The 250247-nt window shown below is 42.5% G+C and overlaps 4 protein-coding genes and 1 long non-coding RNA gene across 18 annotated transcripts; 2 read left to right on the top strand and 3 right to left on the bottom strand.

Moving 5' to 3' along the window:
* Positions 1-21610: 21610 nt before the first annotated feature.
* NR1D2 (nuclear receptor subfamily 1 group D member 2) lies at positions 21611-51069 on the bottom strand. 2 transcript variants are annotated; one of them, XM_054692744.1, is made up of 8 exons: positions 51051-51069; positions 40805-41074; positions 39644-39732; positions 37677-37821; positions 35187-35809; positions 33291-33476; positions 31239-31449; positions 21611-25037 (listed from the first exon to the last, which is right to left on the bottom strand). In XM_054692744.1, the coding sequence occupies exons 2-8, from the start codon at positions 40860-40862 to the stop codon at positions 24841-24843; spliced, it is 1509 nt and encodes a 502-aa protein (XP_054548719.1). In that variant the 5' UTR covers positions 40863-41074; positions 51051-51069; the 3' UTR covers positions 21611-24840. The 2 variants fall into 2 exon arrangements, with proteins under 2 accessions (XP_054548719.1, XP_037381054.1); XM_037525157.2 differs by lacking the exon at positions 51051-51069 and adding an exon at positions 50478-50795.
* Positions 51070-51253: 184 nt separating this feature from the next.
* NKIRAS1 (NFKB inhibitor interacting Ras like 1) lies at positions 51254-113600 on the top strand. 12 transcript variants are annotated; one of them, XR_008550841.1, is made up of 9 exons: positions 51254-51686; positions 52467-52596; positions 56292-56681; positions 73906-74016; positions 87500-87741; positions 96464-96571; positions 97480-97596; positions 107493-107579; positions 111835-113600. XR_008550841.1 is itself a non-coding variant. In XM_054692616.1 (8 exons), exons 4-7 carry the CDS (start codon positions 73923-73925, stop codon positions 97552-97554), a joined length of 519 nt encoding a protein of 172 aa, XP_054548591.1. In that variant the 5' UTR covers positions 51254-51686; positions 52467-52596; positions 56292-56681; positions 73906-73922; the 3' UTR covers positions 97555-97596; positions 107493-108051. The 12 variants fall into 12 exon arrangements, 9 of the variants coding, with proteins under 9 accessions (XP_054548591.1, XP_054548540.1, XP_054548471.1 ...); XR_008550821.1 differs by lacking the exons at positions 107493-107579; positions 111835-113600 and adding an exon at positions 99940-105483 and having other exon boundaries at positions 97480-98732; XR_008550812.1 differs by lacking the exons at positions 107493-107579; positions 111835-113600 and adding an exon at positions 101651-105483 and having other exon boundaries at positions 97480-100196.
* RPL15 (ribosomal protein L15) lies at positions 64607-67178 on the bottom strand. Of its 2 annotated transcripts, none has more exons than XM_037525085.2 (4): positions 67123-67178; positions 66287-66483; positions 65767-65903; positions 64607-65183 (listed from the first exon to the last, which is right to left on the bottom strand). In XM_037525085.2, exons 2-4 carry the CDS (start codon positions 66456-66458, stop codon positions 64878-64880), a joined length of 615 nt encoding a protein of 204 aa, XP_037380982.1. In that variant the 5' UTR covers positions 66459-66483; positions 67123-67178; the 3' UTR covers positions 64607-64877. The 2 variants fall into 2 exon arrangements, with proteins under 2 accessions (XP_037380982.1, XP_037380990.1); XM_037525093.2 differs by having other exon boundaries at positions 66287-66468; positions 67123-67177.
* Positions 97962-157040, bottom strand: LOC119257280 (ubiquitin-conjugating enzyme E2 E1). Its single transcript, XM_037525103.2, has 6 exons — positions 156916-157040; positions 155622-155806; positions 152094-152144; positions 100491-100623; positions 99319-99466; positions 97962-98665 (listed from the first exon to the last, which is right to left on the bottom strand). Exons 2-6 carry the CDS (start codon positions 155771-155773, stop codon positions 98568-98570), a joined length of 582 nt encoding a protein of 193 aa, XP_037381000.1. The 5' UTR covers positions 155774-155806; positions 156916-157040; the 3' UTR covers positions 97962-98567.
* Positions 157041-166529: 9489 nt separating this feature from the next.
* LOC129145358 (uncharacterized) lies at positions 166530-233533 on the top strand. The gene is made up of 3 exons (XR_008550875.1): positions 166530-166998; positions 226306-226432; positions 233262-233533. It is a non-coding gene; the product is annotated as an uncharacterized LOC129145358 (long non-coding RNA).
* The last annotated feature ends 16714 nt before the right edge of the window (positions 233534-250247 follow it).

Below are 250247 nucleotides of genomic sequence, written 5' to 3'. Positions count from 1 at the left end.
CTGTGCCAACTACATCTAGACCCAAGTCCTCACAGCACTTGTTAATTTTAAAGACACAGCAAATAAACATTTTTTTTAAATGTATTGAAACAGAAGAGCAACTGTTTCCCTGGTGGCGCAAGGAGTTAATCACCACACTATAAAGCAATCTGCAGCCTCTTCAGAAGGAATTTGATCCCCAGTCCAGGGAACAACCCACATGGCACAGCAGACCTCTCCTAACTCGCCCACTGCTCCCCTCAGCAGTGTATTTCACTCAATCTACCTGTTCTGTTCCCCACTCAGTCTCTGGTGAATCCTCTCACCCCCTACCCTGCACTTCTGGCCTGTACCCAAGCTCTTGTATGCATAAATAAATAAATCTTTAAAAAAAAAACAAACAGAAGAGCAAGATACTTTTAACAAGTCTACCATCTATTTAGTACTGAATTTGTACCAGGCATCATTTGATGACCTTGACTTTCATTAATTCTAATCCTTAAAACAAGGTTGGTCATTAATATCCCCTATTGCAAGTAAGTAAACCAAGGCTGAAGGAGGTTAAGTAAACCTCTTAGGATCACACAGCAAGTAAACAAAAGAATCAGAATTTGAACCCCATTTTATTAATTCCAAAGTCCACACCTGTGCCTCTATGCTTTGAAGCTTGAATTAAAGCACTAAAAATATTATTGCAGGCAGGAAATGTTTGAGTGGTAAGGAACAGATGAACTTAATGCTGCCTGCGATTCCTGGGGAAATTTTCAAAGGGTGAAGAGGCACTTCTATATCTCTGGATGCTGCCTAGTTTATTAAAAGCTCATTAAACTCAATATTCCTAATGCCAAAGCTAAAAAATCCAGCACAATGGATTTTGAAGTCAACATTAAGGTACTTGGCCCAAACCAAAGTCTTACACAAAGGAACATATTCCACCAATAGAAAGGCTTTGCTTTAAGAAAACCCTTTGCAAATATTTTGCATCAATCCCCACAGGTACCTTATTCAATTGTAAAAATGTGCTTCAGACAAAGTTTAAAACAACAAGAATCAGCTTCTTAAGTATCAACTGTCCAAACAGTACTCAGTTTATATTTTCTTGATTCATAATACATCACTCAATCCACCATTTAACTTCTAGAAAATAAGGGTCAATAAAATAAACACTATAAAAACATTTAAAAAGTCTTACCAGACAAAACAAACTCACTCAAGGTTCAAACTAGAATTTTTCTATCCCTTGTAGAACTAAAGTTGAAATCAATTTCCTCTCTTCTCTTTTTTCTCCTTTTATTAATTAATTATCATCTCTCCTAAACTACTGATTAATTTTCTTCAGAATATATTTCATTAACTTTTTAGAATATTATTCTGGTCAGAATGATAAGACAGAAATACAGTAGTCTACGGCAGGCAATTCAAATCGACACCTAGTCTATCACTGATGGAAATTAGATCATGGTTTCCTCTCATATAAGCACAGCACCAAGCCCACAGCAGGCACCAAAGAATGACAGCAAGATTAACTAGTAACAAGATTCAAACTCAAGTCTGCTTGACAACAGAGTACCCAGTTTAGCACTCTGATATACTGCCTCTAACAGTTATATTTTAAAGGTAGAATCCTTTAACTGCAACAGGAATTGCATATAACCCATTCTTATCTCACTGCTCAAAATATGTCTTTCCATAATGATGACATATGACATTTTCATGTAAAACCCTCTGAAAGAATTATAGACTCCTCTACAAGGACAAGCAGCACAAAAAGTGGTGTGTTTAGAAATAGTCAACACAAAATAAGAAATAAATTGATGTTTGAAAGGGTAGAGTTGCTTGTCTCAATCTGGGCAAAGCTTCAGTTCTCAAAAATCCATGAAGATTGAAATGAGGCCTCAGAAATGAGGCCTCATACCTCATACTGATGGTATGAAATCTTAGAAAGCAAGGCTGATTAGGCAAAAATCCATGCTGCGAACTTTATATTCAGTGAGCAGTGGGCAAAAGGGAAGATTCTTGTCTTTCCTTAGCAACTTTTTTTAAAAGAAATGCATTCAGAATTTGCTTAACACCAGGAAAAAAGCCTAGTTCAGAAAGTATAACCATTTTCTCTGTTTCACTGGATAAACAACTGTTTGTTCTGTTGTCAAATGTTTTCCTGTTCTAATAATCCAGCAGTCTAATTAATGCCCCATCCCTTTTCACACTCAAAGTGTATATCTGTGCATTTCAACATTTCTACCTACAAGTATTTCAAGGCAAGTTCAGATCTTTTTCAGATCCTGCAGATGGGAGAAAGATGATTTAGCACAGCATCAGACCAAATACTACAGCCTCATAAAAAATAAGGCAGTTAAATGAATCAAACCTGAAGAAAGGAATTTCTTCTCTGCCATCATAGTGGGACTAGCTGAGAAGCCAGGTGCAGGCAATCATGACAGAAATAAGGAAAAACAAAAACAAAACAATGTGAGACCAAAAGTAAAACCAAAAAACCAAAACCACTTATTTACCTAAACTAGGTTTCAAAGTTCCCATCTCAGGAAAAAAAAAAAAAAGGTTTGCGGCATCTAAGAGACAGTACGACATTCTAGAACATGTCTTCAAGACCTATGGAAATAGACCAGATTCTAATCCAGACCTTGCCACTTAGTCCTAATTACGTGCCATCTCTCTGGAGCCTCAGTTTATCCAGCTATAAAAGGAGGGTCCCCATGGTCAGATCACAGTGAGTAAGATGAGGTCTCCTAACTTTTTAAATTTTTAACCAACCCAAAAATCTTTTCTTTTTTTAAAGATTTATTTATTTTATTTATACAAGCACTGGGTACAGTCAGAAGTGTGGGAGGGTGAGAGAATTCACCAAAGCCAGAGTGGGGAACAGAACAGGCAGACTGACGAAATACACTGCTGAGGGGAGCAGCGGGTATGGCAGGAGAGGTCTGCGCACCATGTGGGACCCTCACCGGCGGCTGTATATCAGCGCTGCAGAGGCTGCGGGCAGCTTTACAGCCCAGAGCTCAACCACTGCGCCACCAGGGGAGGCCCCCGAAAATCTTAATAATAAAGTTTAATTCCCTCTAAGTTCAACTTCACCTAGGTTCTATGAACAATGCTGAAAATTTACATAACAGGGTCTAAGAATACCCATTTGAAAAATTGAGGCATTGCACCAAAATACAGACCTCCCATTGTATGCCAAATGTTCTTTTGCAGTTGAAGATGGAAACAAAGTTCATCTCTTTGTTCCATAAGCTTTCAGAAAACTGCCATGCCTACCTGTTTCCTGTTAGACCACAATTTCCTGGAGGGCGGGGGTCTTACTTTTACCTCTGTGATCCCAACACAGCATAGGAGATGGCACATCTGTGGAGCTCAGAGATCATTGTGCAGATAGATGGATAGATGGACACTTGATGAATGGCCTTCTTGCCTCTGTCACAGGGTTGCTTGAGGATCAAATGAGATAACATATGGAAGTGCTTTGGAAATTGTAAAGTGTTTCAAAAGAGCTCAGTAAATTGTGTTGGTTTTCTCAGCCTGTTGGAGGTATAGCAGAGAGCAGAACACCACAGCTATCCCAACCATCACAATGCTGATGATGCTGGTGGAAGGGAGGAAGCAAGTCAGGGGATACAGAGAGATGAAGCTTCAGAGTAGACAGGATGAGATATAAATGATTTTGAAGCCTAGCCAGGGAATTCTGGTTTATCCCAAGGGCATGGAAATATCACTGAAAGATTCTAAAAAGAGGAAAGGTGTAAGAAATGTACACCATATCACTCTGTCCCAAAACCTGTTTTCCTTTGCATTTTTTTCCATAAAAATCCTCCACATTCACTTTTCAAGACTAGTTTAATCTTGTTAGTATGTCTGACAAAGATAACATACAAACAAGGACAAAAGAATTTCAATTATAAATATAGTCACAAACAATGAAAGTAACTATCATTAAAGTGAAATTTTTTCTCCCCTAAGTGGGAGAAAATATTTACACATCAAACAGCTGACAAAGGGTTATACCCAAGATCTACAAAGAACTCATACCACTCAACAACGAGAAAACAAATGACCCAATCAAAAAGGGGCACATGAGTGCAGACCTCTCCTGTCACCCGCTGCTCCCCTCAGCAGTGTATTTCATCAGTCTGCCTGTTCTGCTCTCCGCTCTGGCTCTGGTGAATTCTCTCACCCTCCCATGCTTCTGACTGTACCCAGTGCTTGTATAAATAAATAAATGAATCTTTAAAAAAAAAAAAGGCACATAAAAATTGTTCATCATCACTTATCATCAGGGAAGTGCAGATCAAAACCACAATGAGACATCACCTCACCCCTGAGAATGGCCCATACCAAAAAGACTAGAAACTACAGGTGTTGGTGAGGGTGTGGAGAAAAAGGAAGCCTGTTAGACTGTGTGTGGGAGTGTACTCTGGTCCAGCCCCAATGGAAAACAGCATGGAGTTTTCTCAAAAGATTAAAATGGATCAACCATATAACCCAGCAATTCCATTCCTCGGTATCTACCCAAAGAAAATAAAAACCACTCGTTAGAAGAGAAAAATGCCTCCTCATCCTCACAGATCTCTGGCTGAGCAGTACCTGACATTTAGAGGAAGCCTTGAACATAACACACAGGAGCAAGACAAACAAATAGAACAAAGAACTGGAAGAAACTGAGCTATAAAAGGTGCAATTTTGGTTTTTATTTAAGTTTAAAATGAATATATAAAGTTATGAAAGTTGTTGTCCTGACCGTGAACCAAAGTCAGGTCAGCATTTTCAAAATGCAAGAAAGAGAAAGAACTGTTGGGAATATAAAACTCTGATAGTCAACCTTAAAATTTGGTAGGGAGTTTACGAAAGTCAACCAAGAAGATCTGCCGATAAATAAAAGGAAAGGAGATAAAATAAGCAGAAAACAAAGAAATGAGTAAGAGAAATAAAGATTCAATCTGTGAGTTTCACTATCCAAAAATGTGGAACTCCCAAAATGAAAACTGGAAAAATTGGGGAGGAAGAAATTTATAAAAAGAAAACTTCTAAAACTGGAGCAGGTGAAACACTGGATAGAAAACAGCCATTTATAATGCAGTAAATGAAAAAAAGACACATCCCACAAATACATCTTTTTGGATTTCTAGAACATCAAGAATAAAGAGATTACAAAAGTTTCCACAGAGAATTAGAGGGAAACAGTCAAAGCAATAAATAAATAAATAAACAAGTAAACAGGCCTCCCTGGTCGCCGAGGGGTTAAATCTCAGCACTACCACTGCAAAGGGCTGAGTTTGTCCCTAGCCAGGGAGCTGACCCATACGGCATGGCAGACCTCTCCTGTCTCACCCTCTGCTCCCCTCAGCAGTGGATTTCAGTAGATTCACCTGTTCTGCTCCCTACTCTGTCTCTGGTGAATCCTCTCACCCCCTGCACCTCTGGCCTACACCAATGTTAAATAAATAAAATCTTTAAAAAAAAAAAAAAAGATACAGAATCCAGTAAACAAGTGATCCAGCAGAGGAGAGAGGAGAGAAAATTTCCAGGATGAAAAGAAGTTTCTGAAGGACAGTAGACCCAGAAGCATGGAGTGCTGACTTGAGCAGAAATGTGGAGACTCCTAAGGGGATTCTATGAGAAGGGTAAGTGGATTATCTATTGGGGGGTGGAATAGATCAGCAAGAGGTACACAGAGAACTAAGCAAATTCAACAGATGCAATTAACAACTCTGGAAAAGTAAGGTGAAAGGAGTTGCATTTTTAATGCAGTCTTTGGATTGATAGTAAACAATATATACATGGAAATAATATTTACTTAGGCATGATTATGTAAACACTAAATATTACTATAACCAGAATCTTGGTGAGACTATTTTTGGAAAACAAAGAAAACAAAAAGGTGGAGTCCAGGGTGAGGTAGGAGTAACTAACTCCCAGATCTACATGCTCATCTACCATAAGAAGAAGACAGTAAATTGCCAAATTAACATCTTAAACTGGTTAACCAAGAGACAAGAAAATCAAGACAGTATTTAGAAATAATGTTTAAGAATGCCAGAGGCAACAACTGTGAGAACTATATCAACTCCAGGAATAGGATCTGGGATTAGTTAAGAGGGAATTGTTAATTTAGTTTATTGTCCTATGTGTCCTATGTGTTAATTTAGTTTATTGTCCTATGTGTTTGATTTTTTTAACTTTTATAATGAAATAAATTTAACTTTTAATCGAATAAACAAAGGGTTCTTTATTAGAAAGGAAGACACCACTGACCCAGTTCAACCCAGCAGTGCTGGAGGGAGCAACAATTCAACCCAATTAAGGATTGTCCTTATTCTAGACTAGCATGAAAATCAACACCTTCCCTTTAAACAAACCCAGACTCAGATTAATTAATAGCTGAGCTGTCACCCCCTTGCATTCAAGTAGTTCCTTCAGGTTCACAGTCAATTAATTAATGACACTGTTGCACTTGAATTTCAAGTGTCTCATCTCTCACAATTATTTACTTTGCATTCTCTGGACAAAAATTTACTCTTCGGCTCTCAATATACTTTGTACAAATTTACCTCCACCCTGCAAACAGAAGGAAAAAGTCATCTATCAGCCTGTGAGAGGCCTGGAGGTAAAGACCTCCTCTATTGAAATGATACTTTGATTAACAGGAAGCACACAGGCTAGAACAGGCAAGTTGGCCTACTGTCTCTCCACTTTTAGAGAAAATATGAAGGTGTCACACACATAGACACACAGGCACATACACACACAAGAACTAATTTTCAAGACAGAATCCAAAAAGGTCATATTGAACTCAAATCCTGAACTTAGTAGATGAATCAGATGTCTCTAGTGTCCCAATTCACATTGCATCCTCTTATTTATCAGCAATAAGCAATTAAGATTATAATTTTAAAATATTCCCCAAAGGGGGGAGTGGATACACAAAAATATATTCTATTCACTATCAACAAAGATTACAAAATGCCTAAGAATATCCTTGGAAAATTATATGAATAAAACTATAAAAATGTACTCCAGAATTAAAAAAAAAAAAGTGGTCTGGATAAAGGGAGATATGCCAAGCCCTGAATATGAAGACTCATTATGATAAAAATGTTATTTCCATTTCAAATTAATCCTTAAATTCTCAGTGCAAATGTGCTCAAAGTCCCAATACAATTTATTCATGAAATTTGACAAACTGATTATAAATATTCTCTGGGTGAGAAAATGTTCAATGATAGTCAAGCAACATTGTAAAAGTGAAAACAATAGATGAGTTAGCAAAAAATCTCAAGGTATGTCACATCATTGGTGCAAAAAGAAATGAAAAACGATAAGAAATATTAAAAGAGACTTATTATAAATCAGAATATCTTCAGATAAAGATAATACTTAAAACCAGTGGGGAAGGAAGAATTATCCAGAAATGTTTGAGGCCAACTGGATACTCATTTAGAAAACATTTAACTTAGATCCCCACCTGACACAAATACCTGTTGACAATGTAGTGACAAGCACAAAAAAGAGACATTTTTAACCTCGTAGAGCTAACAGGTGAGAAAGCAGAAAGGAAATCAAAGAACCACAGAGATAAATAAAAATTACTACTGTGGCAAGGGCTACAGAAAAAGTGCTACTTTCTCCTATGAGAATTCAGAACAGTGGAAATTGGTTTAGGAAAGTCAGGAAAGGCTTCCCTGAAAAGGAACTGATTGGACTGAGAGCTCTGACATCTCAATAAAAAAGAAGTATTTACCTGGCAAAGAATTGGAAGGCAATATCCCCAGCAAAAGACAGAGCTACATGGAGGCTTACTGAAGAAGGGTGTATGGGGAAGTGGGCTAGGGCGGCTGAAACTGAGAAGAGAAAAAGAAGCAATGGATTGAGTACTGAGAACAAGAGAAAACAAAACATTGAGAATCTGTGGAAGGTTTTACCATTCATTGACATAAAGAACACAGACTTAGCTGGAAAAATCATAAATACAAGTTTGAACCTGGAGAGTTTAAAGCATTTGAGATACACAACTGAACTATCCAGTTGACAGCGTATAACTTTAGGGGAAACATTCACTTTTCACTTTTTTGATGGAACATGCAATGAGAGTAATGTTACCTGCTACAACAAACCAGCCCCTCAGATTTACTGACTTCAACTGAAGCTAATTTCTCGCTCATGGAGTCACACAGCAGGTTGTGAAATCCTCTCCATCAAGACAGGGACTCCTTTCCTCTCAAGGCCTGCTTCTCCCCTGGGGCCTCAGAGCTGATGCATTCAAGCAGAGGTGGAAAGAGCGGGTGGAGACCACTCACTTGAACCACCTTAGCCAGGAAGTAACACAGCCCACATTACATATCACATCTCACCACGTTCCGTGCTGCATCGGTGAGGACAGTGTGCTGGCTGAGCTGCTGCCTCCCAGGATGGAGTTGCCTCTTCCCAGAAGTTTCCCCACAAGCATTTCATCGCAAGAATTTTTGACACATAACTAATTGTCCATTAGACAATTTTGCCACAAGAGATAACAACTGGTTGATAGTTTGTTTTTAGGTTTTGTTTTTTGGTTTAACAGTTTGGATTCAAGTTTGATGGTATCTCATTATCTGAGTTTTAGCCGTCATAATGGACTAGAGAGCGGCAAGTAGGCATGGTGGCTTTAAAACAGTGGGTGATAACAATTATGCATATCTACTTGATAGAAATACAGCTGTAAGATGCACTGGGAAAGGCTAACCTTCTGATTTGTAAATCCTTCAGTGAGTACCGTCATTCCTCCCACCGTCAAAACTGAAAGTTTACCCAGTGATAGCAAACATAAAAGAGGTGATAAGTCACTCCCAACAGACTTAGAGAGTTTTAGTTATCAATGTTTTAGTTACATCAGATACAACAGCTTGTCTCTAATGCCATCTTGACCAAATGTATCACATAATATTAGAAATTGGAGGCAAAAGAAGAATCAAGCTCCTCTAGCTGCCCCCTCCAAAGAAATCATCATGTGGTTTCTGATTAGAAGAAGGTTCTTGGAAGTGATGACCATTTGTTGCCATTTGAAAATGGAAAACATGCTGTAGACAGAATTTTGGTACTTGACACAGAATCATGGAACTTTTCATAGCCCAGTATGAAAAGTATGTACATGCAGCCACGTACATTACAGACAATGAAAGGAAACAGCAGCTTCTATCATCTGCCAAACAACAGCACAGAAGCTTTCACAAGTCTGGACAAAGAAAGCTCCATGAAAAATATGCATCCTAGTATTTGGAAATGGATACCTCTCTTAAGGAAGAAAGAAATTTTAGTGAAAAAGAAAAAGTGTTTCATTATGTTCTTGATAATTAATGTTCCCCCTTTGTTTTTCATGATTTTTTATGTTTTCATATTTTTTAACAGCAAAACTCCTTCACAGTCAATTAGTTATGCAGCAAAAAATGTTTGCAGCATATACTTACAACAAATCTACTTGGATACCAGTGTTGCCAGGTAAAATATAGGACACCTAATTAAATTTGAATTTCACGAAAATAAATCTTTTTTAGTGTAAGCATGGCCCAAATATTATATCTGAAATTCTAATTTAACTGGTCATTCAGTAATTTGCTTGCTTACTGGCAATCTGGCAACGCTGCCCACAGACAACCTATCTACAGTGGAGGAACCCACTTTTTGATGGAGCAATAGCTCCAGGATACAAATGACTTAAATACATTTTTCCCATATTTCCTGTGCAGGCCAACCTAGGGGAGGGGAGGCGGGGTCCAGGAACTTGTTCTTCAACTTGAAATCTCCAAGAAAAAGGAGATTCAAAGCAGAGTTAGATAAAAGAGGGATACTCTTGACAGACCATTAAGTCAAATACCGCAATTCCGTGTAATTTATCCCTGGAGTCAACGAGCATTTATTGAGCACAAATTCTAAGTGTCATGCTAGGGGCTGAAGAGATGAGTTTTACATCTATGCCCTGAGAAACCCTCATTCCTAGGAGAGGAGAGGAAAGGAGCATAAAAAAGCAGATGAAGGAGGACTTATGTTAAATTGGTGGGAACCCAAATGGTTTCCAGGAACAATGGTGACTGAACCAACCCGTACAAGTGGGGCAAGTTGGAGTCCACTGAGTGAAGATATACTGTTCCACTGCAGCCAACTAGAAAACCAGGCAACATAGAAGAAGCAGTTGACACAGACAGGGCAGAACTGTCATTTTTCAGAGAAGAGAAATAAGCAAGGTGGCTCACCCCACAATGGCTCTAGTTTTCTACCTGGAGCAACTTCTAGATTTTGGCACAGGGAAGGAAGCCAGACTGGGAAACTTGCTGAGTGAAGGGGACAAAGATACACACTTAAGAGTCACTGAGGCAGTGGGAATATGTGCAGCAGATACCACACAGGAGGAAGCTGTGCAGAGAAATCACCCCAGAAATCTGCAGAGGGGTCTTCTCAAGGATTTGACTAATCAATTAACTGTACACACGGAGGTAAAATTCTATAAAGCCAAAAGCAGGACCACTGCCAAGTAGGTATGAGCTGAACAATTCCCAGAGCCCATTTAGAGTGGGGAGATGTTTTGAGCTCCCTCCAGTCAAAGGGAAGAGGACTCATTGAATGCAAAGACATTTAGAATACTCCAGCAGAGTCATGTCTTAATAACAGAGAAAAAGCTACTCTAGGCCAGACCTCACAAAACTTGAAAACAAGCCTAGAAAGGATCAAGCTGATCTGCAAGTAAGTTCGCCGCCTACCAAAACAAACTTCAACATTCTGTTTAGACAACAAAATCCAAACATTCCACAAAATATCATTTATAATGTCAACATTCAATTTAAAAATTACTAGACATGCAAAGAAAGAGGAAAATGCGACCCACATCCAAGAGAAAATTTAGTCAAAAGAAACAGACTCAGAAATAACCAATAATGGAATTACCAGATGAAGATTGGGGGCAGAGGGGGGTGGTCGGTGGACTCCAAGCCAAGAGAGTGGTAGAATTACATGGAGCTTCTGGACAACTCATCGTAGGGTGTCCAAGTCCTTTTGGTTGCACTGGTAAGAATAGGTTATTCAGACAGACACCCAGTGTCCTCAGAGGGGTTGGGCAACATGAGGCAAACACAAAGGAAGACTCCATCTGGAGAATTCTAGATGACTCACATAGGTCTAGTTGACTGAAAACAGAATACCTGCTTCCTTCCCACTAAGGAACTTCAAGATCTCTGGGACAAACAGGAAACTGAGTGTATCTGTTATGGTGATAGCTCTTATTTCTAAGATGAACTTGACTTAATAACTTGCATTTCTAAAGAAAAGAGAGTTCAGCTTTGATGAACACCTACTAGGTGCCAAACATTATAGGAGGCACATACATTATTTCATTTAATCCTTACACCAGCCCTGAGAGACGAGTGCTTATCTCCTTAGAAATGATAACCACTGAAGTCCACAAATTAAAGAGTTTGCTTGTGGTAGTTATATAATGTCAGCATGAATTGAAATCTGTGAAAATTCAATAACTCAAACTGTGACAAATGTTCTGAAGTCTTTGCAGTCAAGCACAGCTGAGATCAAATTCCAGTTCAACCACTTGCTAACTATTTGCCTTTGGAAAATTCCTTACCTCTTCCAGACTCAGCTTATAGATACGTTGAGTGGGAAGCATAAATCATGTTTTATAGGGTATAGGGAAGATAAAGTGAGATTAAAAATGTGTAGAACCTAGACTAGAACATATACTAGGTGTTCAATAAATACCTGCTTTTCTTCTCTGCTATTATCTGATCTGCCCTTGTATTACGACAGGAAAATGAATATCAAAGTCATAACTAAATTAAATATTTTTTTCAGCAAATGTTTAAATCAGTGGTTCTCAAGGTTAAGTCTCTGGAACAGGAACACCAGCCAGCATCATTTGGAATTTGTTAGAAATGTACATTATCTTATCTGACCCCACCTCAGACCTGCTGAATTAGAAACTCTGGCCTCTGCGTTTAAGAAGACCTCAGGTGATTTTAAAGCATGCTAAAGTTTCAAAACCACCGGTATTATAGTTTTCCCATGTTGTTAATTTAATTACACCCTAGTAACCACACTAGCAATTGCTTATTGTTTTGTGTTTTATGGCTAGCTTTCAGAAAATGTTAATGTAACCTGAAGATTATACCTCCCTATGAGAAATAGTAAGTCAAGTGAAATTCTGTGTTAATAACCATACAAAAAAGAGACTCTCTAAACCATTGATTTATACAAAAAGATAAATGTAGAAAAGTTCTTGAGAAAAGCCATTAATAGCCAAGTGGAGAAAATGATGACTAAATTGGGAGCATCTTCCTTAAATTCAAAATGACACTCAAAAATAAATCCAATCAATTTCACCGTGAGGGCCTCCCCGCTGGCACAGCGGTTGAGTGCTGGGTTGCGAAGCTGCCTGCAGCCTCCACAGCACCGGTTCGATCCCCCGCCCTCACTGGGTGAGGGTCCCACATGGTGCGCAGACCTCTCCTGCCGCCCACCGCTCCCCTCAGCAGTGTATTTCGTCAGTCTGCCTGCTTTGCTCCTGGCTCTGGCTCTGGTGAATTCTCTCACCCTCCCGTGCTTCTGACTGTACCCAGTGCTTGTATAAGTAAATAAATAAATCTTTTTAAAAAAAATTAATTAAGCAGTTCCTGCCTCAGTCCCTTTAAAATTTTGCTCCTAAAATTCAGCTATTCTGTTTTCCTAACCTGAAATTTTGAAAAACAATGAAGCAAGTTTGATCTGGAATCAGGTGGTTGTCATTAGGAGCTAAAATTTATATGCTGAAGACCTCAAAATATTGAAAGCTACAAAACAAGGACTGGATGTGGGCTGGGCAGCTGAGTCCAATTATGCAGGAAATTTAGCATCTAAAGTAAATGATACATCTGAATTCTTAGAATGATTCTCCATTGTATTTCAGTAGTTTTCATTTTTTCCAATTGTTACACTGCTCCTCCACATCCTTCTCCCAAAGCTGTATCCCTCCATTCTTGCTTGCAGATTATTTCAATTGTTTTCTATTTTCTTAATCTTCGCTTTTATCTCTGCTATTTTTCTTTCCTTTCTCATTTCATGATTTTTTTTTCTTACAAGGCATGTATGTAGGGATTTTCTTCCTGTCCTTGAAGCAACAGCTTGTCTTTCTCTTCAAGTGTCTTTGTCGCAATGGCTGATAAACTGTTTATTTTTCCTAACAGCTTTCCTTTTTTTTTTTTTGCCTGAAAAACAAACATTAACCAAAATAGTTTTCATTTAGCTAAATTGATACTTTATATGCAATCCCTGATGCTAGAGCGCCGCCTGCTGAGTAAATGGGAATTAGCCAATTATAGGCATTCGATTGAGCCTCTGCTCAAAATCATTGCATTGGGTGGCCATTTTCTCATCCTGGGTACAGATTTTTTAGAAATAACTGGTGTAGTTTTTATATAATCCCTCCCTAAAATATCCAATAGAAGTCGCTGTACATTACCCCTAACAAGCTACACCACAGTATAATAAAACTATTAACAAGCGGGTTACTGTTCAAATGTTATACCGGCCTTAGCAGTAGCAGTACAGCTCTTGCTTACAGCTCCAGTATTACAACAAAAGTGCTACAATTTGCATGCAACAGCAAATAATCATCTGGGCTCAGAACTGCAAACCAGAGGCTGTAGAACCAAAGGGCACTTGAATGCACAAGTTGCCTGCTGTGGGTGTGCTTACATAGGCAGAAGGGATGGAGTGTTTAAAAGGAAAAAAAAAAAAGGGCAAACCAGCATCCCACCACTGTTTGTAGTGTTCTATAAACAGGAGATTTAAGTCACAGTTCAGGAACCCAAAAGAATGTTGATGTATAGCCACTTTAAAATCTGTGATGAAGATTTATCTGCATGCTGTCTCTGAATTGATCACTTCTCAGTTCAATCTTTTTTAGGACCATTTTCACAGTCGGATTCTGAAGTCTAGCCATACAGTATCTATGACTCATGCAGAGTCAGAGAAAACCACCAGACTGACCATTTTTCATCTCAAAATTTTTATTCTCATTGACATAAGAAAGGATTTATTATCAACTTCTGCAAGATGCAGGTAATAAACCAGTCTTGGGGGTCTGAACTAGAAGTGAATAAATATGACAGAAGTTTGGGGTCATCTGGTGTCAGAAATGGTCTGGAGTTTGAAATTTTTTGTGACTAATATTATATATTTAAAAAAACAAATATATTTATATTTTTTCTTAAGGTTTTTCTTTTCCCATTCTAAACACAAGTGCCTTATCAAGGAAAATGGACTCAATGTGCTGTTGAAACCACTTAACATTCCCTTCCCCAGAGTGCACTAAACTGCACAGCACTGATTGTCTCTTTTTTAGGAGTTATTATAAGGGTCAAATGATTCGGAGCCCAACATTTTAAGGAAATTTTTCCTAGTCCCTGAAGAATCCTAGCATTTGTAAATCATACTCTTTTTTTTTTTTAAAGATTTATTTATTTATGCATACAAGAGCTGGGGCACAGGCCAGAGGTGTGGTAGGTGAGAGGATTCACCAGAGACAGAGTGGGGAGCAGAACAGGCAGATTGACTGAAATACAGTGCTGAGGGGAGCAGCGACAGAGGCAGGAGAGATCTGCTGCACCATGTGGGTTGCTCCCTGGCCGGCGGGGGATCGAACTTGTGCTGCAGTAGCTGCAGATAGCTTCATAGCTTGTGTCTTAATCCCTTGCACACCAGGAAGGCTCTGTAAATCATACTCTTGACTCCTCACTCTGAATATCAGGTTCTTAAAAGTTTTTGTCAGAATTTAATATTCAGGTGATGCATCTAAATAAAGATCTCCAGATTAATCAAAACAAGTCCTTCCCTTCTCTCCTGTGTTCTTGGTTCTAACCATTTTGGATAAAGAGAATTTAAGGGTGTCTTGTTGAAGCACAATCAGTACAATCTTACAACCCCCTTAACAACAGAATGGAGCAGGATAACATTGGTGGATTCCGTAAGGACGGAAAGCATTATATGCATCGAAGTGCTCCCAGTGGCTGTGCAAAGCCCTTTTCAAAATATGACCTCCCACTATAGAAGCATCCACAGGAGGCAGATGGGACATTGCTAATGGTACAGCTGAGAAACCCGCTAATGCAAGCTCAGGAGTATCTTCACCTCCCTTGGCTTCCATTGCCTTCTCTGAACTATCCTTAACCCAAACGGTATTAGTTAGGTAAGCATTTTCTTAATACCATCAGGTCCCAGAATAAGTGTCCCAGTTACAATAAATACATAACAAAATATTCTAAATTTGTGAGCATAAAATAATGATCATTTTACTTTGCTCACAGATTCATTGAGTCAAGAATTCGGCTGGGCTTAACTGGCTAGTTTTCACCAAACCTCACTCAAAAGGTTTTAGTCAGGTATTGACTGAAACTGGAGGTAATCAAAAGTTCAGGGCCTCCCTGGTGGCGTAGGGGGTTGAGTGCAGCGCTGTGGGGCTGTCCACAGCCTCTGCAGCACAAGTTCAATTCCCAGCTGGCCAGGGAGCTACCCACATGGCACAGCAGACCTCTCCTGATTCGCCTGCTGCTCCCCTCAGCAGTGTATTTCAGTCAACTGCCTGTTCTGTTCCCCACTCTGTCTCTGGTGAATTCTCTCGCCTCCCACACCTCTGGCCTATACCCCAGTTCTTGTGTGCATGAATAAATAAATCTTTAAAAAAAAAAAAAAATTCAACTGGGCCAGACATGCAAGATGGTTCCCTTGCAAGGCTGACAGTTGATGCTAGTTGTTGTTTGGGAGTTTAGCTGGGATGGCCAACCAGAGAGCCTACACATGGCCCCTCCACCAGAGCAGTCCCCCAGCAGTTGGACTTCTTATACAATAGGTCAAAGCTTTAAAGGCAAGTGTCTCAGCAGCCACGGTGGAAGCTGCATGACTTTTTATGACTTTTAAGGGTTGGTTTTATTTTATGGATTGTTCTGCTTTACTTGAACTTCCCAACCGTGCCTCCTAGGAATATACTTCAATGCAGGCTCAAGGTGTGCTCTGAAACTAGCTTACAAGGTGAATCAGCCTTCCCTGGGCTCTGGAGACCTGTTTTAATTAGCTTTGTGACATAATGCATTGAGTGCCTATAGGCAAAGCTCAGAGGAAAGAGAAAATCCATTTAGAGTTGCCAGAAGCTCCCCTGTTTTCTCAAACTTAGCCAGCTAGTTCAATTTCTTGGCATAACCAAGAATGGGTCCCCAGGTCTGCCAGACCTTCTGACTTCCTTTAAGTTGGCATGTCTGAAGGACCAGTCTTCTGTTTCTTTGGAACCTTCTTTTGATGTCCCACCTGGACAAAAGAAGGGAGGTCACAGACAGAAGTTTACCCTTTGTGAAATCTTGGGTTGAAGTGGGAGTTTAACTCTAAGTTGACCGTCCCCAAAACTTAATTCCTACAGTATGCTACTGACAAAGGTAAAGAAACTACTTGGGAGACAGCAATGTGGTTGTTTTCTTGAAAGAACTCCAGAGACCAAATTATACAATTTCTAACACTGGGCTATTCAGGGGCCTGGTAAACACAGAAACCACAAGGGGCTGGGAGGGCCACGAGGCAGGAGCAGCAAGTCTCCTCTAATTTGCATTCACTTTGCTCTGCTCTGTTTTATAACAATGTCAGCTCTATGGAATAAAACCAAATGTGGTTTCTGTGTCTTTAAGGCCCAGGCCACTTGGGCAATGAGTAGGTTGCCATGGCAACTTGTAATTCTACTGTCTATTAAATGGAAAAGCAACAATAGAAAATCCCTGACAAATAAAGTGGGATAAGTCTCAATGACAATTATCTGTTTATTACAGACTGGCCTGGAGTACTTCAAAATACAAATATCTAGAATCCTTTACTACCTCTGAATGAAGCAGAGCTGGGTTTTTTCTTTTCTTTTCAAAAACTCTCAGTGAGAAAATAAAACAAACAAACAAACAAGTTTCTAGGAGAATTTAGCAGCAAAGCCTCTTCTACAACCCCAGAAGAATCTCCCACTGTATACACACACACTGCAAAGAAGCAGCAAGTAGGATTAATCGATTCAGAAATCTCTATCCACCGGAGGTAATGCCTGCTAAGTATCCTACTTCAGACTTCCTGGGGGAAAGGCCTGTGACTGTGCTAAGCTTTAAGTGGGTGCTTTGCACCTTGGCTGAAAGACTGTCAGGCATTTTATGTGACACTAAAACTATAAAAACAAGGGAGATTCAGTCTCTGACTTCTATAGGTTCACAATTGGGGGGTGGGAGGGGAGACAGACACATAAATTATATAACCAGATTTCCCAAGTGTTATGGCTGAACAAGTGTCCCTCCAAAAATCCTCATGCTGAAATCCTATCCCCTAATACTCAGAATGCATCAGTATTGGAAGCCAGACTTTTTAAAGAGGTAATTAAATGAAATGAAGGTCAATAGGGTGGGCCTTAATCCAACCTGACTGTTGTTCCAAGAAGAGGAAATTTGAACACAGGCATGTACAAGGGTAAGATGGTGAGGGCACGGGGAGAAGGCCATTTACAAACCAAGGCCTAGAACAGATCCTCTCCGCAGGCCCCTAAGAAGAAACCAACCCAGACTTCTAGCCTCCAAAACCAGAAGCTCTTTCACCAGCATGTAGTAAAAGAAATTAGGAGCCAGTAGTATAATAATGTAGTCCCCAGGGAAAGAGGAGATTCCAGGTTCCCTGCCCCACCCAAAAGAAGGGGTGGAACTGGGCAGGGAGATGAAGCTAGAAAAGGTTGGGAGGACTGAGAAGGGAGGAAGAATCAGAAGAGAGAAAAGAAGCAGAGAGAAATGGAGAAAGAAGACTGGAGTCAGTTGGAGCAGAGAAACGTGAAGAAGCGGCACTGGCTTCTCTGCCTTGGACTTGCGCCAGGGACTCAGGGGACATGGATGAGGCACTCGAAAGAGACAGAGGCATGGGTGAGAGACCCATGAGGAGGCTAACAATGGCAGCCTTTATCTTGACTTCAGTTTTGATTTTGCTCTTTTCCTTCCAGACTTGCCTGGCCCCTTCTGACTCTTTCCGGTGGGTCTCCACCAGAAGATGCCTTAGACCTGTAGCCAACTTCCAGGCCCCGGTGGCCCTGCTTTGGACCTACCTTGTTTGGTTGGGCATTTACCCTCGAGGGGATGGGTAACTCTGGGTGTTTCATGGGGAAACTATTTTAGCTATATTCTTTCTTTTTCTCCAATGTACACTGATTGTTATTAGCTCTTTTCCATTGAAGGTCTTATGCACTATGAGTTGCCCCAAGTCCCGTCTGAACAGGTAGATTGAATCATGGACAAGCAAGTCCAAACAGTTTGGTCCACCACATTGACCATGAGGTACAATGAGAGACAAAAATTGTTAGATCCTGGGCCTCCCCTGGTAGCACAGCGGTTGAGCGCTGGGCTGCGAAGCTGTCCGCAGCCTCTGCAGCGCCAGTGGGACTGGCGAGGGTCACACATGATGCCACAGACCTCTCCTGCCGTGCCCACTGCTCCCCTCAGCAGTGTATTTCGTCTGTCTGTTCTGCTCCCTGCTCTGGCTCTGGTGAATTCTTTCACCCTCCCGCACTTCTGACTGTACCCAGTGCTTGTGTAATTAAATAAATAAATCTTCAAAAAAAAATTGTTAGATCCTAACTGATTTTCTCGAACTGTCCTTGAGGGAGAAGGCTAAGAGCTGGCATGGGCAGTTGGGAGTGTAACCGTCTGTGCATGTGCAGGTGTAGCTCAACCCAGGCCAAGCTGTGACAATGTTCTCCTCCCAGTCTCATGGATTTATTCTAAGTATCTCCTCCTAACTCCCTTGGAAGAGCCAGGATAATTCTCCTTCCCAGCACTAGTTACCTCCTGCATAAATCTGATGAATTCTTTCCCTAGAGGACAAAGAGCCCACTCCTTTGGGTAGGAGCCTGTGACACTACCAATGTGCCATCCCTTAGCAGAGAGTTGGGAAGAGTTCAGGAATATGCCATGCTAACAGATTTCCGCCACACACATAAAAATGAAGGGATTAAACCGCAACAGTAAAATATAAAAGTTTTGAACATTATCTTTTCAATTAGAACTCAATTGTAGGATTATATAATTTTATTTTTTTGATGTTTTATTTCCAGTATCTTTTTTTTTTTAATTTTATTTTTATATTCCCCAAACAATTGCAACCCCTTTATTTTGACCCCAATCCCTTCCCCCCATCCCCCTTCCCTCATAAAGTGTCTCTGGTTCATAGTTGTTTGTTGATTATGATTTTCACTTTCTTATATTCATTTTCCTGGTCCCTTATTTAAGTTTTCTAGATTCCTGCTATGAGTGAGACCATCCGCTATTTTTCTTTTTCTTTCTGACTTATTTTGCTGAGCATGATCCCTTCCAGCGCCATCCATGTTGCTACAAATTGCATGTGTTTATCTTTTTTAAATGCTGAGTAATATTCCATGGTGTATCTTCTTGATCCAGTCATCTATTTTTGGGCATTTGGGTTGTTTCCAAAGCTTAGCTATTGTAAACAGTGCTGCTATAAACATAGGGGTGCAGGTGCTCTTTGGAGTTGATGTTTCTGTGTCCTTTGGGTAAATACCTAGGAGTGGAATTGCTGGATCCTATGGAAGCTCTATAATTTTAAATAATTGTTGTGTTCCTAACAACTGGCTTCTTAAATTCTTAGAGGTGTAGCTCTCAGATCTCATGAGCCCTCACTGGCCAGCACCAGTGCTCCACAGCTAGAGCAGCAGCGACTGGCAATTCCTAGTCAAAACGCTGCCACCAGTGGCCATTTATTCCATGTGCACACGACTCCCACGTTTTCTGGATTGTGCCCAAGATTCTCACAGGATTTCATTTTGCATTTAGATATCTAGGACAGTCTATTCTTCAAAGATCACGTCAGATAAAACTGCTTAGAGTCAGCATTAGAAGGAGAAAGACATAACCAAGAGAATGAAAGTGTAGGTGATTTCCACTTTGGAAACTGCCCCACTTAGGTTTAACTGCACAAACTTAGGAAATTAATGGCTTGGTGGGAGGTAGCTCCTGGATGGAATAGATGAAAATGTACGGCTTACTTGGAGACTTTCAAAGATCATATTTAATCCTATGGACACCAGTAGGAAAAAAAGAAGGAAAAAATAGGAACAATATATGCACTGGGTGTTTTGTAGTTTAGCCTTTCTAAAAAGCTTGATCTCCTTCTTTAGTGAGTTGCATTAATATGTAAGAAAATGCTACTTTGGGGAAATGCTACTGATGAAAGCATATTTACATTCTGGCGACCCGCAGACTCCAAGTTTCTGTCAAGATTGCCCTTATGGCTCCTACACCATTCGAGGTTCCGAGCTACCTGTTGTTCTAAGTGGATCTGACACTCTGATGTCTGAAAATCACCCCATAGCAACCAACTTTCACTTGTGAAAAGCAATACTCTTGCCATAGTCATTCTTTAGCCTTTACACAAATAATTAAGAAAGCAGATATAGGGCATCTCCCTGGTGTCACAGGAGTTAAAAGTCTCAGAGCTATCATCAGCCACTGTGGTATAAGCTCAATTCACCGGCCAGTGAGCTAACCCACGTGACACACTAGACCTCTCCTGTATTTCAGTTAATCTGCCTGCTCTGCTCCCCACTGTCTCTGGTGAATTCTCTCACCCCTTGCACCTCTGGCCTACACCCCAGTTCTTGTATGTATAAAAATAATTTTTTTTAAAAAATTTTAAAAATCAAGCAAATATAACCAATTTTAACAGGCCCAAGTGCATGTACAAGCTAAAATCAGATCCATGAGTTGGCTTTCATTTACTCACAGGTAGTATTTCAAAATTCTAAAGGAATTTCATCTATTTCATTTCCCATCAACCACACATTTATTAGAACTCAATGTTTATGAGGTTGTGCAAAGGGGCAAAATACCACAAGAACTTGGACAGCAATTCAGACTGTGATCAACATCCTGATCAACACCCAAAATGGGTTAACAAGATTTTGTCTCCTGATAGCACTTTCCAAGCTGCCCCAAGAAATGTTCAGCACCGTAAGAAAAACAAGAGGTTGCTTGGTAAAGGGAAAAACTGCATCCCACTGAACTCTTCCTTATGGGACTTGCGATGCGATGCATATCTGCTCACTGAGAATAGAACTGGCATAACACCTCAGTAACTTTTACCCAGCATTCCCCAATGCACTTAATCAAGAGGCCCTTTTCTCCCACCTAACATCAACTAATATTCTCAGAAAAGCGGCGGACATTACTGAACTGGGAAACAAATATAGGAAATGCTATTTAAGTAACTGCCTTAGTCCCTCTAGTGCAGGCGGTAACCACTGAGAGGGAAAGAGGGTTGGTCGTGCTGAGGAACCTTATTCCATTCACAGCCAAGGCTGATTCTTGGCTAGCACCCTCTTCAGCTTTCCCTATTTCCTGGCCAGAACATTACCTTAGCAGGTACTACAAACCACTCTCCAGCTGGCATTACAGAAAATTGCAGCAATCCTTGCTAGACTCTCCAAACTCTAAAATCTTTTATAAAAAAGCCCTCCGTGTGTGTGCGTGTGTGTGTATTTCCCCATGCTGAATCAGAGATTTACATAGGTGATGGTGTTACTCTCAGGGAAAAGCAGCAAGTCAAATTTTAAGTGGTCTATAAAAACGTCAAAATGGAAAAAGTCGCCACATTTGGTTAGAAATAACATTTATTACCCCTCCCCATGTACAGATTACTTCTCAGAAACATGAAGATTTATTCATGTCCTCATCAAATACAGTTGTAGAAAATAAGTTTAATTATTTCCTGTCAACAATATATTTCTATCAATTTTTTAAACAATAGCCATTTAGTTTTTCCATGTTAGTTCAAGAACAGCTTCAAGTTTTATGTTTTGGATCAAATCAAGACAATCTTTGTTTATAGGTAACAATTTCCTGACAAGAGACCCTCCCCCCAACCCCTAAAAAAAAAGTCTATATCCTAAGTGATAAACTCTTCTTGTACATTCAGCAAACTTTATATTGGAAAAGAAAAAATAATTGAGATAGGTACTTACTCTCGTGCACAGTAATAAATCTAGCTGAGCTTCTACACCTTGCTTTGCAATGATGTTTACATAAATCATATCTTACCAAGTTACAATGGTAATTTCTTGAAATGTAGATATGAAAGCTATACAATTAATCCACTGACATTTCCTTTTAATTTTTAAATCTGTAATTAAACCATCACCCTAAGGAAAAGCTTCATCCCAGGAAGGTGTTTACCCTTTCCCTCAGCTATTTCTCTCTAAAAGCGAGAATCCTCTCTCAGACCATGTAAAGAGATACATTAAAAGCACAGGGAAAAAAAATGTAGCTTGCTGACATAATGCCCTTAAGTTTGCTGACACAATGCCCGTATTTTAATTTTAAAATGCAAAATCAGTTAAAGCATCACTTAATTCATACAGTACATTATTAATTAATCAACAGTGTCCCACTGACTCAGAAGTTTCCTAAACTGGTAGCCTTCTCTGCATATAGTAAGTTTATAACCAATGACTCAACCAGAGAATGTGCTTGTAATAGGCTGCTGGTTTAATGTTAGAAGATTCAACATTGGGCTATTTTCAAATATAGAAATGCTACCGAAGGCATATGAATATTAATTTCGTTTCCCATTACCTACAGAAAGAATTCATTCAAATAAAATTTTACAAGACAAAATGCGAATCTATATGCGAATCTATATATAGATGTATACATGTATATACTGAATCTAACTAAAGTTTTATAAGCAATACTAACATAGTTCTGGTTACACGTTCCTAAAGACTTAGTAATTGTTTTAAAGGTAACATGTTATAAAGAGGCTTATGCAAAAGGCAAAAATTAAGAACATGATCTCTGAGGTCTTCGTATTACTTCGAAAAGCTGTTTCTATTCCCATAGAAGAAAACTATGCATTTATCTTAGGGAAAAAAATTATAAAAAAATGCTATCATGTAAAGAATTCACAAAAACTATACTGTATATCCCATAAAAGTCTTACCTATTTAAGGTAAACCACGATTATGGTTTATATTGTATTACAGACATCACCATCACCTTTCCTCTTTAATAATGAGAGGGTTTAACTTTTTTTTAATTACTTAACTAGTGCCACAGAAATTCAAGTCCCAGTAGCAACAAGTTAAACAAGATTACAAAATAAGGCATTCTGCTCACGTCATTAAGATAACAGGCTGAGTAAAATAAAGCGGGCTCTTTTCATTTTTTGCAATTTTATATAATTCAAAAATTAGAAGACAATCTTTAACAAAAAATCCAATTAATTGTTATTTTCCGGGGAAACAGAAAAACATACATAAAATCCTCAACTTTGGCTATTTATCCTACTGTCATAAAAAGAGGCTGATCTATCTAATAAGCCCAATATTAGAAATATGGATATCTTTGACTATAGACTATTTGCAAGTCTGTGGGTCACACACAAAACGATTTTTCAAACTAGATTAAATCTAATTTAAGAATATCCCTGTAGTGTTATTTAGGGGGAAGAAAAGGAAAGTCAGAACACATTTGTGCATCTATTCTCTTTCCCTTTCTCTTCCTCTCTCTCTCTCTCACACACACACACACCCCAAACAATGAAACAGTTTTCTTAAACATTAATTGGTTCTCCAAAATTCTTTATCATCAAGCTGCAGCATGTGTATAAGGGGCAATAATGTAACCTTTGTCAGCACAAGGTAAGAATCTGAATAAACTTTTAAACAACTAGTACCTTGAACTAAAGATTTTACCAAAGATGAATTCCAAAATACATGTGTTGTGAAATTTGGACTCAACTGCCTGTTGCACTTTTTAATAAGTGTTGCTTAAATAAACAAAAATACAGCGTAAGTTCAATATTCTATTGTCTAAACAACTAAAGCGATGATTATGTCATCAACAGGTAAAATGCACCTAATTTGGGTCTTTTGACACCTCTTGTTTTAAGTTTATTGTATGATAAAGTTCTTCACAGTTTAAAATATTGTGAAGAAATATATTTATGTATAACTATATTCACATACATATTATGTACATATACTATGCATTTGATGTACCCATAAACTTTGAATATATGTGTGCCAGTAGGATACCCCACACATATGCAGGAACCCTGAATAACAGATTGTGTGGACAGTGAAATTTCTCAGTAATGCTTAGAAACAACAAAGACTATTATTGTGGATAATTATAATAACAAAAATTTTACCATATTTACATAGTGCCTATCTCCCAAGAGGTAAATATGCTTTATAGACATTTTTTAGCATCTCTGTGGGGGGGGGCATTGGGAACACTATCAAGTTTCATTTTCCACAACCAACTAACCTCCCCAGGATCATACACATTAACAGAGACAGAGTATAATACAGACATGGAGGTCTCCTAATTTGAAAAGTCTCCAATTACCAGATCAAATAGTCTTGTGGAATCAAATCTCCATCATATAATAGAATTTCTACCACAAAGGATTAATGTTTCAATCTTCAAATACCTGTGCATTGTATTTATACCACAGGGAGATCAAAATGTTTTTTGGCTTTGGCAGATGAAAAAGTCTGACATTCAGTGTGACTATAATTCAGTGTAACTTCTCCAGTTTAAGTGCGACACAGCTGATTGGTCTGTCAGGGAAATGTGGTCAATATCTAATCATGGCTGAAGAAATCTCAATCCAAACAGCTACTGCATGATAACAGAGATAGCCTACAATCTGTATTGTCTTAAAGGTCTTTTCTATCTCCACATATAGTATACACATATAAATAAGCATTTCAGCACAAAATGTACAGTTAGCATGAGTCAGTTCATGTTTAAATAAACAAAGGCCTTAGGGGTGAACTTTAAAGGCCAAGAGCTCCTCAGAGTGCATGTTGTTTAAAGATCGAAGATCTGGCAACTTTAGAAGAAGTTTTGTAAAAATAGAGGCCTCATTTGGATGATTTTTCATTATTAAGGTCCTTAGTGCACGGATAAGGGTTTCCTGCAAAGCTTCCACAGAATTGACGTTTTCTATTCCAGATCGATCTAATGGAGAGAGATGAAGGAAGAACCTATTAGTAACACTAAATATAAATTTTAAAATTGGCTCATTAATGCCATTAATAAATTCAAACAAGGTTTTATACATTGAAACAAAGGCAAAAAATTGATAATTTTTTAAGTTCTAATGACAAATTTTTGTGACTAGCACATTACAAAAATATATATCACATAGTACATTTGATAATCAAAATTCTTTACTGCTTAGCTAATTTTGTTCATAAAAAAACTAGGGGTTCTGGTTTTTAAAATTAGATGCCATCTGTTGATTTCAACTGCTAATTGGCAAAACGGAATGAATAATGTAGTTTAGAAATACATTTTCACCTCATCCACCATATATCCACATTCATGTAATACCATGTCTGGCAGGCAGTTTCTAAAATGGCCTCCAGTGAGCCCCTATCCTGATATATACGTCCATGGGAGCCCTCTCCCTTTGAGAGGGCTAGACATACTAAGTCACTAGTAATAAACTATTAGATCACAAAATAAAATAAAACCTGGCTTCCATCTTAGGCACTTACTCATGCAGAAAAGCAGATGTCACACTGTGAGCTACCCTATGGAAAAGCCCCCATGAAAGCTGCTGAGAGTGGTCTCCAGTCAACACTCAGGGAGGAAGTGAGGCTCTCAGTTCAACAACTTGCAACAAACTGAGTAAGCCTAGAAGCAGTTCCTTCCCTAGTGGAATCTTCATGAGACCACAGCCATGCCCACAGCTTAATGGCAACAGCCAAAAATCCGTGAGCCAGAGGCACACATCCACACCATGCCCATATTCCTAACACTCAGAAACTGAGATAATAAATGCGTCCATTTTTAAGCCACTAAGTCTTAGGGTAATTTGTTACACAGTAATATATAAATAATACATTATTGGGCCTCCCTGGTGGCGCAGCGGTTGAGCGCTGGGTTGCAAAGCTGCCCGCAGCCTCTGCAGTGCCGGTTCGATCCCCGGCTGCTCCCCAGCCACCGGAGGAGGGTCCCACAAGGCACGCAGACCTCTCCTGTCGCCCGCTGCTCCCCTCTGCAGTGTACCTCGGTCCTTCTGCCTGCTCTGCTCCCCGCTCTGTCTCTGGTGAATTCTCTCACCCTCCCGCACTTCTGACTGTACCCAGTGCTTGTATAAATAAATAAATAAATCTTTTTTTAAAAAAATACATTATTGAACTTTATTACCTAGTTATATGAATCTGCATACTCTAATTTTCCATACTATGTTTAATAAGCTCATCATACAAGATGTTAATAAATCAGTGATTTAGTATAAACCAGCAGTAAGGTATCTTAACTAAGCCTATGTCTTTTGCCCATGGACTTTTTACATTAGCAAGTTATTTCTCCCCTTTCCAACAGGAGGCAGTAGTGTGCAAGATATATTCACTATCTCCCAGTACAGGGAGTTGTAATTATTAAAAAGACTTCTCTCAAAGCAAGCAAAATTTTCTGGCAATTCACATTCCTTTTTTCATTTCTTTACAAGGAGGTTGAGGAGGTAATTAGTAGCTCAGTACTTTGCCGTTTGCAAAGTAAGCATTTAGAACAAAATCTAAAATATAATAGTGAGGGAGAGTAATTAAGTTGAAATGTAGAAAAAAAAATGATGAAAACAGGTTTACAGTAGACTAAGGTGGAGAGCTACAGGTGCCTTGGTGGAGAGCTGTGGTTACACAAGTCTGCAGAGGTAGTTTCCTGTATCTCTGAATTGTACACAGTATTATAAACTGTTACCTTAATAATTTTTAAAAACTGTAATAGAAAATTTCATAAAAAGGAAGATAGGCTTAGCTTCTATTTAATAAAATCTGGACTATTCTTTTGGGAAAAGAAACTGATGGTGGAGCAGATCATAAATTTTTCAGATAAACTGTTAGGAAAAAAGACCTCTTAACATGTGACTTTGGCTATACAATCCTAAAACTCATCTTTGCAAAAACACTTAAAGTTTCAATAATGCTTTCAAAAGCCTCCTTGGCCTCTGATACTCAAGTAATTATTTTTTTAACATCCTTACAACTCACTGATTCATTATTGAATGTAAGTGGTTACTATGACAGGTGCTAGGGATTTAGCAGTGAGCAAAACAAACCAAAATCACTTCCTTTAGGGAGTTCATGTTTCACAAAATAATTGGTTTGCACTGTATGATCAGTAATTTACAACACCAACAACTGGGAAAGAATGACAGGGATTTCCACAAAAAAATTAAAGAAAGAGGCAAACAGTAAGTGGAGAAGGCTATTTGAGATAAAACTAGTATTGTTAGTAATTGGTCCTTTCTTGAATAGTTCATGCTTGGAAGACCTATGCTTCTCTACACAACCCAGAATTTGGGAGAAATGAATATCTATACCAAAAAGCGTAAATTGTATTAAAACTTCAATTTCTAAAACCATGGTCTTCTTGATTTCAAGGTCAAGAACCTAACTACAAATCTAGCCGTACTGTAAATAACCATGCTCTAGAAATTGGAATAAAAACTGCACAGACTGAAGTAAATGGTACACTAAATGGTACTACCAAATCTTCTACACGTACTCATTTCCTACAGGATGAAAGTTAAATACTTCAATAAAACCCTATGAGGAACACTGAAACCCATATCTATTTTTTTAAGGTTGATCTATTGATGCATACAAGAGCTAGGGTACAGTTCAGAGATACCAGGGGTGAGAGGATTCACCAGAGACAGAGTGGGGAACAGAACAGGCAGATCTACTGAAATACACTGCTGAGGGGAGCAGCGGGCGAGACAGGAGGTTTGCTGTGCCATGTGGATTAGCTTCCTGGCCGGGTATTAACAAGTGCAACAAGTGCTGCAGTGGCTGCTGATAGCTTCATTGTGCTGAGACTTAACCACTTGCACCACCAGCGAGGCCCCCCAGAATATGTTTTAATCCTCAACAATGTAAAAGAACCAATATAGCAAAAGAGCATAATATGGAGGAAACAGGAAACTGTCTCCTTGTAAAATAAGATGCTCTCTAAACTGAGAGATTTTGTAAAAATTAAGGATCAAAGAATGGAAGCATATTAAAATTATAATTAAAACCAATAAAGTAACCAAAAAGTAAAACAAAAATTGAGAAGAAAAAGAGGGTGCTTTAATTTATCAGTTATCTTTATAATAAAAAGACAGAAGAATAGTATTTAGAGGTGGATGGGCAATCATCAGGACAATCAATCATCAAATCATCAAAAAGAAAGATGATTAGAAATCTACTTTGCTAAAGAATAAGAATGGGAGTAGAGACTATTTCATTTTCTAAATATCTACAGTTTTTGTATTTAATTTCCTGCTTAGATGTTGCTTTCTAAGTTATGAAGAGTTACAATTGACATGAACACTGTCCTACATTTAAGTGAAAACAACATTTGTTTTAAATGCATGGAAATGTACATAACTGTTGTTTATGTATCTTCACATATAAACAATAAAAGGGAGAATGCATTTTATTATTCTTAATCGATCTTTTCTGTTTAGTACTTCAAACTTTCTTTATATACCACCTATCAATAAGCAGGCAAAAAGATAAATGGGTGAACAGGTGAATGAATAGATGGATAGATAATAGTGGTTTGGGGTTTATACTATCATCTTTAATTTCTAATTTAAGAAACAGGAGCCTCCCTGGTGGTGCAGGAGTTAAAGTCTCAGCGCTATCAAGCTATCGCTAGCCACTATGGAATGAGTTCGATCCCAAGCCAGGGAGCTAACCCACATGGCACAGGAGACCGATCCTGTCTCACCTGATGCTCCCCTCAGCAGTGTATTTCAGTAGATCCACCTGTCTGCTCCCCACTCTGTCTCTGTTCAATCTTCTCACCCATCCCACCACATCTCTGGCCTACACCCCAGTTCTTGTATGCATAACTAAATAAATCTTTAAAAGAAAAAAAAGCATTGTTCTTACAATCAAAATGAGATTAAAACAAAATAAAAATCAAGTTCTTGGTAGAAAATATAAATGAGGGGTCTCCCTGGTTGCACAAAGGGTTAAGCACCGCACTATGAAGCAATCCGCAGCCTCTACAGCACGAGTTCGATCCCCGGCCGGACAGGGAGGAACACACATGGCACAGCAGACCTCTCCTGACTCGCCCGCTGCTCCCCTCAGCAGTATACTTCGGTCAATCTGTCTATTCTGTTCCCCACTCTGTCTCTGGTGAATCCTCTCACCCCCATATCTCTGGCCTGTACCCCAGCTCTTGTATGCATAAATAAATAAACCTTATAAAAAAAATAAATGAAGTAAATACAGTATTATTCTCCTGGCCTAGATTTCCCTTTCACCCCTTGGCCTTCACTTCTTCCCCTAAGCTATCTCTGGGGCACACTCCACCATTTCTACCTCCTCTGCCACAACCCATTTGAGCAGAGTTCATCCCACTGACTCATACACCTAACATTATTTCAACAGCCTCTACCTGATGCTTTGGCTCTCATGACTCACCTGTCTAATCCATCCAGGATAAAAATGTGGGACTACTATTAAAGCCTGGCTTTATTCATGCGTTATCATTCCACTGACATTTTGTTGCCACATATTTCAGCTAAAACTTCTCTGCTTAGGTCTCCTAGTTATCACTTATAACCTGGAGATTCTCTAACTCACAAGTATTTTGTTCTTCCCTTTGAGGTACAATTCAGGCTTTAACAACCTGCTCCTTCCCTGCCCTATCTCAAGTTCTCTCATGACATTCCATCTCTTCTTTTTCTGGGAAAAACCTAATTAATTCATCCCTCAAATTCCAGCTCCACTTCTATTTTTCCCACAGTCTTCTCAGATGATTTTGTCTTCCTTCTGGTAATTCAGTCAGAACTACACAGTTTACTACCATAAAGCCTGTTCTGTTAGCTTTGTCTCTCCAAACAGAAATGTAAATACTTTGAGAGTACGTTTACGTCTTAATGTTTGTTATGTCTTCCTGAGCATCCAGCACTTAAGACAGAGTCATGACGTAAAGAAATTAATAAGTAATTACCTTTGGTTTTACAGTAAAAGATTAATCTGCTATCAACTCCATTACTAATTATTTATCAAGAGACCATGGTAACTGAAGTGCAAGAGGCATTCAAGGTTACTATGAAAACAGGTACCCTTTATGGATACATTACTATATCGTACTACTCCCATATCACAAATACATTTTTATCTACCCAGGTAGAAATCAGAAGAAGTAGTCAAAGAATGTTTTCAAATGGCATAAACTTTTAAAATACTTCCACTGTATAGGTCCTTTAAGGTATACAAAGAAATTGTTCTCCATGAGTTATTAATAACTTAAGACAACTAGCACAATGTCTTTTTACACAATAGGAAGCAAATGGGAAACTCAAAGAAAATCATATCAAAATATTGTAAAATTCTCAAATGTTTTAAAATAAAATTAGTAATACCTAAAAATGACTGACATGTGCCACAACAAAGTCATTATGTGTCCATTTATAATTTGCTATTGGGAGTAATCACTGCCTTAATAGCTTTTCTCTGAATGGAAATACTTTGGTCAGAATAACTGCAATACAAATAAATTCAAGCTGGCAGGGAAATTGGGAAATATCAATGATTCATAAAATATTAAATCTACGGACTAAAAAATCTTGGTCACTCATTCCAACAGTGACCGAGCATTTAGTCTGTGCTAATCCCCATGGCTAGGCTTATGTGGCAATACCTCTTTCTTTCAAAGGATGAGGAAGCCAAGACTCAAAAGGATAAAATTACTTTCCCAAGTCACATTCAAAATTCAGTGGGAAAGTTGGGTGAAAGCCTACAATTTATAATTCAGTAATTTTTTTAACATACTGATATGTCTAGGTAATTTTAACATTTTCAAGTAACCCACATAGTATTTTAATTGAAACTTAGATTCATATTACAACCACCTATGTGGAGATAAACAATGTCCCAAGAAGTAAATCCGTGAAATTAAAATTTAGATTCATAAAGATTATGAAAAGCTAAAGACTCAGACAAGCAAATGTGAGGCCCATCGAAATACTGTTTTATTACTATATAGTACTTTCACTGTCATGATAAAAAAAAAATTAGATTCATACAGACGAGCACCTTCTTTAAGATGTCTATAAATGCTTGCTGGAACCTAGTTAACTGCTACCTTCTCCCTAACTGGTCGCTATACGTTAGGGGTAGCACAATTTTGAGTCAGCTTGCTTACCTGCAGATACCAGGACAACTGCTGTAAACAAACTCATCTCTTCATCACTAAGTTGGAGGGCGTTTAGCTTCTCACTAAATTCAAACATAGAGTTTAGCAGATCCCCAGCTCCCATTGAGTGTAAATCATCCACACTATACTTCTTTCCACTTAAAAAGGTGACAGTACGCTCTTTTGCATCAAATAATGATGCAAACCGTACCATTAAAACCTGGAAAAAGAAAAAGATTTAAATGTATTTGTGGAAGTTGAAATGTAATGTTAAGAAATAACTCATTATTCAAATCAGTTAAGAAAGATCCGACATATGAAAGAAAACCGTAGAAGAAGAATTAAGTTTATGTTTACCTAGAACCATCTCCTTCAATCAAATTATCTATCAATATAATAAAAAATTCCAAGAACATCAAAAAACTTCCAGTGACCAGTGGCAAAATATGTGAATCATGTGATACTCTGAAACTCTATTAATAAAGATTCTGAAATGCAAATATGAAATTAAAGCAGGCATTAATGCCAAGAAATTTGAAACAGTCTTGGCCAAAGTTAAAGAAACATGAAAGAAATTCTTTAAGTTAAAAATATATCACATGGTCTCTAAATATTGAGTAGAAAAAGCAGTAATTCAATGTAGCAACACTGACAACCTTCAAAATGCCCAAATGTAGCCAAGACAAATGCCAATAGATGAGCTCTAATTATATTATTTCAAGAAACTGTAACTCAAAAAGACAATACACAAAGAAAACTATTAGAGTAAAAGTGTTCTACACATCGTTTTAATTGAAATCCAAAGCAAAACCAGTCCACAAAGCAAAACCAGTTCCTGATATAAAGCAATGACATCTAGGTCACATATTTCTCTCATAACCAGAGGAACACTGAACAAATACCTTCCCTTTGTAACGCTTCCAAGCAAAGACATGTTTTATCTAAGACAATCCAAAAAGAGAGCTGGTCTTCTATGAAGATGGTGCTGAATCTAGAATACAGCAATCTCAAGACAGAAAGAACAAAAGCCCTGGAGTCTGGGATTTATCTTCCGGTCCCAAATGTGCTATGAATTTACTGATAATCAAAGAGAAGTCTCTTCACCTCTCTGGGCCATAGTTACCGACCTAACCTCAAAAATGGGTGAAATGCACTTGATCACTGACATCCTCTCTGGCTTCAAATATGAAGTCTGAGGTTTTCCTTTAAACTGAAAGTCCTAACCTACAGGAGCTACTTTTGAATTACACATAGCTATTTTATTTATGAAAATGGCTCCTCCTCTGTGCACTGAAATGTGTGAAAACAAGAGTGAGGAGGAAAAAATGACACAGGGAAAAAAGAGAGTAAATATTAGAGGATGTAATACTGAGCTGGCCACCACTTGACATCAAGAGAAACTGAGAACTCAACCTTGTGGAACCATCCAGGGAGAAGTGAAAATCTATCAAACCCCAGCAGCACCAGGAAAGCCCTATGTAGGTGAGAGGCACCTAACCAAACACAGGGAGAGACAGTGTCAGATTGTGCCCTACTGAAGTCAATGTAGGCACTGCCCGAAGCCTAGGCAGAACACACTTCAGCAAGAGCAGATGGAGTAGGATGCGTAACCTAGGATCCTGCAGTGAGGCTGAGGTTGAGATGGTCTGTGGTGGCATATAAGGGATATATGACACATTCCTCAAAATAGTCTACCTCAAAAAGACAAAAAACACATTCTATTCACACTCTTTATTCTGTATTAAACATAGTAAATGTCAAGCCAGGCTCTCCATAAGTGTCTAACACTCTGTAGAACCTAACAAGTCCACACTTGACAACAACACTAGAACTTGAAGTTCATATGCTGGGAACACAGAGCATTTATAGTTCAAATTCTAAGTAACTTGGTTTACCTGGTCTCTGCCCAAGATCCTGATCTTGGGTCTCTGCCCAAGATCATTTTTTTATTGGTAGTTTCATCCTCCGAACTACAAATACTTAGAAAAGAATGAAAATAAACTAATATTTGTCCTGCATCAATAGTCAGAATAAATAAATTAATTAAATAAATAAAACTACCTCAAAAGTCCCAGCCTTTAAAAGGTTGACCTGGTCATGCTGAGAGAGATCTCTGAACCCAGGAATACGCTTTGCAAATTCCACCACTTCTTTCACAGCCGGGGTGAAACTCATTGAAAATTCTTCCCAGATTTCATGTCCTGACTTATGAGGATCCACATATGGAGACTTACTCATTGGACAGACCTAGTATTAACAAAACAGGAAAAGGCTTAAATTGTGATTGGTGGTAAAGTACATCGAAAGTGGCATCTCAATCACTGGAAACCCCAAAATGAAAATAACCTACAGATACAATTAAATCTACTAATATTAATACTTTCTCCATGTGCTACTGGCCTTGTGATAGAAAGCCTCAAGGCAACCTAATTTAAATGGCAATTAACTTACTATCATTAAGAGGTAGCCTAAACAAAAATGAGATTTATAATAAGCTACTTCAAAAACCTATCCAGGTTTAAGAGCTTATTTTGTAACACTGCTGCCACCTTATGCTGGTTTTATGGTTTTCATACAAATTCATATATATTTACTTGACTCTTAACCCTGTTTGTTATGGCAGATATTATACTCACCATTTCTTAGATGTGGAAACAAGAACTCTAAGAGATTGAGTTAATTATCCAAGTATAGCTAGAAGTCACAGGGCTAGAACCCAAGCCCACATTTAATTAGTATTCCAAAACTTACTTTTTTCAAAGTATATATAATTTCTAAAAGGGAAAGATAGTGAGATGGCTCATTTTTTAAAAAAAGGTCGCCATTTACTTCATAAACAATGGTGTGACCACTGACCTCCATTTATTCTACTAGGAAACAATTACTGGAGAATCAAGTTACAACGTCTAAATGAGGACCGGGGAGAAAAAAATAGGAAAGTTTAAGAACCCTACAATGATGATGATATATGGACTGTATATTAGTAAAATCAGCTTTTAAATTTTCACTAAATCCACAGAAGGTCCAGGAAAGTGATGATTCTATAACCATGGAGCACATCACAAAATCAGAACCTAAATGCTCACATATTCTTCTCTCATTAAGACACTGACTAAACCTAAAATATAAGGTCACCTCTCACATCCATGGACTCAAATATTTTAAAGTGAGAAAAAAAAAAAACCTAACATGAGGACTGAGGTAGAGTCAACTATTTTAAATGAAAAGACAATATTTTAATTACCTGACTATAGAAAATATCAAGCACGATCAAAGGACCTTATAGTTTAAACTGGATATGATACAATACTGCTGTTTTTGATGAAACTTGGGCTGAATATAAACACTGCACTTTCATGTAGATTGTTGCATTTGATGGGGAAAAAAAAACACTTGAATAATATTAACTCATCTCACAGAATAAAGTCTGAAGATATCCTTAGAAATTAGACTATTGAAATCATAAAAATCTTAAATCATAAAGCATTCATGTTCCGTAAGCAAAGAACTTTGTGCATCACATCATTAAAGCAAATTTCTTCCATAGAAATCAAAGAGTAACTGTTTCAAGTTAATAAAAGATCAGACCTTTGAGAAAATCCCAAAGCTACTATGGCTATGAATTACCAGAATCCTTAAAATTTAAAGGGATTTCTAAATATAAAGGACCAAATCTGCATGATTCATATTCTACAAAAAAATCCTAATATTAATCATTGTATCATGCTAGGTATACATGCTTATATCTAGTTTTGTGTGAAATTAGGTCATTCAACAAATGCTGTTGACTAAATCTTTGATCTAAAATACTACACAAAATTGATCTCGTGAATCTCTTTGGTTTTCTGACCAAATGTTAATACATAGCCCCATATTAGTATATCTCCCAAATAGAAGACTATTTTCAAAGCTTTCCTTGATACAAGAAAAAAAAAAAAAAATTTGATTTCACTATACCAGATGCATTCTCCCTCCAGTGTTGCACAGGTAACTATTCTTGTTCTCATTCTGAGAAAATCCGTCTATGGAAACTCTATCACATACTCTTTGAGTATAAGCATTTGAGAAGTTCATACAATGTCCATTTGCAATACAAATGGCATGCCCATTTGGGTAATGCATTATGTTTCTCCCTTTGTACTGTCCATTGAGATGCTGCTGGCTCTCACTACAGGGAAAATGGCTGCTAAGCCCACTGCCACAATGGTCATGATTCAAATTATATTGCTCCATGTTCTTGGGAATCCTTTCCCTCTGGGACTGCATGGTCTCTGCTGAGTTTTCTCGCTGCTCTTGATTATACATAAAGGTATCCTTGTGTGCTCTGGTGACCATGCCAATCACTTCTTCCTTTGCAAAATCAGAAGACGGAGGAGAACTTTTGATGTTTTCTTGTTCCAGTTGGGGCTTGGGTCTCAGCTGTTCCTGGGCTGGTAAGGCTGTCTGTTCATGATGTTCTATTAATGTGTCATTCTGCAAATGACCACTGAACTGGCTGTTCATCATGGTCTTCATTGCACTTTGCATTTCAATGAGCATCCTCTGTTTTTCACGCTTAGGAATACGACCAAACCGAACAGCTATAGAAGAAACAGATATTTAATATCTAGTATTCTAAATAAGACCTGTTTATACAAAAGAATAACACAAAATTATAGCTATGGCCTCTATCACATAAGTAAAAAATGTCTATTCATGTTAGACCCAGATTGTTCTAATAATATTCTAAACCTTCTGGTTGTTTCTGATGTACCATAGCAAGTAGAAGTGGGAAGAGAATTTTCCATTTTTCTCCCAAAACAAAGCTAAGAAGATCTACCTCTTGGCGATTTTATAAGCAAAATCTAAAAATGAAATCTGAATTAACTAATGAAAATCACAGTTTGAAGTGAACCAGCACCTCATTAAATGGCTGAAGGCTCAGTTCTTAAGAAGGCATGTGGGATTCAGCTACCCACATCCATTAACGTTAATGGAACCTAGAAGGTAGAATCACTCCCTGAATACATGACCTTTGTCAATTTATTTTCATAACCTTATTCACAAGACACAACTATTAAATGATCTGCCCTTTCCTCATCTGGTTTCTTAAAAAGTAAAGTCTTAAAGGAAAGAAATAATACACCTATAGAAAAACAGTTATTGCAAAATAAGCTTGCAGGATTTTAATTAAATTCAACAAAATAAAGATGAAATCATTAATCCTCCATTCTTTTAGCCGCTAGTCTTAGAATGTGTCCTACCCCTAAGGGAAAGAAAAGTTTTTTTCTAGTCTAATACTTCTACAGAGATAATAAAAATTCAATATATCCACCCAGCAAGAAAGTCTTACTTATCTAATTATATACTCTAACATTATCACTGTCACAGACTAACAAGTTTATCATGTCTCACACTCAACTTCTACTCTCTCCTTTACAACCATGGCCATTTTTATTCTTGTGGGGCAATCACAATATCTATCAACTATGGATTAGTATTTCTAGTCCTAAAGAACACATTTAAGAATGTTAAAACTTCAAAATATCACTGCTGAAATCCATTATTCAAGAAACTCCTTTTGCAATACTGTATTTCTGAACCCATAAGATATCAGAGTAACCTAAGGGACTACTTAAATGATCCTTCCCTAGATAAATATGGGGTTCTGTTCTTAACAATTCTTTTTTTTTTTTTTTTTTGTGGGACCCTCGCCGGTGGCCGGGGATCAAACTCTCAACCCAGCGCTTAACCGCTGCGCCACCAAGGGAGGCCCTCTTAGCAATTCTTAATCAACCCTAATAAACTAACCCTCTAAAAACTAATACCACTCATTTATGTTACTTAGAAAACAATGAGTCTATCTAAGATGTCCATAAGCATAAGAGTCAAATCTTGCGATGATTTCACCCACAGATAATACTAGTTGTCCCACAAATTTCTACAGCTTTTATTTTCCAAGGAGACAGATCATGCCAGAATAGAGCAATCACTTCCACTCTAGACCCTAATGATTCTTTCAATTTTTCATCTCTTTTGATATATTCAGAAACTGTGTCCTGAAAGCACACTGTCATCTCATGAGTGAGAAATAAGTCACATAAAGAAAAATGGGTTCCTCTGTAATGCTAAGACATCAAGAGGAAAAAACAATATTCCTATATTTTTTTTAAAAAAATTTTTTTTTTCAGGGGGGCAAAGTATTTGAATTGTATAGGGGGAAAAATGGATCTTTCTACAAGAAGTAAAAATAAGTGAGCCAAGAGCTGTTTCTGCAGTAATGATGCTAAAATTGAACTTTAATGAATTTGGCATCCTGAAAGGCATCAAAATGTGTTTTCTAAAATCTGCATCACTCTAAGTACAAGAGGGCTTTTGGTAACTGGCTTATAGCTCTGGTTTATGCTGAAGAATAAAAATCAAGCTTCACACGCTTTAATAAGAGCACTCCTTAAACAGGGAACATACCATCTCTTGACATTCCAACAGACAGACACTTTTTGAAGCGACACTGCTGACATCTGTTCCTATTCATTCTCATTATAGAACAATTTTCATTCTTCAGGCACTTCTTATATTGTATGTTTTGCTGAATGCTTCTCCGAAAGAAACCCTAAGTACAAAAAGAAGATGCATCCATCCATTTGAAAACATCTAGATGAACTGCTTAGAGCACTCCCCCACCCCGTATCTAACTAGCCAGTGTAATACCAGCTACCTGCAAAATAATTTTGGCTTAAAACAGAGAGAAACAGAATACTGACACAGTTTAACTGGATTCTTACCAGTATTAATAAACACGTAGGCCTACTAGACAAATAAAACTCTTCTTCCTTTTGTCTTTGCCAAAGCATGCTTTACCCTGGTGCTCACCCCGACCTAGAGCCGCATTTTCTGGGTCATAATTTTAATCACAAATTCCAAATCTTTTAAGATATGAATGACTAATTCTTAAAGACTTCACAAAGAAATTATTCCATAGCTATAATTCCCTCTTGAGAACTAAGGATTACATTAGAAGAGCTTGGTCCTTTTCTGGATCACTGCCTGCTGACACCAGCAAGGCCTACATGTTCCTGGCTACCTGTCAACAACAGGTAGTGCCCACCTGTGTAAATGTGAGAAGTGTCACATCCATAGACCAACTAATGACCTAAGGAAAGAAAATTCACAGCTAAATGGCTGCAAAGACTGCCTTTACTACAAACAACTTAAGTACATGCTCTGTGATCTGCCTTCAAAGATCTCCTGCTTAATGACTCCAGGGAGAAAAGAAAACTCAAGAACACAAATAGCAAAGTTATTTTAAACTGTATTTTTCTTCAATATCATATAATTAACCATACATTTCATGAATCTATATGAATAACCATGGGATACAGTATTTTGTATTTTATTATTGTGTACTACAATTCTACATGTAACTAGGGTACTACTACAAGATCTGAGCCAGGGTATACAGGGTATAAAACAACTATGTGTATTTATGGAATACACAATTTGGTTCATTTGCTCGTGCTTTTGTTTCTCTAGCTATAAAACAAAAATAATGTCCCAAAATTACTTCACATTTTTGTAACATGACTTTTGAAACAGTGGGAAAGTGCTACATTTGTATAAAATACTAATTTTGTGACGTGACCCAACCATTAAGATCTACCAAATTCACAATTCATTCAGAGTCACCCTAGAATATTTCTTCTTAGATCATGTATAATCATTATCTTGCTCACCCACCATATCCTGCCAAACTGGATTCCTGCTTCTGGCATTCAGTCAAAGAACAGTAAGAGTACATGTCTTGGCTATGTTAATTTTTGAAACTCAGGAGAAAGGACTGTGCCAGATTAGGGAGAAAAAGATTCTCTGGATGTAAGTAGGAGGCATAGACTATCGCCTCTGGAGTATCTGACCAACACTCTAATATTCAACTAAACTTATAAATAGACTGAACTTTGCCAAGTGCTCAATTTACACTCAAGATTCTTCTACTCAACATAACTTCTGAAGATACAACACCTTTTAAGCATCTAGAAATTATTCCCACCTCCTAGTACCTGACATGTCAGAATGTCCAAGTATTGGATGAGGACTATTCAAAGTTGGGTTTAAACTAAGTTCCAATCAGGCAGTAATGCCTTGTCCATTTTGCAACCTGCTGTTTTCCCACCACCTAGAACAGTGCCTGCACATTCATGACAAATATTTGTGCATTTAGTTTCATACCATAATTATGTTTGAATAAAACAGTAAATTCTGATCAAATATTTTTAATAAGAAATTTCACTAAATTAAAAATACATTTCTCAGAACAAGTTATGTATACAGACTTTAAGAAATGCTTAAAACTCTAAAAGAAAACAGCTGACTTCTCTTCTCCCAGGTTATCTTCAATCCCAGGACCAGTAACTTAAAGAAACAAAAGGAAGCTTTACCTTACAGCCTTCACAAGCATGAACTCCATAGTGGAATCCTGATGCCACATCCCCACAGACTTTACACAGTAGAACCATGCCACTAAATTCTAAGGCACAAACAAGACATAAAAGTGAAAATCTAGAAGAAAAGCTTCAGATATTTGTTTTCTTTCCAATTGAGTAGTTTATTTTGTTCAACAAGTAAATAATTTAAAAAGGCACAATCTACTTTTATAATATAAAAGAAAAATCTATGCCAATGTTAACAATTCAAAAGAAATCATAATTTTCTTTTAAATATAGTTTAGTTTATGGGACTATTAAACTATCTCAGAGAGCTGGATTTTTTTCCTTTCCTGATGACTTTAAACATACACTGAAATTTTGTAAACCTAGAGTTACTTTACATCAGTTATTCAAATATAACTAAGAAAATAATTCTTTGGATAAAAATTAAGAAGTCAAACAGACAAGTCAAACAATAAAAGGTGCAAACAAATGATCAGTTCAATTCAGACTTCATAGGTCCCAGCCCCTATACCTTCATATTCTCTAAGGGATACCAATCCCATTACTCATTTACAGCTTAGTTTCCTAATCCCAAATGTTCCTAGCTGCAAGTTCATGAAAGTAAACCCCTTTCCACACCAAGTAAGCACAAGTTGGGGACTAAGGGCACAGACCCACTGCAATAGTGTAATACATGTAATAGAAGCAACCCTGTATAAAGAGGGCCAGCCCAAATCCATGGATTCAAACAATGACATCCAAGTTTGGCTGAAACTGCAAACGAGGAAATCCCTTCTGCGTAAGTAGACCTGCACAGTTCAAGCCCTTATTGTTCAAGGGTCAGCCACATTGCTGTAGAAACCAAATTCAATATGAGGAATCCAAAAGGAAGATGACTGAGAACATGGTAAAGGGGGTACTCTCTGGAGGAAACAAGGTCAGGCACAATACACAACCACATTATCTTGTTTTGAATCAGCTATGACAGCTTTTTAACTTGTAACTTTTAAAGTCATCACTGAGCTCTATCCTAACTACTGAATTATCATTACTCAAAAGGAATGAAAATTAAATCTAAAAATATAGTACTCCCCCACATGAAAAATGGGTAAAATAAGCACACCCTGAAATTACTAGCAACAGTATTTAGAGAAAACTAAAGCAGCTTACTTGTCACTCCACTATGACTCTTGGTCATCCCAGGTGCACTCGATTTGCTTGTTTTCATAGAACAATCTATTCGATCATTCTTCAAGATGCCTTCAATGTTAGAGACATCACCATTTTTGGGATTACCGTTGTTATCAGAATTAGAGCTATTTGGAGAAGATGGAACTGAAGAGGAGGAGGAGGACTGGAAACTGTTCTCAGAACCCTCACTGTGACAAGAGGCAGGACTAGAGGCTGAGCTGGAAGAACTGATATAAGCAATCACACCTCCTAGAAAAGAGGGGGAAAATCAGATAGTTAGGTACACAATAGTATGTATTTTCCATTTTTTGCAAATCTAAACAGTCAAGGCACTAACTTACAAATGGCAAATGATTAAATTCTGCTTACCCCAAAAGTAAAAAAGTAACATTTCTTAATATTCTCCCTGCTTGGGCCTCCCCAGTGGCACAGCGGTTGGGCGCTGGGTTGCGAAGCTGCCCGCGGCCTCTGCGGTGCCGGTTCGATCCCCGGCTGCTCCCCAGCCACCAGAGGAGGATCCCGCATGGTGCGCAGACCTCTCCTGCCGCCCGCTGCTCCCCTCAGCAGTGTACTTCGGTCCTTCTGCCTGTTCTGCTCCCTGCTCTGGCTCTGGTGAATTCTCTCACCCTCCCGCGCTTCTGACTGTACCCAGTGCATGTATAAACAAAACAAACAAACAAATGAATAAATAAATAAAACATGCCTCTATTAAAAAAAAAAAAAAAGTTAAAAAAAAAAAAATATTCTCCCTGCTTCCACAAAGTTCAAATGGCATATACTTTCCACTGATTTAAAATGAAGGTCCCAGGGCCTCCCTGGTGGCGCAGCGGTTGAGCGCTGGGTTGCGAAGCTGCCCGCGGCCTCTGCGGCGCCGGTTCGATCCCCGGCTGCTCCCCGGCCACCAGAGGAGGGTCCCACATGGCGTGCAGACCTCTCCTGCCGCCCGCTGCTCCCCTCAGCAGTGTACTTCGGTCCTTCTGCCTGCTCTGCTCCCCGCTCTGGCTCTGGTGAATTCTCTCACCCTCCCGCGCTTCTGACTGTACCCAGTGCATGTATAAACAAAACAAACAAACAAACCAGCAAACAAATAAATAAAGCATGCCTCTATAAAAAAAAAAAATAAATAAAATAAAATAAAATAAAATAAAATGAAGGTCCTCACTGGTTTCAATATCTGGGCACATGCAAATCCATGAAGTTTTTGATTTTCTAATTGTCTCCTGGAAGGACTGAAAAAGCTTCCTGCAGCAACTACATAGCTTAAACAAAATATTGTTTTGTGCAGAAATCTGGCTCTGATTCTCTCGTTGCGTCCTTAATTATACCTTAATAGGACAAAATTCTAGAAACAATGAGTTCATCAATTACCTCCCCCCAGTGCTTGGCTAAAACATAGGTTAAACAAGACCAGATGTAACATTTGGACTCTGGATAAAGTATTTTACCTCAAAAAAGGGAAACTTTTATAGCTGTTGTTCTTAAAATCTTTGCCTTTTGATAATACCCAAAAACTTAATGACTATTCACTTAATCCAAGTTGCACTTGCTCCCCCTTCCCTACCTAGTTCTTCATTGGACTTGCAGACACACTCATCTCTAAGCAGCATTTAAGGAATACTGATTTGTTCTTCTGACTAACTATTTAGAGTAAAGGTTAAAGAGGCTAAAAGGAAGAATGCACCCTGTAAGAGACTAAGGTAAGGCTGAAGCTAATTCCCTCTTCTGAGTTACTCTCAAAACACTAATCACAACTTCACCAACATAACCTCCACAATCCCAATGAAAACTGGCGTTGATCTCTTAGAGAAAACTTACTAGGTTAGGAAATAGCATCTAAAATTATTGGTACAATTTCAAACTTCTACCCTCAAAAAGATAAAATGTTGCAAGAGTGACCACCTGGCCAAACATGTTTTTCCAAATCCCAGGCCAAACAAGTGATTCTGATCTTTTCTGCCAAGGTCTACTATGGTTTCTTTTCCCCTTCCCTCTATCAATAGCAAACATTTATTGGTTTTTTCAACATGCATTACATTCAGAAGTTATCTTTCTACCATCATGTCCTGTTCTCTTATCTAAACCTACTATTTGTTTCCATCTATTTCTCACCTAAACCACAAGTAACAAGGTGTAACAATCTCTCTTAATTCTCTATACAAGCTTCACAGGTAATAAAGTTATCATAAATATTTTTTAAGGCCTACTTCTCTGCCTTTGTGAAGTCAACATCTAACTACATGGACAGATCCCAAGCAGTATAAAACTGAAACAGAAAGGACATTTCTGACAACAATCTATGTAACTCTACTGAGTAGTAATAGAATTTTGCCACTCTGCTAAAGGAAAAAGACTCCCCAATCTTTTTCAAGTAATTATTTTTTAAGTCATTAAAAAGGGGGGAAAACTCACAAAGCAAAATGCCAAGGCCAAAACAATTCCAAAGCACCGAAAGACATTTCCATTTACAGAGAAGAAAAAACAGGCAGAGGAATTTTCAGTCACTTTCAGTGTCACATCTGTCATGTCATATCATGCTGAAGTTCGGAACAGTTATATATTTATGTACTAATTACTCCAGGCCCGGAAACCTCTGAGAAGTAAAGCACAACCACAACTCTCAGAGAGTTGGATTACAACTCAGAAAAGAAGTAAAACAGGTGCCTACTATGTCAAGAAAAACTCAACAGTGTTCATCACATACATATTTAATATGCATAAATGCAACTAAGAGCACCTGAGCTTTAAAGACAAAAAACATGAGATACCCACTTTTCCATTCATTAAATTTATGTGCTTGGCATCAACACTTAGAAGTGCTGAGGTTGGAGGTGTGAAAATATATTTTCTATAGTCTGACTCACTTCCTAAATGCTCTCTGGGCATGTACTTATTAACTGCCCACAGTGAAGCCAGGACTTTATGATTAATATTTTCCCCTGCAATGTGGCCTCTATCCATAAGCAAGTCTTTCTCCAAGTGTAGTCCCTGGCTTCATCATCACTTCACTATCTATTAAAAATGCAAATTCTAAAGCCCCACTCCATAGCTACCAAATCAGAAACTTCAACAACCCTCTTGATGGTTCTGATGCACAATAAAGTTTGAAGTTGCCATAAGCCAACTATTTCATCTGTGCTCAATGGAAGAAAAAGCAACAAGGGTAATTTTAGTAATATGATTCTCATCTATCAAGGATTTTAAAATCTGAAAGGTCCTAAGGAAGAAAAGTTCCCAACTTTGAATCTGTTCTCATTATCCAGAGATAGTATGTGAAAGACATATCATCAGAACTACCAGTGCTTTGGGCCCTGCCCAAACTAGAGAAGACCCTCCCAGAAATAAGTATCCTTAACAAGTATTGCCAGAGATTCCTTACACACAAACTAACCCACAGTTTTAAAAACAGTTGTTTCCACTGGCATATAGCTCCTTGAATACTCTTAATGCATCCTGAATCCAAAGAGAAACAATTTAAACCTGAAGTCTATCTAATGTCATGTTTCTGGGTAAAACCATTGTGCCATCTTCAGTTCACATTAGAAATTCCAGGTGTTTGCAAATTGTTACCTATTTTACACTCCTCTCCACTGAGAATAGGCTACAAAGAAAAATATTATCCTCAGTCTTCAATGAATTCCCAAAAGAAGGTCTCATAGCTGTTTGTCTTTTTTTAAGTACTACCCTAGGTACTAAATTCACTTCCTGGCATCTCAAGAGGATAGACTTTGAGAAAATGATAGTTCTCCATCAAAGTAAGCCTTTCTAGGGACAGCATTGTGAGTCAGCCAATAATGTTCCCAAGGTCGTCTGACTACCTCAGTTTAAATATAAACTTTTAGAAATCAAAGCTCTCCAGATGGTTTAAGAAATGGTTAAAAGCACTGAGTGGGCAATGGAAGGTAAAATTCCTTTGCAAAAGCTCCTCCAAAATCAAATCTAAGAAAAATCACTGGGCTGTATCAATCCAGTTAAGATACAGTTCGTGTTTAGAAAGTTGAACCATCATTTACAAGAAGCATGTATATCAGGGACCATGGAATCAAAGATGACCCATTTACAAGTAGCTACATTCTCCAAGAAAGAACTCGTTACTGACTTAGTTGTCTTAGCACCTACTCTTGCTACCAGATGCCAATCTATTGAACTAATGGCTAGCAATCCAAATGGATTAAATTTTCATTTCCTAGAAGGCAAGGAGTACAGCTAGTAGCTCCTCAATCCCATGAAGAAAGTGAAAACTACAAGTCATCAGTACCTACTGAATGCCAAGAATGACCCAATTTCACATCTATTTTCATCCACACAAGAGCCCTGTGAATGGATGTCCATTATTGCATTCTACAGAGGAGAAACTCAGAGCTCAGAGCAGTCAGTAATACAGCTACTAAAGTGCAAGGGCCAGGGCTGAAAATCAAGGCTTTCTAATTCCAGTATAAAGGCTATTAGTCTCGCCAAGAAGACCTGGGCAATCAAATCACTTTCAATCTCTAAACCTGAGACATCTTCTATACAATGGGAATATATCTGCCAGTTATTACAATATTGAAGTGACACGGTGTTCATAAAAGGGATTATTAAATTACTTTTTTGGGGGGGTCGGTGGCACAGTGGGTTGAGTGCCGTGCTCTGAAGCTGTCCACATCCTCTGCAGCGCAGGTCCAATTCCTGGCCGGCCAGGGAGAAACCTAAATGGCATGGCAGACCTCTCCTGCCTCGCCCGCTGCTCCCCTCAGCAGTGTCTTCAGTCCATCCGCCTGTTCTGCTCCCCGCTCTGTCTCTGGTGAATTCGCTCATCCTCCTACACCTCTGACCTGTACCCCAGTTCTTGTATAAATAAAATCTTTTAAAAAAATTTAAAAAAATAAAGTGCTTTTTGCACATGTTTTGATGGTGAAGCAATAAAGGCAAAATCCTGAGCCAGCAAGCCTCAGCACCTCCAGAAACAGGTGGAATGTACTTCTTACATGCCTCAAGCTAAAATTAGCTGAGGCAGAATCTTCTCTATTTTTAGATGAAAGAGAGCCTGGAGCTGGGCCAAGTCCCCAGGCTAGGGCTTACCCAGTGGTCAAGTTCAGACAAAGCCAACACTCCAATTTTGTACTGCTGGGACAGCACGCACTATCCCTATATTACTGAGTTTTTCTTACCCCAATTTTAGGGTTGCCTATCATCAAAGTCTCCCATTCTCATTGCCAACCTATGCTTGAGCTCAAGTCATGACTGCACTTTTTTGCCTTGTGACTTCAGTTTTCTCATTTTAAAAGGTTATTATTAATTTCTACTCAGAGGGTGGCAGAGTACTAATTGAAGCACTAAACTTCCAATTGTGTCTTAAATGTCAGGGTTCCGGAGAATAGCATGGTCCCTTCTTGAAAAAGACTTCTAGGCCATCAAGGAAACAGCTATGTCAACAATCATTTCAGTGCAACGTGAGCAATGTTTTATGCAAATTACTGCAAACTGCTGTGGAGCACACAAGAGCAATACAGAGGTTAGAGATCAAGAGGAGTGTTTGCTTCAGCAGCACATATACTAGAGATCAAGGAGCGAGCGCAGTCAAGGTGACAATAAGTAGGGGCTTGCAGAATATGTAAATTATCATAAGAGGTTAAGAAAACAAACAAAATCAGGGCCTCCCCTGGTGGTGCAGCGGTTGAGCGCTGGGCTGTGAAGCTGCCCGCGGCCTCTGCAGTGCCGGTTCGCTCCCTGGGCGAGGGTCCCGCATGGCGCTTAGACCTCTCCTGCTGTGCCCGCTGCTCCCCTCAGCAGTGTATTTCGTCATGTCTGCCTGTTCTGTTCCCTGCTCTGGCTCTGGTGAGTTCTCTCACCCTCCCACGCTTCTGACTGTACCCAGTGCTTGTATAAATAAATAAATAATCTAAAAAATAAATAAAACGTGTAAAGTTTAAAAAAAAAAAAAAGAAAAGAAAACAAACAAAATCAGGACTGCAAAAAACTACTGATAATAAGTCTCATTTTTGTAAAACTGTTTTTTGTTTTCATGTAAGTTGTTGGGGGTGGGAGGGGAACCAAGTGTAATATCATGTGTAGGAAATGTTAGATCTGACTAACAACAAAATTAAAAAAAGAGAGGACTGATGAAATTGGGAGGCTCTGCTAACACCATTCCTTGCCCACAAGTATGACCCTATACCACCGCAAACTGAAGGGCCCATGTGCACAGGACAACCAAGTTTTACATATACCTTCAAATATTGTTTGAGCTTAAAACTATTACAGCACAGTAGTTAGCTTGGTGCTTCAAGTGGACTTTGTTGTCAAAATCTTACTCTGTCACTTGCCTGTGTAAGTCACTTAAATTTCAATCTGCTTAAGTCCTCATGGTCGAATGGTGACAACAGCACCTTCCTTCACAGAATTAATGAAAAGCGTAAAAATAGTAATACATGTAAAATGCTCAACAGTTACTGGTGATTATTTCATCACTATACTGGAAGAGTTCAATCAGAACAGTTCAAAAGAGACTGGGGCCTTCCTGGTGGACTAGGGGTTAAGGCACTATCACCACTATGGTCTGAGTTTGATCCCCAGCCATGGAGCTGACCCACATAAGGCGCAGCAGACCTCTCCTGTCTCACCTGCTGCTCCCCTTAACAGTGTTTCAGTAAATCCGCCTGTTTTGCTCCCCACTATGTCTCTAGTGAATCCTCTCACCCTCTTGTACCTCTGGCCTACGTCCCAGACTTCTATGCAAAAACAAAAAAACAAAAAAAACGAAACTAACTCCCTATTCTTTCTCCTTTCCTTCTATTTTGAATGTCATATGTTCCCAGTGCTTCCTCTGTAGGAGGAAGCATTTCCACACTACCTCCTAGATTCTGTAATCCCAGTGACTAATCATACAACTTCCAACTTCACTTTTTATTCTTCCTATTATCTTGCTTGTTTCTCTTTTCACATGAAGACTGTCTTACCCCTACCTCCCTCTGATGTCTTCTTTCAAAGTTTAGAGAAACACAGTAGAATACACATTTGTAAAGATAAAACTGGACTATGTGGAATACCTCCTTAATTTTAAAAATGAATTACAGTCATGGTATGAATTTTGTGCAGTGTGTTTTCATTTAATATGAAGAACCTGGTACACTCAATTAAAATCTGGCAAAATGTAGTTAATTTCTACCACTTCACTATTTCATATCTGAGTTAGTCACGGAAAGGATAGAGACACAACGCATCATGAATTCTAGAACAGTGAGATGAAGTGATCATGGCAGAATGTGTATTGATTAATATCAACCAAAAGGGAAGGTCTCAGGTGTGCCACACAGCACTGAACTTGGCCCCACCCTGGTCAACTTTCGCAACAATTTAAAGAAAGTTAAAAAGGAATGCTTTATCAAAGCACCCTCAGACAGAAAGCAAAAATTGTTAACATACTGGCAACAGATCAAGACAACTTCAACTTGGAAACAAAAAGAGAAAATTAAAGAAAAGTAATTGCAAATTCCTACACTTCAGGTCAAACAATTGTCTGCACAGTGGATAAAACCTAGCTTCAAAGTAGTTCAGAGGAAAAGGTGATTGCAAGGTTACTATGAGTCAGCAAAGCAATATGCCAGAAAAGCCAAGCCTGCCAGAGAACTCATTTGCAGCAGAATCCAAAACATGGAACTTGGTAACTGTCCAACCACTTCAGTAGGAACCTGTTCACATCTGGGTGCTACATCCCAATGGGGATAAGGATGATCTGAAAAAACAACAGAACAAGAACCGAGGGACGAATGACAACTGGAAATGGAAGAACTGGGGGTGGCCAACAATCATCCAAACCAAGGTTTTACAATGTGCAGCTCCAAAAGGCAAGATTAAGATGTGATAATGTTCCAGGATGGTTCAAACGAGAAAAACTCTGACCACCTGAGCCAACCCGGCTACCTTACATGAAGTTGCAAAACTGCAAAACTGGAAGAATTCACTCATGCTAAAGACTGGGTTAGAAGAGGCCGAAACTGAGAATATCTAAATTCTAATCGAGTCCATTTCATGATAGCCTTACCCAATTTTAAAAAATACCCTCAAAGACTAAGTAGACCCACAGATCATAAAAACACAGATAATGTCTTCATCTTGGTGGAAAATTCAAAACATTGATTATCGACATGTAGCCTTCGGTGAACATAAAAAGCCCAAAACTGGCTTCTACAACCTCACTGACTTCAGGACTAAGGGCCAAAAAGGCGAAGGGAGAACAGAGTATTCCTGTTCCATAACAATGCAACAGGACGTGTAACAAGACAAGGATTTATAGCTGTCAAATTCTGCTGCTCAGGGCCTCCCCAGTGGCGCAGCGGTTGAGCGCTGGGTTGCGAAGCTGCCGGCGACCTCTGCGGCGCCGGTTCGATCCCCGGCTGCTCCCCGGCCACTGGAGGAGGGTCCCACATGGCACGCAGACCTCTCCTGCCGCCCGCTGCTCCCCTCAGCAGTGTGCTTCGGTCTTTCTGCCTGCTCTGCTCCCCACTCTGGCTCTGGTGAATTCTCTCACCCTCCCGCGCTTCTGACTGTACCCAGTGCATGTATAAAACAAAAAACAAACAAACAAATAAATAAAAAACATGCCTCTATTAAAAAAAAAAAAAAAATTCTGCTGCTCAGATTCATGAAAGGCTTAAAAGAATGACTTGATATGAACAGTGACCAGTCTCAATAAGGTCTCTAAGGCACCTGGGATCACCTGAGTCATCCTGAGCACACAAGAGCTGAAGGATGAGCTTTGGGCGTCAGCCATTTACAGTAAGGCTTCAGCCTGTGGGGATTTTCCAGCCAAGGGGTAGCATCCTAGAGGAAACCTTTATTTATTTATTTATTTTTAATTTTTTGGGTAAAAAATAGGCAGCAACCTAACAAGTCGCACGGGATCTAAAGCATCTCCGATCTGTTTCGACGATCTCCCGTCGGGGAAGCCTCATGCCTCCCCCAAAGCAACCTCTTTGAGCTGAGGTCGTGCCGTCGCCCCGCACTTCATCAGAACCCGCCAAGTCTGCAAGCTCAGGCTCAGCACCGCGGGGCAACCTGCAGCCCGTGCAGGCCGCGGCCAGTGCACTGCGGCGCCCGCCTCCCGGCCGCCGGGCCGCGGGACACCGCACGCGCACGCGCGGCCTCCTCCGCAGTGTGCAACCCCGCGGGGGAGGCGGGAATCGCGGCCACGTCACCGCCAGGAGGGTTCCAAAGGGGCGGGGCCTCCGCGAGGCTGCGGCGCTCCCAGCCGGCTTGCGCGCGCGCGCCCCCGCCCCCACGTGTCCCTGCGGCCCCGGGGAATGTGGGTCACCAAGCCGAGCGGCCTCACGTGTCCCCGCCCGCCGCCGCCGCCTCAGCGCCCATTATGTAATGCCGCGTCACGCACCCGCCCAGCCAACCGCCGCCCGCGCGCCGCCGAACGTAAACACAGCGCGCACGTGGCTCGCGCGGCCCGGCCATGTGAGGGGGGGCCGGGCCGGCGCCGCCGGGCCGCGCTGCGGCGTTGCGGGGAGCGGGGAGGGCGCCCGCGGGCGGCCCAGGGGGCGGCGGGAACGGAGCCCGAGGCGGCCGCACCGCGCGCAGCAGCCCACCCGCCGGCCCGGGGGCACTCCCGACGCCGCCCCCCCGAGCGCCCCCTCCGCCGGGCCCCCACCCGCCGCCGTCCGGCTCTTACCCGCATTCACCTCCATGGTGCCCTCGGGCAGGGCGCTGACGCCGCCCGCTTCCCGCACAGGGAGCAGCGCCGCCGCCGCCTCAGCGCCGCGCCGCCCCGGGCTGGAGGCAGCGCTGGTCGCGGGGCCGCCTCATGGGCAGGGCGGGCGGGGCGCCCGGGACCCGGGCCCCGCGGCCGGAGAGCGGGCAGCCGTGGGAGAGGGCGGCGGCGGCCGGCGAGCGGCGCTCCTCGCGGGGCCCTGACAACAAAAGCGGCGGCGCGGCGGCTTCCTGCAGCCAGCGCACCGCGGCGGCGAGGGCGGCTGACGGGGAGGGCAGCGCGACCATGTGACCCGCGCACACACCCCCTCCCTCCGCGCGGCCGGCCGCAGCGCCGGCTCCGCCCTCCCGCCGCCGCGCCCTCACTTCCCGGCCCCCGCTCCGCCGCGCTCGCCCGCGCCCCGCTCCTTCCCGCCCACGCGGGGCCTAAGGCCGCGGCCCGCCCCGGCCTCCTCGGGCCCACTCTCCCGCCTGCGCGCCCCCCACACGCTCCCTCCCCGGACGGCCCACACGCGCCTGGCGACGCCGCGGTCACCTCGGAGGGTCACCGGGGACGGCCCTTCCCGGGCTGGGCCGACGGGGCTCGGACGGCCCAAGCCCTCCGCTCCCCCCACCCCCCAACGCCCCAACCCCCCGCAACGCCTCGACCCCACCCCTAACGCCCCAACCCCCCGTAACGCCTCAACCCCACCCCTAACGCCCCAACCCCCCCCAACGCCCCAAACCCCCCCCAACGCCCCAAACCCCCCCAAACGCCCCTCCCCGTCCTGCTCTGCCAGGGCGGGACTTGAACGCAGGACCCGTTTCTCGCCCGTCTCTGCCCCTGGGGGCTGTCAGCCACCCCCGTAGCTGAAACGGACCCGTGTTCTGACGACCCCCTCTTAACACCGAGACTTGACTGAGCGCTGGACGGCCCCGTCCGGCGGCCCGTGTGGTTGTGCCCTCTTGACGGCCTTTGGGCGTCCCCAGTGTAAGGTGCGAGCGTGTGTCAGAACTGAGGGAATCCACTGTACGATTTGTCCGTCTCACCTTGCGTGTCAGTTTTACATGGAAAGAAAAAAAAACAAACAAACCAAGAAACAAGTGTGTGCTAAGCTCCGGCAAGGATGTGTGCAGTTGAAATGCACGGCAGAAGTAAAATGGGCTGATGGATGGAGATGGAAGGCTGGAGGTACGGTGAGGGGATGGTTGTGTGGGGGTAGCCACTGTCAAGTTCTTTGCAGTTTGCTCTTTGACAATTTTCGGTATAGAATGTTGGGGAGATGTCATGTGTAACATTTTTGCTTATGCAGCACCCCTTCTTGGCCCCACTGTCCCACCTCCTGCCCCCTCTTTTACTCCCTCCCTTTTCTCCCTCACACACAAGTTCCTTTCCCATTTCGTCCTTGCTGTTTTAGTAAATCTGTCAGTTGCTAAAGCTAGTAAAATTGGGTCCCTCTCTCCCTCTCCCCATTTCTTTCCCTCCTCCTCCTCCCTTCTCATCCCTTTGCCTTTGATATCCCATTTAATCCATTAACAAATCTGGGCTATTCTACCTTCATAATGTCTTCCTCCTGTGCTCTGCACCATGGGCCTTGCTATCACTCTGGACCCAACCACCATCTCGTGTGGTACACTGTAACAGTTGCTCCCTAACAGAGGGGAGGCTCCTGATAGCTACTTAATCAGTCTTATTTTTTAAATATAAATGAGATCTGATTACTCTGCCCAAAACCCTCCGATAGCTTCTTGCACTTTGAGAAAAATTCAAGGCCTTACCAGACCTGCAGAACTCTGTACAAGCTACAGGTCCTGTTTCTCTATCCAAGCTTTCCTGCCACGCTCTAAACACAGTTCTAAAGCAGATTGGTCCCCTTTTCTACCCTGTCTGAGGGCTTTGCTACCCTATGTAATGTTGATGCAAGAGTTCCCTGGGTTACACTTTGTAGCTTGCTTTTTTTATTTTATGTAGGAACCACCATCTGCTTTTACACAGGTGCAATGAGGCTAATGCGAACAGTCTAGAAAGCAGAAATGAGATCATAAAAGAGGATACCACTCTAAGAAGGCACCATACTCTATGGTACAACATTCTGGAAAAGGTAAACTATGGAGGCAGTAAAAATAGCATTGGTTGCCAGGGTTTAGGGAAGAGAAAGGGGTGGATAGGCAGAATACAGAGGGGCACGTGCGTTCTATAATATGGTGGATATCTGTATGATACTACAGTGGTGGATGCCTGTCAAATGTGCACCACCAAGAGTGACCCCTGATGTAGGATGTGAACTTTGGACAATTGTAGTGTGTCAGTATAGAGTCATTGATGATAACAAACATATCTGGTGGGGAATGTTGATAGTGGGAAAGGCTGTGTTTCTGGGGCAGGAGGTATATGGGAGCTTTATAAACTTTTTTGTCAGTGTACTGTGAGCCTAGAGTGCTCTAAAAATGTCTTTTTTAAAAGATAGGATAGTGGGCCTCCCTGGTGGCGCAGCGGGTTGAGCACAGTGCTGTGAGGCTTTCCGCAACCTCTGCAGCGCGGGTTCGATTCCCGGCCAACCAGGGAGCTACCCACATGGCGCGGCAGACATCTCCTGTCTCACTCACTGCTCCGCTCAGCAGTGTCTTTGGTCCGTCTGCCTGATCTGCAACCCACTCTGTCTCTGGTGAATTCTCTCACACTCCTGTGCCTCTGACTGTACCCCAGTTCTTGTATAAATAAATAAGTCTTTAAAAAAAAAAAGCACTGTTTGATGGAGGAATTAAAATAAAAATAAAAGATAGGATACTACCCTTTAAATTTGAAAAGGAACTGAATGACCATGAAAGGCCATTGCAAAGAGATTAACATCCTCTCTTCCATGATAATACCTATGAAGTAAAATCTATGTTTACTAGCCTCATGTTTTTTAAAAAAGGTGACATTCTTCCTGTGAGGCTTTGTCAGTAATTATCAGAGATGATAAAGCTACAGCCCCTCACAAGCACCAGCCGCGCTACTGGCCACTGGAAAAAGCCCTGGACTCATTGGTGGGTACCGTAGGAGTGGCTGAGAGGCTAGAGCTGCGATGAGAACTGCCTTTTGCTGCTGTCCTTCCAAGGAACCTCGTTTATTTACCCTGTGGAGACTGTAACTCAGATAACTGCTAATGGATTTCTACTTACTTCCCCTTCCTCATTCCTGTTACCAAAACCATAACTGTTGAGTGAAGTGACTTTGTCTTCAAAAGTCATCTGTTTAAAAGTGCAAATTATTTCTTGGAAAAGCTACTTCATTAACGCTCTTTTGCTAACATTAGGACTCTGGACAACTGAATACGCAGGTAAATCTGGATGTGGATAAAGGGAGGAATGAGTATAAGTATTAATAGTGTTCTCATTCTAAATAAACTAAAGCAAAATAGGCCAACTGGGGCACTGCAGCATTTGGACCTGGATGAAAGAGAGGTATTGGGGAGAAGAAAAAGGAGACTGGAAGATGGAGTTGCATTAAAGTTGAAGTCAGTTAAAACCATTTAAGGCCCTTCATTTTAAAATGTTCTAGTGAATCATGCTAGTTCCCAATACCACAGTACAGTCTTCTAAAACTTTATTTTCTCTATGCTCTAGGTCAACAGTTCTCAAACATTTTGAGCTCAGAACCCCTTTACACTCTTAAAATTATTGAAGACCAGAAAATTCTTTTTTCAATACATTTTGTTAATATCTACCTATTAGAAATAAAAGCAGAAAACATGTTTAAAACACAAAAATACACAGCATGTATATTGTGGAGCAGTGGTATCATCAAGTCAACAAACAGCTTGGGAGGTTTCCCTCGTACAGCAGCTATTCATCCTGGTATTTATAATATCCCTTCTTTCAGGCTCCCTTTTTCTTTATTGTTCTGGACATAGTAATAGCTTCTCTCTCATCCCCCAATTCTGCATCAACATATACCTTTGTTATAATTCAGAAATTTGTCTAGAATTACTATTAACTAGAAAAAGAATTATAATTAAATAATAAACATCAGCCTAATGACCAGTTATGACTTACATAGGTATTGCTACGTAGAGCATGTCTTCTCATTTTGTCTTCATGAAGTATTCAAATAAGACACTACAGTAACCGTGCAAAGAATAAAATCATCCAAATTGAATCCGTCTATTGATACCAGCAAGACCAGTGATGTGTTCATGTGCAATACTAGAAATGATGCCCATATACAATATACACAACAATGCAACAATCTTTTTCTTTCTTTCTGTCTTCTCTTTGCTTGGCATTTTTTGAGCTTTATTCACATTATTTGCAATAGTTATATGGCTATATCACAATTTTTTTATCTTCTTATTTTTTTAACTTTTTTAAAAAAGATTTATTTATTTATTTATTTATTTATTTATTTATTTATACAAGTCAGAGGCGCGGGAGGGTGAGAGAATTCACCAGAACCAGAGCGGAGAGCAGAACAGGCAGACGGAGGAAGCACTCCGCTGACTGAGGGGAGCAGCGGGCGCCAGGAGAGGTCTGCGCACCATGTGGGACCCTCGCCAGCGGCTGGGGATCAAACCGGCTCTGCAGAGGCTGCAGGCAGCCTCGCAACCCAGCGCTCAACCGCTGCGCCACCGGGGAGGCCCCAACATTTATTTTTTTAACATTTATTTATTTATGCATACAAGAGCTGGTGTACAGGCCAGAGATGCTGGGGGTGAGAGGATTCACCAGAGACAGAGTGGCGAATAGAAAAGGCAGACTGATGACATACACTGCTGAGGGGAGCAGCGGGCAAGACAGGAGAGGTGTGCTTCGCCATGTGGGTTTCTCTCTGGCCAGCCAGGGATTGAACACGTGCTGCAGAGGTTGTGTATTGCTTCATAGTGTGGTGCTTAATCCCTTGCGCCACCAGGAAGGCCCCTCACATTTTTTTCATTAAATATATTTGTTTAGGGCCTCCCCGGTGGCGCAGCGGTTGAGCGCTGGGTTGTGAAGCTGCCCGCAGCCTCTGCAGTGCTGGTTCGATCCTCTGCTGTTCCCCGGCCACCCCACCGGAGGAGGGTCCCACATGGTGCGCAGACCTCTCCTGCCTCCGGCTGCTCCCCTCAGCAGTGTGCTTCGGTCCTTCTGCCTGTTCTGCTCCCCGCTCTGGCTCTGGTGAATTCTCTCACCCTCCTGCGCTTCTGACTGTACCCAATGCTTATATAAATAAATAAATACATAAATAATTTTTTAAAAATATATATATATATTTGTTTAAATATATAGGTATATTTTATCTTGTTGTTCATTTTTGTACACTGATTGCTCCTCTCTGGTGTAATCCCCATAAAATTCCCACCACCAAGTCATCTGTGACCCATCACCAGTCTCTTGTACTCTTCCCTCCCTTGTTTTGATCCCTCTCCCTCTCCTTCCCCTGCTGTATATCTCTGATTTACAGTTTGTCTGCTAGTTTTGCCTTTTTTCCCCCCTACCCTGTGGTTGGTTTCCCTGTATACTGCCTATAAGTGAAACCATCCGGTGTTTTTCTTCTTCCTTCTGACTTATATCACTGAGCAATGCAGTGAGATACTGTAAGAGGTTAATATGGTCCCACCAAAAGACACAAAATTGTCTTTTTTAAACAGTTCTAAAAAACTTGCAGTTTTTTAAATTTAAAATAGTTCTTTTTTTAATTAAAATTTAAGGTAGGGAGGGGTAAAGGAAAAATAGAAAAAAATTAATAATAAAAATTAAAATTTAGTCATTCAGTTACTCTAGCCATGTTTCAACCATCAAGTCACATGACTAACACTCACCATATTGGTCATTACAGGTTTAGAACCTTTCTTAGTCTTCCTATCAGAAGTAGGAGTTTCAGAGAGAGAATGATCGAAGAAGGAATTCAAGAGATTTTCCTGGAATTAAGTGGAAGCATTTCCAAAGTAGAATACTCACAGATTATCCTACACAAGTAGTGGGAAAAAAAATCTTTAATGCATGTTATGGATAAATTTCGAAGCATCAGAGATAAAGAGATCATAAAAATGGCCATAAAGACATATCAGATCATATATAATACAACAGACATCAGACTTCTCAGCAGCAGTACTCAACACCTGAGGAATGCCTTCGGAAGTCTAGGTGAAAATATTCCGTGCTAAATCTCAGAACTCGGCCAAACCATCTATCACGTATGAGGAAGGATAAAGGAATTTTTAGACAGGTAAGTTTAAAAAACTATGTTTTAAAATTTTTAATTTTATTTTATATATATTTTACATCATTCTTCCTTTTAGTACAATGTATGCTTTCTCCTCTCAGGTGTAGCCCCCGTAAAATTCCCACCACCAGTTCACCCCTGCACCATCACCGTAGTCCCTTGTGCACTTCCCCCTCCCCCACTCCCCACCCCCTACCCCTCTACCCCAAAAACTACCTTTTCTTAGAAAGTTACTATGGTGAGGTAACAGAGATTCGGAGAGGGGAAGTATGTGTGTTCCAGTACAGCCATACACTGAGCAGTAGGAGAGGAAGGGACATGTGTGACAGGGAAGTATTTATATTCTTTTCTTCTATAATAGAAAACCAGTAATACCTAGTGCAGAAGTCACTAAAATGAGGAAAGGGACAGCAAAGCTCTCAACAAGTTTGGGAGTTTGGGTTTCTAGATAAATGGATGGAAAGGGCTGGGTAGAGAACAGACTGGCTAAATTCTACTCTGGAATGCTGACTTCACACAGCTTGTCATTGTATAACAAGGAGAACAATCTGAAAAACTGAGAGATCTTTAAGATTGCCTTCAAAGATGCAAAGGGAAAGTGGGTGAATTAGATTGCTAAACTATCACCACTTTTTAATCTTGCCATCATTTCAAGATTTAGAAGTCATCTATTACAAGTATCTCTTAAGTAATCCTTGATAGAATTCTTAAAATCTATTAGAAATTAAGTGTTCTTATATGCTCTGGAATGCATGTTTTTACTTAAAGGAAGAGGAAACTCTGTGAAGAATGTTCTGTTTTCTTAGGAAGATGGGCAAGCTGTGATTAATCACCGTTGTGGTTAACACTAATTCTTGCAGAGTTGGTCCTTATAGGTCAACCGGATCCCTTTCTTTTGCTTTATAAATTGAGCTGAAATAGTTCCTGCTGACCTGAGAGTATTGGCTGCTAGCCCAGAAGTGCCTCCCCTGCAGGCTCTGTATAATGAGGCAATCCACAGGGCTGATCTCAGCATAAATAAAAGTTCAAATTGGGACTTAAATTTTTAACACATTTGCAGTATGAAAGCAAAACAGCCAGAGGAACCTCAAGAGAATGACATCATTCAAATAACTGAATAATCATTTAATCATTCAAAGAACCAAGATCACAAGAGACTTGTCATTATGACAGTGTGCTCACAATTGGCTGAGATGGATGCTTCCTTCTTACTTTATACTCATGACCAAACATACGGATACAATTACCTTGGGTGTTTGGTTTAGGCTTATTGGAATGGTTTGTTTGGGGTGAGGAAAGGTGAGACAATGTTCAGTTCTTCACTGTGGGAAAAAAGTTTCTGCACATAGATGATGGATGGAAGAAAGGAAGGAGCAAATGATAAACATGTACACATTTGCAAACCCCATTTCTTTTGGATGAATTTAAAGTTTAGTTCATACATTGCCATTCTTTGATGAGCTAATCTTAGAAACCTCTCTTAAGCAGAAGGAATATAAATGTCTCAGTTTTTAAAGGCTAAATACTGTTCTCATAAATATTTATTAGGCTGCTGGTATTCAGTGTATAAACTATTTTGAAGTACTGCCTAAGAGAAAACAAAAAATATTATGTGCAGACTAAAGACATTTTAAATTTTTTAGCATTTATGGTTATATAGTCTTCAGTGTGATATACTGCTACATTTTCCTTCTTCAAATTAATGACCTGCCCTAGGAAAAATGAAGGTAAAACTAGAGCAAAACCTCTTAAACTAGATGTTAGCAGTTGAACAATGAACAATAATTTTGTACATCATCTTTATATACATTTTTAATGTATAAGCATTATATATAATTTAAAATAAATTTACTGGCTTGCAAAAACATTTATTAATTACTATTCTTTGCTAAACAGATAAAACTACTTATACATTTATAGGAAAGTTCCCCTTAAGTAATAAAAAAAAGTCCAAAGAAATACCATCTTTGGAAGAAATTAATGAAAATTCGGTAGAAAGTAAGGCTTAGGTTTTTGTTTTTTTTTTAAGATAGATTTATTTATGTATACATGAGCTGGAGTGTAGGCCAGAGGTACAGGGCCTGGGGTAAAAGGGAGACAGAGTGGGGAGCAGAGGGCAAGACAGGAGAGGTCTGCTGTTCCATGTGGGTCACTTCCCTGGCCTGGGATCAAACTCATGCTGCAGTAGCTGAGGATTGCTTCATAATGCTGACGCTTAACCCCTTGCACCACCATGGAGGCCCCCAAAGCAGGGGTTTTGCCTAAGGAAAAAAAGTATATTAAAATTCTTCCTAATTAAGTGCTGCGGAATATCATTTTGTCAGGTAGGGTTGAGTTTTAGAGGACCACAACCTATTGCAAGATCAGGTTTTTTACCTTTCATGAACCAACTTTTGTGCCATTAAGGACAATATTACCTGTCCATTTTGAAGTTGCATGGTATAATAATGGAAGTCCAAAAATAAAAAATAGGAAAGGAAAGGCAGAGATGGAAGGAGGAGGAAGTACAGGGATTCTTTGCAGGTACATTTTCACCAAACCCATATATTATGCTGATAAATATGTAGAGTGGGATTTTACTCAAGAATGGTGCCGTTACCATTTTGGGCTGGATATTTTTTGTTTTGGAGGGCTGTCCTGTGTATTATAGAATGCTTAGTGGCTTCCTTGGCTTCTGCTCTCTAGAAATCAGTTCCAAAATCCCTACACTACAGTTTTGACAACTAAAAATGTCTCCAGCCACTGACATAGAGTAATTCACAAGAAACTGCCAAAAGTAAGGACTAGAGCTCTAAAGGTGTGGGGTGAAAGAGAATAATCTGTGGGTGAGATTAAGGAAAGAATGCAGACAACCAACCAAAGCTGTACTCATTTCCTATTACTGCTATAATAAATTACCACAAACTTAGTGGCTTAACAAAATACAAATTTATTTTCTTACAGCTCTGTCTTAACTGGTCAGAAGTCCCAAACATGTCTCCCCGGAATAAAATCAAGATGTTAGCAAAGCTGCCTCTCTTTCTGGAGGCACTAAGAGAGAACCTCTTTTCTCACCTTATCCACCTTTTGGAGGTTACCCACATTCTTTCACATGCCCTCCGCTTCCATCACTAAAATCAACAGCATCAGGCAGAGGCCCTCTCACATTGGCATCTCTTTTCTCCTCTGCTCCCCTCTCATATTTAAAGGACACTTACGATTATCCACCTCCTGCTTAGATAATCTTCCCATGTCAAGGTCAGCTGATTAGCAACCTTAAATCCATGTGCAAACTTCATTCCCCTTTGCTTTATAACTGAGAATATTCAGAGGTTTCTGGTACCAGGAAAGGACATAGCCATTATTCTACCTACCACAGATATTCATGGGGTGATCTCATGACTGATTCTTAGCATAGAAAAAACACCTCTGTTTTGGAGGAATATGAAGTAAAAGTGGAACTCAACTGCTAGTTTTTGCTCTTTCCATTGAAAGGCGACTGCAGTCTTCTTTGCCAGTTACTCCCAAGACACTAGAAGTTGTTTTGTGGCAGGTGACAATATATAGTCCTTATGTGGGATTGTTTTTTAAGGATGTACACAGACCTCCATCTATCATTTAGTATAGCAGTTTATACAAATGACTGGAATTTCATGGTGCAGCTAGTTTTTTTTAATGCCCTTTTATCAAGTCCTATTTGTAGATACTCTTACAATAGTTATTGCTTAAAGTCTGCTTTCTCAAAACACCCCGTGGAAACTCTATCATATCTGTGCTTCTGCTGCCTCTATTTAGTTGAGTTTTCAAGTCTATAAAAGCTTCACATTACAAAACAATCAAAGACTTTAAGCCATGCTTCTTTCTAACCATCTATAATCCATTGACTTTGGGGTAACATACATATAGAGGTTTTTACCTACCTCTCCCATCAAAATGAACCTCTCTGTCACAAAAACTTCAATTACCAAGGGCAGGCCTCACTGACTAAGTATTATAGCACCAGGAAAAGGTTAGGTAGAAAACTCTGCCTGTGCCTAGTTGCCAGAAGGAAAAATAGGGCCGTCTTTGGGGCAGGAAATCAACAAGCACTCGGTTTCTGAATTCACTGGTTGGTTGAGGGCTCCAAGACCAATTTGGGTCTCGTGTACCCCATACTACTTCCCGAAACCCACTCTTCTTCCCAACCTCCCTGCCTCCTACCCTTCTTCCCACATCCCTTCTCCCTCCTCACCCCTGCATTTCCCTTTGCTTTCCCTTTCCCATCCCTCCCTGCCATTAATATTTATGAGCAATGCAGTGGTCAATAACAGACAAGAAAGCTGACTGCATTAGGCTTAAAATCTTCAGAGGAGACCTTCTGCCTGCTCTGCTCCCCGCTCTGGCTCTGGTGAATTCTCTCACCCTCCCGCGCTTCTGACTGTACCCAATGCATGTATAAACAAACAAATAAATAAATAAAACATGCCTTTTAAAAAAAACAATCTTCAGGGGAGAAGGCAAATAAACAACCAATCAATCATCAATAAACAAGCTAGAGAGTATCAGATGGTGATGCTCTGGGAAAAAAATTAAGTGAGGAAGGGAGAAGCAATGCCAGAGAGGAGGATGAGAGAATTTTATTGTTTTTTTTTAAGATTTATTTATTTATGCATACAAGAACCAGGATACAGGCCAGAGGAACGGGGGTGTGAGAGGATTCACCAGAGACAGAGTGGGGAACGGAACAGGCAGACTGACTGAAATATACTGTTGAGGGGAACAGCAGGCATGACATGAGAGGTCTGCTGCGCCATGGCCATTTGGGTAGCTCCCTGGCTGGCCAGGGATGGAACTTGTGCTGCAGAGGCTGAGGGGATGAGGGAATTTTAAATAGCACATTCAGGGTGGCCCCACAGAGAAATTATATTTGAGCAAAGACCTGAAGGAGGCAGGGAGTGCATTATGATGTTTGTATCTGGGGGAACAGCCATCTTGGTAGAGAGAAGAGCCACTGCAAAAAGCTTAAAGTTAGAGCATGCATAACTGAATTTGAGAAACAGCAAGGAAACCAGTTTGGCTATCAGGCATGAGCAAGGGAAAATACAGAGTAAGTGGGAAATGAAATGGAGGAGGTAACTGATTTTCAAAGGCAGTGGTTCCTCTGCTCTCGGGGTATTTTGAAAATTGGTGAGGGAGTTTTTTGATTGTCACAATGGTGGGATGGGCTAACTACTGGCTTTTTATGGGCAGGTGCCAGGGATACCAGATATTCTGCAAATGTATAGGACAGTCCCATTCAATGAGGGGATTGTCCTGTGTTCAGATGTCTTCCTATACTTACAAAGAAGAAAGAAAAATCTATTGTGCAGTTTTAATAGCTGCTGTATTTTCTAGGAGCAAAACTACAATGTAAATGAAGGGTAGGTACTTGGTTGTTCTGTTTGCAACAGTAGAGTTTTTAGAACATTGAGAAATCAGGTCATTGATGGCATCAGTGTTTATGGTATTTGAGTCACTGATTCACTGATAACACATACACATATATCAGGCTACACTCATGGGTTCTTCACATATCCTTTACCAGAATTTGAGTATGAGTTGCAAAGTGTGTGTTCTACCTTCTTCATTATGTGCTTTGATTATGAGTTTTAAAAGCACAGGACCATTATCCCACATTTGCAAATTTTAAGGAAATTTGAGCATTTCTTACCAACTTTTTTTCCCATTTAAGAATAGGTTGAAAATTGTGTATGCAATGACGTTCAGTGCAGCATTAAGAATAGCTAGTCTATGGGCAAGCTAAATGTCCAGCCAGTCTTCCCAAGGCTTAACTGTGAGGTGATGGGTACATGGAAAGAGTTGCTGGGTGAAAACTGCCATTTTGGGCGAGTTCCTATAGGGTGGTCAAGTTTCTGTATGTCACCTCACTACTGGTGTTTCAGGCCAGCTGGATCCTTCCAAGACAAATCTCCACTGATGAATATTTTAAAAACGTAAACATAACAAAGGCCGTGGTAATTACACACTTTAAAAATCTGTAGCAACAAACACACTTTTTTTTTAACATTTATTTTATTGATTTATGCATACAAGAACTGGGGTGTAGGCTAGAGGTGCAGGGAGGGGGAGGTGAGAGGATTCACCAGAGACAGACCGGAGAGCAGAGCATGTAGGTGGTTTACTAAAATACACTGTGCTAAGGGGAGCAGTGGGCAAGATAGATATGCTGTGCCATGTGTGGGTTAGCTGCCTGGCTGGGGATCGAACTCAGGCCTTAGGCCTTTACTGTGATAGCACTGAGATTTAACCCCTATGCCAGCAAGGAGGCCCCACTTCTATATTTCTTAAGAAAATCTGAATCATAAATTTGGGTAATTTGAATTATATGCTGATCTAGAAATACTAAACAGAACTTAAAGGGTGGTAACGTCATGTCTAAGGTGACATTTAGTATTTGAGTATTTAATATTCTATCATAAAGATACTAGGGTGACTTGTTATGTCTCAGGAACACCAAAGAGGCTGAGATCATGTGAGGACAGCAAGATATGGAGGACCTAGGGTAAAAATGGAAGGGCTCTCATTTCCAGCAAGAGTCTGGTAGGATCCTTCTAGCTGTTGTTTGGAGATCAAACGCTGCCTCAAGGATAGGAGTGCATGCAGGTCTTGGAGACTGGTAATGACCCTTGACCTGAATCCTCCCTCTTCTTCCAAACTGACAGCAGCAAGTTTGAGGGAAAGCACCTAAATGACTAAAAACCCAAAGGAGACTAAGCACTACATTTTCCTCAAGTTCGGTTGACTGTTAGTTCCTGTAGGTTAGGCTACTTGGTTTGTTTCAAGCATCCTATTAGCACCAGATGACAAAAGATTAGAGACAGTGCCATTTGTTTTAGTTTAACAGACATTTATTCCTTGAGTCAAACAACCTCTACACACAATGGAAATATATGGTTTAAGATTTTGAGTGGAATTTAGGTCTCAGTAAGTTTTGAGCCTGCATGTTTTCTTGAAAATTGGGGCTTTTAAGACACCTAAAGAGAAGCTGCAATTAGATTTTGAAAGTATTCTTAAAACAGCAAAACCGGAATTGGTAGGGATTAGGGTAATTCCTCTCTGTATTTCGACACAAATTCACACTGGAAACAGCTGTCGGCCTAACCAAGTTAGTGGAATGGTACTTCTGTTGGCCAGGGATGAGAATAACTGTAGACAGTTAGGTAAGAAACAATAGATGACAGCTACATCTATTATGACTTAGTTCTTAGTAGCCTTATGAGAATAGATGTGGGTTGACCCAAGATAATTAAGACTGACTCAACAGTAATCTACTTTTAAATAAAGCCAACCACCTTTCTCCAGGTTCCTAAAAGTGTGACAAACAGATCAAGCTTTTAAAACTTTGATCAAAGTGGACACAATTTTTTATTCTCACACTTGAAAGGTATGTGATTGTCCCTGGTCTCCCAACCCATAGCATTACTAGTTTATAATCCCAAATAATGTCAATTCCCATTACTGACTACTGTGTACATAATTCAGGATCCTTCATACCCCATGAAGTAATGGGATTCAATCAGGAGCCTTGACTTGAATGGGTATCGTGGAGACACTTGTTTATGTTAACCACCATATTTCATTTATAAGAACAGGTCTTGTAACAGGTTTATTCAATTCTCCTAGAAATGGTAGCTTTTATACTGATTTTCAGAAGCAAGTTAAAAAAATGGAATATTGGACTAAAAATGTGGGCCCTAGTTAGCTTTCATTTTTTTCTGCATATAATCACAACAAAGGATTAGGATAACATTCATGTTTCAAGCAAAATCCAACTGAAATTTGTTCTCACCAACTCCTAAAAACAGCTACTTGAGAAAACCAGATCATCACATTACCCCAATGAAGTTATAGGTTTTATCACATGCACCAAGAAAGCTATAGGGCTAGTTTCTGCACTTTTTTTTTTTTACAGGATTTTACACCTATTATACCAAATAGCATTTTAAACACTGACATGTAACTCCCTAATAAGATAAAGCAAAGACAAAGAATTTATCTTATTAGAAACAAGATACATCACTTATAAGCCTTCAAACATTATTGCACTTTAACTCTCATAATTTGACAATGCATTCATGAAACAATCTGCAGACACTAGTTTTAACAAATTAAAGAACACTTTTAAGCAGACATAACTGTCCTAAATTGTTTATTAGGTAAGAATTTTACAAACATTACTTATTAGCGGTAACGGTGGAGCTGGAGAGTATTGCGCCTTCTCCAAGCTGCACGGCGAGAACCACCAATAGTGTGGTGGAACTTGTGGCCCTTTCCAAGACCACGGCTCTTGCGGCCTGCAGATGTTAGCCCCCGCATCTCCCTGTGCTTGTGGACTGGTTTAGTGATCCATTGGGTGTCAGGGTTTCTTCTGATAGCTTTATGGAATGGATCAATGAGGATAACCTCAAAAAATTTGTACGTGGAATCTTCACCAACCCAGTAAGAATTCAGGACTCTCAGAGCTCCACAGTGGCGTCCAGCTCGCTCCTACAACAGGAAAAAAGGCCCATAGTCAGCTTCCCACAGTAACAACTGGGAAGCAATACTTCTACCTTTTTTTTTTTTTTTTTTTTTTTTTACCACTAGACAAGTGACTGAGGCTGTACTTTAACATCTCAAAAACCAAGCTTCCCAGTTTGGCCTAAAAGTACAGTAAGGTTTTTACCAAAATAACATACGTAACATGTTTAGACTGATTTTAAGCCATTCCATCTTATTTCCCTTTCCCTCATCAAAGCTGAGTTTCAGAATATGACAATTACAAGTTAAGTGATGTGTGTAAGCCTAGCTTCCACAAACCTGGGAAGGTGTTTCAAGACAAAGACTACTGCCCTGCAACAGCTCAGGTTCTGCAGGCTCATACTAATCATATAAACTCCCCAGTATATATGGACTATCAGTAACAAAGACGGACAGTGTCGTGGACATCAACGCTACCAACAACAGGAAAAATCATAAATTCCACTTTATACACAACACATCTAGATTCAAGCTAACAATCAGGAAAGCTGCTCAAATTGTTCCCGGCCATCTCTAGAAGGTGACCACCTGCTACTCAAAAACCACTTACTTCAGCAACAGATTGAAGGCTTCTAGCAAACTTCAGCTGATTTACACCATGGTGGACAGGCTTGCCATAGGTTGCACCCTTTGGAACTGGACGTTTGCGGCCACCACGGCGCACACGAATCCGATATATGACATAACCTGTACCAAAAAAATTATCATTTTTTAATAACAGGAATTAATGATTTAAGTTTCAACCAGTTGTCATTAATGCTGATCCAGCATCAAATATATTTCAGATAAGTTTGCTGGTAATAAATACCAAACTGTGACCCACTTATGAAAATATTTCTGTGATTTTCCAAGTAGTCTAGACTCATGGATTTGCAATCACTGACACACTTGCAATTTAGTTAATTGCATGAACTGCAATTTGCCAGTCAACTTGTGTGCCTTACTACCTTAAGACCCTTTTTGCTAAAGCTTTTTATGAAGGAAGACACTGGTAATACCCCTTCCTATTCACCAGTTTCTAACTTTTTCCGGGGAACTTTTGTTCCAGCAACAAGGCAAAGATCACTCACCTTGCTTGGCTTTGTATCCCAGTCTTCTCGCTTTATCCGGCCGGGTGGGGCGGGGTGCCCTGTGGAGGGCCGACAGCTGGCGATACTGCCAGCAGCGCACCCTGAGAAGAAAGCGCATCACATCGGACTGCTTCTTCCTCCATAGTTCCTGGATGTATTTGTAAGCGCCCATTTTGGCTTACCTTTGCGGAAAAAAACTGAGTAGTAAAAAAATACACATTTTAAGTATAACAAGGGGGCTCCGTCCATCTTAGTCACCCTTCCCCGCCCCAAAGGAAACCACTGGGAATGAAAATGGCTCTGCACGATCTGCAGGGGACAGCTTGCCCAACCCTCTGTGCCCAACGAAAGCAGCGGTAGGTATCCCCTGCCAACCGAGGCGCAGAACAGGGAGGAACCCAGCACATTTTGGTTGGACGAATGAATGGCGCGAGACGTGGACACATGGGGCGGACGACCGTAGGCGGCGATCCCAGGGGCCCGGCCGGCAAGGAGGCCTAGCCGCCAACCCAGTCAAGTACTGCTGGCACCGAAGATTAACTATCGAGGAAAATGCAGCCACCCCATCCAAACCACTGGCCTCGCTTTAGGACGCCCAGGCTTCGCTCTCCTTCACGCTGCGGGCCCAGTTCTAATTCGTGCCGCCATAACATCTTCCTCCAGCCCGCCTCGGGGGCCGCCTTTCCACGCCCCCGCGCTGCCCCACATTCTGATCAAACTCGCACCGCACAGGAGGCGGGAGGAATTTCCAGAATGCAGGGTCCCCGAGCCCGGATGGCCAAAGAGAAGGGAGATCAACGGCGGATGGTGTAGGGAATCGCTCTAACACAGCTTACCTGATGGCTGCCGCCAGATGGAAAGGAAAGAGCCCTTTACCCACAATCCCCCTTGGGCTCCGCCCCAATTTCTGCGCGCGTCCTTCCGGTGGACCGCGGCCGCCGCCCGCGGCCTCCTGGGACTTGTAGTTCCCGCGCCGAGCCCGGTGGGCGGAGCTCTGCCGGAATTGGGCGCAGCTCCCCCTATTGCCCCGCCTCCTGCTCCGCAGGCTTCAGTCTGGGCGGCTGCGGCGTCGCGACGGGCGGGAGCGGCTGTGGCGCGGCCTCCGCGGGCAGGCGTTCCTGACGCGCCCGCCGCCAAGCGGAGGGGACGCTGGTTGGGGGCGGTGCTCCAGGGCCCGAGACTCGCCGCGGAGCTGCGCGCCGCTGTTTTCGGGGTCTGAGGCGGTTTCCAGGTCTGTGTCCCGCGGCTGTGACGCGGCCTCGCGCGCCGGGCGCCTCGCTGAGGAGTCGCCGCGGGCCCCCTGCGCGGCGCCGGGACCCCGTGCCCGAGGCGGCGGGGCGCGCGCGGGGTGGGCCTCGCCCGGACCCTCGGGGTCCTGGCGTCGGTTCTGGCTTTAACCCCCGCAGGCCCGACGCTGAGGGATTTTGCCCCGAAAAAAGGTGCGGGGGAGGGGGAGGGCGCGCGCGGGCGGCCCGGGCGCCCCTCCATCCCGGCTTTCCCCGCCGGGCTTTGACTCCAGGCCGCCGCCTCGGAGCCGGCGGTCGAGGGAAGCGGAGTGTTGTTGGCCGAGACCCTCCCGCCAGGTGCGTGGGGTGTTTGGGGGGGGCACGGACGAGAAAATGCCGGCGCTTTCTGTTGCGTTCAAATGCTAACTTTCAGTGTGGCCGAGGCTTAAGAATCAAAATGACCTAACCCGCGGACGGTTTGGGTTGCTTTTTTCTTTTTCTCGTTTTTTAATTGCTCCTTTACCTCGGGAAGAGGCATCACGTGGTTCTTCGAGGCTGTCAGGTTGTGGAGTGTCTGCTAGGGGCCGGGCCGCGTCCCAGCCGCGGGGATGGACCGGGGGGCCGCGCCCCCGCTCCAGCTTTCTTGGAAATGGGCGGAAATTCAACCTCAGGCAGGTAGGGCTTCTGCTCAGTGCTTAAGTGTTAAGGACAAACAAATATTAAGGGGAGGGAAGGGATTCGGGCTGTTTCGGTGGGATTCGTAATTGTAGATGGAATGTTCTGGGTAAGTCTCCTTAGAAGTAAATTTGAGATGTTCTAACGATGTGAGCTTTGGGGGTGTGAGGTTTGACTTCATTCCCAGGGAAGCGTGACGAGGCAGGAGCATGTCAGGATTGATGCTGGAACAGCACGGAGGCATTGTGGCTGGCATTGCTCGGAGGGGAATAGGAGTTGACATTAGGAGCGAAGGTTCTTGTCGGGACTTTGGGTTTTCAAACTGCTGAGATAGGAAACCTTTGGAGGTTTGAAGCAGGAAAGTGACTTCACGTGGTTTACATTTTAAAAGGATCGTGTGTGTTGCAGCTTTGATGCTAAAAGGAGGAAGGAGAAAAATGAAGGCAGAGAGCTTAAGAGGTTGTATTAGTATCCTGTTGCTGCTTGCATGGATTACAGCAAGTTTAGTCTCTTAAAACATCACAAATTTATTGTCCTTGTGGTTCTTTAGGTCAGAAATCTCGCTGTGTTAAAATGAGCTTGTCAGTATGGTTATACATCTTGGGGAAATCATTTGCTTGCCTTAGGGTTCCAGTTTCTAGAACCACCTACATTTGTTGACTTCTGACCTTTTCATCTTCAAAATCAGCTGTATGGGATCTTCAAATAAACCCCCGTGCCACACACACACACTTGATTTGGCTGATACACCTGTCTCCCTCTTACAGGACAATCTCCCCATTTAAAGGTTCTTAATTTAGTCATAGTCACAGAGTCCTTTTTACTGTGTAAAATACTCACAGGTTTTGGGAATTATAACATGGTCATCTTTGAGACCAGGTGAGAGAAGGTGAGAGACCCGTGGTGCTTCCACCACTTAATTAGTGATGGAGGTGTTAAATGGTCCCTCCCCCCAGGAATGTTTCAAGGGTAGAGGATTGATCACTTGTGGGTATAAGAAATGAGTCAAGGATGATTGACTTCAAAGTTGGATCAATCATTTAGAAAGAAGATTCTGGCAATGTGAACAATCACTGCTAATTTCTCAATTAGTTTTTGCAGTTTTGTTTCTTTGCATTTTCTCACTTAGCTGTTTTGCAGGATTTGAATTGGCATTTCCAACTGATTTTTAGATTCCAGAGGGCAGGGTTCATTTCTCGTTTTGCCCCCTCATTTGTCCCCAAATATCTGGCATTATAATAAGCTTTCAGTAAATATTTGCTGAATGAATTTTAAAAAAGGTAAGCTGGGGTCTGCTTTCATTGTTCGTTTGTAAAACACTTATGTATGTTTACATAAGATGTAGTCACATATGGATAAGAATTGCACGCAATGCATAATATTTACATAAATACACAGTGTAGAAGTTTTCCTCCATGCTTACATAAGACAGCATCTCTTGTTGATGTTAACAGTGTTTCATTGGTTTTATTTTTCTGGTTGCATAGAAAGGTGATGTTTTACTTATAAAGTAGAATGATTTCCTTAAAATGAACAGAAATACAGGTTTCCCTCACTATCTAAAAGTAGAGCATTTCTTTTTTTTTTTTTAAGATTTATTTTTGCATACAAGAGCTGGGGTGTAGGCCAGAGGTGTGGGGGTGGAGGGGGTGGTGAGAGGATTTACCAGAGACAGAGTGGGGAACAGAACAGGCAGATTGACTAAAGTACACTGCTGAGGGGAGCAGCAGGTGAGACAGGAGAGGTCTGCTGCACCATGTGGGTTGCTCCCTGGTTGGCCAAGGATCAAACTCATGTTGTAGTGGCTGGTTGTAGCTTGATAGCAATGTCTTTAACCCCTGCGCCACTAGGGAGGTGCACCCCTATATACCACTTTTAAAGCCACTATATTAAGACTATTTTCAAGACTATAGAGTATTTGATTTCTGAATTCCTCAGGATACTGTCGGTTTCAGCATTTTTCCAGCTATCTGTGATCCCCAACCATCAAATTTGCCTTCTTTTTACAGAGGATCTATTCTGTTAATCATTGGGTTTTTTTTTTCTTATTACTGTTTGCTTCACTCAATTATAGTCACGGTATTTTGCTTTTGAAAGCACTTGACTTTCTTTGAAGACTGGTATAATGTGTGGGAAAGGGGCTTTTTTTTTTTTTTTGATTGAACAGGAGGGAAAGAGGAAATAAGGATTGGTATTTAGAAATTCTTTTTTTTTTTTTTTTAAGATTTATTTATTTATTTATACAAGGACTGGGTACAGTCAGAAGCGCAGGAGGTTGAGAGAATTCACCGGAGCCAGAGCAAGTAGCAGAACAGGCAGAAGGACCGAAGTACACTGCTGAGGGGAGCAGCGGGCGGCAGGAGAGGTCTATGCGCCATGCGGGACCCTCCTCTGGTGGCCGGGGAGCAGCCGGGAATCGAACCAGCGCTGCAGAGGCTGCGGGCAGCTTCACAACCCAGCACTCAACCGCTGCGCCACTGGGGAGGCCCAGTATTTAGAAATTCTTCTTGGAACTAAGATATTTTCAGAGGAAGAAAAGTAACACTATAAAATAACAATAGAAACATAGGAATTTAGATTCTAACAGAAATCTTTTCTTACAGCTGAATTGTTCTGTGCTGCCATCATTTTTCTTACCCTCTGGCAGATATATTTCTTTTTCCTCCTCTTCTAACATGGTTTGCTGGCAACTTTTTTTAACTGGTATCATTAAAAACCTTTGAAAGATTCAGTGGTATAACTTACAGGAGACCACAGTATGCAGAGGGAGTATAATTTGATGATAAATGAGATGACATTAAATCATTAATTCAGAGTTAGGTGTAGAAAATCTTTTAAAATGGGCTATGGTTGCTGACATAGGAGATGCCATACTATACAAACCATACCATACCATAAAACTCTACACTTAGGAAGGGTTAAGAAATTTTCTGTTGCAGTTATGTTGAAAATGTAAAGAAAGTTCCCTAAGTGGTTCTACTTAAAACAGTGATAAATATACTTAGGATGATTTAAAAACATCCCAAATATGTTACCCAGGAAATAATGGTTGTGTCACATAAGTGGTGGTGATGATTCTGCTGCTAAAATGCAGTGCTCTGGAAGGAAATGCTGTGTTGCTGTTATACTACCGTAATCAAAGCATTGAAATTTTCCTTCTCATCAGGTTAGTATTGTGGTTCATTTGGGTCATAAAAAAATTATAGGCTTTGAGAAAATAGAGGTTTGGTAGACATTCACTTGTTATTTAGTGTTTTCGTTGTTGGTAAAGAAGAAAAGCAATAGTGATATACAATACACATACATACAAATACAGCTGCTGTTCTGCCACCATGAAAGTTATGTCTGTACTGAGTTTTTAGTTGTCACAGTCCAGTAAGTATATGACCACAGAAAGATATCCAGGTTCCCTTTTATCAGAATGTTTACTTGAATTTCTTTGCAATTATTGTTTTCTGACTTCGGGGAGTTGGGGCATTGCTTTTAGTCAGTTATTGAATATGCTTCTAGGTAAGAACATTGGAGAAATAAGGTGGTAGGAGATGACAAAAGTCACTCTGAAGTTTCAATTTTCTTTTCAGGATATTTTGTTTTTAATGAGCCTTGTTTCTTGTCTGCCTTGGCTTCTGGTACCTTGCTTTCTGGAAAATAAAAGCTTTGAAGAAAATGTTACTTGAGGGCCTACCCGGTGGCGCAGCGGTTGAGCGCTGGGTTGCGAAGCTGCCTGCAGCCTCTGCAGCGCAGGTTCAATCCCCGGCTGCTCCCCGGCCACTGGAGGAGGGTCCCTCATGGCTCGCAGACCTTCCTGCTGCCCGCTGCTCCCCTCAGCAATGTACTTCGGTCCTTCTGCCTGCTCTGCTCCCCGCTCTGGCTCTGGTGAATTCTCTCACCCTCCCGCGCTTCTGACTGTACCCAGTGCTTGTATAAATAAATAAATAAATATTAAAAAATAAAGTTCAGTGTACTTTAAAAAAAAAAGAAAATGTTACTTGATCTTGCTCTTTGGATATGTTAGGAAGTTAGGAGAACTAGTTTAAGGCCCTGAGTAATTTATCTAGCATTAAAAAGTATGCCACAAAAAGAAGTATAAGAGAGCCCAGGTGGCTAACAAAATCCATTTTCTCACTGGCCTGAGTAAAGACTAACAGCAGCTTTAATAGAATTAATGTTTGCTTAAAAAATTATGTCCATTCGTTATCCAAATTTTTATTTATATGTCTCCTTAACTTTTTTAAGATTTATTTGTTTATGCATTAAAGAACTGGGATACAGGCCAGAGGTGCAGGGGGGTGAGAGGATTCAGAGACAGAGTGGGGAACAGAATAGGCGATTGACTGAAATACGCTGTTGAGGGGAGCAGCAGGTGAGTCAGGAGAGGTCTGCTGCACCATGTGGATCAGCTCCCTGGCCAGGGATCAAACTTGTGCTTCAGTGGCTGCGGATAGCTTCATTGTGCTGGGACTTAACTCCTTATGCCACCAGGGAGGCCCCTGTCTCCTTAACTTTCTGTTCAAATGTGGATTTTTCTATATTAATGAGCATGCAGTTTTTTTTTTTTTTTTTTTTTTTTTTTTTTTAAGATCTATGCATACAAAAACTGGGGTGTAAGCCAGAGTTGGGGCAGGGGAGAGGATGCACCAGAGAGAGTGGGGAGCAGAACAGGAGGAGCTACTGAAATACACTGCTGAGAGGAGCAGTGAGGAAGATAGGAGAGATCTGCTGTGCCATGTGGGTTGCTCCCAGGCTGGCTGGGGATTGAACTTGTGCTGCAGTGGCTGGTGATAGCTTGATAGGGCTGTCTTTAACCCCTGTGCCACCAGGAGGCCAAAAGACAGTCTTTATAGAATTAGTTTCATCCAGGATTTGATTGGGATTCTTGTAGACTAGTATAGAAATATTTTTGTGTAGAATGTGTTTATTCCTTTTGGAAACAAACAAGTATGTTTTGGTTACATGTATTACAATTATTTGGAATTCATCAGTAAAGATATATAAGAAACTGGTAACTGATTGTTCTAAGGAAGCACAACTTGGAAAAAGGGTTTGGAAGGACATTCTTCTGTGTGTCCTTTTTTTAGATTTAACCAGCCCCCCCCCACCCCATGTATGATTTGCTTATTAAATTCAAAAGTAGAGGGCCTCCCTGGTGGTACAAGGGGTTAAAATGCAACCTGTGAAGCTGTCGCAGCTTCCGCCAGCATGAGTTCAATTGCAGCTGGCCAGGGAGCAACCCACATGGCGCAGCATAACTCTTCTGACTCGCTGGCTGCTCCCCTCAGCAGTGTACTTAAGTCAATCAGCCTGTTCTGCTCCCCACTCTGGTGAATCCTCTCACCACCCCCATACCTCTGACATATATCCCAGTTCTTGTATGCATACTTTTTTTAAAAAAGATTTATTTATTTATACAAGCACTGGGTACAGTCAGACGCGCGGGAGAGAGATTTCACCAGAGTGGGAAGCAGAACAGGCAGACTGATGAAGTACACTGCTGAGGGGAGCAGCGGGCATGACAGGAGAGGTCTGCGTGCCATGTGGGACCCTCATGGGGGGCCGGGGATTGAATCAGCGCTGCAGAGGCTGCAGGCAGCTTTGCAGCCCAGTGCATAAATAAATCTTAAAAAAATTTTTTTTAACTTAGGAAAAAGAGGTTGATTTCAACAGTATGTAATTTTAAAGACCTGCTATGCTCATAAGGACTTGTGATTCTTTTTACAGTGATATCCTGAGAGAAGATGGGAAAAGGCTGCAAAGTTGTGGTTTGTGGATTGTTATCTGTTGGGAAAACAGCAATTTTGGAGCAGCTTCTTTATGGGAATCATACTATTGGTAAGATGATTTTTACTTCATTTCTTTGTTGATTCTGGGAACTGCTAGGGGTGTTTTGTTGGTCATGCCAACCTAAAGATGGTACACAAAAGTGAGGTGTAATCAGAGAGACCAGAAGGGTCATAGAAGTCATAGAGAGGGGAGAAATATAGAAAAAAAATCTTTGTTATTGAAATTCAAGAGTACTTGATATTGTGCTATAACAGGTCAAAAAACGTATGTGTCCACATGTATACATGTGGTTTCCTGAGTAGGGGTCATAGGAGTCATAGAATCACTGACTTGATATTTTCAAACAGGACAGTCCAGTACTGCTGCATAGGTTTTAAAAAATGGAAGAGGCAGTTCTTTGCTGCAGTGACCTAATTTTATGAATTGGATTATCTCATATAGTCATTGACTTAAACAGTTGTTAATTACTTGCTATATGATATAGGTGGTAATGAGATAATGAGACCTTTTGAGGATACAGAAGAAAACACCATCTAAGGGGATTATGGTTTAGTAAGTAAGACAAATTACAGATCAGAATGAAAGGAGATTTATGTTAGAGAAGTAGAGTCATAGATCTTTGAAGTACTTATCTCTGGCACGTACCTTATAGCATATTTCTGCCTTTCATTAACTATTTTGATCAGCTCTGCTTCTCTTATATTTTCTCCAAATAATGCCTAACAATTTTGATTAAATCCTTATTTGGTGTTTGTTCTAATGCTTATGCCAGCAGATCTCAAAATTTTTGGTTTCGGTATTCCTCCTGCCAGAGTGCTGCATTAATGACTCTTAATTTTTTATCTGCAGAATCTAAATTATACCTATGTAAAAAAATAAATTGTTCCTAGGAAAAAAATACCCTTTATACTCTTAATGCCCCGACAGCTTTTGTTTATTGTAAGCTATCTTTTGATATCTTTAATGGATTAAAATTATTTTAAAATATATTTATTATTGGATATAATAAAATAGCATAGTAAACATACCACATGGTAAGATAACATTTTTATAGAAATGTATTTTTTTTTTAAAGATTTATTTATTATACAAGAGCTGGGGTACTTGCCAGATGTGCAGGAGGGTGAGAGGATTCACCAGAGACAGAGTGGGGAACAGAACAGGCAGACTGACGAAATACACTGCTGAGGGGAGCAGCAGGTGAGACAGGAGAGGTCTGCTGTGCCATGTGGTACCCTTGCCGGCTGGCCAGGATTGAACCTGTGCTGCAGAGGCTGCGGACAGCTTCACAGCGCTGTGCTCAACCGCCTGCGCCACCAGGGGAGGCCCTTTTTTATAAATTTTTTTTTTTTTTTTTTAAATAGAGGCATGTTATTTATTTGTTTGTTTTGTTTATACATGCACTGGGTACAGTCAGAAGCGCGGGAGGGTGAGAGAATTCACCAGAGCCAGAGTGGGGAGCAGAGCAGGCAGAAGGACTGAAGTACACTGCTGAGGGGAGCAGCGGGCGGCAGGAGAGGTCTGCGCGCCATGTGGGACTCTCCTCCAGTGGCTGGGGAGCAGCTGGGGATCGAACGGGCGCCACAGAGGCCGCAGGAGCTTCGCAACCCAGCGCTCAACCGCTGCGCCACCGGGGAGGCCCTTTTATGGAAATGTATTTTTAAAAAAATTTAGACTCTTATTTTCCTCAAAATGACAGGTCTCTTCATATAGTTTCCTGAGAGAATGTATATGATACATTCTTTGACATATCACATATTTGAAATGTCTTTATTTTACTCTCACACCTAAACTATTATTTTGATGAGTATAGAATTTTAGGTTGAAAATAATTTTATTTCAGAATTTGAAGGCGTGACTCCACTGTCATCTTTTCAGCTTTAAAGTAAAATACATATGAAACAGTGCATAAAACACATACATGGTTTATTGATTAATTATGAAACAAATCTTTGCAAACTGTCCACCTGGGTCAAAAAGTAGAACATTGAATGTACTCTAGTAGCTCACCATGTTTTTCAATTATAACTTGGCCTTTCCCTTGATTTTTAGTGAATCCTTTTTTATATCAATGGTTGTGCCACCTCTATATGTATCAGTAATATAATTTATTTTTATTACTTTATGTCAGTGGGGTCATTTGGCTCTGTTTACTCAACATTTTATTTGTGACGTTCATCCATATTGTTATAGGTAGCTGTGGTTTAATTTTCACTGTCTTATAGTATTCTGCTGTGTGACTATATCTCTGTCCTGTCTTGATGAACATTTGGGTTGTTTACAGTTTTGAGGCATTAGAAATAAAACTGCTATAAACAATGTTGTACATTTATCGAAGCTATTAGGTAGACATATATCTAGTAGTGAAATTGCTGGTTCATTCAAATGTATATCTTCTATTTTACCAGATTCTCTCATCTTCTTGCATCTAGGGTTGCTTTTGACAAGCTCACAGCTATTATGTTTCATGTTACTTTGGTTGTGGAAGCTTTTGTAGGCTTTCTTCTTTGTTGCAGTGTTCTGAAATTTCACAGTGATGTGTCCTAGAATTGGTGTGTTTTCATCCATGGTACTGTGCACCTGGTGAGACCTTCCTTATGGAAATATGTTCTTCAGTTCTGAATTATTTGTTGCTGCGTTCCCTCCTCTGTTCTTTCTGTTTCTCTTTTTGAATATTGGATTTCTGGGCTATTCCTTTAATTTTTAAATTTCTCCTGTGTTGTTTTCCTTCTCACATTATTTTTGCTCTGTTTTCGGGGCGTTTTTCTCATTACTTTCCAGCCCTTCATCGAGTTTTCACTTGATGTATCTTGCTACTGTTTATCATCTTACATCTTTGAGTACAATATTGAGTATCTTCTTTGTTTTCTTTACATGGTCTTTTTTTCCTCTAAGGGGCTTTCTTTCTGAATTTTCCTCATATACCTGGTAATTCCTGGTTGTATGCTCATAATTAAAAATGGAGGAAATTAATTGAAATCCCTAGGCTTGTAGACAAGGTTCATGACTTTGAGATTCACTCTGGCGATTTGGGTGGTAAATTTGCTGGGAAATCCTGAATGATAGCCTATTTTAGAAGAGAGAGGGAAGCTAACTGGGGGTTCCAACCTACAGTGTATTTGCACAGGCATATCGTTTAATTGTCTCCTGTTTTCACTGTATAACTCACACCCTCTATCCCACCTTGCACCCTCAGTTTTACCCTCTCTAGAAAATTGCATTTTATCTTCTGATATTGGGTAGGGGTAATTGCCCTGCAGCATGGAGTGGGAGATCTAGAGAAGTGATTGTAGAGTCATGACTTTAGTTGAGTAATAAAATCTTAAAATAAAATCTTAAAATCTTAGATTTGGGGTATAGGCCGGAGGTGCAGGGAGTGAGAGGATTCACCAGAACTGAGTGGGGAGCAGAACAGGGGCATTTACTGAAATAGGGGACCAGTGGGTGAGACAGGAGAGGTCTACCACACCATATGTGGGTTAGCTTCCTGACTAGGAATTGAACTCAGGCCATAGCAGTTAAAACCCTGAGACTTAGGCCAGTAGGGAGGCTTAAATTGGTTTTTGATGGATAATACATTCAATGGGACAGAAGTTTCAGTTATTTTTGTCTTTAAATTATTTTTGTAATCAAAACCTGGTAAGTTTGTGTCTTAATGGAATAACCTTTCACTTACCTTAATTAGGGAAATTTATCACAGGATTATATAGATACTCAAACCTATGAATACTTTTCCCTTACTAAACACTGAATCTCACCCCTTAGTGTAAAAAACTGTGCTGATGAAGGAAATTTTTGGTTTCTTATGGTCCAACCTGTTATTGTATGATTATTCCTTTTAATACTTTATGGAGATTTTATGTAATACTTAGACATTTCATGTGAGGCACATACTAGAAATCATTCTATAGTGTTGAGGGTGTTTAGGGAAACTATAGCAAGAATTCTCAAAAAACTCTAAGATGGGGTGTTTTACTGCTAAAGAACATTATCCATATGATTTTTCTTCTGGATTTGGCTCATATATCAACGCAAAAGTGCTTATAGGGACCATATCACATATTGCATACTTCTGTACTATTTAAAAAAAAATTTAAAGATTTATTTATACATACAAGAGCTGGGGTGTAGGCCAGAGATGTGGGGGGTGAGAGGATTCACCAGGACAGTGGGGAGCAGAACAGGCAGACTGACTGAAATACACTGCTGAGCGGAGCAGTGGGCAAGTCAGGAGAGGTCTGCTGCGCCATGTGGGTCAGCTCCCTGGTCAGGGATTGAACTCACGCTGCAGAGGATGAAGACAGCTTCATAGTGCTGAAACTTAACTCCTTGTGCCACCAGGGAGGCCCTACTCTTTAAAATTAAAGTTTTAATCTTTTCCCCTTAATATCCATATCAATAAATGGTTATTGAATAATTTTGTGCAATATGGACTAAAGAGACAAAACCTATATAACAGGAGCAAAGTAAAGTACATTTAAAAAAGAATAGAGCGCGTCCTGACTGGTGAACATGTGGAGATCTGCAGAGGGGAGAGCGTGGCAGCTCTGCGCCCTTCCCCTGTGCCTTGCCCTGTGCATGTCTTCCCTGGAGTTGTTCCTTTCATAATAAGCCTAAATATTTAGTCCAGGACTTTGTTAGCAAATCTGGCTCAGGTGTTTTTTTTTAATGTATTTTTTATTTTATATAATTCTTACATCATTTTTCATTTTTGCACAATGTATGCATTTTCATTTTGGTTCTATTCCCCATACTGTTCCCACCCCCCTTATTTTGACCCTAAACCCTCCACTCCTCCACCCCTCTGGCTCTGGTTTTGAAACCGGGCACCACCATCTGCTTCATTGCCCACACAAAACCACAAATCATGAGTTTGTGGGTGATCAAGTGCTTGAAAAAAACTGCAAGGAAGTTGTAACTGATAATCACTCTTCAAGTCATAGTCCCTCTCTCTCCTCTCAACAAGGAGTCACCAGCACTTGCTGTTCATGACGGCATAGTGAAACTTCCCATTTCCCAAGTCCTGAATTACTGGGAAGCCACAGAAGCAAGTACGCAGAACACTGATGCAGTTTGAAAGCTGAAAGGAGAGTGGGGCAAACGAAACTGAACAACCTCATGTTACTATAGCAATATTAGTCATCCCAACATCTGCAGTAAACACACCCAAAGGAGAAGACAGGCCAGATTCTCCTAAGTACTCAGAAAGAAATATTGTAAAAGTGTCTACTTTATATGATAATTGGAATCAATTCTAAGAGAATTTGAACCCTGTCTGTGAAAAGAATCCCAATGTGGAAGAGAGAACAACAACAAAAAACTATTTGCAGAAAAATATAGCAAGCAGAAAGATTGGTAGTAAAATAAAAATGAAGCTTCCAAGTTTGAGGATGGAAATAAAGGCAGTTTTACCTCTTTAAAAAAAAAAAAGATTTGTTTATGCATAACAAGAACTGAGGTACAAGCCAGAGGTGCAGGGGGTGAGAGGAGTCACCAGAGACAGAGTGGGAACAGAACAGGCAGATTGACTAAAATACACTCTGAGGGGAGCAGCAGGGGAGACAGGCAAGGTCTGCTGCGCCACGTGGGTCACCGGCCATGGATAGCCTCATAGTGCTGAGACTTAACCCCTTGCACCATTAGGGAGGCCCCAGTTTTACCTCTTAATCAAGAAGAACAGTCTCAAGTGCTGCCTGTTCATGCTGTTTATGACCAGGACACTTATTTTAAATAAGTCTTTGAACAGAATGTTCCAGTTAAATGCAAAACAAGAAAAGGGAGAACTTTTTTTAAATTTTTATTTTATATATTTTTTACATCATTTTTCATTTTTGTACAATGTATGTATTTTCGTCTTGGTTATAGTCCCAGTACAATTACCCCCACCGTTGTTTTGATCCTACTGCCTTCAAGGGAGAACTTTTTTTTTTTTAATTTATTTATGCATACAAGAGTGGGAGTACAGGCCAGATAAGTGGGGAGTGAGAGGATTCACCAGATACAGTGGGGAACAGAACAGGCAGATTGACTGAAGTACACTGCTGAGGAGAGCAGTGGGTGAGTCAGGAGAGGTCTGCTATGCCATGTGGATTTCTCCCTGGCCAGCCGGGGATTGAACTAGTGCTGCAGAAGCTGCGGATTGCTTCATAGTGCAGTGCTTAACCCCTTGCGCCCAGGGAGGCCCAGGGAGAATATTTTGATAAAAATGTCTCCTGTTAAAACTAAGAACAGTGGCTGTGATGAAGATTATTATATATGTAAAAAACTCATTCTTTCTGATGTTGAAGAGAGGAAGTGGTTGGTGCCTTTGGTGGGAAATTCCAGATTTCCTTGGTCCTTCCAGTATTAGCTATTGATCAACTCTGCTGACAACAAAGGAATAACAACACAGGAGCCAAGAATTGGTACATCATCTCTGTGAATGGAATTCAGGGGCAACTGAACATTCTCCCTGCTGCTGGTGTGGATGACTTGACAATGGCCAGTCAAGAAATGCAAACCAGGGCCTCCCTGGTGGCGCAGGGGGTTAAGCACCGCACTATGAAGCAATCCACAGCCTCTGTAGCATGAGTTCAATCCCTTGCCAGCCAGGGAGCTACCCACATGGCAAAGCAGACCTTACCTGTCTTGCCCGCTGATCCCCTCAGCAGTGTATTTCAGTCAGTCTGCCTGCTCTGTTCCCCACAATGTCTCTGGTGAATCCTTTCACCCCCCCACAACTCTGGCCTGTACCCCAGTTCTTGTATGCATAAATATAATTTCTCACCTTTAAAACATAGCATAGGGGCCTCCCCGGTGGCACAGCGGTTGAGCACTGGGTTGCGAAGCTGCCCACAGCCTCTGCAGTGCCGGTTTGATCCCCGGCTGCTCCCCGGCCACTGGAGGAGGGTCCCACATGGCGCGCAGACCTCTCCTGGGGCCCGCTGCTCCCCTCAGCAGTGTACTTCGGTCCTTCTGCCTGCTCTGCTCCCCGCTCTGGCTCTCGTGAATTCTCTCACCCTCCCACATTTCTGACTGTACCCAGTGCTTGTATAAATAAATAAAAATAAAATCTTAAAAAAAAAAATAAAACATAGCATATATAACTGCACAATTGTAACAGTTCTGTGTCAAAGGAAAATTTTTCATTCCATATCACCACTGTAAAGAATGAAGTTTAGAGAAAGTTAATAATTTTCCTTCTACTGCAGAGATTTTAAGATGCTTATCATTTACCATAAAAACTAATCCAGTCATTTTCAAGTAAAGCCAGAAGTTTTGCTTCTCATTTCTAGAATAACTTGTAGAATAGTGCTGGGTACATAGTTGATCTTAAACATTTGCTGAAAGTATGATAAACTGCCTCTTGGAAAGAATGGCTTTATTTCTAGTATGTCTTTCAAAATGTTACTAATCTTGGGGCCTCAGGCTATCCACAGCCTCTGCACTATAGTTCGATCCCTGGCCAGGAAGCTAACTAACCCACATGGCGCAGCAGACCTTTCCTGTCTCGCCCGCTGCTCCCCTCAGCAGTGTATTTCAGTCAATCCGCCTGTTCTGTTCCCCACTCTCTCTCTGGTGAATCTTCTCACTGCCCCCCTTTTCCCTGCACCTGTGGCCTGTACCCCAGTTCTGGCATGCATAAATAAATCTTAAAAAAAAAAAGTTCCTAATCTTCCTAGAGCCCAAATATTAACAACACCTACTTCTTGTCACTCTGTTAAACAACTATATAGTGAAACTTCTTCGATGGCATTTATTGGAAAAAATTTTTTAAAGTAGACTATATAAACTGTAATTCGTATCAAAATGCCAGTAATATTTTTTCACATAAATTGAACAAAAAATATTGAAGTTTATATGGAGCCACATTTAAGTTTGATTTCCAGTGAAAAGTTCTTTTTTTATGTTAATAACTATATTTTTAGAAATGCAGTTTAATTATTTCAGTTGACAGTTCTTTACTCCTTTTTAACTTATATAAGAAAACTATTGATTTCTTTAAACTTTGGAAAAAGAAAACTTTTTTGGTATTTTAGTTGATTTAAAAATGTGTGTTGGTGGTGACTTAATGATTATATTAAGTACATCTATTTATAAATGTAAGTATTTCTGTTTACCATGTGGAGTAACCAAGGTCATTGTTTTTTGACAATTTTGTTTGAAATTCATGTATCTTATTTAAAAGGATAGCATAATATCTGTATAATGCTGGATAAAATAGACCTTTAGAGAATACTTAAACTTTTTTAAGATTTATTTTTATTGATGTATGCATACAAGAGCTGCGTTGTAGAGCAGAGGTGCAGGAGGTAGGAGGATTCACCAGAGACAGAGTGGGGAGTAAAGCAGGCAGATTTATTGAAATACACTGCTGAGGTGAGCAGCAGGCCACAGCATGATAGTGCTGAGACTTAACCCCTACGCCACCAGAGAGGTCCAAGATAAACTTTCTTTTTTTTTTTTTTAAAAGATTTATTTATTTATTTATTTATTTAGATAAGCACTGGGTACAGTCAGAAGCGCAGGAGGGTGAGAGAATTCACCAGAGTCAGAGCGGGGAGCAGAGCAGGCAGAGGGCCAAAGTACACTGCTGAGGGGAGCAGCGGGCGGCAGGAGAGGTCTGCGCGCCATGTGGGACCCTCCTCCGGTGGCCGGGGAGCAGCCGGGGATCGAACCGGTGCTGCAGAGGCTGCGGGCAGCTTAGCAACCCAGCGCTCAACCGCTGCGCCACCAGGGAGGCCCTAAGATAAACTTTCTTAAATGTGCATGCGTGACAGGAAAAAAGTATCATTCAGGCAAGAAAGGGACTGAAATTGTGACATTAATTATGAGTTTGCTCTTTTGTTCACTCATTTCAGTAAACATTTAGTAAAGACTTTCTACAGATGTAAGACAATTTGTTCTCATAAATACAGTGATAGATTAGCCATAGTCCTGGATCTCAAGGAGTTTACACACCAGCTTTGAAGGGGATTAGGTATGAAAAATTTTAAGTATAAAATGGTACTAACTGTGCAAGGCACAGTGGGAAAAGAAAAGGAAGAGGATAAAGAAAGGATAAGGAAAGGATACACAGTGTTGACATTTCAGCAGTCTGAAAAGGATACAGGTATATACTGAGCTATTGCAGTGGTTCAATGAAGATAAAGCAGTGGGGTAGAGGAAGGAGCTTAACTAAGCAGATATTTCAGCAGTAGAGTCATTGGTTTCTGATAACTTTTACCCACACCTTCTTTATTCAGTGAGAATCTGGACTGTTCCAGGAGGATAGTGAGTAAGGGAAGAAAGAAAGCAAGCAGGAGGTATAAGTGTGGGAGGAAAGACAAGTGTGTTCGTTTGATGTACTTGCAGGATATTTACATAAAAGTGCCCAGTAGATACCTGGGAATTAAGGTCTGATGCTCAACCCCAGCCTGGACATGTAAATTTTTGAATCCTTTAAATAGACCTTGGAAATTAGTGGAAAATGCACAGAAAAAAAGCAGTAAACGTCCCCCATGTCCTGTCACTAGCTCTGATGAAGAAAATGAAGCCATTTATGGTTAAAGAGACTTTTAAAATCAGCCTTTGATTCCCTAATTTAGGTGTCAATTTCTTTGACTCTTGTAATGATCACTTTTAAAATTTTTCTAATAGTAAATCTCTGACAGTTTTTTATTTCTATACAGAAGAAATATTTTTTTTTTTAAAAACCACTGTTCAGGGCCTCCCCGGTGGCGCAGCGGTTGAGCGCTGGGTTGCGAAGCTGCGCGCGGCCTCTGCGGCGCCGGTTCGATCCCCGGCTGCTCCCCGGCCACCGGAGGAGGGTCCCACATGGCGCGCAGACCTCTCCTGCCGCCCGCTGCTCCCCTCAGCAGTGTACTTCGGTCCTTCTGCCTGCTCTGCTCCCCGCTCTGGTGAATTCCCTCGCCCTCCCGCGCTTCTGACTGTACCCAGTGCATGTATAAACAAAACAAACAAAGAAACCAGCAAACAAATAAATAAAGCATGCCTCTATAAAAAAAAAAAAAAAAAAAAAAACCACTGTTCATTAAACTACTTTTAAATTTTTACTGAGGTCATATTGGGGTACCCCACCATCAGGTATTACCACCATACTGCACCCACCACCAACTCACTCCTATCCCACCACCATAGTGCTTCCTTCCCTCTTCATTCTTACCCTTTCTCCCCATATGGTACTTCAGTTCTGTTGTCACCTACCAAGGGTTCAGTTTTCAGCTTGTCTTTATCTGACTATTAATTTAGTTACTTTGTGTTCTATATATAAGTGATACTGTCCCATATTTATTTTTATCCTTCTGACTTATTTCACTTAGCATTATCCTTTCAGTCTCCATCCATGTTGCTGCAAATGGCATGACTTTATCTTCTTGATTGCTGAGTAGTATTCCATTGTGTATATATACCATATCTTCTTTTTTTTTTTTTAAGATTTATTTATTTGTTTGTTTATAAAGATTTATTTATACAAGCACTGGGTACAGTCAGAATCTCGGAAGGGTAAGAGAATTCACCAGAGTTAGAGCAGAGAGCAGAGCAGGCAGACTGATGAAGTACACCGCTGAGGGGAGCAGTGGGTGGCAGGAGAGGTCTGCACGCCATGTGGGACCCTCCTCTGGTGGCCAGGGAGCAGCCAGGGATCGAACCGGCGCCGCAGAGGCCAACCCAGCGCTCAACCGCTGTGCCACCTGGGAGGCCCTATACCACATCTTCTTGATCCAGTCACTTGTTTTGGGGCACCTAGGTTGTTTCCATAGTTTAGCTGAAATAAACAGTGCTGCAATAAACATGGAAGTAGTGTTTCTTTTTGAATTAGCGTTTTTGAATTTTTTGGATGGATGCTTAAGAGTGAAATTACTGGGTTGAATGTCAGATCCATTTCAAATGTTTTGAGACACCTCCATACTGCTTTCCATAAGGGCTGGACCAGTTGCATTCCCCAAGCAGGGTTGGAGGGTTCTCTTTTCTTCACATCCTCACCAGCACTTGTTTCTAATCTTTTTTGATACGGGCCATTCTCACAGGTATGAGATGGTATCTATCATGGTCTTGATTTGCGTTCCTCTAATAAGTGATTGTGAACTTTTTTTAAAGATTTATTTATGCATACAAGAATTGGGGTGTAGGCCTGAGGTGCTGGGGTGGGGGAGCAGTGAGAGGATTCACCAGAGACAAAGTGGGGAGCAGAACAGGCAGATTTACTGAAATACACTGCTGAGGGGAGCATCAGGTGAGACAAGAGAGGTCTGCTGTGCCATGTGGGTCAACTCCCTGGCAAATGATCGCACTCATACTGTGGTAGCTGGCAATAGCTTGATAGTGCTGAGGCTTTACCCCCGCACCACAAGGGAGACCCTGTCATGAAACGTTTGCCTATGTTTGCCTGTGTTTCCTTATGTCTTTTATGGTTTCAGGTTTTACATTCAAATCTTTGATCCATTTTTAGTTGATTTTAGTGTATATGTAGCATGGCCTAGTTTCATTCTTTTGCATGCAGCTATCCAGTTTTCCCAACACCATATATTGAAGAGGCTTTTCTAGTTCCAGTGTATGTTTTTGACTCCTTTGTCATAGGTTAATTATCCATAAATATGGGTTTATTTCTCTGTTCTCAGTTTTGTTCCATTGGCCTATTTTTGTTCCAGTACCAGGCTGTTTTAATTATTATGGCTTTATAATATAGCTTGGAAATGTGATACCTCCATCCTCTTTCTTCTTTGGCAAGCTTGGTTTTGCTATTCAGGGCCTTTTGTGGTTCCATATGAATTTATATGCTCCACTTCTTTGAAATTGACATTTTTATTGGGATTGCATTGGATCTGTATATTTCTTTGGGAAGAATGGCCATTTTGACAATGTTGATTCTTCGAATCCACAAGCAGGGAATATTTTCCCCTTTCTTTGTGTCTTGTATTTTCTTTCAACGTTTGCATCTTCAGGTACATTGACTGGTTTTTCCACTTCATCTGTTCTACTTCCACAACTTTCTCCTGAGTAATTTCATCTCCTGTATTTCTCTTTTGAACTCCTGAGACTCCATTTTTATCTTTAGAGCTTCAATTTCTGGGTTCAGCACATTGATTTCATTTTTTTTTTTTTAAGATTTATTTATTTGTATACAAGAACTTAGGTACAGGCCAGATGCACGGGAGGGTGAAAGGATCACCGGAGACAGGGCAGGAACAGAACAGGCAGACATAAGAAATACACTGCTGAGGGGAGCGGCGGGTGAGACAGGAGAGGTCTGTTGCACCATGTGGGATTCTCGCCGGCTGGCTGGGATTGAACTGGCACTGCAGAGGCTGCAGACAGCTTCTCAGTGAGACACTCAAACACCTGCACCACCAGGGAAGCCCTCATTGATTTCATTTCTAACAACACTCATTTGTTTTTCTGAGTTTTCTTCAATTTCTTTATCATTGCCGTTCTAAGCTCTGTATCTCATAGGGAGAACATAGCTTCCATGTCTGTGAATTGACTTGTTTTCTGTCTGTATTCTTCACTTGGGGACTCATGTTCCTGTTTGTTGGGTTTTTCCTTCTGCCCATTATTAGCTTTGGAACCCAATTACTGTATGGGGCTTATCTCTGTGTATGGTTCCCACCCACCTCACTGGTTAGGGTTCTCACCTATTTGGGTGAGCAGCTGGTAGGGTCTCATGGATGGTCATGAGGCCTCTGGCCACTCAGGCTCTCTCCCTGCTGTCAGTCCAGGGTCTCACCAGTCTGTGTGGGTGCTGGTGGGGATCCTGTGGGAAATTACAAGGCCTTTGTGGGTCCAGGTGGGTGCATTGAGGGTGCAAGGCTTCTTCCAGTCTAGGCAAGTGCTGGCTGGGTCCTGCCGAAAGTTACAAGGCCTTTGCTGGTCTGGATCGGTATTGGTGGGGTTTCCTGAGGCCTCTGGCCACTCTGGCTTCCTCCCTTGACATGGATCCAGGATTTCAGTACTGGCAGGCTCTCCTAGTAAGTCTTGAGGCCTTTGAGGTCTGGTGGGGTCTCACAGAAGTTCAGGAGACCTCTGCTTGTGTGCGCGCAGGGCCTGGGAGGTTCTTGTGGAAGGTCACCAGGTCTCTGGCTACTCTGGCACTTTCCCTGATGGGGTTTCCTTGGGCGAGGGCTGGTGGAGTCTCAACCAAGTGTGATTCTTTTTTTTTTTTTAAAGATTTTTATATTTTTTTATTTATTTATGCAAGCGCTGGGTACAGTCAGAAGCTCTGGAGGGTGAGAGAATCCACCAGAGCGGGGAGCAGAGCAGGCAGAAGAACCGAAGTACACTGCTGAGGGGAGCAGTGGGCGGCAGGAGAGGTCTGCATGCCTTGTGGGACCCTCCTCCGGTGGCCAGGGAGTAGCCGGGGATTGAACCGGGGCTGCAGAGGCAGCGGGCAGCTTCGCAACCCAGCGCTTAACCACTGTGCCACTGGGGAGGCCCCCAAGTGTGATTCTTACATACAGGAAATAGGGAACATAGAAATTCAGTTTGAAAGGACAAGAAAATACTCAACAGTTGGTACTGAGTTTTCCAAAAGAGTAATTTTTTTAAATCTCAGGAATGGAAGATTGTGAAACAATGGAAGATGTGTATATGGCTTCAGTGGAAACGGATCGGGGAGTAAAGGAACAGTTACATCTTTATGACACCAGAGGCCTGAAGGAAGGCGTGGAGCTGCCAAAGCATTATTTTTCATTTGCTGATGGCTTTGTTCTTGTGTACAGTGTGAATAACCTTGAATCCTTTCAAAGAGTGGAGCTTCTGAAGAAAGAAATTGATAAGTTTAAAGACAAAAAAGAGGTTAGTAGGTGTGTTAAAAAATCAACTCTGAGTTTTAATACTAATTAAATTGCAGCATGATTTTGGGGTACTTTTTACCATTTTTAAAGCATTGTATTGTATTCATAGTATCTGTAATCTTCATAATTTTTTTTCTAGCCCAGGAAATACAGGACTGAGTTGGATCAGTACCAGCATTTGACTTTCTCTCATTGCTTGTTGCTCTGTTTAAGTTGAATTTTAATGACTCCATCACCAGTGTCTTGTGCTCTTCCCTCCGATTTTCCCCCTTCTTACCCCCTCCCACTGTATATCTTAGATTTATAATTTGATTTATAATTAGTCTCTTTTTTTTCCTGACCCCTTGTTCAGTTCCTCTATAGTCCTCCTATATGAGACCATCCGATATTTTTCTTTTTCCTTCTGACTTATTTCACTGAGCATAATCCCTTCCAGCTGCATCCATGTCACTGCAAATGGCATGAGTTTATCTTTTTTGATTGTTGAATAGTCTTGCGTTGTGTATGTACCACATTTGATCCAGTCATCTGTTTGTGGGCTTTAGGTTGTTTCCATAGCTTAGCTATTGTAAATCGTGCTGCAGTGAACATAGGGGCGCAGTTTCCTTTCAAATTAATGTTTTTGTGTCCTTTGGGTAGATTCCTAGGAGTGGAATTGCTAGGTCATATCATACAGTAGCTCCATTTTTAGTAATTTGAGGGTTCTCCAAAAGCTTTCCATAGTGGTTGGACCAGTTTGTATTCCCACCAACAGCCAACACAATAATTTTGTTCCCCTATGAATTTCTTCTCAGTTGCTGGTTTCCCTGCCTGGAGCAGATTTTTCTCCAGATACCCACATGTCTGGCTCCTTATCTAGTCACCTAGGAACCTTAATATGTACTGCTTAATATCGCTGGCTAGATGTTCTTAAACTGGATTTTTTTTTATGTTAAATCTTTTGAGATAATTACAGATTCACCTGCAATTTTAAGAAATTGAGATGCCTTATTCAGTTTTCCCTAATACGCTAAGTACAATATCACAGCCATGATACTGATATTCAGTCAAGATACAGAACATTTTCTGCATTGCAAGGATCTCTCATGTTATCTTTTTTTTTTTAAACAATAATGACTTTCTTTTCTTTTTTATTTAAAGATTTATTGGGGCCTTCCCGGTGGCGCAGCGGTTGAGCGCCGGGTTGCAAAGCTGCCCTCAGCCTCTGCAGGGCTGGTTCAATCCCCGGCTGCTCCCTGGCCACCGGGGAGGGTCCCACATGGCGCGCAGACCTCTCCTGCCGCCCGCTGCTCCCCTCATCAGTGTACTTCGTCACTCTGCCTGTTCTGCTCCCCGCTCTGGCTCTGGTGAATTCTCTCACCCTCCTGCGCTTCTGACTGTACCCAGTGCTTGTATAAATAAATAAATAAATAAATAAATAAACAAACAAATAAATAAATAAATCTTTAAAAAAAAAATGAAACTGCGGAAGTAATAGTCTTAAAAAAAAAGATTTATTGATTGATACAAGCACTGGGTACAGTCAGAAGTGCAGGAGGGTGAGAGAATTCACAGAGCGGGGAGCAGAGCAGGCAGAAGGACCGAAGTACACAGCTGAGGGGAGCAGCGGGCGGCAGGAGAGGTCTGTGTGCCATGTGGGACCCTCGCCCGGTGACCCCGTGGGCAGGGATCAAACCGGCCCTGCAGAGGTTGCGGGCAGCCTCGCAACCCAGCGCTCAACCGCTGCGCCACCGGGGAGGCCCATCATGTTATCTTTTTATAGCCATACCCACTTCCCTCCCAGCCCCAATTACTCCTTAACCCTTGACAAACTCTTAATCTGTTCTCCATTTCTATAACCTTGTCATTTCAAGACAGATAACATATATGGAAACCTACATATGTAACATTTAGGTTTCAGCTTTTTTCACTCCACATCATTCCCGGGGCGGGGCGGGGGGAAGTCTTCCAAGTCGTTGCACATACCCGTAGTTCACCCCTTTTTATTGCTCAGTCGTCTTCTATGATATGTGCCCAAATTTAATTCTTCACCTGTTGAAGGACATCTGGGCTGTTAATACTTATTTTTATTATTTTGAATATTTGTGAATAACCATAGTCACAAAGTTCAATCTTCAAGAGATTAAAAAAGGCAGGTAAGGAATGCTCCTTTCCTTCCTGCTTCCCATCTTTTCCACATCTACAGGTAAATACTGTTACTTTATGTATTATTTATTAATGAAGTATATACCATTGTTTTACACCCTTGTTTATGTTTTGACACAATAGGTTTTCTCAGGTCAGGTATGGTCACTCTAGCTTCCACCACCAAAGCACCCAGAGTTTACCATAGTCCATTGTGCTCTCCCTCCTTCCTCCCATATCAACCTTCTCTCTCTCCCCCTCCCTTCCTGGATGCCTCAGATTATGGTCAGCTTTCAGGGGTTGGTTTTAAAGTGTTTTTGCCTGGCCCTTTGATTTCTCTGTATTCCACATTATAAGTGACACTGTCTGGTATTTATCTTTCTCCTTCTGGCGTATTTCACTTAGCATAATCCCTTCCAGCAGCTTCATCCATATTGCTACAAATGGCATGAGTTTACCTTCTTTGATCTCCGAGTAGTATTCTATTGTGTGTGTATACCACATTTTCTTAATACACTTGTGTTCTTGGACATTTAGGTTGTCTCCATAGCCTCACTATTGTACACAGTGCTGTCATAAACAGAAGTGCAGGTTTCCCTTTGAAGTAGTGTTTTTATGTTCTCTAGTTAGGAATGGAATTGCCATGTTTCTTGGCAGATCCATTTTTAGTCTTTTGAGGGACCTCTACAATGCTTTCTATAGGGGCTGGACCAATCTGCATTCCAACCAACAGTGTATGAGGGTTCTTTTTTCTCCACACCCTTGCCAGCACTTATTTTTGTGTTGTTGGTTTTTTTTTTAAGATTTATTTTTTATTTATACAATAGCTGGGATACAGGCCAGAGGTGCGAGCAGTTGAGAGGATTCACCAGAGACAGAGTGGAAAACAGAACAGGCAGACAGAAAGCACTGCTGAGGGAAGCAGCAGGTGCGACAGGAGAGGTCTGCCATGCCATATGGGACTCTCCCTGGCCGGCCGGGAATCAAACCCATGCTGCAGAGGCTGCGGACAGCCTCACAGTGCTGCGCTCAACCTGCTGCGCCACTGGGGAGGCCCTGTTATTGTTTTCTTCAAAATAGGCTATTCTTAGTGGTGTAAGGTGTTATCTCACTGTAGTTTTGCTTTAAAGATTTATTTATGCATACAACAACTGGGGTATAGGCCAAGGGTGTGGGGGTGGGGTGATAGGATTCACCAGAGACAGAGTGGGGGGCAGAACAGGTGGCTCTATTGAAATACACAGCAGAGGGGAGCAGTGGGTCAGACAGGAGAGGTCTGTGCTGTGTGAGTTAGTTCCCTAGCCATGAATCGAACGCATTGCCACAGTTGCTGGCAATAGATTGATAGCACGGAGATTTTAACCCCTGCACTACCAGGGAGGCCCCTATCTTATTGTGATTTTAATTTGCATTTCCCTGATGATAAATGGTGATAATGAACATTTTTTTCATATGCCTGTTGGTCATCTGTATGTCTTCTTTGGAGACATGCCTGTTTAGCTCTTCTGCCTATTTTTTGATTGGGTTGTTTTGTTTTCATTGAGTTGTATGAGCTGTTTGTAAATCTTCAATTTCAGTCCCTTGTCAGATGTGTGCTGTGCAGATATCTCCCATTTGTAGGGTGTCTCTTTGACTTATTATCTCTCTTGTTGTACAGAAGCCTTTTCATTTGATGTAGTCCCATCTCCTTCGTTTTCCGTGCTGCTGAGGATTCGTCTGAAGCTTAAGTCATGGAGAGTTTTGTCTGTGTTCTCATCTATGTATTTTTATGGTTTCAGTGTTAAATTCAAGTTTTTATTCCATTTTAAATTGTCATGTATGGTAAGAGATCTGTTTTAATTCTTTTTGCATGTGGCAGTCCAATCTTCCTAGCACCGTTTACTAAACAGGCTTTTCTTATTCCAGTGTATATTCTTTTTTTTTGAAGATTTATTTATTTATGCATACTAGAACTGGGGTGAGGCCAGAGGTACGGGGAGGTGAGAGGATTCACCAGACAGAGTGGGGAGCAGAACAGGCAGATCTACTGAAATACACTGCTGAGGGGAGCAGCAGGCGAGACAGGAAAGGTCTGCTGCACCATCTGGGGCAGCTCCCTAGCGGATGCTGCAGTAGCTGCAGATAGCTTCATAGTGCTGATGCGTAACCCCTTGTGCCACCAGGGAGGCCCCTCCAGTGTATTTTCTTTACTCTTTTGCTGTTGATCAATTGTCCATAAATATGTGGGTTTATTTCTGGACCCTCAGTTCTTTTTTTTTTTTTTTTAATTAAATTTTTTTTTTATTTTTAAGTAGAACTGGGGTATAGGCCAGAGGTGCAGGAGTGAGAGGATTCACCAAAGACAGAGTGGGGAGCAGAACAGGCAGATTTACTGAAATACCCTCGTAAGGGGACCAGAAGGCAATACAGGAGAGGTCTGTTGCACCATATGTGGGTTAGTTCCCTGCCTGGGGATCGAATTTAGGGAAATCGATTGATTGCATTGATTCTGTAAATTGTGTTAGGTACTTTCTTAAGTATCCTCTGGATTCTCTTCCCTGCCTCTCAGAAGTTGAAAGAGTTGGTAAGTGAACACTCAAGACTTCATATTTTAATCTTGGCTTCCTTATCTGTAGAATGAGGGTAATAATAGTATCTTTTTCATATGGTTATTTAAGCAGCATACTCAGTCAGTAAATACTGAGCAAATACTAATATGCGCCTAACATTGTTCAAGATGCAGGGAATACACTAGACGAACAACCAGAGTCCCTGGTCCCATACAGTTTCTGTTTTGGGATTAAAAGGGTGAGAGACAACTAACAAAAATACACATGAAGAATGATGCTATGTAAAAAAGTGAAGCAGAGCGGGAATAGGGGGTACTGTTTTCTGTTGGGTCGTCTAGAAGGTCTTCCTGATAAGTGACTTTTAGCAGATTTGAAGGAAGTGAGGGAGGGGTCCACGCAGAAGTCTGGAGGAGGAGGATGCCAGGCGGAGGGTCTGGCCTGGGAGTTTCCTTGTCATAGTTAGGAATAGCACTGAAGGCAAAGAATGGGGTTAGGAGTTTGGTAGGAGATGAGAGCAATAGTTTACAGTGAAGCCACTGTTTATGAGCAAAGGTATGATAGGACCTTATGTTGCATTTATTATATTTTTTAATTAAATAGTAATGTTTGAACATGGTTCAGAAATAAAAATGATATATAGAAAACTAGTGAACTCTAGTTCCCACTCCTGTCCTTAAGCACCATGTGTGTTCTTGTGCTTCAAGCATGCTTTTAAATTTTTTAAGAAGATTTTATTTATGCACACACAAACAGAGGTGCGGGGGATGTAAAGATTCACCAGAGACAGAATGGGGAGCAGAACAGATGGATCTACTGAAATTCGCCTGCTGCTCCCCTCAGCAGTGTGACGGGAGAGGTCTGCTGCACCATGTGGATCAGCAACCTGGCCAGGGATCAAATTCATGCTGCAGTGGCTGGTGAGAGCTTGATAGCACTGAGACTTTAACCCTGTGCTACCAGGGAGGCCTGTAAGCATGCTTTTTTTATGTTTTACCATTTACCTTTTTTTGAGGCATCCTTCAAACTTTATAAAGGTAAATAGGAATATAATTACTCCCTTTTTTACACCATAGGTAGCATACATACTATTCTATAATTCGTTGTTTCATGTAATAGAACTGCTTCCCCCCCCCCGCCCCCCGTAACTGGTGCATATTTGTTGTATGGGTGTAGATGCATCACTCTTACTCAGTAAAAAAATTATGCATTTATTATCTTGTATATTAGAAGGTATCTGCTGTCGGTCAGCAGAAGTGGGGTCAGATATGTAGCCAGATTACCTTTAACAGTAATGGTATAAAAATGTCTTTTTCTCAAGTCTTGACAACAGTGTGTTTGGATTTTGTGGATCTTGTGGGCGAAAATGGTATTTTAATAGTTTGTTTTTTCTTAATATGAGATTGAGACACTTGTTTTGAAATGATCATTTTGGCTGCTGTATTGACACTGGGGGACAAGGTGAGAAGCAAGTTTAGCTGAAATGCTATTGCCCTGAAGCACTTTACCATTTACCAGTTGGAGAGTTGGGAAGATACCTGAAATAGTGGCCAGTTAGGTATCAGGAAAGCCAAGAAATAAAGATGTCCCAGAGGCAAATAATGGGCAGCACTTCAAAAAGTAGGGAGTAGGTTTTAGTGTGGTGGTGGGGGCATGTGGTTCTCTTCTAAGTGATTGTGCTTTCTTACTGAATACGTATGGACCTCAGTTGAGGATAAGGTGGGGGAAGGAAGATGATGGAGAAGAGGGCCAAGGCAGATGTTGCTTTGTTAGAGTGAATGGGGGAAATACTTTGCTGGAAACCACCGCTACACTTGAGCGGTTAATTGGGACAGCCAGCAGAGTGGTTTTTTCCACTCAATTTAGAAAAGTAGTATAGGTACAACTGAGTTTACTGTAACTCAGTTGTAAGGTAGGGGTTTTGCCAAGTGAATACTATGTATGGTATGTGACACGCAGCAAGGTTGTATATAGAAGAATCTAAAGTGGATAAGGAACTATATCTATGAGTGGGGTTGAAGGACAATGGTAATAGTAGTACAGCTAGAGCTCACCTAACATTGTCAATAGATTGTTGGAAATTGACACGAACTGACCATATATATATATATATACACACACACACACACACATACACATATATATACATATATGTATATGTAGGAGTTTTGGTAAAGTCATGATGCATTCTTGCTTGAAAAACATAGGAAAAAATACTCCTTGACTTTTCCAACAACCCAATAATGAAAGAGGGTTTTTGAAACATTTCTTTCAGTATCAGTCGGGATTATTTTTCATTGATGTTGTAACAAAAAATTATTTGAGGACCTGCTATAGAGCTAGGATTATAAATCTTTGTGGTGGTTAAAATTGTTGCAGCTAGGGTATTTGTGTACTAGGAAGGTGGAGCTAAGAATTGGATTCCTGGAATTGAAAATCATGGAGGGGAGCAAGTAAAATTGCCAGGGCTGGGATGTGTTCATGGGGGTGAACAGCTGAGGTGAGGAGGATGAGAGTCATCAGAGATGTCAGGGAGCCAAGACCCAGTTACTGAAAGGATCATCCACCTGGCTACCAAAATCACTAGGATTAAGATAAAAGTAGTGTGCAGGTGACTAAGAACTGGGTCTAATAAGCAGCAACAAGATGGGGGTGGGGGAGCAGGTAGTTGAGACTATTAGCACTGGTCTTCAATTGTGGGGTTTCAAAGGAAAGGGGGGGGCATGTGAAAGAGATTTTGTTGAACTCTAGGGTCAGAGTGGAGCAGTTTCTGCAACTGGGAGGAAAGGAAGATGAAGTCAGACTAGGGAATGTACATGAAGATGAAAATCTGAGTCAAGAAGGCTGAGAGGGATAGTTCCTGCTAAGAAACAGAATATGAGATTTGCCAAGAAACTGGAGCCCTGGGACCTGCTCCTTCTTCCAAGCAAGAACATATCCCTTAACTGGAGGATAGGGAGCTCGACTTAAAGGCAGCAACACAGCATTGGCTCAGAGGCCCCTAGTTCAAAGCTGCTTCTCAGAGATACCTTCGCTGACAATTCTTGCTGTTTTTCCTCAGCTTTCCCACCATCCTGCTTTATTGTTGTCTTTACAGTCACTATGGGAAAATCTGGATGTTCTCTTCCCCCTTCTCTTCCTAGTCTTTGCCTTGTGACTGTTACCTGTGATCTGGTCCTTTCTTGAAACAGTGCCTGGCGTGTAGTAAGCTTTGATGTTTACGTGAAAGACTGTCTTGTAATTGAGTTGTAAAATGTTACTGTTATTTAGATCCGGCATTTTTCTTCATTGGGAATAATGTGACTAGAAAAAAGAAATTTCTCCTCTTACGGAACTTAGGTTTTAAGGATGCAGGACTCAGAGCTTCAGGAGCTGTCTTACATATTTTAAAATACGTACTACAAATCCAGAATTGTAGGTATAACTAAAATAAACTTAAATGCAGATACATTTCATGTATCTTTTACATTTTCATGTAAACCATTCATGTATCTTTCAGTTTCCCCAAGTTTACCTTCTGCTTATATCTGAGTAACTTCACCTGTTAATTTAAAATATTTCATAGCAACCTGTGGAGAACATGCATTTATTTATTTATTTATTTATTTATTTTTTTTTTAGATGTATTTATTTATTTATCCAAGCACTGGGTACAGTCAGAGGCGCGGGAGGGTGAGAGAATTCACCAGAGCCAGAGCGGGGAGCAGAGCAGGCAGAAGGACCGAAGTACACTGCTGAGGGGAGCAGCGGGCGGCAGGAGAGGTCTGCGCGCCATGTGGGACCTCCTCCCGTGGCCGGGGAGCAGCCGGGGATCGAACCGGCGCTGCAGAGGCTGCGGGCAGCTTCGCAACCCAGCGCTCAACCGCTGCGCCACCGGGGAGGCCCAGAACATGCATTTAAAAAAATAAAATTAAGGGAGGTTATTGTGTAATTGAGGTCACATCTGAGAATCAGTTTTGACGAAGCCATCTGTTAAATGGGTAATTTTTCTTTTCTCCAATTTTGCCTAGGAAGCGATGTTGGCAAAGTATGACCATTTTATTTTTCTTTCAGGTAGCAATTGTTGTATTAGGAAACAAAATTGACCTCTCAGAGCAGAGACAAGTGGACGCTGAAGTGGCACAGCAGTGGGCAAAAAGTGAGAAAGTGCGACTGTGGGAGGTAACGGTTACAGATCGGAAGACTCTGATTGAACCATTCACTTTATTAGCCAGCAAACTTTCCCAGCCTCAGAGCAAATCGAGCTTTCCTTTACCTGGGAGGAAAAACAAAGGGAACTCTAGCTCTGAGAACTAAGAGTGAATATCGCCACAATTGTTTGCTGAATAGGGATAGCCTTTGAACGCCTGAACATATTTAAAATAGGTCATTCAGTGCACTTGTTACTAAATTATTTGTGCTAAGTTTATTGTGTCCCATGAAATGAGGTAATCCACCATTCTCATTCTCTGAAACTTGACTTGAAATTATTTTGTTATTTGTTGGTTTTCTCAAAACAGTAAAATAAATTTTGGTAGTATGCAAATGTAGCTACTGAGTAGTTTCCCCTCCCTCACCCTGGTTCAGAAGCTACGCAAAATTCTTAGCTGAAACTCGACTTTTATTTTAAAAACAATTTTTTTGCATACCATAAACAGCATTTTGGGCACTACTACATTAGCTAATTTGTGGAGATTTTGCTAAATAGGACAAATGTTTAGCATGATTTGGAGTAATGTAAATACATTCTAGTTGTTTTTTCTTTAGTGAGCTGCGGAGCACCTAGGGAACGTTAAGCTTCCATTTTCCACAAGGAATACTATATACCTTCTTCAGTCGTAAAGCAAAATAAAATGTAGCGTAAACATAATGCATTACAGGTAGTCTTCAATTTAAATAACCTGTGTTTGTACTACAGGATTTTTGGCAAGGTCTGAGTAATGGGGCTAATTTTAGCAAGTTGACAGTAGTCATTTCGACTGAGAAAGCAGTTAACTTTTATTTAAATGTAAAATACAGCATAAGCTATTCAGTAAGGAAATTCTAAAGCATCTAATAAATTATAACATCTTAAATGGAGTCCTTTTTAGGTTGGTGCATTCAAGCCACAAGCTGCTGCTGCATGTAAAAGAAGCAAAACTTATCAATCGCCTCATAATTGTTAACTCAGAAATGGTTCTGTCATTGCCTGCCTTCTCTCCCAGATAGTAAGTGTTCATTTTCTATACCCTTTTCCCCTGGTATTTTTACTATTTTTAACTTTTTTCTATTATGTGTAACTTAAAACTATATTAGAGTTGCCATATTCTTTTAAAATGTTTAGTGACTATGTGTGTGCGTTTCTCTACAGTAGTTAAAAGTAACTGAACTGATCACTTAAGAGTATATTATACATGCACCTGGCTACTCCTATATTGCCCTCAAATGTGGCTGCACTAATTTTGTCCATGAAAGAACCCGTTTCTCATGCACTTATCCCACAGCATTTGCAGGTTAGATAGACCTTAAAAATCTAAGTGTTGCATTACTTCTAGGTTCAAAGGTCAAGTTAGAAGAATCTGAAAACTACAAAGTAATAAACACAGCAGTGTTGGGTGGTTGTTTTAATATTGTTTATTAGCACAGTAACAAATGTAGACTTAAGTAGTCCACAACATATAACCAACCCACTGAGTAACTCCTATTCCACATCTGACAGTTAACAGCTTAAGGTATTTTACTACAGGTTTCCACAAGTCCTGATTCAAACCTCTATAATCTTTCCACGACAAAGCAGATTGGCATATAAAATAAAATACACAACTATTCATTTCCTATAGGGTGTCTTAAAGCCATGTGTCCATTTTATATATATATATATATGAGATGACAGTCTTTTAAAAACTTAAATACCAATGTTCCTGTCTAAGAAGGAAAAAACAAATTCCAAATTGTTTAAACAAAATAATGCGGTCATTAGAGAACCAAATAAATGGCCATGTGTGTAACCTGCACAAACGAAATACCTGTCTACTGTAGCAAGATACCTTAAGTTACAACAAAATCTTAAGAAATAAGACTGAATAATATCTGTTATAGAAATACCCTACTCTTTACCAACTCCCACCCTCCCCCACCCCTTGAAAATCACAAGCAGCGCTCTCTGTGACAGACAATGTAAGAATTGTGAAAACCCAACTTATGTAGCATATCTCTTGGTCCACTGTCTGGCCATTCTGTCATGTTCTGCTCTGTTGGTCATATACTGAGTGGCAATACTTCCCACCAAGGGGTCGGCTGGAAGAAAAGAATGTAGATTACTTCGGAGAAAGTACAGACAGCTTCTGAAGAAATGTACCACAAGGTATTTGTGATCAAATCTTTCTTTGAAACACCAGTCTACCACGTTGGGCACTTTTCCTGCGCAGGCAAATCTGACTTTTATCTCCTAGTTCATTCCATTGCTCTCCCAACAATACCACCCAATCGGAGGGTTTTTTGGTCTTACATCTTAGGGTATCTTAAACTGAAACTAGACTGTTCAAAGCACTGGACTGCAGTGAGCATCCTGCTTTGTTCCTATGACCTTTTTTGCTCAAGGGTACCTGTTGTGACACTGAGTAACTGTGCAGTCCCAAGGGTGCTTGCAGTGTGGTACCACTTACTCGTATACCGTGTGCTCCTGGGTCAAAACCCAGAACTCCAATTAAGGAAATTTTAATGAAATGAAGTCCCCCGTCACATGTGACAATCGCTAAGTATTTAGCAAAAAAATTGAACATTTAGTATGTGGTTTTAAGAATTGTATGAATAAGAACATATGTGAAAAGGGAGAGGCAGAATGAATGAAAATTTAGAAAAATCTGTATCTTAACAAACTTAATGCGTCCGGTAACCAAGTATTTTGATTACCAGGTGAGGAAGAGTAAAACAAAGTAAATTAACCTTACCAGGATTGCAGTCTGTAAGAAGTGAGCAGATAGAAAGGAGGACTTTAGAAATGGTTAGTGCTGGACTCCAATTGTCTTTCAGTATGTCCAAACAAATAACTCCTTGACTGTTAATATTACAGTGGTAGATTCTTGTGCGAAATGTAACCTAAAATAACAAAATGTATAATTTTAAATAGCAACAAAGAAGCTTTTTACTAAATTGCCCTTCAGGTGAGTGGCCCTAAAGTATAATGCTGACAAATAGATTGATACTAATAGAAAGTGTTCATTGATACTCAGGGACTGCCAACTTCACTAAAATATCCATCAACAAAAACTTTTAATATTTCCTGAATTAGCAGTTTGATTTCCTTAACATTTCCAACTTAGAATAGCTATATGTTTGCTGACCTCTGGTGGTAGCTGACAGTACTACAAGGGTACATAAAATTACAATCAAATTCAAGCTCAGATAAAGTGAGGTCCAATGTAGTAGGTACATAAAGACACTTAAAATGTTTTTAGCAAACAGTGATCACACACTCAAAAACCTGTAAAAGAAATTCTTAATTTGTTTCTGCTTTTTTCTAGCCTTTGTAGCTTCCTATCTACCTAAATCACAGAATTCACTCTTAACAGTGTCCCCACAGGTGAGCCACCAGCAGTGGAACACAGCAATAGACAACACAAGCTATAGTATGGGTAACTTGAGTGTCCTAATTTTGGTGAACTACTTTACTGACAGACTTTCAATCATTTCTTGCTGTGGCAATCGTTCTTGTATCTGGCAAGCTACCTCATCTCCAAGAGGTTTTTACTTTCTGCCGGCGTGAATGAGAATCAGATTGTTGCGTATTACGAGATGGGTATCATAGATGAGAAAACAAGTCTTGGAGGTAAGGATTTGGATAACAAAGCAAAATCGAAGGCTTTGGTAGGAGATTATGATTTTCCTGTTGCTTTATTAGTGCATGGGTATTCTGACCCCATTTAACTGTTTAGAAACTTTTACCTGGCTGGAAAATTCTAGGCTGCTGCTTTTGATGGCACTTAAAATCCTACCATTTAGTCAGCCCAAAGAAGTGTTTTATGTACATTCAATTAAGATGACAAGCAGGTTTCCTGTTATGCTTATGTATATGATAATATTAAGTCTCAATTTTAGCATCAATTAGTACTGAGTTTCTTACCTTTGGAGGTTTGAAGGGATATTCTGGTGTAAAAGTGATATCAAGGAAGAATACACCACCCTCATATACAGATCCTGGAGGCCCTAGAATGGTTGATCTCCATTCATAGATGTTATCACCTTTGGGACCAGCACTGTGGAGTAAGATAGCAAAAGAGGACTTAGATGATGGCACGATTCCAATTTTTACAGTGTATCAAGGAAGGGAAAGATCATGTCCATAAAGTATGAGTAAGAACCTCAAGAAACGCATAAAACTTGGGTAAATTAATTCATTCATCTGAAGTATGCTTACCTGCCTACACATTTGCACCCTGCGTATGTACTGGGTAGAACGCCTATAGTGGCTTACAGAGTGTGACACCCTTTTGCCAGACTGTAGTAAACTGAAAATGGTTGAGTAGATGAAGACAAATAGAATAGAGGTTACAGATAAAAAGATGAGTACACATATGTTCATTTCATGATATCCAAACCCCTCTTAAGAGGGGCCAAGAAGAGAAACAGTAATCAGTAACCATACTGTCTACTTCGTAGCTTGGTGATACTCAGAGACCCAGAAAAAGTTTAGTCGGTCCATGCCAATGGACCCAATTCTGGCTGGTTCTTTAATACAGAAGAAGGTTTAAAAGAACAAAGACGGATTACAGTGTGCCTCTGTAAACTCATCTTGGTTCCTTTGCAACTTTTATGGACAATATGGAACTTTAGGTCTGGGTTTGCGTGGCAGAAATCTTTAGTGTATTACAATATGAGGGGAGGGGGACAGGAAGATTCTATTTAAAAATCTCCCCTGGTGATCTTTAAGCAGGTGATTAGCATGTGGGTGTCACTGGTACTGAAAGTAGGACAATCAGTTGAGAATAAGCTTTACAGATTGTCACCTGTGATACTGACTAGAAACCAAAAGATAGCTGTGCTCAGCTTTTGCTTGGGTATGAGCTTCTAAGTAAAATAGCAAATATAGTGAAATCCTAAAGCAAAAATAGGAGCCCTAAAAGACTTTTTTAGTAACAGGGATTAATTCTCAACCAGGGGACTTCGGGAACTGAATGAAAACGTGACACTCACTTTAAAGCTGTTATTGAATAAATTCATGTAACATTTTCTAATGTTATTTTTTCTTCCCCAAATTCTCTCGTTAAAAATCTACTGGTTTAGAAGACAGGTGGACCATCCCCACCCCACCCTTGGGCTGTCACAGTCCCTCAGACACAATATTAAAGAAGCTAAGTGAGACAGGCAAGACAGAAAATTGTAAGTGCTACTCCAGTGAACAAGAGCGCAAAACAGCCTTATTGCTGATATGGAGCCAGTTTCAGTGGTGGTCTGACGACATCATCAAACCAGCCATAGCATTCCCTTAAACCAAATCTCCAGCAAGGTCCTATGGCTCTTCACTTCCATGAAGCCTGAGGGGTCGGGAGGCTGCAGAAGCTGCAGCAAGTTACCTACAAGATCTAGCTATTCATGCTGAAATATCATTCACTTAAACAGTTTTCCCATGCAAATGAAATGTAGAAGATGCCCTCTAACACTCTGATAGCTAGAAAGGAAACTCAGTTCCCTGGCTTAAACGACAGGTTGACTCTGTTAGACGCAGGGGCTAATGCAGCCTATGTAGTCAAAGCAGATGCTAATTTATCATTACGGAAATCTAGGATCCTGAAAAATTATGCTAAATCTATGTTTCATAAACAAAGCTTCAGTTACATAGAGCACTGTTTACATGGTTGATTAAAAAACTCATGTGACTACATTGTTGCGGTGTCTGAGGCTTGTGTGCCTTTTTTCCCCTTCTAGACCAAATACAACTATGGAAACATGTTAAGAAATAATCATTTCTAATTTTGACAGTATTTCCTTATTTCTATATTGGGTTGACTTCATTTAGCTACACTAGTATTAGGAGCAGAGGCTCCATTTTTAACATATCACTAATGCGACCTTGGTAATTATACAAGGCAAAAAATCCAGTTGTTTCTGCTAAATGCATAGTTTTAAACAGAATTTCAACAGTATAAAATGTCATTTAACATATAATCCTAACAACCAATAAAACCAATAACTCTTGAAATTTGTGTTCTCTGGGTTGACTTAAAAATTACCATAGGTTAACTCTTTTAAGTTTCATTTTGCTTTGTTTCTCTTTGTGAGTCCTCCCCCTTTCATGTGTTATAGGCTACTGGTCTTCTATTTCAATGGTTAGAAAGCAAAGCTGCATTTCGATTTTCAAAAAATAGCATTGATTTCTTACAAAGTACACCCTGGAAGTAAGATACAAATTAAGTTTTGAAATTTATTGGGAGAGATGACACTTGCTTACAAACATAGAAAACCCTAATCCAGATGTTATTTTAGGCATAATTCTGAAATGCTTAGTTATCTAGTCTTGTTCCTAGAAAAAAATGACAAGTTGGAAAGAAAGAAACATGCTGTAAATATGCAGTAAGTTCGTATGGCAGCAGTAAGCTGGCAATGGATGAATGAAGGTTTGCAACGGGTTGCTGCTCAGGATCACCTGAATGAGCAGCTCAGTTCTCCCACCTAAAAATCCCAAGTCGGTTCCCCCATTCTATAAAGCACCCCTACAACAAAATATTTTCTTGACCCCAACTATCAATAGCACTGAGGCTGGCAATCCAGTAAAACAAAGACATCCAACTGAATGGGAGAAAATATTTGCATATCATACATCTAACAGGAGCCAATATCCACGGTCTACAGAGAACTCACACAACTCAATAAAAAGAGAAGAAGCCAGCAGAGGCGCTAGACAGACACTTCTCCAAAGACGACACACAAATAGCCCGCAGACCCATGAACAAATGTTCAACATCACTTATCAGGGAAATGCAAATCAAAACCACAATGAGAGCCTCCTCACTGCAGTGAGAATAATGGCCCACATTAAAAAAAAAAAAGCCCAGAAACAACAACTGTTGGTGAGGGTGTGGTAAAAAGGAATCCTCATAAACTGCTGGTGGGAAAGCAGGACGGTTCCAGATCCTATGGAAAAATGTGGAGAGTTCCCAAAATAGCAAAAATTACACCATAGGATCTACTAACCACTCCTTGGCATTTGTCCAAAGGATGCAAAAACACTTGGAAGGAAACACGCATGCTGTGTTCACTGCAGCGCTATTTAAGATGGGCGCCTAATGCAAATGGCAGGTCACTGGCTAAGAAAAGGCGGTACTATGCACACATGGTGGAATGGTCGTCGCTCACTGAGAAAAGACAGATGAACTCCTGCCATTTGACATCATGGATGGAGCTGGAGGGGAGTATGCTAAGCAGAAGTCGGGAGAAAGAAAACCACCTAATGATTTCACGCGGATGTGGAATATGCAGAGCCGAAACAAAGGCTAGAAATGGCTGAACTGGGGCTAGTGGAGGGGCACAGGATCAGGAACAAAGTGGGGAGGGGCCCACTGATACCTGATACATGGGTGCTACAGGATGGGGTGGGGTGATTCACACCCGAGAAAATAGGAACCTGTTCCTCTTTAGCATACACAGTGATGCAAACCACTATTACCTCAAATAAAAATTATAAATTACCCTTGGCATTATCTAGCTTTCGCCACTGTAACTGCAGTAAGACTATACAATCAACACCATTCACAAAACTTAGACCACGCTTGCAGGGAGAAATCCAGCATGGCACGGATATTGCCAGCAACGAATACATTACGCAAAATCCATTCTTAATTTACTCTTCCTTTGCTAAGAAATTCAAAGAGGGGGGGAAGAATGGTAAGGAGGCAGTAGTCTACAGTAGTCTACCGAAACAAATCCACCCCCACAATGGTCCCCCAGGAGACAGACTCTACATAGAATAGCAGCTACACCTTCTCAAGAGCTCTACTTACAGGAAAAACTTCCTGTCCTCAGCATCGTTCTTCATAAAAAGGCAGACATTTGTACTCTAGAGTTGAGTGGCAGAAGGAACATGAAAAACCAGAAAACATCTCTAAGGAGACGAACGGGTAAGTGAAAAGGCCTGGTGAGTCCTGTACAGAAATGGGGCATTCGCTGCTCTAGGCCTTAGTAAACGAAGAGCAGCCTCCTCGTACGAGGAGGGGGGAAGGGAAAAGAGGTGGCGGCAGTGATGCTTGGGATGTACAATTCAGGTTACTCGCCCATGGAAAGAACTTCCAGACCAAGGGCCCATCTGAAAGCCTCCCCCCAAAGCTGGTGCCCAAATAAGTGTGTACATTGGTGGTATCCAGCAGTTATCCTGAATAGTGGGTCCAGATAGTGGGGACATTGCCCTACAAAAGGAAGGGAAAATAATGAGATCATGGGCCTCCCTGTGGCCTCACGGTTAAGTCTCAGCTCTATCATCACTGTGGTCAAAGTTTGAGCCCCAGCCAGGGAGCTGACCCACATATCGCACAGCAGACGTCTCCTGTCTTGCCTGCCACTCCCCTCAGCAATGTATTTCAGCTGGTCTTTCTGTTCTGCTCCCCACTGTCTCTGGTGAATCCCCTCACCCACCCACCTCTGGCCTGTACCCCAGTTCTTGTATGCATAAATAAATCTTCTGAAAAATAAAATTGGGGCCTCCTTGGTGGCGCAAGGGATTAAGACGCAACCTATGACGCTACCTGCAGCCACCACAGCATGAGTTCGATCACCAGCCAGGGAACTACCCACACAGCGCGGCAGACCTCTCCTGACTCGCCTGCTGCTCCCCTCAGCAGTGTATTTCAGTCAACTGCCTGTTCTGTTCCCCACTCTGTCTCTGGTAGATCCTCTCACCGCCCACACCTCTGTCCTGTACCCCCATTCTTGTATGCATAAATCTTTAAAAAATAAAATGAGACATAGCCACTAAAGTAAATGACCTTCCAACAAAGCCTGAATACCAACAATGAGGAAACGGCACCTGCTGTCCTCATTTGGCAGTAAGTGTATAAACCTTCAACGGAATTTGCAGTTTTTCACACGGCTGAAAGGTCTACAGAAGTTGCACAGAGTTCATTAAAGTAAGGATGTAACCACCCCCCCTGCCACGCCCCCCCCCCCCCAGCGCAATTTGTAAGCAGAGACTCAAGAGACGCCAACGGGGATGCTGAAAGAGCAGGCCTAAAATACTACGAAGGGTGAATGAGTGTTTGGTACACAGCTAGGAATCCTGCTTTCCCTTCTAGATACCTGCACTGGGGAAGGTAGAGGAAGCCAGTATAAGACATTAGTCCCATATCAAGGGACTAAAACGGGGGTGTGGGGTGTGTGTATGGGAGACACACAAGTTAGAACACAGATGGAATCTCAGCATCCCTTGTGTCTCAAAAGCCATATTTCCTATACTAGGTCACACTGGGTAATGCGGGATAAAGGTGAATCAGACAATGGTTCTTTTCTGCAGAAACTACACAAATCTAACTTAAAACAATTCTAATTTGCTATTTCCCCAGAGAAGTTATAAAATAGGGTCAGAGGAGAATCAAATTCCAAGGTAATTAGGATTACTCCTCTACTCCCACTAAAATAATTCACAGCCAGAATATTTGCTTTAAAGTAGCTGAGTCTTGACAAGTCGCCATGCTTATGTTAGCACCTAAAGCTTTCTAAGGAAACAAATCAGCCACTAGTCTCTGGTTCTTCAAGTGGTCAGTTCAGAGCACAACCGATTCTCTGGCATACCTGTGCTGTACAAGCCTCTCGACAACTGGGAGAAAGTGGAACACGCTCTTCAGAATTTTTAGGGGAGAAGGTAAAGTTGTATAACACTCGTGCCCTCCACAAATTGAGTGCTGATCCTCTAAAAAGTAGGATCACGGGGAAAGCTATTTAAATGCCTTCTGGAACACATCTTGACTGCGAAATTATTACAGCTAAAGTTTTCCCAATGGCCCACATTCACTCCCCTTTGTGGTCTCCACCCTGAGACTGTAGGCAGGGGGAGCCAGGGGGAATGTTGGGAAGTGACATGTTAATGCACAAGAAATAGGGCTCGCCACAGAGCAGAGAGAGATGCCTGAACTATCCTGCTGCAGGGATTTCAGTCACTTATGTGGTGCTATGGATCTATTTTATTGCTTGATAACTTAGTAACGCTAAATTAAAATATTTTAATGGTCCTTTCAAAAGTCTTACAATGTGGATATTATATGGTTAACCTACTTAGGAGGGCATTGCAGAACACCTTCCTGCACTGCCCAATCAGCCTGGAACGCCCCTGCTAGGTTCTTAACCCTGGCGATTGTGTTGGTTTTTGAGTGAACACCCAGAGCGGGTGTGTCTCGTCTGAAGTCTAGCTCCCTACAACTTCTTCAGCACAGAACTGTGGCTCTGCAGTAGAAAGAGCCTTCAGCTAATGCTGGCATTTCCATTATCAGGGAGCATCTAGATCAGTGGTTATCCCAAGACCCCTTTAGGGAGCCTAGTACCATCATCAATCTAAAACATCACTTGCCTTTTAAACTCTTCAGTCTATCTGTACTGGGCGGTCTCCAGGAGACTGCATGGCTGGCAACTGTATGCTACGGCAACAGACTGAATGCAGCAGCGGCTACCCAAATCCAGCTGTCGTCTTAAGTCACACAGTAAATGAACTTGCACATATGGAAAATGGTGCCACGCTTACAAGTTCTGAAAAAAGTGATTTTTTCACTAAAAGTGTTAATGTTTTTGCTATTTTTGAATGAAGTGCTTTAATTTTCAGTACAGTAAAAAAAAAATTCCCTAATTATTTATTAGTCACGTAAACAAAAGCTCTTTGGGGTCCTTAATAATGTGTGAGAGCATCAGCAGGGTCCAGAAAACGAAAAAGTTTAAGAACTGCTGGGTTGACTATTTGCACAATTAGCTAGCCATTAAAATAAAAGTATTATACTCCCAATGGATGCTAAAAAAACAAAATGAAAACTTAATCTTTAACAGGAACTAAAGGAAAATATAAGCGAACAGTTCTGTGTGGAGAGCCATTCTTACCTTGACAACCTGTAGCAGAGGCTGTCAGTGCCTCATCCACATCCCTCATTGCCTCCAGGTTCCAGCAAACTCCTGTCAACCGGCCCCATCCGCATCTCTGTGCCTGAAAGCTGCTCTGTCCTTGGCAACAGGCAGGAAGTGGCAGGTAAATTAACTCCCTGTGGTGATCTTACAACACAATCCAAGATTTTCTGACACTCCTCCAAGAGGTAGAGACTAATTCCCCTCCCTCTGAATATGGGTTGGACCCGTGACACCTAAGTGGTGGTGTGTGACTTCCCAAGCCGGGTCCCTCTTTTTTAAAAAGTGAGAATGGCTTCCCCTGGCTCACGCACAGCTGTCCCTCTGTGCACTCTGGAAAAAAACATGAAGTCCAGCTACCCTGAAGCTTACAAACGAGAGCGAACAGGTGGAGAGAACACAGAGGCTGAGAGATGCCCGGGGAGCCCCAGGGATTGTGTCCTCAGCTTTCTGAGTCTCCCCAGCGCAGGCACCAGACCTGTGAGACAGGGAAGCATTCCCATGACTCCAGGCCAGTGAGCCCCCCGATACTAAGAGGTGGTAACAAATGGTGGTTGCTGTTTCACGTCACTTAATTTAGGGTGTTCTGTTAAGTAGCAATAAGTAATGGAACACTGTTCCCCACTCCACGCCCCCCCTGCCCTCAGACAAAGCCGATTGCTGGTCGGGACAATTCGGATGCAAGGGCTTCACCCAACTTCCCAGAGTGTCCCTTTTAGCAACTGTCACGCTGGGAGCTGGCTGAAGGCACCCGTTATTCAGCCTTTCCTTCCTGCTCTTCTTACCCTCTACCACTGTTCCTGCACCACTGACCACATTCTTTCTATCGGAAATCTCATCTCAGGACTCTCCTGGGGGAATAACACCGAGACACCACTGAGGTTAAAAACAAATCACACATACAAAGGGAAAGATGGACAGATGCGACTGCATTAAAAACTGAATATCCCTGAGGGAACGCGTTTATGAAAGGGCGGGGAAAGAGAGCTGACGCATGGGACTGGAGGTTTTTACCTTCCTATCCAAAGAGACTTGAAATACGCTGTAGTGTGTCTCCTCCACACGTTAACCATGCAGTATGCAAGCATTTCTCCAAAGAGGAAACCCTATGACCAATAAATTCTCAATCTCGCTGAGACACAAAGATAGGCAATTTAAACACTGCGGTGCCTTTTACCTCTTAGGGTGGCAAAAATGTAAGACTGGAAATCTTCTGTGTCAGTTATATGAGGAATCGCGCACTCTCGTCCCCTGCTGGTAAATCGACTGTCCTTCCAGGCTGGGATTATGTGTGACATGCTCAAATACCCACCAGACCCTCCGACACCAATTCTGCTTTTCAGAAATTAGCCTGCGGAAACCATCGGACATGCGCACACGGCTCCAGTATCCGGACCTTCAGAATGACCAAAAAACCATTTCAGGTTGGAAAAGCTTAGTTACCAATCGCAGACAGATTAAACTGTGTGGTAACTATGAAATGGTCTACTTTGCAGCTCTTAAATGAGAGAAGGTATGCACACCGAACAATACAAAAAAATCTGTAATGTACCGCGGGAAGAAAAGAGCAGGTTCCACGAAACTGCCTCATTTCTGTCAGACAGACCATATGACCAAATTGTCAAGAGTGGTTTATACCTGCAGATGAACCGCAATGGATTTTTTTCCCCCTTTAAACATCTAAATTACTGGGATTTTAGAAAATAATGCTTAAATTTTATAACACTGTTTCCAATTCTGAGTAACAAAACAATGGATGGAAGATGTGAAATCCAATCCACTAGAAACAGAGAAAGTAACTGGTCACCTTGGAGTAAGTAGTGTTTCAGACGAGAAAGCCAGCACTTCAGGGCTTGGGGATGGAGGCAGGGAGGGTTTTACTCAACCTGAGCTCTTTAAGAATTTGAGCCCGGTTTTCTTAGGTTATTTAGGGTTTTTTTTAGGTTTAGAACAGAGTTGCTAAGGATCAGAGGGGAGGTTTTTGACCAGGTCATTCCTGCACAGGAAATAAGTATGTCTCCCCTACCCAGCGTGTAGGCCCATGCAAGCCATCAAACACGAGGGTCTCCCGTGGTCACACAGAAGGACAGGCCTGGCTCGACGATGAAAACGTCCACTGTCATTTCACTTGAAAACGTAAATGGCCAGAGGGAAAGGCCACTGTCTTGTGGTCTTGGTTCCTCCGCCCTCCTCTCTCCAATTCAGGTGCTCTTTCCTAATCTTTTTTCTCTACCATGCTCCCAGACAAGGGCCTGAGAGACAGGAGATCCGGGGAGAGGCTGCGAATCTTCCAACCCAGTGTTAATTAAAGGAGCTCAAGTTTACACCAACAGCGGGCTGCGAACACATTCTGAAAATAAGGCAAATGGACCTGAGAGACTAAACAACAGACACATACTCAACTAAACACTGTTTGCCAAGGTCATCTGCTCAGCTGATCTAAACAGTTCAAAACACATGAAAGAACTGAGCGATGGGCCTCCCTGGCCTAGGGCTTAAGTCGCAGCACTATCACCACTATGGCCTGCGTTCGATCCCCGGCCACGGAGCTGACCCACATGGCGCAGCAGACCTCTCCCGTCGCACCCGCTGCTCCCCTCAGCAGTGTATTTCAGTCAGTCTGCCTGTTCTGCTCCCCACTCTGTCTCTGGTGAATCCTCTCACCCCCCCAACCTCTGGCCTATACCCCATTTCTTCTAACCAATAAACATAAAAGAAAAAGAATTAAGTGGGTGAATTTAATGGTATGTAAATCACACCTCAATAAAACACATAACATTCATCTAAGTGTCAGCACAACAAAGCTTGAACTCAAGTCTCCAGGTCTATGAGGTCGCAGTCTGTTCAGACCTGAGACGCACATTCAGAAGCACAAAGTACAAAGCCCCAGAGTAGGAAGTCACACTTCTGCCCAACACAGCCCAGGTTCTCCTGCAGTGATGTTGTTTCCAACTTATCAATGGAGCGTACAATAAAATTACCTGCCTTTGAACTCACCACCAAAATCTTTTAAACATTATCAGTCCGCCTTTCCTACTTTATTGTTTCATCTCTCTTTGACATTTGGATAGAAGCTAGAATTAAGCAGGAATAAAAATTGTAGTGAAATGCTGAGCGTATTGAATTTCCTTTTACAAATTAACTATTTGTGGAAATGATTTAATTGAAAACAAAACATATCATATAGAGTACTTAGTGTGCAGAGGGGATTTCAATAAAGTGACGACTCCAAAATTGATGAGGATCACCAACTTCATGAAAACCAAAGATTATTTTAGGAAAGGCGCTAACGCAGGTGCAGAACATGCGGACGCCTACTTCCCCAGCTCACATGTTAGCCTGGCCCCAGGGGCGGTCCAGGAGTCCACGCCACTCCACTCCATCCACTCTAGCGCACGGTGGCAGTGGAAGGTCCAGCACTCACTGGAATGACCTGCACTGAAATGGAGGTCAACCCCGGCCTGAGGATACAACATCACCCACTGCTCGCTGCTCTGTGAAGCTGAGGCCTCTTCAATCTCGCTGTTCCCGCCCTCTGCATGGCAGGATCTACAGCTCGGAACCTCTGGGAAAAATCACAGGGTCAGGAGGTTGAGGAGAGCTATTTACTGCGCTTGGAGAGTCACTGGCTTCTTTCTTGGCCCCAACTGACCAAGAAAGTCACACAATACAGGGCTGGGCCTGGAGGGGAGGATCTGACTTCTTTCTCACTCTGACGCTCATTGCCAAATCTCCGTCCTCTGCCTACACACCCTTCTCACTGAGCAGCAGTGCTGTAAGAAAGCGAGGTGCTGCAGAGGCCTAGTTGGGGGATCCACACCCGACATTTCACAGCTACCCAAGACTAACAAATCTAGTACTAGGACCACCGAGCAGAACCACGGGACCTTTACCAGTGGCCAGCCCCACTGGGCTCGTAAATTAATACATGCAGTGACCGTTCCTTCATGCTAGTGTAAGCTGCTTCCTAAAATAACTAACGGTTCATTAACATTTAATATCAAAGTTCAAAACAGACTCCCAAACAGAGAAGGTTCCGGACTAACAGTGCAATTTCCAGTTTTGTATGAAATACCCTCTTAGAGAACTAACTGCTAAGGTCTCTGTCAATTCAGAAGGAATTGTATAGAAAAGGCCAAAATGCAAGAAACGCCCTGATTAGGAGAAGCAAACAGGTGCCTCAATCAAGGTGAGGCGTTGGGCTTTACAGGATTTTTTATCCCTTTTAAAAGGAAAACACCTAATATAAGTATTGGGGGGCGCCGCGGGGGGGTAAGTGTTCCAGAATATGTGCATACAGATGTCAGATTGAACACATACACCAACTTTTATTCCTCCAAATCCCCCCAAATGAGAGTTTTGTTTGTTTTGTTTTTAAGGCCTAAACCTACAAGAATAGAATAGGAAAGAGACGAGATGGATGAAAGTTTGGAAGTTAGCGAGCAAAAGCAGCAGTGGGTAAAGAGTGACATGGCCAAGAAAACTGAACCCGTAACTGCCAACGAAGAAAGCCCAAATTGAGCTCTGTACCACAGAACCCGGCACAAGATTCCTGAATTTATGGCACCTCTGCTGTCACGAGTAAGCCTGGGAGAGGGTCTGCAGTAAGGACTGGTTGAAGGTGTGCTGAAGAAGCAGCCAGTCAGCTTCCCAGCTCTGTGGCCTGCAGAGTTCTAAGAGGGGCACCCCTCCCCCCAGTGTCGCATCCTGCATAATCTCCACTAGGTGTGGGCAGAAGCTGTGGCTGACTTCTCAACAACAGAAAAGGGCAAAGTGGACAGACCACTGCTCAGAGCAGGGTATGTTTAATATAGAAAGTGAAGCTACACAAGACTCGGCCTTAGCTGGCGGCAGAGATTCTCTTGCTAGCCTTGAAAGAGCAAGTGGCTGTGATGTAAACTCCCTGCGCAGCAGGCGGCCTCTGGGAACTGCTGACCTGCTCTACAGCTGCAAGGAACTGAATTCTGTGTCACAACCAGGAGGGCTTGGCCGAGAGCCCTAGGATATAGAGGGCACCGGCTTCCTTGATTGCAGCTTTGAGAGACCTTGGGCAGAGGACCCAGCTAATTCCTGACCCACATTAACTATCAATACTCAGTATGTGTTTTCACTGCTGCATTTTCAGTGATCTGTTACAGAACAATAGAAATCCTGCCAGACTGAGATGTGTTTTCTGGAGAGGTTAATACAAAGGGTCTCTGCACTGCGACATCAACATGGACGAGGGCAGAGGTTCCATAATAACCACGAGCTTATGCACACCGGGCAATAAGAGCCTGTTCGCGTCCACAGCTCCCACGACACAGCCTGGCCTTAGCCCCAGGCACTCTCCTTCAGGGGTTATCAACAGCGCAGACCTCAATATACCGACAGCGAAGGTCCCCTCAGTGAAGTAACATACAACCAAAGAACAAAGTTCTTCTCTAACTTGACAAAGCTCACAACAAACCAGAAGACGGCCAATTAGAGGAAACAGAAATTACAAAGAAAACTTCAAAATAAACATAATATCTAGAGAGACAGAAGACACTGCATGATGAAACAAGACTATAGTTAAAAGCACATTTACAGGTTGCTGAGAGTTCATTTTAAAATTTAGCACTCATCACAGGAAGAAAAGGTATGAGGGCGAGGTGGCTGGGGTCATCATTACGCAACATACACTGGGAGTGAGTTGGTGCCTGGAGAATGTGTCTTCAAAATGACGTCCAACACAAGTTCCACAGCCAAACCTTCCATCAAGGTTGAGGGGAGAGATCTTTTCAGACCTTTGAGGCGTCTAAAATTTTGTCTTTTTCATAAAGCCACTGGCAGCTGTACTCCATTGAAACAAGGGAGCAAATGGTAGAGGAGCCACATTTGAGGGAAACTCAGTCAAAACAAAAAGAGCGTGACGAGCCTCGTGCGGTGGCGGGGCTCCAGACTGCGCACGACGACGTCCAGGCCGGAGCCGTCAGAAGGCTCCAGGAGAGACGGCTTGGGGAAAAAACTCATCCAATATCTAGTACACCTGGGTATCTTCTGAGGAGGTTCTAAATAATTGTGAAAGCATTTGAGGCTGAATGAACAGTAGGTATGGGAAAGCATGGTGTGGGCAGGGAGAAAGGCAACAGGAGAGAGGAATAAGCTGGGAGGTGGGAGGAAGGAAGGGAGAAACGAGCAGTGACAGCTGTTACTGTGGCGGACAGTGCGGAACTATGTACAGAGGCACCATGGAGCTAAGAGTGATTTCCACATAATATAGAATAGCGATAATAACCAAATCTCTACCATTCACTGTTGTGAATCAAGAAGGGTAGAACTGTTGCCAAAAATGGAAACAGCAGGTTATTTTGGCTATTACCTACCAACAGGGAGATACATAGTAAAGTATCAGTCCAAAGGCCTGCTGGTGGCTTTTGGAGGGCAAAGTGCTGGAAAGGGCTACTGGGAACATTTGTTTCTTTGTAATAAACCTTAAAAAAGTATTAGGTCCGGGCCTCCCCCGGGCGCAGCGGTTGAGCGCTGGGTTGCGAAGCTGCCCGCAGCCTCTGCAGCGCCAGTTCGATCCCCGGCTGCTCCCCGGCCACCAGTGGAGGGTCCCACATGGCGCGCAGACCTCTCCTGCCACCCGCTGCTCCCCTCAGCAGTGTACTTCGGTCCTTCTGCCTGCTCTGCTACCCGCTCTGGCTCTGGTGAATTCTCTCACCCTCCCGCGCTTCTGACTGTACCGAGTGCTTGTATAAATAAATAAGTAAATCTTTAAAAAAAAGAAAAAGAAAAACTAGCAATTTAAAAAAAAAGTATTAGATCCTTTAACTTACGCTGGTACATAATTCTAATAAAAACTAAGATAGAAAAGGAAAAAAAGGCAACATCTTAATCAAGTGACACAACTCAAGTTCCTCCAAGCACAACAGTGTATTTGCAAGGTGTATTTCCAAATGATCACTCAGAAGTGAAGCATAAAATATTAGGCTGATATTATGGGCTCACTACATACAGCTTAAAGCACACTGTACTGCACCTAGCAGAACGCAAGCTAAAATGTTAAAACAGGAACATGGCACAGATAGTCATTCTAAGAAGTACCAAGAAGGTTTCACATAATATAGAATGTTATGTGTAATGTTATCTCACTTAAGTTTAGAAAGCTAAATAGGTTCACCCCCCTTTTGGGGGTGGGGGGCACTGGCCAAAATGGGTAACTTTTGACAGAGACGGAGGACTTCTGCAGGAATGTAGCTGAAGATAGAACTGGAAAGACCAAATGAGAACAGGTCAGAGAGGCCCTTACAAACCTACGCAATTGGTATCCTAATAGCTTCTCGCTGCCTACACAAGTGAAGTGAAAAAGAGTGACTGTTTTTGAGAAATGGAAAACCCCAAACACTGAAAACATCAAAATAGGAAGCTGCATATTAAACCTTCCATGAATGAAGCAGCCTCTAATTAAAAGGCTTCAGACATCTAACAACCTGGATTAGAGCAAAGGCAGAACAACAAAACTGTCTCAGGGGAAACACAAAGTATTTCATGGTAGCAATCCTAAAAAGATACCAGTAAACCACACATCCTCTGCACACATCCACACAACCCACCTACATCAGTCTTCAGTGGAGCAGAAACCAGGGTCTCTCCCCGGCCCAGCTAGGCTCCCTGCGGGGGAGACAGGCCTCCCATCTCCCCAGCACCTTTCCAAGCCCCACCATGTAATATAATACTTAGTTACTAAGCCATTATTTGCTAAACAAAGAACGTGTGGGCTGTATATATGATCTCCTATGCTTATTAACATTTCAGAAAACAATGTACTTTTGAATTTAGTTCAGAAAATATTAAGTAGTTAAGGGCTTAAGAGGTTTATTTGCTGTTATATGCAATTTGAAAATACAATATACATGTTATTTCAGTTAGTGTCTAGATATTTCTAGAAGTTGAAAAATTCAGGTTTAATGTTCTTTTAAGACACTATTTAAAATGGATTTACAACTTACAGCAAATTAAGGTGGAAGTATATGGAAGGAAAGACAAGTGAGCAAAAGGAAGACTTTTAAATCAGGTTATCTGGCAGCTTGATTCTGTTGTGCTTCTTCTAAGACCCAGAGATCACAAGTTTAAAGACTCACAAAAGAGACACAACACCAATAAGCATGAGGTAAAAACGAATAAACTCTTAGAATAGCTACTAAAAAAACCAGTGCATTTCTGAGCACTCACTCTACCTCTACTGAGTTAATTAACCAAAGGCATTGTCAGTATTTCCCCATTGTAGTGTTTCCTTGCATATTAACAAGGCGCACTCAGGCCAGGAGGTACCAGCTAAGACTTCACTAAAAAAGGGAGGAGCAGGGTAGAGGGTCCAGTGGAGGGGAGGCCCAGGGGACTCAGGTGGGGGGCTGTGGGTGCTGTGGTGGGTGTGGCAACATCCACCTGAAGGTGTGACCCTATACCTGTGGGTTACAGACAGTGTTGTAAAGCCACGGCTACAATCAACAAACTGATAGTTATGAGGATTAAATTAGAAAATCCATGACAATTTTTTAGTACACATCTGGCACATCCTATGTAAGCAAAATAAAAAATACATTAAAGATCACAATGTTACTGAAGCATAATTTAAAATTTATAACTAAGAAAAGAGACATCACTAAAAAGAAAATCAGGGCAGTCAAGATTTGTTAGAGAGCTGCGATGAGCAGCCCTGGAAGAGCAGCTGCAGGGGCCCCAGCACTAGGGACACCTGTCTGTGCGTGGCGAAGGTGAAAGCACCCAGAAGCCAAGGAGCAGAGGCTTCCAGAGCAGCTGGCTGGCAAAAGGCTGCAGTTGAGCAGAACAAGCACCTCACTCTCAGCAGTAATGTGAGCGTCACCCTTCACTCCGAGACCCTGACACATCTGCTCTGAGCAAAACCTACACAGGGGAACTGCCAGACAAAAGGAAGCAGAGGAAAATCTCAGTGGCTCTGGTAGCTGGGGCAGCTGGGTACAGAGTATGAAAGAAATCCTAGTGTGTTTTACCACCCTACAATAAACCAACTCTTAAAATACCCAATTAGACCTCAGTCTGTGTTCATTGTTATGCTAGGTACAAAGTTCTTGAGACACACACACACACACACACACACACACACACACACACACACACACACGGCCCCCCACCCCCACACACCCCGCCAATGCCTACTCAGGATCCTCAGCCTCTCACCCCAGAGTGGGGCCAACAACAAATGACTAAAATCCAAGGGAAACTGTTAAAAGGTGGGTAAGAGGAAAAGGGGAGGGGCTATGACTCAAGTGCGGGTGGCTGAGAAATGGGCCCGATGTAAATATTTCATCGGGGCAATCCACACACCACCATCTTCCACCTCAGAAGAGCCCCCTTTCTTTCATACGTGAGGTACACTGGGGGAGAGGAGGCCAAGTATTTTGAACACATTTCCCAACATGAGCGGCCTCAGTGACACAGGTCATCGACGGGTTCTTATGCGCAAGTCCAAGACAGAGTTTCCACCAGATGGTACACAATATGGGGAGAAGGATAAAGTACGAATTTTCTCATAAATTTTATTCAATAGGTTCTGCCCTTTGTTCGGCTATTAAGTTCTTTATGTTTTGTGATTAAAAAAGGATCCTTTCAAGGCAAAATCTGCCCTGTATCAGCTCATCCTGTGATGAAAGCCAGAATTTACTCTACAAGGAACATCTTCTGTGGCCCGGGGTGGGGAAAAGGGCCACTGCAGTTTCCCCAGGAGGAAAAGCCTGGTACTGAATCTGAGGCTTGGGGCTGAAGCTGGCACCTCTCAACTCTGTCCTCAGACTCCTGCCTCCCAAAAAAGCCTAGGCAAGGTCACCCGACATCCGCTCACAGCCCCGGCACCCGGCACCCATGCGCCTTCCACACACACAGATGGCCCACAGGGCGCAAGTGCTCCCTGAAGAGAGACAAGTCCCTCAGCAGTGGCAGGTAAAGTGCTCTGCAGGCCAAAAGACTTGCTAAGCAAATGCAGTGTCATGTTGCCAACGGGTGTGCGTGTGTGTCTGACAGGCAATCACAAAGCCTAAGTTTTGGAATGAATATTTTAAAGTACTGACTGTGTTATTTATAAGAACTTCTCACTTGCCTCTGTATCTCTCGCTCCCTCAACCCTCAATTATCCCACATGGAAAATTTCTATCTTCACTCCATTTTTCTTCTCTTTCCCTTTCATTTCAGAAGTGTATGTGTGCTTCTTCCCAAGAAAAACATGTGGCCTTTATTAAATCCTTCTTTATCAATGAATCTAAACTTGGTTACACTCTTTCCCACATAATAAGGCAAACAACCAAACAAAGTCCAAAATACATTCCCCTGAATCCCCCTACTTCTTCCCTTCAAGCCACCGGTCTAATTTTCTGCTGCCTTTTGGGCCATCATCTTTCTTTCTGCTGCACATACCACCCCCTTACATTCAATCCCGCTTTGCCTAATGGTTCTACAGTATTTCTCTTAAAGGTTGCCAATAACCAGCCAGTCTCAAAACGAAACAGCATTTCCATGTACTTCATCAGTCTCTTTGTCAAGAGCAGGTTTAAGACTCCCTTTCAGAAATGTTCTTGACAATCAAAGACAATAGTTTTCTGAATCTTTTCTTACCTCTGAACTCCGCTCTCTCAATTCTAAAGCCCTTTCCCTGCTAATCTGTCAGAATACAGGAAAGAGTCAACAGGAGCCCTCTCGCAGAGAGAGTTGCGTTTCACGGAAAAACCTTGATGTATGTGAGGGCCAAAGCGGCTCTCATGGGCATTAGCGCTAGGAGGAAGGGAGACGGCAAAGTCAGAATGTTATACAAACTTAGCGGGAGATCTTAGTTCGCTGTCGCAATAGTTACTGGGCCTAGCAAGACACAAGTCAAACGTCTGCTACCAAAGCAATGACTTTCTTTCAATGAAAGAGGTTAATGTTTTAAATTTTATCTCAGTTCCCTGAAATGTTTGAAGGAAGAGTTAAATTGATTTTAACAGCTTTAAATGTATACTCACTATAACTAAACACACAAAGTGCCTGAAAATCCTACTGCCTGCCTCATTGACCTGAACTTAGAGAAAGTAAAGGAGATACGAATGCTAAAACACGATTTAGAGTCACACAATTATTTTTAAAGCAACAAGTGCTAGTTTCCATAGAAAAAATGATTGCTTATTTGAGCATCAATAACAACAGTCACAAAAATCTACAGGTACATTTGGCTTTCCAATAATCATGCTAATCTTTTACTTTAAATGTCAAAATTAACCTTTATAATTGTGAAATAATTAATAGTAAAATTCCATAGTTTTGCAATCCCAAATTTCACATAATAAAGGTAATATAGTGAAATCAAATTAAATACTGATATGCATCACATCAGTAATGAAAATTGGTGCTAATTTAATAATCTAAAATTAAAAACTAGTAAGCACGGTGCAAATGCTTCCTATAGAAGGTTGCATACTTGTACCCATTAACCAAATAAGGAAAAAGAGACATTTTAGAGATCTACTTGTTTATACCCAAAGGTTTGCTTTAAGCATGCTTTAATTTCACATAACTCTACATTTTTAAAAAAATGTTTACTTTTTATTTTTTTTGTTTGTTTGTTTTTGCATGCCCAAATTACTGCTCTGATTATGTGAGTTGACAATTTTTTTTTGAAGATTTATTTATTGTTATAAAAGAGCCGGGGAGCAGGCCAGAGGCGCGGGAGGGTGAGAGGATTCACCAGAGACAGAGTGGGGAGCAGAACAGGCAGATGATGGAAATACACTGCTGAGGGGAGCAGTGGGTGAGACAGGAGAGGTCGGCCTCGCCATGTGGGATTCTTGACAGCCAGCCAGGATAGAACCTGCAGTGCAGAGGCTGCGGACAGCTTCACAGCGCTGTGTTGACAATTTTTAATTTCATTTTATTTTCAAAGCTAGTTTGATAAAATACTCTAAAGTAATAAAAATTACAGTTGAGGGCCTCCCCTAGTGGTGCAGGCAGTTGAGAGCAGCGCTGTGAAGCTGTCCGCAGTTCTCTGCAGCACGGGTTAGACCCCGGTTGGCGGGTGAGGGTTCCACATGGCACGGGAGACCTCTCCTGTCTCGCTTGCTGCTCCCCTCAGCAGTGTATTTCAGTCAGTCTGCCTGTTCTGTTCCCCACTCATCTCTGGTGAATCCTCTCACCCCCCGCACCTCTGGCCTGTACCCCCGTACTTGTATGCATAAATAAATAAATCTTAAAAAATTTTTTTTTAAAAACCATGAAGCTGGTCAAATGAATGAATAATCCATATACTTATTAAAAAAATAGACACTTAGAACCATACCTCTCAGTTTATCCTCATTTAGCCTTAGGACTTAAATTGAGTCTTCCATAAAAGTAGTATCACGGTGCTGCATATTTGAAAGAATTTCAGAGCTTTCATAAAAGTCTTAGGAGCTGCTGTGTCTTCCCACAGCACACACAGAGGAAGTTACTGCTCATTTACTAACCACCTGTTAATAAAATAGACCCTGACTTATTTGAAATTTTACATATTACATGTTTATCTGGGAAGATTAAACGTGTTACTAGTTAAGGACCTTGTCAGTTACACATGTAGATACCGCAATTAAATGAGCCTGGGCCGAAAGGAAGCGGCCCACAAAACTGAGAAGGCCCGAGGAAGCTTTCAGGCGGGGATGGGCCCAAATGAACAGAGTCATTAAGAGTTCTACACTAGGGCCTCCCCGGTGGCACAGTGGTTGAGCACTGGGTTGCGAAGCTGCCCGCAGCCTCTGCGACGCCGGTTCAATCCCCGGCTGCTCCCTGGCCACTGGAGGAGGGTCCTGCATGGCGCGCAGACCTCTCCTGCCGCCCGCTGCTCCCCTGAGCAGTATACTTGGGTCCTTCTGCCTGCTCTGCTCCCCGCTCTGGTGAATTCTCTCACCCTCCCGTGCTTCTGACTGTACCCAGTGCTTGTATAAATAAATAAATCTTAAAAAAAAAAAAAAAAGAGTTCTACACTAAGCCTCAACCTCAAATTCTCCAAGAGCAAGAAAACAAGGGTACTGTGAAGTTGAAAGTTAGATGCAGTAGATACCTTGATATCTTTATGGACAGAGAGAAGGCAGAGAAACTGAAGCGATCTTTGCCCTGCTCCCCACCTCTGCATCTGGCAATAAAGAAGATGAAATGAAACGGGCATACTGAGCTAACTGTATTAAAATTTTAAAAAGCCTTATTATGTTGTCTTTAAGGTAGGAAGGGAAAATTAGTTGAAGTGACTTCTGATAGGGATAGAAAGGGGGAGAACAGTGGCTAATTCCTTGCACTCCTACTCTTGGGAAGTAATCAATGGACAAATAAAGCAGTTCTTTAAAAAAGACCATACTACCAACTTAACAGAGAAACTATGACAATTTTGTATAATAAACTCTTCTGAAGGTTCCAAGAACTGACTGATTATCTTATTAAAATGTGTAACAACATGATTAACATTTTGACCTCACACATCTGGTCTGTGCCATTAGAATATTTAAGATAGCAATTATTTTATTCATGCTGATTAATCAATTTAAAAAGGAAAAAAAAAGCTGGCTAACACCTAAGCTATTGTTGCTTTAGACAGCAAAAAGGGCTGTTTTCTATTTTTCATCTCTTAACAATTCTACCTTGAATGTGACACTGTGGGACAATATTCCAGCTCACATACTCCAGAGTCTCTTTCCATTGTCACCTCTGAAATATGTTTGAGACAATTTAATATACCAAATAGTAATTACACCTAAAGACATTTAGTCACTCATTCCTGAGAATAAAGAAAATACCCTCACGCTGGGAATTCCTGCTATTATGACACAAGATATTTCCCCAAATAACAGAGTAACAATTACATGAGATAATCTAGAATATTGGTTTTCAAGCTTGAGTTGCCTCAAGACCAATCTGGAGCAGGGCTGGCTGTGCCTTGCACGGGGCAAAAAAGGCTCACTGCCTGCTTTCAATTGGTCTGCTGGCTAAGAAAGGTACCTTTTTTTAATTATTGGCAAAAAAATTAAAGACAACATTGTGACACTAATATTTTATGAGTGTGTATAAAGTTTTACTGGAACACAACCATGCTCCTTCATGTACCTTTTGTCCGGCTGCTTTGGTACTGTGGGTATAGCTGAGAGTAGTTGTACTAGAGAACACAAAGCCTGCAAAGCATCCTTACCATTTGTACATTTACTGGAAAAGAAAGAAAGGAGGGGAGGGGAGGGGGGAGGAGAGGGGAAGGGGGGGAGGGAGGGCAGGCGGGCCAAGCCCAGCTCTACAGGATTGCACACAGTGGGAAGGGTGAGGATGGCAGACCCTTCTCCACTCCAAATACTGAAACAACAGAGGAGGGAAAGAGGGAGAAAAAGGAATTTCCATTTTTTAACAACTCAAGTAATTCTGTTATGGATAATGTATTCAGAAATCACTGATCGAGACTCCATTTCTCTGCAGATACTCAGAAGGTGGAATTGTAATGTGGACACTTTCAATTTCATAGCTGAGTAAGATGGGAGCAACAGCCCAGAAAGTACAGATGTGTACAGGCAACTCAGTCTCCCCCAAAGTGCAGGCAATGTGTCCTGCCAGCCACTTTGATCCTGAGGCAGAAAGTGAAAATAAAAAGTCTATTAAGCAGAAATTTTTTTTTAAAGATTTATTTATTTATGCATACTAGAGCTGGGGTACAGGCCAGAGGTGGGGGGGAGGGGTAAGAGGATTCACCAGAGACAGAGTGGGAAACAACAGGCAGACTGACCGAAGTACACTGCTGAGGGGAGCAGCAGTGAGACAAGAGAGGTCCGCTGCGCCATGTGGGTAGCTCCCTGGCCAGCCGGGAATCTAACTTGTGCTGCAGAGGCTGTGGACTGCTTCATAGTGCTGTGCTTAACCCCTTGTGCCACGAGGGAGGCCCCAATACATAATTTAAAAGTATATATTTATATATGATTTATATACACAATGGTATATTAAAGCCACAAATAGCATATTTACATATTTATACGTTTTAAAAATATATAGGACATATACTATTTTATTGCAGAATATGATACACTTTATGGAATAAAGTTATACCACAACTATACTACAGTAGAATCATTTAAGTAAAATATTACTGCTTTCCTTGGAGATCATACATAGGTAGCAGGTAAGAAAATAGTGAGCTTACAGAAGAATTCAACTAAGCTTTACCTCATTCCCTCAATAAATATATTATGACTTCAAGGATCAAATTTTAAAAATCTAAAAATATATTTGTAACGTGTGATGAGATTGTGTGTCACAAAAGTTTACATTACATAGAAATATATAAGGAAAAAAATCACATTAATTCCCTCAAGCTCAGATTTTAGTGTATGTAACAAAAGGAGCACTTACACATCTTTGCTCCACTAATCTCATTTAGGATGAGACAGTTTAATAACATTTAAAGCAGTTATTGGAAACTGAAACTAAGGTTTATTCTAAATACTCCCCCCAATGCAAAAAACCTCAATGGACTATGAAATAATTCTTATGTACCTTCTCACCTGATTCTAACAGGTGAGAACTTTAACAAACTGTAAAATCTGAGGTTTACTCATTACAGTCAAGCTAGAAGTTATACTACATTTACTTATATCTAGTTACAACAAATACTTTTAGGTAAATGAATGTTCTGATCCAGAGTAGCAATCACTAGAATAACCAAATTACTAAGGCACCTGTTCTAAAGTCTTTAAAAAAGAGACTTTTCTATTTTGTCCTTCAATGGCAGTTACCTCTCCTCACCTGAGGCAGAAAGTGAAAAGGAAAAGTCCATTAAGCAGAAATTTTAAAAAAATATTTATTTATTTATGCATACAAGCTGGAGTGCAGGCCAGAGGTGTGGGGGCAGGGGTGTGTGTGTGAGAGGATTCACCAGAGACAGAGTGGGGAACACCCAAACACCCCTCTCTTATGTAAACTTGGAACCACTACCACCCATAAACACTTCCAAAAAAAAAAAACCATCTAGGACAATGATAGACAACTAGGACTCGCAGCTGCATGTGGTTCTTTGACTCTCAAGCCCATGGGATTTTTAAATGTGTCAGAATATACAGTGCAACTTGCTCAGACTTAGGAGCCATGTGGTTTTGTTGATTAATGGCAACTACAAATGTGGCTCTCCAAAACCCCAGAAATGAATGGCATTGGTTTAGAAAGGGCAATTTTGAAAAAGAAAAAGAGAAATGAATATGGCATTGACATTTTCTCTCTTTGACAGAGTATTCATTTGCGAATCTAGCAGACATTTGTTAAAGGTAGAAATGTAATCTGTGACAATGAGATCATTTAAATTCCACCATAACCAACACATTTAACATATTCTTCTGATGTAGCTTGACTGTAACCATATTAGAATATGTTTCTTAAAAGTGCACCTAAATGTAAATCAGTAAAATCAAAGGGGTAAAAAAAAATCATGTTCATTCTAAATAAAGTGACTTCTGGTGGCAAGCAGTAGCCCAAGAAGCAGGCCAAGGAGACAGATGAGGAAATAAGGCATTCAAGCAGAAACAGAAAGAGAAAAAGAAACTTGGACTTAAAGCAAAGGCTGCAGGGAAAGGCCCCTTGGCCACAGGTGGAATTAAGAAATCTGGCAATAGTAAGATGTCCTTGTGCCTGAGGCATGGTGGTCCTTAATTCCATTCCTGTTTCAACATCTGGATTCCCTGCCATATTTTTTGCCACCAATAGCTAGAATGAAATATCTTGGAGCATGTTGTACATTTAATAAACTTTTTTTTTAAAAAAGGAAATAACCTAAAACAATTACAAATTCTAATTGCAAAGCACAGTGGATAAGGAAAGAAACAGGATGAGTCTCCAAATGTCATGATAAATTAAAAATGTAACTTTGTACATATCTGTAACAACTGAAATGGGAAAATAAGCCTTTAATACTTAACTTAGCCTCCCCGCTCCCAACCCCATTACGGAAAAAAATCTAATATATAATTTTGTATCTTTTCAATCTATTCAAACAATTTGGCCACAGTTCTAAAAAACGTCACTTTATATAAATACTGCAATAAGATGAAAATACTGTTTTCCAATGACTACTCTTAATTTGTAACAAAGTGGTATGGGCCTTTTAAAATCACTTAGGTTTCTAACAAAAATGCAGTAACCAGGAATCCCCTACCATCTTAACTAAAAAAGAAACAAAAACCAAAATAAAAACAAAAACAAACCCCCTCCCCCTCAATATTTGAAATAACAGTTTTCAGAAACTGGGCATCAGGAAGTGCAAGACAGTGATTCCAGAGAAAGCAGAAAACACACACAGCAAGGCTACAATTGTCCACTGCAGTCTCTGGGAGGGAGAACCCAGGAGACAGAGCTCACAGGTAGTAGAGAAGAGCGAGCCACACAGGTAGAGAAGATGTGGCTGAGAACTAACTGATCAACACCAGAGAGGTTACAACATGACCCAACTCAGGGAGAGAGCACTCAGAAGGAACAGAGGAAACAATCTCCAGGGCTCACACAAGGTAAGAATAGTTTGTGTTCCCACTAGTTAGAAAAGAGAAATCTCCTAATTCCCAGGGTATCGGGAATGGGAATGGCATTGCCTCTGCTGGCACTGCCTCAGCAGAGGAGAAAAGTTAGCCTGAGGAGTTATTCTGACCATTCTTAACAAAGCTTTGTAAAAGCAGCTCTCAAAAGGAACAAACTCTTTCCAAGTAACTTCATGGCACCCCAGAATAAAGTGCAAAAATGAAAAAAATTTTGAATAAAAATTCAAAAATATCCAGGGCCTCCCAGGTGGCACAAGGAGTTAAGCACAGCACTGTGAAGCTATCTGCAGTCACTGAAGCACAAGTTCGATCCCCAGACGGCCAAGGAGCTACCCACATGGCACAGCAGACCTCTCCTGACTCATCCGCTGCTCCCCTCAGCAGTGTATTTCAGTCAGTCTGCCTGTTCTGTTCCTCACTCTATTTCTGGTGACTCCTCTCACCCCCTGCATCTATGGCCTGTACACCAGTTCTTGTATGCATAAATAATCTTTTAAAAAATATATCCAAAACCCAAGAAGGTAAAATCCACAGGGTCTGGTATTCAATAACTATCATGAAATATTGAAAGCAGTTTGAAATGTGAGGAGAAAAAGCAATCAAACAGAAACAGATGCAGAAATGAAAGATAATAAAATCAAAGGACAAAGACAGTAAACAATTACAGCTATTCCATAAGTTCAAAATGCCTGTATTAGTTGCAGTCATAAAAATTATAAAACTTCTGGATATGAAAATACACATCTGAGATGAAAAAGACATTGAATGGGATTAATAGCAAGTTAGATACTGCAAAGAAACTGATGAATAAATGTGAAAGCATAGCAACAGTACGTATTCAAAATGAAACAAAATAAGACTTTGAACAGACTATCAGTGAGTTACGGAACAAATAACCTAATGAAGGGGGAGGGAAACATAAAAGAAAGTTTGAAGAAATTAATGGCCAAAATGTTCCAAATGTGATGAAAACTAAACAAAGATCAAAAACCAAAAACCAAACAAAAACTGAACAATCCCTAAGCATAAGAAACATTAAGAAAATTACATGAAGGCAGATCATAAACTGCACAAAACCAGTGATAGAGTGAAATCTTAAAGGCTGTAAAAGGAAAAAAGGAGACTGCAAATAGAAGTACAAAGATAATAAGCAACAGTGCAGCAAGTCAGAAGACAGCTAAGCAACAGCTCTAAGTACTGAATTCCATACCCAGCAAAAATTGTTTCAAAAACAAGAGCAAAATTAAATTTTTTTCATACAAATTGAAAGACTTCATCTCCAGTGGACCTGATTATAAGAAATGTTAAAGGTAATCTCTCATGAAAGAAAATGGTAACAAATGATCATCTGTTTAAGGAATAAAGAATACCACAAATGGCAATAAACATAAGGAAAATATGTACTTTTTCTTATTTCTTAAATTGCATTCAAATATAATTGTTTAGGAGCCTCCCTGGTGGTGCAAGGAGTTAAGCACCACACTATGAAGCAATATGCAGCCTCTGCAGCATGAGTTCGATCCCCGGTCGGCCAGGGAGCAACCCATGTGGCGCAGCAGACCTCTCCTGTCTTGCCCACTGCTCCCCTCAGCAGTGTATTTCAGTCAGTCTGCCTGTTCTGTTCCCCACTGTTCTCTGGTGAATCCTCTCACCACCCCCTGCATCTCTGGCCTGTACCCAAGCTCTTGTATGCACAAATAAATGTCTTTAAAAAAATTTGTTTAAAATAAAAACAGTAAAACATTGTGAGATTCAAAATGTGAAGAAATAAAATTTATGACAATAGCAGCACATGAGCTGGGAAGAGGAACTGTTGAAGGATCCTATAAGGACTGATATGCTACATTCTATAAATACGAATATTCACATAAACATGAATTCTATAAATATGAAAAACATGAAAGAACAAGTTATAGCTAGTAATCCAACAAAAAGCGTAATATAGAATTATTTTTGAAAAATTCAATACAAAAGAAAACATGGGGGTCCCCCCATGGTCTAGGGGTTGTTTCAGTGCTACTACAGCTGTGGCCTGAGTTCAATCACCGGGGAGGAGCTGACCCACATGTGGCCCAGCAGACATCTCCTGCTTAGCCCTCTGCTCCCCTCAGCAGTGTATTCCAGTAGATCCACCTGTTCTGCTCCCTATTCTGTCTCTGTGAATCCTCTCATCACTTGCAGCTCTGGCCTACACCCTAGTTCTTCTCCGCAAAAATAAATCTTTTGGTTTTTAAAGTTTTACTTATACAATAGTTGGGGTACAGGCCAGAGGTGCGGGAGGGCGAGAGGATTCACCAGAGACAGAGTGGAGAGCAGAACAGGCAGACAGACCAAAGCACTGCTGAGGGAAGCAGCGGGCGAGACAGGAGAGGTTTCTGCCACGCCACGTGGGACTCTCCCTGGCCGGCTGGAAATCCAACCCGTGCTACAGAGGCTGCGGACAGCTTCACAGCGCTGCGCTCAACCCGCTGTGCCACCAGGAAGGTCCTGCAAAAATAAATCTTCAAAGAAAAAAGAAAATATGAAAAAGGAAATGGCACACGTGGAATGAAGAGGAAGCAAACACAGTCAAGTGTCACTTAACAGGGACACTGCCTGAAAGACTTGGCTAGGTGGCTTCATCGCTGTGCACACAACAGAGAATGTGTTCAAACTAAGCCAGGTGGTATTGCTCACCACAGTACCTAAGGCTGTATGTGGTCTGCTCTGTATGTGGTCTGTCACTGACATGTCGTTATGTGGGCATGACTGCAGTAAGACAGTCATCACATTAACAGTAACATTAAATGTAAATGATGTAAACACTATAATTTATTTATTTATTTTTAATGATTTATTTATTTATTTATACAAGCACTGGGTACAGTCAGAAGCGCGGGAGGGTGAGAGAATTCACCAGAGCCAGAGCGGGGAGCAGAGCAGGCAGAGAAGGACCGAAGTACACTGCTGAGGGGAGCAGCGGGCGGCAGGAGAGGTCTGCGCGCCATGTGGGACCCTCCTCCGGTGGCCGGGGAGCAGCCGGGGATCGAACCAGCGCTGCAGAGGCTGCGGGCAGCTTCGCAACCCAGCGCTCAACCGCTGCGCCACCGGGGAGGCCCTAAACACTATAATTTAAAGGCAAAGATTGTCACATTGGAAAATAAGCAAGTTCCAGCTATAATCGGCTTAAAAGAAATCCATATTAAATATTTTAAAGGTCATGTATCAACTATCACTTAATATAAAAAACTCCTACAAGGGACCAAGCAACACAGATTAAAGGTCCAGCTGGTAAGAATTTTCAGCACAATGATACCGATTTATAATTCTTAATTCTTCATATTACCAGAGTCTGTCTACTTACAATATATACCATGCATTACTTAATACTTGACATGAGTGGGCAAACCAACCATTCTCACTCAAATCATTTGTAGGTTACTTCCCTAATTTTAAAAAACCAAAAGCCAAAACCAAAACAAACCAACCAATTACTACGCTCAATCCTTTATTAGACGCAACAAGACATGGTTTTTAACATATCACAGATCCTTTGAATTTCAAGTTGAGGGACTAAAAATAAAAATACATGGCAAGCTGGACTTGGATGAAGTGGGCAACATCCTCAAAACTTAGTCTCTCCTCTCTTTGTAAATGTATTACTAAAAGTAAGCAAACATGTAGCTAAGTATTTCACAGTTAACACATTACTATCTTTTTTGACACCAATATTCTGGGACACTTTGAATTTTGAAAACTTCTGTAGTGTTGGTGGTAAAACTTCTCTAGTGTTGGTGGTAGGTTTGGCTCAGCCCCGTAAATCTAAACAGATACGAGGTTAGACTGAATGTATGTATGTATGCATGAGCTTCTGACAAAGAAACATTTGCATGTGCAGATTGTTTGCATCTATTTGGGGATTTGTTTTTAAAAATAAAGGGGAATGTTTGAGAAAATGAAGTTCTACAGGGTCTTCACAGCAACCAGGGAAGCAGACGGGGCTGACTCGTTAGACATGATTTGCCCCAGAACACGTATTAAGTTTTCAAATCAGGAATCTAAAGAGGCAAAGCTAAGTCTTTACTATGTTCTGCTACAACACCGATGCAATGAGGAATTCCACTGGCCAAAGCTCCAGTCCCTGCTCCATTAATTGTCCTGATTGACCTGGTACTGAACTTTGCTTTTAAGTTTTTATTTTTTCAATACAGGTAACAATGAAAATGGTGCCCAAAATGCTTTCTCCTTTGGTAAAAGATTGGGCTTCCAAAGCATTTTATAACCTCCTTTAAGTTGGAGACTGACCCTCCTCCATCACTTTGAAGTTTACTGACATTAAGATGTGGTAACTAATATCCTGGACAAGAGCCTAGTTTTAAATAAGTGGTCCCAAACTTTCTGTGTGATTGCTCATGGGCAAGTTTCTTATGCTTCAACTACCTCATCTTATAAAATCTGGAGAAAAAAGAATGGTGTAACTTTATTTTTTTTTAAGTGCTTTTAGTAGCAATAATAGCTATTATGTATTGAGCGCTGACTTTAAGTCAGGCATTATTCTAAACACTTTACATATAATACATTTTAAATCCTAAAAACCCTATGAGGCAGGCATTTTTATCCCATTGTGCAGATAAGAGGGTACAAGAGATTTATATTCCTTCCAAATTCATGAATATACCAAGTGGGGAACTAGGATTTTTAACACAATCTGATTCCAGAATCTGTCACTGTAATATATTAAACATGTAAGGAGTTAGTTACATGTTTAATATATTAAACATGTAAAGGAGTTAGTTAACCCCTTTATACGTTTTATTTTGCTTTGGCCTGTGACCGAGAAGAGCTTTATTTTTTCCATTTGCGTAATGCCAGCATCTACCACAAAGAGAGCAAAAACCAAATCAATGAAAGTTTGCTGAATGAACAGAATCTGGGCATGATCCTGCTTGTCATATGTCACTTATTGGTACATGGGTAGGCTATGCCCGTCAATACCAGCCCTCAGTGGTGTCATTCTAGGAAACGCATTATCACTTCCCAACATCTGACTGCCCTCATTTGTAAAATGAGGAATTGAACTAACTTTACAAACTTAAGTTTCCTTTCAGCTCTAAAATTTCCAAGAAAAGCCAGTATCCTTTTTTGGGAGAAAGACCAAGAGTTGCCTCTAGTCAGTAGAACTGAAACACCCTGAAGGTTTCAAAATAATATTTAGAGCTCTTTTCTTTCTTATTTAAAATCCCTAGACTAAGAGCTCCAGCAGCGTCTGGACCTAGCCTGTCTTGTTTACAAGTACCCCCCCATACTACTTGACACATGCTTAACTTGCACGTGAAGTTCCGCTAAAAACCTGTGTACAGTAAGTGAAAGGAGAAAATATTTTTTACTAAGTCAGTTTCTTAAATATCATAGATATTTGGCTAATTTTATTAACTGAATATTCAGATATCTCCATTAATTTTAGTTTTTTAAAAAAATCATGCTTTAAAGATAGTCACTAGAATCCCATGTATTTCATCTGAATCTCTAAACAACTCTTACTCCAAAAGGTCCATGTAACATAAAGAGTAATCTTACCATCAGTGGTAAAGGCACAAAGCTTTTTTCTGAAATGTATATCCTTTCTGTGCCACAACTAGATTGTAAAAGCAGCAGCTGAAAAGTGGTTATATAGAAATAGCTTAAAACTCAGAGGAAACAGATACTGACTCCCTTTTTTTCTAATGCCTTTAAGTATGAAACTATTACATGTTGAGATGAACCTTTTATTTCAAAGATTATTTCTGTAGATTATGCACAGAACATATCAAAATGTAATGTAGACTCAATTCACCAGAATACTTCAAACAATTTCTAAATTGATAAAGCTATATTCATCTTCACCCTGAGGTTATCCTTCTCATAGCCTGAAAAATGGAGAGAGTGTTGGTAAAAGTGAGTGACTTTTTGTTTTAAAAAGTAATTCATGGTTACACCGTTACAACAAAACTTAGAAGCAGAGGTATGCTAATGTGGACAAAGCGCATTACTGTCCTTGGATCTTACCTCTGTCTTCACATTTTATTTTAATGAAGATGCCCAAGTCTTCCCCTCATTCCCCCCCTCCCCCCAGATGTGGATTCAGTGAGTCCTGGCCTTTATTTTTAATGCTACATCTCCATAGTAACTGAATATAAAAGAGCTACAAGGATGATGAAACAAGTGACAAATTCCTGTAGAAAGGATTACAAGAAAGTTGAAATCCTTTGACATATAGGAATATCACCCTATAGATGAACAAATATCTGCCCTCAGATGGGGAATTTGATAGGGGTTATCACCACCAATCACAGATGAGAAAATGAAGTTACCAGAGATTAAGTGATCTGCCCAAGGTTATAGCGCCAGTAAGAAAACAGAGTTAAGAGTTGAATTCACTTTTGTGAGAATCAAATCCAAGCTTTTATTATAGCAAAGGTAACTGTGTGACTATATAATAATGAAGCTGTGTGGGGCCCATAAATGCACTGTAAAGACCTTCCCAAAGACATTTCAAAAAATATCTGCATATGGACCAAGAGTTAATTCATCTATAAAAAGTTGAAGTTTTCTGATATAAAACTTTTGGCATCTTAAGTCAGTCTCCTTCATAGTCATAACTATACTATACGAAGACAACAAAATTTGCTGTAAAATACAAGAAAGTACCCTCCCTCTCATTTTGCTAATGGTGCCACTGCTTTCTGACATCCTGCATTTAATTTAACACTTTATTTAACTACTGTTTCAGGATGGCTTTCGGACCCCATGCAGCTTTCTGAACCACTCTGTATTTGTATCTTCAAACCTAACTGTATTAATAATCTAAAAATGGGGGAAATATTTTATCATCTAAAATAAAAAATCAGGGGCCTCCCTGATGGCGCAAGGGATTAAGACGCAGCACAATGAAGCTATCTGTAGCCACTGCAGCACAAGTTCGATCCCTGGCCAGGGAGGTGACCCACATGGCACAGCAGACCTCTCCTGTCTCACTTGCTGCTCCCCTCAGCAGTGTATTTCAGTCAATCTGCCTGTTCGGTTCCCCACTCTGTCTCTAGTGAATCTTCTCACCCCCCACACCTCAGGCCTGTACCCCTGTTCTTGTATGTATAAATGTTTTTAAAAAATAATAAACCAAACTAAATTAATTAATGTAGCTGCTTCCAGAGGTGCCTAGGAAACAAATCTTCCCCTGTGGGAGAGCCTATTAGATGTCTTACTTTTTTATATATGGGTATCAAATAGCTTACTTTCCAGGGAAGCACACAACATCTAAAAATAAGCGTATTTTAAATCGCTTCTCGGTTGTTTGGCTAAGATCAAGTATAGTAAAAATAAGCATTTTTTTAGGTTGGGAACAGCACAAAACTTGTATTTAAAAATACAAAATAAAAAAGTAATTATCTCCATTTTATCTCTGCTAAGAAAGATAAAGGAGTTATAGAAAATAAGTAGAAGGATGTACTAGCATGTGGACATGGGGGGAAGGAGGAGGAAACGGGGGGGGGGGAGAAGTGGTGCTAAGTAGTTAAAATCAACTTCAATACTTTATCTTTCTAGGTCTTCAGTCCCCGAGGGGGAAAAAAATACAGTCCTATCACCCTTGCAAGAAATATTTCATCTACTCCAACAGACACAGACTATTTGTATCTATGCCATTCCCTGGACAGAGATCTGAAAACTGAATCCTATTTTTATAAGTATTCCTTTTTCAGGAAACTCATTTTACTTTTACTTTACTCACACAGCAAACACCTAAGCAATTACTATTTCCCAGTCCTGTGCTGGGTGTGGCTGGCATGGTCCCTGTTGCTAGGTAGTTAAATCTACTGAAGAAACTCAAATGGCCAGTTACCAAAAGTTAATAAGATTTCTTCTAGTTTCCATTTTGTTAACTATCAGTATCAGTGTCATCTGGACCCTTTCATTTTAATTACCAAACTTGGTGACTGGTCCAGAAGTCAAAAATAAATAAGCAAGGCCCAGAGATCAAGTGCCTGCATTTAAGAAATTAGGGCTCTAAAGGGCCAGAGAGTAAATCTCTCACACACACAGCCTCTCACCAAAGATACTTGGCAAAAAATATCTTTTACACAATTCTAAAATCAAAATTCCAGGTGCAAAGCTAGTTAGGTAATAAAAAATGCCAGGGAAACATATGCAAACCCAATGTGAGGGCTCCTCTAAGGAAATTCCAAAATAATGGCAAATTCTGGTGCTTCCTCTTCCTAGGAATGCAATTCTAGCAGAGCCATCAACCCATTTCAATGGTCAGAAACGCTTTGGAAAACTTCTTTCTGCTTCTTTCGGATGTTATTTGTAAAAAGTAGCAAATTTAAGTCCATTGCAAAGTAAACAAGACTTCATTTCTAATCTCCAGAAATGTGTCATTTCTCTTCCAGACCCCTTTCCACCTTCATCTCAGTCTCTTTTTCCACCTTCATCTTTTTTTTTTTTTTTAAGATTTATTTATTTATGCATATAAGAGCTGGGATACAGGCCAGATGTGCGGGAGGGTGAGAGGATCCACCAGAGACAGAGCGGGGAAGAGAACAGGCAGACCGACCGAAATACACTGCTGAGGGGAGCAGCAGGCAAGACAGGAGAGGTCTGCCACGCCATGTTGGAATCTCCCTGGCCAGCCGGGAATCGAACCCGCGCTGCAAAGGCTGAGGACAGCTTCACAGTGCTGCGCTCAACCCACTGCACCAGGAGAGGCTTATCTCAACACTTCAAAGCTGCCAAAGGTCTCTACCACTGCCCTTTTACTCCCTAAGTCTATAAACCCTCCACCCCAGCACTTCTCTCCCTCATTTAAGGTAAAAAAGAGGAACTGCCCCTCAGGCTGCCAACACACCCATCAACACTTTGTTATTATTGCTGCAGGGGTTTTAGTTCCCACGTTCCCCCAGGCAAACTTGCTTATCTCTCCTCCTCAACCCCAGTTACAGAGGGGCATCTACCTCAGGTGTGCTGGGACAGGGACAAGACTGGAAATCACCACAATCACACAAGGTATAGATGAAAAGGAATTGTGATAAAAATCATCAAATCATTATATCTGAGTTCACTAATGAACCTTACCGCACACCGTCTTGTTCATTAGCAGCATTATGTCCATGTTATATTTCTACCATACAATCTAATTCAAAGCTACAGACACACAAACACAAAGCACAGCTTGAATTTTAGTCATAAAAATTTAAGTCTTTTTTGATAATGGCTGTCACACGTTATTGCAAAAGTAATTTACAACCATCTATAAAGCAGCAACTCCAGTGTCTTTACCAGCAAATGCTTCAACTAGCACTGGTGAAAAATCCAAATGTTCCCATTTACCCATATTGTAAAACCTATCTAAATTTTCAATCACTAAGTATAATGTGTATTTCTTAAAAATTAAATCTATATTTAAAATCTTAAGGATAAATATCCACACCCATATATACAAATTAACAATGAAAGAATGAAACTGACTTTATTTGTGCTCTAATGAGTTCAACTAAATACTAATTTCTCAGAAACTGATGTTAACAGCTAAAGAAATACATTGGTAAATTTACACAACCACTACTAAGAACTATAATCTGTTTCTAATAACTATAATCTGTTTCCATAATCATTCAAACTTAAAATGTATCTCCTGGTGTTAGGCACAAGAAAAAAAGTCAGATTTTTAAAAACTTTGAGAGACAAATACAAATGACTATAAATATGATAAATGTGTTAGGAGGTGTGTGTATACAGTGCCACAGCACAGATGATAGAGAGCCATGTGGGATCAGTAACTTTTATATGAGCTTTAAAGAATATCAGGATAGAGGCCCCCCCTGGTAGTGCAAGGTGTTAAGCACCACACTATGAAGCTGACCGTAGCTTCTGCAGCATGAGTTTGATCCCCAGCCAGCCAGGGAGAAGCCCACATGGCACAGCAGACCTCTCCTGTCTCACCCACTGCTCCCCTCAGCAGTGTGTTTCAGTCAGTCTGCCTGTTCTGTTCCCCACTCTCTCTGGTGAATCCTCTCTCCCCCACTCCCACATCTCTGGCCTGTACCCCAGCTCTTGTATGCGTAAATAAATAAATCTTAAAAAAAAAAAAAAGAGAGAACACCATGATGATCAAACCCATGTGGGAGAACATCCAGAGGCAGACGCCAGTATGATGACACATTAGCAACAGCTATGTCAAGAAATGATTGTCTTTTTTCAATTTAAATACAGTTTTGCTGAATAAAGGTTAACAGGCAGTAATAACTTGAAGTGAGGTCTACAATTCAGCTCTTATAGCCCTAAGAGGCAGTGGGGCATGATGGTTAGGCACACGGGCTTTTAAGTGAAGACCTAAATACCAGCTTCCCCATTTAAGAGCTCAGTGACTTTGGGCAAGCTACTAAATCATTTTAAGCTTCTATTTTCCTCATCTGTAAAATGAGAATAATAACCATATTCACAAAGGTTATCTGCTACCATTATTATTTAAGCTTTTGAGTTTTGAAATTTCCATTGCACAGAATATGAACCAGAAACTAAGTTTTGTATGGTTAAGTCTAAAGAATTGTTTAGATTATCATAAATCAAGCTTTTTACTGTCCCTTCATTATTCTATAGAAAGTGAATATCCAAATACTGGACACATTCATATCCTTTCACAATATAATTAATAAAATTCGTTTTAAAATCAAATATAAATTATTGAAGTTTTTTTGCAATTTGAATTATTTGGGCTGTTTCCATTTGAGGAAATACCCATGTTACATGTCTGCATTGAAATTTTGCCCCTTCAAGAAGTTTGAATGTGTAAATTTTGAATTGTCATGTGTGATAAATGGGGAAAAATTTTTCTTAGGGCCTCTAAGATGTTTATTACTAGTTCAAAGGGAGAGATCATGAAAAAATGGGTCTTTCAGTAAGAAAAATTACCTTTCTGTAAGAAATGATGTAATAATTCCTTATCAACGCAACCCAAAATCTCCTGTAATGGTTTATTAAGATATGCTGAAATTGGGGCCTCCCTGGTGGCACAGGGGTTAAAGACAGTGCTATCAAGGTATTGCCAGCCACTGCAGCATGAGTTCGATCCCCGACCAGGGAGCTGACCCACATGGCGCAGCAGACCTCTCCTATCTCACTTGCTGCTCCCCTCAGCAGTGTATTTCAGTCAGTCTGCCTGTTCTGCTTCCCACTGTGTCTCTGGTGAATCCTCTCAATGTACTCCCCCTCCCACCTCTGGCTTACACCCCAGTTCTTGTACGCATAAATGAATAAACCTTTAAGAAAAAAGGTTTCTAGAGCACTGAAAAAAATCAAACACTGAGTTTTAGAAACTGAAGCTTCAAATATACACCTAGGATTGAATACAGCACTACTCCAGTCTGTTTACTAGTTTCATCACCTGTGTTTGGCTGTCCCCTTTCATCCAAATGCTCCAACTACTGTAACTTTAAATTACGGTAAAATTATTACTCCACAAAAGCATCTATCAATCAAGGAAAGTAGAAAGGATTCTCTCTATAGTCATATCACACAGATATGGGGCTTTGTACTATACTGATCAATCTTTTAAGTATCACAGGTAACCACCAAGTGGGGCCTGGCATGAGGTACAGTAAGCTGCCTCCCAGACCCCCTCAGTTCCCTAATTTCCTCTCTGAGTTCACTCTCATTTGCTGTTCTGAAGCAGGGAAAGGCCAACCAATGCTTCCACCCTGGTCACTCAGGCTGACAGTGAGGAATGCAGGTAGCAGGCAGGTTATTAAGACAAGTGAGCAGTTCTTTTACTGGCTAAATATTCATCTCAAACCACTCACACTCACCAAGCCTTGTATGTCAAGATAAGCTGATTATTTCCCTCAGAGGTGTATAAATTTACGTGGCATGTCAGTAATTTTTATGACATACCTACATATAATATATGAGTGTAACAGGCATGATAGAGATCTAAATTTAATAGATAGGACTGATACATCTCATATCCAGATTTAATACAGAAAATTACTGAATCTCTGATCATAAGGGGGAAAGATTTACAAAGAAAATCTCCAAAATCTCTGTTTTTATAAGTTGGGGTCTTTAGCCGTATTCTTCAAGTCTAGGCTAACTGTAGTGTTCTATCACTCCTCTACTTAAAACTCTCCGATCACCATCTACTGAAATTAATAAAGCCTGACACTTGTGTGCCACACTTGGCTCACTCACACTCTCTAACCACTCTGGCCTTCCCCTGCAGCACCTGTTTGCTGTCTTCTGTCTTCAGGCCTAAAATCTCCTTCTTATGGTCAGCACTTTGCCATCATTCAGGGCCATCTCCCCAAAGCAGTATCTACCACGGCCCCAACCCGCCCAATCACTAGTTATGCCACTCTCCCGCTTTAATTTTATAATATTGTGATCTGAAATTAACTTGATGCATTTTTTAAAACTGTCCCTCCCCCCAACATGAATGTAAGCTCCTTAAGAGTAGGGACATTGGGGCCTCCCCGGTGGCGCAGCAGTTGAGCGCTGGGTTGCGAAGCTGCCCGCGGCCTCTGCGGCGCTGGTTCGATCCCCGGCTGCTCCCCAGCCACCGGAGGAGGGTCCCACATGGCGCGCAGACCTCTCCTGCCGCCCACTGCTCCCCTCTGCAGTGTACCTCGGTCCTTCTGCCTGCTCTGCTCCCCGCTCTGGTGAATTCTCTCACCCTCCCGCGCTTCTGACTGTACCCAGTGCTTGTATAAACAAAAACAAACAAATAAAGAAAGAAAGAAAACATGCCTCTATATAAAAAAAAAAAAAAAAAAAGAGTAGGGACATTGTCTTTTTCATCGCCACATCTTTAGTACCTGGCACAACAGGGAACACCCGGTAAGTGTGAAGAATGAATGACTGAAGGTGAGGAGCAGCTGGTTACAGCTTAAGTCAAAGGGTCACGCACTGTCAGAAGTCGGGGCAGTCACAGATGCAACTACTGGCAGGGCTGTCAAAGATTCGTACGCTGAGCGCAGTGAGTTAGAGTCAAGCCTGCGGAGAACACAGGTGGGGCAGACAGGAGACAGCCCCACCCACCCCAGCTGAGTCATTGATAATCCTGCCCGCCTCAACACACTTGCAAAACTACCAGGAAGATTTAACTGGAACAAACAAAAATCTGTTATTGGTACAAAGAATTCTCATGATACAAATGTAGTATGTTCAGTACATTACATATTTTTAAACACTCAAAGGGCAATAATTACTAATCTATTGAGCTTGGTAAATACCTGTTGGGGAATGAATCATACCTATGTAGTTTAGGTCCATAAAAATTCTCACAAACAGAACACAATCGTATCTCTTCACAAAGTCAAGGTGGGGGAGGGAATCAGATGAAGGGTGTCAAAAGGTACAAACTTCGTTGTAATATAAGCAAACCCTAGGGATGTCATGTAAACCCAATGTCCATAGGGATGTCATGTAAACCCAATGTCCATAGGTCATTGGTCAATGTCCATAGGCTGTACAGTATATATGAGAGTTGTTAAAGAGAGTAAGATCCTAAGCAGACTTCTCATCATCAGAAATATTTTTTTTTTTCCTTTTTAAAAATCTGTATGTGCCTCCCTTGGTGGCACAGGCAGTTGAGCGTAACGCTGTGAAGCTGTCCACAGCCTCTGCACCGCCCGTTCCATCCTGGCCAGCCGGTGAGAATCCCACATGGCGCAGCAGACCTCTCCTGTCACGCCCGCTGCTCCCCTCAGCAGTTGTATTTCAGTCAGCCTGCCTGTTCTGCTCCCCACTCTCTCTGGTTAATCCTCTCACCCTCCTGCTCCTCTGGCCTGTACCCCGGTTCTTGTATGCATGAATAAATAAATCCTTTTAAAAAAAAATAAAAATCTGTATGAGATAATGGATGCTGAGTGAACTTACGAGGTAATCATTTCATGAGATATGTAAGGCAAACCACTGTACATCTCACACTTAAACTTACAAACTTTATCTCAATAAAGTGTCACAAATGATCTCTTCTCTGGCTTAAGGGAGCATGTCCAGAAACTTCTGAGAAAAATTCACCTTTTCTTCCTTGAAGGGGCAGGAATGGGAGGGAGCACACTAGGCTGAGACAAAGTCAGAAATGCAAGAGTGAGATTTTAATCAGACAGGACAATGCAAATTAGGCCTACAGTAACGTCACCATGTCTCCTGAAACTTCCAGACCCAGTCAGGGACTTGCCCAGGCAACAGGATAGCTTCCATCTCATCGGATGCCCTCCAACACCAGAATTCAAGACTGAAGTTTCACTTAATACAAATAAAAACAATTACCCTCTGTCATCAATTTTAACTGAGTTAGAAATTTCTCAAAGTTATGTGAATAACTCATAAGGGATTTCTCCCTTAACTACACATTTATTTTATTCTTTTTAAAGATTTTTATTTATACAAGAGCTGGGGTACAGGCCAGAGGTGCGGGAGGGTGAGAGGATTCACCAGAGACAGAGCTGGGAGCAGAACTGGCAGACGGACCGAAAGCACTGCTGAAGGGAGGAGTGGGCGAGACAGGAGAGGTCTGCTGCACCATGTGGGTATCTCCCTGGCTGGCTGGGAATCGAAACTGTGCTGCAGAGGCTGCGGACAGCTTCATAGCACTGTGCTCAACCCGCTGCACCACCGGGGAGGCCCAACACATATTTATTTTAAAGACATACTGGAGGATAACTTCTAATTGTTTGAATTGTGAAACATGTAAAAACCCACTGCTAAATAGTTAGTGTCAATAAAATATATCATATTTTTTGAGACTATAAAAATGTAGTACCTTGGGGTCTCCCTGGTGGCACCAGGGATTAAGTCTCAGCGCTATGAAGCAATCTGCAGCCACTGCAGCACGAGTTTGATCCCTGGCCAGGATGCTGACCCACATGGCACAGCAGACCTCTCCTGTCTCGCCCACTGCTGCCCTCAGCAGTATATTTCAGTCAATCCACTGTTCTGTTCCCCACTGTCTCTGGTGACTCCTCTCACTCCCCTGCACGTCTGGCCCTCACCCTAATTCTTGTATGCATAAATAAATCTTTAAAAATAAATGTAGTACCTTGACTGATGACTTTTCTGACTAAAAAGATACCAGTGAGATCATTTAGGATATGAATGCAATACTTCCTCTAAGTCCTCTACAGTCCAAATTTAAACAGGAATCTGGTGTCCAATTTTTTATATCTAAGCTACTGTGTACACATCCAGATCTGATGGGCACTGATGTATGTGTCTGCACTTTGGGAGATTTTCTTATGTGAAATTGTTAACTGCCTTCACCAATGACTCTAGGTGTCTTACTGCCCCCTGGCTTTCTGCAAGCAATTTAGGAGTATGTGTCTTCACAGGACTAATTGGGGGGGGGGGGTGAACACTCTCAATCAATTATCAGTAGGATCAGGAGCATCTGGGATAATCTAAAACAAATTAATAAAATGTGATCAGTAGCTAGCTAAAAAAATGTGTTTTAGTGATATTTAAGCATTCCAGGTACCTCCAATGCAAAGCATTAACAAGCCAATCTTAGAAGCCAAAATTAAATGTGAACACCTTACACTGTGTTAAAAGTTAACACATACATGCACTCATTCTAATACATTAATGAGTGTGGACAGAGTACAAAACATTAATGCAATCCAAAGTATGTTAAAGAAAAAAGTTCCAAAATGGCAGTAGCAGTTTACTGATTTTCCAATTTAACCTAACCACCGCCTAATACTTCCGAAATAAGTCCTACAAAAGGGATACATCAGGATATGATATATGAACCGGCACTATTTACTTATGGTCCCTATAGTCCAGTCAGACATAAGGATCACTTGGATTCAAAGGAGTTTAATCTAGTAAAGAATTTTACTTTTTCTGATGGGAGGAGAGGAAACCCTACCCATAAAAAAGAATACTAATTTGAAAACAAAAAAGATCCTCTCCCAAGAATATACACGATCTTAAGAAATTCTGTGCTAAAGTATAAAAATCAGGAAATACTAAATCACTTCCCTAAACAAACAGCAGAAAAGCTTGTTTTGTTTTGTTTTTTAAAGATTTATTTATTTACACATACAAGAACTGGGGTACAGGCCAGAGGCATGGAGGGTGAGAGGATTCACCAAAGACAGAGTGGAGAAGAGAACAGGCAGTTTGACTGAAATACACTGCTGAGGGGAGCGGCGGGCAAGTCAGGAGAGGTCTGCTGCGCCATGTGGCAGCTCCCTGGCGGGGGACAGAACTCCTGGCGCAGTGGCTGCAGGACAGCCTCATAGGTTGTGTCTTAACTGCCCATGCCACCAGGGAGGTCCAGCATAAAAACTTTTAACTGGAAAGAGGATCACAAACACCTTTTTCTTCTTGAACACCATTTCCTCTTAGAACTGCCTTGCAAGGGATATCAACAAATTTGAAGTAGTAAAATCAAAACGTTACTTGTGTCTTCATCTTTTCCACCTGACAGTATTTTCAGTTGATCACTCTGCCTCAAAATACTTTACACTCATTTTCTGACATCACAATCTCTTTGATTTTCCTTCTGAATCTCAGCCATTCTGCTGCCTTCTCCTGTAGACTAGGTCCTAGGTGGCCTAGTCGCCATTGTGGGCCCTCTTCTCAAACCCCTTACTCTTCAGGTGAACTACAGAGGTAATCCCCAGTTGTCTAACTTCTGTTTACCACCTATATTTGAACGCCTCTTGGTATCTTTCTCAAACCTAACATCCAAACGGATTCGTGTTCTAAGGTGCCTTCATCCCAACACAAACACTGCAAACATACCATAGCCCAATCTTCTCCCCATGGGTAAATCATCACCACCATCTACCTAATTTAAATCATTCCTGGTCTTTCTCTCATCTCCCACTAGAATCCATCAGCAGGTTTAGATGTTTGAACCCATCTCCACACCACCACGTTCATCTTAGCTACCACAGCCAGTGACCTGGAAAGGAAAGCACTCCTTTCTGGTCTCCCTTCTTCCCCAGCTATTTTCCACACAGCAGGAGGGTGGGAAAAGACAATTAAATCTTACTGAAGTAAAGTCACTTCTTGCCTTCAAAACCTTGAAATGACTCTCCACCTTTCTTAAAATGAAGGCTAAAGACTCTACCATAATTTCCATGATCCTGTATTACATGTCTCTCCCCACATCTCAGGGCCTGCGTGATTCCCTCCATCTGGGGTGTTCTGCCTGTACTTCTCTTTTTTTAAGATTTATTTATTTACACAAGCACTGGGTATAGTCAGAAGCGTGGGAGGGTGAGAGAATTCACCAGAGCCAGAGCGGGGAATGGAACAGGCAGACTGAAGAAGCACACTGCTGAGGAGAGCAGTGGGCGGCAGGAGAGGTCTGCGCGCCATGTGGGACCCTCGCCCTGCGGCTGGGGATCGAACTGGCGCTGCAGAGGCTGCGGGCAGCTTTGCAACCCAGCGCTCAACCGCTGTGCCACCAGGGAGGCCCTTGCCTGTACTTTTCACAAGGCTATCCCTTTCATCTCATCTTTCCAGTCTTTGCCTAAATGTCATCGGAAGCCTTCTCTAAGTAACCTCCCACCCCCATTTTTCTCCATCACTACACTTAATTTCTCTCCTACTAGCCAACACAACTTGTAGTTACTAATCCTTCTACTTGGTTGCTGTCTGTATTGCCTAACATTCAAGTTTCACAAGCCAGAGGTCAGAGTTGTTTCAGTCACCTACACAGACAGCAATGTCTAGCACACAACAGACGCTTTAATGAATTTTTTTTTTTTTTTTAAGATTTCTCTTTTTATCCATACAAGCACTGGGTACACTCAGAAGCGTGGCAGAGTGAGAGAATTCACCAGAGCCAGAGCGGGGAACAGAACAGGCAGACCGACGAAATACACTGCTAAGGGGAGCAGTGGGCACGGCAGGAAAGGTCTGTGCGCCATGTGGGACCCTCGCCGGCAGCCGGGGATTGAAACTGGCACTGCAGAGGCTGCAGGCAACCTCACAGCCCAGTGCTCAACCACTGTGCCACCTGGGGAGACCCTCCAATAAAAATTTTTTTCAGATGAATGTGATCTGAATTCATGCTGCTGTAATTTTTTTACACTGCTTCCTGATTATAATCCTGACATTTTGCTTTGCATCCTTTCTAAAACTTTTCTCTAAGCTCATTCCAAGCTGCCTAATATTTGAAAAGCATATCTGAATATGCTTCAGAATTTCTATAGCACTTAGTAGAGTCCATCCCACATCAATTTTCCATCAATTTAAATAGATACAAACACCCAATGTCTTGGCATTATACATAGCAATCATCATTTCAATGCTGGTAGACTCTACTGGGACCTGTCCATTGATTATTACTATTTAAAATGTAGTATCAATACAGGTCATTATACACTAATCAGATTTGATACCTGAGGCAAGTGCAGTGTTGAATGCCATACATGAGTTGGATAGTGCTATTCCTTTTACTTTGCCCTGGTATTTCACTTTGTCACTTTCAGGTTCTGTTGAAGGCAGAAAGAATTCCATTTTTGGCGACTTTGTTAATTAAAGTACCGTTGAACAGTATGCAAAATCCAGTGACAACTTTTAATTATGTTCAGCCTATGAAAATCCTTGGCTTTGCAGGATGTTCCTGACTCGGGTGAGACATCACTATGGGCTTCCATAGGTTTATCAGCTATGTAGTGTGGCATGGACTCTACAAAAGCAATTCATAATCACTTGCATATTTGTTTAAAGGAAAGAGGCACTAGCATACAATTCTCCAGCAAAGTTTCTCAGAGGATTAGAAGCATATTCTGACACCATTTACTAGGTCTTTTGTTTCACTTCAGAGCATGGCTGCATAAGAGAGGCTGAGTAAGAATGGGCTTATTATAAAATCCCTGTTCACTCCACTGATAATGGGGAATGTGTCAGATCTCAGGCAGTGCCAGATCTCTAACATAACCTGTATCTAGAACAGTTTTAGGATTTGGGGGAACAGCCTTAGGAAGCCCAATTTATTCTGCACCGCTAAACCTACTTACTTGTTGGTAAACAGTAATTAAGTCAAGACTTGTGCATCAAAGGTATTTATATTTTCTTTGCACATTTTCTCCATCTAGCCTGTACCATTGATCCCGTCTTTTTCATCACATTGCAGTCCAGAGCTCCTCTGTGACTATAGGAAGGTGAAAATTGCCAAACTACTTGAGTGCCAACTCAAAAAGACTGCCAGCAATGGACAGCTGTGAAATGTGACAGCAATTTCCCGAGCTCTTTCCATTATTTTCTGAAGAGGGTAACCCAAATTAGGTCTTTGTGTTTTAACAAATATGTATTGTTTATCTACTCCTTCCTGGACACTGTAGTGATGCAAAGACATAATCCCTTCTCTCAAGGAACTTAAAAAGTTCACTGGGAAAGAACAAACCAAATAATAGGGGGGACAAGGTGCTGCTTCTTTTCAGTTCTATACAAGGAGATGGAGTGTTATTCAAACACCCAAAATCCTTCTAATCCTCTAGAAAATCGTCACTATCTGAAAATTCCAAGAACCAGTCTTTCCAAATGCTCTCCACTTAGGACCTCAGTTCCATACTCTATCACCTTCTCCACAATTGTGTTTTAAAAACATTGCATCTCCTGCTCACATTTTCACTCATCCTTTCTACTTGCAGCTTCCAGAATCTCAGCCTACCAAGCAGATTGTTAACTTTATACTTTAAATCTTTACACATTAAAGTCCAAAGAAAAAAAATCCCTTGACCCCCCCTCCCCACCCGCCCGGGGTTTTAAGAAACCTGGCAGCTTTCCTCTCTGCTTCTCTTTTTCCAGGCACCCTTCCTTTCCAGACATCCCTAAGAGCATGATTCTCAATCCCACTCTTCCCCGTGCCAATCCCAAGTTCTTTATCATCCAAACTTTCAAATCTCATGTAGTCTCTTCAAAACCAGTCCCAGTCTCAGCACCCCCGCCAGCCCAACTCAGATTCAAGGCCTGTAAATCTAAAGACATGCAAGCATCAGGATGCCTGCGGCTCACTGTCAAACAGTTCTGCAAAATACATATATAAGGATAAAAGAGACAAAGCAAACAAGGTGAAATTTTAATAGCTGATGAATCAGAGTGAAGGATGGTGTTCCCTATATAATTCTTTCAACTTTCCTGTATTTTTTGAAATTATTCCAATGGAAAAGTTTGGGGGGAAAAAAACCATAGGGGATCAGAATCAAAAGACAAGTATGATGGTCCCTTGTCTTTTAGGGAGTTTACAATCTACTTAAGTTTGTCTGATTTAATTTTAAAGTGGGCAATGTAGATCTGTGAGTTCAATGATTAATAATAAACTTAAATATATAACTAAGGGTCTATTAAGCAGCAGCAACATTCTAAGTACTATATTGTACATGGTCTCCATGAGCAATCTCCAGGTCACCTAGTTCCAACCAGCTCTACTCAAGCCCTGTTTATCTTTCTCCAGATACTCAGTAACTGGATTACACTCCCAGACCAAAATGGTTTCACTGGTTCTCCAGCATCTATGAAATGAAATCCAAAGCCTAAGGAACACCACAAATTTTGTCTCTTTTAGTCACAGGTTTATTCACTATTGTCCAATAACACCTGTTTCCCTCTGCTCTTCCTTTGCTTACACTGTTCCCTTCATTACAGATGTCCCTTACTCTTCCCAACTCACTTCTCATTTGTTCTATGAACCCCCTTCCCAGATCACCGAGTGCTCCAGCTTCCACACCTCATACCCAGGCCACATAAGTAATCTCTCTTTCCTCTGAACCTTTATAACATGCTATGTGCCTTTATTACTTTCCAAAAACTATTCAGGTCTCCAAGTACTGTTCAAAATCCATGCGTGGTTTCCTCACCATATGAAAACCTTGAAAGCAGTGACCTTTTATGTGGCACTCAAGATTCATGACAGGAATTTAACTTTAGTATCCTTTAAAAGAAACCCTAAACACTTAGTGTTACATCCTACATTATAAGCATTTTTCCTCAAAATACTGATAAACATTTTAATAGCAGTTCTTTCTAAATATATAACAAAAATTTACCATTTTAGGTTAAATTTCAGTACCATTAATTATATTCACAATATTGTGCAACCATCAACACAGTTTCCAAATTTTCATTACTCCAAACAGAATCTCTGAAATAATTGCTCACATTAACAACAAATATTCTGAAAAAGAAACTGATTCAATTTACAATAAGCACCAAAATCAAAATACTTAGGAATAAAGTTAACTAAGGAGGTAAAAGATCTCTATTCTGAAAACCACAAGATACTGATGAAGGAAATCAAGGAAGACGCAAATAAGTGGAAAGATAGCCAGTATTTATGGACTGAAAGAATACTGTTAAAATGTCAGTACTACCAAAAACCATCTATAGATTCAAGTGATCCCTATTAAGATTCCAATGGCATACTTTAAAATAGTAGAAAAAAAAGACTCCTAAAATATATATGGAATGACAAAAGACCCCAAAGAGCAAAACAAACCATAAGCACAAACAAGAGGCATTTCCATTTCCTGATTACAAGTTATACCATAAAACTATAGTCACCAAAGCAGTATGATACTAGAATGAACAAAGACAGACAAATCAACAGAACTGAGAGCCCAGAAATAAACCAAAGCATGTATATAGTCTACTAATATTTAACAAGGAAGCAATGACTATCAATGGAGAAAAGACAGTCTCTTTAATAATGGTGCTGATGGGCCTCCCCGGTGGCGCAGCGGTTGAGCACTGGGTTGCGAAGCTGCCCGCAGCCTCTGCAGCGCCGGATTGATCCCCAGCCACTGGGCAAGGGTACCACATGGCATGCAGACCTCTCCTGCCACCGGCTACACCCCTCAACAGTGTACTTCGTCAGTCTGCCTGTTCTGTTCCCCGCTCTGGCTCTTCTGAATTCTCTCACCCTCCCACACTTCTGACTGTACCCAGTGCTTGTATAAATAAATAAATCTTTAAAAAAAAAAATAATGGTGCTGAGACAATTCCATATTCATGTGTAAAAGAATGAAATTGGACAGTATCTTACATGACTCACAGAAATTAGCTCGAAATGGATTGAACACTGAAACGTAACACATGAAACTCCTAGAAGAAAAAATAGTTTGAATAAAGCATCCTGACATAGGTCTTGGAAAAATTTTTTGGAGATGACACCTGAAGTGTGACATTTCCAAGGTTCATCCATGTTGTAGCAAGTATCAGAACTTCACTCCTTTAAATAGCTGAAAAACACTCTATTGCATTCATTTATTGCATTACGTTTATCCACTCATCTGCTGATTAACACTTGAATTGTTTCCACTTTTTGACTTATTAATATTACTGCTATGAACACTGGCAAGTATCTGTTTGAGTTCCTGTTTTCAATCCATTTGGTTATATACCTTAGAGTGAAAGGAATCCCTGGGTCCTACAGTAATTCTGTTAAGCTTTTTGAACAGCAGTGGTACAGTTTTACAATCCAGATACATGGTCTTTTGGTAAACACAAAAGCCTCAAGAGATTCTACTCATCTAGTAAGTACTTTCTGGATAGACTTCCTTACTTTCTAACCAGCCAAGCCCCAGATGCTGATCTTATTTCCAGGAACTTGACCCTGGTTTGGGTGCTATTTTGACTGTGTTGACTCCAGTTTCCTAGTTCTCATTATTTTGCGACACTACTTATATTCACAAAAAGGCAGGCACACTGCAGTGGTAACTCTCCAAATGAAAATAGTAATGAAGTTAAACATCATTCAGAGGGTGATGGCAGTTATATTCTTAGTGCATTTAGTAACATCAGATGAATGAAAGATACATAAATGGAAGGGTATTTTTCATCAAGTGAGATGATTCAGGATTCTGCAAATGACTTCTTTTGAACCTATTTCTTATAACTGAACAACCATTTAAAACATGCTAGGCTTGGGGCCTCCCTGGTGGCGTAAGGGGTTAAGTCTCAGCACTATGAAACTATCCGCAGCCACTGCAGCATGAGTTTGATCGCCAGACAGGGAGCTCACCCACATGGCACAGCAGACCTCTCCTGTCTCACCCACTGCTCCCCTCAGCAGCGTATATCAGTCAATCTGACTCTTCTGTTCCCCATTCTATCTCTGATTGGTCCTCTCACCAAACCCACACCCCACACACATACCCCGACCCCTGGTACCTCTGGCCAATACCCCAGTTCTTGTATGCATAAATAAATCTTTAAACAATGCTAGACTTGCAAGAGATGTATAAGCCTTTACTGTTCCACAGAAAGAATCTCTTCATTTTAAGGTTAGCAGACAGGAACTCCTAAATTGACTATTATCACCAATTCCAGGAAAATTTGTAAAGCTAGAAAAAGACAGCAATGCAAATTCACAGGGAATATCTGGAAGGATACACACAAAGAATTAAGCTTGCAGAATCTTTCTGAAAGGGGCAGGATCAGAAGAGGTCGTGAGGGGGGATGTTTCACTTTTTACTCCACCATCTTTGCAGTTCAACTTTTCAAAAACATGCATTCCTGTATTATTGTGTAATGACTTAAAATTGTATTTAAAGAAACAAACAATAAAAGGCAGTGATGGTTAAAAACAAAAAAAGATGAGCTATTAAAAGGAGCTAAATGGAAAATTTAACTAAATACCACCATCTTACACATACTGAAAACTCTAGTCTCACTTGGACTTTACCACATGAAGTAGACCAGTGAGGTATTGGACCCTTTTAATAAATGAGGAAAAGAAGGTTGAGAGAATTTAACTTCTTAAACAACTGCATTATATTAAAAAAAAAAAACAAAAACAAAAACACTATTCACTTTAACCTTTAGATCATTCAAAAAAAGAAATGACTTAACTGTAAAACTTCAAAGCCAACTTATTCAATTACTAAGAGTTCTCTCAGAAAAATTAAAAGCATTGATTTAGGTTTGCATATTTAGGAAACAAAAATAAGGGTGAAAATGTAATAAAGTCAAATAAAAGTATTTTTATTACTCTCTACCATACCTGAAATGTTTAACAACTTCTCAAAGGCTGCCCAAATAGCAGCCTTCCAAGAATCTGAATTTTTAGATTTTCAGTCACTACATGAGTGGTTTACTCATAATACAAACATATCCATTAAGTAAAACCTGAAGTTTGAAACTCTTGGGAAAAATACGTCATATACTGTCTACAGACATTTTATGTCAACAGATTAGTTATATAGCTATAACAAGTCAATTTAGTAAAACTTGAGCCCTAGGCTATAAATAACAGCTGCAAAACTCACTCTTAGTGGCCCAGGGTTCACCAGCTATCTATAAGGCATAATTTTACAATCTAAGATAGGGCTTCAGGAAACCATCACAGTAGTGAAGGTAGTATTTTTTGAGTCAAGATGCACAGGAAAAAGTCTAAGTAAATGCAAAGTATATTAAGTTGGGAGACTATTTCATCTGTGTGTGTGTACACACAAGTAGTTGAAAGATACCGAAGAATTTGGTTTATATGGTATATAAAGCAATTTTAAAATGTTCACCTAAAATATTTTTGATGTGGTCATTGAATATAATTTGTATTTTGTTCCCAAAAAAAAAAAATAACATAATAAACATTGAGGGTTTAACTTTATGTGCTCATACACTATAACATATTTAGCAACTGCATTTCACACAAGTTTTGAAGCTCAGTAATTTCCAATCCAAATATTTTTGACAAGTGCTAAAATTAGCAAACACAAGCTGTGTACCTTCAAGAGAAGAAATTTCTCCCACTGATTTGCAATAATCAACTGTTTATTGAGAGGTTATTATGTGCCAACTACTATATTTTTATAAAGTAATGGGTTTAAATTTAAAACTATATACTGAATATATTAATTATAGGCGGTCCGATGATAGTTAATAACCAAGACATGTTAACTAAAAGCCAATTATATAACTTGCTCAAAATATAATATTAGGTGGTGAAATCAGTTTCATGAAAACCAAACTATCAAACTCTAACATTAAAAAAATTAAAAATAAACATTTATATTCACTATCTTTTAATTAATACATTTTAATTGAAAGCAAATGTCAAAAAGTAGTCCAAACTGAATTATCCATTTCCATCTCCAACAATAAAGTACATTAAAAACTAAATTCAAACCCATAAGATACCAACACAAAACCACATTCATTTCAATTGACTATCAGATTGCCATATAACATTAAGACAGTAACACTAGTTAAGTCAACCAAAAGTAGAAACTGAAACTCATATTAAGCAATCCCACAGGAAAATGTTTTCAGAAAATAAAGCAGTTTTTCTTTTTAAAAGTCAAGATAGTATACATTTTCTTACCAAATAAAGATGCCTGGCTTTTTTTCTTTTTCTTTTTGGTCTGAAAGTGTCTTTAGGAAAGACACTTTTTCCTAAATATTTAAGTAGGTCAAAGTTTGTCTCCCCATCACTAAACACCCTAGAGTCATTTAGTTTGATGCTTCACCTGCTTCAAGATTTCACCTTGAAGGGATAATTAGGAAGGGTTTTTCAAGGATAAATCATTCTACAAGTTCAGCAGCACAAATGTCTCACACATGAACTCAGCAAAATCGTGTGAAACCAAAGTGTACTTATCCAATTTTTAAATGATTAATCCCATAAAAACCTTGAAAGTGTTTGCATTTTTAAATTTTTGTGCTTACGTGAAAGAAGGCTGTCATGTTTTGATAAACATTGATAGTTTTGAAGCCATACTTTAAAAATGTAGTAATTTGATTAGCTAAAGCTGTCTGAACTCACAAGATACACATGGCTGAGATACGACACCTAAGAGCAGTAACTGCACAGCACAGATCTGCCGTAAGGAACGCACCCCCCCCCCCCAACACAACCAACCAAAAAAAGCAGCAGGCTTCCATCTGACAACTCCAATTAAAAAAAAAAAGATCACAGCCTTAAGCCTAAGTTTACCTATTTCTCCACTTTCTCAACAGGCTGAAAAGATTCTTCATAGCCATAAAAAGTCCTCAAGAATTATTAAGAGCGTTTCAAATTCAAAATGACTTTCCTTATAAAACAGGAGAAAATTTTGCCAAACACCCCACACCTGACCAACATTAACAACACATGTAACCAAAATGGAATGATTAACATTTCTATTTAACCCATCAACGATAGTTTAGAAAGCATGTATTTAGAAACTAAAGCTCAGAAAGCAAAGCATTTCATTGAACTTTTTAAACCTGAACATTTCCACATCTAAGTTCTGTGGATGACCAATGAATATTTTCTTGTCAACTTCTACTCCTACCTGTAAGTTCAGAACACCTCTGAAATTTCGCATCCCCTTCCAATGCCAATTCTGAGGCACGGGAATTAGGTTAAATGTTATACTTAATTTTTTAACTACAAGAGTAACAGAATAGAAGAGCTCCCCCCCCCCAATAAAAGGCTGAAGATTAACAAGTCCTTTCACTGCACTGTTGATTAAAGTCATCAAGTCTTTCACCATGATTCAACAATAGCAAAATGGCTATTTGAAATAACATCAACTCACCAAGAAAACCTTCAAAAGTTCCTATTAAATTGTCTTGCATTTTAAACACATGCATGTCGTCCAAGTAAAGCAATTGTGAAGAAAAACACCCAATGGAAGAGTTTAAATTTGTCAAATAATTAAAGCAAAACCTTTTTATTGAAGCCACAATTCATTTCTTGACTTGGTCTGCCAAAAGTCCAACACACAATTTATATACAAATTTGAGGATCCCGAGTTTGACTTCAGGCTGCGCTCAATTCGCTAAGTAACCAGAGCAAAGCAATTTTCCAACCAAAATGTCCTGAACATCTACAAGATTTTACATCAACCTTAATGACATACCAAACTTCACAATGACGCAACCATACATCCTCCAATTCTTTTTAGTTTTGTTTTAGATATTAAAAAAGTGTTCAAATAAATCCATTACTTCTCTGCAACACAGACTGAGCTTGTCAGATCATCAATACTCAGGTTAACAGCCCTCACCTGGCTTTGGATGTGAAGCACCAAAACAAACATTCAGCAAATATAAAGCAGACTGAAACAATAATAAAAAGAAAAAAACCCAACACCAGGGTTGGAAGAACCTGAAATGCGTACAACACCGGAGAAGCAGCTCACCTGCAGTTAGGTGGAGGGTCTAAAGTGATGTCCGCCAGCTCCTTCTGAATCCTGGAGGCGGGAGAGAGACAAACGCGCGCGTCAGGCGTCGGAAGGCTCCACCTGGCCGACACCCCAACGCCCGCCGCGACACCTGGGTGCTGCGCAGGGGGGGAAGCTGCACCCACGGCTCGGGGCGAGGCCGTCGTTTAAGAAAACACCTTTCGTCCCGCGGCTGAGGCGGGCCCGGGTCTCGCTCGCGCCCGCCGGCCCGCACCCCACAGGCAGGTCCCGCTCCCGGCCGCCCGCGCTGAGGGAGGCCTTCCTCGGCTTCTCCCCGGCGGACCAGCTTCTGAATCTCACCGGGATGTGTCGGGGCACACTCACCGTCCCCGCCTCCTCCCCGCGGGACGGAGCGAGCCCAGCCCTCGGGTGGGTGGAAGGACGCCGCCGTGTCGGCCGCCGGGGTCACCCCGGCCGCTCGGCCGCCCTCCCGCCCGCGCCCGGTAGGGCGCCCCCCCAGGCCGCCCCGCGTCCCCGGTGACGAAGCCAACATGGCCGCTCCCCGCGAGGGCCCTCGGCCCGCAGTGACCCGCCCGCGGTCCCGGGCGCCGTGGGGCCGCCGCCGCCCGCGCTCCCCGCCCCCCCCCCCCGCGCGCGCCCGACGGTTCGGGCCGCGCACGCCGGCGGCGCGGGCGAAGTTGCGGGCTGGGGGTGGGGAGGGCCCGCGCCGGGTCGCTCGGCGACTCCCCCGCTCGCCTCCGCCGCGCCCCGGAACCTCCAGCCCCGACGCCGCGCGCGGGGTCCGGGCCGCGAACCGCGCCGCCCCAGCCCGGCGGGCCCCGGGCAGCCGGCCCGCGGGCGCACAGGTGCAGCCCACCCGGCTCGCGCGCGGGCCCCTGGCCCGGCCTCCCCGCCCGGGGCCAGCCCGGCCCGTCACCCCACACTGGACACCAGCCCCGGGCCCTCCACTTTTCCCTCTCCGCACCCACCCTGGACTTCACAAAGAACCCCATCCCCCACTCGCAGGCCGACGCCACCAGGCAGTTCACACCAAAGCCTGGCCTTTGTCTCTGCTTACCTAGGCGCTCGCAGCATCAATTACAACGACAAAGTTTGAGGCTTTTACGCCTCTTCCACCTTCCAAGCGATGCCTGCTATTCTTACCACCTTTCCTGCTCCTATCATTGAAAACCCTAATGGGTTATTGTACAACGTAAAAATCTCGTGAAGGCAGCGCAATTGTAAAAGACACACACACATACACACACGCACACGCACACACGCGGCAATCAGAATCACAATGGATTCTTTTCTCTTTGCAAAGGTTTTCTAAGGGTAGAAATTGAGGTGGCTGGATGTGATGGGGAATAGGATTTGAAAGGCATTGTTTTCCCACGTGTAAGTAAAGAGAAATGAAGGGTGGTGACTGGGGAAGTTCTTTAAACCTTCCTATTGGACCTACAAATCTGGTCAACTTTAGAGCTGGGGTTTGCGCACAGTCCATACTGACATCTAGTTATCTATGTCTTGCTAAATTCTATTGCTACCAACAAGCATTTCAGTTCTGAGACATTCACATCCCGGCTGTTTGACTAAAAAGTTCGGAACACCGGCTTCCTGACTTGGAACCCTGGTTTCCTGATTCTTTACCTACACCTATTAAAGCCTATGGACATAAAGCAAAAATACTCCCTCCCTGAGACTTCTTGTATAAAAATAGTTATTGACTTCACTTCTCCTTGCAACCCCACCTCTACTATAAAATACTAAAGAGAGTTGTTTCTTTAATACCTAAAAAGAGTAATACCAGACAGCTTTATCCACTTCACCTCTACAACAAACATTTGCACCATTTCCAGGATAATGGCATGAAGATCTGCGACAGTAACACATTCGTATGCTCCACAGAGTAAATCTTGTCCAGAACACTCTCAACCGGGACTTTCTTCTAGTCTAGAAACCACTTTCCAATATGCAGTTAAGTAACCTCTTACGGCCAATTCAGGCTTCTTTTTCACTCTATATGCTGCAATAGGCTCCCCCTTGCAAATTCTATGGGAAACACGTGCCTCCCAAACCAAACTATTTCACACAGCAGCTTTTGCAGAGTTCCACTAATGCAAATGTCCACCTCATGCTTACCTAGTTACACCATCCCTCTTCCATTTTTACTTTCACTAAAAACTTTAGCTGTTTTTCCAGCGACACTTTTCCCTGTAAGATATCCAGGAAGCTAGAACTGATGTTCACCTTATAGGTAAAATTACTAGTTGTAGCTTCCGCCTTTCACTTTTCTTATGACCACCATTTCCCAAACATTTCCAAACAAGTTTTTAACTCCCTTTGCGCAAATGGACAGACTATCTAATGAAACCACCACCTTCATGTAATTTAGCGACACAAAGCTGACTATTTTATATTTGGTATCTGTGCCTTTACCCCAAATATATTCATGTACACCATGGATCACTGGCAACATATAAAAATGCCAACGGCCTAAAGCAAATATCCTATCTTGGTCAAGTCAGGGTAAGTTCCAAAGTGGGCCAGGAAGAGGGCAGGCCTGGGAGAACCAGCACAGCGCTAATCAATGAGGGCCAATTAGAACTCTCAGGAAGCTGGGATGTAGTCAAATCAACTCTCTGAAAATGAGAACAATCTTGCCACAGAAGTCTAGACTGCCACACTACTTAAAATAAGTTAAATTAGCTCCATCAGTCCATGCTTAGGTCACCCAAGCATCTGACAACTTTTCAAATTTCAAGTCAGGAAGGATGACAGAATAAACTCAAACCCCATGTTCCAGCTCACTCAACTCATTGGAGAAACCAGAGCCTCGGATCTTTTTTTTTTTTTTAACTTTTTAGAAAGACACTCCTATCCAACCCACCATCCAGACGCCTTACTATTTTTCTGGTTTGCCACTTTAACGTTTAAGGACTGTCCACCTGAGAGCAGAGGGATTTAAAAATGGCATGGGGGTTCCAGGAATCTATTCTAGATCTTTTGAAGGGTCATGGGGCTCAGAAGATATTCCTGAAGGACAATGTCTGTAAATCGTAGCTTTGACACCACGACAGGAGAGGAAAGGAGCAAAGAAAAAGAGCCACTAGTTAGATTAGTTCACATATGCAACAGGTGAGAAGAACTAAGATGGTAATAGAACTCCTTTTGCTAGAACTGTCTGCGCAGGTATTAGTAATTTAGTGGGATGGCAGTCTTGAGGAGGGTCAGGTGAGTAATTACTAGGCCAAGTAATTTGAAATCAGATTTGAGGGTCACTAATGAAAGTAACGAAGATTCTTATAAACTTTGGTAAGAAATGGAAGAGGCAAGCCACAACAGCTGCATGTGGACAATGATTAAGAAGAAAAACAGAAGAGGCAAAGGAGAAAATAATTAGGGCTGCCAAGGCTCTTTTTTCATTTTTAAGAACATATAAGCCACGAGGAGCATTGAAGCTACCCTTATAGCGAAGCAGACCAAATACAGCAAGAGGAGGTTCGGAAAATAGGAAGCCTGGGGGGGAGGGGAGGAGTAGAGTACCTCTTGGCGCTGGTGGAGAGGAGTTTGGAGTTTTTGCTCATGCTGACTTTACTCTCCTTCTTCTTGGGGGTGTTTGTTTCCTTCTCGGTTTGCTGGTTTGAGGACGATGATGAGGAGGAGCTGGTGCTGGCCCTCGAATCGTCATCCGACATAGCGAACCCCCCACCCCACCCCGCAAACAGCCCCTGCAGCGAGAGGGAAACAAAACAGAAAAACGCAAACCATGCAGCGCGCGTAAATAGGGAACTCGGGTGCTGTCAGGAGAACTGTGGACAGGGGGTGCACCCTGCCGCCCACCGCCCTCCACTTGCTTTTCCAAGTCTTCGGGCCCACTAAGGTCTTTGCAAATGGGACGCGGTTTATTTCTGGCCCCAAGGGGGTGGGGGGGGACGCAAAACCGTCAGGAGCAAAAGCAAGTCGCCCCTCCCTCGCCCCCCGGGGCTCCCCTCCGGGCAGGGAGGGGAGAAGGCGAGCAGGCGGAGGAGCAGGGCAGGGCGGGGGCGCGGGGCGCCTCGGCGGGGCCGGGAGGGAAGGTCCCGGCGGCCGACGGGCCTCGGGGCTGTTTTTCTCGGCTTTCCGGGGGTCTTGGGGGGCCGGTGGCAGAGCAAGACCGCGGGGGTCAGGAGCGGAGTTTGACGAGGTCGGGGAGCGAGGAGGAGTAAGAGAGGAAGCCAAAACGGGGGGACGGAGGCGGGGAGCGGGTGCCGGGTGGGGGAAGGGAGAGGCCGGGGTGGGGGGGCAGGGGCGACGAGGCCCGACGCCCCTCCCGGCCGGCCTGTCCCAGGGCCGCCCGGGCGCCCGGCCGCGCGGCGGGGGCGGAGGTCCCGAGCACCCGCCCGATCGCCACCCCTAATGGGGGACGCGGGAAGGGGGGGCGGAGAGGTGCTCGGCCTTGCCAGCGAAGGAATAACAATGAGCCCGTCGGCCCCGGAGGGGTTAATCCCCGCGGGCCCCCGCCTGAGGGGGGGAACCCGGCTCCCCCCAACTCCCCCTCCCCCGCTCCCGGCCCCCTAGGCGGCCAGTGGGGGGCTCTCCGCACAGCGCTGACAGTTCGAGCCACAATGCCCCCCGGGGCCCCGACGCGGGCGGCCCCCGCACCCCACGCGGCCCGGGGTCCCTGCCCATCCCCCGCGGGCGGCCCCAACCCCTGGGGCTCCCCGGCCCCTCTCCGCGCCCCCCCTCAGCGCCGTGCCCGGCGGCCCGGGCAGCGCGGGTCGGGGGGAGGCGGCGAGGGGTGTCCCCGAGGCCCGGCGGCACGGCCGGGGGGCGGCGGGCGGCGGGGGGATCCCCGTACCTCTCTTTGTGTCTGGCTCCTCCGTGCCGCCGCGGCGGCTGCTGCTGCGGCTGCGGCTGGGCCTGGCCACTCGTGTCTCTCTCGCCGGGAGAGAAGCGGAAGTGCAGCAACAGCAACTATTAAACAGGCAATGGCTTCCCCCAGCCACACACGCTCCACACGCCTCCGCCTCCCCCCGGCCCGCGCCCCTCCCCCGCGCCGGGCCCACCCTCCCCGCGCCCCTCCCCCCGCACACCTCGGAGCGGGGCGCGGGCGGGACTCTGGGGACCCCGGGGAACCCTGCTCCCCCCCCCCCCCCGCCACTCCAGCGCCGCCTCGGGACGCCGGGAAGGGGGCGACGGGTGTGAATTTTCTCCTCAGTGGTTTTGAGACCCGGGTCCTGGGCTGAGGAGGGGAAGCCGGTCGGAGAGGGGGAGTCGCTGAGGCGCGAAGGGCATGGAATTGGGGGGGGTCACGAGAGGAAGTTCTTTCCAGTGAGGGTTTTGGCAAAGGGGGGGTGCTGGCAGATGGGTGGAAAAGATGGTCATCTGGGGACAAGGACTTTGGACTGGGGAACGCCGCGGGAACTCCTCCTGAAAAGTGGAGCTGTTTAAGGGGGGCAAGAAGAAACCCCGCGGCCGGGTTTCCCTTCAGGCTGACGCGGGCTGCAGCCTCTGGCCGTTTACCTGCTGGGAGCAGAGGTCGGTGTAGGCACGCCTGTGAGAAAATCCCAAACTAGGAGTTTTCTGCTTGCTCGGGCGCGTGCAATCTCAAAATTTTAGATTCTTCCGGCCTCTTTTTATAGAAAGTGGTGTGGTTTTATAAAAAGTGATACAAAGGACTTCGTGACAGGTAAAACCAACGTGTATAACAAGCTTCAAATGTGAGCAATCACTGGGAAGAATTCCTATGCTACTGAATCAGACTGGATTGAGAATTTTTGGGTGTCAGTTTAGTTGACGTAGAAAGTTTGAATTTTTGGGGGGGGGAAAATGGAATTAAAAGTTCTGGGAGCCCTATACTTTTCCCCAACTATAATATAAATGCTATTCAAATAGTTATATTTCTGGGATAATTAGGCGGTAATTCTTCTGAATTTTCTTATCCAGCATTTTTACCAAGATTAATTTTTTTTTAAGATTAAGCCATCACATTACGATTTCTTCTTTGTCGTTCTTATCGGTCGAAGAAAACGGAAGAAAGACGTGCTAGCCAAGTACACTAAGACCACACCTGCAAGGTGTGGTACCATTAGGACACTGCCCAGTCACATTTCCATGGGCCACTCTAAATTATCTCCTTCAAATTGTCGTCCTTTTCCATGGCAACAGTGGCTTCAGCTACCACCCGACGGCGCATGATGTAAATAAAGCCCAGGCACATCAGTAACCAGGAAAACAAGCATTCTTACCACCCACCTAAACCCCTCCTAACCCTCGACTTCAAACTCCAACTTTACCAAGACTCATAAAGTAATTGTGCTTGTTTTCTTGCTCAACCCTTACCAGGAAGCCTGCACCTACCAGGGATTGTCATCGAATCAAGGAATCCCAAAGCTGGGAAAAAACGTATTTGTCATCACTTCAACCTCCATCCTCCTATCTCCAGATAGAAATGTCCCTCAGCCACTCAAATGAATAGAGGTTTTTAAGAGATGCCCACACATGTGTTTGGTTTCAGGCGTCCTGATAGAGCCTATGAAAGTAATTCCCTAATGTATGTTATTTGAAAGCAAATAAAGAAAAAACTCTTTAAAAGCAGGTTGTTTGCTTTTAGTACTTCTGATGGAGGGTGTATGAATTCAAGAGCAAACAATAAGCAAACACAAAATTAACTCATTGGAGATGAAGAAAAGAATCTAAAGACAGTTATTAAAATTGAGACTTCCTCTTGTGAAAATCTGGGTTTCTAATACTTTACACATCGACACTATGGGTACAACCAGGAAAAAAGATCATAACCGTATAAAGACAAGAGCGGGCAGACATGACAGGGAAATATTAAATAAAAGGTTTGATTTGTTGATATGGCTAGGACAGAAGGTTAATTTTTTTCTTTAATTTTGGTTTGCACAAACAGTATGCTTGGATATTAACTATAATAATATACTTGTTTTTTTTTGGGCCTCCCCGGTGGCACAGCGGTTGAGCGCTGGGTTGCGAAGCTGCCCGCAGCCTCTGCAACCCGGTTCGATCCCCGGCTGCTCCCTGGCCACCTGAGGAGGGTCCCACATGGCGCGCAGACCTCTCCTGCCGCCCACTGCTCCCCTCAGCAGTGTACTTCGGTCCTTCTGCCTGTTCTACTCCCTGCTCTGGCTCTGGTGAATAATTCTCTCACACTCCCATGCTTCTGACTGTACCCAGTGCTTGTATAAATAAATAAAATAAATCTTTAAAAAAAAAAAAAATAATATACTTGTTTTTAAATCGGAACATGCTATTTGTATTTCATTGTTTATGCTTGGGTTGGACTGGTCCTGGGGGCTATATATCATGTAATCTTGGGACTCTGTCTCCTTAAGGAAGTGCTTTCTCAACCATGAGTCTGGAAGGATATGAGGCCTCTTTTGTGTCCTAGTCCTTCTCTCTAACCCTGATAAGTGCTTTATGGTTTGGGAATAACTTACAGAGGGGAATAAAGACCTCAAGATGTTTAGAAAAGAATTCACTGCTCTCAAAAGACTGATCTTTATGTCAGACTATATTAAACATATAGTTGTCTCAGTCAAAAAAATAAAAATTCATGTGCCACCCTCTTGTTTTCCTACTAATTAACTATCAGGCCTAAATACAACTGAATAGACCACTCTGAACCTTAATTTCCTTGTGTACAAAAAAAAAAAACAAGAATACGGGCCTCCCTGGTGGCTTAGGGGTTAAAGACAGCGCTAGTAAGCTATGGCCAGCCGCTGCAGCACAAGTTCCAGCCCCAACAGACCAGGGAGCTAACCCACACGGCACAGCAGACCTCTCCTGTCTTGCCCACTGCTCCCCTCAGCAATGTATTTCAGTGGATCTGCCTGTTCTGCTCCCCAACTCTCTCTGGTGAATCCTCTCATCCCCCATCACCCGCACCCCTAGCTTACACCCCAGTTCTTGTATGCATAAATAAATAAATCTTAAAAAAAAACAATCAAAAAAACCCCCACAAGAATACCTGTGCTGTATTCACTGGCAGATTGTCAAAAGGCCCAAATGTGGATCTGTAGTAAAATGGTTTATTAACTGCTATGCAAAGTAAGTTATTAAGAATTCCCCCCCCCCCTCCCTGGTGGTGGCACAGCAGTTGAGCGATGGGTTGCGAAGCTGCCCAAAGCCTCCGCATGGCGGGTTCAATCACAGGCTGCTCGCTGCCACCGGAGGAGGGTCCGGCATGGCTTGTAGACCTCTCCTGAAGGACCTCTCGGTCCTTCTGCCTGCTCTGCTCCCGGCTCTGGCGAATTCTTTCACCCTCCCGCGCTTCTGACTGTACCCAGTGCTTATATAAAATAAATAAATAAATCTTAAAAAAAAAAATTAAAAAAAAAAAATCCCCCCCCCAATCCTGACAAGGAGTCTTCATGACTTAAATTGATGACATGTATAAGAAAACTCCTAAGGAACAGAGTCAAGGAATTAGGATTTTATCTATTAGAAGGGGCCTAGGATGTCCTTCAGTTCTGAGTCCTCATGTTATAGATGAGGAAATGAAAGCAGAGAAAGCCATTGTTTTGTTCAAAGCCATGCAGTAAAGTGGTGGCAAATTTGTGTCTATGGTCGAGACTGTCCGCAGATGATTTTGTCAGTTCTGGTAATATTGGGGGATCTGAAAGAGTCCCAACACTGTTGAAGAAAAAATATACTAAATATAACAGAACTGGGGCATACCTGGTAGCACAAGGGGCTAAGCACAGCACTGTGAAGCAATCTGCAGCCTCTGCAGCACAAGTTCAATCCCGGCCGACCAGGGCAATAACCCACATGGCGCAGCAGACCTCGCCTGTCTCCTCTTAAGCAGTGTTTTCAGTCAGTCTGCCTGTTCTGCTTCCCACTCTGTCTCTGGTGAATCCTCTCACCCTCCCGCACCTCTGGCCTGTACCCCAGTTCTTGTATGCATAAATAAATAAATCTTTAAAATAAAAAAATAAATAAATATAACAGAACTCTGATTATCATGAACACAGTGACAGTCAAGGCAGTTGAGAAAGTGGAAAAATGGAGGAAGTAAGGGAATCGCTAATTTTATTTATTTGAACCAATGACTGCTCACTGTCGAAGCATCCTGAGAATTATCATTACTCATTTATTGTATATTTATGAATATATTTTAAATAGCTAAGACTTTCTGATGCTATATTATCCCAAAGAAACCAAGGAGGAAGCCATGAAAATACACCTCTGCCCCTCCCCCCAACTCTGTGGTGGTCTTCTAGGCCTGCAGTTGCATACGTATACCCTGACTGCTTTGATAAGGAATGCTCAATTTACATTTAAAAGATACTGGCAGCCACAGAGCTCAAGTGCTAGCAGACTAGCTCCGCTTGCTTTGAGGCAGTGGCCTTCAGCTTTAACTAATACCTATTCCTGATTCTCAGAATAAGCCAATTCTCTTTTTCCACTCTGAAGATATATATAGGGTATCCAGAACTTTTAAGTATAAACATTTGAAGTTCAAGGTGCCAAGTGATCCCTAAGAGGTGAAATGATACAGTTGATTCAAAAGAAAGACACCTAGTCTATAACTTTTGAGTACTCCTGTTTTGGGCTTGTTACTTACATTGAACTTCAAATACTTTCCTAAAGAAGATCCTTCTCTTTAGCTAATTTTACATCCAAAGAATTGTCAAGCAAATTAACATTTGTTAACATGGATTTTTTTAACTCCTCTTATGCAGGAGAGAAAAGTTTTCATTTTTCTGTCAGAAGAAAAAAAACTTAGGCGTGGAATTTTAAAAGATTTGCTATAAAGCCTTGCTGAAAGGGTGGTCTCAGTGCAGATTTCAGTCCACTTGTTTTATCTTATGATGCTCCTTTGCCTGAAAAACCCATTTCTTATACAAAAAGATGAGGAAGTTTTGCAAAGAAAGATCAGCTTTATGAAACTTAATGACATCTGGTGCTTTTATCTTCAAGTCGGGTAATTTTTCCATAGGTCTTTATTTAAAAACAGGGTTTCCTTTGAACGACCCTAAGCATTGTCAGAGTTTATTGGTCCTGAATGTGGCGATCACAGGAAACTAGGACAGAGCTAAATTATTTTTTTCTACCACATGGAGGCATTGAACAACCATGTGATTTTCAAAATTTACCAAGACTTGATAAGAGTCTAATGCTTTCTCAGGCAAGGGCAAAAAAAGATGTGTTTGATGTTGCGATATGGATACCAAAGCATTCTCCTCTTTCTAAATTAGCATCGCCTCTTTTGGGCCTGGTCACTAAACAAACTAGCCTCCAACCTCTTCTACACTAATAATATAGGACAGACTACAATTGGAGCCTGCTGTTTTGCTGTTTGACCAGTTTGTTTCATTAATCTCTGAAATCGTTTCACAAACTTAACACTTTTTCAGTTTCTGAAATTTGCAGCAATGAAATAGTAGGGAAAATTACTTTTATTTCACACTCTTAATTATCTATTTTGAAACTTCAGAAATATGTATCAACTTCCCCACAGATCTATTGTGTGGCAAATCTATAGTCACGGGTCCAGTTTAAGTTTCAATAGCTTTTCTTTTTTAAAAAGATTTATTTTTAAAGATTTAATTTTACTTATTTACACATACAAAAACTGGGCTGTAGGCAGGAGGTGCAAGGGAGTGAGAGGATTCACCAGAGACAGAGTGGGGAGCAGAACAGGTGGATCCACTGAAGTGCACTGCTGAGGGGAGCAGTGGGCAAGACAAACAGGACTGCTGAGCCACGTGGGTAGCTCCCTGGCAGGCCTGGGATTGAACTCATGTCACACTGGCTGGTGATAGCTTGATGGCACTGAGATGTTAACCCCTGCATCACCAGGGAGGCCCCTGGTTCCATTATCTACCTCAATTATTACAAACCTCAGAAGCAGTTGGCAGCAGAGATCCCAATCTTGACTTGCGAAGCCTACAGGACAAATGCTGTCTTTGCAGCAGCCAGTAATCATGTCTCACCCTCCAATCAATTAATCAACAAATATTTATTGATTGTTTTGTGTATGTGAAGCACAGTGCTGGGTGTTGTGGCAGATGTCAAGCCTAAGAGGTATGCCTGGCCTCCAGCAAGGGCCAGAGATTATGACTGAGTTTAGAAGAACAAATAGGAATTAGGAAGATGGAGAGGCATTTCCAGATATTGAAAGGACAATTAAAATGTGGTGAAGGACTATGGGTGCTTGGGTGGTAGGAGTGCTATGGAGACTATGCGTGAGGGGGTGATCCTATACTGCCAAAACACTAGTAAGTATATAAAACAAAACAGTGACACTTCAATTAAAAAAAAAAGCATTTAGCAAAACTAAAAAAAAAAAAATTTTACAGAACATGGAAAAGCATTGGTAGATTCAAAATATTATTAAAAGATGTATAATGTATTTTATTAATAAAAGCTAAAAGAAAGACACTGGCCTTTATTCTTCAAAAAAAAAGTTTCGCACATGAAAAAATAAAGAAAAATAGAGATTCCAGAAAGGAGACTGAAAACCATCAGAACTTAATGTAACAAATGATCCTGGACCGGATCCTATACTGGAAGGAAGAAAATTTTATAAACGACATAACTGGGTTAGTTGAAAAAACTAATAGTAAGGAAGTTAGATTAAATCAAAGTGTTGTGTCAATATTAAATTTCCTCAAGTTTTTTTTTTTTTTTTTATATAGAGAGGCATGTTTTTTTCTTTCTTTCTTTCTTTCTTTCTTTGTTTGTTTTGTTTATACATGCACTGGGTACAGTCAGAAGCGCGGGAGGGTGAGAGAATTCACCAGAGCCAGAGCGGGGAGCAGAGCAGGCAGAAGGACCGAAGTACACTGCTGAGGGGAGCAGCGGGCGGCAGGAGAGGTCTGCGCGCCATGTGGGACCCTCCTCCGGTGGCCGGGGAGCAGCCGGGGATCGAACTGGCGCTGCAGAGGCTGCGGGCAGCTTCGCAACCCAGCGCTCAACCGCTGCGCCACCGGGGAGGCCCAATTTCCTCAAGTTTTAACTATACTAAGTATATTCTTGTTTTTAGGAAATACACACTGAGATATTAAGGAGTAAAGAAACATGATGTCTGAAAGCTGTTTAAATAGCTCAGGAAGAAAAAAAAAAGATTTATGTATGTGTAGAAAAGAGAGAGAATAAAACAAATGTGCCAAATTGTTACAATTTGGCAAATAAGAGTAAAAAGCATACAGATGTTTTCTGTATTCCTGTGACTTTCCTGTATTCCTGTGTAAATTTGGTGGGGGGTGTAATTACTTCAGAAAGAATGAACAGGGGGAACGAGACATCACTCATTAAGTATCTCACTTCTTAAAGTAAGTGTGCATTACTTCAGTACATTTAGAAAATCTAACTTCTAAATCTTTAAAGAACACAAAAAAATGTGGAAGCAGAAAAAAACTCAGGCAGTGATAAGGGGATCATGAATAGACTAATTTAGTTGAAGAACTCGGAGAGGTGAGGGGGTGGATAGAAGGATGAAAAGTAGGTCCCTGGAGTTTGCAAAAGGGACGCTACAGAGAGCCAAGAAGTCCAGGTTTCCTTACAGGATAAAAGCACAGGGAGAAAACATTAGAAGCATTTTAGCCTAAGGGGTATTTTAAGAAGATTAGTTTGATAGAAAACTCAGAAAGGAGAGAAAGAAGTCAAGGAGACCAGGAGGAAGCCATCGAAGAGACTAGGCTGAAGGGAGCAATGCCTAATCCTAATTCTCCATGCTTATTTTAATTAATCACTGTTTAAGCTCAAACTCCAGGAATTTAAGTCTTGTGATAGCAGACAATTTGTCTGCTTAGAACATTTTTAGAACAGCTCTTGGCACTTAGTAGGCATGCAATTAAAAGGTTGGGAATGAAAACCATCCTTTAGTCATTCTATGTTTCCTTTGCCCATCTCCTCTGAGGTTATTTCATCCCCACATGCATTATACCAGCAAGTGGTTGACTAGGGACATGAGGGGTCTGTGTTGCTGTCCCAGAGGAAGCATGAGTGACCCTAGGGTGAGCCCTGAAGTGACTCCCCATCCCCCATCATGGAAAGGAATCCCAGCCTTGACAGCAAAGTTACCCAATTCCAAATTGGAAGAGCTCTTAGACATCACCAGAGGTACCCTGTTCTATTGACAGATGAGGCGGCTAAGATCCAAAGAAGCAAGATGAGGGCCTCCCCAGTGGCGCAGCGGTTGAGCGCTGGGTTGCGAAGCTGCCCGCAGCCTCTGCAGCGCCGGTTTGATCCCCGGCTGCTCCCCGGCCACCGGAGGAGGGTCCCACATGGTGCGCAGACCTCTCCTGCCGCCCGCTGCTCCCCTCAGCAGTGTACTTCGGTCCTTCTGCCTGCTCTGCTCCCCGCTCTGGCTCTGGTGAATTCTCTCACCCTCCCGCGCTTCTGACTGTACCCAGTGCTTGTATAAATAAATAAATAAATAATAATAAAAAAAAAAAAGTTTAAAAAAAAAAAAACAAAGAAGCAAGATGAGTGTTCTGAGGTCAGACAACTAGTTAGCAGTAGCACCAAGACTCTTCCCTTAAAGGAATCCAAGTGGATTCTGGGGAAGTGTGGAATCCACATCTCCACACTTCAAACATGAGGCTGCGGCCAGGAACTACAGAAGCCAGAGGTAACCTCCAGGGAGAGGGAGACGAGCCAGCTCTTGTTCTGTCTACTCTGTGCGGCTCTCTGGGAGCTGGCTGTGTCCAAGTGTTCCATAGCTCCTCAGCAGTGGGTACTGAGAATGGGCATAGATTCACCACTCAGACTCACACCCACACAGACACCCCCTCTTACTTCCTGAGTTCCACCCACTGAACTGTAAGCTGTCCTAAATCTCACAGCAAGTGGGGATAGATATTTTCCCAATGTGATTGTGAGGATGGAAGCAAAGTTTCCTTTAATCCCCTCTTCCTGCCTGACTTTCAGTCACCTCGAGGTTTTTTTAAATCTTGATGAAGAAGAAAGACAAAATGGGGACAGTGTGTGTGTGTGTGTGTGTATGGTAGGGGGAATGGCCACTTTGGTTTGCTGATTAAGATTGTACACATCGGGCCTCCCCTGGTGGTGCAGTTGTTGAGCACTGGGCTGCGAAGCTGCCCGCAGCCTCTGCAGCGCCGGTTCGATCCCCGGCCACCAGCGAGGGTCCCACATGGCACGACAGACCTCTCCTGCCAAGCCCGCTACTCCCGTCAGCAGTGTATTTCTTCATCAGTCTGCCTGTTCTGTTCCCCGCTCTGCTCTGGTGAATTCTCTCACCCTCCTGTGCTTCTGACTGTACCCAGTGCTTATATAAATAAATAAATATTTAAAAAAAAAAATTATACACATCACCTGTGGCTTCCCCAGAAGGCCTTCCCCTATGAGGGCCTGAAAGTTGGGGGCTATCCTTGCTTCCTTTTCCCAGTGCCTTGTTCTTCCCCATCCTCCAGCTTAGGGAGGAGCACAGTGTGGGCAGCGGAGAGAACAAGCAAGCTACTTCCCTACTCTCATTGCCTCCTGCTAGCAGTGACCTTGGGAAAGTTCTTAAACTTGCTGAATCTTTGTGGTTCCTTCTATGAAGCTGGGATTCCTAACATTTTTCAAAGGTTAAACGAGAAATGTCTAAAAAATGCTTAGCCCAGTGCCTGGCATGGCTTCAGTGCCTAATAAATAGCAGCTATCGGCAGCTGACTGACACATCATCTTGGCCTAATGTATTTTTCGAGACTTGATTCAATGACCTCAGACTTTCTTCGGCTGTTCCAGAGTTAATAAATTGAAGAGCACTTGCAGCCAAACCTCACTTATGGACTATTTTGTGTTGTTCTCTGTCGACTAAGAAATTGTAAGTAACGGCAGGGGAGGACCCTGCTGTGTTCCAGTTCCAGTTTAAGGCCAACTTCATGCCGAGGACTGAGTAACCAGCCACCTGTTGATTGATTGTTCGAGTGGCAAGAGCTTCTGAAAGAGCATGAACAAACAGGTAAGTCAGACAACATCTGGGTTTTGCCCAGATATGTTCCCTGTAAGTGAATGAGTCAGAATGGCTCAAGTATGTAATGCTTCTCCTTAAACTGTTTGCAAAACTGTCAGGTGAAGGATCGTTTCAAAGGATTTGTGTCTATTACATGGAATTAATTCTCTTTTTCTTTAGATAGAAAGTTAGTCTAGCCTCTTAAAAGTGTTAAATCAAGATATCTAAAAGAAGACAGGCTGTGGGCAAGCTGGAATTTTCAAAGAAGTTAAAATACAAGGAAATGCTCTGGGAAATTTGTCAGTCATGAAATAGATGAGTGTGGAAAGTTGGTGAAAATATTTGAGCTCTTTAACATACTTACTAACCCCTATAAGATTTGCACATTGGATTCACAAAAGCAATAAAACTATCATAATCAGCACTTTATGTTTCAAAAAGTAATTTTCTGCAATATCTATGAGCTAGTCATCTTCTTATGTCCAATGTAGAAGACAGACTTAGAACAGGATGATTTGGGGAAATACTTGTCCTTAGAGTTCTAGAGTTTTATTATGTGAGGAATTAAGAGCCAGAACTTTTCTCTGATAGTAGATCTTTACATATAATTATATAGAGATCCACATTACCAGGCCTCAAATAGTGAAAAAATAATAATAAAGCCAGTTATCCACTACTCTCGGTCACTCCTTGGTATCTATGTGTCTTGAGTGATATAGGCAGTGAGATTAAAAGGACCCTTTCTCACTGAGATTTACATTTCAATATGTAGAGTTTATTTAGTTCTAGTTGTGTCTTAGCTTAAAATAAATCCTTGGGGTGGTGGGTTGGTCTAAGAAGTATATATTTAAGATGTTATTTTTGGAAACTGTTAGAGAATGAAATGAAAACTTGTGATTTTCCTTGAACTTGGCTTGAAAGTAAAATAAAGATTTTATGAACTTGGAGGTGCAAAATTTATTCTCCTCAAACTTTCTCATTTGTAAATGAGAGACTTAGAGCAGAGCCTGGAATAGGGGACTGAAATTCTATAGAATTCACTTAGCTCTGCCCCTAGAAATCAATCTTTACCAAAATCAACCATCCTCATCTTAGAAATTGCTTGGATGGAGCTCCCGGGTGGTGCAAGGGGTTAAGATGCAACCTATGAAGCTATCAGCAGCCAATGCAGCATGAGTTCGATCCCTGATCAGGGAGCTACCCAAATGGCCCACCAGACCTCTCCTGTCTTACCTGCTGCTCCCCTCAGCAGTGTATTTCTTTTTTTTTTTTTTTTAGAGGCATGTTTTATTTATTCATTTATTTGTTTGTTTGTTTTGTTTATACATGCACTGGGTACAGTCAGAAGCGCGGGAGGGTGAGAGAATTCACCAGAGCCAGAGTGGGGAGCAGAACAGGCAGAAGGACCGAAGTACACTGCTGAGGGGAGCAGCGGGCGACAGGAGAGGTCTGCACGCCATGTGGGACCCTCCTCCGGTGGCCGGGGAGCAGCCGGGGATCGAACTGGCACTGCAGAGGCTGCGGGCAGCTTCGCAACCCAGCGCTCAACCACTGCGCCACTGGGGAGGCCCAGCAGTGTATTTCAATTGATCCACCTGCTCTGTTCCTCACTCTATCTCTAGTGAATCCTCTCACCTCCCCCCACCTCTGGTCTGTACCCCAATTCTTGTATGCATAAATAAATGAATCTTTAAAAAAATTGCTTGGAGTTCCAAAGTGTTTATATCATAAATACACATTATTATTGTTACCATCCCATTGTTTATTTATTGCACATGTAAATGCTATGCAATCCACAAACCAGATGCTTTAGGTTTGGTCCTCTATAAGAATGGCTGGAGAAGTTTTCCTTAGGTGTATAGGGTGTCTCTGTTTTGCTTTGTTTTTAATGCAGGATTTTTGTGTCCTCTCCTCATGAAATATACATGAAATTCCTGCTTTTGTGAAATGAGGAAGGGGAGATGTGCTGTGAATCCCTATCACTGAGTGGATGTTTGGACATGGTACTGCGCTAGGCCATCTCTGGAGCAAACTTACTGCACAGCTTCTACTTCCTGGAAGGTCTTTGTTATTACTGATTATGAAAAATTTCTAACATTCCTAAACATAGAAAAAATGGCACCAGGGTCCCATATATCTTGCCTACTACCTACATTAAAGAATTGATAATATTTTTCACTTTTGGGGGGGTTACATCATTTTAGGTAAATTACAGACATCAAGACAATATATTCCTAAATTCTTCAATGTGCTTTTTCAAAATATAACCACAAACCATTATTACATCTGGCAAGATTAGCAATAGTTCCCTAGTGTTGTCTAAATATTCTGTACAAATTCAGTTCTCTGCTTTTAAGTTCAAATCAGTACTCTATAAAGACTATGAACAATGCTTTTTTTTTTCTTGACTCTTTTAATCTATAACAATCCCCCCAACTGTTTCACCTTTCCTGCCTTTCTTTTATTGTGGCATTGACTTGTTGAAAAGACATGACCAGTTTCTCCCACAGCACATCATACATTCTAGATTTGCTTGATTACTTTTCTTCATGGAAATTTAACATGACCTCTCTATCCCTTCCCTGTCCTATAAATTTGAAGCTTCAGAGAAAAGTGTGATTCATTCCAGTTAAACATTTTTGCCAAGGGTCTCCCCGGTGGCGCAGGGGTTGAGCGCTGGGTTGCAAAGCTGCCCGCAGCCTCTGCAGCGCCGGTTCGATCCCCGGCTGCTCCCCAGCCACTGGAGGAGGGTCCCGCATGGCGCGCAGACCTCTCCTGCCGCCCGCTGCTCCCCTCAGCAGTGTACTTCGGTCCTTCTGCCTGCTCTGCTCCCCGCTCTGGCTCTGGTGAATTCTCTCACCCTCCCGCGCTTCTGACTGTACCCAGTGCTTGTATAAATAAATAAATCTTTAAAAAAAAAAACAAACACTTTTGCCAAGAAGGTTAAGTCACAGGTGACACTGTGTACTCCCTGCTGCATCACATCAGGAGGCAATGACTTCTTGTGCCTTAAAAGTTTTAACCCTCTTGAGAAGCAGAAGTGTACCATTTCTCATTTGTCTTAAAGAACACCACTGCACCAGCAGCCAGGAGTGTGAATGCCATTTAACTCGGCTGATCTTCAGTTTTCTTGGAGAGAGAAAACCAACACTAACTTCTGGTAATGATGCCATTAACTATCATTTATTAAGTGATCACTATTTCAGCTTATTTTCACACTAATCAAGACAGAGAGTTATTTTTTTATCTTCTCCATCATACAGGTGAGGCACTGAGTCACACTAACCATGACAGAGTTACTCTTATTATCACCTTCCAACTACAGGTGAGAAACTGATCTGCAGAGATTTGAAGCAATTTGGCCAAGGTCAAACAACTGGTAAAGAGGGAGGCGGGAGGTAAACTCAACCAACTTGATTACCTGGTGTGTGCAGCAAATCCTGTGAGTCTTGGACAAAAGGGAAGCATTGACACAGAAACACCAGTGCTGTGCTAGGGGGTTGAGTGGATTTTTTTGTTTTGTTCTTTTCTTTCCATTGCTCAGACTTTCACTGATGTTACTCAATTACTTTGATAACTACACAAATGAATAGGTATTTATGGGAGAAGACATAGCATATGGGTAAAGTAACAATCAAAATCATCTATTACTTACCTGTTCTAGTGGTCCTGACAACGCAATCAAAGGAATCACATCAACCATCATAAGAAAAACTTCGCCTAGAGGGAAATAGACATACAAAGTGACACCATAAACAGATATTCTGTGTTTTCTTCTTCACAATTCTATTCCTTTTGTCCTGTTTTATTTGACATATGGCTCACTTCATAAAAATGTTTAAATATTGATTCTAAAATAGCTTCACTTGGTCCTAAAACAATAATAACAGACCATGTGGTTTCTGGAAGGATCTGTTCTGCTGTTTCTGTAAAAAAAAAAAAAAAAAAAAAAAAAAGTTTGGTTTGCTTTCAGGATTTTTGAATCAAGAGAGTTAGCTGGTCAATTATCCCCAAACATGATTTCTGTTTTTAGAGCTGCAGTTAAGACAATATAAAGAGTTACATGTCTCCTGTCTTTTAAGTTAAATCTCTGAGATAAGCATGTGTCCTCTCCAAGATGTAAAGCCATTCTTGGCAAATGGCATCTACATCTCCAGAATCCTTAACCATTTTATTCCACACACAGCTAAGAGGGCTGAGAAAATTGTGAGTACACCTCAAAAAGATATTTACTGAATAGGAAAGCTTTGGCCCCCTGCTTTGTCTTTCTGCTTCAAATCAGAAATATAATATGCCTAATTTGGTCACCATAATAATTATAAGCCTGGACATATTTATTATCACTTAGTTAAAAGCTAGTACAATCTTTGAAATAGATTTAAAAATATATGCATCAACCAAATGTGGGGAAAGGACACCAAAATCTTAACAAGCTATGGTAAGGTAACTATCGCAAATTGAAAAATTATAATTATCTTTTCTCATGCCTGGATGGTTATAAAAAGAAAAAATGATTTCCTAGAAATTTCATCTAGTCTGTTTCCACTCTAAAGCTCCTAAAAAATGATCTTTTGGGGGAGTTGTTTTTTTATTACTAGCTATTAACTTTGATGCTTACTATGTCCTAAGCATTATACCTGCACCATTTTGCTTAATCTTTACAACAGCACTACACCTGCATTATTACACTTACTCTAAAGTAAAGGCATTTATATCCCTAATGTACAGATGAGAAAATCTAGGCTCAGAGAGGTTAAGTAACTTGAACACAGTCACACAGCTGACAGGTGGTGGGGCCAGAATTCAGAGTCAGGACTGACTCCTGAGCCCTACCTCCCTAATTTCCCAGAGGCGACAAGAAACCACGACTATAATTTCATCAACTGAATTTCAAACCCCAAGAATATGCAAACTCACAGCTTAGTAGAATCCGTTGTGCTTAACCCAGAACAATTCAAAGCAAGGAACCTACTTGCAAATTCAGCTCTAGAAGCTCTAGACTCAGACCCATATTGCCTGCACCAGAAGAGAATTCTCACTAGTCCCTAGGGTTCCCTCTCCCACCCTCCCCTGAGGCCTGTGGGTGTTCTTCACGAGGCCCTTCCAGCTACCCTTGTGTCTGCAGCTGCTTTGGAATCCCTTCTTTCCTGCTTCCCCCTCAAAACTCTAGCAGGTCGTTTTTCTTCTTTCCCTTCCTCTTAGGCTGCACCCAGCTGCCAATCAAAAAATATTTGTTGAGTGAATAAATAAATGAATGAGTGAATGAACAAACAGCTGTCAAACCAGTCACAGGTGGAAAAGCACACAAAAGTGTACAAATAGCAAGCTGGTTGCCTGAAATAGCCTCAGTTTGACCAGAGTCTACATGTTAAATTGGAGAACATTTATTTATTTATTCTGTGTTAGATACCGTATTATTTACTTCACATTTCATACTTGGTTGCCTTAATACTACTCAACACTTCTGTGTCTTTGGATCCAGTTACTACTCGTGGATCCTTGTTCTCTGTTATAAAATGAGCCCATTGAGTCATACTTCACTGGTCATTCTCGGGCTCAGTAAAGGGCCCATGGGAGCTCTAGCAATGCAGGACCTTTGGGTACTGTCAGCGTCATGCATTTATTTGTAGCTTTTTTGCATTTAATAGTGGGGACCAAAACACACTGCTCAAAAATGATGGTGTTATAGAGAGAATCCCCTGAGGTTGCTTGCTGGAACAAAGCCATCCACAGCAGAAAAGGGCTTGCAGGAAGCCAGGCTGCTGTGGATGGACCCAGGGAGCAAGGGAGGCCGGCAGCCAGGTCACACCTTGAGGACATCCAGGGAAAGGCCTGGAAGCCCCAGGAACATTTGGTATGTCCTTACTTTTGCTGTCTTAACCTCAGTGATAACCACTCCAGTTAAGACTCTGTCTAGACTGACAGTCAATAACCAGATTGTATAATTAAGCCATGCAATCACCCTGGAGACAGCGGCCACTGAGAAACACTCTGGACGTGGGCCCTAGCACCTGCCCAGGTGGGCACCTTCCAGCAGCGCCCACCTCCCTCCCCACCCTCTACTGGGGCTGAAATGAGGGGAGCTGTCTTTTTAATTTATCCTAACTTGTTTCTCCCTCCCTAAATTGTTGGGGTTTACCTGAGCAAGGGAGACACTTCGCATCTGCCCAGGAACCCCTATTCCTCCACGGCAGATATCAGAGAACTGACAGAGACAGAGTTTGTGAATTGACGATGCATTTCTTGTGGGTCTTTTCTCCCACCCTAATCTCTGTCCTCCCCCTTTGCTCCCTGCCAGCCCCTCTCCTTCTATCTGTGTAAAAGGAAACCCTTTGAAGTGTCTTTGAAACAATTTTTTTCTTTTCCTCCTCCAAGGTTCTTTTCACTCATTTTTAAAGCTGAAATTTTCATAGAAAATTATTTTGGTGGGTTCGGAAACATAACTTTTAATTCTCAGCCCCCAAGCAAACATTGCAACCAAAGACACCTTACCTTTTTTTTTTTTTTTTAAGTGCAAAGTAAGTTTCTCCAGCAAAGAAAGACCTAGTATTTTCCTAGGCCTTCTTGCAAACAGAGGCCCCTTGGACAATATTTACATCTACATGTGGGTGAGTTGAGACTGTGCTTGGGGCAGTTGGAATAAGAGAGGCATTGATAGATTCCAGTAAGGCTGGCAGGTACTGAAGTGTGAGTACGGAGGAAACTGGGGGAATGAGCGCTAGGCTTGTGAAAAACTAACATTTATCGAGGACTCAGGTGGACCTGCTTTGTGCAAAACACTGTCCACGAGGTAGAGAGCACCGTTTCTGACTTATAGATGAGGAACCTGGGGCAGTGATAAGGGATCTAGTCTCCCAGAGCTAGTGAGTCTTAGAGTCAGGATCCTAACACAGGCCTCTATCTCCACCCTTGCTGCTCCTCTGTAGTGCCTGGGCCACAGGTCAGTCCCACAGGGAAGTCATTTAGAATCTAAGCTTTAACCAGACCCTCGCCAGAGTAAGGGGTGCACACATTCTGGAACTGTCCTTTATCACTAAGGGCACCGCCGCCCTGACCACATTCTTCTTCTGCCCCTCTTGGGATCCTGCTTTGCTCCTTTATAGGTCTACTATAAAACGAAGATGGACTTAGGATCACCACTGAGAATTTACTGGAACCTAGCAGCAGCTTTCTAAAGGTCTCTATGGGACTTTTGTAAAATTTGAGTATAGAGTCTGACAAAAATGATGGCAATAATGAAAAACCAGTTTTCAAAAGTTACTTCTAAATGATAACAGAACACTAATAGATATTCAGTATAGGAAATGTGGAAAATGAAGAAAAGATAAAGGAAACATAAATAATCTTATAAACCCACTATCCTGAGATAACCTCCGAAACATTTAGCTGCATTTCCTTCCAGTATTTTCTCTACACATATGTGCGTGTGTATAAATACATTATTTCTTACCAAATAGGGATCATTCTGTATGTATACATTTGCATCCTGAATTTTTTTCTCCTCACATTTACATGACGAGCATTTTAAAAAAATACTTTAAGCCAGTGAATACACAAGCTGCTTTCCAGGGCTCCGGCTCTGGATGAGAAAGTTCTTTCCATTTAGTTTGAATTCCTTCTGCTTCAATTTAAGAATTAAGATAGGAAGTATGTAGTGTCTCTGTGGGAGACGCTACATGTTCTGAGAGAGAACCTCATTGTGGATGGAAGGCAGATCTAGAAGATCCCCATGTCCCAGAGGTACGAGGGCCCTGCAGGCATCCACCTTTGTCCTGGGCATTGTACTCCCTTCACCCTAGGGACAGGAGGAAAGTCTTCAGCTTTAGGACAAAGAATGAAGGTGGCATTCGTTGTCAACTGTGCTAGCTCCTTTCAAGCAAGGTTTGTCTGGATTTTGTTTTTGCTTTTGTTTTTAAGTCTCCATACCCCACTGCTCAGAACTGTACACAGTAGCTTCCAAAAAAAATAAGAGATGAATGAATGGATCAATAAACAAGTTGGTGAATGAATGAATGGAGATGGTAGGCAGCAGCCTAACGATATAAACATCTCCTCCTACTCCACCTTGGCCTCAAACATCTCTCTGTGCCTCAGGCATTACCTTGAGAATCTCTCTGAGGCATTCTGCAGAGGGCCTTTTTAAAAATCAAGGCTCACTGGGAGGGCTACCTGTTTCATTTAATAGCCTTTGCAAATATGTTGATGCAGGGATTTCAGGAAAGGGTGGTCCTACAGTTTGTCATAGTCAATACTATTCTAGGTAAACCAGTTTCCTGAGCCAAGTTCTCTGTCCATTTGAATATTCATAAATCTGTGCCCATCAAGTGTGTTTTCCCTGGGAGCAAGGAGACACTGCCTTTAAAAGCTCAAGGAATAGAGAGCAGAGCTGTTATGGCATTTTCCCAGTGAAAGTTTTGGGGGTGATATTGCTTCCCTGGGCAAAGATGGAATTAATCTGGGTAGGAATATGACTCCCAACTTGGAGACCCTTCTCTTGGAAGGTTTAGTGGAGAGCAGACTTGGACAGTGGCAGAAGGCAACCTGAAGCTGCTCAGTAAACCCGGGCTTGCTCTAGACCATGTCTTTACAGAGAAATCTTTTCTTAGTCAACTTTTCAGTTGACAACTAAGAGAAGATGAGGGAGGGGTCCGACAGCTGTCACCACCTTCCCGGTTACCCCCCTAGTGCAACTCTCACCAATTTCACCCGGATTCCTTCAGTGACCTCCTAGTTAACCTCTCTGCATTCACCTGTGGCCCACTCTTCATTCTCAACCTACAAATCATAAGTCAGGTCAGGTTGTGTTTCTGCTCAGTAACCCTCTAATGCGGCTTTCTAGCTCTGGCAAAATCTAAATCTAAGCCCACAATCTAAATCTAAACCTATGTGGTCTGTCATTCCCTGCCACCTTTTAACTTTCATCTCCTATTACTACCCCTCTTGTTCATGCTACACCAGCTGGCAGGCTCCTAGCTGTTCCTTAAATGCACCAAGCACACCTCTGCCTCAGGACCTTTGTCCTTGCTGGTCTGGCTGCCAGAACAGATCCACGCTGCCCTCACCCCCAAATTCCCCTCCCCTTCACCCCTATCTATCTGCTTGCCTCACTCCTCATGACCTTGGCCTCACCTGGCTGGCCCATCTAAAATTAATAGCAATCATCCTCCTGCCCCTGACCCCAAATACGCATTCCACTCTCTACCTCCTAACTCCCTGCTTTATTTTTCTTCATAGCATCTCTCACCACATGATAGTCTATATATTGTTTCTCATCTCCTTCTCGGCTAGAACAAATAGCTCCATGAGAACAAAGATACTAAATAGAACAGGTAGATTGACCGCAGTACACTGCTGAGGGGAGCAGCGGGTGAGTCAGGAGAGGTCTGCTGCGCCGTGTGGGGAATCAAACTTGTAGGGAATTGAATTCGTGCTGCAGAGGCCGCAGACAGCTTCATGGGTTGTGTCTTAACCAGGGAGGCCCTTGGTTTTTTTTTAAGTGACCATTGAATGAATCTTAAAGAACAACAGTGGTATAATTTATTTTTTTATTTTTATTTTTTTTTACAGTTCTATTACCTCTCTTCAAATACAGTATCCTGTGCTATTATTTTTTATTACAGGGCTTTTTATTTCAAAGGAAAATCCAAACTCAGACTGACTAGGCAGTTGTAAATGATTCTGAAAGTGTAATAAAACATATAATGATTTTTCATTTGTTCCACAAACAAGGCCCCCAATAGCTGGGATCGGATTCTGCTTCATCTGCTTTAGTTTCCTGGTTTATTCTAGGGAGGGCCAAGTGACATACTTGTGTTATGGGAGAACATCTGGAATTGTTTTTCAAGTTTAGCCACCGGACTTTAAAATCTAAAGGTTAAATCACAGGGTTCAGAACGTTCAGGGATTTGAGGGATGACTTATCTTAACTTGACTTTTAAAAAATATTTGAAAAATCCGTCATTTTACGCAAACCTCCAAGATACGCCCTGTTTTCATTTAGCTGACTTAAAAAAATCAGCTAACTTCAATGACAATGCTACAACTTTGGCCTGCCAATTTCCTTTACATCTTTATGTTTTTTAAGTAGTAATTCAACTTAATGAATGACATCTGTCAAGCCACTTGCCCAAGAAGGAGGAAGGACATTTTATGAGCTGCCCACGTGCTGATTTCAGGCTGCTGAAATGACCCTTCAAAACCTCAGCCAAGCCCCTGTGTCAATATTTCTCAATCTTCACTATGTAGAAGAATCACCTGGGGAATCTTGTTAAAAGTGTTGTAGATTCCTGGCCAAGAACCTGATTCATTATATTTGGGGAGGGGTGCAGAGCTGCCTTGTAAAGCCAGTGCCCGGGGGATGTGTCACCTGCTCTTCCTGAAAAACATTGCCAGACTGTAAGCCACCTGCAGGCAAGAACCACATCCATCCTAAACCATGACACCACCTGTGAGGCAGCCCTGCCCAGAGACTTCTTTCCCCTGGAATGTTCTCCTAGGATCCAACAAAGGAATCTCCCCATAAAGAAGGGCAAATGAGGGACTGAGGAGAAGCAGACACTTAAGGATAAAGCATTTTTACTAGAGACAGATTTGGAAGTGGCCCACATTACATAAACTCTCTCTTTTTTGATCATCAGCTTCCAAAGATAATTCTTTTTGGTCTTGTCAAGATAAGTTTTTGGATGATAGATTCATAATCACACCTCTTTTAGAATTTCAGAATATCTTGGATTACCCAATCAATTCTAATGGCCTCTCTGGACCCATTATGGTTTCTTACTCCTTATTACTGGTATTGCAACAGTGACTAGAAAGATGAGCTCCTTATCAGAGATGCCTAGTGGTTGATCTTATAGGATCTGGGGAAACCCTGTAATGTCAGCCAATATATCTCAGGATGAGATCTGTAATTGCCTGTGAAGATCACTGGTAGTAGTTGTGATGAGGATGAAGTAACATTTGTTTGGCTTCCCACCCCTCCTACCCCCCCATTAATCCTATTCTCTATGGCCATTATTTAAAAATTACAAAACTATGCCTACACATTCATTTATTCAAAAAATAGTCAAATCAAGAGTTAAAAGAAACCCCCCCTGCACTCCCATCCCAATTCTAGTTCCACACCAAGATATGTTTCTAGGTTGGTACATATCATTCCGAACCATTTTTTATGCATTAAAAAAATCCCTTCCTCCCTGGGAAGGGGTATAGATGTCCACTTTGCTCCCCAGAGCTATTCCCAAAAGAGTTCACCTTTCTCTCCCAGAGACCTGAATGACTATGGGAGGTCTTGCGAGCCCTCCAGCCCTCAGATTCACTCCATGCAGCCACCAGCCAGCTGCCTTCTTGCTCCTCTTTACTCAGTGGGTATTTAATCCCCTAGCTTTCTGTCTTCCTTCCCATTTGACTCTGGTCCTCATTCTTTTTTTTTTTTTAATAGAGGCATGTTATTTATTTATTTATTTGTTTGTTTGTTTGTTTGTACATGCACTGGGTACAGTCAGAAGCACGGGAGGGTGAGAGAATTCACCAGAGCCAGAGCGGGGAGCAGAGCAGGCAGAAGGACCGAAGTACACTGCTGAGGGGAGCAGCGGGCGGCAGGAGAGGTCTGCGCGCCATGTGGGACCCTCCTCTGGTGGTGGGGAGCAGCCGGGGATCGAACCGGCGCCGCAGAGGCCGCGGGCAGCTTCGCAACCCAGCGCTCAACCACTGCGCCACCAAGGAGGCCCTGGTCCTCATTCTTGATAATGTCAGCACCCACATTTGGGGCACTCAACACCTCAGCCTGTTAGTCACTTGTCCGCCCACCCACCCCATGCCTCTGCTTGCAGCTGTGATGGGGCAGCACCCATCACTGCACCAATGTCACCTTCAAACATTCTCCTCTTGGGCCAACACCGCCTGTCCTCTTTAGCTCACACCAGCCTTCCTCTTATCCTGCTGTTTGTTTTCCTGTTTGAAAAAACAAAGTCACTTCCCTCGTCCAGATCTTTGCACTGATTTCCCTCAGCCCAAGAGGATCTTCTCATAGCTCCCATTGGATTGTTCTCATCCTTCAGTGTCTCCAAAAATATTACCTCTTGGGACCTCCCTGGTGGTGCAAGTGGTTGAGAGGCCACACTATGAAGCTGTCCGCAGCCACCGCAGCATGAGTTTGATCCCCGGCCAGGCTAGGGAGGTGACCCACGTGGTACAGCAGAACTCTCCAGACTTGCCCGCTGCTCCCCTCAGGAGTGAATTTCAGTCAATCTGCCTGTTCTGTTCCCCACTCTGTCTCTGGTGAATCCTCTTAGCCCCCATACCGCTGGCCTATACCCCAGTTCTTGTATGCATACATAAATATTTAAAAAAAATTTTTTTTAAATCACCTCTTCAGAGAAGCTTTCCATTCCCCAATCACACTTTCATCACCTCCTTTATTCTTTTGTAGCACGGCAATGCAATTGCCTTGTTCTGTGTCCACTGCCTTGTCTACTGTCTAGCAGCCCACTGGCATGTTGCTTTAACTCTGCATCCTCAGCCTTGATCCAGGGCCTACCATGTAGCCACTGGTCAATATATTTGTTGAATGAATGACAGAAATGGCATCATACCAGACATATTTACTTGTGACTTTTTGGATTTTTTGAAATACAGTGTAGAGCTTTTTCATGTTAGAATATACAGATGTGTCATGTTAAAGAATAGGACTGTATTCTACATGTACATAGTACTTATATGTACTTTATGTACTTAATCATGCCTTATTATAGGACATTTAGGTTGTTTTCTTTTTTAAGATTTTTCTTTATTTTTGTGTGGAAGAACTGGGGTATAGGTCAGAGGTGCAGGGAGTGAGAGGATTCACCAGAGACAGAGTAGGGAACAGAACAGGCAGATTGACTGAAATACACTGCTGAGGGGAGCAGCAAGTGAGACAGGAGAGGTCTGCTGTGCCATGTGGGTTAGCTACCTGGCTGGGGATTGAATTCAGGCCATAGTGGTGATAGCGCTGAGACTTAACCCCTAGGCCACAAGGGAGGCCCCATTGTTTGTTGGGTTTTTTTACTGCTTAGCAGACTGATGCAATAAACTTTCTTCCACATATATCTTTGAACATGCATGCAAATATTTTTGTAAGTTATACTACTTGATGTAGAAGTGGTAGGTAAGAGGTTATGAGCACAAATTTTTGTTAGCTATTGCTAAACTGCCTTCAGAGACTGCCACATTATACTACTAACAGCACAAGGGAATTCCTGCTTACCTCCATCTTCACCAACACTGTATTTTAACAATAAGTTGATAACTTTATGAACAAAATTGTGCCTTCTGATGAGGTGAGCTCCACTCCAGTGGTTGTGAGAGGGACAGGAAGTGGCACAAGAAGCCAGGTGGTCTTCCCTTCCTGAACGTCAATATGGAGGGCCATGAAACAAAGGTTACCTGAGGCCACTACTCAAGAAAGAGTAGGTGTACTACCCACTCAGGGTGTTTCCCAAGGGGAAACTTCCTTAACAAAACCAGGTCCTCACAGATTTTTGTGAGAAGAAAATTCTAGAGTCAGTCTCTAGAAGCGGGGTTTAGTTTTGCTGCCCTTTAACTAATTACCTAGTTGACACGCCCTTGCTCACTTGTTTGCCCAGCTCTTGCTGCCTTTTCTCTTGAGGTTTTTCCATGTTTCTTCTGGGAAAATTCGCTTTTGGGGGACACACTTTCTCTGGGTTATTTATACAGGACTTAGTCCTACAGTTTCATGAGATTTTGTTGTTCTCACTTCAAAATGCCTCACTGCTCTGGTATTTTGGTGGCATCCCAATATGACAGCTTAATACAGTATTATATTACTCCCCCCCCCTTCAGGGGGGTTAAGCACAAATACTTAGTCATCTTGAACAAGAGCCCCCAGAAGATGTGGAACTTTTAAAATTAACTACATTTAAAGTAGAACAGGGAACATTTAAAGGGACAATTATAGGGAAGGTTAACCAGAGCAAAGTTTTTTCAGTTAAAAAAATCCATTTTCAAGATTAAAATGAAATTACTCACTGGGAATCCCTTTGGTACATTTTCCCATCAGATGTCCCACTGAGACTCAGGTGCAATATTGCCCTCCCAGCCTCATCACGGATTCCCAAGCCTCTGGAAGTGCAGACACTGAAGTTACTGGGATAAGAACTCCACTCCACGTATTGACAGGGAAATCCTGGCAGCTGAGGCCCCTAAGGGGTAGAACGGCTGGCCCAGGGGCTGCAGGCAGGCATCTCCTGGGATGATTTCTGCCACATTCTTGGCTCTTGAGAAGCAGGGATTCAATCAGATTCATTTCTATGTCTGCGGAATCTGTACAGGGCCTAGCAGAGAATGGCTGCCCAACACCCTCTCTAAGCTGGCAGTTGAATTTATGCCCACATTGCAGATTTATAAACAAAGTAAATGTTGTTTGAAGTCACTGAGTTTTGCAGTCATTTTTATGGATCACAGGTAACTAGGAAAGCTACGCTGAGATTCCATTAGCTTGCTGGTCACCCAGCAGAAAGCAGGTCTCATCAGGAAAAAGACAGGGCTAGAGGAAAGATTCCTGGTCTGAGGGGAGGAATGTGGAGCTGTCTAGAGGTGAGGGCTGTGGCAGCTGAGTGATGCAAGCAGGTGTTGGGCACAGGGAAAGACTGACAAGAGAAAGAGCTGCCACTTTAGGCTCACAGACCCAAGGAAGCAGAGTCATTCAGGTCAGTCCTATCTATCAAAACAGCCAACATTTATTAAGCTGCTTTCAGTCTGTGAGTCACACGATAGGCCTCTACATATGCAATCTCTAAGCCTTACAAACATGCTCACAGTGGGCAATATTTTATCTCCTTCACTTCAGTTGTGAGAAAACTGAAAGCTGGGGACGGTACTCAGTGTGCCTGAGTCAGCCTGCCTGGGAGTCAGAAGTGGCAACCCAGGATACAAGGAGGGTTGTTTCCTAATAAAGCCACTGGCCATTGCTGATCACTTTGATGGGTTACTGAACCACACATGCCTCATTTTCCTCATTTGTAAAATGGGAACAGTGATAGTTCCCATCCTGCAGAGAGAAGCCAAGAGATAAAAGATGACACGTTAAACCCACGTTCTCTAACAGGATGGCCACCATCCAGCTGTGGCTAGAGCCAGCTGGAAGCGTGGCCAGTTCTCACTGAGACAGGCAAAACCTATACCAGGCATCATAGATTTTGGATGAAGAACTTGTAAGCAATGTCATGACCTTTTTAATATCCTTTACATGTGGAAATGATAATATTTGGTCAAATAAAATAGGTTATTAAAATGAATTTGCCTGTTTCTTTTGGACTTTTTAAAATGGGCTGCTAGAAATTTTATCACATACACATCTGCATGACATCGCTATTGAGCAGCTCTGACTCAGCAAGAACATCACCAGGCCTTAGGACAGGCGCAGTGCAGCTCAGCGGATCCTGGGACTTGGCCATTCTACCACTTCTTTTGCTTCCTTGGGCCGGATTTAATCCGCGCATCGCCATTCTGTGAGTTTGTGAGCTAAAAAAAAATCTTCTTTCCCATATTTGTTGCTATTCTTTCTCCTAGTCAGTCTCCCTGCAATTAGTGGTGAAAGCATTCTATGAAAAGAGTTTGTGCACTTCTCTACAGGGGCAATAGGGAAGGAAAGCTGGGGAGGCAATGCCAGGCTTGAGGGGAAGGAGCCATCAAGAGTTGTAGGGAAGGTTCTGGGGGAAAGGAGAAAGTGTCGAATGGGCTGAACTGCATATGACCTCTTTCCAGAGGAAGGCCTGGGTGCCCTTCAGCTACAGGATGTCCTGAAGAGGACTGGTCCCAGAGTGGCCCAGGGGCACGCTGGCCTCAGAGGGCAGGGCAGCCGACCACCCACACAGACCTGGCTCCTCGCTGCAAATCCAGAGGAGCCTAGAGCCACAGTGTGAGGAGGGAGCTGCCTCCTGCTCACAGCAGGCTCCAGATTGCCATAGAGAGTCCAGGTAATGACCTGTGGGCTCAGGGTGAGGCTAAAGTCGATGCCACATAAAAGAGAGATTTTTACCTAAAATTGTTTTGCCCCCTCCCCCACAAGCCTGAACACCATTATCCCTCCTCCTTCACAGAGCCTTCCAGAATTGGTTTCTTTTTGTTATCCGATGATCAGGGATGCTGCTTTGGTTTATATGTTCAAGACAGTGATGCTAATCCCCCTATCACTGGGAGAACAAAATGGACATTTCTGCACTGAATCATTCTTTACAGAAAGGAATCACATGCTTTCCTTGGGGAATCTGCAACCTCACACTCAGCCCTAGAGGGACAAAGCATAATGATTTCACGTTGTCTGGCTACTTACTCCCTAGTGGTTCTGAAACTTGGGCTTCCCTTTGAAAGGAAAGATGCCTCATCCTTTTGAAGGCTATCACAAGGCTCTCTGTGGCACGGCTCAGCTCTGGCCTCCACCACAAAGACATTTGTGTGTCTTCTTGGGGCTCTGTGCCAGGCATGCAGACTGCCCAAACTTTCTGCCCATCTGCCGCATGGAGGGCAAAGTCCTGGCTTCTGCCAGGCCAAGGCAACAGGAAGGCTGTTCAGAAACAAAGGCAGGCATTGCTCCTGTCCGCAGCAGTGGGCGAGCAGCCTAGGTCTGGGCCTCAGGTCACCACCCACTCTCTGGCTGCCTGAGTCTGGGCATTTGTATCCAGGGGAAAAAGGCTAGAAAGGCCAATACAGTCAGCTTCACTGGACAGACAAAAGGACAATGTGTGGTCTGATGAAAACAGGACTTGGGGCTGATGAAGAAACTTTCCTTGGGGCAGGGGTGTCACCTGCATGGGCTGAGCCATGGGGCCTGAAAAGTTGCCTCCTCCCCCTACCTCTTTGATCCCTGATAGCACAAAGTTCAGGATCCCTCCAGGGGATCCCCAAGTTGGAGAGGCAAATCATCTTAGAAATGAAGTAAGTTGACTCTGGGGAGGCACCACAGTTCCCAGCTCAGCTCTGTTATTTACTCTCTGCCCACTCTGACAAGTTTCTCTACCTTTCTGTTAGTTGAGTCCCCTAAAGGAGCATACCCTATGGTAAGGATTCAGGGTGGCTGGGTAGTCAGGAGTTGCAGGGACAGGCCAGGGAAAGGGGCGGAAGGCAGCTTAGTCCATCCCAGCTGCCACAATACAATACCAGGAGTGGGGGACTTATAAACAATAGAAATCTCTGTCTCACAGTTTTGGAGACTGGGAACCCATAATCAAGGTGTTAGCAGCTTTGTTGTCTGGTGAGAACCTGCTTCCAGATGCATGGATGGCTGACATCTGGTTGTGTCCTCATGAGGCAGATGGATCAAGGAAGCATTCTAAGGTCTCTCTCTCTCTCTCTTAAAATTGAGATATAACTGGGGCCTCCCCTGGTGGTACAGCAGTTGAGCGCTGGGCTGCGAGGTTGCCTGCAGCCTCTGCAGAGCCAGTTCGTTCCCTGGCCGCCGGCGAGGGTCCCACAAAAAAAAAAAAATTGAGATATAATTGACGTATCAGAATGTATTAGTTTTAGGTGGATGATATATTGATTTGATATAGGTATGTACTTTGAAATGATCACTGCCAATTTAGTTAACAACTACCTAGTCATCATTTGTTTACTGGTGATGAGAACTTTCAAAACCTACTCTCTTAGCAGTTTTCAAAGGTACCAGACAATATTGTCTGCGCCTGCCACCCTGTTGTACATTACCTCCCTGGGAATGATTTATTTTAGCTGGAAGTTTGTATTTAGTGCCTCTTTATAATCTTAAGTCCCCACCTTCAAATAGCATAACCTCAGGGTGAGGTTTCAGCATATACATTTGGGGGAACACAACCTCTGACAACAGTCCATAAAGGTGTATTATTACACCAGCGACCACAGTGACACCTGCAATGCAGTGCCAGGAAGGGGTGTAGAACACACAGTCCACAGTTATCCTGACTAAGGGCTCAGGGATCTGAGGTACTTATACCCCACACCTAACAGGTATATCTTTAGAACTTCTCTGGAGCACAGGTAACCCCCAGGCACTTGTGCTCTGTCAGATTCAAAGGCAGCTCTCAAAGATACAAGGGTTGGCCTGGCCATTGGCTACCAGGCCAGGGTGCACTGAAATGATGAGGTGTTGTGGGTGGAGCAATGGCAGCACCTGCTGCGCCCTCCCAGCCTCACGTTCTATTTTGAACAGTGTGTGTGACCACAGCTTTTATCTTGTAGGAGGGATGAACTAGAAGGTTAAGTCCTTGGCATTGGATTGCCCCCAACAGTCTTGGTAAATGCTACTGGTGCTACCGAGCTCAGCAGTTTTTACCCTAGGATTTTGTTTGTAGTTCCATCATTTCCTTTGTTTCCTTGGGAGTCCCTGAGCCTTTGTGACTCAATGCCAACATGTGGGTCTAACAGACTTGTGCCTTGCTTTTGCCCCCAAATTTTGGTGATGTTACTGTGTCCCTGCTGAATTGAGACTTAAGTAAAAATGTGGGGTAGCAAGTTGCAAATGATGGCTTCTGCCTGGCATCCTTGTTGTCTACCCAGGTCAACTTTGGGGAGGGTGCTTGCAACCCCTTATCCATACAGCGGCACTGCATACACACACACACACAGACACACACACACCTCACAGAGTTGACTCTTGAACAACACAGGTTTGAACAGCCTGTTCAAACTTCATCTTCAAAATCCACTTCATCTGTGGATTTTTTTTTTTTTTTTTAAAGCTATTTGGTTTTTTTTTGTTTTTTTTAAAAGATTTATTTATTTATTTATACAAGCACTGGGTACAGTCAGAAGCACGGGAGGGTGGGAGAATTCACCAGAGCCAGAGCGGGGAGCAGAGCAGGCAGAAGGACCGAAGTACACTGCTGAGGGGAGCAGCGGGCGGCAGGAGAGGTCTGCGCGCCACGTGGGACCCTCCTCTGGTGGCCGGTGAGCAGCCGGGGATTGAACCGGCGCCTCAGAGGCTGCGGGCAGCTTCGCAACCCAGCGCTCAACCGCTGCGCCACCGGGGAGGCCCATCTGTGGATTTTTTTTAATAAATATTTTTATTCATTTCAACAGGATTTTTTTCTTTTTTTTTTTTTAAAGATTTATTTTTATTTATTTATACAAGCACTGGGTACAGTCAGAAGCGCGGGAGGGTGAGAGAATTCACCAGAGCCAGAGCGGGGAGCAGAACAGGCAAAAGGACTGAAACACACTGCTGAGGGGAGCAGCGGGTGGCAGGAGAGGTCTGCGCACCATGTGGGACCCTCCTCCGGTGGCCGGGAAGCAGCTGGGGATTGAACCGATGCTGCAGAGGCTGCGGGAAGCTTCGCAGACCAGCGCTCAACCGTTGCGCCACCGGGGAGGCCCATCTGTGGATTTTTTTTTTAAAGATTTATTTATTTTTATCCAAGAACCAAGGTACAGGCCAGATGCACGGGAGGGTGAGAGGATTCACCGGAGACAGAGCCGGGAACAGAACAGGCACACTGAAGAAATACACTGTTGAGGGGAGCAGCAGGTGAGACAGGAGAGGTCTGCCGCGCCATGTGGGATTCTCGCCGGCTGGCCCGCAGGGATCGAACCCACGCTGCAGAGGCTGCGGAAAGCTTCACTGTGCAGCGTTCAACCACCTGTGCCACCAGGGATGCCCCATCTGTGGATTTTTTTCTAAACAGGTGATATAAACTTACACCATTGATAAATATAGCATTTGTCAAAGTATTTCTCTTCCTTAGGATTGCCTTAATAACATTTTCCTCTGTAGCTGGCCTTACTGTAACAATACAGTATATATTACATATAGTGTGCAAAATGTGTTAACCGATGGTTCATGTGATCAGGAATTCTTCTGACTAAACACAAGCTCTTAATAGCTACGTTTTCAGAATCAAGAGGTATATGTGGATTTTCAACTAAGCTGGGTTGATGTCAGTACCCCCCATGTTGTTAGGGGGTCAATCGTGTACTTTACCATATGAAAGGGAGTACAGCATGCCTTTAAAGTTTCAAACATACAGTGGGGGGCGGGGGGCTCCCTGGTGGCACAAGAGGTTAAGACAAAACCTATGAAGCTATCCGCAACCTATGAAGCTATCTGCAGCCACTGCAGCACAAGTTTGATCCCTAGCCTACCAGGGAGCTACCCACATGGTGCAGCGGCCCTCTCCTGACTCACCCGCTGCTCCCCTCAGCAGTGTATTTCAGTAGACCTGCCTGTTCTGTTCACCACTCTCTCTCTGGTCAATCCCCTCAGCCCCCAAACCTATGGCCTGTACCCCAGTTCTTGTATGCCTAAATAAATAAATCTTTTTAAAAAAGATACACTATTTAAAAAAAATTTCACACAATGATTTACAATAACTATTTCTGGATGGGAGCTATGAATTTTTTTTCACTATGCTATGTTCTACTTTTTCTAAAGTGAATATGTATGACATAGGTAGTACAATAGGTAGTTTTAAAACTACCTCATAACTGACAGATATAGGAATGTCACCAGGCCTAAGAGAAGACAGAAGAGAGCAAATAAACATTAAAAAAAAGTTGAACAGCAATGATCTAAAATACCTACTAACTCCTCCCTACCCCCAAGACTGCTTACTCATGTGTTCCTGTATGGTGGCTGTGATGAGGGTCTTTTCTAGGAAAGGGGTGCTGAAAGCATTGCTGCGTATTTATTCGATGGGACTGTGAAATTGTTAAAAAATTGAGCCTGCATCTGTCAGGTGATTAAAAATAATTTTTTTCAGTACAATAGGGCACTTTAAAAGTAAAATCAATTTGAAATTATGCAAATCAAGCAAATAATAGGATGGAAATTATCTTTGCAAATATCTGAGCCATATATATGTTGTTCTTTAACTCTGTAATATTGTCATTTTCCTGGTGTTCAAAATTAATAAAGTGGCACAGTGTGCTAAATACTTGGAAGTTGCACAAGAACTGTATTTTTGTCAGCGTACTTTCTCCCCCTCCTTTTGACAATTCACACTGGGAACAATGAAGATGAATCACATAAGGGGAAATGAATAAGTGAAAACAAGTACATTCACAGTCACATAACTGCAGCTTAACCACATCTCCAGGTGAGGTACTTACTTGTCATTATTCTCTCAGTTCCTTTATAATTTGAGTTTTATCCAAGATTTCAAAGAATCAGTCCATTTAAAAATATTAAACTAAAAGAAAAAGCAATTATCATTTAAAAGCACAAAATATTGAAACAGGTTTTATAACAAAATTCTGTGCATTAGCCACTATACTATTATTTAAGCTCTTTGCTTAATCCAGCTGAATATTCTAGATTCATTAATTCTACTATTTGCAAGAAAGTTTAACAACTGCTTGATTTTCATGGCCAAAATGATTATATTCCATCCTTGGCTTTCATAAAGTCCTCTCCTATGTTCAGCTCAGAGAACAGATAAGAAGAAGTACAAAATTGGGCCTCCCTGGTGGCGTAAGGGGTTAAGATGCAACCTATGAAGCCATCTGCAGCCTCTGCAGCGTGAGTTCAATCCCTGGACAGGGAGATACACACATGGTGAAGTAGACCTCTTCTGGCTCACCCACAGCTCCCCTCAGCAGCGTATTTCAGTAGGTCTGCTTGTTCTGTTCCCCACTCTGTCTCTGGTGAATCCTCTCATCCTCCACACCTCTGGCCTGTACCCCAGTTCTTGTATACATAAATAAATAAATCTTTAAAAAAAAAGAGAAATACAAAATCAATACCCCAGAATTTGGGGATTTTGAAACATGTCATCCCTATAAAATAATGAGCTCTTTGAAGGAAGACTCTTAAATTATTCTCTACAATATACACATGTTATACATATTATATATATTTGGCCTTATCTCCCCACCAGACTAAGTAGAGATTGAATAAATGAATGCTAAGAACAGCAGCAGGACCAAAAAAAAAAAAAATTGTATAAATTAGTTTTAGTTTTGGTAGACCTTAAAACAGCATATCTATTGTTAAATACAGTGATAAAAGTAGTAGCTTTACAGTGAGAAACATGGCAGACACCAGGTTGTTAAAGTGGACATCATTAGTAATTGGACAAGCTGATGTGAGGCTTTGAGAAGGTCCCTATCACTCTTCGGTATTTCTTGCCAAAGATGTGTAAACCGAATCTAATCACAGGGAAACATCAGACAAACAAAAATCGAGAGAGTGTCTACAATACGAAAGGTCTATAGTCTTCAAAAAATGGCAATATTAGGAATGACGAAAAAGAAAAGTTTAAAGACGGATCATTTCTGAGTAAAGGAGAATAAAGAGACTTGACAACTAAATGCTTTCTATCATCCTCGATTCTGAATTCGGAGGAAAATTGCTGTAAATTACATCATTGGGAAATTGGCAAAATTTGAATGTGAACTGTAGCTTAGACAATAGTAGGGTATTATCATTAAATTTTCTGAATTTGATCATTTTGCTGGAGTTACCTAAAATGTCTTTGTTCTTGGGGGACACATACTGAAACATTTGCTTGGCATAAGTGGCTGAATAAAATATATATAATGTCCCACAAATTTTAGTGCAGAGGTGAAATTCACATAACATAAAATCAATCATATGAAAGTGTACAATTCCATAGTATTTAATATATTCACAATGTTGTACAACCACCACCTCTATCTAGTTACAAAATATTTTCATCATCCCAAGAGAAATCTTCATGCCCATTAAGTAGTCGCTTCCCTTTTCCATTCTCTTCTGAGCCCCTGGCACCCACCAATTATTTATTTATTTATTTTTAAAGATTTATTTATTTATGCATACAAGAGCTGGGGTACAGGCCAGAGATGCGGGGAGTGAGAGGATCCACCAGAGACAGAGTGGGGACTGAACAGGCCAATTGACTGAAATACACTGCTGAGGGAAGCAGCAGGCAAGACAGGAGAGGTCTGCTGAGCCATGCAGGTTGCTCCCTGGCTGGCCGGAGATTGAACTCATGCTGCAGAGGCTTTGGATCGCTTTATCGTGCGGTGCTTAACCCCTTGAGCCACTGGGGAGGCCCACCACCACCAATTTATTTTCTGTGGATTAACCTAATCTGGATAGTTCAGATTTCTTTCATTTACAGTGTTTTTGAGGTTTATCCTCATCGTAGCATGTATCAGCACTTCATTTCTTTTTTATGACTGAATAATATTCCACTATATGGTTTTATCATATTATATTTATCCATGCATCCACTAATGGATATCTGGATTATTTCCACCTTTTGGTTATTGTGAATGCTGCTGCTATGAGCATCAGTGCATGAGTATTTGTTTAGATATGTGCATTCAGTTTTGGGAAGTGATAAATGCCTAGAAATGGAATTACAGGATCATATGGCAAATTTATCAACCTTTAGAGAAACCAACAACTTGTTTTCCAAAGTGGCTATACCATTTTACTATGTGCTATTCTTGCTCTTCTCAAAGTTTGAAATTATTACAGTCAAAAATAGAAAAGCAGGGCCTCCCCGGTGGTGCAGCGGGTTGAGCGCAGCGCTATGAAGCTGTCCGCAGCCTCCATGGCGCCAGTTCGATTCCCAGACAGCCAGGGAGACTGTCACATGGCAAGGCAGACCTCTCCTGTCTCGTCTGCTGCTCCCCTCAGCAGTGCTTTTGGTCCATCTGCCTGTTCTGCTCCCTGCTGTGTCTCTGGTGAATCCTCTCACCCTCCCACGCATCTGGCCTGTACCCCAGCTCTTGTATAAATAAAAATAAATCTTAAAAAAAATTTTTTTGAAAAATAAAAAAGTAGAAAAGCAAAAAATTAGCGTGTGCACCCAGGCAGACAGGAAAGGAAATCTAAGATGACAGGGTTTCATCCAACAGGACAGACACTCATGTGAACTGAGATGGTTAGAGTGACTGGCAGGGACAACTTAAGGGGAGATTCCAGAGTGGAAACTTCTGTAAGGCATGACACAGTTTGAAAGTGCTACCAAAGCACTTCCATAACCAGAAACCCAGCCTCAGGTGGGTGGAGAGAACTGATGGTGCGACCATACTTTCTCTTCTCTTTTGGGGGCATCGTTAGCAGTTCTGTGGGTAGACAATCCATTTGTTGATGAAACGCATGTGTGAGCGTGCACTGAGAGCTGCCATAAATGGGTATGCATGGGAAGCTACAATTTCCCTTGCAGGAGTCAGCCTGACTGCCAGGTTGCTGGGACCCTCATATATAAAAGGGGATAATGTTCATCTCATACAATTGTCCTGAGAGTTACGTGAGAACACAAATAACAAAATCTTGCATACTATAAGGTGCCAAAAGACCTGGGGGTTATGACTAAGACCTTTAAACTCAGTTCACATCATCATTTTTTAGTTATTATTGCTACTCAGGGCTGTGATCACTCCATGAACCACTTGGAGATTCCCTGGGAGCTTGTGGGAAATGCAGACTCCTAGGCCCACTTCCCCAACGTCCCCAGCTGGAGGAACCAGAATCTGTATTTCGACAAGACCCCAGGTATTTAACATGTCTATTAAAGTCTAAGAAACACTGTTTCCTAAATTTTTCTAATTTTCTCAGCTGCTATGTTCCCCTGCTCCCCATGGTGGAGATGAATTCAGTGAGTCTAGGGAGACATCCTGGCACATGAATTTTTAACAAACCTCCAGGTGAGTCTTCTGGCTGGGTGATTTTGGTAAGCCTTATTTTAAATGCATAATTTTAAAGATAAAAGGAGAAATCCACTCCTTAGAGAATGTGTGTAAACTACCTTTTTGAACAGTTGGGTATTAGTTCAAGGACCTCTGAAAAGCCCTGGGGTTTGGAGGTAAGGTTTGGGACAGGGTTTGACACTTTTTTAGCCTTAGACACAGTTTTGCTAACCTCTGCCCAATGCCAAATACACAGTTCTGTACTTAGTCCTAACATTAGTTGAGAAGCGCTATGGTCCTTGCTCCTTGAGAGAGTAAATGAGGCTCAGAGAGGTTAAGTGGTGGCCCAAGAGGTCCCTCAGCCAGTAAGTAGTGGGTCCAAGGGGACTTCTTTCTGCCTTCCAGGGTGCCCAGCAGTCTGGACCCACCATGACCCGCTGAGCCAATATGGCAGCCTGAGCCTGCCTGGACCTTCCTACCTGGCTTCCCTTTACCTTCCCCTCTGTTCCCTGCTCTTGCTCCTGGGGATGTATAAGCCAAGAACATTCCCCTTCTTTTGGACTTGTTACCTCATTTCTTTAAAAGTCCCTTAATTTTGATCTGTCTGTTGTAGTTAGGCAATTTTGGTTTGCAAGGTGTGTTCATTTCCTGTGGTTCTTAAGCAAATTGCCACAAACTTATTGACTTAAAACAACAGAAGTTTATTCACTGGCAGTTCTAGAGGCCAGAGGTCCAGGAGGGAAGTGTTGACAGCACTGCACTCCCTCGGCTGGCTCCAGGCTCTGAGGGAATCATCCTTTCTCACCTGCCCCTTCCTGCTCTGGCTGCTACAGGCCACTCCCTGACTTGTAGCCGCTGCATTAGCCCAACCCCTGCTCTGTCCTCACTGGCCTCCCTCTCTGTGTCATCTTTTCTACCTCCTGTAAAGACACTTGTCTTTGGATTTGGGGTTATCCAGCTAATTCCAGAGGATGCCATCCCAAAATCCTGAACTTCATTACACCTGAATTACATTTGAAAACCCCTTTTTTCAAATAAGGCCACACTCTCAGGTTCCAGGGGTTAAGATGTAGCCTGTCATTTGAGGGGGCCACAATTCACTACACAAAGCTCTGAGTGTCTCTCATTCGCCCCCACAGCCCTAAGGCCGTTTGTGGTAAGGAGACATGCAGACAGGAAATGAAGCAGAGAACGATTCTGCTCTGTCGTTCCTGTTCCTCCAGCCGCCCCTGCTCCCAGGGTTTCCTCTTTCTCCCAACTGCTAACCCTAAGCCTGGGATCCTGCTGCTGCCCAGGCTACCCAGTCCCAACCATCAGCCTGGGGACAGGCTGATCTTAGGTAGGGGGTCTTTCCCTGGCCCAGTCACATGGGGTCTTGAGTTGATGAGCCTCCTGTTTCAGAAGGCTGGTGGAGCAACTTTAGGAGACTATGGGCCCTTGGAGGAGACTGAGGTGGAATCCTGAACTCCTCATTATGCCTGGAACTGGGCTCCATTTATTCATTTAATGAACTATCAATCCCCTCCTTATAAGTGACACTTTTGGGGAGAAGCACATGAGGAATCCCTGGGGATGTGTTAGCAGGGAGGCGCTGGTAAGGTTATCATCTGTGCCCCAGACACAGAGCACCGCTTTCATTCCTTATTTAATCTTTGTAGTAACGTTGCCAAGGAGACCCAGCCTGGCTGCCGTCCTGTGGGGGAGGAAATCAAGGCTGATTGTAGCTCAATGACTTACCCAAGGTCACCTGGCTCCTAAGTGCAGCTCCAGAAGGAGAAGTTAGTTTTCTCCACCTGAATACTCTGTCAAGGCCATCCTCATTCGCACCAGGCATTTGTCACTCCCTTTGGAAATCATGTTGGAATTAATCAAATTTTTAAAGGATTTAAAAAAAATTATTTATGCAAGAACTGGGGTATAGGCCAGCAGAGCGGGAGGTGAGAGGATTCACCAGAGACAGAGCAGAGAGCAGAACAGGAAGATGTACTGAGATGTACTGCTGAGGGGAGCAGCAGGCAAGATAGGAGAGGGCTGGGTTAGCTCTAACTCATGCTGCAGTGGCTAGTGCTGAGACTTAACTCCTTGCACCACCAGGGAGGTCCATTTTGGAATTAATCTAAAGCCAAGGGCACCCTATAAAAGTGAGGCGAGCATTTTGTGGAATCCTGATTTGAAAGGAGAGTCCATGTAAGGATGGAGAGACAGATGTGTGGAAATAAGAGCTGGGGAAAACGGCCCACTCCCGCAAAAGCATTTAAAAATCTTATATTCTTTCACACAATCATTTTTTCCGCTTGTCTGGTATTATCACTGGGCTGCCTACACATATAAAATACGTGAGGGAAATTAATTAAATTTATCTTCACCCAGATAGAGAATAGCAGGGGATGGGGTCCTTTAAGAGAGCAGGAACTCGACAGAGCCAGGAGATCCCTATAAATATTCAGAGATGCAAATAAACAGCTTCAGATCGGGCAGTGGGAAGGCAATCCCTGTACTAGGGGAGCAGTCAACCCCCAGTCTCCCCTTCCCCAGGGTGTGAGAAGGTGACTCTCTGGCGATGGGGCACTGGGCTGCAGGGGCCCTACTGCAGTTTAGTGGAGGACCCTGCCTTCCCAGGCTTGGCTCCATCCCGATTCATGGTCCGGAGACCCTCAGGAAATGGCCGCCCTGGGAGCCTTCCCTTGTCCCAATCCACCAGACACTCTCTCAATTTGCAGGGATGGGGGGAGTGGAGGGGGGCACAAAACAATAAGGTACTCTTTCAATGAACTGTATTTCCGTGGGCAGCTGCAGCTTGATCCAGAAGCACCAGGACCAAGCCGCCTGGCATCTAAATCATCCCCCTCATTGGGTCTGCACCATTATTTATTTATTTTTTTTGCATGCTTCGAAGGCACCTTTGCTGAAGGAGATGGGAACTCCCTCTCACTCAGCTCAGGATGTCACTAGGGCCTCCACAGGCCTGCTGGGCTCTGTTGGCTGGATGTGCTAAAAATAACTGGAGAGGTTAAAAAAAATTGTTAAAGCAGATTTAGGGGCTCTTCTGAAAAATGAAACACAGAAGCTGGGCCATGGGTGGTTCTATTTAAAGATGATCATCATCTCATCCATTCCGGTGGTGGATTTACATGTGAAGACTTGATTCCTCCAGCCGCTGAGGAAAGGAGGGTCTGAGCCACATTAGGACTGCAAAGCAGCAGCCCTCCGGAGGGAAAGACGCTCCCGGCCAGCAGCTAAGTAAGTTCCTTAGTTGTACAACTGTCCCCTGGATTTGAGGAGAGCGGAAATAAAGTTTTTAAGGCCAATTTCACAATTTTATCTTCTGTGAAAAGCAAAATCAACGAGGCTATGAAAAATTACAAGCAGTTAAAACACTTTCGTGTCACCCTCCCCTTAGAGAGAGAGGGGGGAAATCAGGCTGCCTTGTTCAAAGCAGGAGCCAAACCAAGTCTCTTTTCTTTCTTTCTTTCTTTTTTTTTTTTTTTAACACATCTGGTCTCAATCTTTATACACCAGTGGACAAAAGCAATTAGACAGCACTGCTTTCCATGTCATAATAATGAAAGTCATATATTTTCCATGGCTGTCTCATTTGGTTACCCTGCTCTGCAGAAGGAGCTTAAATGGAATTTAAAATGCAGGTCTTAGCTTGACAGTAATGTTAGTGACCTGAGGGGTAAGTGCTCCAGCATCTTCCAGAAACCAGAGAAGAGAAGGGTAATATTGCAGGTGCATGCTAATGGGTCCCCCACTGTCCAGTGTTTCCAATAAGCCCTGGTAGATGGAGATGTGTGGCTCAAATTTGGGAAGACCAATTGACCACTCTGTCAGCAGGGGCCAGAGGGACATTCATATCAGGCGATACTTGGTTCTCTCACTGTATGGATCAGGATTCTTGTTGTTGCCAGGGACAGAACTCAATACAATGCAGACTAAGCAAAAAAGAAAACTGCTCATACAGTTCTCTGGGGGTGAATCTGGTCAGACACAATTGATTCCTAGGCTTCAAACAATGCATCTTTTCTTCTCTCCCTCCCCTCTCTAAGATTAGCAACTCCAGGGAAAGGGCTGCCTCAGTACCAAAAGTTCCAGCAATAATTCTGGAGGTAATCCTGTTGAGTCAGGTGCCCTCTCTAAACTGATGACAGCTTGAGTCACAGCTCCATTTCTGGAAAAGGGAGTAGGGTCAGTTCCACCAAACCACAGGACTGAGATTGGGTCAGGGTTGGTTCTCCAAAAGAAAATTGTTTTAGGGCCTCCCTGGTGGCGCAAGGGGTTAAGCACAGAACTGTAAAACTATCTGCAGTATGTGTAGCATGAGTTCAATCCCCAGCCAGGGAGCTGACCCACATGCCACAGTAGACCTCTCCTGTCTTGTCCACTGCTCCCCTCAGCAGTGTACTTCAGTTAATCTGCCTGTTTTGTTCCCCACTCTGTCTCTGGTGAATCCTCTTACCCCCCCACACACCTCTGTCCTGTACCCCAGTTCTTGTATGCATAAATAAATAAATCTTTTTTAAAAAATTGTTGCAGCTTCAGAAGAAGGGAGACTGGGGGCAAGACACCATAACTAGACTATAAGGGGCTTTGATAATTGGAAATAGGCTCCCCCTACCTTTAGCCCACCTTCCCTGGGCTGAAGCAGCTCCAGGACAGATGGTTGATTGAACAGAACTAAAACTGAATGTTAGCCCACTGGCCTCCCAGGCAGGGAGTTGTGCAGTGTGACACCTGAACAACTGTATGTGGCAGAACCAGCAGATGTATTGACACCCACCCCGCACCATGTTACAAGAGACCCCCAACCCCAGGTTTCTGGCCTGACTTCATAAACTATGGCTTTTGCCCATAAGAATACATGCATTAGTCACTTTACTAATTAATGTTCAAACTCGGCTGTGTGAGGTCCACCTGTGTGGGACGTGCTGCCGCATAAGAATCCTGATGCTCTTTTGGGTCTCAATTTACTCTTGTGGAGTACAAGAGGGCCCACCCGAGACCCTTCCCTGTCCCCACAAAAGTCTATACTGGGAACAGGTGTGGTGGTAGGAGGATGGGTACCATTGCTTTTCCCTTTGTCTTCTACTGCTTATGTCAACATAGTTCTTCCTTCCACCTCCCAGCCCCCTCTCCCCAGCCACTTTTCTTCAGATATGTGAAATGAGCGGTTTTACCTCCCTTTAGTCAGATCCAAACACCTCAGGGTGTCTTCGGGCTGTCATTTCTCTCCCCTAAGGCACGGGTAACACACAAACCCCTTTTATGCCTGTTAGGCAAATTAGCACCCACTCACTAAGCTGGGCCCAGGCAGAAGGTGGCTCAAAAGTGAAATGCAAAGTATAGCTGTGCGACTCTTGTCCCCTGGGGTCAGGCACTCACACACCCTTCAAAGGAGTGTCAGCCAGGGAGGAAAGGGTCCTGAACTGTAAACCTTTCCTGTCCCTTGGGTGCTGAGCACAGATCTACAGTGTAGATGGAGTCTCACTCATTGAACACGCCTACTTACATTTGCCAACAGCAAATTCTAGCACCCAGCTAAACACCCCACAAAGGTCTTGACTCCTCTGTTATCAAACAAAACCAAACTTCCTTTCGGGCCCTTGCGTCTGGTCTCAGCCAACCGCGCCTGGAAAAGCTAGGGGCACAGTAACTGAGGTTAGCCTCTGCCAGAACAGCGGAGGGAGGGCATGGGGCCTTGTGAAATGCCCTTGGGATGAGTCAGTCTGCTTTTATTTCACTACTCATAGCCAAATTGGTCTTCTAAGGCCTAAAGATCACTGGTCTGAGTGGGGTTAAGCAATGCCTATGGGTGCCACTGGGTGCCAGTAGTGGGGTATTTTGGGGTCCAAACAACCAGACACACAACACACAAGGCATATCTTTTGGTAATGTCTTCTCTGTCATTTAGTGTCCTTGGGAGCTGAGAGCAAGCAGACCCTGGGAAGCATAACAGTCTGAAGTCCACATTCACGGAGCACAAGCAGTCCCCACAGCTCCTTCCAGGACAGTCTTGCAGTTGAGCAAGGAAACCACTGGACTCAGATCTCCACTCCTTCAACGAGTGAGGAATCTTGTGTAAACTGGTGGTCTCCTGATGCCTCAGTTCGCTTTCTTGCAAAATGCAAGGTAATCATGGCCTCTTGCCTTCACAAGTTTGAGAGAGTTCATTACAATAGCCCCTGTTAAGCTTGTAGCACATGCTCCAATATGGAATTAGGGCTCAATAGATAGAGGCCACTACTATTATTGTTATAGGACAGGGAGAGGGGCAACCCATTTAGAATAGGCAGGTTTGTGGGGGTCTGGGGTGCCCCTCTCCCTGTCCTATAACATTATTACCTGTGACTTTGTTGACTATGGGGACAAAACTTTGGGAAGCTGTTTGGGCTGGGATTTTGCCTTCCTTTGATAAACAGGAAAAGTGAGATTAGAAAGTCAAAACCAAGTTTGGGGCGGAGGAGGACAGAAGGGAGAGAAAAAGAGTAGTTCAGGGATAGGGGTGACACATAAAGGGGACAGAGGTTCACTGTTACCCCAGCAACTTTGAGTTTCCTGCTGTGGACACGGGAGGGGTCATGACCTTCAATAACTGGCATTGAGACAAGGCCATTTAAAGGGGACCCACTTATGAAAGGGACTGAAACTTTGCAATAAAAAGAGAAGAAAATATTTGATTGGCATTTTATCCTGAAAAACCAACGAACCACTACTAAAAAAAGAATTTTATCCTCTAACAACATTTACATTATGGTCTCAGCCAAGTACTAATTTGGAGGCCCCCCAAAAATCTAAAGTTTATTTTCCTGATCAAATTGTATATTATTCTTTACTTCATTTTTCACTTTCATATCACATTTCATAAAGGGGATCTTCCTCCCCACCCCCAAAATATCTGATGACCTCGTTGATTTTGTCAAGGCCTCTGCTGAATCCTGGTTAGTCGCATCCTCCTTCTCCGTGTTCTCTTCGGTAGTTTACTGGTCTCACTGGAGACTTTGAACAGTCCTGCTGAGTTACTTTCACGAACTTTGTGAAACCCTGCCACTTTGCAGGATTTGCAGTTTTATGAACTGATTTGCCTTGAATTTGAATGGTAATTTTGGATCTTGCTACAAACCACAAAGGTGTTGTTGTGTTGGGGGGCTGGGGCGGGGGCTGCTGGTGTGAAACAAGGGGAGCCTTTTTTTGAGTGTAGACTGTGTTATGGTCCTTGAGCTCGTAGTTTCATGTTATGACAACTTTTGCTTCAAAAGCAAGTCATAACTGTAGGCAGCTGGGAAACAAATACTCAGATAACAACCATCTCCTGTGTAGGAATGAAGCCCTAGGTTTTGATAAACACAGGGCTTCGTGGCCAAACACATGACTGAAAACCTGTTAATGAAGGCAACTGCAGCGGGTGAGAGGGAGTGTAACGGCAGGAACGGGCACAGTGCAGGTTTTCTGATCCCATGCAGACCGGGTAAAGGAGGAGTCAGAGTCCTCAGTAGTTTTGCAGGTTTTTTATTGGGGTTCAGCAGGTACGTGGCAGGCAGGGGTGCTGGCTGGGGGGCTGGGAGGCTGGCAGGCCTCCCAGCCCCCAGCAAGTCTTCACTCTATCTGGGCTCTCTAGCATTCGTTCTGCTGCTTCTCGGCTTCTCTTTCGGCTTCTGCTTCGGCTTCCACTGCTGCTACTGGTACTGCTACTGCTGCTGGCGTGTCCCCCCCCGCCCCCCCCCCCCCCGGTGACGCCGCCCTTAAAAGCACAGTCTCAGCTCAGCTGAATCCCATCTACCTATGCCCACACCCTATTCCAGGTGCCCGCCATCAGGCATGCATTCAGGACCTCAAGGATCCATCATCTATCCTGATGGCGGAAGGGCAGAAAAGCCTGACATTTTCCTTACCCTACAGGGAGCAAGAAAGTAGTGGTAAGAACAGATTATAGAGAATACCCTGGATACAAGAGCCTATTCTGAGATAAATAAATGACTCGATTGAAAGTCTGACGAGGAATGAAATATTCACATAATTCCTGTGGTTTTCACAAGATACTGATGAAAGGGGCAAGAATCACTGTTGATGAGTCTTGCAGACAATCAAGGGATCCAAGAGACTGGCACCAGGAGGGGGGGAAACTGAAACCGTGCACCCCTCATAAGGTGCGGTGAGAACCCAGCACCGCTTCTGCGATATTCTTGACAAAGAGGCACTCTTTCTGCCTGAATCTGATCAAGAGGAAATAGCAAGTGAAATCAAAATTGAAGGACATGCTGTACATCTCTGGACCGTAGTCTTTAAAAATGTCAAGGTAGGCCTCCCTGGTGGCGCAAGGGGTTAAGCACAGGACTGTGAAGCTATCCACAGCTTCTGCAGCACGATTTTGATCCCCACCAGCCAGGCAGATAACCCACACTATGCAGCATACCTCTACTTTCTCACCCGCTGCTCCCCTCAGCAGTGTATTTCAGTAGATCAACCTGTTCTGCTTTCACTCTGTCTCTGGTGAATCCTCTCACCCTCTCAACCTCTGTTCTTGTATGCATAAATAAATAAATCTTAAAAAAATTTTTCCTCCCAAAATAAAAAGTGACAAGGACATAAAAATCAAGAAAAAAATGAACTGCAGCTCTAGACTACAGGAGCCCAAGAAAACTGCCAACAAGTTGTTCTGAACTGGATCCTTTTGCTGTGGAAGCAGTGGCAGGGGCTAGTTGTCAGTGCTGTGCCAACGTTCATGTTCTAACTTTTCAGAGAGTTGTACTGTGTACCGAGGAGGGTGTCCTTGTTTTTAGGAAACGCACACTACAATGTTCAGACCATCAGGTCTACAATTTATTCTCAAATGGTTCAGAAACAGAAGTGCTGATTTCTATACTTGCAACCTTTGTACAAATTTGATGTAGGCCGTTCGTTTTTCAAAAGAACAAGGAAGGAACTTATTTTCTCTAAGCAAATTCACATAAATGCAGGGGTGGAGTTGAAGGTAGTGCCAGGGAGTGGGTACGCGGTGTGTGCTGGGGAAGCTGCCTGTGATGAGTTGGGTGGGTGCTGGGGAAGAAGGAGAGGAAGGTTGACAGAGGGGCTGGGAGACTGGAGGCTGATGATAAGGGCTTCAGCTTGGCAGTGACAACATGCAAAGCAGAAGACAGATGTGAGACCTGGTGAGGAAGGAGATGCCATAAGATTCGGAGTCAGGGCGGAGGCGGAGATGACAAAGGTTCAAGTCTCTTAGAGATGAGCGAGGAGTTGGGAGCCTGGGGCCATGGGCTTGGGCAGGGAGGGGAAGGTGCTGTTTGGGGCATGTGGAACATGAGAGTGGTAGAGCTGTGACACTGGGCTCTCGTTGATCTCCGAAGTATTAGCCAACGTGACTCATCTTCCCAGAGGTGGAATTTGAGACGCTGGTGTCATGTTTTCACAGAGACATGGGGAAGCTGTGAAATGTGATCTGGAACCAGGAGTAAAGAGCAGAGCAAGCAACATGGATTTGGGGGTTATTTGTTTGGAAAGCAAGAGAACAACTGAGATTAGTGAGGGAGAGCATGGGAGGGCAGGGAGACTTGGGAGCAAGCTGAAGGGCAGAAGTGAAGGAGACAAAAGTTGTGGCCAGGGGACTAGGAGGAAACCAGGATGTCTGATTATTTAATAACATGGACATGGACCACTCCCAAGTTGCCTTCTTCCCCACTGGAGAAAAAAATATACCAGATCCCAAGGGTTTTCTGCTTCATTTCTGACATTCTAGCTGCTGTTTTGTTTTTTCTTACATGTAAAATAATGCCTATAGTTAAAGTAGTTGCCTCACCACACACACCCACAACTGCATAATTCCCTCCTGGCTGTTTGTTTTTTTTTTATTTTAAAGATTTATTTATTTATGAATACAAGAACTGGAGTATAGTCCAGAGGTATGGGGGTGGGGGGGCTAGAGGATTCACCAGAGACAGAGTGGGGAGCAGAACAGGAGGATTCACTGAAATACACTGCTGAGGGGAGCAGTGGGCGAGACAGGAGACATCTGCTGCGCCATGTGGGTTAGCTCCCCAGCAGGGGATCTAATTTATGTCCTAGTGGCTGGCGATAGCTTGATAGTGCTGAGACTTTAGCCCCTAGGCCATCAGGGATGCCCTCTTGACTGGGTTTTGACAGAAGATGTGGCTAAGCAATTACGTTTAGGAGGCACAGTGTAATCATTAAGGGCCTGGAGTCTTATTTCGTGGGTTCAAATCCCAGTTCCACCACTCATTAGCCATATGACCTTGGGAAAGTTACATAACATGTCTGTGCCTCAGTTTCTCCATCTATAAAATGGGGACTCCAATAGTTTCAACACCCAGAATTGCTGCAGGTTAAAAGTGTTAATATTTGACAACTACAGGAATAGTGGCTGGCACTGTGTCAGTGCATGTCTTGTTAGGTAAATGGGAACCTAAATGGGTCACTGAGTCTACATAGCCCAGCCACAGATCTCTAATCATCATTAATATTGAGTTATACTTTCAGGAGCATATTTCCTTAGGCCTGTCTCTGGACCCATTTAACCATCCACTTGTTGAAAGATTAGAGCCCATGGGGTGGATCTCACGAGTCCAGAATTGCTGTGACACAGGTGACTACGGAGTTGATGCCAAAGTGGTGTCTGTGGAGGAGTAAGAAAGCCTGAATCTCTGCAAGAACTGTCCTTTTGACTTTTCTCTCCTCCCTTGCCTCAGCTCTGAGTATTCTAAGACAGTGCTTCTCAGATTTTGGTGTTCTTATAGGAGACCCGAGGAGTTTGTTAAAATGCAGATTCTGGGGGCTTCCCTGGTGGTGCAAGGGGTTAAGACGCAGCACTATGAAGCTAAACACAGCCACTGCAGCACGAGTTTGATCCCTGGCCAGGGAAGTGAGCCACATGGCACAGCAGACCTCTCCTGTCTTGCCCACTGCTCCCCTCAGCAATGTATTTCAGTCAATCCACCTGTTCTGTTCCCTACTCTGTCTCTGGTGAATCCACTCACCCACCACACCTCTGGCCTGTACCCTAGTTCTTGTATGCATATATAAATCTTTAAAAAAACACTTCAAAGCTATTAAAAAATGCAGATTCTGGTACAAGATGGCTGGAGCTTTCATGCTAAGTGAAATAAGTCACATAAGGACACTTATCAAATAGTTCCACTTATATGTCATGTTCATTGAGACAGAAAGTAGAATGGTGAGTGCCAGGTGCTACAGTGTAGGGGTGGAGAGAGTGACTGCTTAAGCATCACAGAGTTTAGTCATTGCAAGATGGAAAGAGTTATGTGGATGGATGGTGGTGACCACACTTTGCAAGTTGACCACACTTTGAGCCGAGGATGACACCTTGAGTTGCAAGCTACCACAAAGCGGAGCCAAGTTCTTTAGTTCCTTTTTCACAAGCCCAGCACCTGCTTTGCATTAAACTACAGTAACTGCCTGAATGAAATGCAATTGGACTCTAAGCCTTTGAGAGCTCTGGCCTCCTCTTTCTATACCCACAGAAGCTGCCAAGAAAGCCTCCATCACGACAGACACAATCACAGCAAAATACTTCCACAGCCAGAATTCTTTCCTGGCCCTCTGGGGCTGGCCCACTCACTAGGAAATTTTCTCCAGCCCAACAGCTCATCTGCTGAGTAACGAGGGGTTCTTAAAATAGTTTGAGTCTGAAGCTTTTCTTTGGTGAACTCAGGAACACAGGCACCACCTCTGTGATGCTTGCTGCTTAGATCTTGGGACCCAGCACAGTGACCAGGGCAGAGTGGGTGCTCAATAAACATTTGTGAATGAAAATAGCTAGCCACAGATCGTGCTTATTAAGAAACATTTTGAGAATGTTAAATGGTACACTGTATTTCCCATAAGGGCCATACACTGTCTTATATGCTGTCTTATATCTTTTTTTTTAAAGATTTATTTATTTATACAAGAGCTGGGGTACAGATCAGAGGCACGGGAGGGTGAGAGGATTCACCAGAGACAGAGCAGGGAGCAGAACAGGCAGACGGACCAAAAACACTGCTGAGGGGAGCAGCGGGCGCGACAGGAGAGGTCTGCTGCGCCATGTGTTGATCTCCTTGGCCGGCTGGGAATCGAACCCACGCTGCAGGCGCTGTGGACAGCTTCACAGCGCTGCGTTCAACCTGCTGCGCCACTGGGGAGGTCCTCTTACATGTTCTTCTTATAATATAATCCTAATATTCCTCTCATTGAGGAACAGGGTCTCTGTCCCCTCTCCTTGAACCCAGGTGGACTCAGGATGGTTTGCACAAATTCTTGTATGCCCTCTCATTGGAGAAAAGATCTTTCTAGAATTGCAGAGTATGTTCTTATATCAAAGAATTGCCAAAAAGGACTGAATATCAAATCCCACCTTAGCAGGTTTGCAATACTTTTAGTCTCATGGATCAGTGGGTGTGGTGAGGGGTTGGCTGAACCAGATTCTTCTCTACTGGGATGGTTTGATTTGGCTGGACAGGTCTGCTATCCTTCTCCAGAAGCAATGGGCTAGCCTAGGTGTGTTCTCGCGGCAATGGCAATGGTTCAAAGCAAGCCAAGTCATGCAAAGGCTTTTCTGTCCTCCCCTAGCATTGCATATGCTTGCATCCCCGTGGTCAAAACAAATATCATGATTAAACCCAGGTACAGGGGCTGGGGAAGAGAGCAAATATTTTAAACAACAGTCACACCCTTTTCCAAATATTAGCAACATATTTAGAGGTGTTTATAGGTCTTACACATGTATGGTAACCTTGTTCCATTCAATACCCTCTTTGCATTATTTTCTAAGGCTGTAAAATTCTCTGTCATATAAATATGTTACAATGCACTTCATCACTCCCCAGTAGTTGACCATCTAGGTTGCTCCCTTTTATTGTGCTGCAGTTAATACATTACATGAACATCTATGCACACAGTTTTAGTTCACATTTCCTGATTATTAGGACAAATTCCTAGAAGTAGAATTGCGGATCAAAGAGACTCAAAATTTTAAGTCTGTGCACAGAATATTAATAGCAGAGTTTTGTTTGAACTCCCTCCTGGATAGATTACACACTGATTGGTCTATATGAATGGGGACTCACTTGCTAATTAAATGCTTCAATTCAAAACATGAAAGTGGATTTTAGCCTCAAATGAATTTGGGTGGCAAAAGCCAGACTTGCCTAGGACTGATCACCCAGGAAAACGGACCATTTCAATTTTATTGACAAGAAACATTCTCTACTGAGACTTGCAGCCAGAGTCAACACATTTATTTTGCAAAACACTAGGGAGGAGTAAAAAGAAGAAAACATGCTTTCTGTCTTTGGGAAGTACAGTTGATTCCTGAACAATGCTGGAATTAGGGGTGGCAACCTCTGAGCAGCTGAAAATTCATTTTGACTCTTGCAAAACTTAATCATTAAAATACTGTCAATTAACACATATTTTCTGTGCTATATGTATTATATACTGTCTTTTTACAATAGAGAAAATGTTATTAACAAAATCTCAAAGAGAAGGACATACATTTGCAGTATTGTGCTATATTTATTCCTCTAAATTTATACTCTAAGAAAATCCCCCTGTAAGTGTACCTGTGCAGCTCAAACCTGTGATGTTTAAGGGTCAGCTGTATTTACTTCTTTGTAACAATTCAATTATCGAATTACATTTGATGAATAAGACATACTACATTTCTTTTTAAAAGTTAAAGTGCTAGACTCTGTCATCAAGGTTGGTGAGATTCTGCCCATATCAGCCAATTTGATAGGCTTTTCTCTCTCTCTCTCTCTCTCTCTCTCTCACACACACACACACACACACACACCCCAGACAAGGCAACCATATACGTGACACGTAACTGCAGGGGGCATTATACCATAGGCTGTGACGTAACTGATTTGTTGCAGGTTACACTATAATGAAGTGCAATGCCCTTCACCCCCATCCCTTTAGGTTGCACAAGATCTGTGGGGTTTCTGCTAAGCGGGATGATGGAGGTATGTTGAGTCTTTAGTTGATGTGATCCCTGGTGCTGTTGCTACTTGCCCTCGTGCATCTGTCCATGGGTATCTCTATGAGCACTTGTGAGGGTAACTCCAATTATTCTGGGCCCAGCTCAACCATGAAGTTTTCCCCTAACACTTACAGTCTAGTCCTCTCAAGCATCCACTCAGGGTATGGGCAGAGATGAAATTTCTGAATTCTTCTTGGGCTGGTCAAGCAATCAAATTAACAGCAGACAGATTAGTAGGAGAAAAAGACATTTAGTTAAATATACATGGAGAATCCATGAGGATATAGATTCTAAAGTAAATGGGGCAAATGAGGGGATATATTCGGAGCTAAGGAGCGATTCCCAGGGCTTCAAGGAGAGAGAAGGGGATTGCATGATGAGAAGAGGAAAGGGTGACTCGTGTGACAAAGACCAGATGCCAGGTAGCTAGATGTTGTCCAGCAATATGGCTAGGCTTCTCAGAAAGAAAGGTTCTTTCTGCTAAAAATCCTAATTTTAGGTAATTCCTTCAATTTTCATTCTTCTAGATAGTTAAGGGTATGGTAAAAGTTTCTCATTAGCCTGCAAGGCCTTGACTGACCTTACCTTAAATTACCCACATGGCAAAGAGATGTATTTTAGGAAGATCTGTTCTGGACATCTTGGGGAGGCTTATCCTTCCCCAGCCTCTCTGCTCCTGGCCCTCCCCCTCAGGCCCAGGTCCTAAAGATCTATAGAGGAGCCTGTTCTCCTTCACTTTGGAATCTCTTGGCCACCATTTCCTTTCCCTCAAATGTTTCAGATTAGCCCCCCAATGGGTCTAGGCAGGGGTTGAAAAGTCTGAGGCTTACAAGAATAGGCAGGTTCATACATGACTGATATATAAAGAGTATAAGAGCTTAGGGAGTGGTGGGGATTGAGGGAAATTGGAAAATACATAGCCTATCTACAGGGGACCAGCATGACTTGCATCCCAGCAATTTTTGCCTTGTGAAAATTTGGGCCCAGGGATACTAGATCTGTGTGTGTGTGTGTTTAGAGAAATCAGATGTTTAGATTTTTGTGGGAAATCTCCCACTTTTTGAAAATTGCAATTGATATTTAAACCTTATATAAACCTCATATAAAATACTTCCAGGCCAAATAAAAGATATCCTGAGCGACCAATTTTAACCAGTGGCTTAGACGTCAGACAACAAAGGGGGAAGCCATCCCTACCAGGCGGCTTCCCTTTTTCCCACAGAAAACTCACAAAAAGGCTGTAAACTCTCCCTGGGGCTAAGGGAAGTCAGCCTTCCAGGACACAAAGGCCTGGCTACCTACTCTCAGGGGAGGAGCCAGGAGGGGGTAGGGGAAATACTTTTCATTCTTTCTGGAGGAGCTAAGGAGAAACAACTCCTCTCAGCCAGTGTAGTTAATGGAGTACATTACAGTCTTGATAATTTGGAGGGCTATTAGCTGGAGAGTCAGACATAAATAACTGCATGTAATAATTACAAGGCAGCTTGCAGACAGGCCCCGAGCATGAGCCTGCCAGGTGAGGGGCCCAGAGTGTACAATGCCTCCAGGTGGGGATGCTGCTGTGGCAGAGGATCTGGGGTAGCAGCTGGACAGAGGAGGAGGAGGCTGGGGGCCAGATTAGCAGAGGACCTAGCCTCAGTGTCAGGCTAAGACACGGTTAGTTTTTATTTTTAGGACTCAGGGGCCAGCTAAGGCTTTGTCAGGGGAGGGGCAGTAGTTCTGCAGATGGGATGCTTGTGTCAGGGCGGATTAGGAAGGGAGAGAGGGGTTGGATGTGGGAAGACCGGTTCAGAAGCTGTGGAAACTGTCCAGGTATGAGCTAAGGGCTGCGGAGGGTGTGGGCAGGGAGAAAGGAAGGGGCAGTCACGGGCACTGTTACAAAAGAAGAATTGGCAGGAAGTGAGGCACCAGGGAGGGGAAGCAATCAAGATTGCAATCTGGGTGGCTGTGCTCTCCCTTCCACTCCAGGTCCCTCAGGAGGGTGAGGGGAGAAAGTGCCAGTTTCAGAGGAAGAGGTTTATACATCTCCATGCCCTCCCTCACCAAAGCACAAGGAATGGAACTAGCCCTTTTCCTTTCAAATTCCCTCATTTTAGAACTACCTGCAGGTCTGACAAGCACAGCTATTCATATGTTAATACATCTGACATCAGGATACACCCAATGACCCACAGCATGCCAGAGTTTAATGATGTCCCCACCAAATCCATACCCTGGAGTCCTAACTCCCAGCCCCTCAGAATGTGTCTGTCTTTGGAGATAGGGTTTTCAAAGAGGTAATGGAGTTAAAATGAATTCTGGAGGGTGGGCCCTAATTCAGTATGACTGGCATCCATATAAGAAGAGGAGATTAGGACACAGACTTGATGAGGGAAAAGCGTGTGAAGACTCAGAAAAGACAGCCATCTGCAACACCAAGGAGAAGCCTCCAGGAGAAAGCAACCCTTGCCAACACCTTGATCTTGAACTTCTAGCCTCAGGACTGCAAGACAGTAAATCTCTGTTGCTTAAGCTGCCATGTCTGCAGTGCTTTGTTATGTGCTAGCAAACTGACACAGTGGCCTTCCCCCGCCCCCCCCCCTTAAAGGTACCTGAGGTAATCTAAATGTCTTAGAGACTATGTATTAGTGTACTTCATCGTTCTCCTTTTTGTGACTTCTTGTCCTAGACCACATAAACTTTATGCTGATATTGGTAGCTACACAACTGAGCTTTCAAACTGGGCTCACTTTAAGAGTGAAAGGGAGGAACTGCTGGTAATAGTTACTCAGAGACAAAAGGGTTAAGTGGGTACTGTCCTAGGCAAATATGGACATCTGGTAACCCCAACTCTGACCTACTTGAGGCTGTGAAGAGAAGTGGTACCTCACCCTAGATTGCTCTCTGCTATACCCTGGCCACATCTCCCGAATGGCAGTACAAATGACATCATCCACAGCAACAGACAAGCTAGGAGTTCTATGGAGAAACAGACTGCCCTGATTCAGGGTGAATCTCATTTAAAATACCAGAAAGATTTCTTGGTGGCGTAAGTGGATAAACTCCCTGGAGGCCCTGATGTCTCAAAGAAGGCTTCCCCAATTGATGGGCCACGATGTGGGAAATCCCCACAGGGCTTCCTCTTTTCAGTTAATGCATCAGAGAGTCTTATAAAAACCTGAAAGCGAAAAATTACCCATGAAAGGTAACGACACAAAGAACAGTTACACCTTAAACTTATGTGAAGGAAAACCATTAACTGAGCACTAACCATGTTTTATATACCTCTCATTAATTCTCACCACAAACCCAGTAGGGTAAATAAAGTGTTTCCATTTTTCAGATGAGCAAAGTAGGTCTCACAGGGATTCAGCAACCTGTTCCATGGCCCTATAGCTATTGGGGCTCACAATAGTTGGTTCATAAGTGCCGAAGCTGTCATTTCTGCTCTGCCACCTGACCCTTCCTTTAATTCTTTCCTCTCTTCCTTAACTAATTTTTATGCTTATCTAATGTGAAGATATTTTCTGTATCAGACTTAGTGCTTCATAATAAATAAGGGCTAGAGAACCAAATGAAATGAGATGAAAATGAAAGCTAAAGGGACAAATTTCCTGGTTTTTGTAAAAGCTGGCCCTATGTTTCTAGGACTTGATTTTCCATAACCCAGCCCCATTACTGTTACTTGTTGAACTGAAGCAAAGCAGATTATATATTATAATATATATATTAATTTTTGTTTATATATTAATCTTGTGTATATGCAAAAGAACTGGCCAAGTTTACTAAAACTAGATTTGAAAATGAGTTTTATTGTAATTAGTTGGCAGAGCTGGAGTGAGGGTGGAAAGGAATCATGCCTCAGCTATATTTTTTGGATGTCAGAGTCTGGCCCTCTTATTTTATTAAGTTCTGTCTTTTACCTGTAAGATGAACTGGGTCCCAATTTAAAAAAAAATAACTGGATTTTTTCCTTCACAATCTTTTGAATTGGATTAACAGAAAATTAAAACTTTTTTTTTCCCTAAAAGATGGAGAACTTTGTCAAATTCAGAGACATCACCAACATAACTGTAAAGTATGTCCTTTACATTTTTTTGTAAATTGTAAACCTGTAGGATTAGTTACCCCAGGTGGACTAAATCACGGACTGGTGAGCCCTGTCTCAACATCCTGCCCAAACAATTTGACCCACCACACTGACCCTAAGATACTGTGCTAGACAAAAAGTGTTAGACCCTGATTAATGATCATCTCACAATTTCCTGGAGAGTGAAGGTGGAGAGCTCTCATGCACAGTTGGAATGTAATCCGTCTGTGCATGCCTGGGAGTAGCCCGACCCAGAACGAGTTATGACGCTGCTCTTCTCTGTCCCCCCACTACTCTCCCTACCCCAAACACATGGACCTACCTTTAAATGTCTCCTCCTAAGTCTCTTCGAAGGACCATGTTAAAGTCTCCTCTTTGGCACCAGTTCGCTGGTGCATGAGCCGCTAATGAAACCTTGCCTGGCGTGACTACACTGAGGGTTCTCTGGTGCCTTCTTGTGCTAGAGGATAAGGGACCCAATCTTTTGGGTTGGGACCTATAACAAATAGGCAAACGCTCCTCATGTTTTCCTTTTTTAACATGAAGTAATTATCTTATAGTTAATGGCTTAAATCTTACTAGGGTTACAAGGAGCCCAGAAAGATGTGCAAAGTATTCATCAATCACTTGAATACAGCATCAGCCTATGAAATTGGACAGGACCTTTTTTTTTTTTTTTTTTTTTGTGGAAACAATGCTTTGGTGAAATGATGTTTTTATACTCTTGTGTTACTGGGTTCTTGGACCTAATCCAACGGGTATGTGAGGGGAGGCTTCCCCATCTCAACAAGCAAATTCTCCAAGAATTCAACTCAATTCTGACACTATCTGCTCAGAGTGGTGTCAGGATTCTCACTGGTGAAGGACTCAGTCTTCCAAGACCACACTTTACTTCAGACACTGGCTGTAAGACCAGGCTGCCACCTGGCTCCGACCAACTGGCTACAGAGCAGAGGTCCCCAAGACCCCTCACTGGACTTCAGGTCCCTTCAATAGTTCAGGTTATTATCTGTGCTTCTGACTGGTCATAGTTCACACGTTCTCAGGAAATTCTCTTTAGTTTGAATTAATTTGCCAGGGAAGCACACAGAACTCAGGAAACCCATTTACTCACTAGATCACCTACTTATGCAACTGCTACCAGAGGATCGGAAACAACAACACGGGGAAGAGATGCATGGGGCCAAGTATGGGGAAAAGGTCAGGCGCTTATATGCCCTCTCCAGGAACACCATTGTCTACAAATCTTCACAAGTTCGCCAACCCCAAAGCTTTCTGAAGCCCCCTTCTTTGGGGCTTGTATGGATTCTTCATTACATACTGTAATGGCAGGAGGACACGGAGCAGGTTCTCTATAACCCAAGCAGACTGGGTAAAGGAGGAGTCCTGGGGCCCTCAGTGGCTTTTGCAGGCTTTTATTGCAATTTACTAGGTACACAGCAGGCAGGGGTGCTGGGGGGCCTGCCAGCCTCCCAGCCCCCAGCAAGTCTTCACTCTCTCTGGGCTTTCCAGCGTTCTCTGGTAGTCTCTGCTTCTCTCGTGGTTCTGCTCCCTGCTCTCACATTTGTTCTTCTTGTCCTGTGGTTCTGCTTCTCTGCTGGCGTCCCCGTGACACCGCCCTTATAAGCTCAGTCTCTCAGCCCAGGTGTACCCACTTGCTCATGCCAGCACCCTACACCAGGTACCCACCATCAGGCACACACATTCAGGACCGCAGGGATCCATCATCAATCCTAATGGTAGGAGGGCAGAAAAGCCTGACACTCTTTCACTTACCCTACATATAGGCACGACTGGTGAACTCAATGTCCACTGTTGGAAGAACCAGACTGCCAGCCTGGCTTCCCTCCCCTGAGGTCAGGAGGGAGAGGGCTGGAAGTTTCAACCCAATATTTAAGTTGGTTTCCCTAGCAAATATCCTGTATTCCAAAGGTTACCCTCATTAACATAGCAACAAACATTCAACACTTGAGAAATTCAAAAGCAGCTGTGAGCCAAGAACTGTGAATGAAGTATATATATGAGAAATATATTTTGGTCATCTAAATGACATATATATATATTTCTACATCCCCTCCCCCTGCCCCATAAATCACAATATAGCAACTCTATTTAAGCCAAAAAAATTATTCTAACACATTTTCAGTTACAGATGATGATAATGAGACGCTAAGGCAGAAATCAAAATAGATAATCTGGAAATGCAAAATACGAGTTTTTCTATAGCAAGGCAAACCTCCTGTTATTCCACACATTATCTCTGGCACAAAATTGTCAAATACCTCTTGTATCATATGCCTTATATAGTTCTGCCCTAACTTATGCTGGTTTAACAACCATTCATCTAAGTCACCTGAAGAGATCTACATTCAATGTTCTCTCTCTAGCCTTTGTTTTTAAGAAAATACATATTAAAAAAGCAGCTCCATTTTGCTCAATCTTCAGGGACCATATTGAAAGAGACAAGGATAGAAAATCCAGCCTTCAAATGGAGACAATATAGGCATCCTGATTATTTATTATCTATCAGCTACCTGCCTATCATATTTATCCACCTACCTGCCTGCCTACCTGCCTATCTACCTGCCTTCTATTATCTGCTAGTTACCAAATTGTGCCACTTTTGAGTTGTCTGTTTCTCCTGGAATTTAGTTAGACCCCAAAGCTCTACGGAAGGTGTAAAGTCAGGAATGGACCAGTGCAGGTTTTCTGGCCTCATGCAGACTGGGTAAAGGACGAATCAGAGTCCTCAGTGGCTTTTTGCAGGTCTTTTATTGGGGTTCACCAGGCATATGGCAGGCAGGGGTGCTGGGGGGCCAGGAGGCTGGCAGTCCTCCCAGCCCCCAGCAAATCCTCACTCTATCTGGGCTCTCTGGCGTTCTCAGCTTCTGCTGCTTCTTCTCTGCTTCTCTCTCGGCTTCTCTTTCGGCTTCTGGCGTCCCTGTGACGCCGCCCTTAAAAAGCACAGTCTTAGCGCAGGTGTACCCACTTCAGGTGCCCGCCATCAGGCATGCATTCAGGATCACAGGGTTCCCTCATCTATCCTGATGGCGGGAGGGCAGAAAAGCCTGATACCTTTTACCTTACCCTACAGAAGGCAACCCCGACAGCTCCACATCTACTTTCGGGCCCTGGCAATGTAATAGTGAGGGTGTGGCAGGCACTATAAATGCTCGACCTGCCGCTGGAGAGAAAGGCAAGAAGGAAGGAGAAAGGAAAGATGAGGGAAGGAGAGGGTGCGAGGAAGGAAGAAAGGAGGGTGACAGAAGAGTGGGGGAGGAGCGGGAAAAGGAGGGAGCGGGAGAGAGAAGGGAGCTCAGGCCACGAGGCTGGAGGAGGTGGGGGGAAGGAGGGGAGCAGAGAGGTGTGTTTTGGAGGAGTCTAAATTTCACCTCCAATGGCTGCTGCAGCCGGGGGAAATAAAACCCAAACCCGAATGGGTTAAAGGTCCAGGCACCTTGGAGTCGCCCAGGGCCTGATTACCAGCCCTGGGTCCTACTTCCCCTAATTTCTTCCTTCCTATGGGGGCACAGCATTGCTCATTAGCACCTTCACCAGATGGTGAAAGTGAGAAGTGAAACTCAATTCAGTAATTTATTTCCTGGTGTCTCAGCACAACTCCCACTTTGAGAGAAGGTAGAAATTGATGGCTAGAACTCATTTGGGATGATCTCAGGTTTCCACATACGCATTTTCTTATTAGCAGGGAGGGCTACTGAGAGTTGGACCTTATGAAGAAAGTTTCTCGACTTTAAGTGACGGGAGGGGCGTGGGACCTGGTTAGGATGAGGAGGCAGGCGCAGGCAGGGGGCAAGAGTTGAAGGTACTTTCCCGCTACAAGGAGATGGGCCACTGTGACAAGTTATGGGGGATTTACTTCCATCCCATCAAATTTTACCACATTTTTCTTCATGTCTTGGTGTTCGTCTTTTTTATTTATTTATTTATTTTTTTTTGCAATTGATGGATGTGGCACAGACAGGGGCGGGTGGTGAGGGATCTCACAACAGAGAAGAACAAGCAAATCTCAATTGAAGACCTTTGGGTTCTCAAGCATTCTTTCCTCTCCGAAGGAGGGGGGTTTACCCAAACATATCAGTTGAGTAACGGACTTTAGTGACACTACAGTATTCATTCTGGGATTCAGTTTCCCATGTTTGTGAAAAGATGAGCTTTAGGCTGGTATTTTGTTAGAGTGAGTGGATATGCACAGTTTTTATTGCCTTTGAACAGTAAAGGGGAAGGAAATAACTTGTACAAAGATCAGACAAATTAAGCCTTCCTTCTGTCTGCACCTTCAATTTGTTGCCAACACAAACTTAAAGAAAGGGGGGGAAAGGACTAGGATTCTGGATAAATGGGAAAAGGCAGATTTTCCCATGAGCCTTCTTCACCTCAGCTCTCCCTGTACCTCTCACATCTGACAACTTGGTGCAGCTGGGAGAACCAGTCCTCCCCTCCTGGTCGCCTCATGGTCTTTGGAATTAGGTCTGTGGTATCAGACCTGAGATTCGCAGCGACCACGGAGAGACAAGCGCCTTGCTTCTGGGGTTCACCAGGGTGGGGAGTTGGTGAAGAGGAAGAGAAGGGGTGGGGGACCTGTGCTCCCAGGCTAGTCACTTTCCCCTCATCTGCAGCCCGGGCTTTCCATAGAAATCTCGGTGCGTCACTGATAGGAAAAAACCCAACTGAATTTTAAAAACAACTGACTTTCTTTAAGTTTCCATTCTCCCCAGGCTAGTAGAACATCAGCCTAAGTCAAGTTTTCACTTGTGCGGTTTATGTTTTGAAAAGGCATCCAGTGGGTTCACTGGGTCTTTGGTTATCACTCTACTCCGGTCACCCGGAGACACCAAATTGCCCCCAATGGGTGCTGTGCTGGTGGGAAGCCAGCTCTTTCTGGACTTCCCTGCGGGGCCTGCCACCTCAGTGAGGCTCTGGTAGAAGCCGGGCATAGGTGTCCCCATCTCTTTGGGTGTTTCCCGACTTCATGGGGCTCTGCTAGGAAGCAGGGCATAAGTTTCTCTTCCTGGACTCACCCCCTTGTCTCCTCTCTCCAGCCCTCCAGGAAACCTTCACCCCTCAAACATCAATATGTTACTTCTACATTTTATTTTTTTTAAGATTTATTCATTTATGCATACAAGAGCTGGGTACAGGCCAGAGGTGTGGGGGTGATGAGAGGATTCATCAGAGACAGAGTGGGGAGCAGAACAGGCAGGCAGACCAAAATACACTGCTGAGGGGAGCAGCAGGCAAGTCAGGAGAGGTCTGCTGCGCCATGTGCGTTGCTCCCTGCCAGGGATCCAACTCATGCTGCAAAGGCTGCAGACCACTTCATAGTGCTTCTTAACAGCTTCTTAACCCCTTGCGCCACCAGGGAGACCCTACTTCTACATTTTATTGGCACCTGGAATCTAAGCAAGGAAGAGACCTTTGCATTTCTTCTGTCCAGGTACACCTCCCCAGGGCAAGGAGTTCATAGCAGCACGACCCACTGGAGAAGGGAGGATGGTCTGAAAACAACCACTAGGAGGGAGATACAGATTACTGTCTGGAGATGCTAACCCACTCAGCAGTACTGACATTTACTCTTTTGATTCCTCCTTCTCCAAGAGTAGGGAACCCGCGCAACAGAGACCCGCTTATCTTTGTATTGAACCTTAGTGAAGTCTGGGAGGCAAACCAGATCTAGCAGGACCTGGTTCTTTATAAAGAAAACTGGGGAACCCAGAGCTCTTAAGGGTACTCCCCTGCCTTAGGGAGATGCACGAAATTGCTTAGGGAACCGGTGGGGAGGTCCCTCTGCTCTGGGGAATTTCCGAACCAAATGGCACCCTCCTGGGTGCCGTGGTAAGGTTAGATGGACCCGGGGAGCGTGGGGATAGGGGTGGGGGTAGGTGTGGGGCAGACGGCCACACACGGAATGGTGGGGGAGGGGCAGCCCCAGCACCCCCGATCTGCGTTTAATAAGCTCTCCCTACCAATTTTTTATGATCTTGGTGACAGGTTTATTACACTGAGGAGAGGCAGTTTCAGTGGGACAGGAGCTCTCCTGAGGAAAGGTCCCATAGCTGCCCACAGAAAACCAAGTGATGGAATGAATTAAAAGCAGCTCCAATCCCACTTTTCAAAGCCCCTGTCAGCAGTAGCTGGAGCGTCAGCTTTCACCCGTGTTCCTTAGAATCATAGAAGGTATGTACATCACTTAGATATAAACTACAGCAAGGCAAACAAAAACTTTAAAATTGAACAAATAAGTACAACTGATAACTAACAAGTGTCTCTGCTTTTGGTTGGGAAGGCAGCCAGGTGATAAGCGTTTGGGATTTACTTTTTAAGGGGAAAACAAATCACTTTGCAAACATAGCATGCTCGATAAATTCTCAAAATATGGGAGAAAAATGATCAAGAATGGTTATTAGGAATTCAAGCAATGTCTATTTATTGGTTAAAGTTGGCTATGTTAACACAAAAGGCAAATATTTGCCTTCTTATGTCGGCCTTAGAGGTATTGATATATCTGAATAAAGATTAGACTGACAATTAATTGGTGTTAAAATCCCAGGTTGGCTTGAAGCTAGGATTAACTGAAGTCACTAAAGGCTGTTGTAGATTCAAAAGCCTGAACCTTATCAAAGTTACTGCAAGGTTTAGAGGCTGCAGTATTTGTGCACCTTTCTTCTCAGTCTCCAACAAGCCAAGTGGATGATAGCATTACTCAGTCACCTCATTGTTTGCTTTACCCTAAAGATATTTCCCACATACTTAAGGGGAACAAATTTTCTGAGATCACTGTTCCTGAATTCTACTGAAATCCTACTTCAAAGTTTGCTCTCAATGGGTAGGCAAATGCAAGAGTCCCAATTTGAGGCGGTGCATTTTAATATAAAGATCCTTTCCCTTTGGGATCCTCTGGGGGGGGGGTGTCACCCTTAAAGGAAGAGACAAATTGAGTCGTGGTGGTCTCGCCTTTTAAAACTGGAAGGGTCCTCAGCCTTCAGTGGGGCCAATCCCTCCCTTTACAGATCTTGGAACCCGGTGATTAGAGTCCAGGGACCCCTTCTTTCTTTCTTTCTTTCTTTCTTTTTTTTTTTTTTAAAGATTGATTTATTTATGCATACAAGAACTGGGGTACAGGCCAGAGGTGTGGGAGGTGAGAGGATTCACCAGAGACAGAGTGGGGTGCAGAACAGGCAGACGGACTGAAATACACTGCTGAGAGGAGCAGCAGGCAAGTCAGGAGAGGTCTGCGGCACCATGTGGTTGCTCCCTGGCTGGGGATTGAACTCCTGCTGCAGTGGCTGTGAATAGCTTCATAGGTTGCGTCTTAACCCCTTGTGCCACCAGGGAGGCCCCAGGGTCCCCTTATTTCTGAGTGGACTTGCCGTCATATTAAAGAATTCATGTCTCCCATATCAAAACCAACACCCCCTTAACTCCTTCAGATCTCATAAACTGAGTTCCCCAGATCACCAGTTCTATTTGATTTTAACAGATGCCTCCTGTCCCTCCCAAAGAGGTTCTGTGGCCAAAGGCCATTTAAAACAAATTTAAACAGACTGCTTTTTTTTTTTCTCCAGCAAGAACTCTCAGAACTTTGATATATTAATAAACATTGACACTCTCTATGAGGAAAAAATAGGCAATCTTAAAAATGCTACAAGATTTTATGATTTTATAGCCATGTAGGAAACATTTTCTTTCTAAATAGTTTATAAAAGTGCTAGAAAAAACAGTTCTTTATGTGAAACATGACATTTATTACACAAGCTGAGGGACCCATCCTATGGGCTCCAGGAATCCCTAGTGTTCACAGACACTCCTTGCAAAGAGAGAGGAGGAAAAAGAGGTCTGTGCCCACTGGTAAGCAGCCTGCTTCTCCCCCCTCTATGCAGCTGCCTGCTTTCTGGGAGCCCTAGTAGTAACTTGGGTGCCCGGAGAAGTTGGAGGGCAGAGAATCAGGGCTAAGGTGAGTGAATGAAGCGAAGGGAGGGGTGTGCGGTTTAAGGAGGCACTGGCTCTTGAGCTGTCAAATGCCCACCCTGCACTTACCCCAATCCACGAGCAGCGCCTCCTTAAGGCACACACTCTAAGCTTTTCACCTTGTCTGAGGGCCAGTGGTGTGAAGTGTGGGGCCCTTAGTAGTGTCCTTAGGGAAGTAAGTCCACGGAGACTAGGTGACTGAGGATATGCTCAATCAATCACACTCCTTCCGTGAACAGAGAAAACCTGGGGCGTCAGGCCAGTTCCCTGGGATTTTCGGGGCCAGTGCCATTAGGAAGGCAGGCGGTGCCAAGACAACAGGCTGGACTGGGGACAAAATATCATCTGTAAGAAAGTGACATGGTTTGAAGAAGTGTTCCACTTGCGGCTCAGAAAACCCATTAGGTAAAAGGCAATGGGAGAATAAATACCTGAGTCATCAGGGAGGGGACCCGGCTAATGGAAAGAGTGACTGTGGGTGTTGGGGACAAAGGGTGGGCAATGCCAGGCTTCCAGATGCACACCCATCAGCTCGCAGAGGAGACACCTCATCTTATGAAGCGATATTTATGGCTTCTATATGGGGGAGTCTCTTCCTCTGCTCTGATGATTCAAAGTGGGCACCGTGTAAGATTTTATTAGGTAACCTCAAAGGTTTATTTTTATAAACTAGGATTTAGCACTTTGCATTTGCAAAGCAATTAATAGTGTGTGTGTTAGTTAATATCCCATTTTTGGTTCAAGAGCAATATTTTGTTATTTAAAAATTAATAGCAATATCACAAAGGGCTTATAAAAAGAGATATATTACTCCAATAGGCAATTCCATATAATGCTAAGTTTTTATTTGCCATTACTTTAATTACCCAGATATTATTTTATATGTTTTCATTATTTTAAAGTGCCTTGGGAGCATGAAAGATGTCTTACAGATAATGTATTCCATTTTAGCCAGAACAGCCTAATCATAAGTAGCTGTAGATTAATGCATTTATCACTTAAAATTTCTTTTTAATGTTCTGTAAGCAAGTGAAATTGATGTCTCAGAGATGACGGATACCTCCCATGCCATGGAACTCCTCTTCAGCGAATATTTCTTCATTAGATCATGGATATTCCCGAGAAAGGAAAAGAATAAGGCTAGCAATGAGTGGAAATTGCTATACAGCAGCTTTTTCCAATGTTTCTAGTGACAAACATTAGTTCAGAGCTAGTCCTGAGAAAATAGCACATGTCCTTGGGATAAGGAATATCTATTTTAAACTAAATTGGGTCTTAAAATTCCATGTGCACAAATACTTCTCCATTTCCTCCTGGGTGGGTTAGTGTGACTGTTCTGTAGAGGTGGCAATGTTTCAGGCGGGGTTTAAATGTCCACAGAGCCATGTGGTTTTCCTTCAGCAGGCAACCTCCAGAGATAAATGTGACTCACGGTCATGATCCCTGGATGAGGTTTTTAAAAATAACCTATAGCCTCTATTTTTAGCCAACCTGACAAGCTACAGGGCTGCAGGCTCCCTGTTTCACAGAAAGTAATTAACAATCTCTAATCCCTCTGGAGATGGATATCACTGAAGTTCCTGATATGGAAACAAAAATACTCAGTCTTAACCGATGGACAGAACTCCTAAAACAAAGACGGCCACCCTCAGTGGCCATCAGCTAATTCCACAAGGATCGAATCCATCAGAGAAAAGCAAATAGTTTTAAACTCCTAAGAGGTGTTATAAATAAGGGGGTTTGAAGCAGAACCATTTAAAAGCAGCTCTGTCCTTTCTTTTCAAACAAGAATTTCCCCAGTGACTTGTGCTCATTTGTTATTCAATTTCACTTCCCAGTCGATGCTAAAGGTTTGAAAGCTTTTGGCAGGTTTCAGTGGAATAATTTAAGGTCTCTAATAGAAAGATCAGAAGGGCAAATTATCCAAATTCATTCTGAGTCAACCAAAGTTTTACAAAATAAGAGAAGCTGTGGTTTGAGAAGAGAGAATACGTGGCTTGGGAGTGTGTTAGACAAAAATGTCCTTTCGATGGACAAAGACTCTTGGTCCAGTTGACAAACACCCAGGAATGTGGCCCCCTAATTCTACATCTTCTTATAAATGCTGTCATCATGCACAAGCCTGTGGATCTTGCTCTGTGCATTGACCAATTCTTGGTGAAGCTCATGGAGCTGTTACAGAGGCTGTCCAAGGATATCCTTTGGCTGACACTTTCCTTGAAGATGGTCATAGCACAGTAGGTGTTTCTTGCACATATTATCTGTTTGCACAATCAGTGGGAATCCTGATTGAGCATTGCTTTTCTTGACATTAGATTTTGCCAGTCTGTTTTCTCATAGTTTCTTACTGCTTTTCTATGCTGCTGCTCTTCTCAAATTTGTACAATATATTCTCTAGCAATCCTTTCAAAATGGGTTAGTGATTGGTACATTTTTTGAGTTCTTGCTTGTCTGAAATGCCTGTATTTGTATCCCAGTGAAAGATATTTTCACTTGAAATCTATGATCACAAACTTTTTCTTTTAAATTTTTAAAGATCTGGCTTCACTATTTTTTTCCCATCCACTATTTCCAACGAGAAATAGGAGACTTACTTCCCTCTTTGTGTATGACCTGCTTCTCTCTTAGGAGGATCTAGAACTTTCTCTTTGTCTTTGGTGTTCTGAAATTTCACCATGATGTCACTGCTTTTTTAAATGGCATTTAAAATGTTTCCTGCTTGGGTCTTGTTGGAGTTTTTTGTTCTGAAGACTCATGTGTTTCACTAATTTGGTACATTTTTCTGCTATTATCTTTCACATATTTTCTCCTATCTATCCTCTTTATCCTCTCATTCTACAATGTTATTAGCCAGATGTGGGAGCTTTATAGTTATTTTCCATGTTCCTAACTTTTATTTATACTTTTCATCCCTTTTCAGAGAATTTCTTTGTTCAATCTTAGTTTAATCTTCCATTTCACCAATTTATTCCTTAGCTGTTCCCATTCCACTATTTAGTCCATCTGCTTTTAAAAGGTTTCAGGGAGGACCTCCCCGTTGGCACAGCGGGTTGAGTGCAGCACTGTGAAGGTGTCCACAGCCTCTGCAGTATGGGTTCGATTCCCAGCTGGCCAGGGAGATACCAACATGGCATGGCAGACCTCTCCTGTCTTGCCTGCTGCTCCCCTCAGCAGTATATTTCGGTCTGTCTGCCTGTTCTGCTCCCTGCTCTGTCTCTGGCGAATCCTCCCACCCTCCCGTGTCTCTGACCTATACCCCAGTTCTTTTTTTTTTTTTAAAGATTTATTTATGTATTCATACAAGCACTGGGTACAGTCAGAAGCACTGGGAGGGTGAGAGAATTCACCAGAGCCAGAGTGGGAAGCAGAGCAGGCAGAAGGATGGAAGTACACTGCTGAGGAGAGCAGCGGCGGCAGGGGATCGAACTGGTGCTACAGAGGTGCTACAGAGGCTGCGGGCAGCTTCGCATCCCAGCGCTCAACCACTGTGCCACTGGGGAGGCACCCCCCAGTTCTTGTATAAAAATAAATAAATCTTTAAAAAAAAGTTTTGGGGGTCAAAAACTTTATTTTCAAACCCTCCATTGGATTCAGCAGATAAAATATTTCTGTGTTTCCAAAGCCATGGATTTAAACTAATTCTAGGTCATTTTCTGTCTTTTTTCAATGACCTTCATTTCTCAATGTTTGTTCTTTCATTGGTTAAGTTGATTTATTTTATTTATTTACGCATACAAGAACTGGGGTACAGGCCAGAGGTGGGGGGTGAGAAGATCCACCAGAGACAGAGTGGGGAGCAGAACAGGCAGAGTGACTGAAATACACTGCTGAGGAGAGCAGCAGGCGAGACAGGAGAGGTCTGCTGTGCCATGTAGGTAGCTCCCTGGCCAGGATGCTGCAGTGGCTGGGGATAGCTTGATAGTGCTGAGACTTTAACCCCTGCACCACCAGAGAGGCCCTCATTGGTTAAGTTTGATATCTCTTTTCATGAGGTTCTTTTTCACATTGAGAGCTTGAAGCAGGAGCTGGCAGGGCTCCATCCACCTGCCCTCAAATCTTTTTCCCATTTTTTTCTAAACAGGCTCCTGAAGATTTTATTCATGACAGACAGCATCCATGTCTCTATCCCAGGCAGGCCCTCAGCTTGCTGGCCCACTCTTTCCAGTGCACACCAAGAGTGGAGGAAGGGAATTTTGGTCCCTGGGGCATTTATGTGCTGATAGGCACAGGGGACTTAAACCCTCCTGGCCCCTTACCCTTTGCTGGGACACTTCTCTGTGCGACCTGAAGTGCCCCACAGTAAGAGCTCCCCACATTAAGCCTCTGTGGGACTCTGCTTTCACACCCTTGGCTGCCCCCCTTCCTGGTCCCACTTCCTTACTCTCTGGCCCATTCTTTCTGGGAGTATTTCCTGATCATCAGCTTTCCACAATTTTTATCTCAGCGGCTGTTTATAAGAACCTAAGTGAAGACTGCTTATCTTTCACCTGAGGCCCCACAGGGCTGTCTGTGAGCACTTGATGGGCACAGCTCGGATATACTGTGCTTGGATATACTGGGCATGAGGCACCATGATAAAGTCAATATCCCAATAAAGTGAATCACATGAAGGGTTTTAGTTTCGCAGTCATGTAAAAGTTATGTTTACGCTACGCAGTAGTTTAGTCAGTGTGCAATAGCTAATGTTTAAAAAGGGCAATGTACACATCTGAGTTTAGAAATACTTATTGCTAAAAAATGCTAGCCATCCTGTGAGGCTTCAGTGAGTGATAGTCTTCTTGTTGGTGGAGGGTCTGGCCCCATGTTCAGGGCTGATGACTGATCATGCCGGTGGTAGCTAAAGGATTGTGTGGCTGTGGCAATTTCTTAAAAGAAACTATCAGTGAAATTTGCCTCACCGATCAACTCTTGCTTTCACAAAAGATTTCTCTGTAGCATGTGAGGCAGTTGGATGGCATTTAGCTCAATGGATGGCATTGAGTTTCTTTTAAAATCAGAGTTGACTTTCTCATCCTCCCTGCTTTAGCTATTGAGTTTACCTGACATTCTAAGTTGTTTGTTGTCATTTAAATGACATTCACAGCATCTTCAAAAGGTGTAATTTCCATCTCAAGAAGCTGCTTTCTTCACTCATCCTGAAGAGGTAACCCCTCCTCAGTTCAAGTTTCATCTTCAGACCACGGCAGGGCAGCTACCCCTCTTCCCTCCCCTACTCCCCTCTACCCCTTCTACCATAGTCCTAGCTCTTCTGCCATCGAGGCCACATCTGCAGTCACTTCCTCCACTGAGATCACGAATCTCTCAAGGTAATCAAGTTGGAATTAACTTCTTCAAATGCCTGTGAATGTGGGTATTTTGACCTCCTCCCATGAATCACAGCCTTCTTAGTGGCATCTAGAACAGCGACTCCTTTCCAGGTTCTCAGTTCACTTTGCCCAGATGTAATAGAGGAGTCATTATGTGTGGCAGCTATAGCCTTATAAAGTATATTTCTTAAATAATAAAACTTGAAAGTTGCAATTAATCCTGGACTCATGGGCTGCAGAATGGATATTGTGTCAGCAGCCTGGAGACAGCATTTATCTCCTGTACACTCCATTGGTCCCCTTGAGTAACCAGGTGCAAGTTCAAAGAACTGTCTTTTTTTTTTAAAAAAAAAAAAGATTTATTTTTATGCATACAAGAGCTGGGGTACAGGCCAGAGGTATGGGGGTGACAGGGTTAACCAGAGACAGAGTGGGGAACAGAACAGGCAGATTGACTGAAATACACTGCTAAGGGGAGCAGCAGGTAAGCCAGGAGAAGTCTGCTATGCCATGTGGGTTGCTCCCTGGTCGGGGACCGAACTTCTGCTGCAGTGGCTGCAGTTAGCTTCAAAGGTTGCGTCTTAACCCCTTGCGCCACCAGGGAGGCCCCAAACTGTCATATTTTGAAAGGAATCTTTTTGTCCGAGTAGTGGCTCTTAACAGCGGAATTAAAATATTCAGTAAACCATGTTGTGAGCAGATGTGCTATCATCCAGGCTTTGTTTTCCATTTATAGTGTGCACAGAGAGTAGATTTAGCATAATTTAAGGGCACTAGATTTTTGGAATGGTAAATGAGCACTGTCTTCAAGTCACCAGTCACATTAAATCCTAACAAGCCTATGTTTTGAAATTCTGAAGTCAATCATGACTTCTGCTTTTTTAGCTATCAAAGCCCTAGATGGCATCTTCTTCCAACAGAAGCCTGTTTCATCTACTTTAAAAATCTGTTCAGTGTCACCATCTTCATCAATGACTTTGGCTGGATTCCTGGATTATTTACTCAGCTTCTCCATTAGCTCTTACTGCTTCACCTTGCACTTTTTTTTGTTATAAAGATGGCTTCTTTCCTTAAACAATCTCAGGAACCAATCTCTGCTAGAGCTTCAAACTTTTCTTCTGCAGCCTTCTCACCTCTCTCAGTCTCAGAATTGAAGTGCTTAGGACCTTGTTCTAAATCAAGCTTTGGCTGAAGGGAATGTTGTGGCTGGTTTGATGTTATATTATTGAGACTACTGAAACTTTCCCCAAGTCAGCATTGGGGCATTTTTTGCTTTTCTTATCATTTGTAGGCTCACTGGAATAGCACTTTTAATCTCCTTTAGGAAATTTTCTTTTGCATTCACAAGTTAGCTGCTTGATGCAAGGGCCCCAGCTTTCAGACCACTTCAGCACTGACAGGCCTCCCTCATTAATCATAATCATCTCTAGTTTCTGATTTAAAGTGAGGGACATGCATATCTTCCTTTCACTTGAACCCTAGTATTAGGGTTACTTGCTGACCTAATTTTTATATTATTGTGTCTCAGGGAGTCCAGAGGGAGGCAGAGGAACTGGGCAAAGGCCAGCTGGATGGGCAGTCAGCACACATAAATTTGACATCTTAAGTGGGTATGTTTCCTAGCGCCCCAAGACAATTACAATAGTAACACCAATGATGGAAGCAGATATAATAATAATGAAAAAGACTGAAATATTGTGAGAATTACCAACATATGACACAGGGACATGAAGTAAGAACACACTGTTGGCAAAATGGCAGCAATGAACCTGCTGGATGCAGTGTTGCCACAAACCTTCAATATAGAAAAAAAAAAAAAACCCACATCATCTACAAAACACTAAGTGAAGTGCAATAAATCAAGATATGCCTGTGTTTATTTACCATGGCCTGGGTCTGGGGAATAGGGTGAGGGACTGAACAGGGTGTGTAAACATATGCATGTATAGATGGGTATATAATCTAAGACATAGGTATCTTCTAAGTCTTTTCTAGGAACTTGGAGGGGAAGGCTGGGACATGTGCTGAGCTTAATTTCCAATTTCCTTAAGCATCTATTTAGTATTTGTTTTTCTAATCAAAAGTCAAATCTACAAAAGCAGAATGATGTGCAATATTCTGGAGCACATCAGCAGATTCAACTACAAATCTTGAGCTGAAGAACCTATGTTTCAAAGTCATTCACTCATTCCTTTTCTGAGCTCTTGTGTGCCAGGCACTGCACATAATACTGAGCAAAGCACACCAGGACTCTACTCTCACAGAACAGGATGGCTTATAGGTCTGCCTGCTGATATTCTTACACAAACATGCACACACGCACACATACATATACACAATCTTCTTCCCTATCCCCTCCCCTTAAAAAAAAAATAGTTTTATTTTTTGCTTGGAAGAACTGGGGTTTAGGACAGAGGTCCCGGGGTGAAAGATTCACTCGAGACAGAATATGGAGCAGGACAGGTGGATTTACTGAAATATACTGCTGAGGGGACCAACAGGCGAGACAGGAGAGGTCTGCTGTGCCATATGTGGGTCAGCTCCCTGGCAGGGATCGAACTCAGGCAGTAGTGGTGATAGCACTGAGACTTAACCCCTAGGCCATCAGAGCTACCTCTTTTGGAAACAATTTGGCAACTTGTATCCAAAGTATTCCCTTTGACACAAGACTCATTTTCAGGAAATTTATCTAAGAAAGTTATTTGAAAGAAGATGAAAAATGTGTGTGTATAAAGATGTTTATACTCATAAGCAGGAAAATTTGTACAACAGTCTAAATGTGTGACAGAGGAGAGGAAAAATACCCTGTCTTAGGCCCACTGAATGGACAATAATGCAGAAATTGAAAATTATAGTAGTCAGGACTATGGTTATTGTAAAAAATACTTATAATGTTGGGTGAAAGGGCTGATTATAATTTGTACATAGTTGATTATATCAATTATATAAAATACATATGCATGGAAACACAGATTGAGGGGGATATACGCAACTAAAAATAGAAGAAGTATTAAGGTAGTAAGATTACAGATTGTTTTTTCTCCCTTCTGTTTTCAAATGCTCTTTAATTATTTTCCTATGTAGATTTTTAAAATTTGGCGATAAAAAATGTTATTACATGATTCTTGAGTTAGGGACAGACCTAGAATGTTATCCTTACAGAATTTGGGTCATTATATGGATGGTTCCTTCTTGGAACCATCAGATTCCAATCAAATACTACCTTTTCAGAGCAGCTACCAAATGAACCCCCTCCTAGCTCTCAACATTCTCTCTCACATTCTTCTTTCCTCTAGTTCAAGCCTGAAAAGTTTTATCTAGAATACCACCTTACTTATGCATTTATTCACTTGTTTATAATTTATCTCATCTAGGTACAGGTAAACCCCAGGAGCAGAAAGATCTTATTTTAATTGCCTGTATCATCAGTGTCTCCACTGCTATCTACTCAAGACTATTTGTTCAATGAAGGTTCATCTACTCATTCACTCCAGTGTCTTGGTAAGTCAGTGATAAACATCCTTCACATCATATACTAGAATATCTTTTATGATTTGACCCTTGCTTCCTCTCTTTCTTCACTTCTAGTGGCCTGATTTTAAACTTCAGTGATGTTGACTACTTCTGGTTTCCCCCATATGCTGTGCTGTGCCCAGAATCACATCTTCTGTCCTCTCAGATGCCACTGCTTAGGATGCCCTTTAAATCTCCTTTTACTGGGCAACTCTTAGGGTTTAGCTTAGTTGTCATCTTCTCTTTCCCTAGATCCTCAATTGGAGCCAGGTGTACCCTGATTCTCAGAACACTGGTGCTCCCCTCTATCACTGCACTTTATAAAGTACTTTGTCTTATGTCATATCATGCTGGAAGCCCATGAGAATAAGGGTGAGTGATGTCTTATTCACACCTATAACAACCTGCCTGTTAGCCAATCCCTGAACTATAGCAGATGCTCAATAAATGCTTGTTGAACCAAATGAATTGTATCACTGGGAGGAGGTGTCGAGGATGTGTTAGGTATAGTGCTGGATGGTGTGGCATATTAACAAAAATAGCTAGAAATAAAACAAGTTGTGAGAGGTAAGTAAGCAAAGCCAAGTTCTCCTAGAGCAAAGCTCAGCAATTAGCCAGTCTCAAAATATTAAGATATTTTGCATAAAAGTTCCCCTAAAAGCTTCTGGCAAATGAACAGTTGGGGCAGCAGGGCAGTGCTTGATTAGAACTCAACAAAGTGCTTTCCTTATTGTGCAGACTTGAAATACCAGTTGGCCACAGTTCGCACCTCTCCCCATCGTTGGTTCAGCCTCAGGTCTACTGTTAATGTCTTAAGAAAACACAAAAATTTGAGGAAAAGGCAACAGCATATTCTTTCTGTCACAGCAAAGCATTGTCTATTGGGCCCTGCTAGGGATTATTCCATGCTCTGGGGCTGTACCACCTAACACTATAGTCACTAACCACCTGTGGCTATTATATTTAAACCTTAATTACAATTAAAATTAAATAAAAACCTTCAGTTTTCAGGTGTAATAGCCACATTCCAAGTGCTCTTTAGCTACATGTATCTGGCTGCTGGATTGGACAGCACAGATAGAGAATATTCCATCACTGCAGAAAGTTCTAGTCTAAGAGATGCACTTTAACTTATTTTCTATTGACTAGGATGATCTATGCAGTCACATGCTAGCTTAGATTTTTGTTCCAATGGATTTCTGTCTGCAGGAAAAGCTAACCTTGGTCTTATCACTCTGTGAGACATTACCCATTCAATTTGACTCCTGAGCAAAGTTACTGCACCATGCCTTTGCCAACTGTCTACATAAACCTGTTTTTCAAACTTTCCTTTGAATTAACTTTACCAGTCTCCTGGCTCCCTCATCAGAATGTAGTGGATTGAATAGTGGCCCCCAAGAGATGTCTTTTCCAGATCCCTGGAACTGTGAATATCAGCTTATTAGGAAAAGTTTGCAGCTGTAACTAAGAATCTTGAGATATGATCATTTTGGATGGCTTGAGTAGACCTTAAAGCCAATGACAAGCCCTTAGGAGAGGAGAAGACAGAGGAGGAGGGGATACAAAGGCAGAGGCAGGAAGAAGAGAGATGTGGTCACAAGCCCAAAGGCTCTGGGATGAGACAGCCACCAGAAGCTCATAGGCAAGGACGGGTTTTCCCCAAGAGCCTTTGCGGGGGTGTGTGGTCCTGTTGATGGCTGGATTTTGGATTTCCAGCTTCCAGAATGTGAGAGAATACATTTCTATTGTCTTAAGCCATCTGGTTTGTGGTAATTTGTTGTAGTAGAACTAATACAATCAGTTAAAAGTTAGACATATACTCATATTTCTATGAGAGTCATGTTTTTAACTGTAAAAACTTTTACTGTGAGATGGGACAAGTTCATGCTCTTCTTTTTCTCTCACATTTTTATACTTAGTTTTTACCTTCCTGACCTAGACAATGTTTAAGATTGAGAAACAATCCTTGACCTCAAGCCCCAGCCCTGTTGAAAGAGACTCCAGAGGTATGTGAGGGAAGGATAACATTGAATGTTGTGCCTGAGAGTAGAGATTCTGGAACCTACCTTACCTGGCTACCTGGCTACCTTAGGCAAGTTATTTGTCCTCTTTGAACCTGGGTTGCCTCACATATAAAATGGGATATAATAGCAACTACCTCACAGGACTTTTGATTTCTACACAAGATACGTAAAGACACGCACCCAGGATTGCAGGAATTCACTGATGCCGTAAGCAGTGAGTCAACATTAAAACAATTTCATAACTGTTCTGTGAAAGTGCAGCTACAGTACATTGTATTTCTATGTGTTGGGAGTTTTAACTTGTATGTCAACCATGTCTGTCCCTAAGGTTGGGCTCCCCAGGAAGAGTTTGCAAGAAGGACGCTTGCTGCTTGCTTATTAGGGGAGCAGCCTTGGCCAACCACTGCGGAGGAGAGTGACGGGCAACAAGAAACAGTGCTGAGACACAGACCCTCAAACGACATTTCGCCTTTCAGCACTGTCCCGAGTTGAGCCAAATCAGTCAGGCCTTTGTATCCCTGCCACACTCAGTCACTGGATGTGGCCACCCCGAGAAGGGCATTGTCTTGGTTGAGGTGACCTCAGCAGCTGAAGTGGCCTCCGAAGGGGCTGTCGTCCCCTGGGAGGGTGAAAGGCACTCACTGGAGGCATCTGGGCAGTGAGTGACACCATCACACACTTTAATCCTCCTCTAGGATGTCCTCACATTTTAATATCCAGGAAAAGTTGAAAACAAGTGGCCCTGACCCAGGAGGGCAGACTCTGGCCTCAACCTCATCTTCGCTCCCCTGGGGCTGCAGATGACAGTTCTCTGTCGTCTGTTTGGCCCACCCCATCTTTTGACAGCTTCCCCTCAGCCCCCCTTTCTTCACTCTCCAGGTTGCCTTCGGTGCTGACTAGCCAAAATGGAAGTGGGCCTGGGGGAAGGGAGAGGCCAGATCCAAGCTGTGGGCTGAAAGCTCCTTTCCCTAGGCTGGTTCGTTAGGTTTGTTCATACAAACATCCCCACGTGTGGCTCCCTAGCCTGCCAGGGCCAGCTCCAGACCCCCGCCTCTTTGTAGGAGGAGGCAGGCTGCTTTTCAAATAATCCAAGGAGCTCCTCTTTAAAAGCTTAAATTCCAAAGGGATTATTCCTGTCAGGGGAAAGGCATAAAAGGAATCCACTTCTGTAAACATGAAACAAAGATCAGAATAAGGGTTTAAGAGTAATGTTCGCTAAGCCACAGAAAGGCATGAAGATTGTACCACGTGTTCTGGGGTGGATTTGTGGATTTCCCTCTGATCTGAAGGAGGGAGAAATGGAGAGGTGAGTGGGTTAAATCAAGGATTCAGTGGGTGGGAGAGGGCAGAGGTATGAACTGGTTGGCTTTGTCGAGAGAAGTGGAGGCTGTGAAGGGGGAATCTGTGCTTTTTTCCTCATCACCTGTGCCCTCCTAGTCACCTGGGATGGAAGTAAAGTCACAGGGTAGGAAAGAGGCTGGTGTTGCCAGTGTCAGCTTTGACGTTGTGTCTCCTTGGGCAGATATTGACCAGGTGCTCGTTCCCACCCTGTCATCCAGTTGTAGCCCTTGGGACCCCAGGAGGGCCCCTGAACCTTATCAGTACAGTGAAGGGAATACTCAGCAATCAAGATGGCTGAATTAAACAAAAGGGAAGTCTTTGGAATTAATGGAAGGAAAGGAAATGGACTAGATGCTAGGATGCTCTCAAGGTCAGTTGAGAGCCATGGCAGAGGCCGCCCAGCAAGAGTCTCCACTTTGCATGTTGCAGTTTCCACTGACTAGGTCACTCCCTTAGGGCCCCAGTGCCCCTGAAGAGAACAGGGGACTGGTCAGGCCAAGGTCATCCCCCCCCCCCCCAACCCAGGCTGTGCCTCCATCATGAAGGAGGATCTGATTTCTGGCAGTTTGCCTCCCATCGAGACCACACAGGATGATGGACAGAATCAGGTGCTAATAACATCCAGCTAATAGAAGAGTAGGGGAATCACAAAATCCCCTACTCTTCTCCGGTTATTCTGAGATATGGTCTGGGGTGTGCTTGGCATGTTTGCCAGTGGTGAATGCTCCCTGCATAAAAGCCTCTATTAATGGATTAACAAGTTTGCATGCGTGTATTCTTCCAGTGGAGTTCTGCTGCGTAATCAAAGGCATCAACTACTGAAAAGACATCATGGATAATTCTCAAGATTGAACAAAAGCAACCCAAACCAAAAGAATATGTACATATTATGTGATTTTGTTTATATGAGGTTTGAGAACTTTTCTAGAGAAGGCCTAGAAAAAAATCTGAGGTATGACCATAGAGTAACACTTGGAGCAGGGTTCCCTAGAAAAGGATAAGAGGGGACATTCTGGGGGTGATGGGAGTGCTCTATATCTTCATTAAGGAGGTGATTACTCAAGTGCAGGCATTTGTTACAACTCAAGCAAATATACATTTGAAGCTGTGCATTTTAGGATATGTAAATTATAAAAGAAGGCTTTTAAATTGTGGCATTATATTTTTTATCATCAATTGATGTACTGTCTGCCCAGTCAGGTATCTTTGCCACCAATATCATTATAATGAAAGCTTATCCCTGTAACAAATGCTCTCAGGCGCTACACAACACCCACACATTTTAAAACATCATTTGAAACCACAAGTGAAAACTTTAAGGATTTTGTCTTAATGGATTTGGCTGTATCAGCAGGATGATCTCTTCCCTTTCCCCAGAACCTGAGAACAACACGCAAAACACTGTGAAAGCAAAGTAACATCTCAAGTCAGAGGACTCCTCAAAGCAGGAAGGGATAAGCTGGGGTACTGCTGAACTCCTGCGGTCATCCCAGGAGCAGCACTGGAAAATAGGCAGTTTGAGAAACATTGATCTAAGCCACCTTCCCAGTTACAAACCTCTGGGGAAGGACAGCCCCTGGCCTGGCCCTCTGGGTCATCACTGCACAGTGTGGTCTGCATGGGCAGGCACGGCGTATTTTGTGCCTTTGTGTTGATTTTAGGCCTGAGGTCTCTGGAAAAATAAACACACTTGCCAGAACCAGGCACCCCTGGCCCTTAGGATTGTCCTCCACCCAGAAAACGCCTAGATGAAGAAGTCTAGAAAAAGCAGACATCTTCTTGAAAGTCTGGAACAACCTCAGCCTGATGTAATTTTAAGTCCAACTGTGACTGTCCTCTTTTGCCAAACAGAGTTGGCTAGTTGCCACCCCCAGTGTCCCTGCTTTCTGAACACCCTCCTTCCTCTTCACTTGCTCCAATTGTTGACTGTGCACATGGCAACCAAAAATAAGATACAGATTTCCCAGCCTCCTCTGCTGCTAGCTGTGGCCATGTGACTTGCCTCTGGCCAAAAAGATGAGTTCTTGGGACTTCAAAGAAGTCAGTCTAAAGGGAGCTGGCTCAGCAGGATGGAGCCTCTTACAATCATGGCTTCTCTTTTCTGCAGCCCATCCTGGAACATGAGGCAACCTTGGGGGTGGAAGCCATATAATAGGATGGAACCCCAAAAATACAGAGGGAGTCTAGAGCCTACCCTCCTTGGATGCCTGCCTCTGAACTTCTCCACACAAGCGAGGAACAGGTTCATGTTTAAGCCATTCCTGTCTTTAGGTTTTCTTTTCCAAGCTGCTAAATCTAATTCTAATTGATACAAATGTCAAAATTTCCCTTTTCTCCTTTCACTGACAATTATCCAAAAAGCAATCTTGCCTTCTCAACCCATCATCTTGGAATTTATTAAGGAAAGCAAGCTGATGAGTCAGCAATCTGATCACATGCCCTCAGATGTATTTGTACTTACAAGAGGCCACCAGATAAGCAGTGCTTCATCCCAAATAAACATTATGGTGCCAAGTAAAAATATTTTTTTGTATTTTGTGACTTCTGGGTAAATCTAGATACATAGAGGGACTATGAGGAATGTGTCAAGTGCATCCTCTGGCCTTTGGCAGCCACATCTGGGCCACCATTCTATGAGGAGATAGAAAAATTAACTAGTTACTTCTGGGTCTAGGCAAATGTGTTTGGAAAGACTATAAATTAATGACTTGTTAGAAGAAGACAGTCAGCAAGTTAATTTTCCACAGACTTTGGAAAGCATTTTCAAAGGGAAATTATATTCTCTAACTATTGTAATTGACAGGTTCACAAAATAACTACTCCTCTTAGCAAACATCTGTTTAAAATGTTGGTCTTCTTTCCCAAGCACAGACATTTGAACTCTCCTCTTAAAACAATAGAATGTTTTACAGATTTAGTAAAGCAACTGCTTTTGAATATAGCAGTTGAAAGTTACACAAGTGATCAGAGAAATTTATTCACTGACAAGTGTCATATTATTATAATAAAAGTCCTCACTCCTCCAGATACATTTGTGTACAACATGAGAGCATAGTGACGGATTTATGAAACTTTTTTGGTCCATGTGGATAATAAGTTTATTATGTACAAGTATGTAAACTGGATTTTTTTTATAGCTTTGTCCTTACCAATGACATCACTGCCTCCATAATAAATTAACACATTTCCAGAAAGTCATGTATGCATACACGTAGCCTTTACTCTTTGTCTCACAACATCAGTCCAATATTGAGCTAATCACATTTTCAGAGTATTCTAGACTATCATAACTTTAATTATTGAGAAGTCCTTTCTAATTTATTTGTACTTCTAACCTCCTGTAAGTGAGATAATGGACATTTTATCATGATTCTCTAGGATATGTACACAAACACACATATCTATTCCTGTGCCTCCTCCCCCATTTGTTTGTCTTGATGTTAACCTTTCAGGCCTCCCTGGTGACACAGGGGTTAAAGACAGCGTTATCAAGCTACTGCCCACCACTACAGCATGAGTTTGATCCCCAGCCAACCAGGGAGCAACCCACATGGCACAACAGACCTCTCCTGTCTCGCCTGCTGCCCCCCTCAGCAGTGTATTTCAGTGGATCTGCCTGTTTTGCTCCCCATTCTCTCTGGTGAATCGTCTCACCCCCCAACCTCTGGCCGACACCCCAATTCTTGTATGCATAAATAAATTAATGTTAAAAAAATAAAGCTAATCTTTCATGCCTCCTCGACTTATAATATCAAGTTTTTCTGTGGTTGGTAACCGGAAACTAATTTTGAATACCTTGATGAAATCATATGCACATATTAACAAAGTGGAAAAGAGCACCACAGACTTCTCCAGCACCTCACTCTCAAATTTAGTAAGTCAAAGATTCCCTCCTTATAGTGGACTCCTTCCACGTGAAGAGAGTGAGTTATCCTAAGGAAAGGGACAAAGGAGAGAACTACTGACAGAATCCGGGGTAGAATCATTCGTAGTAATAGGTTATTCTCATTCAACTTTCAAAACTCATCTATTAGGCCTTTTTTGATCGATATAGGTTCCTCTTGAACTTGAGATTTAATACAGCCTATCTTCTTTAGGAAAGCAGGAGTGGTATAACAAGTAAAATACCTCGAAGAAGTGTTCTCTGTTCAATGACTGCTGCCTAAGAGAAGGCTGGGAATATAATTTCATCTGTGATTTCTTCCTTTTCTCTGGTAGGTACCTTTGGTTCTGTGAACTGGCATGCTTAGAACCCAGCCAAAAACACAAGCAAATGTGATGTAAGTCTTCAATCACCCAATCAAATAAACAAACCTAAAGCTTGAATGCAAACTTCATGCCTCGTACTATGATCGTGGTTGAGCAGGCTTGGCTGTACTTCAGTCATCTCCAGGAAGGTTTCACAGATGCAATTCCATCACCCTCTTCCCAGCCCAAGCTCACCCAGTGGCACTTTCCTTCCACTGAGTGTGGTCAGTGCAGTGGAGCCAAGGCTTTGGGTTGCTATGATTACCATGCCCTCACCTGGATTGGCATGGATGACAGTGACTAGATGAGTCTGTGGCAATGATCACAAGACTGCACTCCACAAATATTCCCCACCCTGGTCCATTAATGTTTTTAACATTGTTTTTGTGTAACCATTGTTTTTGTTTTGTTGCATTGTTATTTTGTAGAGATAACAAGTACAAACATTCATGAATATATTCTCTTTGTAAAAGCATAAAAACATTTGAACTCAACAGGATATAATTAACTGGGTATAACTGATAATGCAGAGATTACTTCACCTTAGAAGTAATCTAAGAACTGTAGAATACATGTTCTTCTCAAGCGCCTATGAAGCATACATCAAGATAGACTATACTCTGGTTCATACATCTTAACAACTTTAAAAGAATAGTAATCTTACAATGTAAGCTTTCAAACAAGTGGAATTAAACTTGAACAGAAAGATAGCTAGAAAATCCCCAAATACTTGGAGATTAAATAATACACTTCTGAAAAACACAAGGACCAAAGAAGTAACCTCAAAAGACATACAGAAATATTTTGAACTAATTTAAAAATAATTTATCAAAGCCTGTGTGATCCATAAGAAAACATATAATTTGAAGAAGTATATAACTATTAAAGAAATGGAATCAACAATTAATAACCTTTCCAAATAGAAAGTATCAAGTGCAGATATGTACACTAGTGATATTTTCAAATATTTAAGGAAGAAATTAAATCAATTTTCTACATTTTTTTCCAGAAGCAGAGTAATACTCTAAGTTATTCCAGGAGAGCAGTATTACCCTAATACCAGATAATGAGAAAGACATTGTAAGAAAACTGCAGACCAATGTCTCTCATGAATATGTGCAAAAATTCACTACAAAATATTAACAAATGAAATGCAACAATGGATAAAAATAATTGTACCCCATGACCAAGAGGGATTTATCTCAGTTATGTAAGGCTGGTTCAGTATTGGAAATCCAGTTAATGTAATCCATCACATGAATAGGTTAAAGAAGAAAAACCACATGATCATATCAATAGATGCAGGAAAGGCACTTGACAAAATCTAACACTTATTCATGATAAAAGCTCTCAGTAAGCTCAGAAGATAGGAGAACTTCCTTAACTTGATAAAGAATATCTATAAAAAAAACCCTACACCTAACATGATACTTAATGGTGAGATACTAAACTTTCCCAAAAAGAACAAGCACAAAGCAAGGATATTTCCTCTTTCCTCTCATCACTCCTATTCAGATAAAATCTTAAGACCCCCCCACCACAAAAAAACAGAAAAAAAGAAATAAAAATAAACCTATTGGGAAGGAAGATATAAAACTACCTTTGTCAGTAGTGATATGATTGTCTACGTAGAAAATCTGAAAGAACCGACAAAAAACCCTGCAATAAGTTATTAGAGTAAGGTTGCAGGATACAGGGTCTATGAAAGTGAATCACTTAACCTAAATACCAGCAATGTATTAGTGGAATTGAAATTAAAACCACAATACCATTTTATATGTACTCTCCAAGATGAAATAGGTATAAATCTAACAAAATATGCGCTATCAATAAAGAAAACCACAAAACTCTGAGGAAGAAACAGAAAAAAATTAATGAGAATTGCTTCCTGATCATGTATAGGAAGACTTATTATCATCAATATGTCAGTTATCCCAACTGGTCTGTAGATTGAACACAGTCCCAATAAAACTCTCAGCAAGTTATTTTGTGGCTATGACTGATTCTAAAGCTTATATAGAGAGGCTAACCACCAAGAATAGCCAATACCACACTAAAGGGGAACACAATCGAAGCACCAACACTGCCCAAGAGTGGTGTTTATTTGCAGCTCACTTACCCCTTTCTACTGAAGTTTGGGAATGAAGGGAAAAACCCCAAAGAAAAGGAAAAATACATCAGATTGGTCTACTTGGTCTAGGAACCCTATTTAAAGTTAACATGTACTTAAGTGAAATACACAATGCTTTAATTCATGCACCTACAAAAATACTTGAAATGTGTTATATACAATTGGTTTTTCCTTCCTTATCTTCTGTAGAAGTAGAGGATTATACTTTCTGAAGACTTGGTCTACCTTGAATATCAGGCACCCTGATCTGAGTTCTAGCACATGCTTACAATCATTTCATATGCCCTTTCTACACTTTAGGTTTCAACCTGCTCCTGATTACATGGCTTTCTTCTTCGCATCTGTTCAGGCCTCTCCTTTCAGTCATCTTACATCCTCCTCCTTGAAGGGCTGGAGGAGCCAGCCCTTCAAGCATCTTACATGCTCCTCCTTGAAGACCTGCTCCTCTTCTCCCTCCCTAAGTCATCGCCTACACTACAACACCAAGGGTGTATAGAAATTCCTGGGCCTGCTAGGTCCTTCAAACAAATCTCAGCTCGTTTTGCCCACCCAATCAAGCTTCTAGAAGCAGAGTAGCCAGAGCTGTGGTCTTCAGCAGTCCAGGAGGTCTTCCAGATGGTGAAAGATCACCTCTGACTTTGGAATAAATGTGCCAGATTGAACACATTAGCTCTGCCCTCTCCCACACCCTACTAAATAACAGTAAATTAAAACCAACAATATAAACCCACAAGGACAGAGAACAAGAGAGGAGTTGGCAGCAAATGAGCAATGTCAATAACATTCTGGGAAAGTGAAAGCAGATGGAAAAATGATAACTGACTTTGCAGAACAGAGAAATTGAAACCTACTTCCTACAAATTGGGTGCAGATTTGCTTGATAGAACTCTACAAAGTTTCAGGATGTGGAAGACCAAGTATCTCTAAACAGGGGGTACAAGGTAGGGTTAAACCCAAGAGTGATTGAATGTTCAGCTGATGAGCAGTTAGCTATCCAGATTCCCTCCTCTAATCCAGTCACCCAACTCCCCTTCCTGTACTACTTTATAACTGTATTATAAATCACCTCATGAGGCAGTGACCTAAAACAAAACAAGAAAACATCATCTCAGTTTCTATAGGTAAGCATTCTGGCATGCCTACCTGAGTGGCTCTGGCTCAGGGATTCCCATGAGGTTGCAGTCAAAATGCTGACTTAAATTGTGGTCAGTTCAAGGTTTGACAGGAGTGGGAGGATCTATTGCTAAGATGGCGCACTCCCACACCTGGCAAGGAGTTGTTGTTTACTGGAAAGAGGCCTGGTTTCTTCCCCACATGGACTTGCCTATAAGGTTGCTTGAGTATCCTCACATCATGGCAGTCGGCATTCCCTGGAGCAAGAGGAAGCTGTCATGTCTTTTATGATCTGCCTTTGAAGTCACACACCATCATTTCTGCAATATTGTGTTGGTGACACAGACTTTTCTAGTCAATATAGGAGAGAAGCACAAAGGAGGTACAGGTACACAGGAGGTGAGAATCACTGGGTGCCCTCCTGGAGGCTGACCTGTAAGCCTCCCTCATACCTTTAGTGTCTCATTGTTTACTATGAACCTGAAGACAAAGAACAACAAACATTTGAGGAAAACTTTTCACACTAAAAAAAAAAAAAAAAAAAGACCAAAACAAAGAGACAAAGAAAGACAAAGGAATTCAGGGAAAACAGAAAAGGCAAGAAACAGAAAGAAACTTCAAAAAAAGGAACCAAATATCAGAGAGAGGCACTAAAAATAGAGTCGAAAATCAAAGAAAAATGATTTATGCAGGAAACAGAAAGAAACTTAAAAAAAAAAAAGGAACCAAATCTTACGAGAGAAAAGTTAAAATAGTACAATCATGAGACAAGGCCAGGATAGAAGAATAATGTTAATAAAAATAACAATAAATAATACACAACATTCCCTCCCCCCATTTATGGAGTCCATATGACTCTAGACAAGCTGTGCAGTCCTCTAAACAACCAGCCCAGAAGGGGGCTTCTACCACTCCATTTATTTTAGAGTCAAAAACTTCTCTAACATCACAGCCAGGTGAGAAAGCCTGCAATGGAACCCAGACCAGGACTCTTAAAAGAAGGCTTCAGGCCCTGTAAACAGATCCCTTTCTAGAGAAAGAAAGAACACTGACTTCAGAAGCAGATAAAACTGTGAGAAGTTCAGCAGGGTCTCCCTAGTAGGCAGGGGGCAGCTCAAGGTTTGGGGTGAGCGGGTCTATAGTACCTGCCATCACGGAGGGAACAAATTGTGGCTGAGAGGGAGGAAGGACAGACGGACACAGGCAGGAGGATCTGGAAGAATTGTGCCATGTGGCTACATATGCCAGTAGTTTCTCAGTGTAGCCATTGGCCATAGTCTCTCTGGAGACTCTGGAGTAGACTCAGAAGTTTAGGGATAAGGGCTGAAAGCAGGAAGTCATGGCTATGCCACGGTCTCCCCAAATTACATCTGTTCTTGACCATAATGATAACTACTCGTTAGAGATCACTCAATCAAATCACTCTAGCCTCCACCACAGCCCTATTTTATGGATAAGGAAACCACAGTTCAGAGAGACCTTTCCAAGGCCTCATAGCTGGTAGGTGGTAAAGTGAGGTCAGACCCTAAGCTTGCTGGCTTATGACTGTTTTTTCAGTGTGAGAGATTGGTTAATTCTTGGCTGCTCCTCGTATTGACTCTTTGCAGTTCCATGTCTTGAAAACGTGTGTGGCCATGGGCCTGCTTCGGTTCTGGAGTTTTAGTCTGCATGATGTGGTCACAGGTTTGAAGAGCGCTGGGCCCCATGTCTTACTTCCTGCTGTCATGTGATGAGCTCCTGCCTATCCCAGCCCACTGGCCTCAAGAAGACTAAACACACACAGCGCAGATGCTGCAGGGAGCCAGTCTAGGTCATTCACCTCCCAGCAGACCAGCAAAGCCCCAAGAATTAATGAATAAAGGAGAAAAACAAGACAGTGTGGTGTTGGTGAAAGAACAGATGACTAGACAAACAGACCAACGTAATGCAGAAAACATCAACAGCCCACAATATACAGTCAATTGATCTTTGACAAAGACGCAAAGACAATACAATGGAGAAGAGACAGACGGTCTCCGTTCAATAAGCAAAGAGTATATGGTAATTACTTTAAGTCATTGAATGTTGAGGTTGTTTATAGAGCATTTTTGTGGCATGAGCTGATATCCATGTCATGGAAACGTTGCCATCAAGATAAACAAACAGATAACTGAGGATTGGGAGTGATGAGAGGGTTTAGGGTGTGCCTGGCTAGGGCACCAGATTTGGCAAATAAGGATAGAGGGCCCAAATAACTTTAAATTTCAGATAAACATCATGAATTTTTAAATATAGATAGGTCATGCCATCTTTGGGAAATACTTATACAAAAAACAAAAAAATATATTCATTTGTTGTTTATTTGAACAGACACATTCCCTGGACATCCTGTATTTTATCTGGCAACTCTATTCTGGGTGACTTGCAGGAGTCAAACAACACAGAAAGCACCTGTGTGTAAAAGTGGGCCTGAGCTGGAAAATAAGAAAGATGAAAACAAGAAGTAATTTCCTCTATTCCCCACCAGCCAGTAAGTACACTTAGAGGGCAGGCCTCTCCTACAGGGACTGAGTCACAGAAAAAACTGCCAGCACCCTTAAGGGCGGGCAGGCTTGCCAGGAGTGGGGGAGGTGTCTTTCACCCTTATTATCTAATCACCCTAAAATTGGGAGGGTGCACAAGGGAGGAGCTGGCTTTCCTGCTTTTGGCAGACTGTGGTCCCATGGAGAGCATCCCTCCCAAAGATCCCAAAGCTTCATCCCTTTTGTTGGATTCAGGAAGCGTTTCCTGGGTTACTGCACCATCTGTCTGGAGGTGCCTGCTTGGGAAGGGCACTGTGGGGGTGGGGAGAGAAGGCGGCATTCGGGCCCAGGAAGGGACGGCCCAAGGACTGTGTGTTCAGAGGTCAGGCCAGCTAGCAAGCAGCCACTGGAGTTGAAGTCAGAGAGGAGAAATCCAGCTTCCTCAGGTCCAAGTCAGAGCCACCGCGGCGCTGGAGCTCAGCCTGCCCTCTGTTTTCGTCTTGCTCTGTAGCAGACGTGGATCAGCCACTGTTTTTGGCTTTGCACAGCCTAATTGGCTATTTTCGTGAATAATGGCCAACTCAATCCAGGAAGAAATTCCATGTTGTCAGCCAGCAGCACAGATTGTTGCAGGAAAAATGACACAACTACATCCTCTGGGCAAACTTGCAAATTATTACAAATTTCCCCATTTCTCCTCCACTCACAGCTGGCTGCAGAGGGCGTAAGTTTTTCCATGGAGATAGGAGACTTTTTCCTCCACAGGATCTCTCACAAGCAAACAAATCCCTGTGGTACTTGTTTACTTCCACTCCTGGTTCCCTCTCCCAGGACAGAACCACGCAGGCCCTGCTCGTGATCACTTCTCAGGACTCAGGCCCGAGCTTCCTTCGTGGCCTCGGTGCAAAGATGGGTTCCCACAAAGGACATGGGTCAGCTGAATGTGTACCTCGTTAGATGAAAACCAAACATGTATAATGTGGTCATCAGCGCCGATGGTTTCAACATAAACCACAACCTGCTCATCTCAGGACCAAGATAACCTAACTGCTGATAACCCTGCTCCTGACCACCAGTTCTCAGCTTTCTCCGGACCCAGGCTCCCACGCCTATGCAGCGTTCACAGGCTCTCCTGCTTGATGCAACTAGATGAATAATTATTGAGCCCTTGTCATGCTCATTGTGCCACACTAGCCCCAGGGAATGCAATGTCAAGTAATGCACAGGTCTAGTTCAGAAGCTGGCTGTTTGCAAGGAAATGAGACATGCAAATTACTATAAAGTGAGAAGAGAAAAAAGGACCTTCATGGTAGCAGCATCCCCTGGGGCAGGGATAAGGAGAGATGCTCCTTGAGAGGGGAGACTTGCAAGGATTCATAGAAGGAGGAGCATTTGAGTTGGGCCCATAAAGGGCTCGGGAATGGCCTCTGAGATGTCAGGAAAATCTAGGCAGCAAGATGAACAATGGTGTGGAAGGAGGATGAGCCTAAAGCACAGGGTTTGTAGGGAGAAGACAGAGAAGTCAGGTGTTCAATGTGAGAACAAGGGGCAGAGCCCCGGGACCAGCACCTGACTCACCCCACATGCTGGTGGGGTCTCTATCCCAGAGCCCAGTCTCACCCTTATACCTCTTATTTACAGCCTGGATTCTAAATCGTTTACCCTGATGGCGCTTAAAGGATGAGACTTAAGAGTGCTGACGCTTATAGTCATAGTCACGATTTCTTAGGCGCTTTCTTTAGAGGACCTCAAGTAGCTCCGAGCTCCAGCTGTCTCTGTTGATAAAGAGAAAGTAAGCGTTCCCTGTTGCAAAAACTTTTGGAGCAGCAGGAAACCAACCTGCCAACTGAAATTGATTTATTCACTCAACTGGACTGACCCGACCCACTTAACACATCCCTGAGAAGGCGCATTTTGCTTCATTCAACCCATAGGATCAGACTGATTATCAAATACTATCGTAACGTCTCCATGAGGAAGTCGGGGTAGAAATTACCATTCCTCTTAATAAAGGGAGAACATGGAGTATAAATTGCACATTCACCCGAGAAAGGGTGAATAACGTTCAGCAGATCAGCCTAACATTGGATCATCCTAGTGTCACTTCCTCGGGTAGAGGATGAATTCCAGGCTTCCCTGAACCTCTATGCATGCAGTTCCCTCCAGCAGAGAGCTAAATGATAGGAAGAGTTTGTCATCGTAGGAAAAGAGGAACCTAGTCTTGCAAACCCCTCACCGATTCCTAAATATCTGATCGCCTCCATCTTCTTCCCTTCATGAGTTCCTCAGCCTCTCTTGCTCTTGTTTAGAACAAGTCCCTTTATAAGTCCCTTCTGTGTCTCCAGTTTGCAAGCTGAGGGCCCAACAAGCTGAGTTTGATTCAGTGACAAGCTGGCTCCAGGCATTTGGTCTGCGAGGAAATGACATGTGCAACCGTGTCAGTTCCAAAACCTCCACCTGGCCTTGATCACCCAGGTCCCCAAACACTCATGTGTGTTGATCTTGGGATGCAAACCAGTTGCTGGCCTGCGAGGCGTCTCAGTAACTATGGCAACAGGAACATAAACATCAGCACGGACGTCAGGAAGCAGGCGGCGGCGGTCTCAGGAGTGGAAGCAACGGTGGTGCCGGGACTGACTGGCTTCCTTGGGGTGAGCAGCAATGATGAGAGCAGACGACTTTCGTCCTGCAGACAACTGTCATCGTATCGTCACCCTGTCACTTAGAGATTTGTTTGTTTATTCTGCAAATATGTACTGGGGGCTGCTACGTGCTGTTTGGCCTCCAGAGGTAGAAGTGAAGCAGGCCCAGTTCTTGACCTCATGGAGTGTCTCAGGATGTGGGACTGGCGGGGCTACACTTGACAAAGAGCTGGTCAGGGGGGAAGGTTATTAACAAACACAGATAAACACCAAAAGTTCCAAGAATGATACAGGCAACGAAGAGAATATGAGTGATCGGAGGTGAGACGAGGCTTCTGCTGACAGCTGGCATGGAGGGTCTCTTGGAGGAGGCAACACTGGCTGGAGGGCCAGGGAGGAGTTGCAGGTTGAAGTAACAGGCACAAAGTGGGCAATGCTGAGGTGATGGAGGAAGGCCAGTGGAGCTGGCATGTGGTGAGAAGGTAGGAGATGAGGCCTGCTATGGCTGGGCAGGCTGTGCTCTGTGTTCAGAAAGTAGTGGGGATTCTGGAACTATATCAAGCCAGGAAATGCACATCTACTATGGTCCAGATACTCTTTCAGAGGCTTTATATATGTTAACTCAGTTGTTGTTTTTTTTTTTTTTTTTTTTTTTTTTAAAGATTTATTTATTTATTTATTGATACAAGCACTGGGTACAATCAGAAGCGCGGAAGGGTGAGAGAATTCACCAGAGCCAGAGCGGGGAGCAGAGCAGGCAGAAGGACCGAAGTACACTGCTGAGGGGAGCAGCGGGCGGCAGGAGAGGCCTGGGCGCCATGTGGGACCCTCCTCTGGTGGCTGGGGAGCAGCCGGGGATCGAACCGGCGCTGCAGAGGCTGCGGGCAGCTTTGCAGCCCAGCGCTTAACCGCTGCACCACCGGGGAAGCCCAATATGTTAACTCATTTTATCCTTACAACAAAAGTAGGTTTATGTCATCTTGCTCCTTTTGTGACCTCAGTTTCACATGAAGAAACTGAGGCACACGGAGGCTTGACAAGTCTCAAATTTGCCCATCCCACTAGTCACCAGAAGCCAGGCTTCAAACCCAGGGGTTCTGGCTCCAGAGTCTATTTCCCATATTGCTGGGGTTTTAAGCAGAGGGGCACCCTGATTTGACTTACAATTGGGTCAAACCCTGTCTGTGGCCTCCTTGTCTCACTCGCCCCACCAGGCCCACCAGATGCAGCGTCTCTGTGTGTTAAAGTCACAGATTACCAGGAGGCCGGCGGCTGTAATGATTTCATAACAGGCTTGACGTGGAAGAAATCAGGGAGGTGAAAATGTTATGGCATATTGCCTTTTTAACTTCCACTTTACTTCTTTATAACCAGCCTCAATATGTTATTCTTGCCCCGTGTTGAATATAGAAAACAACATAACCATCCAACTGCAAAGACTGTTATATCAGCAATGAAATGACTTGCTCGGGTGTGGTTAACAGTGGGTTTTCTTTCCTCTACCGTTTCTGATAAAATGTTTGCACAGCATTATATGGGGAAATAGAGAGCTATGGTAATAAAAAACGAAGGAGGATAATTTGTGTGTTGGCATTTCTACAATAGAATGTCAAATATTTCATACCCCAGTGATATTGAGCCTTTCTACACTTACTGCTACTTTCTTTGAAAACATGCTTTATGTTCCATTTATTATTAATCTCAGGCTGTACATATACATTATATACACTCATTTTGTATGATATGTTTCCAAAACAACATTTTAAAATATGAAATAAAACCATGTCTTAAGCATTGAAAATGATACCATTCAGGTGAACTAAGAGGCAGTTGCTAGAGCGTTCTTTGTAAAGACCACTCAGCCATCACTCACGTAATGCCCCTGTTCTTTTCAGAATTCCTTGCAACATTCACTTTTATGAAGGGAGTTTGTAGAATCTGGTGTTTAATCAATGGGGGTTTGTTCCTGTCATTATTCTTACAGGGCTTCTTCAGACAGAAACTTTCCAGGTGGTAGATAAGGATAATCAGATCTCCAATTTAACTAGGAATCATCACAAGAATACTTTGCAAACCCACGTTGAGAAGTGAGTTGAAAAGTCATCTTCCCTTGATTTGAATTTTAGAGCTTTTTTATCCCTACAACATAGCTCTTAAATTAAACCATAACTCATATTTGAAATAGAAAATTATCAAAAGAACCCTTGGAAGCAGAAGGGCCCAGCCCCACCTCAAGGGATCCAGTGCGGCCCTTGCACTGTCCCTGCAGGTTCAAGTGCAGTCAGCAGAGACATGATGGAGAGTCATGAAGCCTCCACAGGGATAAAGTTTTGGAACCTGAAGTGATCTGTCTTCAGAATTGCCATCAAGATTGGATGGTTGAAGATGTGAATACAGATATCATATTTGACATGGAACAAATGTCCTGTGTTGTTTTTTTTTTCATAGCAAAGAGGAACAAATCACCTGCCTCCCAGGGTGACAGTGGGTAAAAATGCCATTAGCACCTGCTCTCTGACCACAGGAGACCTGGTGCCACGCTCACGGGAATGGGGACTATGGGTGTGGTTGGTGGAGAAATGGTCCTGGCCACGTGCTAATCCCTGGAGCCTGTGAAATTTGCCTCATAAGGCAAGATCTGGGGTGAAATTAAGGATCCTGAGAGAAGGAACATATCCTGGATTATCCAGGCGGTTTTAAGTGTAATCACATGTGTCTTTCTAACAGCAAGGGGGGTTTGACAAAGATCCCCTCAGGGATGAACTGATATAAAGACAGTGGCAGGACTGGAATGATGCAGTCAGAAGCCAAGAAGGACCCACCACCTCTGGATGAGGCAAGGGACCTTCATGGAGCCTCTGAAGGAAGAAGGGCCCCGCGCACACTGTGGTTTCAGACTTGTGGCTTCTAGAAGTTTGAGAGAATGAGTTTCTATTGTTGTTAACCATTACATTTGTAGTCATTTGTCACTGCAGAACCAGGTAATTAACATACTGGGTAATAGGTATGGGAAGAGACAGGGCAGAAAGGAAAAGATAATTTTTAATAGCATACTCATGGAAGCTAGAACCTTCTGTTAAGTCACTGTGCAAGAGCAAAGACATCGGGGCCTCCCTGGTGGCACAGGGGTTAAGACACAGCACTATGAAGCTATCCGCAGCCACTGCAGTACAAGTTCGAGCCCCAGCCAGGGAGCAGCCCACATGGCACAGCAGACCTCTCCTGCCTCGCCCACTGCTCCCCTCAGCAGTATATTTCAGTCAGTCTGCCTGTTCTGTTTCCCACTCTGTCTCTGGTGAATCCTCTCACCCCCACACCTCTGGCCTGTACCCCACTTTTTGTATACATAAATAAATCTTTTTTTAAAAAAAAAAGAGCAAAGACATCTATGTCAGCTTTCAAAGATGGCCTAGGCCTCTAGCCTCTGAGTTTTTCCTTTGGTTATGAAACCTTATGTCGCACAGGGATTTTGCAGAGAGGTAATTAAGGTTATTAACCAGTTGATCTTAAGATAGATTATCCCCCTGACATGAACCTAATCACACAACCCTTTACATGCAGTCTTTTCCAACTGATAGTGGGGAAGGATGTTGCTGGGATGCCAGCAGCTGTCCATGGAGAGGGACAGACCCTAACAATTGTGGGTTCTACCTGACAGCTAGCAGGAAAAAGGGGATCTTACTCCTATAGCCTTAAGGACCTGGATTCTTCCAATAACCAGTGAGCATAGAAGTGGCTCTTGAGGCCTACGTGTGAACCACAACCTCACTGAAAACCTTGATTTGACTCTGTGATATCCAGAGCGAGAACCCAGTCAAGAACTATTTTGAGGGCCTCCACTGGTGGCGCAGGCGGTTGAACGCACCGCTATGAAGCTGTCCGTAGACTCTGCAGTGCGGGTTCGATCCCTGCTGGCCAGCAGACCTCTCCTGTCTCGCCCGCTGCTCCCCTCAGCAGTGTATTTCAGTCAGTCTGCCTGTTCTGTTCCCCACTCTGTCTCTGGTGAATCCTCTCACTCTCCGTGCATCTGGCCTGTACCCCGTTCCTTGTATGCATGAATAAATAAATCTTAAAAAAAAAAAGCAGAAGCTTTAAAAAAAAGAACTATTTTGATTTCTGATTTAGAGATCTGTAAACTAGTAAGTGGGTATTGTTTAAGCTACTAGGTTTGTGGTAATTTGTCATGCAGCAATAGATTATCAATGCACAGCCCCAGTTGTTGAACTGTCCTGATGTGGAAAGGGAGATTGCAGGCAGGACATGCATCTTGCATCTTGTCATGCTCTGCTCATTCTCCACCTCCCTCCATCACCCACCACACACCCTACTATACGCCTGGGCTGTAAAGGGTCCACCAAAGCTCAGGACAGGTCACTTTCTATGATCTGACCTATCCAAGTTAATTCTAAAGAGATCAAGTTCTTTAGTGGAGGTTCCTTTAGGCAGGTGCTACAATCATGATATAGAGAATAAACCATTCCCAAATGGGAGGATATGATAGTCTCTCTCTCTCTCTCTCTCTCTCTCTCTCTCTCTCTGTCTGGAATGTGTTCGGTCCTCCCTGCACCCAGGGATTTTCACATGGCTTTCCTCTACCTGAATACTCTTCAAATGGCAGGCTCCATCTGTAAGGTTTCAACTGGAAGATAATCTCCCCAAAGACTCTTTTCCCTGACCACCTAATCCAAAACTGGTCTCTGTTCTTAGTCTCTCCAACTTTTTGTTCTTTTTCGTCATGGCACTTTATCACATTTTGTAATTATGTATTGATTTCTTTGTCAGCTTGCTTGACCACTAGAGTTTAGCTTTATGTATTATTCAGTACTCTTTTGGTTGCAAGCAACAGAAATCCCTCTGGCTTGCTTAAACAATAAAAAAGGGGCCATTGAGAATGCTGCACCTCCAAATCTCAGCAAGGATGGGAATGGTGAACACCATAGGAATTCTCAGTCCTCTCACAATCCTCGCCACTTAGAAATTTGGGCACCTCCACTCACATTATTAATTTCTGGGAAAGAAAATCTGATAGGTCAGGCAGGTTGAGTTCCAGCCTTGGACATCACTGTGAGTTCCTCTGATGGGCCAGTGTGAGGTCAGAAAAGCACAGTCTGTTACTTTGTTATCGGAAGGCCAGAGGAGGTGAGGGCGAATGTTTCCCAGCAGCAAACATAGGAGCATCACCACTTTTATTGGACATGGACACAGGTAAAGCTCTGACTAAGCAGAGTTGCTGTACCTATGGGCCTCCTCCCAGCAAATCTTTCAGGCTTTGCCTGGTACAAGTCTCCATTAGGTGTTATTACCATCAAGGAGCTTTATGTCATGGAACCCAGGCCCTGCAGACTGAATATATGTACCCCCTACAATCCAGATGTTAAAATCCTAATCCCTGGGCCTCCCCTGGTGGCGCAGTGGTTGAGCGCTGGGCTGTGAAGCTGCCTGCAGCCTCTGCAGCACCAGTTCAATCCCCAGCTGCCAGCGAGGGTCCCACATGGCGTGCAGACCTCTCCTGCCGCCCGCTGCTCCCCTCAATAGTGTATTTTGTCACTCTGCCTGTTCTGTTCCCTGCTCTGGCTCTGGTGAATTCTCTTACCCTCCCGTGCTTCTGACTGTACCCAGTGCTCGTATAAATAAATAAATAAATAAATAAATAAATAAATAAATAAATAAAATCCTAATCCCTGATGTCATGGTGTTAAGAGGTGGTATGGGAAGGTGATTAGGTCATGGGGTGGAGTTTTCACAAATGGGGACTAGAAAAGAGGCCCCAGAGAACACCCTCACCCCTGTCAACATGCAAGGACACCATGAAGAGACGGCTGTCTATGAACAGGAGCCGGTCCTCACCAAATACCGAATCTGTCTGCATCTTCATCTTGGACTTTCCAGCCTCTATCACTGCAAGACATAAACTCCTATTGTGTTTAAGTCATTCAGTCTATGATAATTCCCACAAGGGGGAGGCTCCAGGTCCCTTGTCCCACCTATTGAAGGGTGGAGTTGAGCAGCAAGGAGAACTAGAAAAGAGTGGGAGCAGGACTTAGAAATAAGAAGGAAGAGGGCCTCCCCGGTGGCGCAGTGGTTGAGTGCTGGGTTGCGAAGCTGCCCGCGGCCTCTGCGGTGCCGGTTCGAACCCCGGCTGCTCCCCGGCCACCGGAGGAGGGTCCCACATGGCGCGCAGACCCCTCCTGCCGCCCGCTGCTCCCCTCAGCAGTGTACTTCGGTCCTTCTGCCTGCTCTGCTCCCCGCTCTGGCTCTGGTGAATTCTCTCACCCTCCCGTGCTTCTGACTGTACCCAGTGCATGTATAAAGAAAAAACAAACAAACAAACCAATAAATAAAATAAACATGCCTCAAAAAAAAAAAAAATAAGATATTTAAAAAAAAAAAAAAAAGAAATAAGAAGGAAGAAAACTTGAGGAGGCGCATGGACCAGAGAGACTTGAGAAGAAGCCACACTGCTTCTCTGCCTTGGACTTGTACCAGGGACTTGGGGGCATGGAAGGAGACACTTGAAGGGGACAGAGCTGGGGGTGAGAGATGGTGGGGAGGCTGACAACGGGAGCTGTTATCTTGACTTGTATTTTCATTTTGCTCTTTTCCTTCCAGACTTGTCTGGCCCCTTCTAATCCTTCCCTATGGGTCCCCATAGGAGATGCCTTAGATTTGTGGCAAGCTTCTGGGCTTCAGTGGCCCTACTTTACGCCACCCTGTTTGGCTGGACATTTACCCGTGAGGGGATGGGAAACTGGGTGTTTCACTGGAAAACTATACTCTTTCTCCCCTTTTCTCTCTATTATACAATACCTGTATTAAAGTTCTTTCTATTGAAGGTCTTATACAGAAAGAGTATGTTTGTCTTTATGTGGAGGATAGCAAAACCTATATAGAGGAGGCAAGTTTGGGGGCCCTAGGGTGCCCCTCATTCTGCCTGCTACCAATATATTTTGTTACAGAAGCCCAAATGGACTAAGACAGAAATTGGTTCTAGGAAGTTGGGTGCTGCTGTGACAAATTCCTAAAATGTGGAAGTGGTTTTGGAACTGGGAACCAGGCAGAACATGGAAACGTTTGGTGCTGTATGTCAGCAAAAGCCTCCATTGCCGTGAATGGACTGCTGAGGGCAGGCGAGAACTCAGAAAGAAGAGAGGAGAGCTGCAGAACCACAGCCTCAAGCCTCACAGACAATAATACCTCAGCCACTCTGAGCAGAATGTTGATAGAAACATGGGAGGTAAAGGCCATTCTGCTGAGGTCTCAGATGGCACGAGGGGCATGTTACTGACAGGGAAGGAAAGGCCAGGCTTGTTATAAAGTGCCAGAGAACTTGGCTGAATTGTGTGCATGTTCCAGTGTTTTGTGAAAAGGAGAACTCGAGACGGATGAAACTGGGTATTTAGCTGAAGCTATTTCTAAACAAAGTGTTGAAGGAGGGGTTGGTTTCTTCCGATTGCTTTCATTAAAATTCCAGAGGCGAGAATGACTTAAGGACAGAATTGTTGGTCAAAAAGGAAGAAGGTAAAGATTTGGTAAATTCTCAGCCTATCTGAATTGTAAAAAAAAAAAAAAAAAAGAACAGTGCTTGTCAGAGCACCCAGAGGGTGCGGCCAAACCACTGCTGGTGTCTTTAGGGTTTCTGATTGCACTGTGGGGGATGGGAGAGTTGTTTCCTACACTCTGGTGGGTGCTGTATTCCTTAGACCCCTCCAGATATGGGTCCTGGGGCCCCATGGAGTGACAGTCAGGGTGGCCACCCTCCAGAGGAAATAAGCACACTTTGACGGTGTCCATGCAGCCTGTCTC

Source organism: Talpa occidentalis, unplaced genomic scaffold (genome assembly GCF_014898055.3).
Source record: "Talpa occidentalis isolate TD23 unplaced genomic scaffold, MPIMG_talOcc4v2.1 talOcc4.10, whole genome shotgun sequence".
NCBI classification, from domain to species: domain Eukaryota; kingdom Metazoa; phylum Chordata; class Mammalia; order Eulipotyphla; family Talpidae; genus Talpa; species Talpa occidentalis.
The sequence above is the reverse complement of the archived record's forward strand: the minus strand, read 5'-3'. Positions and strand labels throughout refer to the sequence as shown.

Excerpts from the sequence above, each read along its gene's own strand:
- NR1D2 (XM_037525157.2), bottom strand. Across the intron at positions 39,733-40,804 it reads GAGTCATAGTGGAGTGACAA|AATTTAGTGGCATGGTTCTA; the intron begins GTAAGCTGCTTT and ends TTTGTGCCTTAG. Across the intron at positions 35,810-37,676 it reads TGTTGGAATGTCAAGAGATG|CTGTTCGGTTTGGTCGTATT; the intron begins GTATGTTCCCTG and ends TTTCTTCTATAG.
- NKIRAS1 (XM_037525115.2), top strand. The coding sequence starts at position 73,923 with ATGGGAAAAGGCTGCAAAGTTGTGGTTTGTGGATTGTTATCTGTTGGG. Across the intron at positions 74,017-87,499 it reads TTATGGGAATCATACTATTG|GAATGGAAGATTGTGAAACA; the intron begins GTAAGATGATTT and ends TTTAAATCTCAG. Across the intron at positions 87,742-96,463 it reads AGTTTAAAGACAAAAAAGAG|GTAGCAATTGTTGTATTAGG; the intron begins GTTAGTAGGTGT and ends TTTTTCTTTCAG.
- LOC119257280 (XM_037525103.2), bottom strand. The coding sequence starts at position 155,773 with ATGTCGGATGACGATTCGAGGGCCAGCACCAGCTCCTCCTCATCATCG. Across the intron at positions 100,624-152,093 it reads GACCCTCCACCTAACTGCAG|TGCTGGTCCCAAAGGTGATA; the intron begins GTGAGCTGCTTC and ends CTTACTCCACAG. Across the intron at positions 98,666-99,318 it reads TCTTACAGACTGCAATCCTG|CCGACCCCTTGGTGGGAAGT; the intron begins GTAAGGTTAATT and ends CTTTTCTTCCAG.
- RPL15 (XM_037525085.2), bottom strand. The coding sequence starts at position 66,458 with ATGGGCGCTTACAAATACATCCAGGAACTATGGAGGAAGAAGCAGTCC. Across the intron at positions 65,904-66,286 it reads GGGATACAAAGCCAAGCAAG|GTTATGTCATATATCGGATT; the intron begins GTGAGTGATCTT and ends TTTTTGGTACAG. Across the intron at positions 65,184-65,766 it reads GCCTTCAATCTGTTGCTGAA|GAGCGAGCTGGACGCCACTG; the intron begins GTAAGTGGTTTT and ends TTCCTGTTGTAG.